The following is a 266,242-nucleotide window of genomic DNA, read 5'->3' on the forward strand; positions in this document are numbered from 1 at the left end:
TAAGGGACAGACGGACGGACAGACAGCCAGACAAACAGACAGACATCGTTCTACTTTGTATTATAGATTCTTGAGATCTTAAGGGATAAGACAATGAAAGAAAGAAATTTAAGATTGATCTACAATATACATCCCAAATGATGAAAAACATAATCTCCTCTTTTCAAGCATTATTGGTTAAAGGGATTTGAGACTTGTTTTTGAAACAACCAATCAGAGTACCCTGAACTTTTGATCAAACGAAAGGGATAACATAACATGGTTATAAAAGTTTTGTAGCTGTGTAATTTCCCTTCATGATGTGTTTTTAGATTTACCAATTTCCTCTAACATCCATCCATATGGACCACAAAGAATCGACTTTTAATAAAAATGTATTTTTAATGATCATTTTAGGTTAGGTTAAGTAACGGTTTCCCACAGGGATAGGATTAAATATGATAGTATAAATGTTATAGTAAGTTTTGAAAAAAATTATAATTAAAGTTTGGAGGGAGGGAATGGGGTTAATAGAAAAAGATAGAGATATCTGCTAAGGGGGGGAAGGCACAGTAATGAGTTTGAGTAATTTTGCTCAAAACATTACAGACATTTTTATGATTCATAATTTACAAAAATCCAATTAATGGCTATAACAAAACCATAAAATACATTGAAACGAAGTTTTATACATTTAAAGTTTGTCAGTTTATTAAGAAGCCATATTTATTAGTTAGTCATTTCATTAGAATGATCCTACCAGTTGCCTGTATTGGCAATTTAGTGCATTAGCCTATCATTGATTATTTGTATTGTATGGCGTAGTTTTTTTATAGGAACTGTAAAGAGCCATAATTGGCCATAATATTCATTACCAAATACAATGCAATGTTATAGTTATGTTGTAGTCATGGCTGAGGGTTACTTAGGCAGGCTTCAGCTGATGGTGACTGAATTTAATTTTGATGGCTTCGGTTGGCGGTTGCTGATTGAGGCTTAGAGTGGCTGCGGCTGAGATGGTTGATTCTTCTTCCAAACCGCTTAGCTTTAACGGCTCCACACGCGGCTGCGGATGCTTCTTCAATTTTGTCTATTAGTCTTGATATTTAAGATCATTAGACTATTTATCAGAAAACAAGGATGACAACATCCATAAAAGTGAAGCACTGAAACGGTAGGACAAACAGACATTAACACTTGTATAGTGTCTGAACTGAATAATCAGAATATAAAAGTATAATAGTCGAAGCAAAATTGTATGTAAATTTGTTGAAAAACTGCTTGATATAGGATAATGTTTATGGACATACTTACATTCTTAGGACTTGATTATAGAGTTGCTTTGCTTATAATATTGTTCTTTGTTGTCCCAGGAATCAATATACCAAAAATCAGATCAAACGGATATTTAGATCACATACAAATTTGTTGTTAAAAAAGTAGAAAAATCAACATGTTTTAAATGGACGTACGGACATTCTGGTAATGATTATATAGTACCTATGCTTTCTAAATCGTACCTAACTACTAGAGGAATCATCATGCAAAGTTTGAAATCGATAGGACAATTCTAACATGCCTAAATTAACGAATAAAAGCTATCTATCTCGGACGGACGTACGGACGGACCGACCCTAATTATATAAAAGCTTCGCTTTTAAAAAGAATATGTATATATCATATTTATTTACATTTTACAAATATAATACATAATAGATATAAAACATGTAAACACATATGCTTCAATGTTGGTAACTTTCAAGGCAGATTCTTAGTACATAGGCAATGATGGTTAGGTATTAAATAATATTCATTGATATGTTTTTATTAATATTTAAAGGCATAAAAGGCTAGATATAGATTCAGAGCAAAATTAAATTTTCTTTACATATAGATATGAGTTTTGCATATTTAATGTTTAAAAAAATGGTTTTTCCCTTGAAGTGCCTATCGAGCACTGAAACAAACCCCTTATTTTTCTCTTGCCTAACCCCTGTGGGGACAAATATAACCTAACATGACCTAAATTAATAAGCAAACTAATGAGAAACTACCCGTACTCATTTTAAATTAATTTCAAAGCAAAGTAATTTGGGGAAGGAGGGTTCTTTGCACAAAAGAGCACTTTGAGAGAAAACGTCTAATATTTGAAACGACTATTAATATAAATTTTATTATACTGATAAGGTATGGTGTAAATGCATATAAACTATTACAGTAAGCAATATTTTTTGTGAGACAGTTTTGCTGAATTTTAAAAAGTTGTTAGATATTGTACAAAAAGAATTTGGGCATGTTCATAATATTTAGTAATTATCATGGTGGTACATATTAACAAAACTACAAATAATTTATCTTTGTTGTGCTGATTTAGAAAACTGTTTATTTTTATTTAAATGACTTATCAAAAAAATTACATTTATATAAATATATGAAATTGCTAGCTGCATTATCATTTGAGGAACAGTTATTATAGTATAACAGAGTATAGTTAAGATCTTATGCTCAGATTCATTAAATTTATAGAAAAAAATCTATATTGACCTTTCAGTGATTAGATAGTACATAGTAGTCTTCCAAAAATACTATTTTAAGTGAGATTGATAAAACCCCATTTTTGAAAAAGCTTACAGTGCCTAATAAAAATGACGTCACACAATACATATGACCAATGAACCAATGATAGGCCAGTACACATTTTGCAATTTGCCAATTATAATGTATACTGGCCTAACATTGGTCATTTGTATTGTATGATTTTATTAGGCACTTGTATGTGATTCTAATTGATAGTCTGCATTAAATTTCGCTGTTTTCATATTTTTCACTGTTTAAGTAGATTCTGTAAGAAAGGTATCACAATACAAAATAAGGATAATAAAGAAGAGTCAATATGATGTGTTACTATGGGGAGGCACAATCTTTAGAACCAGTCTTACAACCAGGTATTTGATCTTGAATTTCCTAAATATAGAATACATTTTTCTAAGGGTTAATCTTGTTTTTTCATTTGTCCAATTTTTTTCTACCTCATTTTCTACCTATCCAGTTAACTGTTCATAACTGTTAAAAGTAAGTTTAAAATTTCCTTTCTTAACTAGAAAATGTCATCTAGTTAAACTAGAGTAGATTTTATTTCTGTTTACCAGAAAATCCAAAGAATACTCAGTTTTCAGAAAATTAATTTTGAAAATTTTAAGTTCAAATTTCATACTCTAATTCATGATAAATAAAAAAAGTATTTTTTCAATTCTCTACAAATTTTCTTTTGTAATGTTTTTTCATAAAACCAACAAATATATGATTTATTGAATGCTGACAATGCGTGACCTTAGCAAAGCTATGGATAATAATGACCATAAATTTACTCGCTTCAGTAGTGGTTTCATGAAAAATTTATTCTCAAAATATTTTTTTTTGATTTTCTGGTTGACTGAAATGAAATCTAAGCATATTGTTGAACTTTAGAGCATTGGACTAGTTAAGGTAGAAAATTTCAAACTGATTGTGATTTGTTATCCTATTCCATCTATTATCATCATCACTTTATATATCTTTCAATTGAATTTCTTTCAAAATCCACCAATTGATATATCTTTCTATTGTTATACCTTTTCTCCCTTAGCTTGAGTTTCGGGCAGGAAAACAATCAACAAAATAAAACCTTAAACACAAAAAATATAATTATTCTTTAAAATGGTTTTCAAAATTTATTATTTAAAGACAAGAATAAAAAAAATTTTATTCGTATGAATAGAACCACAATGTTCAATTTTTAAATTCTTATTATCCAATAATAGTTATTATCGCATCGTACTTTAGACAGCTTTTCGCGGATAGTAAAATAAAATATCATAAAATTAATATTAGTTCTGTTAGCCCTGCGGGCCATATACATAAAAATTGTCTGTAATATGACACATTGCTCAGAACCGGAATCCAGCGGATATCAATGGGTTTCGTAGCCATACTGGAACATTAATCATTAGCCTTAATTGTTTGTCTGTCTTTATTACTTACCAACAAAAGAGGCAGCCCCATACAGCCAGAAACATCCTTTAGCCCCAATGTCTGAATTCTGTAGAATTGGGAAGGTGTAGGTAACAAGAAAAGACACTGCACAGTTTAGAGACATCGCAATACTAAAAGCAAAAGGTTTTAAATGTAAACATCTGTAATATGTATTTTTGTTTTAAAGATTATTGGTGCTTGCCTACAAGTGGTCGGTTGATCAAAGGTTACATACCCCCCCCCCCCCCCCCTCTTATTAATATTATTAAAATATATTGAAATTGAAGGGCTACAAGTAACCAATATAACCTAACCTAACCTTAATAAACAAACAACCACCACTCCTCTTATAATCAATTTATTTCAAAAAAAAAGTGGGAGATGGGTGTTTCAGTGCCCAATAGGGTGCTTTTTGTGACAGCTCCAAGAGCGCACGTTTTAGCTTACTAATGATTTGCCTCCTTGGTTCAACAGTCAGCAAGATCTATAGCTTCATCCGGGTAAACATACAAGTGGACAGACATCGTTATACTTTGTATTTTAGACTATGCTTATTGTATATAAATTTTTTTCTTGTTTTACCTCATTCCAACTTCTTTAACTCTAGTTGGTAAAATTTCTACAGCAGTAATGAAAACCATTGCTCCATATCCAAGGTTGTAAACAAAAATAAAAACCATCAGAGTAGCCAGTGGCAACCATCCTATAAATAGAATAGTTAAAACAGTCAAATACTCTACAGCCAGAAAATTTTACAAATTACAATTAGTTAGTGATTCAATAAAAAAGTATAAGTACATATGTAAACCTAGACAACTACCTTCCCCAAGTGGTAAGGGCCTTTTCCGTCATCAAGCAAATTGCTTTTTTCTCTTTTGTAGCGACTAGGCTGTGTAAATATTTTCATCGCTATGGGCTGTTTTTCAAAGACCCTTTTGTAAGTCAGCACCTGTTCCTCACCCCCGCCAGTTTAGAATTACATATAGCTCGTTCTCCCTCTATTCTTTTACTTTAATGTAAAATGTTTCTTTGTATTTTATTGGCAAAATTATACTTTTTATTACAATGACATTTACATGAATATTTAAACATTAGAAACTTACCTATGTTTCCGTAATCACACGCTTTTGAAATTTCTTCCTCTAAAAGAAATAGAATATGTTTAATCTATGTTTAATTTCTAGAATAAATTGACCAACGAAAATAAACTTCTTTCTATCCTGTAGCTTCAACCTTACATGTTGCAATTTTTATGGGGCTGCTTTAATACTTAACTTAACTAAACTATAATAAGCATAAAAATATGGATTGATTTTGTTTGGTTAAATTTGCATGAGAGAAACTGAGTAAAAGACTTTTATGCCATTAATACTTAGACAAGCTGTTTATAGTGCCTACAAAATAATGACGTCATACAATACAAATTACCAATGATAGACCGAAACAAAGTCTAAATTACCAGGCCAGTATACCTTTTAATTGATCAATGGTAGGCCAGTATGAAATCATTTTTTATAGGCACTATAAAAAGCTTCATACTTAAAAATTTAAAAACAAGAAATATTTGGAAACTTACCAATTTGTAATTCAGTGGTAGACCTACATTCTTCTGTCCAGTCTTTTAGTTGGAAATACATTCCCAAGATTCCTTAATTAAAGAATAAAGTAATTCTAAAAAATTATTGGAATTGTTGAGAACTGAATGCCCCCTCCACCCTCACCTTGTAAAAAAATAATAGAGCGAGAGGGTAGTCTTTCTTTTGTATGCTTTTTACTTTAGATCAGGTTAGGGTTAGGGGCCCTCACAGGGGTTTGAAATAGAAAAAAGGGGTGGGGGAGTTTTAAGAAAGCACAAAATTTAATCAAATCAATTTAGTTTTAACAAACAGATATTAGGCCAAATCCTATAAAACAAAATTTCTTATGCTAGCCTAGCAGTAAGGATTTCCTTATCTTAAATAAATAAATAAAGTAAATCCTAACTCCTTGGCTAGCCTAGAAACTTCTACAGGATTTATCCTATTCTGTGTTTCATTGTATTTCAGTTTGACTCTAAAACAAAACAAAAGATTTTTTTAGGAGGAAAAAAAAAGTAAATACCTAGTGTTACTGAGATTCCCAAAGCTGATACTATCAACATTCTTCTACGAGGTAACTAAATAAAATAATTTCTGTCTGTAAGTTAGATCTTGCAATTAAAAATAAATTTCTTTAAACTTTGATGAAAATATTTTAAAATCAAATAAAAGATGGACAAGATTTATAATTTCCAGACAGGCGCAAGTTGACACATTTTTAAAATGCAAATTGTTTAAGCACAATCACGCAACCTTGTGTTTAAATATGTGTGTGACACACAAACAGACTCAGAAGAACTTTTTGATGAAGATTTTGAGATGTTAAGGTAAAAAATATAAGTCATTTAAAAAGAATATTACTTACCCGTTTGGCCAGAAACACAGTTAGAATGTTTGAAATAAGCAGGGCGATTCCAACATAGACTGTGGCATAGAACTCATTGATAGAGCTGTCTGCACTGATAAAGATCTGTACTGTGTAGTTCATTACAATCATTATTCCTAAAATGAAATATATAAACAGTTTTAGAATGAAATAATGTCCAAGAATGGAAATAAAATATACGGGGATATTATTACATGGGAAAAAATTGTTGTCAAATTAGATTAGTATATTATTAACATGGACATCACTTATGAAGTTATTAATAAGTTCGTTTATTAAATAGGAGGGGAGGGGAAGGAGTAAAGTGGGTGAGTTGATTGGGATGAAGGGGTGGAGGGGACATTGGACATTATGGAACCCAATTGTTATGAACACACTCTCTAATTGGTTTCCTAAATCTCTGGTTACTTTTTTAAAATCTTGAACAGTGTCCAAACCTTCAACCAATAATTTCAATTAATTTCGCACAATTCGTACAAATTCGTAAAATTCGTAAAAATTCGTAAAAAATCCTAAAAATTCGTAACAATTCGTAAAAATTCGTAAAAGTTCATAAAAAATCGTAAAAATTTGTAACAATTCGTTAAAAAAAAATTGGGGGGGGAATTTTTTGGGTTTTTTTTTGGGGGGGGGGGGGGGGTGGAGTGTTACACCCTCCTAGAAAATAGCCTAAAACCACCACAGGACCAGTAGGTATATTCCCTGAAGAGAATAATCCGATCGTTTCAGTGGTTACCGAGATCTTAAGGGACAGACGGATGGACGGATTGACATCATTCTACTTTGTATTATGGATTGTTTTGTTTATCATTATTAGCAATACCATATACATCTTTTCCATTTAAGGACGCCTGCAAGAAATACCACGCTTTAACTGCTGAAAGACTGCCACAAGTAGACCCAATACCCCAAATTTAAAGCCTTCAGCTTCAATAACAAAAAAGTTCTAGGAATTTCAAAATAGCATTTTATGTACAATGAAAATTTTGAAAGATTTCCAATGCTCATTAAAGAAAAAACAATATTAAATTACGTCGCCTAGACACAAAATTATAACCTTATCTTTGTCAAAAACTTAGATTGCTGGTAACTGATTACATTTTTACAATAAAAACACCACATTTCATAGTCAAAATCTATGAAAAAAATTCGATTTACATTGCATTTGTAAACAAAAATCATAGCGGAGACAAAGGGGAAAACTAATACAAGCTCAGCTGTGATTGGTTGCTTAGCTGATTCAGCCTTCTGATTGGCTACAGTACACTCGGTACAACGCAAGTTAAACTTAATTTTTTTTAATGATTTTGACTATAAAAATGGGTATTTTTATTGTAAAAATATAATTAGTTACTAGCAATCTAAATTTACGACAAAAATAAGCTTATAATTTTGTTTCTAGGACACGTAGTTTAATTTTAAAATTTCTAACATTAGCATTGAAATTCTTTCAAAATTTTCATTGTACATAAAATGTCATTTTAAAATGCCTAGAACTTTTTTGTTATAGAAGCTGAGGGCTTCAAATTTGGGGTATTGGGCCTACTTGTGGCAGTCTTTCAGCAGTTAAAGCGTGGTATTTCTTGCAGGCTTCCTTTAAGATCCCTGTAATAAACAAAAGGGTCCATTATTAAGCAAAATAGGTTTTTTTAATGTAAAAAAAATGAAGTTACTAAACCTGACATATTCATCAAGAACAAGAGAACAAAGCTGAATAATACTGGAATTAAAACCTAAACAAATAATTAATATACAATAGAAATTTAACTTTCACATTATTTTGAAAGTTAATAATATTTGTTTAAATTGTTTTTGTTAATAATTGTTTTAAAGCTTAAAGTATTTATTGTATATTTTAATTGAATATGAATATCTCAAAGTTTTATAGGTGCTTTTCCTAAAATTTCATGTCGAGCACTATACCCGCCATCCCGTTTTTTTTTATATTAAAACTTGGGGGTAGTTTCCAGTTTTGTTTCTAGCCCCTACGGGGAGCCATAACTCTGCAAGGCAACAAAGTAACCAATATAAACTATCATAAATTGACATAAAAACTTACACAAACAAAAATAACCGTTCTTAATTTGTTTAAAAATAATTGGAGGCGGGGATGGGGAGGAAGTTCGGTTTTCAACAAGGCACTTTAAGGGAAACCTGATATAAAATTGAGTACTTACTGTTTTATGAAAGAAGGCACTCAAGGGCATACGTGATCTTGATTTACTCGATCCCGCTTTTTCTAAAAGAAAGAAATTAAAGGCTCTTTAGTTAGAGCATGTATTCGAAACTGATTAGTATCCGCTGGATAAGAGCCAGTTATGAGCAATAGTTAAAAATCAGGTATTGTATTCTATTATAGAAAAATTTTCACGAATAGTAAAATAAAAATCCTTAAATGAATAAGTACTAGTATTGTTGATCAGACCCTTCAGCCCCCTGGCTAAATGTTCTTACCAAGATTTGATTTAACTTCCTCAAGTTCAGAAGCAAGATCCCAGTCTGCTCCCCTAAAATATGAATAAAGGATGGCGGTTTCCCTCATATTGCATCTCAAACACAAAAAGTCTCTTTAGAGAGTAAGGAGTATTCTTAATTATAGGAGAGCCCCGAAATAATAATATCCCATTGAGATACAGATCAGATGGTTATCGGAAGTTTTTAAATTAGAAAAAAGGAAGGAGTGTAGGTTTTGGTGGTCAAGAAATAGGTTTAAGAAAGCACTAATTGGGTAGATAAATACATATATTGTAAAAGAATGATTAAAAGTATATTTAATCTTGAATAAATATATATATTAAATCAACAAAATATGTGTGTTTACCTTATTCTTGCAAGAGCAAACCTTGCTTCTGTTATTTTGTTTCTAAAAGAAAGAAAAAATAATAATTTTTAAAAATATATTTTTTAAAGAAGGTGTCTTAACTTTTTAGCTTTTTATTTAAAATACCTAGTACCTTAAAACCTTAAAACTTCAAAAGTAAGAGGTCTAAAAAAAACGATTGCATATCTAAATTCTATGGACAATTTTACATCTACTACTTACTAAAAACATCGACTAGCTTTTTTGAATAAAAAGCAAAAAAATTAAGACACCTTCTTTGCTTCTGAAAAAAAAAGAAGATTTTTTTGTAGTATAGTATTTAAATGGGTAAAGAAATAGATAAAATTTCATATCAAAACCAGAAAATTTCCGCAAAAATAAAGCGACCTAATATTCTAATAGTCCATTAGGAAAACGCAAGTCATAAGGTGTAGCAAACAAGCTAGATAAATCTAAAATAATATCTAGTGTACCGATAATAAGGACGTCATTTTTATCTATCAAGATTTCTTAAAATCACAAAATCTTTAAAGATATTTTTTTTCGAATTAATTAAGTAGTTAGTTACAGCTGGTATAAAGCTAGAATTATATGCAAGAAACCAAGTTAAGGACTAAGATTATAGGATTTAAAGATATAAAATGTATACCTGGATACCAAATAAACAGGACTTTCTGGAACAAAAAACATGAGAATGATGTAAGGAAGACTCAAACAGGCACAAAAAATATTCAGGTACCACCAATGCATAAAAGCATTCAATACCTGAAAAGTAGATAAAATATTAAGAATTAAAAAGATTTGTAATATGAAAATTATATAATGATAAACAAAAGTTTGTTCCGTTGAAATACAATATTAGTTTAGGTTATCAAGTTGGGTACTAGATAGCTCAATCAATTACGGTGGACTGGAAATTTCAGATGCTGTAAGTATTGGTGCAAAAAGTATGACGTAACAAAAAAAATTAGCCAATGCGAGGCCGTTATTGACCAATGGCGGCAATGGTAGTGGACTCTCATTGGCTAATTTTTTTTGTTACGTCATATTTTTTGCACCAATACTCACAGCATCGAAATTTCACTTTAATTATTTTTGAAAACTTTGTATATATTCTCCTTTCAATCCCTTATAACACACTATTCAAATCTTTTAATCAACAGTGATTCACGTGGTCTATTCATTCATTTTCAAATTTAAGTAGAAATGGGGGGAGGGATATTTGTCAGTCTGCCTGTTGCTCAATTTTTTTTTATTTTTCTAGATTTCACTTTTAATACTAATCAGTCTTCTATAGGATGCGGAAGGAGTAACACGCACCATGTGTGGTGCTCTAACCGCTACGCGCGCTATATGTGTCAATATTCTTTGTTATATGTACATAACAAAATCTTCTCAGTTTTCCGATAGATGCTGTGAAGAAAATGTTGGTAATCAGGTACAGACGATTTCTGCCATCACTGGAGAAGAAGAAACAGTTTTTTTTCTGTCTGCGTGAATCTTTTTTTCCTGCTTCATCGATTCAAGATTTTGTTTTGAGATCCTTTGTTACTTTCTTGGAAAAATTGTTTGGTAATTTTACACCAAGCGAAGCCAAGTTAACCGGCCAGATGTCCACCTCCTCACCAACCCCCCCCCCCCCCACAAACTTCCATCACCCCTTCTATACACCTGTGTTAATCATGTGCTTTTCCCGCGCGCCTGGAATTGTTTGTAATCCAATTATAATCTATATAGGGTGTGAAAAAGGGAAATGTTACCCTTTTATTCTGTTGGAGACTCCCCCAAACATGGGGTACCCTTTACCTGCCTGTGCCAAGGAGCAGGTCACAATATTGTGAATTTTAAGAAATCTTTGGCAAGAACCTTTGTAGTCTTGTTTATTATAAGACTGCCTTACAATTTTGACTTTTCCTCAATTTTGTAAGTCCCTAAAAGAGCCCAGTAAGCTGAAACTGGAACCCACCAACTACATTAACCTACTCCTGCCCAAAATGCTTGCTATCAATCAAACCAACCAACTCTAACAAACTGAAACTTAAACATCAAACCAAATGAAACATTAATATTTTAATTGTGTAGTTAGTTTAATATGTTAGTTATTAATATTTTATCACTTTTTTTGTATTTTACTTATTATTTCATGTATGATTTTTTTCTGTAAAACGAATAAATCATTTCAAAACATTTCAAAACAAAACAACTTTTAATACTAATTTGTACCTGGAAAGTAAATACTCCCAAGGCTCCTGTAAAACCTGGAATAGCACCAAGGCTGCCTCTGATATCTGGCGTTGCTATATCCTAGATAGATAGATGGATATTTTATTAGATAGATAGATAATTAGATAGCAAATAACACTTAGAGAGGCCTAGGTGTATTTTGTGGAAATTATACAATTAACTTTAAAAATTTAGACAGATAATAGGATAGCAAAAAAGACATCCAGGTACCTGGATATATATTGTTGACACAGAAACGGAGATTCCCATGGCGATTCCCATAAAAACTCTGGACAGGTACAACATTCTAACCTGGAAATATATTTGAATTTATTGATACAATGATATGTCAATGATTTATAAAATTATGTAAATCATTAACTGGATTGATAAATATAAAAAAAACAAAGATTGAATTGATTGATGTATTGTTGAAAAGGTTGGTAAATCATTATAAAGTAAGAGGATGACTATGTGTGTCTGTATGTGTGCACTGATTGATTTCGCTAACCTGTGAATAGATTTTGTTCAACTTTGGAATGTACATAGCTTCCCTGGATTATAACTATTTTTGGGGATTTCGGGAAGGGTCCACCCTCCTAAAAGAAATCATCCCGAGAAAAATGTCCCCCCTTTCAAAAAAAATTCTTTCAGTTTCTCGACCCATTAGAGGCCTCTAGAAGCAAATCCGGTAGTAATTGCATATAGGAGAGGATATTAAGAAATTATGTTTAATTATTTTAATAAAGAAAGGTAGAATTATGGATGATTGTTAGATTATGAGTACTTTCAAGACATTCTATACTTCTTACCTCAACAGCTACAATAACAAGGATGAAAGAAATAGAGAAGGTCATCCCTATACCAAGAATACACGTCCATTTTCGACCTATGAATATAATTATATTACAAGTAGCAAAGTTTTATCACTTTCACACAGAGTACCTTCTTGAGCATCGAACCTAAATCACCCTACCTCCCCCCCCCCCCTATTGTAAAATAAATTAGAAAAAAAATAATAGGGGAGAGGGGGTATTTCAACAAGATCAAACTTTCTTTGGTTGAAAAGTTTAGACACTGATAGTACCAAATGTAAACTAATATTATTTGTTTGTTCTTGGTAGCAACTAGCAGTGTCCAAACTTTTCCATCAATAATTTTATTCTACAGAATTAGTATTTTTTTCCTTCTTAATTTAGAGTGTTCCTAAATTGTAGTCCATTGTCTTATCCGTTTAGATACGTGTATATTATAATAAATTTAAGATACTGACCTATAGAATTGCTGAGTGGAGCGTTTATCAGACTTCCAAGAAAATTTCCCAAAACATAGATACTCACTAAAAATAAATTTTTACATGATACAACTTTAAATTTCCGAATTAATAATTTGCCGCAAAATTAACCAATAACGTGTCTTCTTTGTAAAAAGTCGACCAATAATATATTTGTATTTTGAATAGGTGACAAGTGATTGGTTTTTTAAAGCGGCAAGAAATTTTATGGGTTTTAAATTTTGATTTATACTAACACAATGGATATTAAGACAGGAGAAAAATTGTCGTCAATTTAGGTTGCAATTTCCCCTCGTATTTAATGGTCGGGTAGTTTATCCAGTAGAAAGGAAGGGGATGAAGTTAAGGGCGGTATGGGAATATCGTTATTTTAGCCCACTGCAATGTTCACTTTATTATAGAACATGAAAATCTGGTGTAAGATCCAAATAATAATAAATCCATTACTAAAACTCACCTATCCATGGGACATCTAAAATAGGATCAATTGGATATTTGAAATAATTTTCTCTGTTTGTACTGTTTGTACTTTCATTACTGTTTGTGCTTTCTGTTACAGTTACATCACTGAACATTTTCATAGCATTCAATAGTTGATTCAAGTGATGAGATTTTTTGGGGGATTGTTCAAAGCGATCACAATTGAAAAAAATGTTCCCTAAACTAAAACTTAATTTTATTTTTTTTTGCTTTGGTATGTAAAATTAAACGAAACATCTAGGAGCTAAGTTATATGATCTATTGATTACTCCTGATGCTATGCTACTTATGGATATTAATGTCCTTATGATAATTAAAAACTAATTTATATATTAAAAACATAATATATTAAATGCTATTCCTGATTAATGAACTCAAAACAATCGGCCATACCACACTGAAATAGATACATGTCATTTACAAAAAAAATTTCAACAAACAAGAAACCATAAAAGTTATACTTATTTAACTTGCAAAATTAGTGATTTATTTCAGGAATCTTAAGAGTTAAAACAATGGACGATAAAATTATACAAATCTCCAATAATTACAAGCAAAATTACACTTTATGTAGATTTAGACTGTTGATTGAAAAGTTTAGATATTCCTTGTGTACCAACAATTTTTAGCCAACGAATAAGATATCGAGGTTATAAAACTTTGGATACCAGTGTAATTTACAATCCTACGCTCCCTCCCTACCTGGATTTAGCATGATTTAGGTAAAAAAAAAATTGAAAACTTAAAATTTTGAATGTATAATGTATAAATAGCTTTGTTTTGTTGCAGCCTTTCCCTTTGACTGGAGTAGCTGAAAATAGCTTTTGCAAAATATGGGTTATCTGTCGTACAACCTCGGAAATTAAGGAACAAATGGGTAATCAAATTTCAGTTAAACATTAAAACAATGAAAATGGTTATCATTTAAAGATTTTAAATAGATAAACGCATAAACTATACACGTCATTTTACTAATGACGGTTGAAGTGAAGACAGTTAGTCGAACATACACTAATTGTGGAGTAGGTAGCGGCTCTTCTAAAATTTTTCATTGGCAATTATATGACATTTCAGTTCTTTTCAGTTTAGAGCTCCTTAAATTTCTAATTCAAAACTTCATTAGTGCACCAACTATAATTTTGAGTTGAAATCAGGGGACGGGGAAGGTAATGAAAGAAATATTAAACCAAAGACTTATTATTAATAATAGAAAAAAGACTAAAATATGTATATATATATATAACGGTCTGTCTGTTTGTATGTATGTATGTATTTTTGTATCTATCTCTTTATCTATCTATCTATCTCTACCTTGTTCCATGTATAAAGCATCCAAGAGAAATAACGACGACAGTCAGAATCTGTTTCACATGCCCGGGATCCCCTCTGAAATAGTAAGTTTAGGTTAGGTTATGTTAGAGCCCAGCAGGGTTAGCTATACAAAATAAGTACCCCGTTGATTCTTCGCGCTTTACATTTGATTTTATTGGTAAATATTGTTGTCATAACTTTATTTTCTAGCATATAGTGCGTCTGTAGTCGAAGTTACATTGAATTAGCCTAAAACCATCTAAAATGAAATTGCTTGAAACCATCGCCCGACCTAAGCAAAGCTCCCGTAAAAAAAGTAGTAATCGAAATATCAAAATACAGACAAAAGAACCTTACTGATAATGATGATTTTTTTCTTTTGAAATATATTTCGTTATAAAGCAGCAGTAGATACTAATATAAATATTATGGTTGAGATTTCTAACTGTTGAAAGTAACTCTGAGAAAACCCTAACCCCTGCTGTTTTATCATTGCTTGGCGATTTACAATATAAATACAGACAATTAATCTTGTAATAAAGTTATACTTTGGAAAACTAAGTGTTTTTTCTTTGGAAAGTCCATTTTAATTTTCCAAAATTTATTGTTATATTTTGCAATAATTTTTTGTATCTTTCTATATATCTATATGTCAATATGTTTATCAGTCTACTTTCTATCTGTCTATCATTCGATCTGTCTAGCTGTCTATCTTTCTAACATTATTTCTGTCTATCTAACTCTCTCTTTCGCGCCACTTCTCTGACTGTCTTTCTATCTGTCTATCTATCTATCTGTCTCCAATTATTTTATCGAATTTTTGTACTTTTATTTCAATTAAAAATACTTTATTAAAATACTTATATATAAAGAGATAGATAGATTCAAGAAATCTTTAAATGACGGATTGCATAGGTGACACAAATGATCGTTGGCAATCCTTATCTAGCTGCCAAGCTGCTTTATAATTTTACAAGTCCTCCAGGCGGCTACGTTTGGTGGAATTTCGGATTTTCTCGGAAGCGCTGTAAAGTGTCATGCGTGACGTCATAAAAATACTTCTATTCCTTTCATCTCTCCCTTTATACGTATTTGTATGACATTTTACTTTCTAGCACTTCTTTTCTTGGCTGGCAATTAAGATAGACGGATGTATATTAATATGAAAATCTTACCAACTAATTAGTATTCACTCTAAATTAATTCAGGATGCACATTCATAAATTAAACAGCCTGTTAATTAAGTAATACTAATTAGGCCCAAAAGGCCCAGGCAAACAAAACTGGTAGCGATATCTTGATGTTGATTTTATTATTAGTAGAAAATTATCTATAACACGATATGATACGGGATTTTTCATTAGAGCTAAGAACTTGTTTAGCAGAAATTACTCTGTACTGGCTGCTTTGGACCTAATTATTCTAGTTTGATGCAAAATGACACAGTCTGAATAATGACATAAAGATTCCAAAAGTCACAGAATTAAAGTGGGTTCTAAGATGATTATATATTATGGTATCACAGTACAATAAGAGCCCGAATTAGCCTTTTACTACCAACTTCATTGAGGGACTTTAGGAACTGTTTAAGTGAATCTTTTATATAATTAGGATCTACATACAGTTAGTACATAATAAAAGTTAGGATTATATCCAATTCAAATATGACTTATCTTGAACCCGGTATTAGTGTCTTAGAAATTATCTTAGTGACGTAACTAAAAACGAGAGATTAGAGGGGAGGTGGGAAAGGTAACCCCTAAAAAAGAGATGGATAATAGAGGTGATTGATAATTGATAATTGATAAAGAAAATGTAGGAAATAATTTATACTCTCTGTACTTTCTACCATAGATTAATAAATTTGTATTTTCTAGACAAGGATGACAACATCCATAAAAACGAAGCACAAAAATCAGAAGGTAGAACAAACGCACAATAGCTAGAGTGTCAGAACTTAATAAGCAGAATATTAATTTTGAAGTCTAAATGAAATTGCACATAAATTTGTTGCAAAATTGCGTAAATATAGCATACAGTAAAAGGACATACTTCCGTGCAAAATTTGAAATCAATAGTATAATTCTAATATGTCTAATAAATGTTGTCAAAAAAAGGTTGAAAAAAGTCCGCATATTTGATTAAATTTTTCTTAAAATCCGCATATTATGTTGATAAAAACTATAATATATTATCACTAGCAGTAACATCACTAGAAGCTTTTAGGGTGGTAAGGGGGAAAGTTCATTCTTCCAATTTTCAATTTAAGTTTTAAAACAAAGAAGTAAAATTGCGGAGATGGTACTTTTTTTCTAAGTGTTATTTTTTTTGAGAGTGGAGAGCCCTCTTCCTAAATAGTTATAAACTTCTCTATACCTATAATAAGCTTCACTGTAAAGAAGAACCCTTTAGCTTCAGCGGTTAACAAGATCCGTTGCTACAGTCAAAAAAAGCTTAGCTTACTAATTTATATAATAGGATATAATAAAGTAACAGGATGTCTGTTTGTCTGTCTCTTTGTTTGTTTGTTTGTCTTTTTCTTTTAAAATCTAGAAAAATAAATTGGTTTATTAAATTGGACTCTCACCTCCTCAAGTGCCCCAAGAGGCCTCTAAGGCGTAGCCGCTAGTAATAGGATACAGTAACAAAATGCTAATCCTTATATCAAAGTAAAAGAATGTTTGTGTGTGTGTGTCTATTTATATGGAAGGATCTTCCTAACTAATATGCTTCTCCTTTGCAGGGACATAGGTCATAGGTCATGGGAAGGTTTATAACTATTTTAGGATAGGGTACCTGCACCCTCACGCGCTTAGAAAAAAAACCACCAACATTTTTTAAATTTTTTTCTTTTAACCCATTAGTATCCACCCCACGATTTAATTAAAAATTAAAACTTTTTTTGAAATATCCTACTTACTATGGATGATTTGAATACAAATCAAAGGAAATTTTTTTGTTATGACCACTATGACAGAAAATATGACCACGTTTATAAATTGACGTTTGGCGACTCCCTACCCCATTATCAGATGATAGGAAATAACTGACATTAGGTACTAAAATTGCTAGAAAACTTTATTTGTTTTTCTTAATTCAAAAGAAAAGTTATTTTACTTAAATCATATATATAACAAAATATGAAAATGGTTTTAAATACCATTTCTTATTAAATTACTAGTGATTTCGTCCCTAGCATCTAGGACTCTGTCTCTAATAGGATAGGAAGGTGGTAGAAAAGTAGCCCAAAACCACCCATAGCTTAAATATAAAGAGTTAGAGAGTCTAAAACCATGAATTATGAGAAGCTTCCCTAAAATGTAGAAGTCAATCGGTTTAGTAATTATAGAAATCTTAGGCTACAGACATAAGAAACTTTTAATATATGAGAGGATATAGCTTAGAGACAAATGTAAGCTAGATAAATTGTATTCAGGAATTAGGTAAAAATTGCATTTTTAAAAAAGTATTTTTTTGTTTCTGTACAATGTTTTTTATCTTTATGTCTTATAAAACTATCAAAAAAATATTCTGATCAATACCTTTAGTTCCTGCTAAAACATATACAAATTAGTAAGGCTTATTAATTACTTCTCTTATACCCTATTCCATTTATAAAATCGCATTACTAAATCCTTTCCTATCACACGGTTTCACAAATGCGCGAGGATTTTACCAGAACATATGACAATGATTTCAACCAATCAGAAATAAGCTTGCTTGATGTCCCGCCCTAAATTTTCACCCAGAGTATTCAAGATGTCAAATAACGCCCAACTATGCATTTCCGGTCATTTTGTTTTATCAGCTTATATATGACCCCTCCCATTATATTCTTGACCATAAAATTAATCCTTTTATGGAAAAAAAAACCGCCCCCCCCCCCCCCCCACGCACACCATTATACATCCAATTAATTTATCACATCTTTGTAAAACTATATCTTGACTTGACCAATCCTATTTCCTGTTTATCGAGGGATAAAGAGATATGTTTTTTTTTAAATCATTTATCCGGAAAATCATTGACATAGAGCTCAGTATAGTATGAAAAAATCTATAAATCTAAATGTTGTACACATAAAAATGGTTTAGAGTGTTTTAATTTTTTTGTAAAAAACAATTTTAACTTTTAAGTATCAGGTATATGAAGGAAAGTTGTTTTCTAACTTCATAGAAATATATTATTTATATTCTTTATATTAGTCTTATTATGTTCTTTAAAAAAAATAATTTCAAGAGGCTAGGTCATTTAACTATCCCTTTTTCCAACTTATCACTATGTCTGTCCTTCCTGTTTTTATTACTAGCGAAGCAAAGCTACTATATAAATAGTGGTGCAGCTACTCTATAATTATATATGTCCGTTCGTCTATCATTAAGAAACTGTAATTCTCAAAGTTTCAATCATCTTTCTATCTGTTTTTTTAATTTTCTCCTTCTCTTTCATGTTTTTATGAATACTGAACACAATAAAATTTCTCACATTGTCTGTTTGTCACTGTATGATTTTTTTGTCTTCGCTGCCTATGAATATTGTCATCATTGTTCTTCACTTTGACCCTCTTCCTAACTATTTTTCAATTCAAGGTTCGATTTTTAAATCAAACCTATTCTTTTGATGGTGAAGTATTATAAAAACAAAATAGTAAAAATCATATATCTATATTTTTATTTTAATGTATTTGCATTAAAGAATATTTTTTAGATGAAATTATTTTGAAAAGATGAGTTACCAATTTAAAAATGATAAATATTTAAGAACTGACCAAACACCCTAAATATGATTTTAGGGCATAATTTCTAGGGGATTTATATATTCACTATGCATATTACTACTACTATTAAGCCATGCGAAATAATACTTACGTAACTTTTTCAAACACTTTTTTCTCCGTGAAATTTTAAGAATCCCTTACAATTTTTTTTAAAAGCTAAAAGTTTTAATTATTGATAAATGGAACATTTAAGAAAATTTGTAAAAACACCATATTCTTTGGTTGATTTATGGCTATAAAAATTATTACCCTCTCAATTTTCAATTTTTGATTAAGCCCTCCATTAAAACATTAAAATTTTAATTAGTTTTTTATTGTTTTAATATTTTTACTTTTTAAAATGAAAGTGATAGCAATAATCTTTCAACATCTATTCTTATTTTTTAGATTTATCATCCCTGTCAGTTTTTACAGCCATCTAAACAGAGGCTACTTTAACGTAGTTTTATTGACGTGTGGATACGAATTGGTTAAAACTAAATTGTCCTTTTAAGTATATCTGTCAGACAGACAGACAATAAATATATGGAGCAGATCTGTATATATATAAGGTATCTTGACTAAAACTTACAGCTGGCTATCTAAAAAAGCAGTCGTGAAAATAACATTTCTCCAACAATAAGGTTTTTTAAGCATGACCGACAGTCAGACAGACAAAATAATGTATAGAGTAGATGCAGGGGGGGGGAAAGGGGTGATTACTTGAGGGCACCCTCAAATTTTGGAAGTCGTTAAGTAGATGCATAGTCCCTTTCATGACAATGCCTCTTAAGGGACGTTTCTTGGTATTTTCACAGTAGATTTTATCCTATTTCTAGCCACTGCGGGGGGGGGGGCTCTATCCACGCGGGGCCATTTTCCTAACCCTGCAGGGCAATCACTTAACCTAACCTAAAATAATCCATCAAAAGCTACTGTAAAAAAAATACATTAAAACACCCCTTAAAAGACATTTTCACTAAAAATTTCAGTTGTCTTTCTTCAATAGCAGCCAAAAAAAACACACAAAGCATGTTTTAAATGGACGTACTGACTTTCTGTTAACAATGATAGAGTTGCTTTCTAAATTATACCTAACTGTCATAGGAATCATCATGAAGAGTTTGAAATTGATAGGATAATTCTAACATGTCTTGTTTAATAATCTAAAATCAATTAATAATTTTATCTAATTTCAATTTCAATTTATCTATGAAATAAATGTAAAGCTGTACAGGTTAAGGCTACTATCTGACTCAATACATTTCTTTTTCTCCTCTTTTTAGCAACCGAATGAAAGTAATTCTTTTCAATTCCAGATCACTGTGGGCTACAATTGAATCAAGACAAAAGTAAGTGCCGAGCCCTGGGACCTATGTAGGGTGAAAATATACTTAAATCCTTGATGATTCCAGGTGGAGACAAAATATTTTAGCGGGGTCTTTTGGTTTTTTTTCAATTTAAAGTTCTGAAAAAAAATTGAAAAAAATATGAAAATCTTGAATAAAAAACAAACAAAAAATAATTTTTAATATTTTTTTTTATTTAAAGATACAAACAACTTATATAAATACTATAAGCTTTAAAAAAATCACAATTTTCAAATTTAGACTTTCAATATAAAGATTTGTAGAAAAAACCTAACAACAAATTCTAACATATTCCTGATCAACATAGCAATAAAACGTCTTTTGCAAAATCTTTATCATCAAAAATAAATAGCACTTACTAAAGACTTTTTTTCATTTAAACTTATACTTTTCACATTAATTAACTTTAAAGATTGATTTTTTTAAAAAGAAAGGTTGCGTGATTTTTTTATTCATAATTAATTGCCTAATTTTGAGATTCAGATAAAAAAACCTTACTGCTTTATATCATTGGATACTCTACTAGCAGCGGCTACGCCTCTAGAGGCATATAGGGACCCTTAGGTTGGGGGGGAAGATGAACCCCCCTTTACAATTACAGTTTTTTTAATGAAAAAGTTAAAAACATTTATTTTGGAGAGTTGATTCTCTTGGGATAGTGATGGTACCCTTCCCCAAAATAGTAATAAACCTTACCAGGACATATAAGAAGCTACCATGTAAAGGAGAACCATATTGGTTCAGTGGTTAGTGAGATCCCTCGATGCACAAAGACTCACATAGAACGTGTCACTTTATTATAAAGATACATATATACACAGAAACTCTACAATCAGAGTATGTCTGTTTGTTCAACCGTCTGTATAAAAACATTACAGAATATATTTATTTGGTACTAGCGGCTACGCCCGTAGAGGCCTTTAGGGGCACTTGAGAGGGGAAGAAGTGGTTGAATTCTACAACTAGATTTTTATTTTAGACTTAAAAAGAAAAAGTTATTTTTTTTGTGTGTGAAATGGGGTCCTTTTTTAGTGGTTGATTTCTCCTAGGATGGTGGAGGTACCCTCCCAAAATAAGTTATAAACCTTCCAAGAACCATTGAGAAGCTACATAGAAAAAAAAGAACCATTGATCATTGTTAATTACTATTCAGGGATCTAAAGGGATAAGACAATGACCGCTAAATTGATTTACATTCCCAAATATGATACATGGATAACCCTTCTGTATGTTTCAGTTAATGGTTGAAATGTTGGGCACTTAATTTAATAATCCAACCAAACAAAAATCGCAACAGGTCCCCTAAGTAGTTAAGCCAACGAATAACAAATTGCTATATTAAACTATGGGGACTAGTCTAATAAACAGCCCATTGCCCCATCTCGCTCTGATTAATGTATTTTTGTATCTGTATGTTACACTTGCTATTTTCTTCATTTGTATGCTTCACTAATTATGGATGTTGTCTTTTTCCCTTGTTAAATCCAATTACCTAATTCTGGATATTCTTTGAGGTTGATAATTACAATTATATCTTATTAAATGGAAAAAGAACAAGTTAATCATAATTCAAGATAAAAATTATTTTATCACTAGCGGTTTTGCCCCTAGAGGCATCTAAGGGCCCTTGATAAGTGGGGGGAAGTTGACCCCTCCCCTACTTTCAGTTATAGTATGTAAAAGAAAAAGTTTTTTTTAAATGTTGGGTAGGAACTCATTTTTTTCTAAACTCAAAACTTCTCAGGACCATAAAAAGCTGGAACCAAGAAGAACGATATCAGTTAAGCGGTTACAAAGAATCTTCGGTACCGACAGACACCCTCACACACACACACACAAACAGACAGACACAGAAACTGTTACTTTTATATAAGGATTAATAGACACTAAACTACTCCTTAATATGTTGATCCTATTATCAGTTTAAAAGATAGATTAATAAAGAAGAACCAAATTGGTCCAGCGACTAGCAAGAACTTTTGGCACAAACAGAAAAAACACACGGACGTCCTATCTTTTTTATACAGGGATATAACTTTTAAACGATAGGAAATTTTTTTTTTCCAGATGATATTTCTCTCCCTGCTTTAAAGCACTATTTATGATACAAAATAGATTGATGTCTGTTTGTCCATCTTTCTGATGCTTAAGAACTGATATGGTTCTTTTTTTACTTTACTATGTAGCTTCACATTGGTCATTGGAAGGTTTATAACTTTTTTTGAGAAATAGAAGAGAAATCGCCCATTAAAAAAGGACCACTTCTTTCCCTCTGAAGTGCCCCTAAAGGCCTCTAAGGGCGTAGCCGCTATAGCAAAATAAATATATTCTGTAATGTTTTTATACAGACGGATGAACAAACAGATATACTCTGTTTGTAGAGTTTCTGTGTATATGTATCTATAATAAAGTAACAGGTTCTATGTGAGTCTTTGTGAACTATGGTTCTCCTTTACATGGTAGCTTTTTATATGTCCTGGTAAGGTTTATAACTATTTTGGGGAAGGGGTACCACCACTATCCCAAGAGAATTAACTCTCCAAAATAAATGTTTTTGACTTTTTCATTAAAAAAAACTGTAATCGTAAGGGGGGTTCGACTTCCCCCCCAACCTAAGGGCCTCATATACCTCTAGAGGCGTAGCCGCTGCTAGTAGATTATCCATTAATATAAAGTAGTAAAGTTTTTTATCTGAATCTCAAAATTAGGCAATTAATTATGAATAAAAAAATCACGCAACCTTTTTTTAAAAAAAAAATCAATCTTTAAAGTTAATTAATTTGAAAAGTATAAGTTTAAATGAAAAAAAGTCTTTAGTAAGTGCTATTTATTTTTGATGATAAAGATTTTGCAAAAGACGTTTTATTGCTATGTTGATCAGAAATATGTTAGAATTTGATGTAAGGTTTTTTCTACAAATCTTTTTATTGACAGTATAAATTTGAAAATTGTGATTTTTTTAAAGCTTATAGTATTTATATAAGTTGTTTGTATCTTTAAATAAAAAAAATATTAAAAATTATTTTTTGTTTGTTTTTTTATCAAAGATTGTCATATTTTTTTCAATTTTTTTTCAGAACTTAAAATTGAAAAAAAACCAAAAGACCCCGCTAAAATATTTTGTCTCTACCTGGAATCATCAAGGATTTATGTCTATTTTCACCCTACATAGGTCCCAGGGCTCGGTACTTACTTTTGTCTTGATTCAATTGTAGCCCACAGTGAGATAATTATAAGAATTGGTAACATTTGCTTAGATATTTATTTTATAAAAACATAGCAAAAAAAAATAATAACCGTATTATAATACAGGTATTAAATATTTATATACAAACAATAAAATTGAATATGAATAAAAATTAAGGATAGATCAATCAAATAATAATTATGTACAGTGTCAAAGGACTAAACAATCTTGTGAGAGGTAATATAACTTATGCATTTTAAAAAGATATTTGTTAAATAGACTGATTATTTAAAGACATATTTGTTAAATATGTTGCTCTACTGGATATCATTACCCTTGTTAGAATGTACCATTCATAAAGAAGGTTATTTTTTAATGGCAAAACTGTTTAAGCTAGCTTTTTTAACAATTACGTTCAAATTCCGTTAAATTTATTGATATAAATAATCTAATAATTGATTGTTTTGTTTTTATTCGTAATTGTCTTTTTTATATATACATTATTATGCTTAATTAAAAATTTCTGATAAACATCTCATTATATTTAAAGAAAAATTAGCTGTCTCTAAATTTAATATAGAAATAAAATTATTATGGAAAATCAATTGATTTTTCATGGTAACAGGTATAAGTTAGAAAATACAGACGAATTTATAGATGTAATCTTGAAAAGATAGCTTTAATTTAAAATGATAAATATGCGTTATTTTACCAAAAACTAGACAAAACCCTTTTTTGTTGTTGTTGATAGCAATATCTTATTTCTTTACTCTCGTTTATATATAGTTTTAACCTAATATCTTTTGATTTAATTGTTATTGGTTTGAAATTTTGACTAAAAAGCTGGCTTAAAAAATAGCTTATATGTGATAAAATATATAGCATTTTGCGCTAACTTATGAGGGGTTTATACAATAAGTATAATTATAAAAGCAAATATTTGAAAATTATTTAAAATCATTCAATGTTTAATGTAAGATTAAGCCAATTATTAATCACGAAATTACATATAGGTTTTTTATTATTTTGCTAAATAATCTATAAAATATTTACACATTGTAAGTCAACTCTTGAGTTATGTAAGAAGTACAATATCAGCTGATCTTATTTCAATTTTGAAAGATAATTTTATAAAAAAAAATAAAAAAAAGTTGATTTTGTTTTTTAAAAGTGAGCAAAAATAATGTAGAATTTTTAGAAATATTTTTAATATTTTTTAAAAGCACAAAAAATCTTGATTTCAGGCCTTTATTAACAATTCTTAAAAATCCTAGTAGTATCGACACATCCTATTTTTTTTACGTCACTAAGATAATTTCTAAGACACTAATACCGGGTTCCAGCACATATTTGGAAAGAATTAGCATATTACTAGAAGCTTTATTATTGAAAGTTTCTGTAAGTTTGTAAATTTCTGTCTGTGAGTCTGCTTATGTATGTACCGAAAGATCTCGCTAACCGCTCGACTGGTATGGCCATCCTTTAAGTACATCAAAGGTACACCACCCATAAAAAAAATTCTTCCACAGATTTCTTTTAGAATAAAAAAAATTAAAATGAGCCAGCCCCCCCCCCCCCACATTACCCCTTAAGTTTTCTCAGAAGTTCCAAATGGCGTAGCCACTAGTTGTTTTTTTTAAAATTACTATAAGCCATTATTCATTTTAGTTTCGCTATTATGGATTCTCTCAGCCTAGTTTGAATTACGGTCATGATTCAGTTACTTAGCACCAAGGAATAATACACGCAAAGGTTAGACAATTAAAGGTCCAGTTTATTAAAAATTCTGAGAAACATCTACAAAGCTTATAAAGAATACATCTGTAGGCATTAATAGCAAATTAAATTCTAAATTAAATTAAAGTTTTGAAGAAATTTATTGAGGTTAATGGCTGCTTTTATATTTCTGATTTTTGAAATACAGATTCTTAGGACAACAAATTAAAATAGTATACCGAAGCATCTCTATATTCAAGTATTACTAATGTAAGTATTTTCTTTAATCAGTATCATTTATACATTTATATTTTGCTTATTCAGCTCAGACACCATACAATAGTTAATGTTAGTTTGTTCTACTGTTTCAGAACTTTGCTTTTATTGATGTTGTCATCCTTGTTTATTTAATAATTGAAATATTATTTCACGTGATGAAAATAACAGTAAAGTTTTATACAGAGAAGAAGCATTAAACAAGTTTTGAAGTATCTGACCACTAACAATAAAAAAAAACCATAATACGTTATAGGTACAGTTTATTACCTAAGTGAAAGAAAGGCAAATAAACAAATAAATCTTAAATTATTATTTTATTATGTTAACTAGGTATCCAAATGATAATTTTTAGAGAACTTTAAAAAAAACATTTCAAATGTTTTGAATTTACATTTCTTAAACTTTTTAAAATCAAAATATTCCAATGAATAGTCCTTTTCAAAGTGTCAATTCAGTATCAATGAAAATTTATTTCTAAATTAAATTAAAATCATAGTAAAACAATTAAATTCTGCCTTTGTTAGCCTTTAAATGCACTCTTCTATCATTGTAACATTAGTTCATCAGAATCATTTTAAATGACACAAAACGTAAGTCACATATATAAGTCAGGTATTCTTAAAATTAAGTAGAAATTACCAAAAAGCTAATGTTCCATACTTTAAAATCTTGCTAGAAATAGCATTGAATGCTTTGTTGGATTGGGCCTTTACATTCATGGGGCTACCAAACCTGTAATCCTGAAATTTTTTATTTATTAGCAGTGGAAAAGTTTAATATACTGTTAGCTTGTGATTGCTATTCTTCTAATTAATATGCTTTTTTGTATAAACAACAGTCATACACATGATCATCAATTAAATGGTAAATTCTGAAGTCTTATTATTTCACTTTGTAACGGCAAAGAGAAAATACTCTCAAGAAGTATTTTAAATGTGATTTCACAAATCCAAATGTCTCTAAAAACCAGGTCATGATCACTTACTAACTTGAATACATGCCTTGTAATTGAATTTCTTAAAATGAAACAAATTTTTAATATAGCAAGATAATCAAAATCATTTGTATAACATATTTCTATCTTCCTTTATCTATCAATCACTCTATCCATAAGAATCAATACACCTTTTTTGTCTGTTTTGTAATTATTCATTGTTTCTATAATTAGGGTCGGTCCGTCCGTCAATACGTCCGTCTGTTTCATCAATTTAGGCATGTTAGAATTGGCCTATCGATTTCAAACTTTGTATGATGATTGCAGTAGTAGTTAGGTACGATTTAGAAAGCGTAGCAACTCTATAATCATTACCAGATTGCCCGTACGTCCATTTTAAACATGTTGATTTTTTTACTTTTTTAATAACAATTTTTTATGTGATAAATTCATCCGATTGATCTGATTTTTTTATTACTGATTCCTATTACAATAAGGTACAATATTATGAGCGAAGCATCTCTATAATCAAGTATTAAAATGTCAGTATGTCCTTAAACAGAATTCTGCATTTAATAAGTTTTGCAGCAAATTTACGTATAATTTTGTCAAACCTTATATTTTCATATTTTGTATATTCAGTTCTGACACTCAACAATATTTAATGTTCGTCTGTCATATCGTTTCAGAGCTTCGCTTTTATGGATGTCCTTGTTTTTTCTAATATGCCTTTTAATCTCTATTGCAACTTTACTATTTTGAATTATTTAGCTAAAATGTAAGATGACTAAATTAGTGTAATTAAAAGGTCTATATAAATTGTGGTGATATGGATTAGGTTGAGTAGTTTAGTCTCAATAGTTTGGCAGTCAAGATATCCTGTATATAGAGATAGAAGAAGATGTCCAGGTAAGAAAATACATTAACATACAGATAGATAGATAGTTAATTTGACTAACAAACAGATAGACAGTCTCAATAGTTTGGCAGTCAAGATATCCTGTAGAGATAGAAGAGGATGATCAGGTGAGAAAGATAGAAAAACAGTTAGATGGATAAGTGAAGGGATAGTTAAAAAGATAGGTTAACTTACATTTAGATAGATAGGTAGAAAGATATATTGGCTAACAAATAAATAAATAGTAGACAAGTTTTGCTTTCAAATAGAGAGATAGATAGATAGATAAATCGATTGAATGGGTTACAGATAGATAGATCGATAATTTGACTTAGAGCTAGATTAAAAAATAGATCGATTTACAGACAGATAGATGAATATATTGATTAACAGACAGATAGAGAGATAAATCGGCTTACAGACAGATAGAGAGATAGATTGAATTACAGCCAGAAAGATAGATAGATTGACTTACAGCCAGAAAGATAGATAAATTGACTTACAGCCAGAAAGATAGATAAATTGACTTACAGCCAGAAAGATAGATAAATTGACTTACAGCCAGAAAGATAGATAGATTGACTTACAGCCAGAAAGATAGATAAATTGACTTACAGCCAGAAAGATAGATAGATTGACTTACAGCCAGAAAGATAGATAAATTGACTTACAGCCAGAAAGATAGATAAATTGACTTACAGCCAGAAAGATAGATAAATTGACTTACAGCCAGAAAGATAGATAAATTGACTTACAGCCAGAAAGATAGATAAATTGACTTACAGCCAGAAAGATAGATAAATAATCAATTTACCCCCTTATTGCAAAACATACATAGAAATACAGTCTTAAAACTTTAAAATGAAGTAATTGTAAAAAAATGATTGCATTTTATATTTACATTCTTATAATAACAATTGATTTAGGCTTTGTGTTCTGCTTTTTGTTATGGCCAGTTGTCTGGTGGGACAGCATAGTGCAGACCATGGGTATGGCCACTCTTCACACAAAGGATATGGAGGTCACTCCAAAGGCTACGGTCATGATGACCACGGAGGTGGATATGGTCATAAAGGTAACTTTTTTCAGTATGGCTTCGAAACTGATTAATATCCGCTGGATTAGAACCGGTTCTTAGCTATACCGAAAACCCATGTAAAGCATCATAATGTAGACAATTTTCACGAATATCAAAATAAAAATGATAAAATGAATACCAGTTTTGTTAGACCGTCCCCTGAGGGCTATAAATTTCAAGCTATTGTATTCAGTTATTGAATCTTTGAAATTTCTAATGAGTTAAATAAAAAATACTTTTATAGGAGGTGGATATGGTCATGGAGGAGGGGGTTATGGACATGATGACCATGGAGGCTACGGGCATGGCGGAGGTGGATACGGTCATGGAGGTGGAGGCTACGGTCATGGTGGTGGCCATGGAGGAGGCTATGGTCATTCTAGTGGCGGGTACGGTCATGGTGGAGGTGGATATGGACATGATGACCATGGCGGTTATGGTCATGGCGGAGGAGGTTATGGTCATTCCAGTGGAGGCTACGGTCATGGAGGTGGTCATGGAGGAGGCGGATACGGCCACAGCGGTGGAGGTTATGGCCATGGCGGTGGAGGTTATGGCCATGGAGGCGGTTATGATGACCATCATGGATACTATTAACTGCCATAATTCACCAAAGAGCAAGAAATTGTCAAAGCTGGCTGATATCATAACAAAAACCGGTTATTTTGTTTAAACAAGCTTGTTTAGCCTTTCCTTTGCCACGTGTTAACTGAGAATGAGACATAAGCTATAGTATGGAGTCATTACTCAACTAAGAGAAATAATCTCAAGATGCCATGAATCAATGTCTGTCAGATGCTATCTATTTTATTGTTATTTTTTATATATTTGATTATCTATGTTTTATGGTATTTTGTATAATAAAAGATAATTAATTAATTAGAGGTCTTTTTTAATATTTCAATTATTTTTTTTTGTTAGTAGCAAAGCTACTCGATTATAGAAATACCCGTCCTTCTGAATAAAATCAGCAGGGGGGAAACATTAATTTTTTAGCTGCTATTCAAGATAGATTTTCTAAAATATCCAGTATGTAATTTACTTTGTCCGTCGGTCTGACAGTCATGCTAAAAATACTAAAACTAATTTTATACAAAAAGTTTATGATTTTTAATATCCAGGTATATGGTTTTTATAATAATTAAAATCTGTTCTATATTTCACTCAATCCGGTGGTTTGTGCTTCACTACATATTTAAATCATTGATTGGGGAATGTTCACAAAAAAAGTCTTCTTTCTTTAATGGCGGACGATAACATCACACTTACACCAAAGCAGTACAGCCATAAGCCTAGCTATTGAGAATCTTTGTTACTAAGAAAGTTACCTAGTTTCTTCTATGAACATTTGTTTAACCTCATCCTTGTTATTTTTGTGAATTAATTCCTGATTCTCTGCTGCAGCCATCTCATCTTTATCATCATTTTCTCCACTAGTACCATTTGTTCATTCAAAATTTAATAGAAAAATCTTTCCATTTTAACTTTACTTGTATTGATTAGTGTCTGGTCTTTATAGCAATTTGTTATATATAAAGGGGGGGTTGAAGTAAAAAAAATGGTAGGAGGGGGGGGGGGGGCGACCATTTTCAATTTCAATTATTTTTTTTTTCGGAGGGGGGGGGGTAGTTTTTCTAGGGGCGATTCAAAACTATATTATTCTTAATGTAATAATTTTTCCAGTGTGGCTTCGAAACCTATAAAAATCCGCTGGAATAGAAACAGTTCTCAGCCATGCATCGAATTGTAGACAAATCTCGACAAATATTGAAATAACAAGGATGACAACATCCATAAAAGCGAAGCACTGAAACGTTAGGACAAACGGACATTAACACTTGTATAGTGTCTAAACTGAATTATCAGAATATAAAAGTATAAGAGTTGAAGCAAAATTGTAAGTAAATTTGTTGAAAAACTTCTTGATACAGGATAATGTTTATTGAGTTTATGGACATACTTACATTTTTAGGATTTGATTATAGAGTTGCTTCGCTTAAAATATTGTTCTTTGTTGTCCCAGGAATCAATATACCAAAAATCAGATCAAACGGATAATTAGATCACATAAAAGTTTGCTGTTAAAAAATTAGAAAAATCAACATGTTTAAAATGGACGTACGGACATTCTGGTAATGATTATAGAGTTGCTACGCTTTCTTAATCGTACCTAACTACTACAGGAATAATCATGCAAAGTTTGAAATCGATAGGACAATTCTAACATGCCTAAATTAACGAATAAAAGCTATCTATCTCGGACGGACGGACGGACGGACGGACCGACCCTAATTATAGAAAAGCTTCGCTTTTAAAAATCATAGAATTACTAGCAGTTTTGTTAGCCTTGACCTTTGGCCTCTTGGAGTCAACAAAACAGATTTCAACCATATAATTTTTCATTTTAAAGCCGCAAAAAGTTGTCTATAATACGATGCAATAAATAACTATTCCAGTTCTCAAAACTAACTTACACAAAACATTTATAGAAGGTATGTCATAAAAAGAAGACTTTAAGAAAAATATTTGAATAAAAACCTGAGTTTCTCTTTCTCATTTTTCTCCTCTTTCAAGCTCATTCTGAAATATATATATATCATTTGTAGCATTAACAACAGACCGATGGACCAAGTAAGTATGTGTTTGTAGGAAAGGGAGTGGATATATATATTATACATGGATATCATGACAGGGAAAAAATTATTGTTAATTCAAATCATTTATTGATCAGTTTGCTCATCCAGTAAGAGGGGAGGGGATATGGTAAATGTTGTGGATGGGGGTAATCAATATTCTAGCCTGCTCAAAGTTTCACTGTATTAGAGTAAATGATAATCTGGCATAAGATCCAAGTTTTAATAAATCCATAGAAAAGTGGCATATTCACAGAAAACAAACAATTCTATCCTGAAAAGGAGCCACAAAAATAACATTTTAACCAAAGGTTGTATGAACTAACAAACAGACAAAGTGAATTATAGAGTAGTTTTCTCTTTGATAAGTTCTCTTTGTGTTGTAAGTTTTGACTGTAAAGATTTATTAAATGTTATAAAAAGGTACTTATTGTATGGTAAAAAGAGTCACGTTGATTTACAAACTCTTTTAATTCAATTTAAACTGGGCACTCTAATCAAAATACAAAAATCAAAAATCATAACACGACTACAAATTTAAAGTAAAAACCAAATACAACCAGAAAGAAATCGCTTGAAATTGGAGAGAAACTTTTAAAATCTAAGTATTATTTTAAAGAAAATTTACTAGGTTCAAAATCAAATATAAGATCTAAAGATTAAAGATTTTCCTCCAAAGTGCCTAGTTGAACGCACGACTCCCCCCCAGCCCCCCCCCCTCATCACCTTATTATTTTTGGTATTTTAGATTTTTAAAAAAAAATTTTAAAAAAAATTATTTATTTGGTGTGGGAAATTTTTTTTTTTGGGGGGGGTAGTCGACCTTACTGTCTTAATTTTAGTTTTAAAAAATTTGGGGGGGGGGAATTTTTCATTTTTTGGGTGGTTGGGGGTATCCCACCCACCAAGAAAATAGATACAAACCTTCCCGGGACCTATGAGAAGCTACCCTGAAACGGATCCCGATCGGTTCAGCGGTTAGCTATAGTTTGTTCTACTTTTGTATCATTTAGGTTAGGCTAGGTTAAATATAGTAGCCTTGTAGGGTTAGGGCGCCCCGCAGGGATTAAGCATAACAAATCCTCACCCTCTTGTTTTGAAAATATTTCTAAAATAATGGGACGGGGCTTCAGTGCTCGAGAGGCAATTTGAGGGAAAGAACCTAGATTTGTATGGCATTAAGTTAAAGTTCTTGGGGTATTTTTGAATTCATTTCAATTTTTACAGTACAAGCCAATTTTAACCTGTGCAAAAAATTAGATTTTCATATATATCTCATATATTATTCTGTTTTCTTTTTCCTATCTTTAATTTTCTATTCTAATCTATTTTACCATCTACATATATGTATGTCTTCCTATTTTACAATTGCATCCTTATATCTATCCCTATCTATCTATCTATCTGTAATAGTATCTACCCAGGATGGAAGGAGATGGGCTGTTAGTTACACGAGTCCCCAAAGTCTTATAATAATAATGTTTTCTTCTTCATTAGCTTAACAACCTTTGGGACTTTTTTTAAATTTTGATTGGTTTGTTCTTTAGTTGAATGTTCAAACGTTAAAATCACTAATTGCAATCTACAGAAGGGGTAATTTTGAGTATCATAATAGAGGATGTTCATCAATTTATCGTCCAGTGTCTTTAGTTCTCTGGTATCTACCTATGAATGTACTTATTATAAATAGTCAGACAACAATTTGAATATGATAAATGATTTTACTAAAAGTGTTTTTTAAACCCCCAGAAAAACAAATTCATCTTTACAGCTGAAATATAAATCTATAGCATAGATAAATATCCAGACCTGGTTGGGGACCTTTTTCGTCTGATAGCAAATTTCTTTTGTAGCAACTTGGCTGTGTTAATATTCCCGACGTTATTGGTTGTTTTTCAAAGGCCCAATTGAAAGTCGCCTCCTGTGTTTGGGAAGGTTTGTTTAACACACCCACCCCCTGTATTGATTTACTTTAATGTTGAGATGATACTTTGTTTTTAAAAGGATCCCATTACATAGATCGAAGGATTCGGCACGTCTGCAATATTTGGGAGGTTAATTAAGGTTACTAAAAGTTTCATTCTTTTATTGTTTCGCTGTTTATGTAGATTAACAAGATTGTAACTACACCTTAAAAGGGAAAACACCATGAGGAAAATAAACCAAAATAGACAGGGATCTTAAGGGATAAGACAATGATTAATAAATCTATTTACATACCTTATTATGGTAAACAAAATTATTCCTCCTGTAGATTAAAATTATTTGAGGAAAAATTTGGAAACGGAATGTTTATATAGCTCAAACAAGATTTAATAAAAGTCCTCAAAGTTTAAGGCAATGATTGAGATGTCGTGCTTATAAAACTTAGGGTACCGGTATATTTTATAATTCAATGTCCCTTCCCTCCCTGAAAATAGCTGTAAGGGTTTGTTGTTAAGTACACTTCACTGTTTGTACTCAAAGATCTTGAAAATGTCTTGAGTTATTTTTTATAAATATCTTCAATGGATGTATTATTAGGTACTTGAAGTGGAACTTCCAGCGGTCTAAAATAACGATTACCCCTCCCCCTTTACTCCCTTTATCCTACACCCTCCCTCTGCTAGATGAACGAGCTGACCAATAAACGATTTCAATGTTAGCAAGTTAAATTAACGATAATTTTTCCCCTGTTATAATATCCACCTATATTCTACATCCATTACACATAATATCTTCAAAGGAAAAGATACAATTTAAAAAAATTCTAACCTTTCAAACGCTTTTACTGTTATTGTATTAACAACAACAAAATCAGTGAGTTATTATTGGTGTACTGGTATTGTAATTTATTGGAACATATTAATAATACTCAATGTGAAGAGATCTAAAGGGACAAGACAATGGTCGAAAAATAGATGTACATCTCCAATATTAGATTACAGTTAGTGGTTGAAACGTTTGGACACTTAACTTAATGCAGCTACCAATCAAAAGACCACAAAGTTGTTAAGCCAACGAATAGGAAAACTTTATTATCAAACTTTGGGGACTAGTGTAATAAACAGCCAATAGTCCCCTCTCTCTGCTTAAAGCGTCCATGTAAATATAAATCCGATGTCCATTATATGTTATTCATATAGTCGACACAGCGAACGTATTTCTAACAAGAATGACAACATTTACAAAAATAACGAATAAACAAAAATACCAAGCGAATTAAAGAATGCTATTTTTAACTAAAAATGATAAAACTTTTATATAAAATGTGTTTTAAAGTATGACCGACAGACCGATGAACCATATGAGAATGCTGTCTAGTAATGGATATCTTCACACAAAAACCAGCAGTCTATCTTTAATACCAGTTGAGAACAAAAAAATTACAGATAGACAGATTCTTACTACTTTTTGTTATTACTAGCGGGTTCGTTCCTAAGAGCTCTTTATTGAAAGCAGTAAGGCAAGTAAGAAAATAGCCTAAACCAAACTTAGATATAAGAATTAAATAGCATAAAACCATCAAGGTACTTAAGTAAGCTTCCATATAAGGGAGAACTCAATCGGTCCAGTAGATATCGGAGTCTTAAGCTACAGACAAAAAAATCCTATCTACCTTATATAAAAGGATAAATCCTAACATTTATCAGCAATGGCAACCGAGATAATCACATTTTTATCGTATAATATGAATCTCTACTGCAGTTTGATTGAAAAACGGACGGACAAAGTAAGTTTACGACTAAATGCACAATGGATGTAAGAAACTGACTGGAAATTTCAGACAATTATCTTAAATAGTAGCCAAGTAATCACGTAGTACTAAAACATATTAAACATATATAATCACACTATAATCTTATAATATGAATATCTACTGCAGTTTGATTAAAAAACGGACGGACAAAGTAAGTTTAAGACTAAATGCACAATAGTTGTAAGAAACTGACTAGAAATTTTAGACAATTATCTTTAATAGTAGCCAAATAATCACGTAGATACTAAAACATATTTCAGATTATAACCATGGAATTTTAAAAATTCACTGAATTATAAAAATAAACACTTTTTCACTTTAAGCTTTAAGAATAAATTTCATAATACACATAAAAAAAGTTCATTGACACACACACACACACACACACACACACAGGCACACATGGCCTTGATGTACACTATACACCCGGGGAGGGAGGGGGTGATTATGGTGTGGTGTGTGGACGTGGTGGTGAGGGGGAAGCCCTAAACACCAGGCTTGCTTGCCCATAACTTACTGTTTAGAGTTTCTTCAAATCTTCAGACGAAAAAGTGCGTAGAAAATGGTGTTCCTCAAAAGTTGTCATTAGAAAAGCGTCTTAAAATCTGTAAACATAAAATTATTTTCATATTCATGGAAATATTTTTAAATATTTTATATGGCATGTACCTAGCTCCAGCCTATAAGTAAGATATACAACCCCTAAAAAAGGATTAAATAAAAGAACCCCCCTTACCATAGGCGTCCAAGGGGGGGGGGGGGGGGGGGGGTAATGGGGCGATTACCCCCCCCCCATTTAAAATTTACCCATACCCCCCCCAAAATAAAAAATCTCTAACAAAAAAAATTTTTGCGCGCTTCGCGCGCATTTTTAATACTAAATTTTTGATAAAATTTAAATTACCCCCCCCAAAAATTTTACCCCGGGGGTAAATTTTGGGGGGGGTAAACAAATTTTACCCCTGGCAACAGATTTCAGGGGGGGTAATTACCCCCCCAAGCAAATTTTACCCCCGGGGTAAAAAAAAATTGCGGCGCGATTCGCGCGCCATTTTACCCCCCCCCCCAAAAACCGAATTACCCCCCCTTAAAAAAATTTTACCCCCCCCAAAATAAAAAGCTTGGACGCCCCTGCTCCCCACTCTCTACAGTTACCCAAGATCTTAATAAAGTGGACCTATCTATATAGGAAAGCTTTAAATATGTATTGTATATTGATGGTTGTTAGCTATTTTTAGGTAACCGTCACTTTTGAAGCAAATCACTGTGTTTTTATTTTCAAAAGTCTTTAGTCAAAATATAAAAAGAAATTTTATAAAATATAATTACTTTTGTACCTTGAAATGAGATATATAATCTTAAATTTTATCTGTAAAAATCTGTTATTTTTTCTCTATACTGCTCTTTTTTCATAAAAAATTTACTGAATTAGGGAAACATTTTGCTTTGAAATTTTATGTGCCTTAAATCATTGATAGATGGATAAATAAATTAATCAAAAATTATCTTTTTCAAATGAGAAAAATCTACATATACCAAAGAATAAAAATGTATAATCCATAAAATCAATGTTCAACAAATATCCCTCTTAAAATAGCATAAAACCATTCAAGACCTCACAAGAAGCTTACTTAAATATCATAGTATTAACGTCAACAGCAAATAAAACTTTCTATTCAACTAACGGCTACGCCCCTAGTGCCTCTGAGGCTTCACTTGACGAAGGGGACGGGGGGAAGTCGACTTAATTTTTAATTAATCCTAAAGTAAAAGTAAACCAAACAAAATTATGGGTTTTATTAGTTACTCGTGATATGGAATCGCATAAATATAAATAGCCCTCAGAGGACCTACTAAAAGCTTCACTGTAAAGGAAAAAAATACCGGTCCAGCTGTTAGCTACAAAAAGAATGATATCGTATTACTTTAATATAAAAATACATTTATTTTGTTCTGCTTTTTAAATAAAATAATGCTAACCTTGTTTTTGCACAGTTTATATATCTATTTACCCCTGCATTCTATAGTCTGTGACTATAATAAAAATTATATATACAGAATGTATAAGGAACTAAATTTGAAGTAAAATTAGCAATACAATTATACTTCAATGTAAGATAACTTAGCATTCATCCAAAATATATATTAACAAGGTAACAACATCCATAAAAGTAAAGCTCGACAGCAAACCAAAAATTTAAAAAATAGATATGAAAATTATTTTAAAGTCGGAAAGGAAGCTCTTTGTATTGCCTATAAAAAAGACGTCATATTAGAATAGTCCATCATTCTAATACGGCCAACAGTTTTTATTTATCCCCTTTTTTATAGGAACTAAATTTAATAACTTTTAGCCGAAAAATCCCGAATTACGTCATGTTAGAATAATGGACTATTCTAATATGACGTCATTTTAATATGGCCATACTTACATTCTTATACTTGATTATCTTGGGAATCAATATTAAAAAAGTAAGTATATCTCATAAAAAGCTTAGATACAGGGATCTAAAGGGATAAGACATTGGCAGATTAATTTATGTACATCCCCAATGTTGACACACGAAATTACCCCTTCTGTTGATCAAAATTATTGGTTAAAACTTTGGAACTCTCAACTTAATTAACCAACTAACTAAAATTTACAAAGTTGCTAAGCAACGAATAAGAAAACGTTATTATAAAACATTGGGGACTAGTGTAATAAACAGCCCATTGTCTCCTCTCTCTCTCTCTCAAAATATCAACAGATTTGAAATGAACTAGAATTATTATTAGAGTAGCTACCCTTTCTAAACTGTACCTAACTGTAACAGGAATCATCATGCCATGTTTGAACCGAAAGTACAATTCAAGCAAGCCTAGATAAACGACTAAAGATAGCTGTCACAAACGTGAAACAAATTTTTAAGGCATCAAATAAAGTATTTTTATCAAATACATGTCGGTATCCTGTTTCAAGAAACTGCAAAATTCTCCAAAATAAGATAAGTGATAAGATTCTTCCAAATAAAGGTAACCAGACCTTGAAGGTCACACATATTAAACAAAGGGTTAAAAAACAAAACAGACATATTTATGAGTTTTAATTTTCACCTAAAATAAGGTAGGGGGAAAAAGTGTCTCAAAAAATCAGCTTTGTGACGTCATAAAAATGTTGGATTATCCATCTCTTTTTTAGGGGTTTTCTTTACCACTTCTCCTCTCATCTCCCTCATTTTTATGACGTCACAAGGCTGGATTTTGAGACACTTTATCCCCCTACAGAATTAGGCTAAGGTTAATTACAGAGAGAGAGGGGATAATAGGCTATTTATTGCACTAGTCCCTAAAGTTTTATAAAGGCGCTTTCCTATTCATTGGCTGACAAGTTTAGGGACTTAAGTTAATTTTGATTCGTTGATTTATGAAGTTCAGTGTTCAAACGTTTCAAGGGGTAATTTTGTGTATTGGGAATGAACTTCGATTTATCGGCCATTGTCTTATACCATTAGATCCCTGACTAAATTAACCCTTAAATTAAATCAAAAATTTTGCTAAATGTACAATAACCCCAAAAACGATTTTATAGAAGTTGATAAGCCAACAAATTAGAAAATGTTAAAAACAGTATAATTTACAGTACAATATCTCATTCCTTTCTGCAAACCTTACTTCTAAAAACATTTCCATGTTATTTTGTTTTACAGCAAAAAGAATGTTTTACCTAGACAGTAAAGGATTAAATTACAATTATCAAATTTTGTTCTGCCCAAAAAGAGATGAAACTTACACCAGAAAATAAAATTATCTTAAAGTCTCCTATTTGTAAATTTTAATTTTATTTTCAGTGCAAGGATTTACTTCTAATTCGGTACGTCTGTCAATCTGATGAAACTATGGTTTCACTATTAGAGTAAAACGAAAGAGGGGGAGGGGGTTAAATAACTATATATCCCCTTCCTAAGGACTCTGTGCCGACTTTTAATTGGGTCTTTGAAAACCAATAGCGTCGGGAATATTAACACAGCCAAGTCGCTACAAAAAAGCAATTCGCTAGCAGACGAAAAAAGTCCCCAACAGCGGGATCCAGGTAGTTGTCATGTTATACATCAATTCTATAGATTTAATGTTTCGCTTTCCATTGTAAATTCTTAAAAACAAACTCGACTTTCTAAACACTTTCTTACACAAAAAGCAACACTAACCTAACCCTCACTATTTTTAATTCATTTAAAAATAAGGGGAGGTTTCAGTGCTCGACAGGCACTTTGAGAGAAAATACCATTTTTTTTAAATTAACAAGTTCAATTACATCCATAATAATTTAGCAACAATAGTTCATTATTGGCATTTGTTAATTGCCCCATATCCTGCCTCATATCAGTCAATAAAAACAAGAAAATTAATGTCACCGTCCACATTTTACATAACTAGGGAAAGGAAAATAGATGATAAATTGATGTACATTCCCATTGATCATAAACAAGCATACCCTTTCTGTAGAATTAATTATTTCTTTAAAAGGTTTGGACTATTTTAGTTTTAAACAATAAAGATTTAATAAAAGAATGAATGACAACGACTTCCTAATCTTTGGGTACCAGTATAATTTAACAGTCTAATGTCCCTTCCCTCCCTTTAGTTCATTCTTACAAAAAAGTTTTAAACACTTTTATAGCAACCTAATAAACATATTTTATTTTTTTCTAAGAAAAATGGCGGGTATAGTCCTTTTCACGACATCCCTCCATAAGGAGCGATTATTTTAATTGATCACCTCTTATGACATGGGGCGATGTAATGGCTCCTTGAAAGGGGCGATTTAATAGCCCCTTATAACAAGAGGCGATGTTATGACTCCTTGAAAGGAGCCATTTAATAGCCCCTTGCCCTAAGAGGCGATTAAATGATCCTTTATCGCCCCTTCTAAAGAGGAGATGATATGTCCTCTTATCCCAAGGAGCTATTTAATTAAAAATCGCCTCTTCATGGCCACTTCACTATTATATATATCTTAGTCCTTTGATGGCCCCTACATCGCTCCTACATCGCCCCTTCATCGCTCCTCCATCGCTCCTTCTCCAAATTTATATTACATTGTACTTTGATGGCCCCTACATTGCCCCTCCATCGCTTCTACATCGCCCCTTCATCGCACCTTCTCCAAATTTATATTACATTGCAACTTGATGGCCCCTACATTGCTCCTACATCGCCCCTACATCGCTCCTACATCGCTCCTCCATCGCCCCTTCATCGCTCCTTCTCCAAATTTATATTACATTGCAATTTGATGGCCCCTACATCGCTCCTTCATCGCTCCTACATCGCTCCTTCTTCGCTTCTTCTCTAAATTTATATTACATTGCAACTTGATGGCCCCTACATCGCTCCTACATTGCCCCTACATCGCTCCTACATCGCTTCTCCATCGCCCCTTCATCGCTCCTTCTCCAAATTTATATTACATTGCAACTTGATGGCCCCTACATCGCTCCTCCATCGCCCCTTCATCGCTCCTTCTCCAAATTTATATTACATTGCAACTTGATGGCCCCTACATCGCTCCTACATCGCTCCTACATCGCTCCTACATCGCTCCTCCATCGCCCCTTCATCGCTCCTTCTCCAAATTTATATTACATTGCAACTTGATGGCCCCTACATCGCTCCTCCATTGCTCCTACATCGCTCCTCCATCGCCCCTTCATCGCTCCTTCTCAAAATTTATATTACATTGCAACTTGATGGCCCCTACATCGCTCCTACATCACCCCTACATCGCTCCTACATCGCTCCTACATCGCCCCTTCATCGCCCCTTCTCCAAATTTATATTACATTCCAACTTGATGGCCCCTACATCGCTCCTACATCGCCCCTACATCGCTCCTACATCGCTCCATCATCGCTCCTTCTCCAAATTTATATTACATTGCAACTTGATGGCCCCTACATCGCTCCTACATCGCTCCTCAATCACTCCTTCATCGCTCCTACATCGCCCCTTCATCGCTCCTTCTCCTAATTTATATTACATTGCAACTTGATGGCCCCTACATCGCTCCTACATCGCTCCTACATCGCTCCTCCATCGCCCCTTCATCGCCCTTTCATCGCTCCTTCTCCAAATTTATATTACATTGCAACTTGATGGCCCCTACATCGCTCCTACATCACCCCTTCATCGCTCCTTCCCCAAATTTATATTACATTGTACTTTGATGGCCCCTAGTTTGCCACTCCATCGCCCATACATCGCCCCTCTATCACCCCTCCCATAATTTATATTACATTAAATAAAATCAAAATAAGATTGAAATGAAATTGAATTTGGTAGCTTTTTGTTAGGCATAATTAGGGAAACTTTATCAGGGATCTTAAAGGATAAGACAAACATAATGAATTAACAAAATTACCGTTTCTGTAGATTAAAATTATTAGTTAATACATTTGTTATTTTTTAAAGAACTAACCAATCAAAATTTAGTAAAAGTGCCAAAAGTTTTCAATCCTACGAATAAATAAACAATTTAAAACTTGTGGTACTTGTGTAATTAACAGTCCAATTACCTCTCCCTCTCTTAACTTTGTCAATTCATTATCATGATGTTTATAACAATTATAGAGTTGCTACGCTTTCTAAATCGTACCTTGCTAATACAGGAATCACCATGCAAAGTTTGAAATTGATAGGACAATTCCAACATGCCTAAATTAACAAAAAAGAGCTAACTGTTACGGACATACGGACTGACCCTAATCATAGAAAAGCTTTGCTTTAAAAAAGTAAAAAAAATATTTTAGGGGAGATATTCTTCTTGTGGTGAATTTTCTGGGAGGGTGGAGGTAACTTTATATAATAGAATACATAAAAGGAAAAATAAGCAAAATAACAAGGATAACAACATCATAAAAGCGAAGCTCTAAAATCAGAAGGAAGGACAAACAATAAATCTTGTTAAAGTCTAAACGATATTGTATATAGAAACATTGTTGTCCGAAGAAACATTACTCCAAAAATCAGATTAATAGGATAGTCATATCATACAAAAAAAAATTATAAAAGAACATACTTTCTAGTAATGAATATAGTATTGCAACGCCAAATTGTACCTAACTATTATAAAAATCATCATGCAAAGTTTGAAATTGATAGGATAAATCTAACATGTCTGAATTAATAAAAATGTCTAACCTTTATGGACGTATGGACAAAGCAATCCTTATTATAGAAAAGCTTTCCTTTCAAAAAGGATATTATAATGAAAAGATTGAAATAAATAAATATAAAACAAACTAATATAATGAAATTTGTTAGTTAAATAGAATATTGAACAAGGATCACATAATGGACATGCTATAACTCAAAGATTATCACAAAACCTAAATCTTTTGAAGCATAACCGAGATGCTGTGAGTATTGGTGCAAAAAATATGACGTAACAAAAAAATTAGCCAATGAGAGGCCGTTATTGACCAATGGTAAAATTTATAGTGGCCTCTCATTGGCTATTTTTTTTGTTACGTCATATTTTTTGCACCAATACTCACAGCATCCATAACCGACAGACAGACAAAATAATGTGCAGACTAAATGTCATAGGAATATTTACTAAACAAGGATGACAACATCAATAATGTTTATGGACATACTTACATTTTAGGGACTTGATAATAGAGTTGCTTCGTTTATTACATTATACTTTTTTGTCCCAGGAATCAATATACCAAAAATCAGATCAATCGGATAATTAGATCACATAAAAATTTGATGTTAAAAAAGTAAAAAAATCATCATCTTTAAAATGGACGTACGGACATTTTGGTAATGATTATAGAGTTGCTACGCTTTCTAAATCGTACTTAACTGCTAAAGGAATCACCATGCAAAATTTGAAATCGATAGGACAATTCTAACATGCCTAAATTAACGAAAAAGGCTATCCGTTACGGACGGACGGACGGACCGACCCTAATTATAGAAAAGCTTCGCTTTTAAAAACGAGAAAATTATAAAAACGTAAGAACACAGTAATAGTGTCTGACTGATTATGACGTAACAAAAAAAATTAGCCAATGAGAGGCCGTTATTGACCAATGGTAAAATTTATAGTGGCCTCTCATTGGCTAATTTTTTAATGAGTCAGACACAATTACTGTGTTCAAAACGTAAAAATATAAGGATGGACAAAACAATGTACAGATTATATAGGCATATGTTATAGGAATCTGAACTAAAAATTTCAGCTGTCTATATTTTATAGGAGCTGAGAAAATCACTTCCCCCAATTCATTAATAACGAAGAGATGGACGGACGGATATTTGGAATTAAAACATTAAAAATAGCAGAGAAAATCACATGCTTAACTTAATGATAAGAGCTACCTGTTTATTATGAAAGGACTAAACCTAATTGTAGATAAGTTTAGCTTTTAACAACAACAATGTTTATATCTGAAGCTTAAGATTTTATAAACAACTGAACTGATTGAATTCTCCTTTTAAGAGAAGCACCACATAGGTTCTGGGATGGTTGTAAACTATCTTATTTTTAGATTTAAGCCCCTAGATGTTATAGGCAGTTTTTCTGTCTCCTTATTACTCTAAAAGGGGCGCAGCCACAAGTAAATAATAACAAGGATGACACATCCATGAAATCAAAGCTCTGAAACAATATGACAGACGAACATTAACTCCTATAGAGTGTCAGAACTGAATTTACACAATAAAAATAGTATAGTTTTGACAAAATTGCAATGTAATATAAATTTGGAGAAGGAGCGATGTAGGGGCGATGTAGGAGCGATGTAGGGGCCATCAAGTTGCAATGTAATATAAATTTGGAGAAGGAGCGATAAAGGGGCGATGGAGGAGCGATGTAGGGGCCATCAAGTTGCAATGTAATATAAATTTGGAGAAGGAGCGATGAAGGGGCGATGGAGGAGCGATGAAGGAGCAATGTAGGGGCCATCAAGTTGCAATGTAATATAAATTTGGAGAAGGAGCGATGAAGGGGCGATGGAGGAGCGATGAAGGAGCGATGTAGGGGCCATCAAGTTGCAATGTAATATAAATTTGGAGAAGGAGCGATAAGGGGCGATGGAGGAGCGATGTAGGGGCCATCAAGTTGCAATGTAATATAAATTTGGAGAAGGAGCAATGGAGGAGCGATGTAGGGGCGATGTAGGAGCTTAGGGTCGATGGAGGAGCGATGTAGGGGCGATGTAGGAGCGATGTAGGGGCCATCAAGTTGCAATGTAATATAAATTTGGAGAAGGAGCGATGAAGGGGTGATGGAGGAGCGATGAAGGGGCGATAAAGGAGCGATGTAGGGGCCATCAAAGTACAATGTAATATAAATTTGGAGAAGGAGCGATGAAGGGGCGATGTAGGAGCAATGAAGGGGCGATAGAGGAGCGATGTAGGGGCCATTAAAGTACAATGTAATATAAATTTGGAGAAGGAGCGATGAAGGGGCGATGTAGGAGTGATGGAGGGGCGATGTAGGGGCCATCAAAGTGTACATGTAATATAAATTTGGAGAAGGAGCGATGAAGGGGCGATGTAGGAGCGATGTAGGGGCCATCAAAGTACAAGGAGCTATTAAGAGGCCATGAAGGAGCTATAGCATAGCCTCTTATCATAAGGGGCGATATGAACGCTCCTTAAAAGGGGCTTTAACATCGCTCCATATGATGAGAGGCTATGCTATAGCTCCTTGAAGGAGCTATAGAAAATCATCGCCCCTTATGGAGGGATGTCGTGAAAAGGACTATACCCAAAATGGCAGTGGCACTTTTTTTTCTATTTCCAAGGGAGCTTAGGGGATTAAACAATGGAGGATAAATTTATGTTTTTTATGATAAACAAAATAATCTTTTAAGTAGACTGAAAAGATTGCACATATTTTTAAAGAATCAATATCAATCTCCGAAGTTAACATGCGGCTATGGCATGTAGTTAGAGTAGGGGGAAATGCCTTGGCCCGAAAAAGACACAACAAAGGTCGTGTGACGCACTAGCTAGCGTTGGTTCAGGGTTTCAATAAAAAATTCTTTATTATGTACCCCGTCCTCTAAAAGTTCTTTTTTTTGTACAGTTCATATTATGAACATACGGTTTTCCCCCCCAAATTTTACACATTATTTTTTCAAAGGGTTTATCCATATCTAAACAGCAAAGCTTCAGCCGCGCATAAGTCTCAGATTAAATCCTGCTTGTGTGCATCAAATACGATACTAAAAAGATGGATTTCTATTTTGGATCAGGTTTAGACATACAGCTGAATTTTAAAGTTATAACATGATGATGATTTCACTGAGACTTACACGAGGCTGACGCGCGGCCGCCAAGCTCTGGTTTATCTACTAAAATATACAAAACAGATATCTATAAATAATACAAAGTAGAACGATGTCTGTCTGTTTGTTTGTCTGTGTGTCTGTTTGTTTGTAGCGAAGGATCTCGCTAACCGCTGAACCGATTTTCTTTGGGGGTGGGACACCACCAACCCCCTCAAAAAATTAAAAATACCCCCCCCCCCCAATTTTTTTTTAAAAACTAAAATTAAAATAGGGTGGTTGACTTCCCCCCGACACACAGAAAACTGTCCCGAATTTGTATTAATTTTGAGGAACAAGACTCCAGTTACGTCATATTTTTCTTTCCCGAAAAAGGGAAGGGGGAAAGAAAAAAAGGGAAGGGGGGAAGAAAAAAGAGATGGGAGAAAAGGGGGTTTTCCCCATCTCTTTTGAAGAGATTTTCTTCCCCCCTTCCCTTTTTCGGGAAAGAAAAATATGACGTCACTGGAGTCTTGTTCCTCAAAATTAATACAAATTCGGGACAGTTTTCTGTGTGTCTTCCCCCCCTAATAAAAAAATCCCCCCCCCCCCCCAAAGAAAAATTTTTTTTTTAGATTTTTTTAAAAATCTAAATTACAAAAAATTGGTTTGATCAAACCTCTTGGGGAAAAGCCCCTAGAGGCTAGGGGTGAAGCCGCTAGTTTCAATATAATTCAACTTTGAGAAGCAGTACTATAGTGGTTATTTGTCCTTGTAATTTTTAAAAACTTTCGTAAAATCTCCGTCTGCTTGGCATCTGTCACAGCATGAACCTTAGGTTGGGAGGGGATTCAATACTCTAACGCCTTGTATTGGTTATACGGTTAAGTAACATCCTTCCACAACCAATCCATTGATTGCAGAACCTATGTCTGGAAGTCCTACATGTGCATGGTAATTAGTTGCGCCTGTTTCAGGACCACAACTCTCACTATTCCAGACACAGCAGCAGTAGGTACTGTCTGTAGGGTCTCTAGTATGACACCATGTGGACCAGACCATAAAAAATTACGTCATTCTTTTAGAGGCACTATAAAGATCTTCACCGAAAGCAGGCACTCCGGCAGCGATCAGTAAACAATAATTTAAAACTTTACCTGCTATTTTTTTCTTCTTCAATAAATAATAAAGTTTTGTCATCTCATTTTAGTAGTTCTAATAATTAACAGTTATTTATCGTTTCGTATTATAGACAGCTTTTCAAGAAAAGTATAGTAAAAATTGTAAGATTAATTGCAGTTTTGTTAGACCCAAGGGCCCAAGGGTTGATTTATATGCATAAAGTTATGTTTAAAAGCTTTTGTAATACCTTGTACTATTTTAACAATTTTGATAATCATTCCAAATACAAAAATGTATAACATGTAAATGTAAATGTAAATAAAAATCAGCTGATTATTAATTATTTGTAAATACACACAACCCCCTTTCAAATTAAAAAAAATATGGTAAGGTCTTATGGGACTAGAACTACCAAAAAGGGCTTAACAAAAACTTTTAGAAATTAAAAAGCTATATCATTGTAAATGTGGAGGGGGGTCTAATTCTGAAAATGAAAATTTTACCTTCGACCTGCGTGTTAAAAAAATATGAATAGAAATAAAAAATCTGCTTTACTTTATAGATAATCAGGTAGGGAGAAGACATTGGACTGTAAATTTTTACAGATAATGAAAGTTTTACATGTTCGTTCTTCTATTCATTGGCTAAAAACTTACATTAAAAACTATTACAACAAATTACAATAACAATATTCAAATTAATAATTTAATCTACAGAAAGGATAACTTTGTTTGTTTAATTTCTTTTGTACGCAAATTTATCGTTCATTTTCTTATCCATGAAGGACCCTTGAATATAACAAAGTAGAAAATTATTAAATTTAACTTTTTAATATTAAAACTTGTATTCCGAATGATAATAATCTAAATAGACCATACTATAGATTAAAGTTATTGGTTAAAAAGTTTGAACACTGCTAGCTGGATCCAAGCAATCAGGATTTAATGATAGTGCCCAAAGCTTTACAGCCAAGTAATGAGGGAGGCACCAGAAAGAAAACTTTGGGCACCAGTATAATATGCATTCCCTATGTATACCTATTCACTTATACAATATGTTTAGGTATACCTATTTTTATATTCATTTTCAGTTAGATATAACTATTATTCACTATAACTAGTTGATTTCAACTTTTAGATATAAGTATATTAACCCTATAGACAGGTATGTCTTATTTTAATTTTATTCAGACAGACAGTATGTCTATATGTCTGTCTAGTTGTCTGTCTGTTTCACAAACACAAACAATGTTCTGCTACTAACAAATTTTATCTTGCTTGTTTCTAAAGCTAATATTATTATAATGTCACATAACAATATGAAGGCTTGTATGATTATATTCTAGTGTAATTATTTGATAAAAATATCTTTTGACCCTTCCCGCTTATTTACATTTGTTGTTCAAGTAATTTAACAAAAAATAGATTAGCTATCCTAGGTACAAAGGTGGATGGATGTTGTCATGCTTGTGTAAAAAGATCTCGTAAATAGTTTAATTAAAAATTTAATGATGTTTGTTAGAGTTGGAAGGAGGGGGTAGGTATTTATGGATGGTAGATTTATTATAATTGATAAACAATAACAATAGCAGAGGGAATGTCTTGATCTTAAGCCAGGTGACGTTACCATTGACAGAACCGACAGAAAATTATTTTATATAAATTATCTTTACTAAATATGTTTTAAGATTATTTTTAGTTTTTTTATAATTTAAATTCGTTGCTTTTATGAAACTGTATTAAATCAGTAATATTTTTTTTCCTTGTTTTTTTTCTTTGTTGCTTAGCTACCACCAGATTTTCTTAATATTGGTATCCTATATTAGTTTTGTTAAAATTAGATTTCTGCTGTTTTTGGTGAACGTCGTTAGGTAGACGGACGACGGAGGTAGAAAGCAATTTCGGAGAAAGGGGCTTTCCCTGTTTCCCTCATATCTTTCTCATATCTCTCTTTCTTTATCTATCTCTTTCTCTCTTTCTCATTTCCCTGTTTCCCTCACATCTTTCTCTTTCTCACTTTCATTCTCTATCTCTTTCTCTCTTTCTCATTTCCCTGTTTCCCTCACGTCTTTCTCTATCTCACTTTATTTCTTTATCTCTCTGTTTCTCTCCCTTTCTCTCTCTTTTCTTATTAACTTTACCCAACAATCACTTTATTTCTTTATCTCTCTCTCTCTCTCTCTCTCTCATTCTTTCTTTCTTTCTTTCTTTTCTCATATCTCTCTCTCTCCCTCTCTCTATCTCTTTCTCTCTTCCATTTACCTCAATCTCTCTATCTTTGTCTGTGTACATCTCAATCTTTCTCTCTCTTTATTTCTTTCTAGCTGCTCTCTCTTTCTCTCTCTCTCTCTGTCTCTCTCTCTCCCTCTCTCTGTCTCTCTCTCTCTCCCCCTCTCTTTCTCTCTCTCTCTCTGAATATCTTTATCACTCTCTCTCTCTCTTTTCTCTTACTTTCTGTCCAACTATCTAACTCCATCTCTACCTTTTTCTCTCTCTGTCTGTCTTTATATCTTCTTCTCCCCCCACCCTCTGTTACATATTTCTTCTTTCTATCTTTCCATCCTTCTCTATATTTCTTTCTCTCTTTGTTTCCCTCTTTCTCTTTTCCTATCTTTTTTCCTCACTTTCTCTTCATTTCGCTCTCTCTCTCTCTCTGATGTGATATTTGAATTTTTTGGAATTTTGAGTCAACCAATCAAAATAGGATTTTTCTTTCCTTTCTGAAAACCACTGAATTATCAATACAAGTAGGTATATTGTAAAGCACATTACAAATCCTTTAATAAGTTATGAAAAGTTGAATTCCTCAATATAAAATTAGCTTTTTAGAAACTATATACACGAAAAATTTTAAGGTGTTTTGTCTACTGGAGGGTCGGATTATGCTTCTTGTCTTTATAATTCTATTTATATTACTTTCATTAAAAATATTATTCCCTCAAAAGTAGATGATTTTTATATTTATGAAACTTTTCAAGTCCAAGAATGAAATAGAATATCAATCATTTATATCTGTCAAGAGTAAGTAGGATAAGGATAATCAATTATTCTGTATAATAAAAAAACACCCTTTATTTTACGTAATACGTTATAAGAAATTTAATCATTAAAAATCTAAATACATAGGCAGAATTATTTATTAGGAGCATTATTTGCCAAATGTACCATTTTTCTGCACTAGCTAGATATCTAGACATCTAGGGACTCTGATTTTTTTTTGGCAATCCAGCATCCTTGAATCACCCAACGGACCAAAATAAAGAGTATAACAGAAATTGGAGAGGTTCTGCAGTAAAGTGGTAAACTTGGCAAATAATGCACCATTAACAAGGAATGCAGCATCCATAAAAGTAAAGCTTGTAAATCAATTTGTACGACAAATGAACAATAAATACAGAATATTGTTTAAGAACATACTTTAGGACTTTTTTGTAGAGGTGTTAAACTTAAAATATTGCAACTTGATGTCCTAGAAAACAGATGAGATGATGAATATTGATTTTATCATAAAAAATGTCAAAAGTGAAAAATTTGCATGTTTTAATTGATGTGCTAACTTTCTAGTAATGATTGAGTGATCATGCATAGTAATTCCAACTTAACTTATATAGCAATCGCCATGCAAAGTTTGAAATAGATATAGGACATAAGGATCAGACCAACACTTATGGAAATGCTTCGCTTTTAAAAATAATATAATTTTCAAATATTGGTTAGTAAATCTTGATGATAAACTGAACAACCATATTCTTGGGTCTGGTTTCATCTGCTCCTTTAGCAGGAGCAAGGACTCCTGATATTTTAATGTTTGTACGAGATTTGGCTACTAGGTCACTAGACCAACCACACCATCTATCTTTACCAAAACACCATCGATCATTGCCCCCTGTATATTTTCTTTGATCAATCTTGTGAACATGTCCTGAATACAGATTTCACAATTATGTTTTAATCAACTAAAAATTCTTAATAAGTAAAATATTATGTTTGTGTCTTCGATGAATATATTGAGATAATTTAACTTAAATTTTGATTAATTATGATGCCAAAAGTTACAAACTTTTATGTTTTTCAGAATTGATCATTTCCTAAAAACTAAAGTCCGAAAGTTTTTTATATGTTTGATCATAACATTTTTGGCCATAATTCTGTCAAAAACAGAAATTTTTTTACTCAAGATACTGAAACAGTGTATTTTTAAGCCCGAGTAATCAGTTTTAAAAATCTATCTATTTCATGGAAAACTAATGAATATACTAAAAAATATGCAAATTTTTGTGGAAGTTGGTATTAATAAAAAACTAAGAGTGGAAACATGTAACCAAAAGATGCATCTACATTTCATATTAATTGTAAAATCATCCTAAATGAATAATAAAGCTGATATTCTGAAAATTCAGATTTGCCTTTTTTTTTGGTCCGCAGTGTACATTTAATAATGAATAGTAGCAGATCCTTACTTTTAATTAATGAAACTTACCTGGATCTTCAACCCAATGGCCATGATTTTCAAGGGAGTCTTCTTGATATGTCCAAGATGAACCTACATATCCACCTCGAAGAAATCTACCTTTCCCATTTAGATCTGGAGTGTATGATCCTCTCATAGGTCCATTATTAATTATAGAACCATCACAACTTTGCCAACCCTGTATTAATTAAAATTTAAAATATAAAGTAAGTCCAACAAAAATTAAGACAGTTACTCCTCAACCTTTATTAAAATGTCAATCATTATTTTATTATTATTAGGATAGAATAAACTTTATGTTGAAACTTATTTTGTTCATTTCTTTAAGGTTTTTAAATTTAAGATTATGAAAAAAACAATTTTCATGCTATTTTCGTAGACTTTTATTTGGTTGCTTAATAGTTGATATACACATTAATCTAAAAAGACTCAAAGAAGTTGTATCAACTTTTTTTTTTATAGCTAGCCGGTCCTTTTAGTAAGTAGTAGATGTAAAATTTTTAATAGAATTCAGATATGCAATCGGTTTTTTTGTAGACCTCTTATTTTTTAGTAATTTAAGTTTTAAAAAAAAAATTAAGTCGATTTTAAGGTACTAAAATGCAACAAAAAAAAGAAAGAAAATGGCCATTATGAACAAAAATAGTAAGATCTTTAATTTGACACCTTACTTTTTCAATTCTGTCAGGTAATTATTGAAAAAATCGATTTTTTTAAACCCACGAGAATAAAAACTTTGAACTCAATTTTATCATTTCACAAGTAAAAAAATATGGGTTCATATATACCTTTAGAATCAGAAAAATATTACGAATCCATTGTAAGCAAAATTGAAAAAAACAGTTTACAATATAGTATATAAACTACAATAAAAGGAATTATATGAAAATATCATATTATATTGTACAGGCAACGTCTTAACTTTTGAATTGAGTATAAAAATGGGAAGGGGGTATAGAGGGGGTAAAGAGGGGGTAAAAAAGGGAAGACGATAGTGTTGCCAGAACAAAAAAATACAATTGGCCATATTTATATTTTTATATTTTTTTACTTTTTTTCAATTTTGCTTACAATGGATTCGTAATATTTTTCTGATTCTAAAGGTATATATGAACCCATGTTTTTTATGTCTGTTTCAGAAAATATTTAGGTCTAAAGTTTTTATTCAACCGAGGTTAAAAAAATAGATTTTTTCAATAATTACTCAACAGAATTTTAAAAGTAAGGTGTCAAATTAAAGATCTTACTATTTTTGTTCTTACTGGCCATTTTCTTCTTTTATTTTGTTGCGTTTTAGTACCTTAAAACCGACTTAATTATTTTTTTAAAAAACTTAAATTACTTAAAAAATAAGAGGTCTACAAAAAAACGATTGCATATCTGAATTCTATGAAAAAATTTACATCTACTACTTACTAAAAGAACCGGCTAGCTATAAAAAAAAAAGTTGATACACCTTCTTTGCTAAAAAAGTTGTCTCATGTAAAAATTTACTTTTTGTTCACTTACTTTTTAAAACTTAAAATCTAAAAATCTTTGTTGTTAATTTAAGTAAAATTAAAAATTTTATGCACCCTAGAGTGAAAATGTATAGAGAACAAGGATATATGAAACTTTTGATGATACAATATGAAATAAGGGCTGTACAGTGTACACCCTAAAAAAAAACTTTTTTGTGGGTCTTACTGTTTATATATACTAGCGGCTACGCCTCTAGAGGCCTCTAGGGGCACTTGAGGAGGGGAGGGTCGAATTTGATAACACAATTTCTTATTTCAGGTTTTAAAAGAAAAAGTAAAAAACATTTTTTGGGGGGAGGTAATTTTTTTCTAGGGGCGATTTCTCTTGGGAGGTTTGTGGTACCCTCCCCCAAAATAGTTTAGACCTTCCCGAGACCTATGAGAAGCTACCCTGTAAGGAGAACCCAATCGGTGCAGCGGTTAGCGAGATCCTTTGGTACAAACAGACAAACAAACATCCTGTTACTTTATTATAAGGATATTTTTTTTTAAATCGGTTTAATTAAAGTATTGACCTACCTTTGGTAAAGATCTCTTAGACTTAGTTTGTCCACTCCAAGGAATTATAGTACCAATAGGCAACATCCTGTTCAGTTCATTATGATGTTCCTGTTCAAGAAGTTTAATAGTATCTTGTTTTAAATTATTATTTTCATACATTAAAACACCTTTTGATTTGGAAAGAGATATCAAAAGAACATAAAAAGTTACTAAAAATTAGAATAAATTTGTTTATTATTAAACTTTGTTAAACTGTAACTTTATTTTAAAAAACCTGAAATACCTTAGTTTGAGTTCCGAAAATTAGATAAATAGGATAACTGTTATAATTTTTTTTTTAATCAACAGGTTTAATTAAACATACAGACATTCTGGTAATGATTCTAGAGTTGATATGCTTTCTGAATTATACCTCACTGTTTCAGAAATCATCAAATAAAGTTTTAAATTGATAGAATAAATCTTACATACCTAAATTAACAAAAAGAGGTAACTGTGATGTTTGAACATAAAGATGAATTACAGACTCTAATTATAAAAAAGCATTGCTTTTATAATCAGAGTAGGATTACTAACTCTTTTCAAGTGTTTGAACAATATTCCAAAGTATACCCCCACCCCCTCTTAAAAGTTTTCTAGTGGAGGCATTAGATATTCCTTACATATTTTAAAGAAGAGTAATTGATAAGTCGCGATTGGCTTGATGGGGGATGTACAAATCTTTATCCCTATTACCCACCCATGATTGTAACAAGAAAAGAAGTAACTCAAGAAAAATCCATCAGGGCAAATTTTTAACAGCTTTGAACATGCCCAAACAATATATTGTTTTAATAAACTACCTTATAATTTTTCTCTATTTGTTTTATACTTTCATCTCTCTTTGACAATTCTGCCTAAACATATAAAATATATTGGTAATCATGAAATTTAAACAATATCATTACTTTTTTCTAAATGTTTATTTCAAATTTTTATTTCTGTACCTTAAAATAGTTTTCCAAATTGTTGAATTTGTTTTCCACTTGTGAACCTTGCTATAAACAAAATTTAATCTTTATTTATAATACCAAGTAGAATGATGTCTGTCTATCTGTCCATCTGTCTGAAACTTAAGATCTCAGTGAACTGATTGGCTTCTACTCTTCATGGAATATAGTCAAGTAATAATTTTAATAATTACCCCCCCCCCAAAAAAAAAAAATTCTTTTTAAAACTAAAATTTAACACGGATTTCAGCATCCATAAGTAGGGAAGCTCAAAATTATTAATGGATATCGGGAAAAAATTTACTATAGAGCAGTGTCATAAAATAAACATTAAACTTGATGAGTAGGGAAATCTTGAAACCTTTAAAATTAAACAAGGATGACAACATCCATAAGTAGCGAAGCACAAAAATTGTGGATGGGAATATGTAGAAGTAGATTTAAAGTGTATTTATTAAAATCAAGAATAGATTTATTGGAGAAAATAAACACGAAACCTTGTTTTATTTTGTATGATGAAGACGGTTAAAGTAAATTACATACTAGATGCACATAACTATGGGGGAAAAAATTTGAAACTGTTAATGCAAAAAAGTTTTAAAATTGGACCAAAAATACCAAAGATATGGGGAAATATGTCAAACATTTAAAAATAGCCAAAAACCTGCTAAAAGGCAGTTTGGCCGCCATTGTTTCTTTTCTTAAAACACCAGAAATTTTTGAAAATTGGACTATAAACACCAATAATATGGGTAAAAATGTGATAAATACAAAAATAGCCAAAAACCTGCAAAAAGGCAGTCTGACAGTCATTGTTGTTTTCTTCAAACGACAGGAAATTTAATTTTGATATCTTTAACTGAAAAAATTTCGAAAATCGGACCATAAACACCAAAGATATGGGGAAAAATGTGAAAAATATAAAAATAGCCAAAAACCTGCAAAAAGGCAGTCTGACCGTCATTGTTTCTTTCTTCATATGACAGGAAATTTAATTTTGATATCTTTAACTGAAAAAATTTTGAAAATCGGACCATAAACACCAAAGATATGGGGAAAATTTGGAAAATATAAAAAATAGCCTAAAACCTGCTAAAAAGCAGTTCGACCGCCATTGATGTTTTATAGTTAATTGTGCTCCTTAATGATGGGAATGTTGTCTAAAAATTTCAGCTCTCTATCTTTTATAGGAGCCGAGAAAATCACGTTTCCCCCAATTCATTAATTACGGACGGACAGACGGACGGACGGACGGACATTGTGATTTATAGAGTAGCTTCGCTACTAAAAACTTAATAATGTAGGAAATGAACTAGCACTGGAATAAATACTTGATGGAAATATGTAGAATATGTGCATTTTCAATCCCTAATAATTTCAGCTGTCAATTCTGAATAGGAATTGAGAAAATCAAGAAAATCTAAAAATCTAGGAATCAATGTAGCAACCCAATTAATAGACAAATCTTAATAAACTTGGTGAAAATATGTACAATGTATAATTGATTAATCCCTGAAAATTTCAGGATTCTAACTTGAAAAGAAAATCCCAAATACTTGAAAATCTAGAAACTGATCTAGCAACTCAAAAAAACAGACATATGGACAGGTGGACATTTCAAATTATAGAGTGCTTCGCTACTAAAAAGGGGGAGGGTAGTTGTCTGTTGTATACAAAAAATTGGGTAGTAAAAATTAACCCCTACTCTTCAAGTGCGTAACCGCTAGCAAATACAGGGTGCGGCACATAAATCGAGACATTTTGTAATTTTTAAAGAAATGAACATAAAATCGTCAATTTTAAAGATTTTATTGAATTTTAAAAACTGGAAAGCAAAATAGGTATATGACTAGTAGATTATTCAACAAAATCGCCCAAAAGTCCATTGAATTAAATTCCGGCTGCTGGGAGGCCACATTTCCTTACGAACATGAGTAACCGTCAAATTGACAAAATCCATGTTTTTGCTCTCTTTTGGGCTAGGATTTAGCTACAGTGGACTTTAAGTACTCAAAATGCGTGTCTCGATGAACTTAAGACACACAAAAAATTTTGGGTCAAATTTCCAACTCCTTCCCTGTCTGGCCCTACTGTTTGTGATTTCTTGAGGCTCAAAATCTTGAAAAATCGACCTCATTTCGGCTAGGATTGAGCTGAAATGGATTTAAACACGGCAAAATGTGTGTCTCAATGAGCCTAAGACACCCACAAAATTTGGGGTCAAGATTCCAACTCCTTCCCTGTCGGACCCTACGTTTTGTGATTTTGCGCATTAAACCACCGGCGCATTTGGAATCTGCATTGTTGAACATATGCGCGGCCAGCTCGGTGTACACGTCTATCTTCGTCCAAAGATTTTTTTTGTGCTAAAAGGTCATTACCTAAGCTTTCTATAGTGGGGTCAAACGTCCTGATTGGTCAAGTAGTTTTCGCACCATGGCCGTTTAAAAAATGTCTCGATTTATGTGCCGCACCCTGTATGATATAGAATTAGTAGATTTTTTGTCTAAAACTGCTTTTAGGCATAATACAACGTTTAATACAAATATTGGTTCATGGAAAGAAAACAAAGTCATTCATTAATTAGGACAGATGTCACCTTCCTAGGAAGGACATAAGTAGCTTCCCTTATGTGATAATTTGTTAGATGAAGGGCATAACTTGTCTCCCTTAACAAAGATTTTGCAAGATGGAGGACATAAGTAGCCTCCCTTCACCACACAAAACCTAGCTTTTTGGTCCTTCACATAGCAAAATCTTGCAAAACATAGCAAATTCTTGGAAAACTTAGCTTTTCTGTCCTTCACATAGCAAATTCTTGCAAAACATTGCAAATTCTTACAAAACATAGCAAATTCTGGCAAAACATAGCAAATTCTTGCAAAACTTAGCTATTCTGTCCTTTACATAGCAAATTCTTGCAAAACATAGCAAATTCTTGCAAAAAATAGCAAATTCTTGCAAAACATAGCAAATTCTTGTAAAACATAGCAAATTCTTGCAAAACATAGCAAATTCTTGCAAAACATAGCAAATTCTTGCAAAACTTAGCTTTTCTGTCCTTCACATAGCAAATTCTTGCAAAACATAGCAAATTCTGGCAAAACATAGCAAATTCTTGCAAAACATAGCAAATTCTTGGAAAAACAGATGTCACCTTCCTAGGAAGGACATAAGTAGCTTCCCTTATGTGATAATTTGTTAGATGAAGGGCATAACTTGTCTCCCTTAACAAAGATTTTGCAAGATGGAGGACATAAGTAGCCTCCCTTCACCACACAAAACCTAGCTTTTTGGTCCTTCACATAGCAAATTCTTGCAAAACATAGCAAATTCTTGGAAAAATTAGCTTTTCTGTCCTTCACATAGCAAATTCTTGCAAAACATAGCAAATTCTTGCAAAACATAGCATTTCTGTCCTTCACATAGCAAATTCTTGGAAAACTTAGCTTTTCTGTCCTTCACATAGCAAATTCTTGCAAAACTTAGCTTTTCTGTCCTTCACATAGCAAAACATTGCAAAACATAGCTTTTTTGGTCCTTCACATAGCAAAATCTTGCAAAATAAAGCATTTTATTTTTTAATTTATGAGATCTTAAGCTACAGACAGAAAAACTTTACTTTTTTGTTTAAAGAACAAAATGCTTTTTTTAGCAAGATTTTGCTATGTGAAGGACCAAAAAGCTATGTTTTGCAATGTTTTGCTATAAAAGGACAGAAAAGCTAAGTTTTGCAATATTTTGCTATGTGAAGGATAGAAAAGCTATGTTATGGAAGATTTTGCTATGTGAAGGACCAAAAACCTATGTTTTGCAAGAATTTGCTATGTGAAGGACAGAAAAGCTAAGTTTTGCAAGAATTTGCTATGTGAAGGACAGAAAAGCTAAGTTTTCCAAGAATTTGCTATGTTTTGCAAGAATTTGCAAGGTTTTGCAAGAATTTGCTATGTAAAGGACAGAATAGCTAAGTTTTCCAAGAATTTGCTATGTTTTGCAAGAATTTGCTATGTGAAGGACAAAAAAGCTAAGTTTTCCAAGAATTTGCTGTGTGAAGGACAGAAAAGCTTAGTTTTGCAAGAATTTGCTATGTTTTGCAAGAATTTGCTATGTTTTACAAGAATTTGCTATGTGAAGGACAGAAAAGCTAAGTTTTCCAAGAATTTGCTATGTTTTGCAAGAATTTGCTATGTTTTGTAAGAATTTGCTATGTTTTGCAAGAATTTGCTATGTTTTGCAAGAATTTGCAAGGTTTTGCAAGAATTTGCTATGTGAAGGACAGAAAAGCTAAGTTTTCCAAGAATTTGCTATGTTTTGCAAGAATTTGCTATGTGAAGGACAAAAAAGCTAAGTTTTCCAAGAATTTGCTATGTGAAGGACAGAAAAGCTAAGTTTTGCAAGAATTTGCTATGTTTTGCAAGAATTTGCTATGTTTTACAAGAATTTGCTATGTTTTGCAAGAATTTGCTATGTGAAGGACAGAAATGCTATGTTTTGTGAGGTTTTGCTATGTGAATGACAGAAAAGCTAAGTTTCCAAGATGAAGGACATAAGCAGCCTTCCTAATGTAAGAATTTGTCAGACAAAGGACATAAGTCACCTCCCTTAAGTTAGATTTTGTTAGATGAAGGACATAAGTAGCCTTCCTTAGACCAATTTCCAGTGACTTCTGTCCTAATTAGGAATGACTTTGTTTTCTTTCCATGATCCCAAATATTTTTTATTTGCCCTTTAATATTACTAAAATTCTGAAGAAACTTATTTTACTTGAATTAATTTTTAGACTCATCTAGTTTTGGGGGACTTTTAACAAATTTTTACATTATGTCCCTCCACCCCGCCTAAAAACCAAAGGTATTTTGAATTTCAATACAGATAATAAAGAAGAGTAATTGATAAGTAGGGTTTGGTTTGATGAGGGAAAAAATAACCTTTATCCCTACTTACCTCCCTCTTGATTGTGAAAGGAGAAGAAGTAACTAATAAAGCATCCTTTTGGACAAATTTTTAATAATTGTGAAAATGTCCAAACATAATGTTGACATAATAAATTACCTTAACATTTTTCTCTATTTGTTTTATACTTCCATCTCTCTTTGACAATTCCGCCTAAAAGTGTAAAGCATATTATTTAAATATGTTGGTAATCATAAAATTTAAACATTATAAATATTTTTTTCTAAAAATAAAACTATACCTTAAAAGAGTTTTCCAAATTGTTGACTTTGTTTTCCAATTGTGAAACTTGCTATAAATGAATTTTAATATTTATAAATTATGATATAGAATGAGTAGATTATTTTCTACTACAATTTAGTAAAAATATTTTACTTTAATTCATTTTTAGACTCTTATTTTGTAGGCCAAAGCTTCTGATGAAAACTAGTATATTTCAAGTTATGCAATTTACCTGACTGTCAGAAACTAAAGATCCACATTTACTTTTAATTGTTTCACATTCGTCCTAACAAAGTTTTTTTTAATAATAAGAATATGTTTAATTTTTTCGCTTGATTAAAAATTTGAGTTTACCTTTGAGTTTTTTACAATTGCACTAAACTTTTTCTTTATTTCCTCGAATTCTCCCTAAATTTTTTTTTTTTAGATGGTTACACAACTCATTTTTTCCTCATTTTATTTATTGAATGTAATTGTTTTACTAATTCAATAATTCACCAGTTCCAATTAAGATGTTCAAAAATGAGAATGAAAAAAATATATTTCTTTACAATTTGAATCTTTTAAAGACTTAGGGGGGAAGTAATTTGTAAAGTATTAAAATTGATAACACCAGGAAGGGTTTTAACAAGCTATATCCTTAAAATTACCTGCAATTTAAAATTGCTTTTACATAGGCTTGCAAAAGCATAGCAATCAGTCAACTGATTCACAAAACGCACACTAAACAAGATAATTTTGTTTTGTTTTAATAATCAATTTGAATTTGTATTAAGCTGAAAATGCATTAGAAGTCAACTGCTTGCTGTCAGGAAAGTGTCAGTTTCAGCCGCAACATTGAGTAGAGATAGAGAATTTAGTTTGCTTTGTCTTGTAAACAGGACAGCTCATTAGATTTAAGATAGGACGTAAAGGCAAAGGCTATCCAAAAGTTTATTTTTGTCTCTTACTTTCCCTAATATTGATAAGTAAAAACACACACAAGAAAAAAAGAACCTTACATTGTAATAAAAAATAATACCTTCCTTTAGTAGGTAATAGGGATCAAATGAAACCTGTTTTAAATATGAATTCTTATACTTACTATACAGGAATATTGGTTGATATGTCATAACAATATTTTGGTATTGAAATATATCTTGTTATGCAGCTACTCTAAAAGTAAATAATTCTTATTAAAGTATAATAAAGATTATTTTTGTGTGAATTATACAAAATTAATAGTAAAATATATGAACCTGGCAGGGTATTTCCTTTTCTTTTTCAATGTTGGTGTTAGGAAGAAATTTGAAGAGTTTACATGTTGAAGAATCAAACTGAAATAAAAATAATCATAATACTTTGAATATTAATCTATGTATTCATAAAAGCTTCAAGTTATATCATTACCTCGTAGGTCATTCCAATACACTCATGAATGTTTAAACACTTTTCAAGACAATCATTGTTGCTAATTGTTTCTCTGGATTCACTATTTGGAAATTTCATGCCTACAGTATTGTCAGCATGTTCAAATGTTTGGTTCAGCAATTCACGAAAACATTGCGCATTGACTTTTATGCTCATTAATGAATGCAATATTAATATCATATATTTCATCTTCATAATTCTAAAATACTAATAAATAGAAATGAGAAAAGATACTTATTTTGAGAAAATCTGACGGTATTTTCCCACTTCGGTGGCTGGTAGCTGCCTATAATGTTTAGGATGGTTTTACAGTTAGGGAGTTGAATCCATTTTTATAGAAGCAGAAACATAATCTATGATTATGGTTTGGACCCTATAAAACTGTAATCTACCCTTTCACTTTCCCCTCTCTTGGTGAAGATATCTTCAACGCCGATACGATTTTTGAAATGTAAGATTCCACTTTCAATAGAGGCGAAACTGGAATCATACATTCATGTTTACATATCAGCGTTTTCATAAACATTGATTTCCTTATTTATATCGACATAATAGTAATGTATCATTCTACTTTCAATAGAGACAAAACTGGAATGATACATTCAAGATAACATATCATATATTTAAATCGACATAGTAGAAATGGTACATATTAGTTAGTTTTTTTTATATTTTTATTAGTTTTAAGTTTTTAAGAAAAAAAGGACCTAAAAATAAAGGTTGCTAACACTTAACAACCAGGCCCATTTCCGGACCTTAATAGTTCAACGCTCCCCCCCCCCCCCACATATCATCTCAGCTCCTATCAGAGTTAGATGGCAAAAAAAATTGTGCATGTTCCCTGTTAAATAATAAATTTCCGACTTTAAGTGAGACAAAGTCATTTTTTGCTTACTTCACCCTTTCATTTAACAACTTTCTTTTTAAGGTTAATTAAAATGTTAAATGGTTTTAATTTCCTTATTTTTGAAGCTAGAACAATTTTTTTCAGAAAATTTTTATCTTAAAGTAAATTTTATATTAGAAATCTCAAAACATAAATTTTTTTATTCGTTGGCTTGACAACTTTGGGGACTTTTACTGAATTTGGATCTACTATCTATAATACAAAGTAGAATGATGTCTTTCTGTCCGTCCATCCGTCTGTCCATTAAGATCTCAGTAACAACAGAACCGATCAGATTCTACTCTTCAGGGTATATACCATTACCTATTGGTCCTGTTGTGGTTTTAAGCTATTTTCTTGGGGGGTGGGACAATTTTTATTTTTTTTTAAATTACCTCATGGGGCAAAGCTCCTAGAGGCTAGGGGCGAAGCTGCTAGTACTTAATAACCTAACCATTCAAAATCCAATAAAAGTCCTAAAAGTTGTTAAGCCAACTAATAAGAAAACGTTATCATAAAACTTTGGGGACTAGTGTAATAAACAGTCCATTGTCCACCTCTCTCTTTGCTAGTTCCCAAAGTTTTACAATAACGTTTTCATTTTTGTTTGCTTAACATGTTTGGGGACTGTTACTGAATTTTAATTTTTTAGTTTATTTAGTATAGTGTCAAAACGTTTCAACCACTGAAGGCAAATTACAGTAGGGGTATTTTTGGGAATGTACATCCATTTATCGGCTATTGTCTTAAACTCATCAGATCACCGGTGGCGATAAACTTGAATTAAAGTACCTAGAGGTTTTGGACCAGCTAAGAAGGTAATTTCAGTTCAATGTTCCCTACCTCCCTGGGTACAATAAAAGTTGTCTAAAAGGAAGGGAAAAATGGACGAAAAATTAAATAAATTCTGTCTATAATAACATGAGAAAACAGAATGAGAAGGACAGTAGCACCCTGTAATTGTTATCAGAAAGTCCTGAATGTCCATTTAAAACATTTGACGAAGCTTATTATAATAAGAGTAATGACAATATAAATTGATAAGATACATACAAAATGTTATTGCTTCTAAGTGACGTTTTCTACAAAAAGGGTTGGTAGAAGTCTATATGTATGTCTAAAAAAATCACTCTTATGGTTTGCAGGTTTCTATAACTATGTCTTCATAATAATGCCTATAATAAGGGAGGGTTTAAATTTCAGTAGTACCCAAAGTTTTATAAACATTTGTTGGATTTGTAAATTTTTTTACTTTTATTTAATCTTAATTGGTTGATAAAAACTGGCATTGTCAAAACTAAACAGCCAAGATTAGTTGTTTATTGCATATGTTTTTCCAGTTTTGTTAGTCCTGAAGGGGCGAAGACCCAGTCTAACAAAACTGGTGTTCATATTACAACTTTTTACTTTACTATTTGTAGAAAAATGTCTATAATACAATACAATACATGGTTTCAAGTATGGATTAGACGGGTCTGATCCAGCAGATATTAATTGGTTTTGTAGCCATACTGAAAAATCATAAAAAATCATGGACAGAATGGCGGACAGGCAGAAAAGTGAATTGTAGAGTACCATCGCATTTTATTCTTTCTTAGTTAGTATTCGTATCCAGAGAGGGAGGAGACAACTGACTGTTTATTACAATAGTACACAAAGTTTTACAACAACGTTTTCTTATTCATTGGCTTTGGGGATTTTTACTGAATTTTGATTGGTTGATTAAATTGTGTTTATAAACGTTGGAACCACTAATTTTAATCTACAGAAGGGGTTATTTAGAGCGTCATCATTATGGATGTGCATTAATTTATCGGCCATTGTCTTATCTCTTTATATCCCTGATATGTTTCATAATTTTATTTGTTTGCTTTGCTTAAAGGGACTGTGAACGAAAAAATTTCTCATCAGATTATCAAACCTTAACATCATATCATTAATATAATCTCAAATATAGGGCAAAACTGTCTCTTGTTTCCTTAAAAAACGGCTTTTTCCAACGATTTTTACTATGTCCAAGTTTGGGGGAAAAATTTCCTGACTATATAAATGTGCAGTTAATTGTCTTTTTTTCCTTCTATAGCTAAAACTAAACTTTTTGACATAGTTCTCTATTTTTCCTAACGGTTAAGCTCACCTTTAACAATATCCTTTCTGTAAACCAATGTATAGTTACTTAAAAATTGATAAAGTAATATTTTTTATTGAAAACCAAATACAATAACAAAGCTAGAAACAGGTTATTTTATTAGTATCCAAGTAACTTTAGATGGCCCATCTCTTGCCCACCTTTATTTACAAATTTGTAAATAATAAAGGTGCAATATTTCTTTATAAACAATCTGATAAAAGTGTAAACTAATTCTTCAAAGTAGGTTATTTATTGTCCAACACAATAAAAAAGGATATCATTATTTTAAATAACCTATGAGATTCAACCCATTGTAGACTTTGAGATATTTTTTTGTCAATAATACAAATTTAAGATAGATCTTTATTACCTAATTACTACGTTATAAAAAAAACTAATTGGCAATTTTATATTACAAAATAAATTCCTTAACAGTAACTAAATTGTTTCAACTATATATGACAAGTTAAATACCCCTACAAACATTTTAAGAAACAAAAACGTTCAGATTTTACTTGTTTTTTTCCTTTTTCCCTCCCAAAATACCATAAAATCAATGCATTATTCCTAGATATTTTTGTTAATAGGACATTTTTGGTTGATCAGTGTAGTGAAATGTGCTTAGAAAATGTTAAGATTTGATAATCAGATGAGAAATTTTTACGTTCACACTCCCTTTAAGTGAAAGCTTTTCATTACATTAGGTTTTATTAAGTATGTGTTATAACATATAACATAGGCCAAAGTTTAAACTTTATCTGAGAGTGATAGGACAATGGCAGATTGGTTATCATACCTTTTTACATAAAAATGAAATGGTTTGGCAAGGGTAATTAATATTCCATTGTCCTTTACCATTATCCCAAAGTTAATTAAATCTATAAGGCCTATGAATCTAATTTATTATGCTATTTGAAATATATTTAAATCTATTTTTACAGTTTTAAAGAATTACCTTTACATAAATTCAATCCACCTACAATGAAAGCCAAAATAGACAGGCAAAACTTCTGAATTCTATTTTGTACTTCAGTTTGAATTTTTATTGGTTTGAAATAAATGCACATTTAAAATAATCTTTGTCTAAGAAAAGATAAATATACCATGCGTGATTTTGTTTTACTTTTTGGGCTGATTATTATCACTGAGAGAAAAGAAAAAATAAGTATTTTTTTCTGTTGATTTTTTGGTATCTGTGCATATAAAAGGAATGGAATTATCCTCTTAAAATTTTTTTTTATCAATTTTGAAAATTTTGGTAACTACCCCCTTCCTCCGAGTGTGACTCTCATTGGTTGGAGTTTTTTTAGCAAATAGCATCACGGTTCATTTTTTATTAAATGAATAAGTTAGGGTACAATGTTTGGCACTTTCGATATAAGTAAATGATAATTAAAAACCCATAAAATACGATAATAACTTCAGAAAAATCGATGAAAATAGTTTTCATACTAAATTTAGGTTTTTTATTGTTTTTGAAAAATGTCATAGTAGAAGATGAAAAATGTCGTCTTAGTTTTTCTAAGGGATCTATATTCTCTGAAATCTAAATTATCAAAATAATTTTTTGGTAAATGATTATACGATATATGTCAAACATTTTATCAGAAAAAATATTTTAAATTATAAAGTAGAAACTTGAATAATTTTTCTTGTGGAAAAAGTTTTCTGCTAATGTTGATAAACATATGTCTGCTAGCATTAAGATTTTTGTACTGCCAATACATGTTGGGTTTTATATTTAAAGAATTTCTTTAAAATGTTGTTTTTTTACCTCGTATACCAATAACCCAATATTTGCTATCAGGAATTTAGGTACATTAAAAAATCATATTATAAAGCATTTGAATTAACAAAGGTTATGCTAATATTTTTACCATTTAAGTTTATTTAATATTTAAAAAAATATCACAACCCTCCAAGTTGTAGCTAGTTTTCCTGGACATATGATTTGAAGAATATGATGTGATGTAATGTCATATAAGGAAATTTTAATATTCATTAAAAAAATGTTATTTTTGCATATATGAAACATTTTAATGTGTTTGATGGCTAAAAAGAAAGATAATTAAAATTTATTTCATATTATATAGTTTAAATTACATAAGATAACCTAGAAATAGTAAAAAGGCCCCTTTCTTTTTTTGTCACAAAAGAGAAATTAACAAAGATTTTTATTAAAAAACACCTTAGTGTAAAAATTTAAAAGTTTAAATATGGTCACAAAAAGATTAAATTAGTTTATTAAATGTTTCATTTTCATCAAATAATGATTAAACTCTATTACAAAGAATAAAGTGTTAAAAGATGTTCTTGTTTTAATTTTAAGTAACTTAAAATGCATTTTAATACCTTTTAATGATTTATTTTTTAAAACATTATTTTATTAAATGTTATTGATTTATAAAATTATATATTAGAATGTTTTTAAATTTGTTAACATTTTGTTTTAATTGTAGAAAATTTGTAATTCTAAACATTCAAAAAATGATCACTTAAATTGCATGTTTGATGAAATTTTCAACTGATTATTAAAAAAATCGTTTAAGTTTTATTATATTTTACTTTGAATTGTTTAAAAAATATATTATTGTCAAAAAAGGAGAAGTTATCCTCAAAAAAAGACCTAAAACATGAAAATTAACACTTGTAATGAGATTTTTTGCTTTCAGGCTTAATTTTAAGTAATTATTGATATTTTTTGTAAAAATGATTTTATATAAAAAGTTTTCAAACTCGATTTAAGTAGTGGTGCAAAAAAAGGTTGCAAACTTTTGCAATTTTCTTGCCAAAAAAATTTTCTCGGATTTTAAAAATAGCAAAAGGTGTTATTAGACGTACTTACAGATACAATTGCTAAGTCAATTTGGCCAAACACTAAAATAAAGTTTTTACATCTAAGGGTGGAACAGTGAGCATAGCAGATTTTTTTTCAGATGCATATAAAAAAGCTGAATGGACATTTGAATGTCAGTTGCCCATGGCTTGTGGTGCAGAACTGTGATTCTGTTCACCAGACTGATGAGGCTTATTTCTCCACTTACCCTCCCTCCCATCCCTCCCTTCCTTCCTGTCCAACATAATAATATTTTACAGAAAAAATTTGTTGTTGGGGGGAGGGGGGGTACCAAAATTTTAAAATAGAGGAAATTACCAAGGAAACACCCAAATATGCCTTTTTTTGGTATTTTCCTTGAAATATAAAGATATCTTAAAACTGATTGATTGGGCTTGTAAAGGAACCATTTGAGTATCTTTGGTCGAAAAATGTCTGATTTGTGAGCATTTTTGACCAAGTTGTGGCCAAATAATAATGAAACATATAAAAAGGTAACACACTTTAAATACTCAGTCATTTATAGTAAAAGTAGCTTATATAAGTTGAAGTGAAGAAAAAGGAGGAGTAATAATTGATCCCTTCCTTCCTGTATGCAGTTTATGAAAAAAAATTAAGATTTGACTGATATAAGCCAAATAAGCAATGTTTTTCATTGATTACCTGTAAGTAATTTATCAAAAATAGCATAATTTGTTATATAAGCCAAATAAATAATAATTTTCATTGATTGCTTATATGTAACTAGCGGCTTTGCCCCTAGCCTCTAAGGGCTTTGCCCCAAGAGATAATAAAAAAAATATAGTACTACTGGTGCTGCTTATAGTCTAATGTGTTCCCAAGAAAATTATTTTTTTTTGGGTGGGGAATTTTCATTTTTGGGGGGGTTGGGGGTGTCCCAACCCCCAAGAAAATAGCTTTAAACCACGCAAGAAATACCATGCTTTAACTGCTGAAAGACTGCCACAAGTTGACCCAATACCCCAAATTTGAAGTCTTCAGCTTTTATAACAAAAAAGTTCTAGGCATTTTAAAATGACATTTTATGTACTATGAAAATTTTGAAAGAATTTCAGTGCTAATGTTAGAAATTTTGAAATTGAACTAGGTGACCTAGAAACAAAATTATAAGCTTAATTTTGTCATAAATTTAGGTTGCCAGTAACTAATTATATTTTTACAATAAAAATACCCATTTTTATAGTCACAATCATTAAAAAAAATTAAGTTTAACTCGCGTTATACCGAGTGTACTGTAGCCAATCAGAAAGCTGAATCAGCTAAGCAACCAAACACAGCTGAGCTTGTATTAGTTTACCCCTTTGTTTCCTCTATGATTTTGGTTTACAAATGCAATTTAAATCGAATTTTTTTCATAGATTTTGACTATGACATTTGGTGTTTTTATTTTAAAAATATAATCAGTTACCAGCAATCTAAGTTTCTGACAACGATAAAGTTATAATTTTGTGTCTAGGCAACATAATTTAATATTGTTTTTTTTTATGAGCATTGAAAATCTTTCAAAATTTTCATTGTACATAACATGTTATTTTGAAATGCCTAGAACTTTTTTGTTATTGAAGCTAAAGATTTTAAATTTGGGGTATTGGGTCTAGTTGTGGCAGTCTTTTAGCAGTTAGAGCGTGGTATTTCTTGCAGGCGCCCTTTAAGGGTACTTTTAGGGTCTCAAAGTTGGACAAAATAGTAGGTGTTAAAGATCAACCTACATAAAAATTGGTAAGACCTAGAACTAATCCGTAAAAACCTTTTTAACTAAGAATTGTCCATACTTTTCAAATTGGTTGAGAGCTTTAAAATAGAGTTAATATTTTTTTTTAAATGTCCAGAGTTGGTTTTAAGTTTTTAAGGTCCATTTTCAGGTTTTCAAAAATTCAATATGGGCTTTTTAAGAATTAGGCCAAAAAGTGGGTAGGACAGTGGATTTTTATGAAAATATTTTATTTTTAAAGAAAATTTTTGCAAAAAAAATAAAATTTCCCATCTTTAAAAAAAATGATTTTAGACATTTCTAATCCTTATGAAATTTTTTGTGGATAATCCCTCTAACCTAACCTAATTATGTTTGATTGACTGTTTTTCATTGATTTTTTTTAGGTTGAAAAAAACGTTATTGGTTTAGCCCCCCTGTGGATATTAATCAGTAACGACTTTAAGTCCAATTATATCAAACTTCTAAAATCCTAGGATAACCTGATAGTCTTTTCCGTAAGCTTTCTAACATTCTTGGTTTCATTAGAAAATATTAAACTGTTTTAACCTATTTTTAAATGGGGTGTCAAAAATATACTAGGACTCCTATAGAATCAGACTGCAGAGCCCAAATTTGAATTAAAGTGATCGCGAATTTAATTTTTCAAAATGCATTTTCGTTTACCTTTTTGTATTTTTAAAGTAATTTTCAAAGTATAATGCCTTAAAAGTTCAACTAAGTTAGAAAAAAATCAGTTTAAAATGCAAAGAGTATTTCCACATGAAAATAATGTTAAAATCTGTGCAAGAATTAAATTATGAAATAATAAGCTATTTCTACGCTCACAGATAAAAACAAAAAAAACAATACTTAGGAAATATTTTTATAATACATCTCTAATAATATTTGTCTTCGAACTTTCTTTAAAATGTAATGAAAAAGTTTGGTTTATTTTACAAAATTATTGACCGAATTTCGGTATGCTTGAGCTGGTATAAAGACAATAGAAAAAGTGTTGAAATCTATAGAAAGAATGATATTTAAGAATTAAATTGTTTAAAAAGTAAAAATGTATTATATTTGCTATATACTTCAGCAAAAAATTCAATCATTTTATTAAAGTTTTTCCATAAAAACAAACATTATTTTTTTTGTTCCAATGAAAAGTTATTGTAATTTGTCACACACACACACACACACACACACACACGCACACACACACACATACCTTACCTATCTTGCCACACACACGCACACACACACTATCGTAGTATAACACACACACACACTTAACGCACCACCCACGAACCCACTTGCTACATAAATAAACAGGGAATTAGAGGCATAAGACAATGGCCGATAAATTAATGGATATTTTCAATGAAAATATACACTAAATTACCCATTTTGTAAACAATATTTGGTGGTTTAAACATTTGGACACTCAAAGTAATAAACCAACCAATTAAAATTCTATGAAAGTCCCCAAAGTTAATTAGCCAACTAACAAAATGTCATTAACTTTGGGAACTAATGTAATAAAAAGCCAAATATCCATTTCCTCCCTGCATACAATTAAGTACAGAAGGGTTGTACAGAAGGGTAGTTTTAAATGAAAAGATTTAACAATATCCTAATTTATAAAGTTGTAAGCTTTTTTTATCTGTAGAGAAGGGACCGCTGAAACGATATGGTTCACTTTTACAGTGAAGCTTCTTATAGTTTTTGGGAAAGGTTTTAGGCTATTTTATTTTTATTAAAAAAGTCGTTTGTTGGTTTTAAGCTATTTTTCTGCCCTTTTATAGAAAAATATAAATTTATATTTGGTTTTTTTTTATACATTAAATAATATTTATTTAACAACCAACCCCCCAGGTAAAAATCTGAATGTGTGAGAAAGAAAAACAGAGAGAGAGGGAGAGAGAGAGAGAGAGAGAGAGAGAGAGAGAGAGAGAGAGAGAGAGAGAGAGAGAGAGAGAGAGAGAGAGAGAGAGAGAGAGAGGGATTATACTCAACAAATGCCTATCTTAGAAAACGCTTATAATAAAAACTTTGGTTCATGGAAAGGATACAAATACAACAAAACCTGCAAACTTGTTTCCTTTCCATGACCTAAAACTTATAAATTATTTTGCGTTTTAAAGCTTATTTTGAATATCTACTATAAGTAGCCCTCTTTCTGTTTAAGTTAATAAATTATATTTAAGTAATACACACATCCTAAATATAAATTGTTATAATAATGTAACAGGATGTCTGTATGTTTGTCTGTTCTAAAGGATCTTGCTAACAGCTGAACCAGTATGGTTCTCCTTTACAGGGTAGCTCGTCATAAGTTCTTGAAATGTTTATAACTATTTTGGAGGAGAATACCACCACCCTCCAAAATGATTTATACATTATACATTAAAAATTTTAATTTTTAAAATTTAAATTTTTTATGGAAGTTTGAAGCTTTTTTAGCAAGTAGTAATTATTGAGATAGGATGAGGATGCTATGTTACAATCGACAACTATAAATCAGCTGACCTTATATCCATATTTGGTAATATCTTTTTGATTATCCGTAAAAATCATTTAATCTCCCCGTAAAAAGAAATTATAAACCTTTTTGGTTAGTTTGATATGTATGTAACAAAAGAATTTATTCTACTCTAAATTTGCAAGTAAACCTTAACAAAAAGATTGTTATTTGTCGATTTTGATAGGTTTTAAGATATGTATAATAAACACAAAATACATCAATGTTTTCAAGGGAATAAATTCGTTTTTTAAAAGTTTGATTTATTTTAAAATGGGAAGTAATTAAGACTTAATTCTCAAAATAGTACTCTTAAAAAACATTAATCAGTGACATATATCAACTTTTTCCCAGCTTCGTGAACACTTTAAGTCCCCAAGAAACTTTTTTGGGGGGATTTAAAAATTATTTTTTAATGTTGCTCTGGTCATTTTGACTAGAGCAAAAGGTCTTTTTTACTCGGGGTAATATTGTGGCATTTGGAACAATTTATATATAATTCACTTTATACTGATACAATAAAAAAACATAACTCTTTTCAATGGAAATATTTTTTTTTCTAAAACAATTAATTTCATTGAAAAATCTAACATATACAATAAAACATATAATTCCAAAGTCTGAACCAATAAGAAGTCTTCTTTCATTTCAATTCTTTACATTTCAAAAAAGAGTGTTTTCACAAAGTGACTCATTTCCAATGTAGTTAAATAATTTTCATTTAAAGGGCGAATATAGGTTGAATATGATATGGGCTCAAAAAAAACGTGTCATTCCATAGATTATAAATAACTTAAAAATATTGACATATTCAATTGTATAAGTCTGTTTATAGCTTAAAACCCGTCAATCTCGAAGAAAAAATTATGTAATTAGTGTGGTTCCCTAAGAACTCAACACCCTAGCATCACACAAAGCTTCGTGGCAAGGTTGAATTAAAAAGCTTTCGTTAAATGATAGTCGTATTAACGTGGAAACCAATTAATCAAGGGTAAATATACCCTCCTTCTACCTTCATAAAATAAATTATTTAAAAGTTAAAAAAACATCAAATAATGTAAAAAGTAAAAAAAAAACATAATCGATAAATTTTCTTGGGGGAAGAATGATTTCAAATCCCTGTTTTTTTTGTGGCCATGTGTGTGTGTTGAAAATGCGTACACAAGGGTTGTTTATATCATCATGAATTAATCAAAGATCTCTGTACAGAAAATAAACTTTAAGAGGTATTATTTACCCTGTCAACACTCCTGACGCCCTTCTACGCAAATTATTTTTATGCTTTTTAAAAAATTAAATAAACTAGTATATAATCTAAAATAATAAACATTTAAATTATCTTTTAAGGTGCGTGCCAATGTAATAGTCAATCAAACTTAAGCAAAATAGTCAAAAAAAAGTCTTGTAAAGGGCTAAAATAAACGATTTTGTCGGCAATCTCATTTATTATATGTTCAATTGAAACAGAAAATTGCAAAATCTACTTAAGGATTTTTTTGAATTTTTAAATTTGGCATAGATATTCTAATAGTATGTAATGGCACCTTTGATATAAGCTCATATCATATCGAACCTATATTCGCCCTTTAATCAAAATGAAAAGAATGAAAACCATACACATAAAACATACATACTTTTAAAAAATATTTTAAAAAATAAGTTTGAATAATCCTATATTATATCATATTTGTATAAGTGACAAAAATAAATTTGTTGTATTGCATAAACATATGTTGTCATCTTACATTATTAATAATATATTTAACCCTTTACAGCTGATTTTTATGTGTTTTAAATAAGTGATAGAAAACAAACATGATAATGTTAATTCATTGATATATTGTAAAGAATTAACTTTTTAATGAATTAATTTAGATGAAATCAAAAGGCCTAATTTTACTCTTTACCAGAATACAATATTTATGAAGCAAAACATTCTAAAAGCTATGAATTTTAACCAAATAAAAAAAGAGCTTTTGCTCTGATCACAAAGGACCACAGCAACAGTAAAAATTAATTTTTAAATCCCCCCATAAAGTTTATTGGGGACTTAATTCAAATTTAGGCTCTGCAGTTTGATTCTAATGGTGTCATAGTATATATTTGATGCATGTTTTAAAAATAGGTTAAAAACAGTTTAATATGTTCCCTATTTTCTTTCTTCAAAAACTGAAAAAATTACCGGTTTAGTTCGCCCTCACCCTAATGCAAGAAAATTTAACTCTTTCATTTTGTACAAAAAGAACTTTTGATTAATTGTTTATAAGAAATTAATGAAAGTTTTTGTTTATTAGGCTTTTATACCAAATCATGCCATTTGTTGATAAATTACTTTCAAGCAATCAATCAAAATTTTTGCTATTGTCAAAATCATGGTAATTTTACGAAAAAATACTCATAATCAATCAATAAAAACTATTGCTTATTTGGCTCATATACCAAATCATGCTATATTATGATAAAATACTTTTAAGTAATCAATTAGATTGATTAGCCATAGTTTTGTATAGTTTTGACCTGGAGTAGGCGGAGACACTTTTCCATAGAAATAGGGCTATCAAGCTCCATGTTCAAGCACATTTTGATTTGACTTGCTATCTCATAAGATCTACTCTTACCTTACACTTGCCGAATATGGCCCAAATTAGTCCCAAATTAAGTCAAGGTAATGAATGACGCTCTCCAAAGAGGAGCTTGGGTTAAAGGTAGTACTGTAAGTAAGTGACTATTAGGTATCCAAACTTACTCAATAATCCCCATCTTACACAACCAGGGGATGATGCACGATTAAAGTTGCGAATGAGAAATTCAGGTAAAAATGAAAAAAAAATTTTTTTTAAGAGTTAGAAGTCAGCTTATGAGACAAAATATGTATGTTTTTTCTTCAAATATGTGAATAACAACAAAAAAGAAGCATATTTTGTTTTATAAGTTAACCTTTAACCCTTCAAAAAAAAATCTTATTTTTAATTTTTATCTGTACAGAGACCACCTGGAGGCCTGAAGCTCCGGAACCTGGAGGCCTATCCAAAAAATCTTAAATCTGGGGGAAATTCATCATATAAGAGTGATTTTATTCCTAATAACCTATCCTCTCAGTCCAAAGATAAAGCCTATACACCAGGTTTACACAAATGTGTCAGAACTTCCCCCCCCCCCCTTATTACTCCTCCTTCTTTTTCTTCACTTCAACTGATACAAGCAACTTTTACTTTAAATGTCCATTTATTTACTCCATCCACTTTTAACTCACAAATCAGACCAAATTGTTCAGTAATTTACCACAAAAATGCACAATTAGATCAGCAACTAACCTTTAAGTGTTTACTTACACGGTGAGAGATTACTAGGGAAATATTAAGATGAAATAAATTGAACAAAAAAAATTACAAATATATATAATTGAATTAATTAATAAACGACTTTCTTAAAATAATTTTCATTACTCATTTGATACACTTTTAAAAGTATTTTTTTAAATAAACAAAACATCTTTTATAAAAGGCTCTTTGTATGTTTTGTTTACTTAATTAAGAATATACAACAATGTTTAAATTATGTATAAAATCTATGCTTTTTTTCACAATTGACATAATTTTAAAATAGTATGGTACATTTCTATTATGTCGATGTTAAAAAAGTAATGAAAGATTACAGAAACATAGATATTAAAAATGTAAACCATGATTCTAGTTTCGCCTCTATTGAAAGTGGAATCTTACATTTCAAAAATCGTATCAGCGTTGAAGATATCTTCACCAAGAGAGGCAAAAGTGGAATCTTACATTTCAAAAATAGTATCGGCGTTGAAGATATCTTCACCAAGAGAGGGGAAAGTGGAAGGGTAGATAACAGTTTTAGAGGGTCCAAACCATAATCATAGATTATGTTTCTGCTTCTATAAAAATGGATTCAACTCCCTAACTGTTTTATATAACATTTACATAAAAATAAACATTTTTTGAATAAATTCTAAATAAAGATCCTTAACCCCTTAGGAGGACCCTAACACTGCTGGGCTACCCAGTACCTAATATATCTGAAAGAAACAAAAAACTCCACTCCCCCCTTATTTTCAATTTCTTTCAAAATAAGACGAACGGAAAGGAGCAATAGCATTTATAAAAATTTCAGGTGTAGCCATTAGTAGAGATAAAACTAATCACTTCACTGAATAATGTCTGACTAATAAAAATTTAAGCAGTGGAGCTGAGGTTTGAAATGCGACTAATATTGAAATTGAGATTAAAATTTACAAATGCAGTTATTTAGATGACCAATAAAAAACATAATAATATGAAGATCCTAGACCAGATTGTGTTCTTAACCCTTTAAAAAAAATTCATTATACAAATGAAATGTTTAAAAGTGTTGTTATGTTTCTAGAACAAAACAAAATGTACATTTCACTAGTGGCTCATGTAAGTTATTCTATGGTTATTATGACTAATCGTAAGGTTATCATGTATGAAATGGTATATGGACATTGAATACGTTTGAAGCACAAGAATTTAACCATGGGGATTTTACTTTCGTGTTTTTAGAAGCGCTAAGATTTTTTTTATTCCAGTATTGCTTTTTTCATTCTAATATCCACATAAAACTTTCTATAATACGATGCGATAAATAATTATAAATTCTGATTCGTTAAAAGCAAAGCTTTTCTATAATTAGGGTCGTTCCGTCCGTCCGCCTTAAACGGGTACCTTTTTTTTTGTTAATCTAGGAATGTTAAATTGACCTATCGACTTTGCATGGTGATTCCTGTAGTAGTTAGATGTACATTATCTTGTATTTAAGCAGTTTTTCAACAAATTTACTTACAATTTAGTTTCTACTTTTATATATTCTGATTAAGGGGGGGGGGGAAGTTCTGACACTTTTGCGTAAACGGTGAGTATAGGCTTTATCTTTGGACTGAGAGGATAGGTTATTAGGGATAAAATCATTCTTATATGATGAATTTCCCCCAGATTTAAGATTTTTTGGATAGGCCTCCAGGTTCCGGAGCTCCAGGCCTCCTGGTGGTCTCTGTACAGGTAAAATTGAAGAAAAAAATTTTTTTCTTTTAAGTTACAGGTCAACTTATAAAACAAAATATGCATCTTTTTTAATATTATTCACATATTTGAAGAAAAAATATGCATATTTTGTTTTATAAGTTGATTTTTAACTTTAAAAATTTTTTTTTTTTTTCATTTTTACCTGTACAGAGACCACCTGGAGGCCTGGAGCTCCGGAACCTGGAGGCCTATCCAAAAAATCTTAAATCTGGGGGAAATTCATCATATAAGAATGATTTTATCCCTAATAACCTATCCTCTCAGTCCAAAGATAAAGCCTATACTCACCGTTTACGCAAATGTGTCAGAACTTCCCCCCCCCTTAGTTCTGGCACTCTAAGTCTACAAGTGTTAATGTTCGGTTGTCCTACCGTTTCATAGCTTCGCTTTTAAGGATGTTGTCATACGTGTTTAATTTTATAATTAATGACTGATATATTTATTTCCCATGCCATGTCATTATATCTTACACTTGCTACTACGCCCCTAGAGGCCTCTAGGGACACTTGAAGAGGGGATAGTCGATTTTGATAACCCAATTTATCATTATAAATTTTAAAAGAAAAAGCAAAAAAAAATTTTCATGGCGGGGGAGATTTTTTTTTTGGAGGGGGGGTATAACCCACCCCATTTTTAATTTAAGTAAAAAAAAAATTTTGGTGGGTGGGTAATTTTTTTCTAAAGTCATTTCTCTTCCACAAAATAGTTATTAACCTTCCCAGGACCTATGAGAAGCTACCCTGTTAAGGAGAACCCGATCATTTCAGTGAATAGCGAGATCCTTTGGTACAGACACACAGACAAACATCCTTTTACTTTATTATAAGGATTTCATTGGCTAGGTATGAGTCATGGCGTGTGTGTGTGAAATGGCAAAGCATATGGTGCGAAAAAAATGTTTACAACCACAATTAATCATTATCTATTTGACGTCAATGTATTTAAACTGGTTTTCATAATATTTTGTATTTTACTACAAAACAGGGAAATAATATATCATTATAGAAATTAATTTTGACTTTATACAAATCAAAATTTAACATTTAAGTAGATGGGGAATTACAATCTTAATACAAATTTCCTAAATTCTTACTATAACACAATTTGACCCATTATTTGCTTCCTTAGAACTTTAATTTAGTAACATTTGCCTTTAGGTTCTTTTCTTATCACAGTAAAATCTATTTCAAAATATAACATATGTGGACAAATTTATACCTTCCTTTTCCTTTTTAACAAGTTGCCTGTAGGTCCTTTTTTCAAATCTACAAAGGGAGGAGTAGGCTGCGCTACAAAGGTGTGAGTTTTAAGACCTAAAAATAGTAGTAGAACGATAATATTCACTAAATATGTGTATTTCTTATTGAAAAAAACAATGTATAGACAATCTTTTTTAAATGAACATAAATTTTGATCGTTCTACTACTGTTTTTAACTTAAAACTCACAACCTTTACGGATTTTTAGCGCAACCTACTCCTTCCTTTATAAATCTGCTTTACAATCATTATTTAATAGTAATGAAATAAATTATTTTCTGCCATGTACAGATAGATTGGCGGTCAGAGAGGCAGACAAAAAATAAAGACAGATAGATTAACAAACAAACATAAACATAGAGTTCTTAGTTTTGTAAAGAGTTCAGGGTAGGATTTAGGCTATTTTTTCGGCTAAATATAACTAACGCAAAAAAATTCTTATGATTCTTCTTCTTTAAATAAAACAGAGTGCTTCGATTTTCAGAGTTTTTAGCTAAATTAAAATCTTTGATTTATATTAAAATACATTCATAATATAAAGAATTTTATCACATTTAATGTGAGAATGTTGCGATTATCATATTCAAAATAAATGCTGTAATAAGCTTTAAAATATTTAAACACTAGTCTCTCATTGGACACAAAATGACGTCCAATAAGAAAAAGGAATAAAAATATTGGAAAGAAAATTATTTTATTTCAAAATTAATTCTTGGCATTTTGGAATAAAAAATATAGGGGAAAGAAAATTATTTATTTCAAATTTATTTCTGGTCTTGAAATAATATTCATTATTTTATTTTAATTCGAGTGTCAACCAATAAGAAATAGGCATGCTGTTTTAAAAGTTTGGAATAAAAATTATTATTTTTTGTCAATTCCTTTTTTCAGAGTATAAAATGAGAATAAATTTTCCAACATCATTATTGATTTCTAATTTAACATTTCATACAGTGGGTAATATTTATTTCAACATTTTTTGTCATTCAAAATCAAGTGTCACAAAAATAATAATATTTAACATAAAAAAGAAATTTTTAAAATAATTTTGTTTTCTTTATTTGTTGGAAGATTTAAGCCCAAGCTTTTTCTGAGGGGGGAGACCCCCCTCAACCCCCCCTCTCCTGAGGGGGGAAACCCCCCTCGACCCCCCCCCTGACGCTCTCTTCTTTAAATCTTTCATTATTTCTGTAATTTATTCTAACTATCTTATAAATTTCAAAACATGAGATAAAAAGGAAATAATTTGCTGTACATTATTAAAAAATTTAAAAGTTGTAAAAAAAAATTCCAACATGATTTTTAATTTTAAATACAAGAATATTTTTTCCTATATGATATGTTAAATTTAAATACAGTAATAATTTTGTACTGTGGAATTGAAGAAATAAATGCTGTACATTAGAGTGGCTTGATTTTCAATGATTTTCTAATTTTAAATGTGCTACATACACTTTCTGTCTGAACATCATATAAGAGACCAAAAAATGAAAAGAAAATATTTTGAATAATGGGGAGGCTCGCTGATGCATGTAAACTTTTAGAAAGACACTTGTGGGGAGAATTTTTTTTTTTTTTTTTGGGGGGGGGGGGCAATTATTTTTCTTTCAAAGTATAGCTTTATGCACCTTCCCAATTTTGTCTTGAAGAGTAGAATAAGAATAAAAAATCTGTTTTTAAAACTATTGATCCTAGCAAGAAAAATCCATAAATAGATTTAAAAACCAAGAGATTTTACATTTAATTTAAGATTTTTCATGCTTGGATGAATATTTTTTAAAACCAATTTGATATTCTTATATTAATCAACAAGACAAATTCTAAAAGATGCATAAAGCAATACTTTGAAAGAAAAAAAGTTGCACCTCCAGAATAAACTTCTAAAATTTTTAATGCATGGAAACACCTTCCCCCCATTTCCCCTCAAGGACAAAATCAATTTTTTATATTTAGGTTTCTTATATGACGTTTAAACTGTAGATGTTGATTACAAATTCAATGTCCAAACTTGATCCACTCTACTGTACATTGTTATAATTTAATATTTGATGTGGGTATAAACATTAGACATAGATGGTCAATCTGACCCCATTTTTTTCTTAAAAAGAAACCTTTGTTCACTTTTTGTTGTATATGAAATACAGCCCTATAGGCAACATTATTTGCAACTAAATTTTGCAATGATATAATTTTTAGAAAGATAACTTTATTATAAGAAATTAAATTATTTATAACTAACTTATTATATGTTGTGTCATACGCTTCACATTATACGATGGAAGAAATATTTTCTTCAAATATTTCACCCAAGGAAAGCTTTAACCTAAGATATTCAACAATTTATAGCTGATACATAATGTAAACAAAATTCCCTTGTGCTGTCTCTAGGTTATCTCTATTGTATAAATGACCGTACAAAAGAGGAGGAGAGAGAGAAGGAAATAGACAGAAAAGTGAGGGAGGGGGGAGGGGGAAGAAATATAGAGAAAAATAGACAGAGATATTTATTGTTCACCCTTAGATGATGTAAATTTTTTGATAGACTTTTTTGAATTTAAGAAAAAGATAGAGAATGAGACAAAACCAAGTATTATATTTTATTAATATTGCTTATACAAGAAAGGTCATTCAAAATTATTTCACCAATATTAAGGTCAAGTGACAAAAATTTAAATTTCCACCTACTTCGCCCCCAGAGGGGGCAATAGTAGAAGGAAAATTCAAATTTTGATCACATGACCAAAATTGTTGAAATAATTTTAATATCCTTTCTAGCATTCACAATATTACGAAAATATGATAAATAACTATTATTTTATTCTTTCCTTTTAAGCATTACAAAACAATTTCATTATTAATTACATAAAAAATAATTAAAATAAAAATTTATATCAAATATTAATAATAAGTTGTAATTTATAACTTAAACTTTGGCATAATGAACTTGAGTGAGCATTCAGTTCCGCAGATTAATCATAAAATCATAAGAACCTCATATGTATAATTTGAAATGCCTCACAAATCTCTTAGGTTGGTTTCAGGCTATTTTCTTTCTCCGAGTAAAGAGCATTGTGGCTAGAGAGGCAGCAGCTGGTTATTTATGCTTTACTCATGTTTACTTTCTATTGCATCCTTTTAGCTAATATGAAACACTACGCGGATATGATGATTTGCGGGATTGAATACACACTAAACAAATGCACCATCTATAATAAGAAATTGTAAAGTTTTTTGGGGGCTACAGAGAGGGGACTGGACTGTAAATTAAACTGATTTTCAAGGTTTTATTTAAGTACTTTTTATTGTTTGGTTCCAAACTATCTAATAGTTTCCAAACTTTTCAACCTATAAATTTAAAGAAAAAAAGGGCTAATTTTGTTCAATATTACTGTGGATGTAAATTAATTTATCGTCCATTGTCTTATCCCTTAAGATACCTGAAAGTATATTTTAACTAAATTGACCAGAATTAAAATAAAATATCAATGATTGATAAAAATCACAACACACAAATGTAAATAAGAAAATGAAGCACATTAAGCCTTGTTTTTCTGTCATGGCATCTAATATTGAGGCGTCTTCCTTTTAAGTACTGAAACCCACCTACTTTTACTTAAAATAGATTGATAATAATGGGGTAGTAGTCATTCTTTTGGGCAGGTTATTGCCCCCCGATTTCGAGTTAGGCATATTTGCTTATTTTCAATTTATTTATAAAATAAAGGGGTGGGTTTCAGTTTACAATGCAATTAAAGAGAAAGAACCAATATTATTTAGGCCAAATTTATTGGTAAAATTGTGTATTTATAAAATTTAAAAAAAAACTGTTAAAATAAATAATTGTGCAGTTATTGTACATAAATATTTATAATTCAAACTTTGAAAGGGAAAGAAAAAAAAAAGTTTTAAAAGATTAATTTGATATAAAATGATAAAAGAAAATTATTTGTAAAAGCAAGTAGTGCATCTTTCGTTTAATTAATTAATCACAGACAAAATATTCAGAGAGCAAAATATTTAAGTATTTAAAATATACAGAGAGATGTTTTATCTGAAAAAAAAACTATTATTCCAAAACTTGTAGGTATTTCTTTGTTTATATTCATTACATATTATGGGATAACGATACATTCCCTTAAAATACTTTTTAAGTTTGAGGCATAAAGTTTTTTTATTCAGATAAATCCAATCCATTTATTTCATAATGCAAATTTAAGAGAGACAAAATTTATTATTTTAGGCTATTAGATATACAATTTCTAATTTCCAAATTAATCATATAAAATTAAGCACTGTTATTACGCTTAAAAGCCAAAAAAATATTAGGCCTAAAGTTAATCACCAGATAAGAAACATAAAAAAAATGTTAACAAAAAATAATTGAACTAGTTTATGATTTTTAAAAAAGCAGCACGACAAAAATTTAAAAGATAAGCGGCCTTTTCCCTTAAAGTGATTGGTTAAGCTTAGAAGCCCCCCCCCCCCTTCTCAAATTGGGGAAGTTTTTTGTTTTTGTTTTTTACTTTAAATTGGTTAGTTTAGGTTACTGGGTACAAGGTAGCCCCCGCAGGGTTAGGATCAGGAAATTAAAAGTTAGGGAGAAGGGGTTGAGGGTTCAGTGCTCCAAATTCAGGTTAGGGAAAAGCACCAAATAAGCCCCTTTAACTTAATTTTTCTTTGGTGATTTTCTAGCATTCTGAAACTTCCGACATTGAGAGCTTCTTCGCGATTTCCCCGATCTTGGACTCGATTATTCTTGTGTGCCTGAAACAAAATAATCATTCATATGATTCTTATACATTTCTAAAATAATTCTATATATTTTTTTAAGATCTCTACATATATACACTAATTTAACCAATCAAGCCTTGACATGAAATCTGTAAGGAAAACCAGCTGAACCAAAAGCATCCAGTAGGTATACAATTTACAAGGTCCGTCGGTCATGCTTCAAAAATACTTAAAATCAAGACAAAAAAATACTTTAATCAAGACAAAGGTTTCGTGATTTTTATGAATCATCGCATGTTCTCCCTTTTTTATGACAATTGAACACCTGGACACATAACTTTGTCCCTTTGTCCTTCCATGATCAATAGCCCCTAAAATTTAGCAAAAGCTTATACCTAATTTTTTAAAAAGCCAATTTTTAAAAGATTTTAGTCGCAGAAAAACAGTCTTAAAGTTGATTTGCTATCTTGTTTATCCTTGTTAATTAATCCTAATTTGTATGATACTAAAATATTCTATTTTTAAGTCGGTAAGATTTTGCAAATTAAATAAATTAAATTATAAGGTACCATTCATTGTAGACATTAAGAATAAAACGTAAAGATAAAAACGTTTTTAATATTTAAAACAGGGATAAGACAATGAACGATAGATTGGTGTACACTTTTTGGGGACTGCTAGATTGTACAACCCAATCAATTAACAATATCCTTTTTTTTCCAACGCTAAAATTAACAAATACAATGGCTTTAAATTCAGATAAAGGTTTTAATCTCAGCGAAAATCGAGTCATAAATGAAAGGCATTACAAATAAATGTCACTGGTTCTAAGCCATTAACATGAAGAAAAAAAAACAGTTAGTTAGAACTTCCACACAAAGGTAGTGCAATTAAAAATTATGTTGGTTGTAGCCAGTTATTAATCACAAGAAGATCCTACTTAGAAGATTGATTTTATCCAAGTTTAAATACATTACAAACCAACAGCTTAACTAATTATAGAGCATCTTTGCTATTAAAACAAGGATAGCTTACTTGCTAGGCAGGGGAGGCTTGGATGGATTTTCTCCAAGTTTAAATTCATACATATCCGCTAAGGTTTTCACAGATAACTCCTCCGTTCCACTCTAGAAATAAAATTATGAATATAGAAAGTTTAAACAATAGCAAATAAAACAACCACATTATTGAACCGTTTTTTCTCTATAATAAAGCTTTAAATATTGATTTCTGAGAACAAAGATTTGAAACTTCCCTCGACTCCCTCAACTGAAATAAATATTTACCTTCTCTGAACCTACTGAAAATCCTCACTGTAAACGAGAACCATATCGGTCAAGCGGTTAGTGAGATCCTTCGGTACAAATACAAAGTCATACATCCTACTACTTTTATGTAAGGATATAAAATAGCACAGCTGGCTGAAATGATTGACACAATTCAGCCAGCTGAACTGAAATATATGTTAGGATATTTAAAGTGGCGTGTTTGATATTACGTAAGTTACAATGACAAACAAAGGACAAACGGGTAGAAAAGACCTTAATCCTTTAGTAGGTACGCTACTTAATAACAAGTATATAATCTTACCAAACGAAGGGAATCATTTTTCTGGTTCTCGCTATTGTAATCAATATTCTTGTTTCCAAACTCTATTGTTTCTAACCAATCATCTAAAAATATATATAGTATTAAATTTTTTATATTACCTTTTTTATGCATATATATTATATAAGTGCTTTGTATTCAAAAAGAATAAGAAGAGGCCAGAAAAATAACCTGGGCTATGTTTCTAAAAATAAAATAGCCAAAACCTACATAAAGCTTACGTCTAAAGGAGAACTCAATCATTTCAGTAGTCATTGAAATCTTTAGCTTTAAACATATTTTTTTAAATATTAAAAGACACTTTATTATTGCCAATATTCGTTTGCCCCCGATTTTTAAAGATTTTCGCTTTTAAGATGTCGTCTTACTTATTTTTTACTCTTAAACTATGCTGATATTAATCAATATTGTACCTTTTATTCTTAAAATTATGAAACTAATGAAAATTTGCAGATAGTTATAGAGCGTTATATATTTAAGATTTTATACAAAATTTGCAATAAATAATATCTATAGAGACAAAATTTACCTGTATCTCATTTTAAATTTTAGTTTTAAATATTGAATTAAATGTGGTAGGTAAGAATTTTAAGATTTAAGAAATGTACCTTAATGCATATAATGGAAATAGGATGTACGGGGATATATTCACAGGGGAAAATCTGTTGTTAACCTAGCTTGCTAATATGGAACTCATTTATTGGTCAGTTAGTTCAATCAGTAGGGGAGGAGGTAAGGGGGTGGATGGGAGGCAGCGTGTCGGAGCCGTTTGATTTTGGTGCGGCTTCGGCTCCGCGGAGCCGTATCTAGAAATACGGCTCCGGCTCCGACCTAAAATCAAGAAAAACTCGACATTCGACATATATTTTTCCCAACATAAAAACATATTTTTTTTTTATTTTTGACTTTTGAAGGTTTTAAAAGTTCAATTTTTGACAAAAATGGACTTGAAAAACTTAAAAAGGGCATTTGCACATGACAAAACAGAGTTACCAAATTATAATTTATAAAAAATCTCTTTATTTATCTAGTCCGGAGCCGAAGCCGTTTTTTTAACGAAAATTACGGCTCCGGCTCCACAAAAATATGGCGGCTCCACGGCTCCGGCTCCGAAACACTGATGGGAGGTATCGTTATTTCAGCCAACTGCGTGCATCACTTTATCAGAGTACATAAAAATCTAGTGCAACATCCAAGTAAAAATATATCGAGTCTTAATATATTATTTGATTTAAAGTAGAAACAACAATTTTGTAAGAATCTTCCTGGAAAGCTAAACTTTAAACAATAATTTTTGTGGGTCTATCTATCCATCTAATTTATGCATATGTACCTTTTTGATAGCCCCTTTGTCTAATATCAATGGGAAAGTTGCCCAAGTTTCTAAGAATAAGGTCTGTTTCTTGATTTGGCGGGGAAACACTCACTTCTACTGGGGCCTCTGGCACTAAAATAAAAATCATAACAGCTATATTTTCCAAGGATACGACGTACGTTCGTACTTTTGCACTTTAGTCCAGAAGACTGTATCCTTTAATTGGTATGTATAAAAAAGAGACAACAAGAGCAAGTCGATTGGTATGTATAAAAAAGAGACAACAAGAGCAAGTCGATCCATCGGTGATTTGAAGCATTTTTTGTTGTTAAATTTATTAAAGTAAGCGAAATATTATGTTGTAATATTGTTTACTAAAGGAAAATTAAAGTGTATATCGATTTCTAAGTATTAAATATCTTGTTTAAAGCATACACATTTTTAAGTTGAAGCTTTAGGTTCCAAGTACACTTATCGGGTATAGTCTCTTTTGTGGCAACGCCCCTTAAGGGCCGTTTCTTCGTATTTTCACAGCAGCTTTTCTCCTATTTCTAACCCTGCGGGGCAATCACTTACCCCAATATAACCCAACCTAACCTAAAAAAAACCTATCTAAAGCCATTTTTAAAATACAACTAATCGCCCATTAAGAGGCGTTGCCACCAAAGAGACTTTACCCCCACTTTTCTATATAACTGATTATCCATATTTCCACATTTCTTTACCTATCTATCTATCTACCTTTAAGTTCAAGCTCTAAGTTACAAGTACACTGGTCTATATGGGTTCTGGCGGGACAATCCGGGTTTAACCTCACCTATAAATTAATTTTTTTTATATGAAAATTAAAGTGCCTTATCGGGAGCAGAAACCGGGGGAGGGGGTGGTTTGGGTGTTTGAAATAAATAGTAAATAAGAAAAAAGGCAGTTTTTGTTAGTTTGTTTATTACTTTTGGTCAGGTTAGGTATCCATGCGGGTTTAAAGCAACGTAGTTATGGGCCCCGCATTGTTACGCAAACTTTTAGAAAATAATCCATAAACCAGGTGATTACGGTTATTTCGACTGATAAAGATTGGACGTATAACCATACACTAATTATAGAGTAGCTGAGCAACTTACTTGAAGGTTTGTAGCTTCTACAAGATTGTTTGTGCTGTTACCATGTGCGCGCGGTTCCTCTGAAATATATTAATATTTAGTTTCATTATTGGCCATTAGGAGGCACTCCCAGTTTTTGTTAGACAGATTTTTGTGCTCGCGCGGTTCCTCTGAAATATATCAATATTTAGTTTTAATGTTAGCCAACAGGTGGCGCTCCCATAGAATTAAATTTAATTAGACTAATGATTACTAGGGGGCAAAAGTATTATCAGAGTTTTTGTTTAATTTTAGCATTATACACTAGGTGGCGCTCTCATAGAATTCAATTTAGTTAGACTTTTGATTAGTTAAGATCGCGTAAGTATTTGTTTTTATATAACTGATATTTATTAGAAATCTTAGGAATAAAACATAAATGTACACATCAGATTATTACCGCTTCTGTAAATTAAGATAATTAGTCGAAAATTTAACATCAACAAATCAAGATAAAGATATAATAAAAGTATCTAAATATTTTAAGCTAACGAATGAGAGATCCTTCCTCCTTGCTGAAATCCTATTATTGCAAAGAAGTTGTATCAACGTTTTCACTTTTTATTTAAGATAGCTAGCCGGCTCTTTTAGTAAGTAGTAGATGTAAAATTTTTCATAGAATTCAGATATGCAATCGGTTTTTTTGTAGACCTCATATTTTTTAAGTAATTTAAGTTTTTAAAAAAAAATAATTAAGTCGGTTTTAAGGTACTAAAACGCAACAAAATAAAAGAAGAAAATGGCCAGCATGAACAAAAATAGTAAGATCTTTAATTTGACACCTTACTTTTAAAATTCTGTTAAGTAATTATTGAAAAAATCTATTTTGTTAACCTCGGATTAATCAAATCTTTGAAATTAAAAATATCCTCTCACAGGCATAAAAAGTATGTGTTCATATATACTTTTAGAATGAGAAAAATAATACGAATCCAGTCTAAGCAAAATTTAAAAACTTTTATAAAACTAAAATAAAAAATATAAGTTTATTTTAAAAATCATAATTTTCGGCTTTAAAGGGTTAGCTTGAATAAAACCTGAACAAAACCTAAACAAAAGACAATGCAATGTAGCAGATATTTTTTAAACACAAGAAACAATAATGTATTTTTAACTGCATTGTTTTGAAGTTTATAAACAGACTGATGCATATTTGTTCATAATTTTTCATTCTTTACATGTTCTGTAATATCACTATATTTATTGTAGTATCTATCTATAATACAAAGTAGAATGATGTCTGTCCGTCCGTCTGTCTGTCTGTCCCTAAAGATCTCGATAACTACTTAATCGATCGGATTCTACTCTTCAGGGAATATACCTACTGGTCCTGGGGTGGTTTTAGGCTATTTTCTTAGGGGGTGGGACACCCCTAACCCCCCAAAACAAAAAATCCCCCCACCAATTTTTTCTTTTAATTATTTAAAATAGTGGTGGAGTGGGGGCTCTCCAGGTAATAAAAGATGTAATTATACCTCTTGGGGCAAAGCCCCTAGAGGCTAGGGGCAAAGCCGCTAGTCTATAATACAAAGTAGAACTATGTCTGTCTGTCCGTCTGTCCATCTGTCTGTCTGTCTGTCTGTCCCTTAAGATCTCGGTAACCACTGAACCGATCGGATTCTACTCTTCAGGGTATCTACCTATTGGTCCTGTGGTGGTTTTAAGCTATTTTCTTGGGGGGTGGGACACCCCCAACCCCCCCAAAAACCAAAAAGTCCCCCCCCCAATTTTTTTTTTTTTTTTTTTTTTAAAGAGATTTCCATGGTCCTTTACGATTTTCGCCATAATTTTTTTTTATCACCTCTTGGGGCAAAGCCCCTAGAGGCTAGGGGCGAAGCCGCTAGTTTTATATATTGTATGATCGTTCTCCTTTTTTTTGGCAATTCTATTGGTTAACTTTATAGGTTAAGTTTCGCGATTCGTCAATTTTCGCGATTTGTGATTGGCTAGTTTAGTAGTTACAATTCTTAAAATAAACTTTTTATTTTTTTTATTTTTTATTACAATTTTTTAAAACTTTTTCAATTTCGCTTAGAATGGATTCGTAATATTTTTCTGATTCTAAAGGTATATATGAACCCATTTTTTTTATGTCTGTTTGATAAAATATTTAGGTTTAAAGTTTTTATTTAACCGAGATTAAAAAAATTGATTTTTTCAATAATTACCTTAAAACCGACTTAATTATTTTTTTTTAAAACTTAAATTACTTAAAAAATAAGAGATCTACAAAAAAACGATTGCATATCTGAATTCTATGAAAAATTTTACATCTACTACTTACTAAAAGAGCCGGCTAGCTATCTATAATACAAAGTAGAACGATGTCTGTCCGTCTGACCGTCTGTCCGTCTGTCTGTCTGTCTGTCTGTCCCTTAAGATCTTGGTAACCACTGAACCGATTTGATTCTACTCTTCAGTGAATATACCTACTGGTCCTGTGGTGGTTTTAGGCTATTTTCTTGGGGGGTGGGACACCCCCAACCCCCCTAAAAATAAAAAAATCCAAACCCCCAATTTTTTTTTTACATTTTTTGTAAAATCTCAGTAACTGCTGATCAAATTGGGCTCTACCCTTCTAGGAATATACCTACTGGTCCTCTGGTGGTTTTAAGCTATTTTCTTGGGGTGTGGGACACCCAAACCCCCCAAAAAATAAAAAAATCCCCACTTCCAAAATTTTTTTTTTTTTTAATTTTTTAAAAACATAAACCTGTAATTGGGGTTGTGGAACCCCACTGCAACATGAGGCGAAGCCCCCATGAATCCCCCCCCCCAAAAAAAAATCAAAATATTTTTTTTTATTTTAATTTTTGTGTATGCGAACAAACTAGGTCTAATTTTTACGAATTGAAATTTTTGTGTATACGGCAAACAACCTGGGTTTAATTTGTACAAATTCAGGGTGGCCACAAGCTTTTTAAAAAAAATCCGTACATTTCCGTGCATGCTAAAAAAAAATCCGTACATTTTTCCGTACATTTCCGTACATTTTTCTACTATGTAGTAAATATATTATTTAGTAAAATTGGTTTCATACTAGGTACTGATCAAGATCAATTTTTCTATTAAAGTTAGAACAAAACTTATTTAACAAAAGTTGATTCTTTATGGATGGTATTAACTAATCTAAAGAAAATTTTGAAATTGGGCTCCAGGTTCAGGTACTGCAGGCCTCCAGGTAGATCCTAGACAGGTAAAAATTGAAATTTTTTACTTAAAAAGTTAGAACAAAACTTATTTAACTAAAGTAGCTTCTTTATAGATAGTATTAACTAATTTGAAGAAAATTTAGAAATCGGGCTCCAGGTTCAGGTACTGCAGGCCTCCAGAACAAAACTTATTTAACAAAAGTTGTTTCTTTATGGATGGTAGGAACAAATTTGGAGAAAATTTTGAAATAGGGCTCCAGGTCCAGGTACTGCAGGTCTCCAGGTGGATCCCAGACAGGTAAAAACTGAAAAATTTTTCTATTAGAGTTAGAACAAAACTTATTAACCAAAAGTTGATACTTCATAGATGGTATTAACTAATTTAAAGAAAATTTTGAAATTGGGCTCCAGGTTCAGGGGATCAGTAATATTTGACATAATATCATTTAACATAAATTCATTTCACATAAAACATTTGGCATAAAATCACTTCACATAAAGGTACATTTGACATAAAAACATTTGCCATAAAGGTACATTTGCCATAAAGGTACACTTCACATAAAAACGTTTCACATAAAGATACATTTGACATAATGGTACATATGATATAAAGGTACATTTGACATAAAGGTACGTTTGACATAAAGGTACACTTGGCATAAAGGTACATTTGACATAAAGGTACACTTGGCATAAAACGTTTCACATAAAGATACATTTCAAAGTGTACCTGAGGTAGTCATTTTTTTCCCCGAGCATGGCAACCGGTGAACAGAATCTCAGTTCTGCACCACAAGCCTCGCACGACTGAAGTTCCCATGTCTATACAGTCATATTTATATGAAAATATTTTTAGAAGATTTTTGAATTTTTTTTTGAAGATTTTCCATTTTTTAAAAAAGATTTTAGAAATTTTTATTTATTATTAAAAGAAAATCTTCAAAAAAAATTCAAAAATCTTCTAAAAATATTTTCATATAAATATGACTGTATGGACATGGGAACTTCAGTCGTTCGAGGCTTGTGGTGCAGAACTGAGATTCTGTTCACCGGTTGCCATGCTCGGGGTACCTTTATGTGAAATGTACCTTTATGTCAAGTGTACCTTTATGTGAAATGTACCTTTATGTGAAATGTACCTTTATGTCAAATGTACCTTTATGTCAAGTATACCTTTATATGAAATGTATCTTTATGCCAAATGTACTTTTATGCCAAATGAGTTTATGTGAAACGTTTTTATGTCAAATGTACCTTTATGTCAAATGAGTTTATGTCAAATGATACTTTATGTCAAATGTTTTATGTGAAATGAATTTATGTGAAGTGATTTTATGTCAAATATTACTGATCCAGGTTCAGGTACTGCAGGCCTCCAGGTGGATCCTGGACAAGTAAAAATTGAATTTTTTTACTTTAAAAGTTAGAACAAAACTTATTTAACAAAAGTTGATACCTTATGGATGGTATTAACTAATTTAAAGCAAATTTTGAAGTTGGGCTCCAGGTTTAGGTACTACAGGCCTCCAGGTAGATCCTGGACAGGTATAAATTGAAATTTTTTAGTTTAAAAGTTAGAACAAAACTTATTTAACAAAAGTTGATACTTTATGGATGGTAGGAACTAATTTGAAGAAAATTTTAAAATCGGGCTTCAGGTTCAGGTACTGCAGGCCTCCAGGTGGATCCTGGACAGATAAAAACTAAAAATTTTTCCTAATAAAGTTAGAACAAAACTTGATTTCGTCTTTTTCTTCAAATTAGGTAATACTAGCTAAAAAGTAACAACTTTTGTTAAATAAAGGGGGGAGGCGGATGTGCCACTTTTTGAAAACAATAGTAAAACATGCATGATCTCAGCCCATAAAAGAGTTACAGCTCTATAATTCGGCATAGCAGTTGCTTTTGTGGAGAATAATATGGAACTGTGAAGAAACGGCGGCGGAACCGCCGCTACCGCCGAAAACCGCCGTTTTTCGCCGTATTTTTTTTGCTTTTTCTCGCCATAATAAACAATTTTCAATCATCTGAGAAAAAGTATTTTTTTCACAAAAATTTGGCTTATATTTTCACTTGACACTTGTAAGATTTTACACTTGCAATTTTTTTTAATATTGACATGTTTGAAATATTTTAAGTTTAAAAAAGGGAAAAAATCGGCGGGAAACGGCGGTTTTCAGCGGCAGCGGCGGTTCCGCCGCCGTTTCTTCACAGTTCCATATTGTTCTCCACAAAAGCGACTGCCGTGCCGAATTTTAGAGCTGTAACTATTTTATGGGCTGAGATCATTCACGTTTTACTTTTGGTTTCAAAAAGTGGCACATCCGCCTCCCCCCTTTTTTCCTAACTTAAATAGTAAATAATTTCCGTTTTTACCTGTTCCTTGATCCTACCAGTACCTTGACCTGGGGCCCGATTTTAAAATTTTCTTCAAATTAGTTAATACCATCTATAAAGAAACCACTTTTGTAAAATAAGTTTTGTTCTAACTTTTAAAGTAAAAAATTCAATTTTTACCTGTCCTGGATTTACCTGGAGGCCTGCAGAACCTGAACCTGGAGCCCGATTTCAAAATTTTCTTTAAATTAGATAATACCATCTTTAAAGAAGCTACTTTTGTTTAATAAGTTTTGTTCTAACTTTTAAAGTAAAAATTTTCAATTTTTACCCGTCCAGGATCTACCTGGATGCCTGCAGTACCTGAACCTGGAGCCCAATTTCAAAATTTTCTTTAAATTAGTTAATACCATCCATAAAGTATCAACTTTTGTTAAATAAGTTTTGTTCTAACTTTAATAGAAAAAAATGTCAGTTTTTACCTGTCGTGTCCAGGATCCATCTGGAGGCCTGCAGTACCTTGACCTGGAGCCCGATTTCAAAATTTTCTACAAATTAGTTCCTACCATCCATAAAGAAGCCACTTTTGTTAAATAAGTTTTGTTCTTACTTTTAAAGTAAAAAAATTCAATTTTTACCTGTCCAGGATCTACCTGGAGGCCTGCAGCACCTGAACCTAGAGCCCGATTTCAAATTTTTTTTAAAATTAGTCAATACCATCTATAAAGAAGCTACTTTTGTTAAATAAGTTTTGTTCTAACTTTTAAAGTAAAAATTTTCAATTTTTACCTGTCCAGGATCCACCTGGAGGCCTGCAGTACCTGAACCTGGAGCCCGATTTCAAAATTTTCTTCAAATTAGTTAATACCATCTATAAAGAAGCTACTTTTGTTAAATAAGTTTTGTTCTTACTTGAAATTTTTTTTTACTTGTCCAGAATCCACCTGGAGGCCTGGAGTACCGGAACCTGGAGGCCGAATCCAAAATTTTTTTAAAAATAGGAAAACTACATCCCAAAAGGAAACTTTTTTGTCAAATAACCTATCCTCTCACTCCAAAGACAAAGCCTATAATCACTGTTTACGCAAAAGTGTCAGAACTTCCCCCCCCCCCCTTGAATAGAAACTTTGAAGACAAATCTTGAATAGTTTGAATAATTCAACTTCTGGTACACCATTCTTGTCCAAACTGGTTCCCGTGAAATCTAAATGTAACTTACAAATATTATAATGATACAGAACAAAAAATGGATCATGGAAAGAAAACGAAGTTGCCGGTTTCATCGTATTTTTTCACAGCAGCTTTTGAAGGGTTATTTTAGGTTAGGTTAGGTTAATTAAATGTCAATGATTGCCCCACAGGGTTAGAAAATATGCCCCGCAGGGCTAGAGCCCCCCACAGGGGCTAGAAATAGGAGAAAGGCTACTGTGAAAAAAACGACGAAACCGGAAACTTCGTTTTCTTTTCATGATCCCAAAAAATGATACATTTTACTTAATTTTTAAAGATAATACACTAATTATGACACCATGCTCGGAAATTCCGTACACCAAAATGAAAAATCCGTACAATCCGTACATTTTTTTTAGCACTTTTTTAAAAATCCGTACATTTCCGTACATCCGTACATTGTGGCCACCCTGCAAATTAAAATTTTTGTGCATAAAGCGCACAACCTGGGTTTAATTTTACCACAGAGTAATTAAACAAAGAATAATTTTTTGAATATTTCTATTAAGGAGGGTTGACTTCCCAAAACTATATAGGGCGAAGCCCCTAGAGGCTAGGGGCGAAGCCGCTAGTCTTAAATAAAATGTGAAAAAGTTGATACACCTTCTTTTCAAAAAGTAATTAAAATAAAACTCTTAATTTTCTTGTTTTTATGCATATTGAAATGTAAATATCTATTGTTATTGAGAGATTAAATTTCTGTGAAGTAATATGAATTGAGAAAATTTTGATTCATTTGTATCAATTTCAGTTAAAATATAAATTTTCAAGTGCTTTATTTTAGAAGTAATCAGCTAAAATAGTGGTGTTACAATTTAGCAGAGAAATAACTTTAGCGACGTACATAGAAATGAATTAGTTTGAACATTGTACCTTGTTCTCCTAAAAATAAGCATTAAAATCAGATGAATGCACCTACATCATTTTTAAAATCTGATAACGATTATATGCCTTGCTAAAATGAGGTAAAATGTGAAACTGCAAAGAAACAATGAAAGAAGAGTCGCTGTAATAGCAGCCTAGCGGTTTTCTTTTTACACTGACGGACAGTTGTGTATATTCAAACTTAGAGTATTTTCGCTACTTTTTTTGGTTTAAAACATATTATGTCTATGTTTTTGTATAAATACTTATCTTAAGTTTACATAAATGCATATATTGAGTAAATTTCATGAATTTTTTAATTGGTACTTTAAGCTGTTACATATATTATATTTAAAAAAAGGAAACTATTATATTTAGAAACATAATTTCAACTGTAGTTAGGCCAGTTATATATGGCCGTCAGTCAGCCAGAAAAGTTTTAAAAAAAACTCTATTTACTTAGCTGCTGTTGCAGATAATTGTTTTTATTGCAATCCCTTCAAACATATTAAGGATGTACCCATTTCCCCCCGAACCTTTAAAAACCCTCATTTCACCCTTCACATTTGTACGGCATTGAACCGACCGTATGTTTATCGTTACGAATAAGGGGAAACTTAATTTTCTCAGCTTCTATTAAGAAACAAAGCTGAAATTTTTGGTGAGAAATATTTGACTTGATATTTTGCTAAATGATTTTACAATTGTGGTCTTTTTGCATATTATGGATGTTAACATCCTTGTTTTACTCCAGCATAAATCAATAAGATTAATCATACAAATTAATATCATTCTACTATATTAAAATCTAGAGGCACTTAAGGTGGTGGTGGGTTGAATCCACCCCCTTCCATTTTTATTTAAGCTTCAAGAAGAAAAATAAAAATCTTCCCCATCCGCACTTAAAATAGTAATAACCTTCCCAGGACCTATGAGAGGCAAAATTGTGAAGGAGAACCTTATGGGTTCAGTGGTTAGCGAGATCCTTCGGTATTAACGGACTAAGATCCTATTGTGTCTAGCATAACATGAAAACTTAGTGATTTTGCTTTGTGTGCGTGGGTTTCAATTAAAACATTATAAAATAAAAACCTCTGAATCAGATTAGAAAATTACATAAATTTTTTAAAGGCACTGAGGGAGGGGACATTGGACTGTAAATTGTAGAGATGCCTAATGTTTTTTAGAATTGCTCTTCAACATCCATAAGTAGAGAAGCACAAAGAAAACTGGAAGAAGTTACGAACATGGCAATTTAAAAAGCAGACTTGAAAGGTCATAAATAAAGAGTAAATCTGTTAAACAAATAAATTATATACTAACTAGCGGATTCGCTCCTAACCCCTAGGGGCTTTTCCCCAACAGGTGATAAAAATTTTTTTTTGGCGAAATTCGTAAAAGGACCAAGGAAATCTTCAGCAAAAAAAATGGAGGGGGGGAATTGTTTTTGGGGGGGTTGGGGGTGTTACCCCCCCCCCCAAGAAAATAGCCTAAAACCACCACAGGACCAGTAGGTATATTCCCTGAACAGAAGAATCCGATCGATTCCGTGGTTACCGAGATCTTAAGAGACGAACATACGGACAGACAGACAGACGGATAGACATCATTTTACTTTGTATTATATATTGCTTATTGGTAAAGGGAACATTTAAAAAAATTTCAGCCGATTATCTTAAATTGCGGCAGAGAAAAATCACATTCATACAACTAGCGATACAAACTGACGGACGTTCAGACAGACAACGTGAAAAAAAAACATGAAGAAAAATCCACAAATATATTTTTGTTAATCTGAATCAAATTAACAAAAAAATATTTGATTAACAAGGAAATGGAAAAATAAAACTAAAACTAAGGATAAGATAAGGGATAAGACAATGAACGACAAAGTGACACCATATAAAGATAAACAAAAATACCCCCCCTGTAGATCAACATTATTTGGACGTTGCTGGTTTGTACAACCTTATTTAGATTTTAAAATATTTCCCAGAGTTTAAAATAATAGGTAGGTATGAAATTCGTAAGTAGAATTTAAAAAGGTCGATTATGTAAAAACCTTTTCAAAAGTTAATTAAGAATATAAATCTATTGATTAGGTATGTACTTTCTTACTGAACAAAAACAGACAGAAGAAAATAGATCTAATGTGGCTAAAAATCATGCAAAATGGCCTAAATTACAGAATTTACACATATAAATATACCATACCTTTCAGAAAAGAAAAGAAAATCTTTCTTTTAAAACGACAAACAGACCCTAATAATAGAGTAGCTTTGCTGTTTAAAACGATTGCTATGCATAATATTCCAATAAATGTTTATATCAATATCAATTTCTAATAAAAACTTGTCGACTTTTCGATTTATATCTATATACGCAGGGATCTTAAGGGATAATACAATGATTTGATATAAATCTCATATGATGAAAACCCACTTCTATAGATTAAAATCATTTGTTGAAAACTTTGGACATTTCTTTTTTCTATTAAGGTACCCAATTTTATAAAGTCAACGAATGAGATAACGTGGTTATAAAGCTTATGGTTCCAGTGTAATTTTCAGTCCAATATCCTCTCCCTGTATATTTTATTGTTGCTGTTTATGCGGCGATGGATACAATTGTTCATAATACTTAAATCACAATGCCATGGGGGGGGGGGGGGGGGGCGGGGAGTAAAATTTCTTTGGGAGGAAAATATAGTTTTTTCTATTTTAAATAAAATTTCTTGAAAATTTCCTTTGATTAATGTGTAATCACGATATAGCTAACTCTTTGTAATATTTCATTGATATTGAAAATAGTTTTAAATACCTTTGCTTCGCTACTTATGGTTGTTTTCATCCTTGTTTTAAAAATAGTAGTTTCTATCGCATAGTATTATAATAGATTTCCACGGATATTAACATGAAAAATTTAAGGATAAAACCAAACCAGTTTTGTTAGCCGAGGTCCCAGGCTAACAAAACTGGTGTAAATATTATGATTTTTATTTTTTTATTTTGGGAAGTTGTCTACAATACGATACGATATATGATTTTTCAATTTGGCTCAGAACCGGTTCTAATACAATAGACACTAATCTGTTTTGAAGATATACTTGACACGAATTTAAATGTTTAATAAAAATTATCAGAGGATGTCTGCACATGTAATGAATGTAACCACCCACTGTAAAACATAAATTTGCCATTTCTGTGAAATTGTAAATTTACACACTCTCATATCATACTATTAGAAATAATCCAAATTTATTCTTATATTAAAGTATCAGGAGTCTGTGATTCAGTCTGTGTGTTTGTAACCAAGGATCTCGATAACATACATAATATCAGTACTACCCTTATCCCAAGCTCCCCTGCAGAGAGCATCATTCATTGCGGTGACTTAATTCGGGACACCTGCCATACTCTGCGAGAATGAGGTAATAATGAGTAGCGGGTCAAGTCATAATTGAACGTGGAGCTTGATATCCCTAGTGGCTATATAAAAAAGTCTTAACCTACTTCATGACTACTTAGGTATTATTCCAACTAAACTTAACCCCCTCCTCACATAAAAATACAACCTCCACCCTACCCCTAAGCCTCCAGTTTAAAAATATGGACAGCCTTTCTAGGATAGGACAGGGGGGGGTGTGTAAGGGGTAAGTTGTTGGATTGATTATTACTAATGTTATTATTATTAATTAAACATTAGGTATCTAAGGGAGCTATATGTAAACACTCCCCCTAGCCTTGGCTAGTCAACTGACTACTTTTTTGTTAAGTCAGGGTATAATGTAGTATATTATACTAAAAATTAATAATTTATCAATGAATATTCAACAGGGGTTATACATTTAGATCAAATAACATATCTATTAGATATAATATGTCATTTATCTAAGATTATACAAATAAAAACAGAGTTAATATCTCTTATGGACCTTTTAAATCCAAAAGATAATTAACTAAAATAATTACAAAAGTATGAATATACAATCTAGGTTTTTTGGACACTAGATTATAATTCAAAGTTGATATCTCTTTTGGACCTTTTAAATCCAAAAGATAACCAACTAAAATATGTACTACAATGTGAAATATAAACTAGGTTTTTTTATACACTAGCTTATAATTCAAAGTTGATATCTCTTTTGAACTTAAATCCAAAAGATAACCAACTAAAATAATTCCTAACAGTATTCAATACCTTGATTATTTAAATCATTATGAATATTGAATAGAGTTAACACATCTTTAAGATTAAACCTTTAAAGAGTATTAACCAAAATATTAATCTTCTCCTATTTTCTATCTACTGGAATACATTGAATATTTAATTTCAAGTGTATTTTCTATAAGACATTTTTAGGTTGGAGTGTGTAGTTTAAAGGCCTGTGTTCAACTGCCTAACTGCCTATTTAAATGTTTAATTTTTCTATCACCCTTAAGACTTACTTATTGAACACTAGATGTATGATTATTTCTGAATTTTATTTTAAAAGTATTGATATAAGAATATAAGTTCAATTACATACAGCAACATATTTAAGCTTGAAAGTTTAGCCTAAATCATGCAGTAAGTAGAGAGTACTAGGCATGTCTGATCTCTTTGAAAGTTAGGCCTAGACTCCTACTGGCATTCTTTTCATGGCAAGATCCTGGATCACTCCCCAACCCTCCCTACTTACCCCCCCCCCCACTCTCTCTTTTGTCTTGCACACAAGTTTAGCCTGACTGCACAATAAAGTATAAACTTTGCAAAAATATTTTTAAATTATTTTTGCTTACAATTACTTTAATTAATACTATTTTAGTAAAGACTAACTTTATTTTATATTTATGTTTATATGAAAATTTGTATCATATTTACCCCTCTCACCTAGCATGATATTTTAGCAAGGTACGAGGTGGTTATACAAAAAAGTTAAATACTTTTTTGCATATTACATAGAATTTCTTAGGATATTGTGTTCAAAATAAAATGATGTCAAAATCATGGTTAATAATGTGTAACATAAAATTTCCCCCAAAAATGTGTTGAACAATTCCCGGGGGGAATTTGTACACATCAGTGAAAAAATTATAATTTGTTGATTGAATATAAACCCATCACCTTTTTTTTTTTTTTGATTTTTTTTTGCTTTTGCTATCCTTTTTTTTTTTTATACTGTTTTATAATTGTCCCAGTCTTAAACTCCAAAGGAATATTTCAACATTTCTTTGAATTCCAAAAAAGGTACAATTTTACTTTACTATCTTACAATATTTCTACCAGTTCAGAGCTCAAAAGTCCCTCGAGAGAGTCTCAAAAGCTCCAAAAAGGCAAAACTTTAACCATAGAAGTTTTGTGTCTAAAATTTGATTATTTGAGACTGTTTTGTCTTTTCATCCCATTTTAGTCACAAACATGCTACCTGAGACATGAACACTACCTATTTGGGTGTCTCAGAAACAATAAAAATAGTAGCCATTTAATCAACATTAATTACTAAAAATTACCTTTTGGTAATGTTTTGTATTTTAAAATTTGAATTCTGCAAATAGAATCCCATTTCAAAGCACAAAACATTTAAGAACAATAATAATATATACTTAATAGCTAATTATCAACGACTAGGCTTTCCTATGAATTGCACCCTTTTCTTTGAACCCGGACCTTTAGGTTCTTCAAAAGGCAACTCAAAGAATAGCCATTTTCCTAATATAATAAGACACATTTTAAGATATTCATGTTAGTTTTTAATAAAATTGTAAAAGAATCTTTCTAAACATTACTATAAAAAAATGTTTATTTTGCATTATTTACTAAGACAGGAAATATTAATTGTAAAAAAGTTATAGGTGCTAAAATTATATAGGAATAGAGAAAATATTTTTACAAACATTAAAACAAATAATTATGTGTAATCTTCTTTTTTATTGTAATTGTTTGGATTTGGAGGGGTTGAAAGTTTATCATTTGAAGCAGATTGTTTAGAATTGAGGCAATTTCCCTTTAATGAACAAGTATGATAAAACTCAGGATTGTAAAAAATCTAAGCAATTATGACTAATAGTGTCAGGAGAAACAGAAATAGAACAGAGGATAAGCTTTGCATCTTACTAGAATTTCAAACCCAGGCTAATTGTGCAATGTTATATTGCATGTATAGGATAGCGCATAAAGTTCCACTTGAAGGGAAATCAAAAGATTTTCATTGGTTTCCAACTTCAACTTGAAATCATAATATAATGTCATTTAGGTGTCAATTAAATGTCGGGGAGCCACAACTATTCCAACTAAACTTAACCCCCTCCTCACATAAAAATACAACCTCCACCCTACCCCTAAGCCTCCAGTTTAAAAATATGGACAGCCTTTCTAGGATAGGACAGGGGGGGGTGTGTAAGGGGTAAGTTGTTGGTTTGATTATTACTAATGTTATTATTATTAATTAAACATTAGGTATCTAAGGGAGCTATATGTAAACACTCCCCCTAGCCTTGGCTAGTCAACTGACTACTTTTTTGTTAAGTCAGGGTATAATGTAGTATATTATACTAAAAATTAATAATTTATCAATGAATATTCAACAGGGGTTATACATTTAGATCAAATAACATATCTATTAGATATAATATGTCATTTATCTAAGATTATACAAATAAAAACAGAGTTAATATCTCTTATGGACCTTTTAAATCCAAAAGATAATTAACTAAAATAATTACAAAAGTATGAATATACAATCTAGGTTTTTTGGACACTAGATTATAATTCAAAGTTGATATCTCTTTTGGACCTTTTAAATCCAAAAGATAACCAACTAAAATATGTACTACAATGTGAAATATAAACTAGGTTTTTTTATACACTAGCTTATAATTCAAAGTTGATATCTCTTTTGAACTTAAATCCAAAAGATAACCAACTAAAATAATTCCTAACAGTATTCAATACCTTGATTATTTAAATCATTATGAATATTGAATAGAGTTAACACATCTTTAAGATTAAACCTTTAAAGAGTATTAACCAAAATATTAATCTTCTCCTATTTTCTATCTACTGGAATACATTGAATATTTAATTTCAAGTGTATTTTCTATAAGACATTTTTAGGTTGGAGTGTGTAGTTTAAAGGCCTGTGTTCAACTGCCTAACTGCCTATTTAAATGTTTAATTTTTCTATCACCCTTAAGACTTACTTATTGAACACTAGATGTATGATTATTTCTGAATTTTATTTTAAAAGTATTGATATAAGAATATAAGTTCAATTACATACAGCAACATATTTAAGCTTGAAAGTTTAGCCTAAATCATGCAGTAAGTAGAGAGTACTAGGCATGTCTGATCTCTTTGAAAGTTAGGCCTAGACTCCTACTGGCATTCTTTTCATGGCAAGATCCTGGATCACTCCCCAACCCTCCCTACTTACCCCCCCCCCACTCTCTCTTTTGTCTTGCACACAAGTTTAGCCTGACTGCACAATAAAGTATAAACTTTGCAAAAATATTTTTAAATTATTTTTGCTTACAATTACTTTAATTAATACTATTTTAGTAAAGACTAACTTTATTTTATATTTATGTTTATATGAAAATTTGTATCATATTTACCCCTCTCACCTAGCATGATATTTTAGCAAGGTACGAGGTGGTTATACAAAAAAGTTAAATACTTTTTTGCATATTACATAGAATTTCTTAGGATATTGTGTTCAAAATAAAATGATGTCAAAATCATGGTTAATAATGTGTAACAGTATAAACCCTAAGAAACTGGAAAATCAATCAAAAATTACCTATGAACCGTTCTGATTTTTCTTTACAATGTAGCTTCTAAAGGGTCCTCGAAGCTATTTTGGACGATAAATCGTCCCTCACAAAGAACGCTTTAAATTTGTTATATTTTAAATTCAAATTAAAGGCTTGAGTAAATAATTGTTTCTATATCATAAAAAAGCAAATTGTTTTGACTCTAATTATTTTCATAGAAAACCAATGATGAGTTTATTAAAACTTTAAAGTATTCTTTATTAAAAGATTTTCCTTATAATATCAAGAATGAAACCATACAATAAAGAAAAGCTGTACATGCATATTTACAAGTATAGAGTGAGAATATATTGATAATCTGTTGTTTTTCTTCTTCTCATAGCAGGTCTGGAAGAGGTTTAAAAAACAGTCTTAAACCATCTGAAGACTATTAATTTTAAACAAAATAGCCTAGAACCATCCGTGAATCATTGTAAACCCTCTATTTAAGAGAACCTAATTGATTCTTCTATTAACGAGATCTTAAAGACACACAAAAAATTAATTATTTACTTTATTTAGGGAAAAATCTACAAGAATATTATAAACATAGCCAAACTTCCAATCTAATGCAACGTGAACTTTAATTTTGATTAAAAATAACAAATATTGAATTTTCAGCAAAGTTGTAGAAAGTTTTTCATAAATTAATCAAATAAAAATATCTTTCGACAAGGACAACTATGGCGTCATGAGTAACGAAGCAACGACAACAAAGTTATATGATTTTTTTTATGTGAACGATATTAGATATTATTTTTGATTCATTAAAACGCATCCTTTGTTATCAGGAAGTTTAAGGGATCGAGTCTTGGTCTAAACCTCGTCAAAGCAACTAATATACAATATAAAAGGGGGAATACATTGGCAAATAACCAGGCGCAACTTAGTACAACCACTAACAATGAAGCTTACAGACACAGGCCGTGCATATAAAAGTGGTTGGTTGTCTATTGAATATTTTCCTAAGGATCCTACACTTGCTAAAACACCACTAAAAAAGACCTTGCACTAGTTTTTCTTACTTTTAGAGAAGCTTTGCAACTAAAAAAACTGCCAAATAAACAAAACGTGGATTTTAAAATTTGTAAATATTGATAAATAATCGTTTTTCTTGGAAAGTATTTTAAACATTCTAGACGATTTTGTCAAAACTATGGCTTTGTATTTGAAGGTGTAGAAAGGCGATAGAATAAAAGCTTAAATCTCAAGACAATAAAAAATAGCCTAAGCCAATCAAAGATTCTATGTGAAGCTTGCCTAAAATAGAAAACACAATCGGTTCAGTAAGAAAAGAGACAATAAGCTTCAAACAAAACACCCTTACTACTACTAATAAAACACTAGCCGCTAGGGTGGGAAGGGGGGTAATTTTTTTTCTAGGGGCGATATCTCTTGGAAAGGTGGTGTTACCCTTCCCCAAAATAATTAAAAACCTACCAATGACTTATGAGAAGCTACATTGTAAAGGAGAACCATATGGTTCAGCGGTTAGCGATATTCTTTGGAACAGACACATACACAGAGATCCTGTTGCTTATTTATAGTGACATTATAAGGATAGATATTAATAATTTTACCTATGGCAGATGAGCGAACATGTTTACTTGAAATATACATGGCTAGGTCTGAGTAACAATGACAGACAACCGGCTCTTCCGATTCACTTCGACTACTGCAATAACAAAATATTCATATTAGTATAATAGTTAGTAGCGAAGCTTCTCTAGGATTTTAGTATATATGTAAAACATTCGAATCATTGTAAGAAGTTTGCATCTATTTTACTTCTTCTATTATAATTTGCTTCTATTATTGCAGGGATCTTAAAGGACATGTTTATAAACTAAAACACCCATCCACCCCCTCCCCTCCTACTGAATGACAGAACTGACTAATAAATGCTGTCTTTCCATGTTGGCAAGCTAAATTGACGAAAATGTTTCCCCTATCGAATCATTATATCCACGTAAATTATACATCCATTAATATCAGCTTTGCAGCTAGATAAAATATATTGTTTCACTCACAAGACAAAGTGATTAAGTAGGAAAAATTACCTATAGGATTTCTCATCTAAGTTTGGACTTCCTCCTATATTTTGTTTACTCCAATCTAAAAATAAATTTATCTAGGTACTCGTTTCATAATAACTTTAATACATTGCTTTACATCCCCAATTTTGCTAAAGTGATAATTGAAGTAGGGGATGGCCAGAATTTATTTAGGGGCGAATGGAATCTCCACTTAAAAAAACTTGCTTTTCCTTCTTTTTTGATAAGATTTTTCTTTTGTTTCTTAGTTAAGAAAATAAAAACATAATTTTTAATACTTATTTTTATTAAGAGGTGTTTGATCTGTTTAGTAATATTTTTTAAATATAACGTAGCAACTCTAAAGTTTTAATATATAACTAAACTAGTGGCTTCGCCCCCCAAGAGGGATTCATAATGGAACACATATTACACTTCAAGTTAACCCCCTATCTGTTTAAAGGGATAGTTCTACGAAGTGTATTTAAAGAGTTAAGGTACTTAGAGTAGTGAACTTTTATATGTCTTAGAAGAATATATTAGGCATTGGATTTATATGATTATATGTTAAAGAAATTTTAACATTGACCAGACCAAACTTTTTTTATTTAACAATATCTAAAAAAGTTAAAGTGATTTGCCACATAAATTACATGAGAATGGTTTATTTTTTTCCAAATATGTATAGCCAAAACACCAATATGAGAGAATCTTTTTCCACATATTTCACAAGAGTTATAAAAAAATTGAACAGGGGTTCCCCTTGGGACAAGTTACTTAAAAAACATAAAAAATAACGTCCGGTTCATTATAGGACAGGTTTTCTATAGATTCTTTTTAAAAAAATAAAGAAAACCGTCCGGTTTACTTACATATAATATATATTAAAGACCATTCTCATGTAATTTATGTTGCAAATCACTAACTTTTTTAGATATTGTCAAATAAAAAAAGTTCAATGGTCAATATTAAACTTCTTTATCACATATCATATCATATCTATCCAATGCCTAATATATTCTACTAAGACATATAAAAAGATCACTACTCTAAGTACTATACTAAATATTTTATTGGTCATTCTTTGTTGCTATGTATTTTTGTTGTATAAAAAGTTTGAAGTTCTATTAACTAGTAAATGCTATCTAAAGTTGTATTTATGACAATAAAGTTTTTGCCATATATAACATGTAACGAAGTTGAAAATAAAAATGAAAAACTCATTTTTTAAGGAAAATCCCTGGTCAAATCTTTTAATTTTAATCAATAACTTTATATTATGCACTAATGCGTTATTTAAAATAGAAAAAACTTACAGTTCACTATTTTTTTTTAAATGCACTTCGTAAAACTATCCCTTTAAATTATATATATATGGCCGATCATTTTTTTTGAAGGGGGGGGGGGGGAATTTCACAGAATGTATTGTATATACCCTGAGAAACACTACTTTGTCGGTCCAGCGGTTATCGAAGTCTTTAGCTTCAGACAGACTGACAAATAAACATCGTAATAGTTTGTATTATACATAACTATAATTTATTTGATCTAGTAGAACACAATTTTTAGTACTGTCATATCAAATGACAATTTATAAAATTGAATATAAGTTGCCCCCTTATACAATTCTTAAAATAAAACACTTAATGTTATAAGTTGTCTGTTAATTATAACAAGGAAGATCCAGGCCATGAACAATACACCGAGAGCAGTTTAATACTACAGGAATCTAAGGGATAAGACAATGAACGAACATTAATTTACAACCCAAATGCCATGATGATAACCAAATATATGACTTCTTAAGATTAAAATTATTGGTTGAAAAGTTTCAACACTTTTGGTTTAGAACCAAAAAATCACAATTCAAAAAATACCAAAAGTTTTTAAGGCAATAATTTAGATTTAGATTTGGGTACCTACTAATGTATTTTACAGTCAAATGCCACTCCCTCCCTCTGACAATAATAACACATAAATAAAAAAATGCATTTATAACTGAATCAGTGAATACCTCTATTATGAATAGAGGCTCATGTCATAGAAAACTATACAAAGTAGATATGTGAACGACACTCCTAGATATCAAAACTGAGTAAATACAATTTTCATAATCACTCAACAGAAAGACAGATAGTTGAAGAGTAACTGCGGGATAAAACAAAAATTTTGGTGATATCCCTCTAAGTGCCTAGTCGAGGACAGTACCTCCCCCCCCCCTTTTAAAAAATAAATTAAAACTGGAGGGGGAGAGGGGTAAGTTTTTTGTATTACTTTAAGTTAGGTTACATTTGGTGGATAGCCCCGAAGGATCACAGAATTTGTTACAGGAAAAAAAACTAGCGCTACCTGTACTTCTAATTTCCAATTTATTTAAAACTAAGAGGGGGGGGGGGGGGGTTGTTTCAGTGCTCTACAGGAACTTAAAGGGAAATCACCAAACTTTTTGTGATATCATTTATTATGTAAAAAGTGTATTTACATAAAAGTTAAAGTTATAAATTTTTTTATTCATAGTTTATAAAAAGTTTTTTTTTGTTAATTAATTAGCTACCTATAGTATGTTATTTTATCATTTTATAGATCATTCATTAAATTACATATACGTCATTTATAAAAGACAACAAATTAAATAATCTTAATAATTTGAGGAGTATTTAGGCTAAGATATCTTGCAATATTAAGGCTAAGATAAGACTGAATGAGATAGCAGGATTATAATTCTTTGTTTACCAGAGTTATTTTCAGTCCAATGTTCCATCCCTCCCTGTATTGTTTTCTGTTTAAAACCGTAATAGGGAAAATGGGTTAACAAGGATAAAAAAGGAGACAAAGAGTAAGACCAACCAACAAACCAATACTAATGACTTGTAGCAGTGCTAAGCTACGGAAATACATGGTAACCTGGAAGGATTAATGTTGTTTTGTTATCACAGTTAAGGTTTAATTCTAAATAATCAAAGACATTTTTAAATATTAACATTAAATTTCCAAAATATTTTTTAAAACGATGAGGTATAATAAAAAAAACTTTCCTCAGTGTAGTAACTAATTTTTCGGTATATTCCTTTGTGTTAAATGTTTTTGTTTTGAAAAGTTACACATCTGCCTTCCCCTTGCCTACTAATTATTTTATCATTATTAAATCTCTTAAATTTCCTTTGATTTTGTTGTACACAATGTCGCCTTCATTGCCGCTACTGTGCAGAGAGTCAGCTGATCCCAGCGCAGAGTCACCTGATTGCTTCGCGCCAAAATTATAATCAGCTGTTTTGTGCGCCTGCTTGCCAGGAGAAGAGGAGGAGGAGGGTTTGGTTTGGTTTCCGAAAAATGGCGGTGAAAAAATTGGATCCAATGTTGTGCTTTTGTCTCTTTTTACCCTGTTCATTAATAGTTTACAATTCTAGTTTTCATATTTTTAACAAAAAAAATATTTTTGGAAAGCTTTACATGGTATGGATTTAAGAAATTTAATTCATAGATTAAAGAACAGATGATTTTAATCTGTTTTTTTTTTATTAAACCCCATCCTCTCCTCTTGTCAATACAGAGCTACTAGAAATATTTCCATCGTCTAAACGTATTCTTTGTGGTGCTAAAGTTGGCTGCATGTAAAATTATTCTTCTTTCCAAAAAGCTGCGCCAAAATTTTTTAAATATTTAAGCTTAATAAAAAGATATCACATTATTTGGTCATGTTTTACTCTCAAAATTTAAAATTTGCTCATTTTGAAGTGCTTCACCAATATTCTAAAATTTCTAAAGTACAGATAAAACATCTAAAATAATATACTTTGATGGTCTTCTTCCAATTGCAGCAGGCATTTTTGAAAAAAAAAATTGCATAGAGAATTTACTTCTTCCACAAATTCAAAGCACTATCCCTTCAAAATAAATCCTTGTTTTAATCATTTTAGTCAGAAATGCTTTAAAATTTAAAACGAAAATTGTTTAAAATATTTTGCATCCTGGTGCAATTTAAATTTTATATTAATATATGTTAACTTTTAATTATAATAATTATTTTTCATTTTTTTCATATTTAATCAATTGTGTAAATGCACATTGGGATGTAAAGTACACTGGTACCCAAATTTTTAAAACCATGTGATGTTATTCGTTGGCTTAAAAACTGTGGGTACTTTGGAATTTTGATTGGTAGGTTCTTCTAAAATAGGATTATTAAAATCACCAGAGGGGGTATTTTCGTTTATAATTACTGGGGATGAATAACAATTTATCGTCCATTGTCTTATCCTATAACTTACCTCGCATAAGACAAATGATGGTAAATTATACAATTATCAAACACCACTCTAATGTCAAAGATACACAAAGTTTAACTTTATACAACTTCCCCCATTTGTTCTTAATTCAAAGTTAAAGCAAGGATAAGACAATTATTGACAAATTGATGTCATCTCCAACGAAAGTCTATAAAATTACCCCTTATTATCGGTTGATAAGTTTGAATACTACTAGTTTAGAACCAACCAATCAAATAAAATAAAAGTTTCCAGCCAACAAATAAGATAAAGTGGTTATGAAACTTTAGTTACCAGTGTAATATGCGTCCCATATCCTATTCCTCCCCCCGGATAATTATAATAGATCATCGGCGCCATTTTAAATACATACTAGCGGCTTCGCCCTTTGTATCTAGGGGCTTTGCCCCAAGAGGTATAATGACATCTTTTATTACATGGAGATCCCCCACTCCACCACTATTTTAAATAATTTTTTAAAAAATGGCGGGGGGATTTTTTGTTTTGGGGGGGATTGGGGGTGTCCCACCCCAAAGAAAATATCCTAAAACACTACAGGACCAGTAGGTATATTCCCTGAAGAGTAGAATCCGATCGGTTCAGTGGTTACCGAGATCTTAAGGGACAGACGGACAGACATCTACTTTGTATTATAGATATTAGTAAACTATTCCTGCATGAGAAAGCTCTGCTGGGTGTATTTCTAGCTTTGCCAGAGGAAGAATCCGCATCCTGTCGGTCTGTTGGTCGTCCACTTACATCTCTGTCTGCACTGCTTTCAGATTTGGATCTTTGTTTCCTAAATAGATAGAAAGATAGATATATATATATATACAAGAGTTGGCTCGATATAACTATCTCGCTATTGGCTAGTTTTCTATAAGTACATATCTATTTATCTATTTCTCAATAAATCAATTTTCCTCCCCCACCATTACCATCTAAAAGAAAGAAGTAAATATTTAATAATATAAATGATTTTAAAAAGATTTTTTCAATTATATTTTTTTTCACATTACCATCACCAAAGGGTTAACATGATTAAAATTTTAGTTTTAATATTTGAACACACAAAGGGTGTCGCCACAATCGAATTCTCTTAAAACAGAGTTTTCTTAAATTTACTACAGTATGACTCTCGAAAAAGTATTTTTTAGCATCTGCGTCTCTTATTTCTCAATGAATTATCTTAAAATGTATATGTCCTTGTTCTCTAGGTATAGATTTCCACAAAAGTAGATATAAAAATATTTTTTTTTACCTCCATTAACACCGGATATTTTTAGAGCCAAAGTTTTGACAAATATACTGAGGAAAATTAACTTTTAACATGAAACGACTTTTTTAGCAAAATTAAGGTAGAAATCCTTTTATTTTTGTTACTAGCAGAAACTTTATACAAAAACGAAATAAAAAATTTAGGTTTTGAGAAAAAAGCATTTTTTTACACATATTTTTTGAGTCTTTTTAGTTTAATGATATTTTGAAAAACTTACTTATTAGGCAAAATTGTTTTAGATTAAAAAACCAAACAAATCTTTATGAATAAAGCAGGAAAATTGTTTTTGTTTCATAATCCTAACTTTAATAACAAAAAAGTTATAAATAAAATAAAATTTTAAAATAATGATTTTTTAGTATTAAAAGCTTAATCAACCCCCTATTAAATGATTGAGATGTCAGAAAAGGGGTCGGAGAAACTGGTCACAATTAAGCCTTTTCATAAATAAGGGTAAATAAATAACCTAAAATTTGCAAATAATCAATTCATTTAGTAGGTAGTATTTTTTGCCATTAAAAATTGATATTTTTTGGTGTAATAAAAAAGAAATGATTCGTTAACTTGTTTTTCTTTGTGTATCATTATTCAGTTGCCAGAAAAACATAATATAACCATCCAATAATTATGAGAAACAAAAAAATTCTTTTTCTCAGTCACTTTTTCAAAACTTTAGCTCTAAAAATCTCCAGTGTTAATGGAGGTAAAATTAAAATTTGTATATCTACTTATGTGGAAATCTATAGAGAACAAGGACATATACATTTTTTAATGATTCATTGAGAAATAAGGGCTGCAGATGCTAAAAAATACTTTTTCGAGGGTCATACTGTATATTATAAATTAAAATTTTCTTTTTTTATGATTAGAAATTAAATACTTCAATATAATGTAAATAGCAACATGAAATGAAAAAAATGAATTTATCTTTCATAAAGTAAACTAATGGGTCTTATTGTTCTGGCCAATGAGAGTTTATTATGGATTATTGGAGCACTATGAGTTTTAAACATTTATTCCTTGGAAAACTTGAGACATTTTTTTCCTATATAGATCTGACATTGATCTTGAAGCAATAAAGCAGGCCCTTTTGTAAATGTTAAAAATTGGAAGAATCTATTAAATAAAAGTTATCGAAAATATACTTAGTAAATGATAGATAGATAGGTTGACAGTTAAATAGAAGATAAGATAAATATTAGGTACAAAGTAGAACGATGTCTGTCTGAAGTTTAAGATCTCTGTAACCGTTTAACCGATTTAACTCGACTCACCTATAATAGCATCTACAACCCCTCGTGAAAAGAAATATCCACCACCCCAAAAAAAATCACATTTGATTGGCTGTATGCTGTGTTTTGGCATTCTTCCTAAATCTTTTATTTTATTTTATTTTATTCTATCATTTATAATATAAATTTAAAATATCAACGTAAAAAGTTTAACACAGAACCAATTAAAATTTTCAAAAAACAAAACGTTTGTTTAACGTAAAAATATAAATAACTGTTCTATCAAAAGCACTTGTAGATTTTTTACAATAGGTACACGTAGTTTAAAAAATCAAAGAGCGAAAGGGGAAGTTGCACGAACTGCATTTAAACTTAAATTTTTTGTGGTACAAAATTGATTGCTATTTATTGTCATACAAAATTATATTTGATAGTTGGTATTCTGGATAAAAGAGTGAAATATGAGTTAGTGTTCTCTGTGAAAACAGGGATAAGACAATGGGAGGTAAATATCCCCCTCTCCTACTTGAAGTTATTATGACCAAAATTTCAACTTTTGTTGAAAAGAACTAATAGATGAAAAGTTTGGATAATTATAAAGTTGCAGTGCCTGATATTCCTAAATTAATATTCTAAAAACCAAGTATAGAGGAATGGATGTAATATTACTTGGATCTTACACCAGATTTTGTTGTTCCCTAATTAAGTGAAACACGCAATGATTTCCCCTTCCACTCCTTTACTTCATCCCCTCACCTTCTAATTGACCAATAAATTAGTACCATGTTATTAATCTAAATTGACAACAATTTTACCCCTGTCATACTCATAATATCCCCGTATATTCTACATGTGTTTGAACAGAATAATTTTTGTAATAGAACATTACAAAAATCCAACAAATAATACTCCAGTAATTTTTAAACTAATTTATTTCCGGTGGATAAGAACCAGTTCTCAACCAAAATTATGTATAGCATTAAATTACAGGGAACTTTCCAGAATGTTAAAATAAAAATCATATAATCAATACCAGTTTTGTTAACCTGTTCCAGGTTTCTTCTACCCCTCGGTACTAAACAAAACTGTTTTATCCTATTATCTATTATCTACGATGCGATAGATAAATGTTGTCATATTTTAAAGAAAAAGATATGAATTACTGTATAAAAATCATGCAGTAAAGTGTAATTGATACATTATCGTTCAAAGTACCTACGATAGAATCTATGATTTAAAATAAAGTACTAACCTAAATGTCGCACTTTTCTTTGAAGCTTCCAAGATGCCCTCATAAACACACAGCTGATGTCTAAAACGATAAAGTACAATGAATAAAAAATTAATATTTCAGATTATCTACTCGATAATCAGTATTTCAAATCCCGAGTGAAGTTACAACAAGGATGACAACATATTTAGACAAAGCTCTGAAATCAAACTGTAGAACAAAAGAACATGAGTGTCAAAACTTAATAAACTGAATATCATTTAAATGTAGATAAAATTGTATATGAACTTGTTACTAAATTGCGTAAATACCAACAAGGGCATAATTAGATTTTTATATAAAGTGACTTACAGACGGGCGGAAAGACGTACAGACCCTAATTATATTAAAGCTTTGCTTTAAAAAAATAATATATTTGGATATTAATAGTATTCTTATACCTGAAACCGGAGTTTGGGTCAATTATGCTTCGACTTGCTTTCACGTGCTCCAATGCATCAACTAAAAATTTATTAATTGAAAGAGTGAAACTAGGGTTGGGCCGGATACTTTTTTGGCCGGATACCGGATACCGGATATCCGGCTTATTTCAAATGCCGGATATCCGGTAACCGGCCGGATATCCGGCCAACGCCGGATATCCGGTTATCCGGCCAAATTACCGGATATCCGGCCGGATAACCGGCCCAATTACCAGATATTAAATTAGTAAAAAAAAATTTCTTCAGAAATCTTATATGAATTTACATAAAGTTAAACTTATTCAGAAAAAATGTTCTTCTAGCTTCAATAATAAGAAAATTATAGCCATTTAAGATTTTAAAAAGCAGAGATTTTTGGTGTAAAGTATACAAAATTATAGAGCCGGATATCCGGCCGGATAGTTTCAATATCCGGTATCCGGCCGGATATTGAAAATGGCCGGATATCCGGCCGGATATCCGGCCACACCGGATATCCGGCCCAACCCTAAGTGAAACATAATTTGAATTTGACAAGAGTTGTAGCTCAGACTTTAATATATAAAACCTTTCATTAGACACTTATTGAAAAACACCCCTTACCCAAATTATGATAGCAGCATTTTTATTAGCTTAAGTTATAATGTTTTTTGAACTAAGATTCTAACCCATCGACCCATGAAAAAAAAATATCAACTCACCCATTGACCATTGAAAATATTTCATAGCAAACGCTATTACAGTACTGGCAGATCTACTGATGCCCATCTTACAGTGGACCAACACCTTCCCACCACTTCCCAAACATTCCTAAAACAAAGATAATAGAAGATAACAAAAGACAAAAAGAGGATGAAAATAGTTAAAAAGCTAACTGTTGTAGCAGATCTACTGATGCCCATCTTACAGTGGACCAACACCTTTCCACCACTTCCCAAACAATCCTAAAACTAACATAATAGGAGATAAGAAAAGATAAAAGGCTAAACAAGTCTAGCTGATCAACTCATTTCAATCTCACAGTTGACCAACAAATTCCCACAAAACATTCCTATAATGAAGATAACAGCAGATAACAAAAGATAACAGTGGATAACAAAAGATAATATCAGAACTACTTCTGATTCCAATTTTACAGTGAACCAACACTTTTCCACAAAACCCAAACATTCCTAACAAAATATAACAAAGGATAACAAAATATAACACAGGATAACAAAAGACAAAAGAGGATAACAAAAGATAACAAGGGCTAAAAAAGATAATAAAAAGATATAGAGCTAACAGTTCTGGCAGATCTACTGATTCCCATCTTACAGTTGACCAAAACCTTCCCACCACTTACCAAATATTCCTAAAACAAGAATAATAGGAGATAACAAAAGATAACAGAGGATAACAAAGATAACAGTTCTACTTTTTAGATTTATTTTTGTTGTTGGCTATACCTATTCCTGTAACATAAGATTAAAAAGATGAATGTTGATAATAAACGATAAAAAAAGATTTTTTATTCCTTAAAATACAACATGCTTCTCTTAACATTTCGTTTAGTATTGTATCTAAATTTTCTAAAGAAATTGTAATAAAATTTCTTGATTCAGAAATTTTCCATAATAAAACAATGATAAAAAATTCTATTGTAAACATGATCAATAACTTATTAATATATTGTGACAAAATGCTTTTATTCGTTTTAAGTATTACAGCATCCTTAAGCAGATGTACTTCATAGAAATTAACGAAAACTATACAAATAAAAGTCTTTAGTAGCATGTCTTTGACCGACGGACAAAGTAAATTATATGCAGGATTCTTATATTGATGCAGGGAATCTTCACATAGAAATTCACGTTTCCCCACAAACAGACTAACATTTCAAATCATAGAGTAGCTCCGCTATTTAAAATTAAATAAAATAACAATTAATTTTCTTTCACAAGAAAAATTTCCTTTTAAAAACAAAACATTTAGAGAGTATTAATAATTTTACAAAAAATTAAAAAGAAATATTCTAACTAAAAACTAAACGTTTACCTTGATAAAATTGTGCGTCTGGTCCCAATATTTCATTAGATCTGTTTCTTCTACATCATATTCACGAATATTCAGGTACTAAGTCACAAAGTTCTATTCTAAACACTAATGCCTAAAGGCCTTTGGAGACATTTGAAGAAAGGGGGGGTTAAGTCAACTAACCACCTCCCATTTTAGTGTTGAAAATATTTTTTGGGGGGGATTTATGATATATCTCCTGGGAGATACCCTCCCCTTACAAACCTTCCCTGATCACATAAGAAAATTAGCTGAAAAGAAAAACAAAATTCGTCCAACGGGAAGCGAGATCGAAAACCTACAGCCGATTATTAGTGAATCTTTCTTTCATTAAAAAAAAACTTCATGAGACAGTACTTACGTTGCAAGGTTTTACAGGTTTTCCAGGAGTTTAATCAAATTCAAGATTGGGGATTATTTGCCTATTTTAGAAATATATAATGGGGAAAGAAAAAGAAAGGAGTGGGGGAGAGAAATTAAACTTATTCATTATAAATAATAAAAAATGAATAATATTAAACACTAGACTGAAGTCAAACAGTCTTAAATTAACAGACTATATACGATATAGTTAATTATACATGTAAAATAATAAATATTTGTGTCTTAATTGAATCCGATTACTACTGAACAGATTGAGTTCCCCATTTTAGGAAAGCTTCACATATGTCCCGGAGTGGTTTTTAGGCTATTTTAATTCTAGATGTAGGTTTTGGGATGATTTTTGCAGATTTTGCATATTTTGCTGCTCTTCAATCCCTAACCCTTCAAATACAGAGAACCTAGATGATAGGGACAAAGCCGCTAGTTAAAATTATCCAGCATGAGAATATTATCAGAATCAGGGTTGGCAGGAAAAGTCCAGGGCAGTTAAAATCACATGGTTTTGACCGGTTTTAACCACCAATAAAAGTCAACAAAAATCCTAAACAAAAGTCCACCTTGAAAAAAAATGCTATTTTCGCCTCCAAAAAGGTCCTAAATTAATACTTTTTTGTAATAAACTTCTTATTTTTTATCAAAATGCCTGTAAACACAGTATAAACACATTAGAATTTACAACAAAAAAGACTTATTTTTAGAAAGCAACATTTTTGTTTGAAAAATATATTTAAGTATGAGAGAGGCAGAGAGCTGAGAGGATTTCTTGGTAGTACAGATACTCTACAAATCTCTTGAATGAATGAACGATAGCACCTAAAAAATTTAGGCTTGCCTCTTAAATTATAAAACTAACAGATATAAATTTTTTTATTAAATATGCTACAAAATTTATCTATGAAACATAGAATAAGAATTCAGAAACTAACAAATACTTTTAGCTTAAATTAGGAACATTGATCTTTTGACTTAATAGTTTAACATTAATGTCAATAAGTTAATTTTATAATTTAAGAGGCAATCCTATATTTTCTAACGTTCATTCATTCAAAAGAATTGTAGAGTATCTGTACTTCCAAGAAGTCCTCGATTGCCTCTCTCATACCTAAATACAAAAGATTGGGTCAATACATTGACATTTACGAAGATTATTTTTTTTAAATTAACTTTTTTTTCAAAAGTCCGGACTTTTCCCGGAATAAACCAATAAAATCCGGACTTTTGCTTGTCTGCGGATTAAACCTACAAAAATCCCGAATTTTGCCAACCCTGATCAGATTAGTGTTGATCATATTTTTAATTAGTTAGCTAATTGAAATATCACTGTAGGTAATCAATTTATAAATATAATTGCTATTCTAATTAACTTTTATCAAAAAAAGCTACTACATAATTCGAAATGTTCGGCATACTAGACAGAGGCTGTCCGTAAGAAACAGTATTTGAAAAACCTAAGTTTCTAGATTGACAGTCTTAATTGACTATAAAACATACAGGGCGACCACCGCCTTTTTGATATTAATATTGAAAATAACGTACTACAAAAAAAATACCATAAACCACACATACAATATACATATATCTATAATACAAAATAAAACGATGTCTTTCCGTCTGTCTGAAGCTTAAGATCTCAGTAAACGATGAACTGATTGGGCTCTACTCTTCAGGGAATTGATATCCTATTATATAAAGTAGTAAACTTTTTTGTTTGTAGGAAAGAATCTCGCTAACCGCTGAACCGATATGGTCCTCCTTTCTATGGAAGCTTCTTATAGGTCCCTAGATGGCTTTAAGCTATTACATTTTAATAGAGACCGGGTTTTAGGCTATTTTTATGCCTTCCAAATTCCTTCCAATATAGAGCCTCTAGGGGAGGAGTCGTTAGTCTATAATACAAAGTTAAACAATATCTGTCTGTCTGTTTGTTTATAACAAAGGATATTGCTAACCGCTGAACCGATCGGGTTCTCCCTAACAGGGTAGCTTCTCAAAGGTCATGGTAAGGTTTATAACTATTTTGGGGGAGGGTACCGCGACCTTCCCAAGAGAAATTGCCCCTAGAAAAAAATTACCCCCCCCCCCTAGAAGCCTCTAGGGGCGTAGCCGCTAGTATATATAGAAAGTAGTATACTTATCCAAGGATACCCAATAGGCCGACTCAAGATGCAAAATTTTTTGGCGCGCTATTTTAACCCATTCTATTCATAAATATAAGACTATTGATACCTTTAAAAGTGTTCTCAGACTATTTTTTCAGCAATATGTCAAATTCGAATTTCATAAAAAAGGGGAAGGTTCCCCCCTGGGGGTGAAATTTTTTTTTCTTTCAAACCATGGCTTTATACACCTTCCTGAATTCGTCTTGAAGAGTACATTAAGAATCAAAAATCGTTTTTTAAAAATATTGATCCCAGAAAAAGTTATCCTCAAATAACCGTCAAAATCACCTGATTTTGCTAAAATGGCCAAAATTGTTAGTTTTTTGAGAATAGCTCTTGCTATGATCAAAATATTTTAAAATCGTTTTTTGATCCTTAATGTACTCTTCAAGACGAATTCAGGAAGGTGTATAAAGCCATGGTTTGAAAGAAAAAAAAATTTCACCCCCAGGGGGGAACCTTCCCCTTTTTTATGAAAATCGAATTTGACATATTGCTGAAAAAAAGCTACCAGAACACTTTTTTTGGTATCATTGGTCTTTATATCATAAAAGGAATGGGTTGAAATAGCGCGCCCATTGAATTTTAAAAAAAGTGGTAATTCTGAGTCGGTCTAATACCCAAACTTTTTCATTGGAGGGGGTATAAAGAGCTCAATTTGTGAGGGGGTGGAGGGGTAAAAAGGCAGAAATTTTTCTACCTCTCTCAAATCTGTTTTGGGTGTTAACTATCTACCACCCCTTTATTACCTCCCCTAAGAAAATTTACCCAAATTTAATCATGTAAATAGTACCACCTTGTTTCGGAACGCAATCCTAGCCGTTCTCGAAATCTTAATCTCAAGCCCTCCGAATGACCAACATGTGAAGTTTACAAATGTGTATTTATTACCATGAAAACAGTGAGTCTAAAACAAAAATATAAGAATTAATATCATAAAATTAATGGTTATTATTTTGTAACATCGAGGTTGCGTGATTTCAATTTAATGAAAAATATGAAATTTATAAAAAACTTTAAATTGGCACGAATCATATTAAATAGCATCAGAAATTGATAATTTTAGAATAAAATGATCAATAATATAAAGGAAAATATTCGTATGTCAAAACTTAGCAGTTAAATGGTCTATTTATTGAAAAATTAATGTTTTAAAATTTCTTCATAAAATCATACCATTTTACACTTAATTTCAAGAATTAAAGATAAATTCTTACCACATATGATGTCAAACTAAGCAGGAAGGCTTATTTGAGATATTCCACACATCAGAGCACATGTATATTAAAGCAATACATTATTTTTATTCACTTAGCTCCTCACGTGGGACTAATCAAAGGAAAAGTGCGCGTTTCTTTTGTCTGTTTACAAGCCACGCGCCGCGCGGAGATAGTTAGGAATGCCGCGTAACACACTCATTCTCTAGGAAATTTGGTGTAAGGAAACAGGGATTAATGGGTTCGAACTTGCCAGGGAATACAAGAAAAACATACCGAAACACACCTAATAATGAGGTTTTTATTCATTTATCTAAGTATGAATAAATATTCCAGCAGCTTTGCCTCTAGCCTCTAGGGGCGTCACCCAAAGAGGTTTTGTAAAGTCCCCCTCTTATAAGTATAGAATTGTTTGTTCATAATTTGTAAAAAAAAAAGAAAAAAATGAGTGAGTTTTTTTTAAAGGGAGTTTACTTGTTATATTTTACAAAAATAAATATAAAAAAAATTTGAGGGGGAATTTTTTTAGGGGGGTTGGGGTTGTCCCAACCCCCAAATAAATAGCCTAAAACCACAACAGGACCAGTAGGTATGTTACCTGAAAAGCAGAACCCAAAAGCGAGATCTTAAGATTAAGACAGACAGATAGACAGACATTGTTCTACTTTGTATTATAGAAAGTAGTATCTCATTCATATTAGTACTTGAAAACATAAAAATCAACTAAAAATTATCTTGCTAACTGATGAACAAATGCAATACTCCTTGAAAGTGTAACTTCTCATATGTCCTGGTAAGGTTTGTAATTACAATTAGTTTAGAGGAATTTTTTTTTAGTAAAATACTTGATTGAGTTGAGTTTTTTATTTTACAGAAGCTTCACAATGACGTCATAAATCCCGGGATAAATTGATAAAATGGCGCGCTAAGCGCGCAATTTTAAAAAAATAGTTTTTATGAAAAACAATAACATTAATGATTCTAATACTAACCATACATTACAGAAAAACGTACAATAACGTATACTGAAATGTTCATATTGTACACAAAAACCAAAAACGTACCAAAAAACCTAAAAATGGATTGAACATAACGTACATAGTGGTCACCCTGAACATATATTTAAAATCCAACTAATTCGGCAATTATTAGAGATAGTAGCAGAACTTTCACTAGAAAAATGTCAACTCCTTAATTCCCTTAGGCAACCAGCAAAATGGAAGAGAAACATTCTTTAAATAGAATATCCTTTGCTCGGCTGCTATTAGAGTTAGAAATAATAAGTTAGGTTATTGATAAAACAAGCTTGACCAATGAGCGATGGACCATTTACTTGTAACTTTTTTCGTCCGTCCGACCATTTGTTATCAGTATTTATAATATTTTGTGATATTTATAATGAGGTGCTTCGCTAATTCATCCTTGTTTATTACCTAATCAATATAACAATAATAACAGTAAATTAACTAATCAAAAATTCTGAAAAGTAACTAATTGAATAACAGTTCCAATATTTTTTTTATCACGCAAACATTTTATAATTATAATAATTTCTACTAAAAATTGATGTAAATTAAATCTAATTAACATCGTCTAGAGATAAATCATAATTTATTTAATTGATCGAAAGAGATTTTTCCATAGTAAACAGGTTTAATAAAGAAGTATTTAGTGACACCCTTATAATATTAAGGAAGCTAAATATTTACCTACGAAGTCTGCTATTTTAGATAGACAGCTGAAATTTTCAGTGAATATTAATTCAGTGTTCTATTTAATCTGTTTGTCCTTTCCATGATTGTTTTTTGCTTTGCTACATATGGATGTTGTCATCCTTATTTTAATATGAGCTTACTCTCATTTTATTACATGATTACAGAGATGCCACTCTATATCTATAACAACATTAGAGTAAAACACTAGAGGAAGAAAGGGTTTAATAACTGTATCTCCCAATCGCAGTGTCCTTGTGACAACTCTCATTTGGGTCGTTAAAAATCAACCAATGGTTTCGCTTATATTAACACGGCCAAGTAGCAGAAAATAATTTGGAAGCAGACGAAAAGGGTCATTGAATAAGAAAGGGAGGTTATCTTCTGTATATACATCTATAAATAGATTTGTTATTACAACGACCCTGATCTTCCTAGAAATCACCATTTAAAAATCGTTTTTTTAAGTGATCAGATTGACTTTCTGTTAGTAATTAGGTATAGAATTTTTAACCTTCCAAAATTGTGCCTTATTGTCATATGAATTTCCATAGGAATTTAAATATAATGGAACTATTCTAATTAATTAACGATTATATCCTATAGTAAAGAAAAGCCTCGCTTTTCATAAATATTTTTTTGTTATAAATTAAGAATAGAACTTTCCTTGAAAACTGAAGGGAAAAAATTATCAATTTCCTTTGTTACATTTAGTATGTGCGTTACACCGTTTGAGTTCAATTCCTAAAATTAAAAAATAATAAACCTTTGTTTTTAGAGGTCTGTTCGTTATTCTATCTATTTCCCTGGTTACTTTAAGAATTTGCGTTACGTAATTTGAGTTGTCTGTATATCTATCTTCTATATGTCTGTCTGTATTACTATTTGAGCCAAAAAGTCCAACAATGCAATGCTATAAAAAATTGCAGTAGAGGGCAGTTAAAACTTTTGGTTTTGGGCTTGTAAGGGATAAGACACTGGAGATTAAATTGATGAAACCCTCAATGAATACACCTTCTACTGATAATTTTTTTTGGTCGAAAAGCTTGGACAATGCTTTGCTAATACAGTTAATAAAGGTTCACGAATTTTTAAGCAATCGAATAAATAAGAGAACGTATTGTTAAATTTGAGGACCAGTATAATTTATGGCCAACGTCCCCTTCCTCCCTGGATAGTTACCTACCTCTAAATTTGAAGCATTCCATTCTGAGCCGAGGTAGAGGAAATCAAAAATGCGAGAAGCAGGATCCATTTGACCTGATATAATCATTATTTAGACCATTTGTTCTATTTTTTGGTGTTTTATTTTTATATGCAGGGCATTCAAGTGATAAATACAATGGGTGATAATTTGATGAATAAATATTACCAATGATGATAAACAAAGTTAGCCTTTCTGTAAATCAAACTTATTGATTGAAAAGTTGTGATACTAGGCACTAGTTTGAAAATAATTAATCGCAAATCAATAAAGGAACCAAAGTTGAAGCCAACAACAAGTATGATACGCGGTTATTAAACTTAGGGTACCAATAATTTACAGTCAAATGTCTCCTCCTTCCATTTTATGAAAAGAGGTAAAAGGCTGTGAGTGTGTGTGTTTTTATGGAAAGTACAATTCGGTTTTTTTTTGTATTTAATTTAGTCAATTTAATTAAAAAAATTTATAGGTAATAAAAAACCCTAATTTAAAATAAAATTATAACTAAAATTGTTGACAGAATAAACGTACGTCATAGGTAGTAAGTTAACAGTACACAAGTAGATATCTTTATAATTTTTATACTTTACATTAACTAACCTAAAATAACTAAGATTTCTTCATCGATAAAAGCTTTGTATTGGTTCAAATTTTGAGCCAACTCTTGCTCCAGGCTGTTTCGGATAGTCTTGGATGTTATGCTGTCCAAATCTACCTGCTTCATGATTTCCCTAGATAATAAGGTAGATAGATAGATAGTATGTTATGTACATAGATAGATAGAGAATAGTAAGGGAGAAGTTAAAAAATAAAGAAAATTATAATAATGTTTCGGATTTTTGTATTTGTTATGCTGACCAAATCTATTAGCTTCATGATTTTCCTAAATAGATTGGTGGATAGAAAAATATATAGACAGATAGAGGGACGGATGAATAGATAGATAGGCAGACAAACAGATGGATGGATAGTAATTCAAACATATAGATTTTTACCTAAGTTTTGATTTGATCAAACATTTCTTAGTTTCCTGATCTAGCTGGTCAGCTGAAAGACGGGTCAACTCGTCCGTGCTTGGCGCACGACGAACCTAAAAATTAAGTATCTGTTCCTAATGATCTCTTAAATTATCTATTTTGACCAAGAGGCCAAGTAAAGGTAAATTAAAAAAAAAAACTTAGTGCTTTCCCTCAAATTGCGTAGAGGGTCACAGAACCCCTCTTCAAACCATTCCGGGGGATTTGTGTATTATTTTCTTATGATATGATAAATCCCTGTGGGACCCATACCCTGTACCGAATATAGACACCCCTACTCTGACCTTATTTCTGATTTATCAAAATGCGGTGGGGGGGGGGGGGGGGGCGTTTAGCACGTTAAGGCAAATCGAATACAATTATTTAATTATAACGCAAATTAAAATAAATTTTCATTTCTAATATCTACTTTTACGATCAATTTAACAGATTTAATTGAAGAGTTAATAAGAAATTAATATGTTTATTTAATATTTATATTTTCATATCTCTATTTCATTTATACAGAAGGAGAGAGCAATTAAAAGTGTTTTTTTTTGAGTAAGAGATACAGGTTTAGGAAAATAAAAGGTTTGAAGATGTGTTTGGAAGTTGATAAATACAGGAAAGGAGGAGAAAGAATTGTAAATTTTAACAGTATTGTACAATGTACACATAAGCAATGCATTTAAAAAAAAATATTGGTGTAATGAAAGTCAAAAGACGATAAATTCATTTACACCTGCAATCACAATTAACAAAAATATCCCTGAATTATAAATATTGCAATTATTGGTGAAAAAGTTGGGACACTGCTTATTAAAACACCCTTGTCAACAAAAGTCCCTACAGAATTTAAGCCAACGAATGAAAGATCGTGTTTATATAACTTGAACTGATATTCCCTCCATTCCTGATTTCACTACAGTATTTTTCTTTCGATTCACAAGAATAGGTGACCAAAGATAAGCTTCCCTGATTAGAAAACCAGGAATATTCACAAAAAAACACTAATCTCCCCTTCCCAATTTTTTAAAACAAATCCAAAATAAGGGGGGGGGGAGTTCGTTTTTAAATTACTTTTTGACAGATTAGGTTAGGTTTTATTTGATAACTTCGCTCGGTTAGGGCTCCCCGAAGGGGAATAGGCATAGGAAGAAAAAAATAATTATTTTCAATTTATTTTAAAATGGGGGGGGGGGGTTATTGCTCAACATGCACATCAAGGTAAAGAACCTAAAACTCTTACCGTAACATCAGGCATCGTATTCCATTCATTAATACAAGACTGTGGTGAATCAATTCTTGACATGTACACACTCGTCCAGTCACTATCACCCAGGCAGACAGAATGACGTTTAGGCTGAATAAATAGATACATAGATAGACAGTGGATACCAATAAGTTGTATTGATTGACAAAAGATAGATACAATGTTTCAACGACAGTTTGTATAGATACTCACATATAGATATATTGATATAAAGGTATATAGATTAGATAGGTTGATAGCGGGATATAGAATTTTCTGTTTATATTATAATGATTGAATGACTGTCCTTCATAAGGCTAGTCACATATAATAGATAGATAGATGGGTATTTAGATAGACAGACAGACAGATATATACAGTTAGATAGATATTTTATACCTTTAATTTTCCAGTTATAAGATGTAATGTCTGAATGACCGTCCACAGAGCTTGTACAGAAACAGGTTTGAACACAAAATGTTTGTCAAGGTGTAGCACACTGAAAATTAATTGAATTAGGAACAGTTTGATTTAAACAAAGCATTTGACAGGGTTAACATTGACAGACACTGAAGGCTTGTACTACAACCCAATCGACTTTTAATCTATGTGCATCTATCTATCTAGTTGAGAAATTACTACCTGAAACCACCATCTCCATCCAACGACACCCTGGTACCCCAGAGCATACTGAGGACAAATCCAATGGTGACAGATTTAAGCTCGCCCATCTCACCATTCTCGTCCCTAAAAAATTGATAAGACATCATAAATAAGTGGACGAATAGATATATTAGGTAATACTTGGATATGAAATCAGATATTCATGTTCTCTTATAAAGTTAAACATGCAGCTGGCTAAAATAACGTTTGTTTTTTCACTCCCTTCACCAAATTCTCTCCCCTCGTACTGGATGACCAATAAATGAGTTCCATATTTACAAAAAATTTTCCTGTCATAATATCCACGTATATTCTACATCCATTACCTAGTGAACGTGACTATTTGAATACTCAAATATACTTTGACCTTACGTATTCATATTTCATTTTAATATAAAGATATTAATAATTCTTTCTCTCATGTGTAAAATCTATTCCAAGAAGGCAAAGAATAGGAATATCAGAAGAAGTTAAATCATTGAATCTACCTAATATATTTTATTGATTATATATGTAATGTACATAAATCCTCCCCATTAGCAACTATGCAATTTAAATTTCTAAAATATATAACCCCAATAACCTCTTCCCCCCATCCATCTCTTTGAACATTCTTGATCCTTTTAATATTATTAGCTAAATTAATTCATTGAACTTAAGCCTCAAGGATCGGTAAAACAATAAATACAGTGAAGCTATGCTACTTATTCACGCCAAGCTTCAATTGAATCAAGACAAAAGTAAGTGCCGAGCTCTGGGACCTATGTATGGTGAAATTAGACATAAAACCATGATGATTCCAGGTAAAACCAAAATATTTCAGCGGGATCTTTTTGAGAAAATTAGGTTTGAAAATTTCAAGTTCAATTTTCACCACCTAGGAGTTGCCGTATAATCATGACAAGAAAAGCAAAGATTATTTATTTAAAAGGGGGGAGGCGAAAGTGACACTTTTTGAAACCAAAACTAAAAGTCAACAAAGGAACTCAACTAAAAAAAGAGTTACAGGTCCGAGATTTTGCATGGCAGTAGCTTTATAGGGGTAAAATATGGAACTGTGAAGAAACGGCGGCGCAACCGCCGAAAACCGCCGTTTCCCGCCGAAATTTCTTTTGCCTTTTCTCGGCGGTTTTCGGCGGTTGCGACGCCGTTTCTTCACAGTTCCATATTGTACCCCTATAAAGCAACTGCCATGCAAAATGTCAGACCTGTAACTCTTTTTTTAGTGGAGTTCCTTTGACTTTTAGTTTTGGTTTCAAAAAGTGTCACTTTCGCCCCCCCCCCCCTTTTTAAACAACTTTGCTTTTATAAAATTTTTCATAAAATCACTCCTGAAAGGTGTTAATTATTTGCCATTTTTATCAGTTGCTTTGCTAAGGTCACGGAAATTCAGCCTTATATAAATCATATGTAGAGAGGTTTTATGAAAGACTTCATAAAAGCAAAGTTGTTCAGAATTTTAAATATATAATCTTTGCTTTTCTTGTCATGATTATGCGGCAACTCCTATGGGGCGAAAATTGAATTTGAAATTTTTAAATCTAATTTTCTTAAAAAGATCCCGTTGAAATATTTTGGTTTTACCTGGAATCATCATGGTTTTATTTCTAATTTCACCATACAAAGGTCCCAGAGCTCGGCACTTACTTTTGTCTTGATTCAATTGTAGCTTGAGGTGTATTACCTTCGCTACACACACATTGACATCCTGTTACTTTTATATAATTCTAATCCCACCTCTCATGTACAGCATCAATACCAAGAAGACAGAAATCCAAATCCTCGGCGCTCACATTTCCAGAACTAAAATGATTAACAAATATCTATGAACAAAGTAGCACTATGTCTGTCTGTCCGTCTGTCTATCTTTCACAATTAAACATAATATAGGTCCAGGGAAGGTTAATAACACTTACAGGAAAGGGTAACTATCTTTAGATTAATTATCTCTAATAAAAACCTAAAAGTGAAAGTGGAGGGTCGCCTATATCCTCCCTTAAGTGCCACTAGAGACCTCTATGGGTGTATACACGTGTAGCCGATATTCAATATTATAATAGCGAAAACGACCAAGCTAATATTGCTTGTTTCACTTCTAAAAGAGATTGTAATTGTTTAGGAAAAATGGGACAAAGTTTAATTTATATATATTTTTGTGACTCATGGAGTTGGCTCCCTTTAAAGACCTTGATGAATTTTATGCTAACTAACGAAAATATTTAGTGCCTATGTGATAATTTTTTGTCCTTGTTGGGGAACAGGATAGTTGGTACGCGTTCTTTTTATGAATATAACAATAGCAATAATGATATCTTATAATGAAATAAAAACAATAGGTTGATATTGATAAGAAATTCTCTTAATAAAGCTAAAATAGTTTTAGGCTATTTTCTGCCACCTCACTCCCTATTAGAATACGGAATCTGTATGTAAGGCAAATAAAGCAACTTGAAAAGGTTTACATTAGCATATTTATCTTGCTTGTTCGGTAATCACTATCTTTATGTGACTTGCTGACAGTTATTGTAATCTACTGTGGATAGCACGAACCCTAATTATAGAGAGTAGCAAAGTCTATTTTTAACACGAACTAATATTGAAAAGAAATTTAAATTAAATAAAATACCTACCTATATATTTATAATTCCTGCAAATCAGGTATTAAGGATAATGGAAGTTAAATACAACCCATTCTTCTTCATAATATTTATTAGCTACCGAAACCAAATTTTTACACATTGGAGGGAAGATGCATTTAACCTCCATTGTTCCATTCCCCAAATCCCTGAACCAGAAACCTTTCTAGGAATTGAAACTAAGATATTTTGATTCCTGGTATTAAAATTATCAAGAAATTCCAGGTAAAATTTTTGGGACATTCTCTTTGTTGCTCAGTGGACTTTCCACGCAAAACGTCCAAGCTTTTTGGGACGGGGGGGGGGGGGGAGAGGAGTTTCAAAATCTCCCTAAATCTCCCACCCACCTCTATTTTGCAATTAAAAAATAGTTTGATTTTAGTCCTTGCGGAAACTAAACCTGCAGGCTTTATTACCTTTACTTAAACTAACCTACAATAAGCAGAAAAATATAGTAGTAATTTTGTAGCAAAAACCCTTAACAAATCAAATGAGGAGAGCAACTTTCAAATTGAAAGATTTTAACAAATTTTGTAGAAATTCAGTTAAGAATTCCTTTTGACAAACTTTAAACTATGATATAAGTGTATATTTGGATGAAGGATTTGAATAAAACTGTGTGGATAATCAAAAACATTTGTTGGATGTAAAAATAAAAAATTACTTGCGGCTACGTCCCCCAAGGCCTCAAGGGGCACTTTAAAAAGTGACAATAGTGGGGGTTCAAGCAAAAAAGTAGTCGGGGAGTTCCCCCAATGTGACTATCGAGAACTAAGCCCCCCTCCTATATTTAAAATAAATTGAAGATAAAGAGGAATTGTAATTTTTTCTATGCCTAAACCCTGCGAAGCTTCCCAGCGCCAAATATAATCTAACATTGAGGGAAATACTCAGATACATTTACATACAACCAATCCACTTTTTTGTCCCTGTATCTTGTAAGTGTGTAAAGATTTTTTCCAAGAATTGAAATCTTTACTTTGATTTCACAGGAAGTTATCAGTGAATGATCCGCAGAAAAAGCGGGGTCATTAGACTATAACTTATGCTTGTCCCTATTTTAATTTTTACGCGTTTTTCATTCGTTTGCTTCAAAACTAAGCGCCCAATAATAAAAATTTTAGGAAAACTCCACAGGAAACTTTTTACTTAATAACCTATTATTTAACACCTATAAAAGAGCTTACCATTAACGCTAAAGTATCAAAACTCACCATCTCCTTTTTTATTAATCTACAGATGGGTTGATTTTGTTTATCATTATCGGAGATAAAGATCTATCTATTGTCAATTATCTTATCCCTTTAGATCCCTAATATTGGACCAAACCATCTTTTTGGATATATATTAAGCTTTCCTGAGAAGCATACTCAATCTGACTAGCTATTTCAGAGATCTTATGCTCATTACTACTCTGCAGCAAGTGTTTTCGACTTCCAGCTGGCTAATATAACGATACCCCTAATTTATCCCCTTTTCCTTACTAGAAGAACCAAAAAACCATTAAAAGAGGACTATAAAGTAGCAACTTAAATTGACGACAAAATTTCCCCCGTTATATTATCCACGTTTTCTTTATTCATTTTTATATATTATAAAATAACGTCAAAAAGGCTAAAGTGCCAATTTAAATAAAATGTTGTTTTAACATTTAAAGTTCTTTGGAAATAAAATTAAGAGTTCTTTTTAAATATCAATTATCAACATAAACAAGTTGTTAAAAAATTGAACAGTGCATATTTTTTCACCGAAATTTAACAGGAATCTTAAGAGACTGGGCATTGGAGATAAATTTATGTACAACCCAAAATGATGATAAACAAAATTACCTTTTCCAAAAAACGTATTAGCAAAAGCAAGATTTAAATCCAACAAATGAGAGGCCGTGATTATGGGTATTTTCCTCTTAGGATTTGTTTCAATTTTGAAAATTTTAAACTTTTGTATTCTCCTCCCCCCCCCCCCCCCCCTCCCCCCTATGACTCTGACTGCGGCGCTCGGCTCTGGCCTACCTAGCCGCAGCGCTGTCCCCCCTAGCCTACCTTGCCGCAGTGCTCGGCCCCCTGGCCTGCCTAGCCACAGCGCTCGGCCCCCTAGTATGCCTAGCCGCAGGTGCTCGACTAATCTAACCTTATTGTAAAAAAAATTGTCGTTCTCGTCGAGAGTCATAGCTTAGTCGGGGTGGGGAGGTTTCAGTACCAAAATTTTCAAAATTGAAAAAAAAAGAATTCAAAGTGGATATCGCCTGATTATGAATAATATTCAGTTCAATTTCCCCTTACCCTACACCTCTGGTTTTACCTGAAAGAACTAGGTACTGTTCCAGGTTTGATTGTCTGTCTTTCACTTTTAGCCCGTGGCTTAAACTTCAGACCAATTTCTTCCCTCATCTGAAAAAAAGGTTTGTAAATTATATCCAAAAATCTTAAGCTAACTCATCTCTAATTGCAGAGGTACATGTAGAATGGATTTTTTATTACTTGGATCTTACACCAGATTTCCATTTACTCTAAACAAGTGAATCTTGTTTCTGGCTAAAATAGCAATCCCCCACATCCACTCCCTTTACCCCATCCCAGTCACTTCCAACTGGTTGAACGAACAGGCCTATAAGTGATATCCATGTTAGCAACCTAAATTTTTCTCTTATCATAATATCCACGCATATATTTTTGTCCATGACAGGTAGCATACCCGGCAAGAGAAAACACGCATGAAATTGGACGTATAAATTATATTTAATTTACTTAAGGGATCTACATTTTCTCACATAATAGAATTTCTTTCACCAACTCCTTTCTATATATCTCCTTTATTTAGTAAATTACGGAATATTTAGTTCAACCCCGATATATATATATTGGTAATATACATACGTTGTTGTCTGGGCTTCTGGTAGTTTCAGGTGAATATTCAGGTATAGCTGGAGGTGAATACTTTCTGTGCTGCAGGCCTTGAACACGAGTCTTGTTCTTGAAGTTGGAGGGCGAGCTTATCATCATTAGGTACCTAAAAGATAATTATATATCTATTATACAAAGCAGGGTAATGTCCGTCTGTTTATATAAAGCTTAAGATCTCGGAAACCGCATAACCAATTGGGCTCTACTCTTCTACAGATACTGGTCCTGCGGTGAATATCAATATAAAATTTGTAGCATGACCGACATACGGATGAACGAAGTAAGTTGTATACTAGATACTATCTGGTAAGGGGTACCGTCACCCATAACAAACCTGGCAAACGTAGTGGAAGATCTTAATTCGGACTGAAGTATAGAGTAGATTCGCTAATAGTATTAGGCATACGCTTAGGAAAGGCATTTCTATGGTAGATTAGCGATATTCGATAATTAACAGATCCTTATAAGAGACAAAGGATCTATACAGAAAAAGTCGTACTTTTGAATATATACTTAGAGTACCTCAACAACAGTATACCTTGAAACAATATAAATATACATAAATTTGCAATCTGTTCTACTTAAATCAAAAATATTACTTCTTGAAAAGGTAATTTGAATATTATTAGAATTCTAAATCATGTTATAAAAGCTATTTAAATTGCCTATAATACTACAAAAATAAAAAGATCAAAATAAAACTTTATTTTAGAGACGCCTAGCGGGAAAATTATGAACTACATATTATACTAACTCTGCTTTCCATTACGTGAGTGATAAAAGTTTGAAATTTATATCTATTTTTCTTAGTAAGTGAAGCTATTCTGTATTCCGAAATGCCTGTTCGTCCGTCCTTCTAACAGCTGGTTGAAACGTGAAAATCTTGGCAGCTATTTAAGATAGAGGGCTGATTTAAAAAAAAAATACTACCTATATCAATAGCATCGATATTTAAACATAATTTACATTGTTTGTCACACTATAGGGGAAATGTGTTTTTCACTTCAAATATTTGAGATCAAAAGCTTCTGTGAAAATACGACGAAACCCGCTATTTTGTTTTCTTTCCACGATCCCTATTTTTTTACCTTTTTCTATATGCGTGTGAGGACTCGAGCCTGATAACCAGGATAATGTTGTGCCGCGCGTCTGTTATCAATCCTTTCACCTCCTAAAAATATTTTACAATTGGGGTTTGTTTGTACGTACAGAACGGATAGCTTTTGTTTCTTTGTCTATTAATTGGCGGCTAGGCCCCTAAAAGTTTCTTGAGGCACTTAAGGTTGGGAGGAAGGGGAGGGTAGTCAACCCACCCTATTTTCATATGAGATTTAAAAAGAAAAAAGAATAGGTAACTGAAAAATCTTTTTTTTTTTGGGGGGGGGGGGGGCGGGGGTTACATTTTTTATTGGGACGTTGGAGGAGATACCCTCCCCAAAATAATTAAAAACCTTCCCTGGACCTATAATAATCTTCACTAAAGGAGAACAATATCGGTTCAGCGCCGCGGTATGTGATATCCTTGGCAACAGACAAAAAGCTTACCTACTACTTAAATATATTACAGAATTATTATTTACTTCTCTATGAAAACTGCATAGACTAGACATACTTATCTTTGTGAAGTGCGACTACCTATTTGATTTATACTTGTGACACAAAAAGTCCTCTAATGTAGGTATTAATTAATTGACAGAAAAGTTAAAATAAAAATTAGGTACATTTTTAACAATAATTTGAAGATTGTATAACAAATTTTAATAAAGTTTAGATTTCAATCTAAATTGAATAAAATGATTTTAGTTTTATCAAAATTCAATTTCAGTGTGTTAAATATTTGTTAAAATCTTTGAAAAAAAGAAAAATTATTAAAAATGATTCATTAAAGGAAAAAATATTGAAATCAAATAAGAAATGAATAAGTATATACTATATATGTATGATTATAGTTTTGGTTTCAAAACAATAGTTCTACTGATATGGAAATAAACAATAAATAATATAGGACCGATTACCTACTTTTTGACAACCCCCGAAAAACACTTACTCTTCTGGTAAGTATTAATTGTTGATTTAGGCCAAGTTAGGTCATATTGGGTATAGGGTAGCCCTGCACTGCAGGGTTAGGGCTCCTCAAGTAGTTAGGCATGAAGAAAAACTACTACACCTCCTTTTCATTTTCTTAAAATAGGGGAGGTGGGTTTTTAATCTCGCTAGGCATTTTGAGGGAAATTAATTTTAAGGCTCGCCAGAAAATTATAGAAAAACTTGTAACCTGTAAATCATCATCTGACTCGCCCATGTCTCGAAACTTTTTTACAGTCCTCGCCTCGCTCTCCTCTCTAGACATTGTTCTTGTTGCCCCAAGACGAACATTGCGCTCACTAGTGCAGGCAAAATTCAAATGGAATTGCCAGGCATTGCCGATTATTTCGATTTAAAAACAGAATACGGTAAAAATAAGGAAAATTAGATCCCCAATAACTTTATGGGACTAATACGAACTCGATGTCAGAACAATCCGTCGAAATTATTGGTTGGAAAGTGTACACAATCAATGGGTCAACTAAGGAGTAATTTTTCATTTAATTTCTAAAATGCCTAAGAAATCTTTCAAAGTAGAATTGGGAATTTCTGGGGAAATATTTTTGTCCAAAACTTTTTTCACTCGTTTTATGAAAATGAATCATATGTGGCTAAATTGAAACAGAATTTTTAGTCATATACCTAGATATTCATTTTTTTTATTTGATAATTATAGTATCTGATTGACATGTAGGGTAATACATCTATATCTATTAATATTATTGGATAGTGGCTTCGCCTCTGGTACTTAGTAGGGTATTTCAAAAAAAATTTTTAAATTCTTAAAATAATAATATAAGCAGTAGGTAGCGATTCCCCGAATTAATAATTAAACGAATATCTTATTTTTTCAAATCCATTTAATTCCTTGGAAACAAGTTGCTAAGCTCATTTTTGGCGCCAAAGGGTCCCGGGGCGCTTGTGCTGTTTTTCAGGGGAGTTAGTTTGAAGTTGTGCGGTTTCAGGCACTCCTCAGTGTCCACATCAGGGTTCTCTCCTTCCCCTTGATAGATAGATAGATAGAAAGATATAGAGCTAAATAGATAGATAGGTTTCAGGCACTTCTCAGTGTCAACATCAGGGTTCTTTCCTTTTCTAGATAGATTAGATATAGGTGTCCACGTTTGGTTTATCTCCTTCCACTTGACAGATACATAGATATAGGAAGATAGATAGGAATGTATAATTAAATGTAGCTTTGCGACTACAAATGTATTAAAAAAAGAATGTCAATATCCATAAGTAGCGAAGCATAAAATAGCCAACGGACAAACATAAAGAAAGAAGTTAAAATAAAAAAAAAAAAAAAAAAATCTCGAACATTTTAAAATGAATAGATATATTTGCTTTATGTGGTGTGACCGACAGACTGAGGGAGCAAAAACTAATATGCACTGGATGCTATTTGTTTAAGAATATTATATTTTCACGAATAAATCAGCTGTACATCTTAAATAGCAGCCCAGAAAATCCCCAGATTGCTTCTGACAAACAATATTAGTTATAGAATAGCTTTACTATTTTTGTGGACTTAAAATGTTTACCTGTCATTTTTGGTCCTAATGACCGCTAGAGGTCGGTCTCAGACTAGCAATGGAGGTTTCCTTCTACACATTATAATCTACTACACCTAAATAGATAGATAGATATTCAATTCATATAAGAAAAGAGGGTAAACTGATAAGATAAGGCCCTAGCAGTTTTTAGTATATTTTTGTTCAACTGACTGACTCCTCCAAATCCATAATTTCCACAAAAAAATATTTAGGGTAAATATGACTTTTTTATAAGACTAAATACTTGTAAAGGCTAAGAACTTCACTTAAAACCTAGCTAATATACCTAGTACAACATTATTTAGAGATAAAATTAGGTTGGATTAAATACTTAAGTGTATCATCAAATTTAAAATAATCTAATTTATTAAAAGGCCTGAAGTGGGGATTTAAAATGAGACATATCTTAATTTAAACACATTTACTAATTTTCTTTAACTTTGTTAAGTAATTCAATTAAGGTATATTAAGGGACAAGACAATAGACGATAAATATAAAATAATGATTATCAAAATTACTTCTTCTTTATGATTTAAACTATCGGCTACGCCTAGCATCTAGGAGCTCTGCCTGTAAACACCTGAGGTGGATTCTTAAAAAAAATTTGCCCCACTGAGCGATTAGTGGGGCAAACTTTTTTAAGAATCCACCTCTGAACTCATTCAAACACAGATGTGATGATAACATTCCCGACACATGTTCTGACTGTAATGAAAGCCCTCACGATATTCAACATTTATTTAACTGCACAGCCAAGCCCACAGAGCTAACACCCCTGGATTTATGGACGCAGCCTATTCTGGCCTCAGAATATTTAAATTTACCTGACGACAGAATTATCTGAATTCCTAACTGATTTTAAAACTACTAATAATGGAACGGCTTCTTCCCGCAGTGGCTTACCAACCAAGGAGCCAGCGTTTCGGAGCCGGAGCCGGGAGCAGTAGAGCCGCAATATTTTTGGTGGAGCCGGAGCCATATTTTTCGTTAAAAACGGCTCCGGCTCCAGATTAGCTAAAAATTGATTTTTTAAAGTAATATTATAATTTGGCAAAGGTCTATTTCTATATAATAAACTGAAAAACTATTGTTACTTAACAAATTGATACGCATCCTTCTACTTTTATATAGCTTTAATCAAATAAAAGCAAAATATTTGATATTATTTATTTTATTTTATCAAATTCAATAATGAACAAAAATTGATATATTAATTTTTAGGTAGGAGCCGGAGCCGCATCAAAATTAAACGGCTCCGACACGCTGCAAGGAGCTCTGCATTATGAGAAGTAAAAAAGCAGACAAATGCCCTAAAACGATCTTAAGACTTAAATCTAAAAAGTAATGACCTAAAACCATCATAGGACCTACTTATAGCTTCCTTAGGATGGAGTAATCAATTAATTTAATAGTTATCGAAATCTTAAGCTACAGAAAAAAAACTTACTACTTTATTTTATTTGTTGAAAAGTTTTGAAACAGTTAGTTTTGAACTAACCAATTAAAATTCAATAATAGAAGTTAGAACCCAAATTATTTTCGGCTAATTAATATGATAACATGGTTATACAACTTTGGGTACTGTGATGTATAGTCCCTTTCTTCCTGACTTGAGAGCAATGTATGTATTTTGTATTTTAGCTTTTAGTTCTTGTGTCAACCGTTTCGGAGCAAGACCTTTGCTCTGCAACTCGGCACGAACCCAAAAGTGAATACTTGCTATTATATTTAATATTATTATTGTATGTTTAACTTGTCTTGAATTAATACACTTTATTAGAATATTTAGCTGTTTATTCTTACTATTGCTACACGTCATTTTGGCGCAGTAGTGTAGTACGAATCTATAGCTCAGATTTTCTTTTAATTGTATTATTTCTTTGCTTTTGGTTTTTGTTCAGGATGTTTGCAGTGACCAGGATGGACATTGCTGAGTGGAGGAAGATGTCTCAGGAGGAGAAGGATGTGTATATGGTTGTGTATAAGGATGTGTATATGGTTCATGCGATTAATGCTCTTAGGACTAAAATTGATAATGTGGCGGTGGAGTTGGGTGGGCGTATAGCGCCCCTGGAGACTAGCATTCAAGAGTTGACGGATAATGTTACTACTAGTGCTGCGGTTACTGGACTGGCTACTCGTATGGACGATTTAGAAGATAGCCTTAATAAGGTGGTGGTGCCTAGTGTTGATAATGATATCAAAACCGAGAATGTGACGGTTGTTGATGAGTTTATGACTGGCCAGCAGCGAATTTTGGATAGAATTGCCCAGCAGAATAGTTTGAATACCCAGCAGAATAGTTTGAATAACTCTATGCCTTGGCAGAGGACGGCTGGAGGATCTGTACCAGAGGAGAAGCCTAAATTGTTTGCTAGTGGTTCTCGAACTATTTTTGGTGGAATGCAAGATCATGAAGATAAGATCGAAGCTCGAACTGCTAATGAAAAATTTTGTTTCCTTGAACAAGAAAGTTTGGTGGTGTTGCCAACACTTTCTATGGACAATTTCAAAGTTCCAATTGCTAATGAAAAATTGTGTTTCCTTGAACAAGAAAGTTTGGTGGTGTTGCCAAACAGGTTAGGGGGGGGAGAGTGTATAGGTGGAGAGGACCAGGTAACAGTCAAGGAGATGGTGAACCAGGTCGAACCTCTGGAGGAGGAGAGACATGTGATGCTGGACCAGGTCGAATTCCTGGACCAGTTATGCTTGAAGAATGGAGAGATGGTGAACCAGGTCGAACCCCTGGTGAAGGAGAGATATGTGATGGTTAAGAACACCATGTCATCATCCTGTCCATTGAAGGACACCACGACACCATCCTGTCTAGTGAAGGACAACATGTGGGTGGAGGACACCAACATAATGTCCAGGGAAAGATATGTGCCGTCCTGGACATGTACTATGTTGGTGGAGGACACCATGAAAGGGGAAAAGGTGCCGCCCTGGACATTGCAGGACAACATGTGGGTGGAGGACACCAACATAATGTCCAGGGAAAGATATGTGCCGCCCTGGACATGTACTATGTTGGTGGAGGACACCATGAAAGGGGAAAAGGTGCCGCCCTGGACATGTATCAGCAGGGAGAGAAGGATAGACATGTGTTGTTAAAAATATATCCTTTTATAGTTTGTTTATAGTTTATAGTTTATAGTTTGGAGACGAGGACAGTTGAGTATTGTTAAAATTTGTTAAAAATGTATTCTCTCTACAGTTTATTCCTTTCTACAATTTGCAGGAGAGACATGTGATGCTGGACCAGGTCGAATTCCTGGACCAGTTATGCTTGAAGAATGGAGAGATGGTGAACCAGGTCGAACCCCTGGTGAAGGAGAGATATGTGATGGTTAAGAACACCATGTCATCATCCTGTCCATTGAAGGACACCACGACACCATCCTGTCTAGTGAAGGACAACATGTGGGTGGAGGACACCAACATAATGTCCAGGGAAAGATATGTGCCGTCCTGGACATGTACTATGTTGGTGGAGGACACCATGAAAGGGGAAAAGGTGCCGCCCTGGACATTGCAGGACAACATGTGGGTGGAGGACACCAACATAATGTCCAGGGAAAGATATGTGCCGCCCTGGACATGTACTATGTTGGTGGAGGACACCATGAAAGGGGAAAAGGTGCCGCCCTGGACATGTATCAGCAGGGAGAGAAGGATAGACATGTGTTGTTAAAAATATATCCTTTTATAGTTTGTTTATAGTTTATAGTTTATAGTTTGGAGACGAGGACAGTTGAGTATTGTTAAAATTTGTTAAAAATGTATTCTCTCTACAGTTTATTCCTTTCTACAATTTGCAGGGAAGCAAGGATTACATGTACAGACGTATATTGTTAGACATGTATTTCTTTCTATAGCTCATTCAGGACAGACGTGTATTGATTAAACGAGTATTTCTTTCTACAATTTGCAGGGAAGAAGGATTTTCTCTACAGTTTTGGATTGTATCAGCAGGATATACATGTACTACGGCGATTTGACGGCGGTGTGGCGGCGATCGATTTTTGTAGTTTTGCAATTAAGATATCTATAATTGAATAAGTTTTGTATCTGATAGATTTGACGGCTTATAAAAATGTATAGAAGTTGTGCTTCTGGAAGTATTTTTATTGAGGAAATAAAACTCATTATTTGTGGAGCAACTTTTTCTATAATGAACGAAAATTTATCTGCTATTGTTATATCCATGTATATTACTGATCTAACTTGGAGATGTTATGTTACAAATTATATAGATTATTTGTGGAGCAACTTTTTCTAGAATGAACGAAAATTTATCTGCTATTGTTATATCCCTGTATATTACTGATCTTACTCGATTTTTTGGGAATGAACGTCAATTTATTTTCCATTGTTGTATCCATTGCTAATCAATGTAGATCTCTGATATTATTCGAATTAGTGGGATAAATGTTAATTTATCTGCCATTGTGGTGTCCATGCACAAGGTTAGAATTTATAACATATAATTTGGAAAGCGCTGACATTGTTTAAATAATAAGGAGAGAAACGAAGCAACTCTATAAAGTTTGTGATGGAAAATAATTTGATTTATGGTAATTATTTGAATTCTGGAAATATAACATTTTGTTAACTATTGAATACGAGTTTATGAGATTATGTTATTATGAAAATCAAAATATATGCATTTATTTTTTTTTTGTTTTGTTACACTGGAATTGGATATTTGGATATATTTATTTTTGTTTCAGACTATTGTGGTGTCTAACAGAGATAAGAATAATAAAAAAAAATTGAAGATGGATTAATTTCAACGAAAATAGGAATACAATTTTGTAAAATTGTTAATGGAAGAAAATTGATTTTATTAAATGTTAAAATCGTGATTTTATGAAAATTGGATAAAAATTTGAAATTAGATACTTTAAAAGGTATTAGAATTTTGATGAAAGGCTGTAAATTGTTTTAAAAGTTGAGTCAGTTATTATGGTTCTAAGTATTTAATTTTAAAACAATTATATTGCGGTTTATGTATAAATAAGAGTAAAGCTACTCTTAAGTTTATATGTATGGAAACAAAATATTTTGAATATGGTTAAAATGTGCTATGAATAATAACGATTGTACTTGCGTGAAGATAGATATGTGATCTTTGATCTGTGATATATTATTCATAGTACGAAATTTCTATTATAGATAGAACAGAAATTTTGTTTGTTTTGTTTTTGAATTTACGTTGATTTGGATTGATACATACTTGTCATCATGATCAGAAGAATGTGATATTTGATTGGTGAGCGGAATTTTTGTGGATTTAACTAGATTTATTTTAAACAATTAAATGGCGATTTAAGATTGGAATGCATAACTCAGCAAAAATTTTTAATGAAGCAAAAATTGTTATTCAGTATTTGATTATGATGTGAGATAGAGAGAGAGAGAGAGAGAGAGAGAGAGAGAGAGAGAGAGAGAGAGAGTGAGAGAGAGATATGTGTGTAGAATTGGATTGTACAATGGACATATTATATGTGGATTAATTATGATATGCAGAATTGAAATGTATAATGAACATATTATATATATATGAATGAATTATCGGAAATATTTGTATAGTAGGAAATGAATGTTATTGGAAATATTTGTATGGAGAGAAGAGAAAACTTGTTGATGTGTGTACAATGGATATATTATTTATGGATGTTTGTTGAAAATATTTGTATGGAGAGAAGAGAAAACTTGTTGGATGTGTGTACAATGGATATATTATTATCCATTGTACATTATATCCAATGATGGGTGATGCAATATAGATTAATACTAAATGTGTTGTTTAGACTTGGTGGTTAAATGTTGCAAGTTTAGTTTGACTTATATATGACTTCTATTGTAATTGAAACGTTTTCGAATATGATGTATAAACCAAGGATATTAATATTCATATTTATTGTAATGAGGATATGATGTATAAAAACAAAGATGACAGCATCCGTAAAAACGAAGCAATGGAATGGCAGGACAAATGGACATCAACACTTGTGTAGTGTCAAAATTAAATAATCAGAATATACGCGTATAAGATTCAATGCAAAAATTGTAAGCAAATTTGTTTGTAATAAACAAGGAAGACAACATTAATAAAAGCGAAGTATTGAATGGTAGGACAAACGAACATCAACACTTGCATAGTGTCAGAACTGAATAATCTTTGTAAAAAACAAGGAAGACAACATTAACAAAAGCGAAGCATTGAATGGTAGGACAAACGAACATCAACACTTGTATAGTGTCAAAACTGAGAAAATAAGTGTATAAGAGTCGATGTAAAATTGTAAGTAAATTTGTTAAAAAAAGAACTGATTGATACAGATTGATGTTTTACTTACATTTTATGAACTTGCTTATAGAGTGGCTTCGCTTGTAAACCGGCATCTACTTGTCGTTGGGTAGGTGATAGGTTTGAATCTCGGTCTGACACTGAGTCATAACTAACAAAGTTAAAAATGGTTCCTACTGCTACTATGTGAGATGTGTGACGTAAAAGTTAAAGTGGGGGAAATGTTTTGGCCAAAACTGGTGAAACTCGTTACCATGCACAGACGTTAAAAATGGTTCTCACTGCTACTATGTCAGATACTTGAAGTAAATGAAGTAAATAGTTAGAAGTAAATAGTTAGAGTGAGGGAATGCCTTGGGCCAAAACAGACGCAATTCAATACCATGCACAGTTAAAATTTCTCAAAAAAGGTTGTGCATCTCAGAGTGTTGGTTGTCTGAAGGGTGATTGGATGCTTGACATTGTAATCATAAGTATTGTACTTTGTTGTCCCAGGAATCAATATACATCAAAACAATCGGATAATTAGATCATATAGAAATTTGTGGTCAAATCAACATGTTTACAAATGGAAGTATGGACGTCATAGAAATGATTATAGTGTTGCTACGTTTTCTAAATTGTACTTACCTGCTGCAGAAATCATCATGTAAAGTTTGGAAGCGATAGGACAATGCTGACATGTATTAATTAACGAAAAAAGCTAAAAGGATTGACGTACAGAGTGACGGAAGGACGAACGGTCGTATGGATGGGCGGACCGAATTTGATTATAGAAAAAACAAATATATTAATAACACAGGGTGGTCAATCAAATTGCACTCAAACTTGAAATTGGAACATTATGTGTTGCTAAATTTTGGATGAATCAAAATAAGTTTTTTTTTAAGTTTTTGTTTAACTTAAATTTTTTGTTAAGGATACTCGATATAGAATAGTATATATTGCGATTTAGTGATGTTGATTCAGCAAAATTATTTATGAAGCTTAGAATTTCATGAAGCAAAATTGTTATAATGCATTAGATATTTGTGTGGAGCTGTCTCTCTTCATGGAGAAGGGGGGTGGGCAAAAATTTGGCAAGGAAAGTTTGCACTGTCTCTCGGAGTTGGTATGCGCAAGATGGGGTGGTGCAGAGAGGTAGCTGCAATGATGAGCAGGAGTTGGGCGTTGTATGCGCAAAAGTTGAGCTGCGCAAGAAAGTGCTCTCAGGTATAGAGAAAAATAGTTAGTTGTGCTTCAACTTTCAAGATTCTAATACATAAAAATAGTTGTGGATGATATAAGTTATTATTCAGATATTTCATAGAATAATTAGGTAAATTTTTACTGTATTAGACTAATATATTGTATTAAGAATTATTTTTATGTTGCTCGATTATTGACAAACATTTGATTAATATTATATTTCTTAATACATTTTTAAGAAGACATGTTGAAATTTTATTTGTTAAGTGATAACATTTAAGTATGGCATCTAAAATAATTGTATTATGTTTTAGATTGGTCGAAAAGAGGAGTAGTTATGGTGGTTGAGATACAGTATTACCTGTTGGTGAGTTTTAGTTTGCTAAGATTTTCTTTTTAATGATGTTCAATATTGATATACATTTGATTAATGTTATATATACTAATACATGTTAAAGAAATTATTTTATTTTGTTGAGTGAAAATAAAATATGTATTAAATAAGTTTTGGCATCTAAAATGATTGTATTTTGTTTTAGATCGGCCGCAAGAGAAGTAGTTGGTGGTGACTGAAATCTAGTTTTGAATTTGGCCATTGTTTTGTGTTGACATTGGTATTTTGGTATTTTGAGTGGAGGCTGGCACATGATACACTTTGCTCTGACCGATTATATGTTGAATTGTTGGTGGAGAGAGAGTGGAGGCTGGTACATGATACACTATGGTACATGACCGATTATATGTTGAATTTTATTAAAGGAGCGATATTTATGATTGGGTCAGTAATATTGTGAAACATGCTATTGCTGCTGGAGAATCTGTTTATAGATTAGATGTGAAGTCTGTTGAAGTTCAGAATGCTAAACAGGAAGCTAAACAGGAAGCTAAACAGGAAGCTAAACAGGAAGCTAAACAGGAAGCTAAACAGGATTGTTTAGTGATTTGGTCAGTAATATTGTAAAACATGCTATTGCTGCTGGAGAATCTGTTTATAGATTAGATGTGAAGTCTGTTGAAGTTCAGAATGCTAAACAGGAAGCTAAACAGGAAGCTAAACAGGATGCTAAAACTGCTCTCAATAATGCGGTCAAGAAGCTTGGAGTATCACCAGGAAGGTAGATATCAAGTTCAAGGTTCCTGTATTCTCTGGCAACTATAAAGAGATTTAGTGATCATGAAAAGTACCTGAAGCTAACAACTGAGTGCTTGCACAAAACTCCAAAGGAAGCCTGCGCTGTATTGACAACATATTTGGAATGTATGGAGCTGCTGGAGTTTATGGATTTACTAATATTCTGTCTATTGTGCAACAGAATATGTTTCCTCATGATGTACTAGAGCTGAAGAAGAGAGTTGAAAGTAAAAGGAGAGCTGATGATGTTACAGATTAAATACTTGCAAACAATGATTGATAAAGCTATCTTTGAGCTTGAATATGATATCTCTATATATGGGAAGACTATTACTGATCTTGGCAAGAAGAATCTTAAATCAACCAGTAGTGGCAAATCATATGCAACTAATGATAGTACTGGTGATAGTGATGATCATAATCCTACTGAAGCAAGTCAATCTGTTGGTACTGGTGATAGTGATAATCATAATCCTACTGAAGCAAGTCAATCTGTTGGTACTGTTGTTGCAACCCTTTCTCAACCTGTTATAAGTACTTCAATCAACAGTCCAACTGCTGCCAAGGAGAAGAAAAGTAATTTAGATTTATAGATTGCTAGATTTATAATAACTGTTGAAAAGTTTTGAAGACTTGGAGGTGTTAAATTTAAGCATTTAAGCAACAGTTGTGGATAATAAGACGTCGGAGAGTAGTTTTGAAGCTTAATTTGAAAATTGAGGATTTGTATGTCAAGGATAATGAAATAACATTGAGTTAAACGAAATATGTTGATATTGTAACATTTTTGAACAGATGTGCACAGTGTGCCAGAATAACGTAAATAAATGCACAGTGAGTCAGGTAGATACAAAGAGCTAAACGAATTATGTTGATATTTATTTTGAACAGATGTGCACAGTGTGTCAGGATGATGCAAATAAATGCACAGTGAGTCAGGTAGCTACAAAGAGATGTTTTTACAGTTGTCAAAATGAGAAGTATTTAGTTGATAGATAATGATATACAGAGATATACACCATGGGCTAGAAGCTATTGTGAAGTTGTGCAGAATTTTAAAATAGCATGCATTGTATCTTAAATATATTTATGACTGATAAAACGGATATTTGTAAGTTGTTAATACAGTGGGCAGTTAAAGTAAAATGCTGGTTAGTGAAACTTTAGCTGTTCTAAAGAAGGCGGGGCTTAAAGATGATGTGGCTGTTGTAGATTTGACTGCCAGGTTGGATATCTTACTTGTCAATAGCTGGTGTTTTTGTCGATAGTTAGTATTGAAAAACGAAATGGATCAGATTTCAAATCAATCTATGGCGAAGGTTTTGGTTGCTTTTGTTCGGCTGCAGTTTTCTCTGTGTTTGTTGTTTCTGTTCATTGTTTTCAACGTTATCATTGGTTGGAGTGTCGACAGTAGCATCATTGTTATAACGAAAATCATTGGCAGTTTCTGTATTTTGAATGACATGTCGATTTTTGGATTCTAACAGAGATGTTAATAGCAGTTATTGTGGTTGTCATTATTAGGCTTAAGTCATGCATGACTATGCAAAAGATATAATCTCCTGGATGATAAATGTGAACAGCAGTTCTGATTTTTGACCTGAGACCTCAAACATTTGGCAGGTTTGGCTACTAGAATGGTTGAGTTAGATGCTTGGTTGGCTAACCTGCAGGATCAGCAACGTATTTTGAATCAGGAAAGGGTGAATTTTGGGAAGTAGCTAGAGTCGATGCTAGAAAGGATTCGATCCCAATTTTTTTGAAGAGATTGGAGGCTTCTTGTGGTGGAGGTGAATGGCTGTTGTGTTGTTTGAGAAAATCACAGTTGCTAAGTGGAAACCAGTTTATAACTAAGCTAAGGTCAACTGGTATGGTTATATCGTTTGTGGTGTTGTAGCATTGGTATGGTTATGTCATTTGTGAGATGATTGATGGATTGATGGATAATGATGGATTGATGGATATGAATGATACTACTATTATCAAGAAAAATTTGGCAAAAGAAAATGAATATTATGATCAATGATTATGAATAATTATAGTTTTATGTGTGTTAATTCATAGTTTTATTTTATGTGTTAATGTTTAAGTATTTGTTGAGGCAGTAGTAGTCTCGAAAAGGTTCAAAATTAATGTTTTATATTAATGCTCTATAATGCCATGTTTTAAATCTGATGGTTATATGTTAATCAATGTTTTGTATGTTAATCAATGCATTATATGTTAATCAATGCATTTTCAATGATTATATGTTAATCAATGTTTTTTTTTTAAAAATATTAAAAAAGAAAAAAAAAACACATAAAGAAAAAAGGAATATATATAAAAAAAAAGAACACAAAAGAGTTCTAAGGAACCAAAATAATAAAAAAATGTATATGAAGTGTTTAAAGATCTGGAAATAAAATAAAAAAAAAATAAAATAAAAAATATGGCAGGTGTCATACCAGATCAATTATTATCTATTTAATAAGCATTCAATGCTACTTATAATATATATATGATAATTAACATGTAATAAACATATTGTTATATTCAATCTGAAATATTACAGTTTTGAAATCCATGTTCATGTTAAAGCCAGGGAGAAATGTGATGTATAGTCCCTTTCTTCCTGACTTGAGAGCAATGTATGTATTTTGTATTTTAGCTTTTAGTTCTTGTGTCAACCGTTTCGGAGCAAGACCTTTGCTCTGCAACTCGGCACGAACCCAAAAGTGAATACTTGCTATTATATTTAATATTATTATTGTATGTTTAACTTGTCTTGAATTAATACACTTTATTAGAATATTTAGCTGTTTATTCTTACTATTGCTACACGTCAGTACCATGATATAATTGACTGTTTACTGTCCCCTTCCTTCTTGACTTACATGTTAGCTGGTTAGAAGGCAATTCATTAGTTACAATGAAAATAAGAAAGCTGATTTGAAAACAAAAAATAAAAAATTCTTACTATTCGCACAAAAATCCATGAATTTTCTTCCACTGTTCACAACTTGTTTACATTTTGCAGTGAAATCTGAAATTATAACACGTTGGTATATCTACAATTACAAATAAGCAAATCAATCCCAAAATTCAATATTACAAAACCTAGATATATTGCATCGAAATTATATTTTTAAAGAATTGTCTGATTTATTGTTAGTAGCGTAGCTACTCTATACATTGGGTTAATCCATCTGTCCGTACTTTTATTCATTACTTTGGTAATCATTAAAGGATTTATTGAGGTTTGGCGATATTGTTGTTACCTATAGATTAAACACAATTTCGTTAACTAAAAGCTAAGATTAATCAGGTTTGCTAAAATGCCACTACCGTGTCTCTATTATTCTTTAAATTACATTTTTATCTTTAAGGAAAAACAAATTAAAGTTTTTAAATAGTGCTTTTGGGACAGATTTGACTTTAATAATAAACCATTGTTTTACAACATACATAATAATAATATAAATATAATAATAATGTTGGTGGTTCAAATAATATAGAAATAATAACAATGGTTAATATTATTACAATGCAATATTATAATCAGTTAAAGGCTTCATAAGTTAGATAATAAAACTGTTTATTTTTGTATTTTAATGCCGGCTATTTAATATAAATAAAATCATATGAATATATGCAAATCAAAATGTTTATAAAAAAATCAAAGATAAAATTTGGTAAAGTAATAAGACTAGTAAAAATATAAATAGCATTAGTAATAATAATGGTTGGTTATACTGTTTATAAGTGTTAGGTAATAAAACCAATTAAAATAGCAAATAAAAATAAAATAATTTAAATTATGTTTCTATTTTACAATAAAAAGCAATAAGACACAATATTTTTAAAATTCAGAGTAAAATTAATATTTTGGCAAGAAAGTATGTTAAGTATTTAAGTTAAAATAAAGAGATTATTTGGTAAGCCAAGTATTGTATAAATATGTATTAAATATTCTATGATTGTATCATCATGTTAAATGTGAATATTTTTGTGACTAAAATAGTAAAATATTTAGGTTATAATAAAACCTTACCGTAAATTTTTCAATAAAAATGTGTGTTTTTAGTAATAATAACCCTGTTAAAACATATTACACATTATGAATAATTTAATTTTTTCTAAACTAATTCTAAAATTCTAAGACAGAAAAATCTAGGGATTACTTTAAAAATTCAAACTTACTTCTAGTCTTATAAAAATAAAGTTTTTTTTCTTGTTATTGAGCAAGATATTTTAAAACTGTTACAGGGGGGTTGTTTAAGTAGTTTTAGTGTAGAATTAGAACATCTGAACAAAGGTTGTGAAGATAAAAAATCTTGCATTAACTGATATGGTTGTACAAAATTTGGCACAATTGTATCAAAATGGTTAAAAATCAGGATGGAGGGCGGGGGGGACAATGACAAATAAAGATTCGCTTCTATCCAATATTTTCCAAGGTGGACTGAATGGATGAAGATTAACTTATCTTTAATTGTCCCATCCCTTTATCCATATTAAACACATTTTCTTTAAAAATCATGCAACCTTAAATCAAATTGCATGATTTAAAGATGTAAGATAATTATTTGAAAATATATCTTTATTTTTTAATAACATGTACAACAATGTACAAATATAAATATTCAAGAACAGCACCCTTTATGGAAATTTTTATAAACACCAATTTTTTAACAATAAATCATCTAGTGAAAAACCTTAACAGTGAATGATAAAAAAACTTGCTCACAATAAAATCACAGTTTTGCAAATAGATATCAGTTTAAAATTTAACAATGTGACCCCCATAAAAACAATATTTTTTCTCTTAGCATTTTATTTAATCCTAAGTTTTCATCCTATAAACACATGTATTTGTAATTCATTTCCTATACAAGGGATCAAATTAACAAAATGTCAAAGTTTAACAAGTTAAGTGTAGAAACTACACTAACAGAAGATATTCGGGATATCAAGGATAGACTATCTAAATTAGAAGTAATTGAGAGTCTGTCTGCCCGTATTACTGCAAATGAAAAAGAACTGGCTTCTCTTTCTAAAGCCATGAGTGATTTGCAGGACGCAAATACTGATCTGAAAGAGGAGATAAAGAAGCTCAATGATGATCTTGAGTCCAGGCCTAAAAAGGCAGATTTAGATGCTTTAAAAAGCGAACTATCTGCATTTAAAGCACAAATTAATGATAAGGATATACTTCCCTTAAAGGAAGGACTTGAGACTGTCAGAGAAGGAGTGGATGCTAGAGAGCAGGCATCAAGGAATTACTGTGTGCGTATAAATGGCTTATTTGTACCAGAAGCCCAAGCCAAAAATATCTCTGAATATGACCATGCTAAGCTTTGTATGGCTGCTGTGCATGAAGTGCTTGAGCCTGTGTTGATCAAAAAGAAAGATTCTATTGGTTTCAGCGTTGAACATCCATCAGATTACATCGAAACAGCTCATGTATTGCCCATCCCAAAGAGTGGTAATTATATGTGCCCACCTATTTTTGTGCGTTTCAAAAACCGCAACCTTCGAAATCTAATTCTTGCCAACAAAAATTTTGCTAAGGTTCGGAAAATTGATAGTGAAAAAGGCACAAAAAGCTATCGTATTGCTGCTGATCTTACTAAACGCCGTTATGCTGTCATGCAAAAATTGATTCAATCTGAGAAATTTGAAAAAGTTTGGCATTTAGATGGCAAAATTGTCAAATTTATTACCAAAAAGAGTGAGAAAGTATTTAAAGTAAAAATGTTTGAAATCACACCCAATCAAATAATTGAGAAATATTGTTAAGAGATAAACATTATTATTCTATTATATGTAATACTTTGATTAAGTTTTATCCTCTTACATTATATTTTACAATATTTTAATTATAGAGTAGCTTCGCAACTAAAAATTGCTTCATGTAAATATAATTTTATACCCTTGTTAGTGATCTTTGTTTATATGTTAAATTATACCCAATTTCCATATCTTTCATTCATTAAAAACTTCTCCCTATTTTCCCCTTACAGCCCCAACTTCCTTTCTTCATTATACCTTTTATGTATATGTCTCACACTATGTTTATGTAATGATTTTCGATAGGGTGGGCAGTATCTGTCAGATTTTAAATAATATTGAATATGATTTCTTATCTAGATATAAAGATTCTACATTAAATGGTAATAATTATGAAAATCCGTATTATGAAATTGATTTATCATGTGCATATTTTAATAACAAACAATTTATTGAAAAATGTAAACAATTTAAAACATTAAAATTTCTCTCTTGGAACATACAAAGTCTCAATAGTAAATTTATTCAGCTTAAAGAATATATAGATTATTTAAAAGAAAATAAAGTCATAATAGATGTAATATCATTGCAAGAAGTCTGGACTATCTATGACCAAGATATTTTTAAAATAGATGATTATATCTTTATCTATAAGTGTAGAAAGAATAAAGGGGGCGGCGGGATAGCCTATTATATTCATAAAAATCTAAAATTCAAAATATTGAATGAATTGTCAACATTTGAAGAAGGTTTATTTGAGTCACTCACAATTCAACTTGAATATAACAGAGAGAAATTTGTTTTAAGTAATGTCTACCGGCCTAATACTACTAAAATTGGATTTACAGAATCTCAACAAATGGATTTTTTTATTGATAATTTTTCTAACCTACAAAGTAAATTAATGTCTTTTAAATGTGCCTCTTACATTTTCACAGATTCTAATTTTGATATTCTAAAATACTATTGTCATGAAAAAACAAATGATTTTCTTGAAAATTGCATTGCAAATGGTTTTTTATCTTTGATAACAAGACCAACAAGAATTTCTAGAACAACAGCAACATGTATTGACCAAATTTTTACTAACGCAAAAGATAATAGTTTTCATTCAGGAATTTTATTAAATGATATATCTGATCATTTTCCAATTTTCACAATAACACCTTATTCATATAAAGCAAGTAAAGAATCGTTTATTTTTACAAGAAATATTAATGAAGAAAAAATTACTGAGTTTATCAATCTATTAAGAAATGTTAATTGGGAAAATGTAACTAACAGTATGGAACCCCAACATTGCTTTAATAAATTTTATGAGCTTTTTAATGAATTTTATGAACTTTCTTTTCCTTTACAAAAGATAAGAATTAATAAGAACATACATAAAATTGAAAAATTTATGACTGATGGTTTAATGAGATGTAGAGATAAAAAATTTGAATTGTTAACGTTAAGTATTAATGAACCAACTGCTGAAAATATTAGGTTATATAATAGATATAGAAATGTCTATAATCGTGCAATAAAAACAGCTAAAAAATTGTATTATTGTAATGAGCTAAAAAAATGTAAATCTGACTTGAGGAAAACTTGGGATATTATTAGAGATGCAATCCGAAAAACAAAAGATAAAGCAACATGTATCAATGAATTGAAGTTTAATGATTCTATATATTTGGATAATGCAGAAATTTCTGAGAAATTGAATGAACACTTCACTTCTGTAGCAAGCAAGATATCATCTAAAATAAATCCTTCTAACATTGATCCGTGTAGCTATATACCTAATTATAATTCCAGTTTTAAAATGCATACAATAAACCCAAATATAGTTATAGATATTGTTAAAAAAATGGGAAATAAACAAAGTATGGACATTTTTGGCCTGTCAAACTCTTTTTTAAAGAAAATTATTTCTGTTATTGCTCTTCCTCTCTCTCATGTCATTAACCAAACTATTTTAACTGGAAAAATACCTTCTGAATTAAAAATCGCAAAAGTTATACCTATTTTTAAGTTAAAAGGGAATAATTCTAATGAAAAAGCTGATCCATCAAACTATAGGCCAATAAGTTTATTAGCTATTTTCTCAAAAGTTTTAGAAAAAGTCATTTATCAACAACTTTCTTGTTATTTGATTAGTAATAATATCATTTTTGAACATCAGTATGGATTTCAATCAAAAAAGTCTACAATACACCCTGTGGTACACCTCTTAAATTACATAGCCGAAGCAAAAAACGATAATAAAACTGTAATTGGAGTCTTCTGTGATCTTGCAAAATGTTTTGATACAATTCCACACCATATTTTAATTAAAAAGTTGTCAAAAATTGGCATTAATGGCATTGAACTTGAATGGTTTAAAAATTATTTAAGTAATAGACAGCAATTTGTACATGTAAACAACACTGACTCAACAAAGCTGAAAATAGATAGAGGCGTCCCACAGGGCTCTATTTTAGGACCAATTCTATTTTTAATCTACATAAATGATCTTAAAAACTGTACTGATTTATTTACCCTATTATTTGCTGATGACAGTAATTTTTTAATTTCTGGTAAAAACTTTACAGAGATAAAACTGAAATTAAACAATGAACTTAAAAAGATATCTGATTGGTTTAGGAGTAATCAAATGAGCTTAAATCCTGATAAAACTAAAATTATGATATTTAATAAAAACGAAAATACTATTGATTGGAATGCTCTTAATATTAAGCTAAACTTTAACAATGAAAATGAGTTTGATCCTGAGAAAATAAAAATCTTAAATTATGTCAATTCAAGTAGCAATATTCCTGCAATTAAATTCCTAGGTGTATTTATAGATCCTTCTTTAAATTTTAAATATCATGTAGAACATTTACGTAAAAAAATTTCTAGTTCCTTATTTCTTATAAATAGAGCTAAACATATACTGAATTTAGATAGCAAAAAAATGCTTTTTCATTCCCTTATAAATAGTCATTTACTTTACTGTTTACCTGCCTGGAGTTGTGGTCTTAAATCTACTATGGAACCATTAATTAAATTGCAAAAAAAGGCAATAAGAATTGTTTTTAGTAAGAAACACATCTCACACACAATGCCTTTATTTAAAAAAATGAATGTCCTTCCTTTACATGAATCAGCTAATTATTTGAAATTATTATTTATGTATGATTTTATAAACAGTAAGCTACCAAGTTCCTTTCAAGGTACATGGCTTCGCCGTAACCAATTACATACCAGAAATCTTAGAAACTCAAATATGTTTGATGTTAAAAAGCCGAAGTTTAAATCTATTGAAAGATTTCCTAAGTATCATTTTCAAGAATTATGGAATAACCATTGTAATAATGATTTATTAACCCACAATCAACCAAGAAAAAAATTTATTAAAAATCTAAAAGAATCTTTGTTATCAAGCTTAATTCTAGTGTGTAACAACCCATTATGTCAAGAATGTAGATAAATTTATATTTCTTTTCAATATTGTTTGAAATCTGATAAATTAATCAAAATTTATTTGTTTAAATTTTTTTTAAATTTCTATTATTGCAATAATGGTGTGAGACTTGTATGCCCTAATCAATCCTTCCTATTATCATTCTTTCCTCTCCAATATGATTTCATTTATTGCTTATTATCTTTTTTTTTGTCTTATTTATATGGCCTGTATGAAAACAATGTGTGAATACACATTACTGCATACTCCTATTTTTTAGGAAACTGCCATTTGGGAAGAAAATATTTTTATAAATTAACCATATCAATAAAATTTTTCTGTATATATAAATGTATATAATATTCATTTAATTCATTTATTATTGTAGTTTTTTTTTCTATGTATGTACACCCAAGAATAATAAATCTAATCTAAATCTAAGTTTAATACTTTAAAAATACCCTGTACAGGAATTAATTTTTAAACAGACAATTTATGTTAATGATTATAATGAACCACATAATCATCAGATAAAATGCATCTGACTTATTAAAAAATGATGGCTTGTAAATGTTCAAATATATGACTCGAGTATAAAGGTGGGTTAAATATAAAATAATGCTGAAATGATTGGAAATAACCATGAATTGAATACTGCATAAAAGGGGTTGTTTCAATAACAATTTGTTGTACCATAAAAATATTTATAAATAGTATTAAAAGAATTATTCTTGTGTTAAGGTGAAAAAGTAGTTAAAAGTTTAAGAAATCTTAAAATTGAAACACCCCTTTTTACTTTGAAAACCTGACAAATTTCTTGTGACAGAAAATAATGTAAATTGTACCATGCATACATATTTGTATATTATAATGTAGATGAGTATATACAGTGCAGGTTAACATTACAGGGTCCCACATTCAGGTCATAGGACTAAACTTTTAACTGCCTTCCAAAGTAAATTTGGTAATAGTGTGTAAAAAATTGACCTTTTAATTTAAAATATATTTGCCATTATGGAAAACTATTCTAGCAGGGTAAAGAAAACTTTCCAAACTTTTACAAATATATAAACACCAGGGATTTAAAGGGATAAGACAATGGCCGATAAATTTATGTGTACCTCCAATGATTAACACATAAATGTACCTCTTCTGTATATGACAATTAGTTGTTTAAATGTTTGGACAATAAACTTAATGAACCAAACAATCAAAATTCGATATAAGTCCCCAAAGTTGTGTAGACAAAGAATAACAAACGTTATTAAAAAACTTTGGGGACTAGTGTAATAAACAGGCCATTGTCCCCATCCATCATTTTGCCAAATTTAAAATTTTATAGTTCATGCCCTAAATATGGGGCACTGTAGAAAATATTACAGATGTACAACAGAGGTGCAAGATTAAAGTATGTATATTAATATGGGTATAGTTTCAACAATATATCAAAATACAGGGTGTCTCTGAAACTGTAACAAATCAAATTCTTCTTATTTAACTCACATTGCAATAATTCGTATCTGACAAACCTAGTGTTTAATCATATAATGACTATAATATTCATCTTAATACCAAATTGAGACACCCTGAATATACAAAATAGGTTGTATGTATATAAATAACAATTAATAGCTGTATATTAACATGGTAAAAGTGAATAAATATCAAGTATAAAAAAGTTTTTTACCTTGTTCCAGACTGACAATATTCAAACTTACTTCATTTCAAGATATTTTCTAAAGCCAGTTTATTATGTTTTGGCCTAAAAAATACCATTTTTCTCTTATTTTTCAACTTTGGCTTCTTGCTGTTTAAGCTCGACTAGCTTGGTTAGCTTGCAGCTGTTAGCATCTTCATTGTTGGCCATCTTGCAGCTGTTTTCATTGGTTGTATTGCAGCTGTCACTAGAAGATTTTCCATTGTATGATAAGTTTCCTCCAATGTATAGGCTGCTGTTGTCTGTTACTTTCACTCCACTGATAAGTAAAAAGAATTAATGTCTTTAATGCAAAGTGACAAAAATTTGTTGATAACAATTCGATGCGTTTTCAAACAAAGTACCCTTAGGGTTAAGACACTATCTATAATACAAAGTAGAATGATGAAGATTAAGATCTCGGTAACCACTGTACCGATTGGATTCTACTCTTCAGGGAATATACCTACTGGTCTTGTGGTGGTTTTAGGCTATTTTCTTGGAGGGTGGGAATTTTTTGCATATATTTTGCGAATTCGCCATTTGTTTGCAAAAAAAAATTGCGACTCATTCGCAATTTTTACAGCTGGGATTGGCGATTAATTCGCAATTTTTCGGCTGGGTAGGTAAGAAAAGAGGCTAGGGGCGAAGCTGCTAGTATGTATAAAAGAGCACCCATTCAAATCAGTATTGTGATTATTTGACAATATCTGCCAAAAAATTATATACAGTAGAATTGTTAAATCCCTGTTTGTTTAGGGACACAAAACCCATGTTAATATTCTTAAAAATATTCCTTTTTGAATTAGTTTAAATATATATAAGCTTCAACAGGTCTTTATGAAATCATAAAATACAAAAACAATAACCCTTTAATCTAGTTAGATTGAAAAGGTTTTCATTAATTTTAAATTCTAATAACTGATAAATGATTTTTTCTCTTAAATAAAATACTGTAACATTAGAGAGAAAAAAATGTTTACAAGGGGCAATAGGTACTGGTATAGTATATGAAGATTACTACCTTGAATAAGAAGCATATTTATCTTGTTTGTTCTTAATACTGCTCCCACTTGTAACATCACCGCTGCTAAGCTCAAAGCTTCTATGACTAATGCTGACACTGTTGGCAGCACTTACATTATTGCTGCTAAACTGACTGTTGAATGAACTGCCAGCAGCTTGATTCTGACTGCTGCTGGCGGCTGTAGAAGTTGGTGGTGGGACTATTAACAGTTTCTTCGGTATTGCACCTGTTTTGCTTCCAAAATATTGACCTAAAACGATTAATTTTACCTTTATTCTAAAAAATCAGTAAATGGCCATTGGTAATGTCGTTACAATATTTTTAAACGATAAGGGAATTTGACAAATGTGATGTTCATGTTTACAATACCTGAAAAGCTCAGGGGACTAAAATGCTTTCTGCCAGACTTGCCAACCGCCGCTCCTTTTGAGGATCCCGCGGGTGGTACATCAAATATTGCCCGCCGCGCCTTCACAAAACCGTTTTGCTCATAGCGGGGCCGCGGTTGTCGCCGTTTTGTATGGTCAAATATCTGCAGCTTGGATTGTACTATTCCATGACAAACCTAAATATAAATAAATCATTGAAAGCTTCCCTAAAAAGAAAAAAAAGAAGCAAATGTCGTATGCCAAATATTAACAATTTATATTATAAGACTTGCAATTATTGTTTGTTTCTTCAATAATGAAGACTTCATTCCACATAATTAATTAGGTTTATATGGAACGCTTGCCAAAACTCTAAGCCAGGATGATGTAATAATTGAGTAGCTTCCATGAGAATTGCGGGTCAGCTTGTAATGCAACATATATACACTCAGCTGAGGCGAAAGGCTTACTCGTTAAAGTTAATTTGACGTTAGTTATAAAATATTTTCTATTTTGATTTTCATTTAGTAACATGAGTAGTATGATAATATAATTTGACGTATAATTGGTTTTCTTCCACTTTTTAAATGAATTTGCTAACGTAACATACGTACAAAAAATTAAGGAAAAATTTAATATTTTTACATCAGTTTTCTTTATATTTTATTTTCCAAAAAAAGCTCTAAAAATGCTTCTAGGAAACATTAATTATTTTAATATAAAACTAGTTGCTAGGCATCTTAACTTTTGTTTTTTTTGTTAAATCTCAATTGGGTTAAATTAAATCATTACCCTTTAAGATCTCCCTAGAACTTTAAGATATCTACATACAACATCAACTAAAGTCAAATGTAAAAAAATGCATTCTTTTTTAATCAAGAAAGAACTATGTACATCATTACAGGATTTAGAATATATAACATACGGATCCTTAAAATTTTAAACTAGATTTTCTCGAACGCGATGGTAGCTCAACATTTATTAAATCTAATTCTTTTTGTTAGCTATAACAAATATAACATTTCATAAAAATGATATGGAACTAACCTGTAAATGAGGCGGAGATATTGGCGAGGTACCACGCCTGAGGCGGGCAGCCCGAGTTTTATTTTCTGCCACTGCCAAAATCAAACTCTCGATCTTCTGAGACCTACATAAAATAAATGGTGAAAAATTCTTCTTAAATAGTAATAGGGTGTTTATCTGTCTGTCTCACTAACCGCTGGTATACATCATAAAAAATGAAAGGCTTAAAATCATGCCACAAATCTATAAAAGGGAATTTTTAATTACCTGGCAATTTCAGGGGAGCTTCTATTATCTGGTTGGAAACTAAAAAAAACAATATGAATAAAAGCTGTACCTTAATTTCATATATATGTTGGTAGGTAAAATATTTATATACATATTATATTAGTATTTTTATAACTTAGGTCTGTAACTAGCCGTCAATGTTCACTATAAGAAAGTTAACTAAATTGTGGTAGGGAATTTTAAGATGAAAGAGTCACTTTTTATGTAGAGTATTCTAGAAATGGAAGATATAAACACAAAGTATTAAATAAAATATAAAAATATTAAATGACCAAATATTGAATAAATCATGTTTTGAAAAGACTTATGAGGCAATGTTTAAGGAAAAGAAACTAAATTATGCAAAAAGCATATGAAGAGAATTAAGGTGAGGACGTTATCTTCTTAGGCTTTTTTTCCAATTGTAAAATTTTTATACCCACCCCCTAGTTCGTATTTTTTTATTACAATTTTTAGGTTAAGTTAGGTTATATAACTAGGGGGCCGAGCGCTGCAGCTAGGCAGGCCATAGGGCCGCAGCGGCCATAGTCATTATTTTGTAGACAGGAGGGTGGGTATGCAAATTTTCAAATTTGGAGAAGAAAAATCTAAGAAGATTATATCAAGATGAGTACCTAGGCTTTATTTTTTATGTTTTATGCTATAGGTATTATCTGTGTACCATTTAATTAAAAGAATTAGCCCAAAAATTAAAGGAAATCATCTATAGGCTAATCTAATAGCAAATTAAATGACCTTTTTTCTTAGAGGATGTGGGATATTTGACTGTAAATTACACTGAATTCTATGATTTATAATCAACTTGTTTAGAAACTTTGGGGGTTTGTTAACAAATAGTGATAGAGTTGCTCAAACTAACAGTGTCCACACTAATTAAACACTAATTCTAATCTAACTAAAGGGCAATTATGTTTAACATAATGTTTTTTATTAAAAGATTTCTACTCCTCATTCTTTATCACATTTACTTTACATGACATACAAATTCCTTTATTTTACTTCATAGTAGCTTGCTGATCTTTTTAATTTAGATAAATTTTCCTGTTTCACTTTTTATGAAAAGTATATGAAAATAACCTTAACTTTTGAAAGCCCTTGAAATACACTTCAATTAGTTGAAATAAGTATTTTTTAACATATAAGTTAATTATCTTAACAAAATGGTCCAAAAATAAAATTATTAAAAGATTGTTTCATAACATAGTTATGAAACAGAATTAAACAATTTGTTGTCTTTTTGTTTTTGTCTTGAACAAAGGGCATAATAACTAATTATGAAAATCAAAAGCAAGGCTCGGCAGACGCCCTTAAGATAAGGCAATATATGCGGATTAACAATATTAAAGAGGATAGACTTTGTGAGTGCGGATAAGAATCTGCAAAAGTGCAGCTCTAGGCTAATGATTGTCAAAAAAAAATAGGTTTATTTCAGCTTTCAGCTGTTACATTTACCGACTAATGGTGTAAATTTCCTTAACTAGTGCTTCTTCACAGCTATAAATTTTCCAAAAATAATAGGAATGTTTTGCTTTTCCAAATTCGTCGTCATAAAGCGACTGCGTCTGTCAAACCCTGATATTAAATAAATAGGTACTTTATTATAAGATATCATCTCATTTTTTTAATAACATCTATTAGAAAATTATACAAATAATTATTGAACATGACGTTAGCACTTAAAATAGTTAGTTACTTCGTGTGTATGTTGAATTTTTAATTAACAATAGGTCTTAAAACGTATTACTCGCCGTCAACTTCCTTTTATGTTTTGTTGTAATTTTCAACTTTTTAACATTTAACCTTAAACCTTATTCTTTTGCTCCTGAGTTCTTTTTTATAAAAAAAAAAGAAAATTTAATTTTCTTAAATTTCAATACTACAATACATCTGTATATTTTATATTAAGTTTTTTTTGCATAGGGCTTGATCCTTTTACCGGATGTTCCTAGGGTTACTAATTAAAAATTGTTGACTATATAATTTTAGCTTGCACTCTAGCAACATATTTTTGTGTTTATTATTTAGTATCAATAATTTATATAAACTTAGGCTATATGTAAATATTCATAATGTGTCATTATCATTGTATTTTAATATGTTGACTAAAATAAATATTTGATGTTGATGTACAGTATGGACAAAAATTAACCTAGTAACATGCTTATTTAAGATAAATAAATTAACCCTTCTGTAGATTATTAGTTAAAAAGTTTTAACCAACCAATTCAGGATCAAGAAAAGTATCTAACGTTTATTGGCCTCCGAATCAAATGGTGAGTAAATTCAGACCATTAACTATCAATATTTACATATATGAATGTTCATCTATCTATTTATTTATTAATTAATGGGGTATAGTCCCTTTCGTAACATCGCACCTTATGGGGCGATTCTTCGTATTTTTCACAGTAGCTTTTCTCCTATTTCTAGCCCCTGCAGGGGGCTTTAACCCTGCGGGGCCAATTACCTAACCATGTGGGACAATCACCTGACCCAATATAACATAACCTAACCTAAAATAACCTATAAAAAATACGACGAATCGCTTTTTATGGGGCGATGTTACGAAAGGGACTATTCCCAATTAATGATACATCTATCTTACCTATTGACATGTCTTTTCTTTTCAGCTGAATTAACACAGTTTCTTTCAAAGTATTCAACTATATCACGAATATCCTAAAGTAAAATGATACATTAGTAAAAAGAACAGGTAGGGTTAGGTAATATTGGGTCCTACTTAGCACCGCAGATCATTGCAGGCAATAGATATAACTATAGGCACTGCAGGGTAAGGGCCCTTCATAACGGTTACATAGGAAAAACTATTTCGCCAACCCCCCAATAACTAGCTCTTTAAGAACATTTCACACAAAAATTCTCATACGGACATCCTACTCTTTCTACAAAACTAGATAAAGATAGGGAACAGAAAAATAGCCTAATCCATCCAAGGAGCTATATAAAGTTTCCCCAAAATGAAGAACTCAAAAGGTTATTGAGATCTTAACGGACAGACACTTAATATAATAGGATTATCATAGATACCTTTTCATAGCCTCGCTCCAATGCTTTGATTGCATCTTGTCCAGTACCTGACAAAAAAAAACAAGGATGATAACGCTATAAATACCATAGTGCATAAATAAATCTTCAAAATTATTCTAATGAGGCTAAAGTTAGTTATACAACTAACAAGTAATCCTAAGGGAGTTAAAGGGATAAGATAAGTTAAATAAAACATTTAGTGGTTTATTAAAGAAAAATAATAAAGGGAGAAGAAGGGGTTAAATGATTGTATGTCCCCACTCAGTGCAAACTTTTGATTGGGTATTTGAATATCAGCCAATAGCGTCGTAAATATTATAACAGCCAAGTCACTACAAAAGAGTAGAAAGCAATTTGATATCAGACGAAAAAGGTCTCAAACACTAGATCTAGGTAGTTATATGGATAATATATCTTTACTTAGTGGTTTAACGACTTTTTGCTGCTTACTAAATTTTACTAAACGCTGCAGATCTTAAACATTGAGTTTAATCTGGAAATCTATGATATCCTCTGAAAAACATTGTTTTATAGAAACATAGTCCCTTGTCACTGGATGAACTTAATAACAAAAGATACATTTGTACTCTGAAGAAATATCTCAACATATTTTTTTATATTAAATACAAAACAAGGAGGACAATATCCATACTTACCTAAATAATTTGATAAATATATCAAAAATAGGTCAACAAATAGTTAAATCAAGAAAAAAATCATATAAATTATCTATTTTGAAAGAATTGTAATCTTTTTCTTAGCTCACATCTATTATATCAGTTTTATCAAGGGAGGGAGGGGACATGAAATATATATTATGATGATATCCAAAGTTTTATAAACAAGATCTCCCATTCACTGACTTAAAACGTATGGTACTTTAAATAAATCTTCTTTGGTGGCTATAATCATGAGGATGCAAACTAGAACTATCTAAACTTTTAATTCTAATCAACATGCTTTATATATTTGGAAAACCTATTTTGGGACATTTATGTTACAAATATTTGAAAATAATTTTTTCAATAAATCATGCCTTAAAAACCGGTTTTTCCAAGGGCCTTATTTTTGAAGATTTAGGGATTTCAGGTTGTGGAAAAAATGTTCACATTTTTAAAATTCAAATTGCGCGGCTTGTATTAATAGTAGAAAAACGCCATGCATATCGTTAGAATTGTCATAAACTCTATTTTTTGGAAATATAAGTGCCATTTTTGTGCTATTTGTAGTTTAAAATTGTTTAAAGTTGAAAATTGTGAGAAAGGTTGAAAAGTTTTAAGTAAGTTGGAACATTTTATCACGTAGCTCCTAAATTACAAATAGCACAAAAATGGCACTTATATTTCCAAAAAATAGAGTTTATGACAATTCCAACGATATGCATAACGTTTTTCTACTATTAATACAAGCCGCGCAATTTGAATTTTAAAAATGTGAACATTTTTTCCACAATCTTTAAATCTGTAAATCTTCAAAAATAAGGTCTTTGGAAAAACCGGTTTTTAAGGCATAGTTTGTTGAAAAAATAATTTTTAAATTTTTGAAACATAAATGTCCCAGAATAGGTTTTCCAAATATATAAAGCATTTTATATAATGTTTTTACTTTCTATGCATGATTAAGATTAAAAAAAAAACGTTTCTATTGAAACACCCTGTATCTTTAAAATATCTAGTTACTTATAAACTACGTCATACATAGTAGTCTTTCTGTGTGTAGCAAAAAATCCTGCTAACCACTCAACAACTTGGTAAAGTAAAGCTTTTTATAGATCTAGTAAAGATATATAATCAAGAGAGAGGGTAAATTTACCCAACCAAGAAAAAACTTGATTTGAAAGTTACTTGTCTGTGATAGATCATTTAAACAATCTGTACATACCACGCTATCTTTCTATCTATCTCTATATTAGTTATCTTCCTATCCATCAATCTATTTTAACCTGTATTAGATAAATCATCAAGACTTATAGACAGACAGAGCACCAAACAACCTTTGAATATCTATCCATCTATCGACCTACCTATCTATCTATCCTTACCTGTATGAGATAAATCATCCAGACGTGTAGACAGATCATCTAAACTATCTGTAAATACGGAACTTGATCTTTTCCTAAATAAAAATACATATTTTAATTTTTTTGTACTTTTGACATTTGAAAAGCGTTTGACAACTTCCAAATTATTCTTTTCCTATGTTATGTTTAAAATCTAGTGCTGATTGATCTTTACCGGCATTTCTTTCACTTTTACATTACAGAAGCTTTTCATAAAACAAGTATTAAAGATTTATGTTATTCACAAATTATTATGGAAGGGAAAAAATGACCTCTAACTTTTCTTCCATTTAAACATATGATATGTATACTAACCGAGCAAGAAATTCTGATGCCATTCTTAAATCTTCTTCCAAATCTGACACTGTTAACAAGGAACTGCAGATTGATCTAAAAATATTTAGATAATCAAAGAAAGGTGCTTTCCCTCAAATTGCTTGTCGAGCACTAAATCCTTTGTCTTTTGAAATAAATTGAAAGGTATGATAGTTTTATTTCCTATGCCTAAAACCTGCAGAGGGGAAGGGGGGCTTTAACCCTGCGGGCTCTTTACTTGTGGTGCCAAATATAACCTAACCTGACCTACTCATAACAAATTTAGGAAAATCTATCCAACCCCCACATTTCATTTTTATTTACAAATAACTATCTAGTTATCTGTTTATCTAGTAGCTATCTTAATAGTTGTTATTCATCCAGGTAGCTCTGTATCTATCTATGAATGATACCTGGTGGAAGACACAACCTCTCCAGAGAACCAGTCCTCCGACACGGAGTACACCCCAGATTCAACGCTGCCCCACCTCTTCAACCCCCCGATACCATTGCCCCCGCCAAACTCGTCGTAATTTGACCGTGGGGTGCTAGATAGCCCAACAATACTGTCGTCCTATGAAAAATTTTTAATTTTCAAATAATCAATTGGCGAATATTTTTTAATATTCAAGTTATATGACTACAACTTTTGTTAGTACTAGCTGCTGTACACGTGACATAGCATCTTGGTATGGGGAAAGAACGAAAAGCCTAAAATCAGCTTAAGACTAAAATCAGAAGTAAAATGCACCTAAAGACAAAATTCAACCTATTACCGTGAGATGTCCCATCCTTGTAACTAATCATTACTTATTGATTGTTGTCAATCAATCACATAATTTGACATTTTTGTTGCATGGCTAATAACGTTAAGCAAATAGCTTTGATGACTTCAAAGATCCATTAAAAAGCAATGGAGACATACATACTTAAATATGATCAACATACCATAGCAGTTACAGAGCTGCTGCGCTACTATAACGTCACTCCCTACCTGAGAAAGAAAGCCTCTGGCAGAATAGATTTTCTTGAGGTTGCTAACTCCCACCCCACGGGGGTTACTACTCAGGCTGGAGGAGGGATTCGAACCTGCGGCTTTTGAGACACTCGCAATCTTGTCTTGAAACATGGGCATTTCCTTAAAAATATTGATAGTTTAGAGAATAAAAAGATAGATAAATAGAGATAGACAGGATAATTCAGGGAGAGAGGAGACAATGTCTAATTAATACACTAGTCCCCAAAGTTTTATAATAACAATTTCTCATTTGTTGGCTTATCAACTTTGTGGACGTTTATTGAATTGTGATTGGTTGATTTATTTAGTTAAGTGTCCAAACGTTTCAACAACTAATTGTAACCACCGGAAGGAGTATTTTTGTGTATCATAATTGGGGATGTACATTAATTTAACGGCCATTATCTAGTCATTTCAGTTCCCTGTAAAATAGATAGATACATCTCAGTTAAACATATTAGTAGTATATAATAATATACTAGCGGCTTCGCCCCTAGCCTCTAGGGGCTTTGCCCCAAGAGGCAATTTAAAAAATGAAGTACTACTGGTGCTGCCGCCAGTAGTTTTATGTGAACTAACTTCCCCATAAGAAAAAAAAATTGTGGAACAAAATAGGTACCTATGCAAGAAAAAAAAATTTGGAGGGGGGATTTTTTTATTTTTTGGGGGGTTGGGGGTGTCCAACCCCCCAAGAAAATAGCCTAAAACCACCACAGGACTAGTAGGTATATTCCCTGAAGAGTAGAATCCGATCGGTTCAGTGGTTACTGAGATCTTAAGGGACAGACGGACAGACAGACAGACAGACATACAGACAGACATCGTTATACTTTGTATTATAGATTATTTAGTATGTTTGTTTATTACAGAAGGTCAGGTTAGGTTTTATTAGGTACTGGGTAGCATGGGCTTTAGAACAGGTAAAAGGAAAAATACTATTTTCAGTGTTTTTTTTAAATACAGGGGGGAGGGATCAGTGCAACATAGTCACTTTAAGGGAAAGCACCAAGATACTTATAAAACTCTCAGCTTCATATTTTACCAGTTTGCCTCATATAAGTAACTCTCAAAACTGCTGACAATGCAATGGCGGTTTTTAGAAAGGAAAAATTATGAATTAAAAAATGGTACGAGATGTAACAAATATGGGTTTTAAATTGACTACTCTTTACTTGAGAAAATACTTAGTGAAAGACAGGGAAGGAGGAGACATTGAATTGTAAATTATGCTGGTACCCAAAGTATTATAATTATGTCAACTCATTCGTTTGCTTATATACTTTTGGGTTCTATCATTAATATTATTGGTTGGTTAGACTTTTACAATGATCCCTATCTTGAAGCCCTATCAAAATAAAGAAAAGTTTTAAATTATTTAAATTACTTACTCAAAAGCAAGGATTTTGGAAATAACATAATCACTAGCTTATATACCAAAAGGTTTGCTTATATTTTTTTATCTTAAATTCATAAGATTTTGTTATCAAGATGGTTAAAATGCTGTCTATCATAAAAATAGCATAGAAAAGAACATTAATGTAAGGACATATAGAATACCCGACAAATAAAGTGAATTATAGATTAGCTTTGCAACAGAATTTGTTTTATAATTGTACAAGTATACCCAAGTGACTTAAAATCCTCAAATTTTTAATGCTAAGAGTATTCTTGTAATTTGTAAAATCATCTCCAAATCTTATGAAACATCTTTACAAATATCATTCATTTGAGGTAGATATAAGAACGTCATCTGTCAAATGGTTAGGTTAGGTCACTAGGAGGCATTATTCACTATATGATATTTGCCCTTGGAGGATGAAAGGGGTGTCTTTCTACCCATTTAGGTTTAGAATTTTTGGAAGAATAATCAAGTTACCCAAAAATGACCATGCTAAAGATATTAAAACTGGGTAGGCGGAGTACCTTTTCCTATGTTAGGCATTATTTAACAAACAAAGATGCATTTAAAGAGTTTTTAGTTTGTTGTCATATGCTTGGATAACATTACCAAGGATCTAAAGGGTATTAATATACATACCTAATTTTGATAAATAAAATTACCAACTTCTAAATTTCTAAAGAAGGTGTATCAACTATTTTTTTTATAGCTAGCCGGTTCTTTTAGTAAGTAGTAGATGTAAAATTTTTCATAGAATTCAGATATGCAATCGGTTTTTTTGTAGACCTCTTATTTTTTAAGTAATTTAAGTTTAAAAAAAAAAAAATTAAGTCGATTTTAAGGTACTAAAATGCAACAAAAAAAAGAAAGAAAATGGTCATTATGAACAAAAATAGTAAGATCTTTAATTTGACACCTTACTTTTTCAATTCTGTCAGGTAATTATTGAAAAAATCGATTTTTTTAAACCCACGAGAATAAAAACTTTGAACTTAATTTTATTATTTCACAAATAAAAAAATATGGGTTCATATATACCATTAGAATCAGAAAAATATTACGAATCCATTGTAAGCAAAATTGAAAAAAAAAGTTTACAATATAGTATATAAACTACAATAAAAGGAATTATATGAAAATATCATATTATGTTGTACAGGCAACGTCTTAATTCTTCAATTGAGTATAAAAATGAGAAGGGGGTAAAGAGGGGGTAAAAAAGGGAAGACAATAGTGTTGTCTGAACAAAAAAAATAATTGGCCATTTCTGTAATTTTTTAATTTTTTAATTTTTTTCAATTTTGCTTACAATGGATTCGTAATATTTTTCTGATTCTAATGGTATATATGAACCCATGTTTTTTATGTCTGTTTGAGAAAATATTTAGGTCTAAAGTTTTTATTATACCGAGGTTAAAAAAATAGATTTTTTCAATAATTACTCAACAGAATTTTAAAAGTAAGGTTTCAAATTAAAGATCTTACTATTTTTGTTCTTACTGACCATTTTCTTCTTTTATTTTGTTGTGTTTTAGTACCTTAAAACCGACTTAATTATTTTTTTTAAAAACTTAAATTACTTAAAAAATAAGAGGTCTACAAAAAAACCGATTGCATATTTGAATTCTATGAAAAATTTTACATCTACTACTTACTAAAAGAACCGGCTAGCTATAAAAAAAAAAGTTGATACAACTTCTTTCTAACTTTTGGGCCAACTAATAAGTAAACGTGTTTATAAATTATAAGGAGCAGTAACTATGGGTTTGGTCCAACCAAAGATCTTTTTTATAATTTGCTAAATTATCTATTTTTAATTATCTCAATGGATCTTGTCATCCTTGTCTTTATCAAAGGGGGGGGGGGGCGTAATGACATAAGCTCTTAAACCGTGAGCAAAATGGTCTAAATATTGAGCTAGACCCTTCAAACTTGGTATATAAGCCTAGTCCTATAGGTATTACATCTAAATGGCAAAAAATCCAAAAAATTTTATTTTTAGGTTAGGTTAGGTAAGAAAAACCCTGCGGAAATGGGGTTTTTAGGCTTTTTTGGTCTATTTTGATGTGGAAATTTGCCTTAAATTGTTTTTTCTTAGGGTTTTAACTTAAATACACTGTATCTATTCATATGGACATTATTTAAGATGATTTAGCAAGTCGGGGACCGACCCCAGGGGGCTAGGTGGGTGGCCCGCAGGGGTTAAGTTCATTTTTCCCAATATATTTGTTGTGATACATCAAATTATAGGTTTTTTAGGTGAAGGAATTCAAATTCAGAGCTAAAATAAGCATTAGACTAATCTGAAGCTAGCACCAGCGGGCTAGGTTGGTGGCCCGCAGGGGTTAAGTGCATTTTTTCTAATATATATCTTGTTATATATCAAACTATAGGTTTTTTAGGTCAAGAAACTCAAATTCTGAGCGAAAATTAGCATTAGACTGACCTGAAGCTAACCCCCCCGGGCTAGGTTGGTTTTCTGCAGGGCTTAAGAGCATTTACCTAACCTAACCTAGAAACTTACTTATATTTTTACAGGTTTTTTTCTTGAATAAACTGTGTCTATTAATGAAGACTTTATTTAAGATGATCCAGCAAGTCGGGGACCGACCCCAGCGGGCTAGGTTGGTGGCCCGCAGGGGTTAAGCGCATTTTCCCCAATATATATGATGTGATACATCAAATGATATGTTTTTTAGGTCAAAGAACTCAAATTCAGAGCTAAAATAAGCATTAGATTAATCTGAAGCTAACCCCAGCGGGCTAGCTGGGTTGCCCACAGGGCTTAAGTGCATTTTACCTAAGCTAACCTAGAAACTTACATTTATTATTTTTTTAGGTTTTTTTTCTAGAATAAACTGTCCATTCATGAGGACCTTATTTCAGATGATTCAGCAAGTCGAAGACCGACCCCAGCGGGCTAGGTGGGTGGCCTGCAGGGGTTAAGTGCATTTTCCCCAATATATATGTTGTGATAAATCCAATTATATGTTTTTTAGGTCCAAGAACTCAAATTCAGAGCTGAAATAAGCATTAGACTAATCTAAAGCTAACCCCAGCGGGCTAGATAGGTAGCCCACAGGGCTTAAGTGCATTTTACCTAACCTAACCTAGAAACTTACATTTAATATTTTTTTTTAGGTTTTTTTTCAAATAAACTGTCCATTCATGAAGACCTTATTTCAGATGATCCAGCAAGTTGAAGACCGACCCCAGCGGGCTAGGTGGGTGTTCCTCAGGGGTTAAATGCATTTTTTTTTTAAGTATGTGTTGTCATACATCCAACTATAGGTTTTTAAGGTCAAGAAACTCAAATTTACAGCTAATAAAAGCATCAGACTAATCTGAAGCTAGCCCCAGCGGGCTAGGTGGGTTGCCTGCAAGTCTTAAGTGCATTTTACCTAACCTAACCTAGAACCTTACTTGTTTTTTTATGTTTTTTTTCTGGAATAAACTGTGTCTATTTATTAGAACATTGTTTAAGATTCAAGACCCCAGCAGGCTAGGTGCGTGGCCCGCAGGGGTTATGTGCATTTTTAGTTGTCATACATAAAATTATAGGTTTTTTAGGTCCAGAAATTCAAAGGGGTAGTTTCACGAAATGCATTTGAACTTAATTTAGTGAACTGCATATTTTTTCCTGGTTAATTGGTTAAACTACATTTATATGGCATATATTTGAAAGAATTTCAGTTTTGATAGTACAATGTTAGCGGTGGAAGAATTTAATATGCTAATAGGATACAATTTTTTAATTTAATGTATACCACATACCACGAAAAAACTAGCATCAGGTTGCTATTGTGTTTTTTTTAGCTCCAAATTGACTTAAAAAACCTATAGTTTGATGTATAACAACACATAATTTGGAAAATTTGCCCCTGCAGGCCACCCACCTAATCCGCGGGGGTTAGCCTTAGGTCAGTCTAATGCTTAAAATAGCTCTGAATTTGAGTTCTTTGACCTAAAAAACATATCATTTGATGTATCACATCATATATATTGGGGAAAATGCGCTTAACCCCTGCGGGCCACCCACCTAGCCCGCTGGGGTCGGTCCCCAACTTGCTGGATTATCTAAAATAATGTCCTCATTAAAAGACACAGTTAAGGAAAAAAACAAAAAGAATAAGTAAGTTTCTAGGTTAGGTTAGGTAAAATGCACATAAGCCCTGTGGAAAATCTACCTAGCCCGCAGGGGTTAGCTTCAGGTAAGTCTTATGCCAATTTTAGCTCTGAATTTGAGTTTCTTGACCTTAAAAACCTTTATCTATAATACAAAGTAGAACGATGTCTGTCTGTCCGTCTGAAGCTTAAGATCTCAGTAACCACTGAACCGATTGGGCTCTACTCTTCAGAGAATATACCAACTGGTCCTGAGATGGTTTTAAGCTATTTTCTTGGGGGGTGGGACACCCCCCCCCCAAATGAAAAATTAGGTTGATCAAACATCTTGGTGCAAAGCCCCTAGAGGCTTTATATATCCTATTATATAAAGTAGTAAGCATTATTTGTCTGTCCCGAAGGATCTCGCTAACCGCTGAACCGATTTTGTTCTCCATTACAGTGAAGCTTCTTATAGGTCTTGGGAAGGTTTTAAACTTTTTTTGGAGAGGGTGTCTTTACCCCCCTCCCCCCCAAAATATTTTTAAAACTCTTTTGAAACTAAAATTTAAAATGGGATGAAGTCGACTTTTCCCCCTTCTATCAGTGCCCCTAGAGGCTTCTAGGGGCGTAGCCGCTAGTTTTGATATATAACGAGATCTATATTGGAAATAATGCATTTAACCCCTGCGAGCCACCAACCTATCCCGCTGGGGCTAGTTTCAGATTAGTCTTATGCTAATTCTAACTCTGAATTTGAGTTAACTGACCTAAAAAACTTATAATTTGATGTATCGCAACATATATATTGAGAAAAATGCACTTAACCCCTGCGGGCCACCCATCTAGCCCGCTGGGGTCGGTCCCTGACTTGCTGGATCATCTTAAATAAAGTCCTCATTAATAGACACAGTTTATTCAAGAAAAAAACCTGTGAAAATATTAGTAAGTTTTTAGATTAGGTTAGGTAAATGCTCTTAAGCCCTGCAGAAAACCAACCTAGCCCGGAGGGGTTAGCTTTAGGTCAGTCTAATGCTAATTTTCGCTCAGAATTTGAGTTTCTTGACCTAAAAAACCTATAGTTTGATATATAACAAGATATATATTGGGAAAAATGCACTTAACCCCTGCGGGCCACCCACCTAGCCCGCTGGGGTCGGTCCCCGACTTGCTGGATCATCTTAAATAAAGTCCTCATTAATAGACACCGTTTATTCAAGAAAAAAACCTGTGAAAATATAAGTAAGTTTTTAGGTTAGGTTAGGTAAATGCTCTTAAGCCCTGCAGAAAACCAACCTAGCCCGGGGGGGGTTAGCTTCAGATTAGTCTAATGCTTATTTTAGCTCTGAATTTGAGTTCCTTGACCTAAAAAACCTATAATTTGATGTATCACAACAAATATATTGGGAAAAATGAACTTAACCCCTGCGGGCCACCCACCTAGCCCCCTGGGGTCGGTCCCCGACTTGCTGAATCATCTTAAATAATGTCCATATGAATAGATACGGTGTATTTAAGTTAAAACCCTAAGAAAAAACAATTTAAGGCAAGTTTCCACATCAAAATAGACCAAAAAAGCCTAAAAACCCCATTTCCGCAGGGTTTTTCTTACCTAACCTAACCTAAAAATAAAAAATTTTGGATTTTTTTGCCATTTAGATGTAATACCTATAGGACTAAGCTTATATACCAAGTTTGAAGGGTCTAGCTCAATATTTAGACCATTTTGCTCACGGTTTAAGAACTTATGTCATTACGCCCCCCCTAGATATACCACACCCCCCCCCCCCCCCCTTATAATTGTTTTGTCATGATATTTCTATTGTTGATGGTTAGATAAAGAAGAGAAATTGCTAATTAGAACATAGCCTACGCAAACCTAACCTTGAGTTTTTACAACAATAGTTTTATCAAAAAAAACATATAACATAGATTATAGATAGAAAAATAGTTTTTTATAAGATTTTGATTTTATGATCTAGGTATGTTATTAACTACAAAGAGTAATTTAGATAAATTAAATTTTTAGATTAAATAATCCTTATGATGTCAGTCTGTATTCAGTGAGGGATCTCGTTAACCGATACGATTTTCCTTTAGAGTTACCTTCTTACTAGATAGAAAGACAACCAATATAGAATTTTAGATAGATAGATACTGCATACATGCATTAGTTGGGTTTTCGCAACCCAAGTAAAACCCAACTTTTGTCCTCCTTATTAAGTGCCACCCTATGAAAATGAGGGGCCACCTTCCTCACAAGGAGGGGGCCACCTTACTCACAAAAAGGGGCCAACCCTTAAAAAGGAGGAGAGAGCCACATAGAGCAACTGAGAAGCCGAAAAGTACTGCATGTGTGATAGATAGATACCTTATGCACATTTGTAGGACTTGATGGTAATGATCTTGATGGATTGGTTGATGAATTTGTAGGTGATGAAACTCTGGGACTGGGCAGCTCAAAACAGGAGCTGAATAAGTCCACAGTACTGCTTACTAACTTCTTTCCTTCCCTAAATAGATAATACTTGATAACAAAGTGACATAATGTAAGTTTCTCAGTATGTTAATGAAGATCTAGCTAACAGTAAGGTCTGTCTGTAGCTTAAGATCTAGCTAACAGTAAGGTCTGTCTGTAGCTTAAGATATTGCTAACCGATGGATCAATATATAATATTGTTCTTATTTAAATGGTCATGATAAGGTTTGTAACTATTTTACAAGAGGGTGCTTCAATCCTCCTTTAGGAAATCTCCCCTCCTCCGGATTTTTTTCTTATTTCTTTTTCTTATAAAACTAATATTAAAAATATTAACAGACGAATAACTATATTATATCCTTTCCTAAACGTATAAACAGAGAGGTATATAAAGAGGATAAATAGGATTCAACTGAAAGAAAATTATTATATGTATAGGTATATACCTATATAACTATAAGGAAAATTCTTAAAAGCTAGCAAAACAAAACGCAACTAAGAAAAAAGCATTCATTAGTATCATAAAAGAAATGCGACTTAGATTTTTTTTAAATGCTTCTTTTATCATCGATAACTTTAAGATAAAAACCCTTTATTAAATGCTTAGGACTTAAGTTAACAAACAATAATTATAAATATCTTCCTTTGTATAAGATATAATATGCTTCATTAGACAATTAATGTTAACAGAAACACGTTAGTATAATAAACGAGACCATTAAATCGAAGAAAAAAAAATTAATAACAATTTCTCAAAGAGAAGCTTTTCAACATTTAGAGTGTGATTTAGAGTCTGTCTGTCTGATTGTTAGTTTATGAATGATAGAATCGTCCCAACTTATACTTATTGTCTTTATTTTTGAAATAGGTAGTAATTCCTAGTACAATATGGTAAGGCGTTTTAAGCGAAGCATCTCTATGATCTTAATAATGCATTTAATATACTTTAAAATAATACTAAACTTTTCAATACAATTGGCAGGGCGCGACTCAGCGCCAAATTTAAATCAGTTTGGATGCTTTGAATTTTTAAAAAGTGGGATTGGTGATTTGGTTCAGGTTTAGACTTCCAGCCGATTTTTAAAATTGAGATAGGCTATTTTCCCTGAGGCTTAAAGGCTGATATTTAGTTTCCTTTCGCTTTTTTGAATGTTCTCATCCTTGTTTATATTACGTAAGACAGTGAAACAAAGGAAGAGTGTTACTAAACCTGAATCCTTTAACATTATTATTTTTAAAAAAAGAAATTATTATAAAATATTAACTCTCATTGACAACTCTTAAAAGTGTTAATATCGTATTTCGCACTATTTATAGAACTATCGGCTTCGCCCCTAGCCTCTAGGGCTTTGCCCAAAGAGGTGATAAAAAAAATTATATACTTTGGTGAAATTCGTCAAAGGACCAAGGAAATCTTCAACAAAAAAAAGAACAAAGGAAAAAAAAATTGTTTTTTGGGGGGTTGGGGGTGTCCCACCCCCAAGGAATTATCCTAAAACCGCCACAGGACCAGATTAATATTCCCTGAAGAGTAGAATCCGATTGGTAGAGTGGTTACCGAGATCTTAAGGGACGGACAGACAGACTGAAGGTTTACTGAACTGATAAGGTAAAAGAATATCTCTCAAAAATATTTTTTTCTCGAAATTTTCTTAGCTAATAAAGCTAAAATTTTATTATTTGGGGGGTGAAACCCACCCCAATTAAAGTCCACTAGAGGAGTAGCAACTAGTATATTGCAAGAGTAAGCATTAATTAAAAATATACCAGGCTTTATTCTAAAAATTATCAAAAATAGATGATAATTTTGCTTAGAAAAGCAAATTAATTTTCTATAAATGAATAGCTATATTCCTATTATATAAAGCAGTACGTGTTTTTTGTCTGAAGCTTTAGATCTCAATAACCACTGTGCTGATTGGGTTCTCTATTTCAGGGAAGCTTCCTGTGATGGTTTTATGCTTTTTTATTTTAAGATTTTGGGACGGTTTTAACTTATTTTCTAGCCCACATATGCTAGTGGCGTAGTCGCTAGTTATATAAAGTAGTAAGGTATTTTGTTGTCTGTCGCTGTCTGGTTTTGAAAACTATTTAACCAATTGAGGTCCGATAAAGGTCCTGTGATGGTTTTGGTCTATTTATTTTTTGGATATTATACTCGGGGTGGTTTTTTGTCTAGTTTTAGTATAAAAAAGAAAAATTCTGAACAAATCGTTAATTTGCCAACCAAAAGACCGATATGGTCCTCCTTTACAGTAAAGCTTATAATATATTTCAGGAGAAAGTTTTTATCTATTTATGGGAGCAGGTACCTCCTGCCTGTCTAAGGAAACCGCACCGAGAAAATATTATTTCCCCCCAACAATTTTCTTTTTTCAAACTAAAATTTTAAATAGTTAGTCGTCCTTCCGTATGTATTCAGACGGATAGACGCAGACAACCGTATTGAAGAAAATCTCTGTTACAGACATTTTTTTCTTATAAGAAATAGAGGTATATTTATTTCTTTAAGGTTTCGGGATTTTATCTCTCTTTCTTGATTTGTGACCACTGTACATCATTCCTAAAACTTATTTGTCTGTTAGTTTATAAATAACTTTTTGGGGGCTGACAACTTACGGTTGTTGTCATCATTGTCATTTTAATTATTATCAAAACTTATAATCTTATATGATCTTTTTAATTCACCACGTTTTCTCATCCAGATAAATCTGGTCTTCATCAGATAAGCTATTTTTTATTATCCCTAACTTTTTTGTTAAAAGGACATTCAGTTTTTCCTTTTTCCCCCCCATAAGTAGCACCATAAGATATCTTTTAATTCATATATGTATCAGTTAGCAACTGTATTTGTATGTGTATTTTGTACTAGTTTGTACAAAAGTGTGATATTTCGTTTAGACTTTTTGTAGGATTAAGTCGTTTGTAAGAAATGGCCTAATGTAATTTAAGCCTTTTGTAGGATTAGATCTAATGTAATTTAGGTATTTTGTAGGATTAGATCTATTGTAATTTAGGTATTTTGTAGGATTAGATCTATTGTAATTTAAGTATTTTGTAGGATTAGATCTATTGTAATTTAGGTATTTTGTAGTATTTGATCTATTATAATTTAGGTATTTTGTAGGATCATATCTTTTGTAGCAACAACACTGTGTGGGATGTATGTTGTGGCAAACGTACTGACAGGCGAAAATAAAACTTTAGAAACTATATCCAGAAAAATTAATTTATGTATGTTTGACTTCAAAATAGTCTTTGATTGATAAAATAGGTATTGTTTTATACATTTCAAATGAATTCAAGATAATATTCAAGAATATGCAGGCACGGAGGGGCGTAAGGGAAGGGTATTAGACTTTAAATAAAATTGGTATCTTAAAATTCATAAACAATTAAACTAATCCTAATGTTGGCTCGTAAACTTTGGGTAATTTTAAAGAATTTTGATTGGTTGGTTTCAAACTAGAAGTGTGTTAACGTTTTAACCAATGATTTGGTTTGTGGTGGCCCGTGGGGGTAATTTTGTTTATTACATTTTGAATTATATATAATAATGTATCGTTCATCGTCTAATCCCTTAAGTTACCTGGGGACAGAGGATTCTTATTAATTTTGGGAAAAGATTAAAAGCTAGGACTGTCCTTTACAATAGCTGTGAATGACACAATTGTAACATATTTTTCAATTAAAACTAATCTTTCTTGAGTTATGATATTAATCCTTGTATAACTTTTATATTATAAAACTACATATAAATCAACCAAGTGCACTTTTAGTGCACATATATATTTTTATTGGGAATGATTATTTATCGCATCGTATTATAAACAGCTTTCTGGGGGGATATAAAAATGTACAATTATAGGATTAAAACATTTTTTAACCCCAAGATTCCAAAGGCACCTTCTAAAAAACTGGTTTTAATCTTATAATTGTACATTTTTATATTCGTGGAAAACTGGACTGGATGTAATACAATACGATACATGATTTTTCAGTGTGGCTGAGAACCGGTTCTAATCCATCGGATATTAAACGGTTTCGAAGCAATACTTGGAAAAGTATTACAACATTCAAAATAACGATTCTCGACAAATTAGTTGCTTATACGAACATTAACATTATGTTTTGCTTGATAATGGAATGCTTTACTAAATATAGTACCTTATCGTCCAAGAAATCATAATTTCAAAAATCAGATAATTGTAGTCAAAAACTTTAAAAATCAACACGAGAAGAAACTTTCTGGTAATAATTACAGAGCTGCTAAGCTTTCTTAATTAAACCCCATTTTAAATATTAGACAATACTATCATGCCTAAGTTAACGATGCTAGCTATGCGTTATTGACGTACGGACGTTCTTTAGTAAAGGTGGTATAAAAAAATTAATTAGAACCCACCTTAGTCTTGGAAGTAATGCAAATGGATTGACTGATATGGAATTTCTGGGGGTATAGTGAGGATCTTTCAAACACATCTCTTCTCCAACACTCTAGATAGATAGATATAGATTATAAGATATATAGATAAATTTAGGTAGACAGATATATAGATAAATAGATAGATAAGAATAGATTTCTGGGAATAGTAAGGAAATTATCCTTCAAACACATCTCCTCTCCAACACTCTAATTAGATAGATATAGTTATATATGTATATATTGGTAGAGAGATAAATAGATAGATAGATAAATAAGAATAGATTTCTGGGGGTATGGTAAGGAAATTATCCTTCAAACACATCTCCTCTCAAACACTCTAAATAGATAGATATAAATTTATATATGTATATATTGGTAGAGAGATAAATAGGTAGATAGATAGATAAGAATAGATTTCTGGGGGTATGGTAAGGAAATTATCCTTCAAACACATCTCCTCTCCAACAATCTAGATAGTAGATAGATAAATATATAGATAGGTAGATAGATAGATAGATAGAAAGATAGATAAATATATATAGATAGATAACAAGATTGATAGATAAGTATAGATTGACTAATATGGAATTTCTGGGGGTATAGTGAAGATCCTTAAACACTAGTTAGATAGATCGATGGTTTTGTAGATATATAGACAGATAGGTATTATATGAATAAAAATGATAAATAAAGATGAACTTTTGCGGATTCGATACTGTGCAGAATTAACATATAAAGGGTATAGAAGCTTTCGCAAAATTGCGTAAGTCAAATGCACTTATTAGGTCAAACTATTGCGTCTAATTATACAACGTGTATGGTCAACATTAAGAACAGTTGGACTTAATAAGCGCATTTGACTGGAACCTTACTCACAACTTTTTAATTCTTGTAACAATTTACACAAAAAAACTAGAATGATTGTAAGATAAAGGAAATTTATACTTTTATATAATAAGGTTAGACAAGTTGCTAATATAAACATATTAATTTAATCTTGCCTGAAGTATATTGTAAGTATACTTCTCTAGAGATTTTACATAAAGTATATCATATTCAAGTACATATTATAACCCATTTCCCTTACATCACATAATGTAATTTAATAAAAATTATCAATTTATCAAACAAAGTATCTAGGTAAAAGGATAATTAAATCAAGTACAAGGAAATTATTCTTCCAAAATGGCGCAATCACAAAATCTTTAGATACAAAGGTACGTTATATATTTATTAACTTCTTAATATTAGCAATTTCAAATCTAAAAATTCATCAATAAACACAGAGATTGGCGCATTGACGGGAAAAAAATAAATACCTTCACAGTAAGATGATGACGGCTATGAATTCTCGCCTTTTCGCTCGGCGATTTCTTGATCTCCGCCAAAAACTCGGCATCCTTGCTGCAAGCACCGTTAGTCCGTCGGAATCCGCCTCCCCCGGTGGTGGTAAACGCGTTGCAAGCAGCCGCCGACAGCGGTTGAAGCCGTGGTGGGGGTTGGTGTAACAGGCGGTATTCTTCTAGTAGGGTCTTCAGCTGCGAAACTAACTCATTACACCTGAAATTATAAGAAAACAATTGTAAAAGAAAATCTATATTATCTTTATCAGATGAACTTTAACAAATTACAGACAGACAGACAGATGAACATTACCTTGGCCTTGTGGACGGATCAATAGAAAGGCAAGTGAAGGTAATCTTTCAAGACAAACAAATAAATAGAATCTTTCAGATAGACAGACAGACTGACAGATAAACTAACAGACAGATCGTTAGACATTACCTTGGCATTGTGGACGGATCAATGGAAAGGCAAGTGAGGCAATCTTTTAAGATAAACAGACAAACAGATAGACAGACAAACAGAGATAGACAGACAGACAGAGATACAGATTGATAGATATACAGACAGACAGATAGTTGAACATTACCTTGGCCTTGTGGACGGATCAATGGAAAGGCAAGTGAAAGCAATCTTGAGATACTCTGGGGGACATGATGGACACATCTAAATAAAACATGGCTATTAGTAAATCTTGAGATACTCTGGGGGAAATGATGGACACATCTAAATAAAACATGGCTATTAGTAAATCTTGAGATACTCTGGGGGAAATGATGGACACATCTAAATAAAACATGGCTGTTAGTAAATCTTGAGATACTCTGGGGGACATGATGGACACATCTAAATAAAACATGGCTATTAGTAAATCTTGAGATACTCTGGGGGAAATGATGGACACATCTAAATAAAACATGGCTGTTAGTAAATCTTGAGATACTCTAGGGGACATGATGGACACATCTAAATAAAACATGGCTGTTAGTAAATCTTGAGATACTCTGGGAGATATGATGGACACATCTAAATAAAACATGGCTGTTAGTAAATCTTGAGATACTCTGGGGGGACATGATGGACACATCTAAATAAAACATGGCTGTTAGTAATAAAAAAAAGGGGGGGGGGGGGGTTAATGCAACCATCTCGTAATCAGTGAGCAAATGGCACTTAGAATTCGAACTTTTGAATGAGTAATCCTTGGTAGGTCTATTTTCCCTAAATCGAACAAAAAGTTGGAAAAGTAAAGGCTGGCGGCTCAGCCGTTTAGCCGTTTTTTGCCTATTTTCAGGGTAAATTCATCATCAATTACGTAGAATCAACTTTTTGAAACATATTTTTGGTTTAATTCATGTGAAGTGAAAAAGAGTATTATGTGGAGATAGGTTTCGTGACTAATTTGCAATATAGATATCCAAAAAATGGCAAAACGGCTGAGTCGCCAGCCGTTAGCCGTTACTTTTCCAACTTTTTGTTCGATTTAGGGAAAATAGACCTATCAAGGATTACTCATGCAAAATTTCAGATGGAAATTCGAATTCTAAGTGCCATTTGCTCACTGATTACGAGATGGTTGCATTATATTTGGAGATTATTTTGATGAACTAAAGCCATAAAATGTCAAATAACAATTAATAATTTAAATCAACGATGAAAATCTACTCTTTTATCCCCCTTTTATGGCTATAAAAAGTGAATGTCGTATTTTATTGTATTTCTTGTTAATGTTGCTAAAGCCTCTACTCTATAAATCTCTATGTTTGTACTTTTGTTTTGATCTTGTTCATATTTTACTGAAAGCCTAGGTACAATTTTTTTATTCATTCTTCTAAATTTTTTTTTGTCATTTTATTTTTATCAAAAATTAAATTTTAAAAATTCAACCGACCTCTGAAAATGCTCTGTAGTCAACACCAAAATTCTGGGTTCTTGGTAAAATATCAGGGTCTGCATCACATCTAGATTGATAGATATTAATAGAATAAAGAAATAGCTGGTAGGTAGAAAAATAAATAGTGAGATAGTTCTTTGCAGTACAATAATTCTGGGTTCTGAGTAAAATATATCAGGTTTTATGTCGCATCTAGATAGGATAGATATAACATAGAGATTGACATATAGATAGGCAGATACTTTAGAAATTTGATAATAAATAGATGCGCAGTTTTCCCTTTCATCTATGTATGGTTTTGTCTACAGTATAGCCCCCCTTATTTTTAATTTATCTAAAACCATTGAAGCAATACCTACTGAAGCAAAATAAGTTTATCTTTATTATTGTCTATTTTATTTTATATTATCTAATATTACCTACCCAAAATTATCTTTATTATCTTTACTTACCTAGCAATAAGCTCACATGACACGATGCCAAAACTGAAAATATCCGCCTGTTGATCATATCTTTCTCCCCGCAGGCATTCAGGCGACATCCAGTAAGGTGACCCAACCTGAACAAGGAATAATCATAGCATTGATGTGCAATAGAATTCAAGGCTTTTTCAGTAAATATAATGTATACCCTGTTTATAATGTTAACCTAGAATTATGTACCTCGGATCAAACTAGGTATTTTTTGATGAAGTATATGGTTTGGTTATGCAGTCCAACAAACATTTTGATTCCTCGACCTTTGTCTGGAAATCCTTGCTGTGTATAGTAACAAGTTGCACAAGTTTAGGGCCAAGGCATTTAATCTATTCTAACTATTAATATTTTCATCTGACCTACCAGCAGATAAATATTCTTTTAAGTCTTAAGTTATGAGGCGGTATTGCAATGAAATTCATGCCTATCACCTAATCAATTATAAATGGATCAATTCAAAATCATTAAGAACTTACATAAATGAGAAAAATATGAAGGGGGGAGGGGGGGGGGTTGTACACTTAAAGGAAATTAAATTCAATATCAAATTTAAAAGTTCTCGGCTTAATTTTTAGAAATATCGAGCTAATAAACCATTTAATAAACAAGAAAAAAACAAAATGTAACAGTTACTAAAAGAAAAACTTTATCATTTCTCAATTATTTGTTGCATATAGGATAATCCAAACAAAGGTTTCTTTTTGTATTGTATGTGAAAATAATATATCCAACCAAATATGCTGCATTTAAACATGTATTAGGTATCTTAGTATGGAAAATTTTAGATATAACAACAAATAAACCTTCTAATAATAGAATAAAATATAAAAAATTCCAATTGTAGTGTACTGATACTATTTTGATAATACGTAAACAGTAAATATGTTTTGCTGGTATATAATACTGAGATATTTATTTATGCACATGAAACTATTTTTAATATTATACAATAAAAGAACATTAGGTAAACTTTTCCTATTGCTAAATTTATTTCAACCTTAAGAAGCATGGAAACTTTTTTCCTTTCCTCATTAAAACCATTCAATCTTTTCCCAAATTTTGTATACATTGTGTTTTAATAGTATATGTTGTCTTCATAAAATTATAAAAAAAATCCAATAAATAATTTTAATTAAATCTCAACCTAATATTATTTTTAATTAGGTTGTACCCCTATCTTTTATTTTCTACTTGTATCTCAACTTTACTGATATCATTTATACTTTTATCTAATCTTATCTAATATTATCAACTAATCATTTCTAATCATCTTATTGTTATTTAATTCTATCCATGTTGTCTTATTTTTTTTATTTTGTATTCTAGAATTTTAATTTATTTTTATCATATCAGTCTAATGTTGTTTACTTTTATCCAATCTTGTTTTATCTTATCTTTACTTGAGTTAGCCTAGAAGTGTCTTACTTTAGTATCCTAGTGTTTTTATCAACTTTTATCCAAACTTATCCATTATTATCATCTGCTATCGAATGTTTGTTTTTTCTTTATTTATCTAATCCTAGCTTATCTCTTTGAATCTGATTACTACCTTTCTAGTACTATTAATTGAGGTAGCCGTTTTTTTTTTATCTATTACACTAAATCGTGTATAGGTAATGTTACCTAAATACTTTAATTGAAACTTATCCTTTACCTGGGGTAGTCGAGGACTATCCTTCTTTGGTATTCTAGTGGCAAGTCCAAAATCTCCAATCACAGCCATCAACTTGACTCCACGCTCCTCTCTAAAAATAATAAATGTAGTATATACGTAGATAATATGTGATAAAAAATTGTCGCCAATTAAGGCTGCTAATATGGACATCATTTAATGGTCAGTCCGTCTATTCAGTAGAAAGGAAAGGGATGCGGTAAAAGGTGTGGATGGTGGTGGGGGTAGGGGTAGTTATCTAAAACAACTTCAAATTTCACTTTATTAGAGTAAATGAAAATCTGATACCAATAAGATCCAAGTAATAATAAATCCATTGTGATTATCATATAGTTTTATAAACAGTTGTCTTCAAATAAAGTTATAAATGGATAGCAGTGTTGCGGAGCCGGGAGCCGTGAAACCGCCATATTTTGCTGGAGCCGGAGCCGTAATTTTCGTTAAAAAACAGCTCCGGCCCCGGACTAGATAAGTAAAGAGATTTTTTTATAAATTATAATTTGGTAACTCTGTTTTGTCATGCGCAAATGCCCTTTTTAAGTTTTTCAAGTCCATTTTTATCAAAAATTGAACTTTTAAAACATTCAAAAGTCAAAAATAAAATATTTTTTAAGAGGAAAAAAATATGTCGAGTTTTCTTGATTTTAGGTCGGAGCCTGAGCCGGAGCTGGAGCCGCACCAAAATCAAACGGCTCCGCCACGCTGGATAGGATTAATTTTCTATTCCTCTATGTGCGTTGTCGATTAATTAACCGTTCATTATCTTTTCCTCATGTGACAGGGGGAAAGGGGACATTCTGTAAATAGGTAATAAACTCATTCGTTGTTTTAAAAAAAAACTTTGTTTGTTTTGATTAAATCTTGATAGGTTGGTTCAAACTATAAAATCAATAATTTGCATCTTCAAAAGTTGTTATTTTGTTTATCATCATTTGGGATGTGCATTATTTTTATCTTCCATTGCCCTATTCCTATAACCCTGGAAGATATGAATAGATAGGAATAATATTTATCCTGTAAAGTATAATTGGATAAGTACGAACAAATAATAACCATCCAAACAGAAAAATTTTCTAAATACCTAACAAGTTAACACTGAAATAAAGTTTTTTGAGCCAACAAATAAGATAACGTAGTTATAAAACTTTAGGTAACAGTTTAATTTCCATTTCAATGTTCTTAACCCTTTGCTAAAAAGTGCTATTTACAATTGATAATATTTTTTGAAATAGTAGGTAGACCGCGATTTGTTCATTGATTTTCAAGATCATAAAATGTCAAATTTTTGACTTGGTTGAAAATTTAGTTTTGTGAAACTTATTCCTTTCCATGTTAATATTTATAATTGGCACTGACATATCAAAACAAAATATATGTACCCATTTGAAACATGCAAACATCTTTAAATGCGAAGATATAACAAGACATAAGTTATACATTTTTGTAGAAAAAAAATCCTGTAAAGTAATAACATACCTAAAGAACATGTAATTCTTATCCATAAAATCTTGCAAATGGCTAGAACCATAGATACTCCTTTTTATAAAAGTTTTAAAAAGTTTTTCACATTTCTTTATATAAAACTTAAAGCTTTGTTAGTCATAGTAATTCTTATTAAATTACTACTAAACTGAATAATATGAGAGTCATAGAGAAGTCTTGTTTCTATTTAAATGCAATATCTATTCATTCTTATATGGAATATTTTAATTGTGATAACAATATTTTGAATTTGGTTGTACTTAACATCTTACTGTTTTAGCTACTAAATAATTAGGATAAGTCTGTCCGTCCGTCTTTACAAGTAATTTCAAAAGTTGGACATTTTTAAGTAGATTTCCATGATCATGTTTTAACTTAACTCGACATTAATAGTCGGACTACACTTTGACTTAAAGGGAACTATCCACAAACGAGAGCAAGTGATTCTAAGCACCTTCCAGTATTGCTCCATAGTATTCTTTTAGTGAATATACTAGGGATGGAAATCCGTTGAATTTTTGGGCCGGATTCGGATTCCGGATTCTTAAGGAATCCTTAAAAAAAATTGACAGATTCTTGCGGATTCCGGATTCTTATTTTTGGCGGATTCCAGATTCGGATTCCGGATTCTAGCAGTATTTTAAAAGCCGTCCGTCACAGAGGGATAGCTTTTTTCGTTAATTTATTACTAAAGTGTGTTACTTTATTTTATGTTTTATTATTATTTGGTCACAACTTTGTCAAAAATGCTCACAAATCAGACCTTTTTCGACCAAAGATACTCAAATAGTTCCTTTTCAAGCCCAATCAATCAGTTTTAAGATATCTTTATATTTCAAGAAAAATTTATGAAAATACTAAAAAAACAGCAAATTTGGGTGTTACCTTTTATATGCACAGATACCATAAAATCAACAGAAAAAATACTTATTTTTACTTTTCTGTCATTTTTAAAGTTTGTTTCTGTTAAATTGGCTATTCTTGAAGGGATTTATGCATTGAAATATACTGAAACATAATATTGGGCAGAAATTAATGTATTTCAAAGAAAGAACATTTTAAAAATAAGAAATTCGACCTCTATCACTTCAGAGGACAGCTGCCAACCTCCAGTTGACAGGATATAGTTTAATAATTGTTAGCAATAATAATTAGCCCAAAAAGTAAAACAAAAAGTTTTTTAATTTGGTAAAAAATTATAATCTAAATCTTAATTTTGGGGATGATGATCTGAAGGACGCTTTTACTGGTGGTGATGATGGCCCAGATCGTATCCAAGTACATGAGCATTATGACAACTCATCTATTGAACTATGGTCCAATTTTTGTATTTGTAGCAGCCTCCAATTAAAAGTTGTAACAAGAAATATAACCATCTTTTAAAAACTACTATATTTACCTTATGAATTGGAGAATTTAAAAACCAAAATTGTATGTTTTGGGATTTCTCTTGATTGGAGAATGCTACAAATACAAAAATCAGACCATAGTTTAATAGATAAGTTGTCATAATGCTCATGTATTTGGATACCATCTGGGTCATCATCACCAACAGCAAGAGCGTCTTTAAGATCATCATCCCCAAAATTAAGATTTAGATTATCATTTTTTTACCATATTAAAAAAATTTTTGTTTTACTTTTTGGGCTAATTATTATTGCTAACAAGTATTTAACTATATCCTGTCAACTGGAGGTTGGCAGCTGTCCTCTGAAGTGATAGAGGTCGAATTTCTTATTTTCCAAAATTTCTTTCTTTGAAATACATTAATTTCTGCCCAATATTATGTTTCAGTATATTTCAATGCATAAATCCCTTCAAGAATAGCCAATTTAACAGAAACAAACTTTAAAAATGACAGAAAAGTAAAAATAAGTATTTTTTCTGTTGATTTTATGGTATCTGTGCATATAAAAGGTAACACCCAAATTTGCTGTTTTTTTAGTATTTTCATAAATTTTTCTTGAAATATAAAGATATCTTAAAACTGATTGATTGGGCTTGTAAAGGAACTATTTGAGTATCTTTGGTCGAAAAAGGTCTGATTTGTGAGCATTTTTGACCAAGTTGTGACCAAATAATAATGAAACATAAAAAAAAGTAACACACTTTATGTTACTTGGTTGAAGCCTTGATTTGTTTAAAGTGTTGACTTCCAGCATAACTAAAACATCTACATCACATTAGTAATTATTAAAATTTGTTATGTAGAAAAAAATTTAAGTGCTACGTATGTCCTAAAAAAGTGCTTGGTTTTTCTGTCATGTGATCACTGTAAAGCCAATTAGAGGGCTTAGTTGATGGTGAGTGGATTACACTTCATCACGTGATCGTTGGCTGTCCAATCTGAGCTCTTGGAATTGAACAGCTCATCACATGATCGCTGGCCTGACAATGAGAGCTTTGTGTTACCAGCTGGTATATCAACTTTGTGGTTTATGTGGGAAGAAATGGGGGTGGTGTGTTGAGGGGGGGGGGTGATCTTTCCCTTCAAAAAGAGGGAGTTGCAATAATAAACTCAAGACGGTAATTTTAGCCTACCAATTTAGAATCCGGAATCCGCTATAAAAAACGGATTCCGGATTCGGATTCCAAAATTGGCCAAAAATTGGGCGGATAATGGAAATCCGGATTCCGGATTTCCATCACTAGAATATACTTTATATTTGGTCTATCGTCTAAAAGGCTGAGATTTCCATGGTTTTATATGAAAAAAAACTTTGAAATGTAAATCGTTTTTTGATAAAATATCATTAAATGCTTTGTTGAGTTGAGCTTTTAAAAAACAGTTTGAACTCATTAAAACATTTGATGATATTGCACCCAAAAATGCTTTACTTTTATTCTCATATAAAACTATGGTGAAACCTAACTTTTTAGTCGATAAATCAAATATTAAACATAAACCTAGTATATTCACTAAAAAATGCTATGGATCAATGCTGGAAGGTGCTTAGAATCACTTGCTCTCGTTCGTGGATAGTTCCCTTTTTATTCCTTTTGTTGTAAAATTAAAAAATGTATGAGTATAGATCAATATAGATGCTATCCAGAGTACTACCTGGATCCAATGTTGGGGACCTTTTTCGTCTGCTCTGATGTTGCGACTTAGCTTTTATATATTTGCGACGCTATTAGATGATATTCAAAGACCCAATTGAAAGTCGGCATAAGGTCCACGGGGTGGGGACATACAGTTAATTAACACCTTTCTCCCTCTAGGTATTGTTTTACTTTAATGTATGATTGTTCTTTTGTGCGTATGTAGTATGGATTCTTTTCTTATGTACTGTATTTACTGCGCTACTTATGGACAATATTGTTCTCTTCATATTGCAATTTCCAAGATTAATTAACTTTATTTTTGAAAATAATCAAATCAGCAATAATAATTAGGCTGTACTTAATCCTATATTTTGAGTAAATAAGATGTGTACTTATTGTACTATATGTACATTATAAATGTTCTTATTTTAGATGACCAGAGGCACACCCATGAGAAGCAAAGCAAGCCTACATAAACTATTTTCACTCCTGAGCATACCCCCCCTAATTTTTTCTCAATTACTGAAAGTCTTGTACTTTCAGATAATCAATAATGTCAGATTCCTAAAGCTCAGGATTGGAACAGTTTTTTCACCTCCTCTATTACCACTCCTCTATTACCACTCTACTATTACCCCACTATTACTAAATTAATCAGCATTTTCTTATTATCATTAAGAACCTAACAATGGTAATATGTCGTGATTCTGCCTTATAAGAGCTTAAGAACTGTCAGTCATTTTCTCTTCCTAATGAGGTGAGACATTATCAGGAAATATACATCCCTGACACTTATTTCTTTGTCTAACTCTCTCTATGTATATTAGGGTGGGTCGATTTTGGACATTTTTTTCTGAGGCCAAAGCGGGGATCTGCAAATGATTTGTATGAGTATAATACACCTCTGGATGATTTAAAATTTATCCTACGTCTTAAAACCGCTGACGACCAGACATTCAATTGTATAGCTATTTGTAAATGGGAGTCAATTTTTTTTTTGAGTCAGAACTATGGCTTCATGGTGCTCCCAGGAAAGGCATTGAGAAGTAGAATCAGGAACTTTTGACCGTTTCAAAAAATCTCGTTCCTAGCCTGAGAAAATCTAAAAAACCTCTACAAATTAGATAATTCTCAATAAACCTTAATAAATTGTGGTTTTTAGTGATTTCTAAGGTTAGGAACGAGATATTTTGAAACGGACAAAAGTTACTGATTCAGCTCCTCAAGGCCTTTCCAGGGAGCACCATGAAGCCATAGTTCTGATTCAAAAAAATTTTTGAATGTCGTCTTTGCATATTAATAAGTAATGAAATATATTTTTTAGTGGTCGCGTTCTAAAACTCAATTTTTTAATATTCTTTTTCGATCAGAAATGTTTTTAAGGTTAATTTTATCTGTTGCATATCCCTCTTTGTCTAATTACGATATGAACCCACCCTAATGTATATATACACTAAGATCTCGTAAACCACAGTACAGGGAAGTTACATATTGGTCCAATATGGTTTAAATCCCCCTATAGGCTCCCCTCCCCCCGACTTAGGAGATTCTACAAAAAAAATCCTTTCATAATGATACTTGGTTGAATAGATTTTCCACATTACAATGAATTGTAAAATGTCTTATCTCTTGTATCCCTGGGCTTACCTTAAATATTCAGCTCTCCTACTATAGCTCATGTTATTATTCTAGATTAGAATATTATCTTATCCCTTGTATCCCTGGGCTTACCTTAAATATTCAGCTCTCCTACTATAACTCATGTTATAATTCTAGATTAGAATATTATCTTATCCCTTGTATCCCTGGGCTTACCTTAAATATTCAGCTCTCCTACTATAACTTATGTTATAATTCTAGATTAGAATATTATCTTATCCCTTGTATCCTTGGGCTTACCTTAAATATTCAGCTCTCCTACTATAACTTATGTTATAATTCTAGATTAGAATATTATCCTATCTCTTCACCGGTGTCCTGGATAGGAAACAGGTTTTTTTGAGTTACGTATGACAAGACCTATATTTTTATGACCGGGCGTGTATGACAGTTCAGCACATAACTTTCATTAAATCACAGCTGATCATTTTTGTGAGAAAATTAGATTTGAAAATTTCAAGTTCAATTTTCACCCACTAGGAGTTACCGCATAATCCTGACAAGAAAAGCAAAGATTATTTATTTAAAATTTTGAACAACTTTGCTTTTATAAAGTCTGTCATAAAACCTCTCTCTATATGATTTATTTAGGGCTGAATTTCCGTGACCTTTGCAAAGCAATTGATAAAAATGGCCAATAATTAACTCAATTTAGGAGTGGTTTTATGAAGAACTTTATAAAAGCAAAGTTGTTCAAAATTTTAAATAAATAATCTTTGCTTTTCTTGTCAGGATTATGCGGTAACTCCTAGTGGGTGAAAATTGAACTTGAAATTTTCAAATCTAATTTTCTCACAAAAATGATCAGCTGTGATTTAATGAAAGTTATGTGCTGAACTGTCATACACGCCCGGTCATAAAAATATAGCTCTTGTCATACGTAACTCAAAAAAACCTGTTTCCTATCCAGGACACCGGTGTCTTGTATCGCTGGGCTTACCTTAAATATTCAGCTCTCCTACTATAGCTCATGTTATAATTCTAGATTAGAATATTATCTTATCCCTTGTATCCCTGAGCTTACCTTAAATATTCAGCTCTCCTACTATAGCTCATGTTATATTTCTAGATTAGAATATTATCTTATCCCTTGTATCCCTGGGCTTACCTTAAATATTCAGCTCTCCTACTATAGCTCATGTTATAATTCTAGATTAGAATATTATCTTATCCCTTGTATCCCTGAGCTTACCTTAAATATTCAGCTCTCCTACTATAGCTCATGTTATATTTCTAGATTAGAATATTATCTTATCCCTTGTATCCCTGGGCTTACCTTAAATATTCAGCTCTCCTACTATAGCTCATGTTATTATTCTAGATTAGAATATTATCTTATCCCTTGTATCCCTGAGCTTACCTTAAATATTCAGCTCTCCTACTATAGCTCATGTTATATTTCTAGATTAGAATATTATCTTATCCCTTGTATCCCTGGGCTTACCTTAAATATTCAGCTCTCCTACTATAGCTCATGTTATAATTCTAGATTAGAATATTATCTTATCCCTTGTATCCCTGAGCTTACCTTAAATATTCAGCTCTCCTACTATAGCTCATGTTATATTTCTAGATTAGAATATTATCTTATCCCTTGTATCCCTGGGCTTACCTTAAATATTCAGCTCTCCTACTATAGCTCATGTTATTATTCTAGATTAGAATATTATCTTATCCCTTGTATCCCTGAGCTTACCTTAAATATTCAGCTCTCCTACTATAGCTCATGTTATTATTCTAGATTAGAATATTTTCTTATCCCTTGTATCCCTGGGCTTACCTTAAATATTCAGCTCTCCTACTATAGCTCATGGTGTCTTTCTTGATTAGAATATTCTTTGATGTAAGATCCCTAAACAATACAAAAAAACATTATTTAAGGAATAATGTTTCCAGTGTGGCTTAGAAACATATCTATTCAATGGATATATATCTGTTTAGCAATCTATTTAACTTTTCATATCATCAATGAAATAAACCTCGTCTTTCTAAAAACGTAAGACCCTTAGAAATATATTGTAGGAATACTCTGTGTATATATCTAATCTACCTATATATCTATCTATCTATATACATTACCTATGAAAAAATCCTTGACTGTTTAGATACATAAGACCCTTAGCGATATGTAGTGATAATTCCATCCTGTTGGCAAAATCAAAATGTTTAATAAATTTTGTCCATTATATCCATAAATTTTATACTTTTTAATCTCGACTCTTAAATCTTTGTTTAATACAGCATAAACATCAATGAATTTTAATAAGATCCAAGAATATAAGATAAAGTTCTAAAGGTAAACTCTTATGTTTAGTTTGTTTCTTCATGCTTTTATAAAAATAATAGGAAATCTGTTCGTATGTCTTAAGTTCAAGCTAACCACTAGAACGACATATTTCTACTTTACAGTGAAGCTTCTTATAGGCTCAAGAAAGGTTTAGGTTTATAACTTAAACTATTTTTTGTGAGAGCACCTCGAACCTTACATGAAACTCATAGAAAATATCCTCTCCATTAAGTGCCTCTAAAGGCCTCTAGGGGCCTAACCACTAGTTTGAAATAAATCAAAAGCGTGTCTTTTGCTTTTTATTATGTAAATTAGAAATATTGATAAATTTGCATAATTCTTATTTGGATAAAAGCTAGAAATAGTTGTATAAGAAACAATAAAGGATGAAAACATCCATAAAATATAAAGATTTTCTTCATACTACAGTAGCTGGGGAGTATTTATGTATGTCTGTCCAAAACACTTGATTGCGTAATTAATGAATATTGATAAGGTTGCATAATTCCTATTCAGATAAAAGGTAGAAATAGTTAGATAAGAAATAATTAAACAAGGATGACAACATTCATAAAAATAATCTATAGATTGTTGTCCTCAAACTAAAGTTTAAGTAGCTAGTTGAAGGTATGTTAGTATTCCTGCCCATTAAGATCTCAGACACTTGATTGAGTAAATAAGAAATATTGACATGGCAGCATTATTATTACTGAGATAATGTAACAAGAAATCTGTCTGTGTGTCTGTAAGTCTGGCTGTGAGTAACTAAGGATCTTGCTAACCGCTGGCTAGATCAATATGGTTCTCCTATTCAAGCTTTAATGTTCAGGGAAAGTTTATAGCTATTTTATGAAAGGTACCTCTACCCTTCCAAGTGAAATCGCCCTTTGAAACAAGTTCTCGTAATCGCAAGTGATTTTTTTTATTGGTATTGGGTGAGTCTAAAGCTTTTTTACAGAAGAAAAAAATATTATAAGCATATGTTAATAATTTTGTTAGTTGCTACACTCTAAACCAATAAAGAAAAGATATTATCATTCGGTGAAAAGGTAGAAAAATTATGAAACATAGAAAAAGGGAATAATGCACAGTCATTTATTAATTTTTGTCCAAATTTTTATTTTATTGCAAGTTAGGTGAAATAGAAATGTTTTTAGGAATGACTGGCTTAGGGAATATTTTAATTTTGATTAGGTTGCGCAAACTAGCAATTTCTAAACGACACTAATTATTTTAATACACAAACGGGGGAAATTTTGTTTATTACAACTGGACAAGACAAGATATGAAGAAGCAATGCTACTAAAAAATATCAACATTTTGATTTTTTGCCTGGATGTCCATGGGAGGTCCCTTGATGAATCCTAAAGAGAAAATATCTTGTTAGGAAATTTGGTAGATTTTTAAAATTAATTTTGGAAGATTTTAGAGAGGGAGGTATGATTCATTTGTAGATCTCGTAATTCTCCAATTACCATCTCGTATATCTAGGATCATCCTAAATAGCTTTAAAAAACAAAGGATCTCGCTAACCGTTGAACCGATATGGTTCTCTTTTAAGTCCAGAAGAAGCTTTGAGTGAGTTTTCTTTTTGAAGCTGATATCGAAAGTGGAGGGTCAATTTCCCCCTCATTCTTTAAAATCACTTTAAGGGCCTTCAGTCCAATTTAAAAATTTAAATTAACCAGCGAGGGAAAGTACATTGGGCTTTAAATTATCATGGTACCCAAGTTCTATAAAAACACCCTCTTCTATGAACAATACATCAAGATTTGTTTAAATTGGCCGTACAGAAATTTAATATCTTTCAATTTTTAATCTTAAGGTAAATTGAGGCAAAAATATTCTCGTAATATAATCCCAAAAAGGTTGACAACATTGATAAAAGCAAAGCTTCACAAATAAAACAGTGAGACGTACGAACGAGCAACAACTAATGCAGAGTAAACATTTATTTAATATTTATCATAATTTAAAAGTATGAACAAAAATAAATCGTAAAAATCTATTAAGATATTACGTTAAAAAAAGGTTGCTTAATATTGGTCTTCTTACATTTTTAGACAAAATTTTTTAGGTCGAACGAACCTAGCCTAAATGTAGAGTATCTTCGATTTTAAAAAAAAGTTTCCAGCTATAGTACAGAATGGGAACTGGCTTAAACCAAATTTATTTTGATTAATTTTGTTTAAAATAAAGAATTTAATTTGTTGGTACACAAGAATTTTGTTGTTACAATATTCGGGTATAGTCCCTTTCGTAACATCGCACCTTATTCTTCGTATTTTTCACTGTAGTTTTTCTCCTATTTCTAACCCCTACGGGGCCAATTACCTAACCCTGCAATCACATAACCCAATATAACATAACATAACCTAAAATAACCTATAAAAAGCCATTTTAAAAATACGACGAATCGCCCCTTATGGGGCGATGTTACGAAAGGGACTATTCCCAAATATTCTTAATCCTATCCTGTTAGACAAAGTAAGGTTATTTACAGGGTTTCGGATCCGCATTGATTTTTTGCGGATCCGGATCCGGATCCGGATCCTCCAAATTGGGTCAGTGCGGATCCGGATGCGGATCCGGATCCGGATCCTTGACAATAAAAATAAAATCACCAAATTTTTCAAAAATATTTATTCTTTAATTCGAAGTCAAAATTACTTTTAATTTTCAAGTCTGACCCTAAACCTTAAAGATTGGCTCTCACCAAGAGAATGTCTGAGATTTTATATAAATTTAGGTAGATTTTTCCATTTTTTCCGCATTTTTTTGAGTCCAAGGATCCGGATCCTTGGACCCAAAAATATGCGGATCCTTGCGGATCCGGATCCAGATCCGGATCCGAAACCCTGGTTATTTAATTTGTCTTTAAGGATCTCGCAAACCACTGAAAAGTTCAGTTTTCCAATTGAGGCCTTCACATGATGTCATCTAGGGTGGTTTTAACCTATTTATATCAAAATGAAGTATTCAGACAACTTTTCATTATCCGTGGAAAGATTTTAATTTCATCAAGGTTTAACCAGAATTTGTTCAAAGAAACCTAAAGGATAAATTTTCCAAGAAAAACTAAATTTCTTGCAAGGAGGGGAAGGGACATTGATCTGTTTTTTACACTAGTCCCTAAAGTTTTAAAATAATGTTATTCGTTGGCTAACTAAACAACTTTGGAGACTTTTGTTCAATTTTAATTGGTTGGTTCATGAAGTTTAGTGTCCAAACGTTTCAATCGCTTATTGTAATCTACAATTTTATTTATCGGCCATTGTCTTATTCCTTTAGATAACTGAATTCTTGTCAAACAGAGAGATATCACGTTCAGACTTAACACACTTTGTACAATAAGTTATCTATAGGAGCAGACATATAAACCTTACTACTTTATCTAATAGGTCTAGTCACTTTGCCGCCAAGGCTCTAGAAGAGGATGAGAAAGTGAGGAAAATAGTCTAAAACCACCCCAAGAAATTCATTTATTTTGAGCATCAATTTCTGAGACCTTTACCTTCTGACAAAAAAAAAGCCTTACTACTTTAATTAATAGGATAAAAAACATTATCCTTACCTTAACTAGTTGTTCCAAGTTTCCACCAGATATATATTCTGTTAGGGCATGTAATTGTCCTTCATGTACACAGACAGCTTCAAACCTTGGATAGATAGAATAGATAGTTTGATGACATAGAAAGATAGATAGAAGGAAAGATATATAAATAACTAATATGATTCAAGTGAGGTAATATTATCGTCCTTCGTGTACCCAGACAGCCTCAAACCTAGGATAGATAGAAAGTAAGATGGAAAGATAGTTGGATACCTAGTTAGATAAATAACAGACAACAACAAATTTAGGATAGATAGATAGTAAGTTATGAAGATAGAAAGATAGATTGATAGCTAGTTATGTAGAATTAGATATCTAAAATTGATGATGTTTTTGTCCTTCCTAAACATAGACAGCTTAAATCTAGGATAGATAGTTGTATTTATAAACCCAAATCATAAGTTAATTCATCTTTTATAAGTAGAATTTTAGTGGTTATTTGCCTCTGAACTTCGGCTTTTGAACCTGCGTACATTTTCGAACTCCTAAGTAATTTTCATTTATTTTCTAGCGATTATCACACAGAAAAACGCTTTTCTAACCAAAGAAAAAAACAATAGGTTATAGGAAACATGTAAAATATTAAAAAATTACGTAAAAGTTCACTAAATTTTATGAAAACAAGTATATAAATATTCATAATTGATTAGCTTTTCTAAAATAAATTAATGTCCGTACGTCAGTCCTATTTAGTTCGTTATTTAAAATAAATGTGACTTCATTGTTTCTTTACAATTTTTAAATCCATGCATAACCATTAAAAAATAACGGCCTTTTTGTACTAAAATATTTACACTTTCTGACCAATAATATGGCCAGATATTTCTCCACTGTTTTCCTATTAGCTAATTTAGATTTACTTATCTAGATATTTTATATCTATTAGAATAATTTAACGATAAAATTATCAACATAAAATAAAAATATTAAACAAGAAAACAAAGGAACAATAAAATTATTTGTTAGCTATGGACGGTTAAACAAAATAATTTTTAAAATCAAATTTCTAATTAAAATATTTTGTTCTGTAATTAATTGACATATTTTATACTTAAAAATAACATTTACATAACATTATTATTTTTTCATAAAACTTGCAGCTTTGCCCCTAGCATCTGGGGGCATTGTAATCCAATGGGTAAAGAAGGGATAGAAAAAATGCCTAAAATCATCACAAGAATTAAAATTAGAAATAAAATAGAGTAAAAATGGAAAACTCAGTCATTATCTTAGAGGACAAACAAATAAAAAACTTACTACTTTATATCTTAAATCTAGCGGCTACGCCCCTAGCATCTACGGGCTCGATATTGGAAGGTACTTTAAAAATAACTTAAAACCATCCGAAGATTTAAATCATTAAATTATTTATTAGAACCCAATTCTATACAACAAAAAAACATTCTACATTAGGTGAGTATATATATCAGAATTGCATTGGCTATTGTTAAAAATTTTTGTTTTACTTTTGTAGGACCACTGTATTGCAGTGCATTGCTAATGTGTAATCATTATGATATGACATTTATTTCCGCTAGGAAATGAAAAATACAAACAATAAAAAAAATTAACAAATAAAAGAAACACAGATAATTGCAGGGAGGGAGGGGACATTGGACTATAAACTGTAATCTATTGACCAAGCCGCTAGTATATACATATATTAGGGTAGAAATAATGAGCCAACAATGGCATGAAATATGAAACATGAACTATTAAAGTAACATGATGTGTGTGTGTGTCTGTTTGGGAGGATCAAGCTAACCTCTGAAAATATGTTGTTGTCTTTTACAGTGAAGCTTCCTATAAGTCCATCCCAAGATAAATCGCCACAAGGGACAAAGCCGTTAGTAGATAGATAGATAAAGATGTAAAGATAAATATGTAGGTAGATAGTGGATAAATAAGATAAAATGAAGGAAATAAACGGTACACCGACAAACGTCCTACCGCGACAAACGTACTACTACGACAAACGTCCTACGCGACAAACGTTCTAAGCGACAAACGTCCTACTGCGACATCTCTTAAGTAAAACGTCCTAAAAATTTAAAGGTCGAATTTTGTAATGTAAGGATGTATCGGGTTCGAAACCATACCATTTGATAGCCAACACAGACTTTGGGAAAACTGTCGGACAGATTTTTAAAATTTAGCCTATGGTTAAAGTTATTCAAAAAATAAATTTCAGTTAAAGATTATTTTCCTGTGTTTTATCGCCATTTTGAATTTTATATTGATAAGTATTCTTACAATTAGAGGATTTTGTCCTTAAATTTGGAAGATTTTTTTTATTTCATAATTTTTGAAAAATTTTAGGACGTTTTACTAAAGAGATGTCGCAGTAGGACGTTTGTCGCGGTAGGACGTTTGTCGCGTAGGACGTTTGTCGCGTAGGACGTTTGTCGCATTAGGACGTTTGTCGCGGTAGGACGTTTGTCGGTGTACCAAATAAACGAGGGAAAAAATTTAAATTTTTCTTCAAGCTACATTAGTTATCATTGCATTACAAAAGAAGAAATTAGATGAAAATACAGTGATAGGGCATGATAATACTGTAGTCAAATTAATTCTGAATTATTTAACTCCCATTGTCTTTTCCCTCCCTAGAGAAGCTGATGATAACAAAGATGATAACATCTGTCTAAAAAAAGCTCTACAAATCCGACCGTAAGACAAACGAACATTGAATAGTAAGTATCAACGAATTTCAAATTCAACATTCTTGTAAATAAAGTATCTATAATACAAAGTAGAACGATGTCTGTCTGTCTGTCTGTCCGTCTGTCCGTCTGTCTGTTCGTCTGAAGCTTAAGATCTCAGTAACCACTGAACCGATTGGGCTCTACTCTTCAGGGAATATACCTACTGGTCCTGTGATGGTTTTAAGCTATTTTCTTGGGGGGTGGGACACCCCCAACCCCCCCAAAAAATGAAAAATAACCCCCCCAAAAAAAAAAAAATTTTTTTTTACTTTTTCTTTTTCAATCTAAAATACCAAAAATTAGGTTGATCAAACCTCTTAGGGCAAAGCCCCTAGAGGCTAGGGGCGAAGCCGCTAGTAATAAATAAAGTTTGTTAATAAAAAAATGGCCAATCATGCATTTCTAACAACCATCATCTATTTCTTTTTCTGCTAATTTTATGTGAGTTTTCTTTCACAATCAAGCGACGAATGCATTAGATAAATAACAAAAATACTATTTCATAAGTATTTAAAATCAATATTTTTTGGAATAAATATTAATATGCAGCATAGTATTATAGAAAGCTTTCTGCGGATATTAAAATAAAAAATTATGAGATTTAACCCAATTTTATAGCCCCGAAGGTATTAATTTATCATTTTAATTTTAATATTCGTCTAAAATTGTCTGTAATAATATTCTATAAATGAGTTTTCAGTATGGCTGAGAACCGGTTCTAATCTAGCGGATATCATTCGGTTTCGAAGCCATACTGAAAATCCTTTATTTTCTGTTAGCTATCCTAAACGTTATTAAAACCTTTCAAACAAATAAGAGAAAAATTAAATAAGAAAAAATTGAAAGGATTGAAAAAATTTAAATCGTTTTCATCTCTTAGTAGAAATTTAACTATTCTTATCAAGGGTATTATAATATATTCTTTTATCAATAAGACAATAACATTTCAAGGCTCATTAATTTGGTTTTGAGAAACATCTCTATTAGTTCAAACTTCTCTCACTTAAAAAAATACATAATATTCTGTTGCTTTGCCGCTACGTGCATGTCAAGCACTGATAATCCCCCCCCCCCCTCGCGAAGTTAGAGTTTAAGGCCCCGCAAAGGTTGCGCATGGATAGAAAAAAAAACAACTCTTCCACCCTTTATTTCCAATTAATCAAAAATTAAAGGAAAAAATCAGCACTAAAAGGCATTTTCATTCAAATTATCTTTATCTCATGAGTTTCAACAAATCGTTGGATAGAACTTCAAATGTAAGAAGTTATTAAAAGTCAAGTGAAATTCTTGTATTCCAAGTGTTCCAAAATAAAGAAAAAAATAATCATTTATTGGGTTACTTTTCTCTACGAATGAATTACTAATGTTTTCGTCCTTGTTTTTTTATGTTTAGAGATGGCAACAAAAACAAGCTTTCTAGAAAATAATTAAACAAGGATTTTAATAGAAATATTAGATTTATAAGTAAGGCAGAAAAAACAAGTAGGAAAAACAGACAAGAACTTTAGTGTAAAATTGAGTTTTGGTGGATATTGGTTAAAATCATTGAATATGGCCATTTCATTATGAGAAATTAAGGGTTTTAATTTCCATAAATCCGTCAATAAACAAATGTCTTTGATAGTTCTGGTCCCAAACTTCTGAAAGTAAACAAAGGAAATTCCTTTCTGAAGAAAATTATGGAAAATTCTTTTTGTTTATTTAAAAAAAAAACTACAAGAATAAAACAAATCTAGTAGCGAAATTATCCAGTAATTCAGAGTATTCGATAAACGAATATTGACATTTACAGTTGTTTAAATGATAGAGAAAATTATTTTTTAGCCTTAGGCAAAAAATCCCTTATTTCAGAAGACTATATATGAAGTCTACGCATATAAAGACATGCCTAATAATCCTTGGAAACTATTATTTCAAAAAAAATCACTGGCAAAATTAAGCCATAAACCCCCGGATGTGCCCCCCTATAGCAATCTACATCCCCCTTGATAGGGGGTCTACGTAAACATCCCCCTCACACATCCCCTAATGCAACCAAGGGGGGGGGGGGGTGTCAAGTAAAAGTCACGCCCCTTAATTAAGGGTGGAGTATAAATAAAATAAGCACGCTTTGAGCGCAAATTTACCAGTCTATTTGAGAAAGTTTTGACAATTGTCTATTTCTTACCCTAAATGTAGAAAAACCACACTTTCCATAGAGTAATTAATAAAGCTTTATTGTTATCAAGAATTTTTGAAATATTTTTAATTAGTTTTCAGTACGCTGGGATCTAAAGGGATCAGACAATGGCCGATAAATTGATGTACATCCCTAATGATGAAATACAAAATTACCCCTTCTGTAAATTACAAATTGTGATTGAAAAGTTTAGACACACACCTTAATGCTTTAACAAATCAAAATCAAAGAAAAGTCCCCAATGTTGTTAACCTACCGAATAAGAAAGCGTTATTATAAAACTTTGGGGACAGGTGTAATAAACAGTCCAATGTCCCCTCCCTGCCTGCAAAGTACGTGTATTAAAATTTTCATAACATGAAAACAAGGACACTACCATTTATAAATAAAGATGAAAGAATTAAAAAGAACAGTAAACTGCGACTTGTAAAGTAACAAAGAAGTTTTTAAAATACTAAAAATAAAACAAAGAGTTTCTGTAAGAACCTACCTTAGAATGTTAGGGTGCTTAAGCCGATTCATAAGTTGAATCTCTCTCAGGGAGTTATTCCTATTTATTTTAACGGGTGTCACACATTAAATTTATTTCACATCGCAGTAAATTTTATTGACAGAAAAGCTGCGGTAAAATAGTTTCCATCTTGAACGATATCCTTATCAAAGTTTAAATAGCCCCTGTGAAGGTTTTAGGTTATGAAAAGAGTAGGTAAAATATACCCCCCATCCCATAGATCTCTTAATACCTATTTATTTTCTTGTTACTATAACAAAATTAAATGCGGAATAACTTGATTTTATGTGACACCCTTGCCTATTGCTTCTGTATTTATTCATTTTCAGCACCATGATTTTATCTGTAGTCTTATGAACAACCTAAATAGATAAACGTATATTGATAAATATATATATAGATAGAAAGCTAGAAAGATAATAAGATAGATACCTATTCAGTTTTTTAAAACTTTGATTTTAATTCTTTTTTCTTATTAACAATTTAAATAGATAAGACAACTACTGCTATGTCAGGCTCAAAAGATATTAGAAATAGATAGGAAATGCATTAACCAACAAAAAGGTGCCGTAAGGACATTGTAACAAAAATTGTGTAATCAAAGAAATCTAACCTTGTAAACATCGCTAAAGAATCCTTCGCCGAGAGTTTCCATGTTAAAATCGTCCAGCCTGTATAGATCTGTCACTGCCCCCTTCAGGGCCTCGTAGGACGGGGTTCGACCACGGTACAAGCCTCGTCCCAACACTAGAATAGAATTAGAGACAGATCAATACAAGGTAATATGGAAGTTACCCTCATAGTCTAGTCTTGCACTAAATCCCCACACCTATCCCCCCTTACATTTCACGTGTTTGAGGGGGTGGAATTATGAGCTCGCTACGAACTTATAGGGAGGATGTTTGACCCTGGTTCAACCCACATACCAATACTAAAAATGGTGGATAACTACTTTATGTCTTTAAGGATGGGATTTAGATCTCTGAACCTTAATTTGCTTGGAAAGTTAGAAGGAAAGATGTTCAGCTATCCAAACTTATTGAAAAATATAAAGATAGATGGCTAACTGATTGTGGTCATGAACCATTCATTCGTTTATATTGTACAATTTTTAAATAAACTAATTGAAAGTGTTCGGTCTGATTGACAAAAAGGTACAAAGATATAACAAGAATAGTTTTCATGAAAACTGATGCCTTTTTTAACTGAATAATAAGGTTTTGTCTTTTTAAGCATTACCGACAAACAGACGGACCAAAAATGTATAGAGTAGATGCACATACATTATAAGAATCTTATTAAATAAATCAGCTGTCAATCTTCAATAACAGATGAGAAACACATTTTCCCCATAGCGTCACGAACGGACAGACAGACGGTTGTTAAGTGAGTCAACCCTGCCACACTTTCATTTTAATTTTAGTATTTATAATTTTATAAGACAATTAGCGGGGGGGGGGGTTACCAAGGGCGATTATTCTTGGGTGGTTTGTGGTACTCTCCCCTAAACTAGTTATAACCTTCCCAGGACCTATCAGTACCAACAAAGGAAAAGCATCATATCATTATCGGATCAGCGGTTAGCAAATACTACGGTTCAAACAGACAGACTCAGACATCCTGTTATTTTTATATAAGTATAGCAAAAAGAACTTACAACGTTTAGATTAAATTGGACTGAAATAAATACTGATGCATAAGGTTTAATAAAAGTTATCTCTCAATAGTTTGCATTAATATTTTGATTTCTTTCTTGACATCTTGATTGATTTGTACAAATAGTAAGTATCAAAGTCTTTTCACCAACAATTTTAATCTACTATGGGAAATATTTAATCTATGTTAATTTGAGGTGTACCGTGTATGTCATATTCTAGAGAATATTTACATCAATCTTAAGGAGTCACGAAAAAAATTGAAGCCTTAAAAATTTGTTATTCATAATAAATAGAGATTATTGGAAGTTACAAACATGGAAAATTTTAAGCTTTGATTTTTTTACAGAGACTCTGAAAATTTTCATTTTTGATCTCTATATCAGGAATTTTAAGGTAGAAGACAATGGAAAATACATTGATATAAATTTCCTATTATAAGTAATATTTGTACAACCCGATCTGATCTAATATAAGAAACCATAGTTTTTAAGCCAGCGAATGAGAAATTGTTTTGTAAAATGTGTGTACAAGAATAATGTTCAGTCCAATGACTCCCCCTCCCTGTAGTTTTAAGAATCAATATACAATCTTGCAAGGAACCCGAGGACCCGCCACATTTTGCTGGAGCCAGAGCTGGAGAGTTATTTTCGTTAAATAACGGCTCCGGGTTAGCTAAAAAAGAGATTTTTATCATATTACATGAAGTAGTAAGCTTTATAGTCTGTTGCGAAGGATCTCGCTAACCGCTTAACCGATAGGGTCCTCCTTTACAGTAAAGCTTTTTATAGGTCCCGGGATGGTTTTAAGCTAATTTTTTATATAAAAGTCTTGGTAAGCTATTTCTCTGTCCTTTAATACTCCTTTTCATGTAGAGCCCCTAGATTCTAGGGATGTATTCGCTAGTTAATTACTAGAGTTGGCTCAATATAACTATCTCACTATTGGCTAGTTTTCTATGAGTACATATCTATTTATCTATTTCTTAACAAATCAATTTTCCTCCCCCGCCATTACTATCTAAAAGAAAGAAGTAAATATTTAATAATTCAAATGATTTTAAAAATATTTTTTTAAATTACATTTTTTTCACATTACCATGATATGATTAAAATTTTAGTTTTAATATTTGAACACACAAAAGGAAGTGTCGCTACAATCGAATTCTTTTAAAACAGAGTTTTCTTAAAGGGGGGGGGTAAAATGTGGTGACTCGTGCCACGACATACCAGCAATTTTATTTTGGGTGCTACTCCCTTAGTTTTAGAGATAATTGGATAAAATCTTTTGGGCTGGGTCAGTAATTACCCCAACTAAGGGTATCTTTCAAAAAAAAACGGCGGCGGGACCGCCGCTCCCGCCGCCCGCCGCCGTTTTCCGCCGCCACCAAAAATTTTTTTTTTTTTGCATTTCTCGCCGAATTAGGCAATTTGGAATCATTTGAGACCATGTTATTTTTTTCAAAAATTTTTTCCCTTACAAGCAGCCCTGCGGGGGGACTTAGTCATTTTTTTCAAATTCTCGTATATCAAGGTATATCTTAAATACAGTACTTCTCCTGTGATTTTGAAGATATTGAAACAAAATCTTTTTAGGTTGGTAAGTAAAAAATATTTGAATTAAGAAAACGGCGGCGGGACCGCCGCTCCCGCCGTCCGCCGCCGTTTTCCGCCGCCAACAAACAAATTTTTTTTTTGCATTTCTCGCCGAATTAGGCAATTTGGAATCATTTGAGACCATGTTTTTTTTTTCAAAAATTTTTCCCCTTACAAGCAGCCCTGCGGGGGGACTTAGTCATTTTTTTCAAATTCTCGTATATCAAGGTATATCTTAAATACAGTACTTCTCCTGTGATTTTGAAGATATAGAAACAAAATCTTTTTAGGTTGGTAAGTAAAAAATATTTGAATTAAGAAAACGGCGGCGGGACCGCCGCTCCCGCCGTCCGCCGCCGTTTTCCGCCGCCAACAAAAATTTTTTTTTTTTGCATTTCTCGCCGAATTAGGCAATTTGGAATCATTTGAGACCATGTTATTTTTTTCAAAAATTTTTCCCCTTACAAGCAGCAGGGGGACTTTTTTGTACATTAAGGTATATCTTAAATTCAGTGGTAGGTACTCCTGTGATTTAAAAGATATTGAAACAAAATATTTTTAGGTAGGTCAGTAACTAATGGCAGAGGTACGGCTGCGGAAAAATTTTTGGTTTTTTTGGTGGCGGCGGAAAACGGCGGCGGGCGGCGGGAGCGGCGGTCCCGCCGCCGTTTTCTTAATTCAAATATTTTTTACTTACCAACCTAAAAAGATTTTGTTTCAATATCTTCAAAATCACAGGAGAAGTACTGTATTTAAGATATACCTTGATATACGAGAATTTGAAAAAAATGACTAAGTCCCCCCGCAGGGCTGCTTGTAAGGGGAAAAATTTTTGAAAAAAAAACATGGTCTCAAATGATTCCAAATTGCCTAATTCGGCGAGAAATGCAAAAAAAAAATTTGTTTGTTGGCGGCGGAAAACGGCGGCGGACGGCGGGAGCGGCGGTCCCGCCGCCGTTTTCTTAATTCAAATATTTTTTACTTACCAACCTAAAAAGATTTTGTTTCAATATCTTCAAAATCACAGGAGAAGTACTGTATTTAAGATATACCTTGATATACGAGAATTTGAAAAAAATGACTAAGTCCCCCCGCAGGGCTGCTTGTAAGGGGAAAAATTTTTGAAAAAAATAACATGGTCTCAAATGATTCCAAATTGCCTAATTCGGCGAGAAATGCAAAAAAAAAAAATTTTTGGTGGCGGCGGAAAACTGCGGCGGGCGGCGGGAGCGGCGGTCCCGCCGCCGTTTTTTTTGAAAGATACCTCTAGTTGGGGTAATTACTGACCCAGCCCAAAAGATTTTATCCAATTATCTCTAAAACTAAGGGAGTAGCACCCAAAATAAAATTGCTGGTATGTCGTGGCACGAGTCACCACATTTTACCCCCCCCCTTTACTATATTTAAAATTTAAATTTCTTTTTTTATGATAAGAAATTAAATACTTCAATATAATGTTAATAGCAACATGAAACGAAAAAAATGAATTTATTTTTAATAAAGTAAAATAATGGGTCTTATCATTTTGGCCAATGAGAGTTTATTATGGAATATTGGAGCACTATGAGTTTTAAACATTTATTACTTGGAAAACTTGAGCTCATTTATAGACATTTTTTTCCTATATAGATCTGACATGGATCTTGAAGTAATAAAGCAGGCTGTTTTGTAAATGTTAAAAATTGGAAGAATTTATTAAATAAAAGTTATCGCAAATATACTTAGTAAATAATTTGGTAACTGTCGTGTGCAAATGCTCCTTTTAAGTTTTTCAAGTCCATTTTTCTCAAAATTGAACTTTTAAAACCTTCAAAAGTCAAAAATAACACTTAGAAGAAAAAAATTGTTGGGTTTTTCTTGATTTTAGGTCGGAGCCGGAGCCGTTTCATTCATAGCCGCATAAAAAATCAAACGGCTACGCATCCCTGCTGAAAATTGAGTATGTTATTAACATGACCCCAATATATTTTATACGGATTCAATTAAATATAATTCTTACGTTTAACAAAAATATCTAAATTTTCAGGTTTCTAAAGCATATGTAGGTTATCAGCAAAATATTGTTAAGAAACTCAACGTAAAAAGAGAAACGAATTACCTAATATAAACGGATATCAGTCAATGACGTTACAGATTTGATAACTAAAAATATCCCAACCCAAAATTTATTTTTTATTTTTTATATATTGTACAGTTCAAGTGGTAAAAAAAGCGACCCCTTTAATTTTAACAAGAAAGTTATAAAAATAAAATCAGCAGGTTTTAAATGGAGGTACTGACTTTCTGGTAATGATTATAGAGTTGCTACGCTTTCTAAATTGTACTTAACTGTCGTAGGTATAATCATGCAAAGTTTGAAATGGATAGGATAATTCTAACATGTCTTTTTTAATAACTACCTGTATCATACAAAAAATGTTGTCAAAAAAGTTACAAATCAGCATAATAGACGTACGGACTTTCTGCTAACGTTTATAGAGTTGCTAAGTTTTCTAATTTGTACCTATTTGTTAAAGGAATCATCGTGAAAAGTTTGAAATCTATAGGACAACTCTAACATTCCTAAATTAACGAAAAGAGCTAACCTTTACGGATGTACGGACGGGCAGACTTACTAAACCTAATTATAGAAAAGCTTCGCTTTTAAAAATAAGACTCATTAGGTAAAAACAGATAAATTTGCAAATATGTCAATGAGTCCATACATCAATACATTTAACATTAGGTATATTTTATTCTATTCAATTACTTTGCAATAATTGAGAGACCCGAAAGAGATATATAACTAGATGTAAAATATTTCACAAAAATTATTCAAATTTTACAAGGTAATATAATTTCTTATTGGTTAATTTAGAGACTGTGTATGTACTTCTGTATTTAGTACATATGAGTGTAACGAACACACAAACACACACACACCCACTAACAAACTTTCTGGGTACCACAAGGCCAAAGAAAATGACGAGGGAGCATTGAAAAACATTTTTTTAATTGGTGGAAGAACCCAACAATACCCGTTAACATTCCTCGCAATTCATAGATGGATAGAAGAATATATTGACTTCAGAAAGATAGATAGATAATTACCTGGTAACATACCACCCATTCCATTGTACTGTTCCTCTTGTAGAGAGGTCAAATTGTGTGTTGACGCCATTCTTTGCCAATTAGCCACCTTCAGAGGTCATTGTTCATACTGCTGCTAGGTCAGGCGTTTGATGTTGCCTGTATAAGTAGTAAGGCTTGGCTTATAAACAGGTGCAATTCATTTGCATACAAAGAGGGGAATTTAAGACAGGAGTCGTGAAATTAAAGATATGGTTGCCTTTTATCCATATTATCAATCACTCCTTCCTACTATAATTTAAGCTTACAAAATAATGAAAAATAAACCAAAACTGTTTAATTGATAGGTAGGTATGCAGAAAAGATAGAAGGAAACTCTAAAATATGGAAGAATTGTATTTTGCTGAGTCTTATGTGTATTAGGGTAAAGCGGGGCGAACTCGGTGTATTTTTCGGTTTTTTTAACCTGCAAATCGTAAAAATTATTTTTTTTAAATGGGACCAAGACCAGTAGAAAGATCTCGGAAAAGTCGATCAGGTCCTAAAAGGACGTAAACCTAGGACTTTGGGAAGTTTGTCAAAATTGATCTCTAAAACGGCACCGACTTCGCCCCGCCTTGAGGCGAAGTCGGTAGGGCATTTTCAAGCTTCGAAAAATCGATGACGTATTGATTTTATTACAGCATGCCCAAAAGGTAAAAGTTGCTAAATGTAATAAAGAGTATGCACAAAAAAATTTATTAAGATAGGTCAATTTTTTCTACCAAAAAAAATAATTTTTCCGAAGTACGCGAAATTTGACTTTTTTTTTCGAAAATTTTTTTGATAAAAAACATAAAAATACTACTAGAAAAAATAACTTTTTATGACTTTAAAGGCCTGATCCTTAAAATTCAGGCAATTTTGAATAGATTTGGCCAAAAAAAAAATTAGTTCTATTAGCAAAATTTCTTTAAAAATCAAGTTGAAAAAAAGAGAAAAGTTGCTAAATGTAATAAAGAGCATTCACAAAAAAAATTATGAAGATCGGGCAATTTTTTCTACAAAAAAAAATAATTTTTTTTTAAGTACGAGAAATTTGACTTTTTTTCTCGAAAATTTCACTTTTTTATATAAAATTGAAAAAGTTAGTATAAAAAGTGAAAAAACCGAATTCGCCCTGCTTCACTTTTAGTCGATTTAAGAAAAAACTATATAAGCTTTTTTAAAGTTTTAAACGGAAATGGATAGCCTATTAGATTCTTAATAAGTCCCCTGAAGACGTCTAAGCCTTAGCTCTTACCAGTTTTTGTCCAACTTACCGTTTTTCCGACCGAAGCAAAAAAATCGAAAAAAAAATTTTTTGTCGTCCGACTTTAAGACCCAATAAGTACCCTAAAAATTCATCTCACAAAAATTTATACTTTTTTGTAGGCAATTTAATAAGGAACAAATTTGATTTTATGTTTTTTTCTGTCAGTCGATTAGAACATGGAGAAAAATGTCATTTAATGAAGGTGGTCAAAAAAATACCGACTTCACCTCAAAACCGAGATCGCCCCGCTTTACCCTATATACCTAGCAATTATAAATAGCGCAATCACTCTTTAACACGTTAAAGATATGAACATTCCTTTTCAATGCTGGTAGCTGGGGGTGGTAGTTGTCCCCCCGCGCCCCGTGGGACTCCTCCTACCAACCAGCCACTAGTCAGGCCGGATTTCTGCACAGTTGTAAATGATTACTAAGAAATTTAGGTACGTAAAAAATTTGAAGGAGACAAAAAATGATGGGTAGGTGTAGGTATTAAAAATATCATTGAAAAAAAATAGTATATAACATATATTTGACATAATTCACTTAATAACTCTTTCTTCAGATACCTAGTCCATTTGATATAAAGCAATTAGTGTTATTAAAAAATAATAAAATCTATTAATATAAAATAAAGTTCCAGTATCTCGTAAATTGAACAAACTCTTTTTATAGAATAACAGTACCTAATAGTTATTAAAACTGTAATTTTTTAAGAATCTTCAATTGGTATAATCTACCTACTGAATGAATAAAGAAGTTGAATCTAATGTTCGTGATGATTTACGACATTGGATCATATTTCAACTACAATTCTAAATTAGATATAAAACTATATAGATAAGTTTTAATAAAGTCACAAAATTCAAGTATAAATATAGATCACAAAAGGTTACTTATCAATCCTAAAGTCATAGCTGTACGCCTGTTTTTAGCCAAGGTATTTCCCCTGCTCTCACTATTAATGTCGCGCATCTGACATACCTATCATCAGTAGGTAAAATTTTTAACGTCTTTAGTTATGGCGCGATTTGGATACTTTACTATTACATCCCAACGACGAGGTGATGCGCTAGGTGTTACACTAGTCATGTGTGAAGTTCTACTGTTGATATTTTTTTTATATTGGGTGAAAGGTCGAAATACAATTTCCAAGATATGCGTACGGGACAATAAACAATGTATCAACCTTACAAAAGCATATAAATAATAATACCTACTTCTAGATAACAAAAAAAAACCTTTAACAGTACATGAAATAATTAATATTTTTAATGTTTAAGTGAAAGCGAATGAAATCAAATCATTTACAATTCCTGAATAATACTGTCTGTGCCCCTAAATGCGGGAAGGGGTAAATCACCCAGATCTTGCGAGGGTGAGGGCAGCCGGTTAGAGCTATTACAAATATCCATCGCATTAATACCTATCTATAATATTGTAAACTATTGATTAATGCTTAATAATTTTGTTCTTTTTCGTGAACCAAGATGTTTTTTACAGATGAATCCAAAATCCTTCTATCTTCCTAGGTTCATTCATTATGGGGATAAAAGTAGGACATCTGCCATACTATTACTCAGGCAAAGAAATATTTTAGAAAAAAAAATATGCAAATAACAAGTCTATAACCACTATGGTTGTGAAAAATAATCCTAATACATGAGACACCTATAGTCAATGCCTTTACAATTATAAATGAATAATTTCCTAGTTAGAAATGGCTGTATCTCTTAACAATTTCAAATGGATAATTACCTAGTAATTAGTGATGGGAATCCGGATCCGGAATCCGAATCCGGAATCCGCCCAATTTTCGGCCAATTTTGGAATCCGGATCCGGAATCCGTTTTTTATAGCGGATTCCGGATTCTAAATTGGTAGGCTAAAATTACCGTCTTTTTTCTTACAACTCCCTCTGTTTGAAGGCAAAGATCAAAAAAAAATTTCTACATAACAAAGGGGGATGTGGAAAATAACCATTTGGGCAGGGGGGGGGGGGTTTACTCGAGAACCCTTAGAGCTAGAGGGAGCTAATTTTGGATATAAGCTTCTATGGGGCCAAAGTTACTTTTAAAATTATCGTCGACCCCCCACCCCCCCCCCAAAAAAATTTATTTTTTGGGGGGGGGCGGGTGGATTATACTATAGGATGTTTCTCATAAACGACTTGAGATAAATGGAGCAAACCTTGGGATACAAGTTTTGTAGGCCTATATTTGATTTTAGAATTATCGTTGACCACCCACCCACCCCAAAACCCCTAATTTGGGGGGGGGGGGGGGCGGGTGAATTATACTATAGGGTGTTTCTCATAAACGACTTGAGATAAATGGAGCAAACCTTAGGATACAAGTTTTGTAGGCCTATATTTGATTTTAGAATTTTCGTTGACCACCCACCCACCCCAAAACCCCTAATTTGGGGGGGGGGGGGGGGCGGGTGAATTATACTATAGGGTGTTTCTCATAAACGACTTGAGATAAATGGAGCAAACCTTAGGATACAAGTTTTGTAGGCCTATATTTGATTTTATAATTATCGTTGACCACCCACTCACCCCCAAACCCCTAATTTTTTTTTTTTGGGGGGGGGGGAGGGCGGGTGGATTATACTATAGGGTGTTTCTCATAAACGACTTGCAGCAATTTTATTTTGGGTGCTACTCCCTTAGTTTTAGAGATAATTGGATGAAATCTTTTGGGCTGGGTCACTAATTACCCCAACTATTGGTAACTTTAAAAAAACGGCTGCGAGACCGCCGCTCCCGCCGCCCGCCGCCATTTACCGCCGCCACCAAAAAAATTTTTTAATTGCATTTCTCGCCGAATTAGGCAATTTGGAATCATTTGAGACCATGTTATTTTTTTCAAAAATTTTTCGCCTTACAAGCAACCCTGCGGGGGATTTAGTCATTTTTTTCAAATTTTCAAAAAAAATAACATGGTCTCAAATGATTCCAAATTGCCTAATTCAGCGAGAAATGCAATAAAATTTTTTTTTTTGTGGCGGCTGTAAACGGCGGCAGGCGGTGGGAGCGACGGTCCCGCCGCCGTTTTTTTTAAAAGATACCAATAGTTGGGGTAATTAGTGACCCAGCCCAAAAGATTTCATCCAATTATCTCTAAAACTAAGGGAGTAGCACCCAAAATAAAAGTCGAAACAAAATTGTAAGTAAAGGGGGGGGGGGGAATGTGGTGACTCGTCACACAACATACCAGCAATTTTATTTTGGGTGCTACGAGATAATTGGATGAAATCTTTTGGGCTGGGTCACTAATTACCCCAACTACTGGTATCTTTAAAAAAAAACGGCTGCGAGACCGCTGCTCCCGCCGCCCGCCGCCATTTACCGCCGCCACCAAAAAAATTTTTTTATTGCATTTCTCGCTGAATTAGGCAATTTGGAATCATTTGAGACCATGTTATTTTTTTCAAAAATTTTTCACCTTAAAAGCAACCCTGCGGGGGATTTAGTCATTTTTTTCAAATTCTCGAAAAAAATAACATGGTCTCAAATGATTCCAAATTGCCTAATTCGGCGAGAAATGCAATAAAATTTTTTTTTTTAGCGGCTGTAAACGGCTGCGGGCGGCGGGAGCGGCGGTCCCGCCGCCGTTTTTTTTAAAAGATACCAATAGTTGGGGTAATTAGTGACCCAGCCCAAAAGATTTCATCCAATTATCTCTAAAACTAAGGGAGTAGCACCCAAAATAAAAGTCGAAACAAAATTGTAAGTAAAGGGGGGGGGAAATGTGGTGACTCGTCACACGACATACCAGCAATTTTATTTTGGGTGCTACGACCTTAGTTTTAGAGATAATTGGATGAAATCTTTTGGGCTGGGTCACTAATTACACCAACTACTGGTATCTTTAAAAAAAACGGCTGCGTGACCGCCGCTCCCGCCGCCCCCCGCCATTTACCGCCGCCACAAAAAAATTTTTTTTATTGCATTTCTCGCTGAATTAGGCAATTTGGAATCATTTGAGACCATGTTATTTTTTTCAAAAATTTTTCGCCTTCCAAGCAACCCTGCGGGGGATTTAGTCATTTTTTTCAAATTCTCCAAAAAAATAACAAGGTCTCAAATGATTCCAAATTGCCTAATTCGGCGAGAAATGCAATAAAAAAATTTTTTTTGGTGGCTGCTGAAAACGGCGGCGGGCGGCGGGAGCGGCGGTCCCGCCGCCGTTTATTTTAAAAGATACCAATAGTTGGGGTAATTAGTGACCCAGCCCAAAAGATTTCATCGAATTATCTCTAAAACTAAGGGAGTAGCACCCAATATAAAAGTCGAAACAAAATTGTAAGTAAAGGGGGGGGGGGAAATGTGGTGACTCGTCACACGACATACCAGCAATTTTATTTTGGGTGATACGACCTTAGTTTTAGAGATAATTGGATGAAATCTTTTGGGCTGGGTCACTATTTACCCCAACTACTGGTATCTTTAAAAAAAAACGGCTGCCTGACCGCCGCTCCCCCCGCCCGCCGCCATTTACCGCCGCCACCAAAAAAAATTTTTATTGCAATGTCGCTGAATTAGGCAATTTGGAATCATTTGAGACCATGTTATTTTTTTCAAAAATTTTTCACCTTACAAGCAACCCTGTGGGGGATTTAGTCATTTTTTTCAAATTCTCGAAAAAAATAACATGGTCTCAAATGATTCCAAATTGCCTAATTCAGCGAGAAATGCAACAAAATTTTTTTTTTTGTGGCGGCTGTAAACGGCGGCAAACAAATAAAAGTTGAAACAAAATTGTAAGTAAAGGGGGGGGGGGGAATGTGGTGACTCGTCACACGACATACCAGCAATTTTATTTTGGGTGCTTCGACCTTAGTTTTAGAGATAATTGGATTAAATCTTTTGGGCTGGGTCACTAATTACCCCAACTACTGGTATCTTTAAAAAAAACGGCTGCGTGACCGCCGCTCCTGCCGCCCCCCACCATTTACCGCCGCCACCAAAAAAATTTTTTTTATTGCATTTCTCGCCGAATTAGGCAATTTGGAATCATTTGAGACCATGTTATTTTTTTCGAAAATTTTTTGCCTTACAAGCAACCCTGCGGGGGATTTAGTCATTTTTTTCAAATTCTTGAAAAAAATAACATGGTCTCAAATGATTCCAAATTGCCTAATTTGGCGAGAAATGCAATAAAAAAATTTTTTTTGGTGGCGGCGGTAAATGGCGACGGGCGGCGAGAGCGGCGGTCCCGCCGCCGTTTTTTTTTAAAGATACCAATAGTTGGGGTAATTAGTGACCCAGCCCAAAAGATTTCATCCAATTATCTCTAAAACTAAGGGAGTAATAAAATTGCTGGTATGTCATGTGACGAGTCACCACATTTCCCCCCCCCCCCTTTACTTACAATTTTGTTTCGACTTTTATTTTGGGTGCTACTCCCTTAGTTTTAGAGATAATTGGATGAAATCTTGTGGGCTGGGTCACTAATTACCCCAACTATTGGTATCTTTAAAAAAAAAACGGCGGCGGGACCGCCGCTCCCGCCGCCCGCCGCAGTTTACAGCTGCCACCAAAAAAATTTTTTTTTATTGCATTTCTCAACGAATTAGGCAATTTGGAATCATTTAAGACCTTGTAATTTTTTGAGAATTTGAAAAAAATGACTAAATCCCCCGCAGGGTTGCTTGGAAGGTGAAAAATTTTTGAAAAAAATAACATGGTCTCAAATAATTCCTAATTGCCTAATTCGGCGACGGCGAGAAATGCAATAAAAAAATTTTTTTGGTGGCGGCAGGAGCGGCGGTCCCGCCGCCGTTTTTTTTAAAAGATAACAGTAGTTGGGGTAATTAGTGACCCAGCCCAAAAGATTTAATCCAATTATCTCTAAAACTAAGGGAGTAGCACCCAAAATAAAATTGCTGGTATGTTGTGTGACAAGTCACCACATTTCCCCCCCCCCCCTTTACTTACAATTTTGTTTCGACTTTTATTTTGGATGCTACTCCCTTAGTTTTAGAGATAATTGGATGAAATCTTTTGGGCTGGGTCACTAATTACCCCAACTATTGGTATCTTTTAAAAAAAACGGCGGGGGGACCGCCGATCCCGCCGCCCGCAGCCATTTACAACCGCCACAAAAATAAAATTTTTATTGCATTTCTCGCCGAATTAGGCAATTTGGAATCATTTGAGACCATGTTATTTTTTTCGAGAATTTGAAAAAAATGACTAAATCCCCCACAGGGTTGCTTGTAAGGCGAAAATCTTTTGAAAAAAATAACATGGTCTCAAATGATTCCAAATTGCCTAATTCAGCGAGAAATGCAATAAAAAATTTTTTTTGTGGCGGCGGTAAATGGCGGCGGGCGGCGGGAGCGGCGGGTCTCGCAGCCGTTTTTTTTTAAAGATACCAGTAGTTGGGGTAATTAGTGACCCAGCCCAAAAGATTTCATCCAATTATCTCTAAAACTAAGGGAGTAGCACCCAAAATAAAATTGCTGGTATGTCGTGTGACGAGTCACCACATTTCCCCCCCCCCCCCTTTATTACAATTTTTGTTTCGACTTTTATTTTGGGTGCTACTCCCTTAGTTTTAGAGATAATTGGATGAAATCTTTTGGGCTGGGTCACGAAGTACCCCAACTATTGGCATCTTTTAAAAAAAACGGCGGCGGGACCGCCGCTCCCGCCGCCCGCAGCCGTTTACAGCAACCACAAAAAAAATTTTTTTATTGCATTTCTCACTGAATTAGGCAATTTGGAATCATTTGAGACCATGTTATTTTTTTCGAGAATTTGAAAAAAATGACTAAATCCCCCACAGGGTTGCTTGTAAGGCGAAAAAGTTTTGAAAAAAATAACATGGTCTCAAATGATTCCAAATTGCCTAATTCGGCGAGAAATGCAATAAAAAAAAATTTTTGGTGGCGGCGGTAAATGGCGGCGGGCGGCGGGAGCGGCGGTCACGCAGCCGTTTTTTTTTAAGATACCAGTAGTTGGGGTAATTAGTGACCCAGTCCAAAAGATTTCATCCAATTATCTCTAAAACTAAGGTCGTAGCACCCAAAATAAAATTGCTGGTATGTCGTGTGACGAGTAACCACATTTCCCCCCCCCCCCCTTTACTTACAATTTTGTTTCAACTTTTATTTTGGGTGCTACTCCCTAAGTTTTAGAGATAATTGGATGAAATCTTTTGGGCTGGGTCACTAATTACCCCAACTATTGGTATCTTTAACAAAAACGGCGGCGGGACCGCCGCTCCCGCCGCCCGCAGCCGTTTACAGCTGCCACAAAAAAAAAAAAATTTTCATTGCATTTCTCGCCGAATTATGCAATTTGAAATCATTTGAGACCATGTTATTTTTTTCAAGAATTTGAAAAAATGACTAAATCCCCCGCAGGGTTGCTTGTAAGGCGAAAAATTTTAGAAAAAAATAACATGGTCTCAAATGATTCCAAATTGCCTAATTCAGCGAGAAATGCAATAAAAAAAATTTTGGTGGCGGCGGTAAATGGCGGCGGGCGGCGGGAGCGGCGGTCTCGCAGCCGTTTTTTTAAAGATACCAATAGTTGGGGTAATTAGTGACCCAGCCCAAAAGATTTCATCCAATTATCTCTAAAACTAAGGGAGTAGCACCCAAAATAAAATTGCTGCAAGTTGTTTATGAGAAACACCCTATTATATAATCCACCCGCCCCCCCCCCCCAAAAAAAAAAATTAGGGGTTTGGGGGTGAGTGGGTGGTCAACGATAATTATAAAATCAAATATAGGCCTACAAAACTTGTATCCTAAGGTTTGCTCCATTTATCTCAAGTCGTTTATGAGAAACACCCTATAGTATAATTCACCCGCCCCCCCCCCCCAAATTAGGGGTTTTGGGGTGGGTGGGTGGTCAACGAAAATTCTAAAATCAAATATAGGCCTACAAAACTTGTATCCTAAGGTTTGCTCCATTTATCTCAAGTCGTTTATGAGAAACACCCTATAGTATAATTCACCCGCCCCCCCCCCCCAAATTAGGGGTTTTGGGGTGGGTGGGTGGTCAACGAAAATTCTAAAATCAAATATAGGCCTACAAAACTTGTATCCTAAGGTTTGCTCCATTTATCTCAAGTCGTTTATGAGAAACACCCTATAGTATAATTCACCCGCCCCCCCCCCCCCCCCCCAAATTAGGGGTTTTGGGATGGGTGGGTGGTCAACGATAATTCTAAAATCAAATATAGGCCTACAAAACTTGTATCCCAAGGTTTGCTCCATTTATCTCAAGTCGTTTATGAGAAACATCCTATAGTATAATCCACCCGCCCCCCCCAAAAAAAAAAATTTTGGGGGGGGGGTGGGGGGTCGACGATAATTTTAAAAGTAACTTTGGCCCCATAGAAGCTTATATCCAAAATTAGCTCCCTCTAGCTCTAAGGGTTCTCGAGTAAACCCCCCCCCCCCCCCCCTGCCCAAATGGTTATTTTCCACATCCCCCTTTTAATAATTACTAATGTGATGTAAATGTTTTAGTTATGCTGGAAGTCAACACTTTAAACAAATCAAGGCTTCAACCAAGTAACATAGTGATAAATTAACGAAAAAAGCTATCCCTCTGTGACGGACGGCCTTTTAAAATACTGCTAGAATCCGGAATCCGAATCCGGAATCCGCCAAAAATAAGAATCCGGAATCCGCAAGAATCCGTCACTTTTTTTGACGGATTCCTTCAGAATCCGGAATCCGAATCCGGCCCAAAAATTCGACGGATTCCCATCCCTACTAGTAATAGTATCATGATTGGATTTCATCTTCTTAAAAATAGATGTATCAAATCTACAATATACCTACATGAGAACACTAAATTCCTGACAACAACTGTGTCTAATGGAAATAATTAGATTGATTTCATCATGTTATAAATGGTTGTATCTAATCTCCATACAAGAGAACACTATAGTCAAGACAACAATAACAATGTCTAATGGATAATTGCCTAGTATCATGATTGGATTTCATCTTGTTAGAAATGGCACAGTTCTCTGCACCATTCTTTTAACTATGTGTTCACTCTGAAAAAAAAGGTAAAAAGGTTTCACGAAAGGGCAAAATGAGAAGGAAGACCTACTGTAGATTAGTTTTACTTTTTGAATGAATTCAGCAATCAAAATAAAAACAAGCGCGCGTTTATTACATTATTTAAACCCGCGACCGTGGCTCAACACGTAGCGCATCCGCTCGTCGTCGGGAAGGTGTTAGGTTCGAATCTCGGTCTGACACCGCGTCATAACTAAAGACGTTAAAAATGGTTCCCACTGCTACTATGTCAGATTCGCGACGTAAATAGTTAGAGTGGGGGGAATGCCTTGGCCCAAAACAGGCGCAACTCGTTACCATGCACAGTTAGGACTTCTCAGACAAAGGTCGTGCATCACAGAGAGTTGGTTGTCTGTAATGTACTGTACCACGGGTATGAGGTGAAGGACAAAGAGTCTGGCCTTGAGTTGACAAGTTGACTGTTCAGTCCAGGTGCAACTCACCCATACGACATTAGCATTCTTACATTATTTAAGAGTAAGAAAAAATAAAATTACGGAAAAAGAAATACTTGTTTTTTTTAGTCCACGTTATATGATATTCTAATCGCAGTAAAGTGTTACTACTAATAAATTTTCTGTAAACGCACATAATATTACCAAAAATTCAACAACAAAAAAACACCAGAAATAAATCTAAGGTACCTATATCAAAATGAGAACCAAGACGAAAATTATTTATCTATACAATCTTATTGGTCGAATCGGAAAACGGAAAATCGCAGTTATATTCTGAATCCACAAAAAAAAACAATAATATTTTGTCCGTAAAGTTTAGTCAAATGATCAGATCTGTAAAATATACTCTCTCTTTTGATGATATTAATATTACAAATACTACTTAAATCTACTGAAACTGAACTGAAAACTTCTCAAGTGACTATATAATGATTATCAAATTTTAAGAAATCGATATACGTGCTAGAAATGTATGATATTACGTCATTAATGGTGCAATTGATTAAATTAATTCTATCTTTGTTTCATTTTGATTGCGTTAGATAAAAACCTACCTAGTTGTAGATAGATAGGATCAAGGTACACGATTATAATACTTTAATATCACATAAAAGTCAAGAAAAACAAAATTCAGGTTAATAAGTGAAAACTATATTCAAGTTTTGTAATAATTATAATTTAATTAGGTAATTTCTTGTAAATTTATTCAAGTGTATGAATAATTAAATTCTTTACAATAAGTACATATAACTAGTTAAATTGTTTAAAGTTCTGAAAGATGATTAAAAATATATCTTTGGATAAAAAGTTACAAGCTTTAATATAATAATTTCAGCTTAAGTGTTAAAATATATATTTCTATATATATTTATATATATATATATATATAGTAAAAATACTATAAATTTTATTTATAAAGTCAGAAGAAATCACCATCATAAATAAAAACAAACTCAAAAAATAACTTTCCATCCGGAAAAATCCAGATTTAAAAAAATTTACTTTTCCCCAAAAAGCACATTTTTCACTTCAAAAATTTCAAAGAATCACGATAAAATGTCACTAAAAAGCTTACGTAATAAAAATGAAAAATGTTATCACACTCTCTCTCACGCTATGAGGAAGTTAAAAGTATGACAATACAAGCTGAAATGATAATAAAAATTACTTTACTTCTGTCATTTGTTTTTGTATGTCAGCTGTTTATAAAAATAAAAGAAACAGAGTGTACAACTTTTGATACATATATTTTTTAATTATTCTAACTTTAAATACCTTTTATTTGCATCAAAATGATTTTTAACATTTAAAAATATTTTTATTATTTTATAAAAATTGAAAAATAAAAATGATAAAATAAAGTTGTTAACTCTGTCAAAATCTTCGAAGCAGACGCAAATCCACGAAATTAAATGCGTCAATTTTAGCGTAAATGGCGCTAGCTAAATAATTTTAATCAAAATAGAATTTTTAAGATTTTGGTCGCAATTTGAGTTTTAAGCAAGTCAAATCTAAAAATTGCATATGAAAGAAACATTGATAGCTAGCGCTAATTTCTCATTGGATTGAGGTTTATAACCAATCGGATTCAAGGATATATTGCGGATTTTTTAATGCTTGCTTCAAGTAAAGGGCATCGATTTTACATATGTGTGAGGAATTTTCCAGAAGCCATACAATATCAATGCTTTGTGAACCCTTTTTTCCTTTACAGCCAAGGATACAGGGATTAGACAATGGACGATAAATAATTTTCCCATGAAAACTTGATGTTTGAGCTGCAGCCTTTAGAAAATTATATTTCTAACATTGTCTTCTCACTTCCGGCCTGCTCAGAATCTAAAAACGAGGACGACAGCATTCATTAGTAACGTAGCACAAATAATCATTGATGGACAAACGGTCAAAGTGAGTTAAGTAGAGCAGATGTTATGTAGTCATGAATCAAGAATATATTATTGTAATAAATCACAAAACCTTTGTTTTATATGTTTGAATAATGAATTGTTATATTTTTGTAAAATGACTGACTTATATTAAATAGCTACGCTACTTGCGGATGTTGACATACTTGCAGCTGGCTAAAGCAACGATTCCCCCTATGTCCACCCGTTCCCGGATGAACGAACTGACCAATAAATGAGTAACATATCAGCAACCTATCCCAGCAAGATATTTCGCCATAGAGTCGCCTTCGAGCTCGTGCAATATATGAACCGATTCCTATGCTACCTCGAATCCCATTCGCCATGAATTAACACCTAATTTTTTGGCGATAAACGTTAGAAAATCGACCTTTCAAGCAAAAGGTAGCATGTGAGTTTGCCATCGATATCGTAGCAGAGTATGGGGAAAAGTCGCACAATAGTAGCATAAATTAAAAGAGAGTGTGAGAGAGAGAGAGAGAGAGAGAGAGAGAGAGAGAGAGAGAGAGAGAGAGAGAGAGAGAGAGAGAGAGAGAGAGAGGAGAGAGAGAGAGAGAGGATAAAAATAGAAGAAGTGAAAATAAAGAGCTGAGAGGATTTTATGCTACAAAAAGAACCTTTTCTTGAAAGGCCGATTTTCCAACGTTCATCGCCAACGATATCAAACAACGTAGCATGCTACCATTTTTTAAAGTTTCGCTGGGATTGATGACAAATTTTCCCCTGTCAATATATTCACGAATTCGATGTTTATTTCCATAAATTATTTATATTTGTTTTTATCTACCTAATTTATATCTATCTCTATAATGAATAATAAATCGACTTGGCCTACTATTATCTGGGATAAAAAGTTACAAAATAATTGCAAAAATTCCGCAGATGCGCCTCACACAATTGCATGCAGCTTTAACAAGGATATGATTGTTCTTAATGAAACTTAATGAATTCCCCTTTTTACATGGAGACTTTACAAAGGTCAGTGGATGGTTTTAGGCTGTATCATTTTTATATACAAGCCTTGAGATGGTTTTGTGCCATTTTTCTACTCCTTTCTTATCCCTTAGGTAATTCAGAGCCCCTAGAGGCTAAAGACGGAACCATTATGGTAAATATAATAAAGTTAATTATAACCTTCAGCTATAGGGGAGGTGTTTTTCCAACCATGTATAATACTAGAGATGTTAAAACACCAGCAACTGCTGTACATTGTCACAATCTTATAAGCATTCTGCACTTATTGAGTACTAGCGGCTGAACCAAATCTTTTAGAAAAGAAAATTTTAACAATTAAATATAACAAAAATACTCCTGTATATAATTAGATTCATAAAACTATCTTGGTATATAGATATAACTCAAGAATTTTTATACAGCTTTTCCTTACTAGACCAAGGGTGAGCAATCAAATAAGCAAAGACCAAAAAAATAATAACCTTTAAACTTGCCTAAAAATTTTGTTAAATTGATATTTTCATTGGCAAAAAACTTAAAGGCAAAATATCATGTCATCTTTTCCTTGACTTATAGAATAGATTATAAATTTACCAAGATAAGCTTTCCTATAAAGAATGAGACTGACAATATTTGTTTTTTAGAGGCTTAATAATTCATTGTTTTAAATGCAACATATATAGAGTAGTTTTGCTCCTTATATCATAGGCAAGAAACAAGGAAAAATTGCTGAACAAAAAAATTAATTTTATATAAGCAAGAAGAGGGAAATGCTAAAACTTTGGACGCATTCCAAAATTTTTGGGGATTTCAGTGAAACTATTTTGCGTAGCTCTTTTTATTGTTTTTTTTTGTCTACTTTCTTGGTATCGCAGATACTGTATAAGTATTGTAAATGATATGTCCGACTGTCTTATCAAACTTTATTTTTTAAGGGAAAAAATAGAAATTAAGATTCTTAAAATATAATTTCTATTTTGCTACTCTATACTTATAGTGGCTTTGCTCATAGTCTATCAGGACTTTGTCCCAACAGGGGGTAGCTCATTTTCTTGAACGTATTACCCTGATTTTAACGTGATTTTCCTTATCTATGAGCACTTTTTCTATAACTCATTTGTTTTACTGTTTAAATTTCAGAGTTTCGCTTTTATGGATGTTGACATTCAATTGTTTTCCTTAATATTTTAGAGTTTTGCTACTTATGGATGTTGTCATTCTCCTTAAATTATTATTTTTAGCATCTTAATTTCAACTAATGATCTTTTTAATTAGTGAATCAATTGTATCCCATGAATAAAATTATAAAATCATAAGTTTTAATTATCTTTCTCGTATTCATTCGAATCCGGTGGATAGGAACCGGTTCTCATCCATACGAAAAAATCTATGTCTAGCATCGTATTATATCCAGCTTTCTACAAATATAAAAATGTGATGAACTGAAATTTAATTTCCGAATGTGTACAGTTTCCTGGGTGTTTTCTCAACCTATCTTAATATTTACTACATGCTAAAAAAGCTTCAAACTTTAAAATTTTGAATGTATAATGTATAAATCGTTTATACATGGAAGTTTGAAGTTTTTTAGCTAGTAGTAAATATTAAGATAGGATGAGGAAACACCGAGGAAACTGCGTACACATTCGGCAATTAAATTTCAGTTCATCAAAAATGTACAATCATAAGATGAAAGCTAGTTTTTTTAGCCCGTGCCTTCGGCACCTTGGGGCTAAAAATACTGGTTTTAATCTGATAATTGTACATTCTATATCCGCGGAAAGCTGTTTATAATACGATGAAAGTAATAACTATTATACAAAAGTAACAGGATGTCCTGTCCTTGAGTCTCTCTGCCTGTTTGCACCAAAGAATAGTAAAAACTTATAATTTTCAATTTTCTTCATGGAATACAATTTCTACCTTCTTCGTCCACAAAGTTGAGAGAGAAATTTCAAGTTTTGCCAAGTTTTTGACATAATGTTTGGAATATCCATTCCAGTATGAAAAAAAGTATCAAAATATGTTATACAACTAATATTGATAAAATGGTAACAATAAATAGAATTGAATAAAACTAAAGTTCAATTATCAATAAATCTGAAATTTTATAATCTAAGCAATGAAATATGACACTTGCAAAAAAGTAAAACAATAGTCATAAAATAATCAGTATTAAATTGTAATTTGTAATTGATCATTTCATTATCAAAATATGCAGGGAGGGAGGGGATATTATAATTTTAAAAATATAATTATTAGTTTATAAATTAGCTTTGCTATTCGCTGGATTAAACTTTTAAGGTTTATTTTTAAATCTTGATTGGATTATACAAACTATCAGTGTCCAACCTTTTCCACTAATAATTTCTACAAAATTTATGGTTTTGTTGCTTGAGATTCAGAGTTCATTGTCTTATCCCTTTAGATCCTGGTAAAATATGATAAGATTTATGATGAAATTTATTCTTCAAAAAGCTTCGCCCAAAACCTCTGAAGGCATCGCCCAATTTTTTCTGTTTTCATCCTCCCAGATACCCCCTCCCACCAATTTAAAAAAAATTTGAAATATGGTGGGATGATGGTTTGTATTTTCCTAAGGGTCCCCATCCCTGCGGGGCTATTCAGTACCCCCTATAACCTATCATAACCTGATCCAAAGTGATAAACATAGAAGCAAAAAACTAACTCTCCTCCCACCCCATTATTTATTTATTTTTAAATAAGGGGGGTAGAAAATCATTTCTTAAAAGTGTACTGTGTGTGATAGTGTGGTAATACAGCAGCATACGGACGGGCATTACACAGAGTTGCTACGCAGCAGCTTATCAAATCAAGCCTTCAGCGCTAATCCTATTATCACCATTTAACCCCTGCCCGCTGAGACCCCACCGGCAGCGGTCAGATCGGACTGGCTAATAGGGGGAGGGACGCGGTCACTTCACAACCCCGTGCCCCAGGTAACTATTCTACCGGGAGGTGGTTACCTCCCCCTTTACTGCAGCTTACCCCACAAATGCCTACCGCCGCAGGGCTCCGCACTTGTCTCCCCACACCCCCTTCAACCTAACCTATTGTTATCATCTATTTTTGTATATATAGTAATAACCCTATTGTAAATGTATTCAGTTTTAAATATATCTTGTAGTAGGAAATACTGCTATTCTTTATTGGTAGAATTCTTTAAGGCTAGGGGCTCGTTTGGGATTCGAACTCGCGACAGTAAGCTGAAAACGCTTCAGCTTACCACATCTTGGTGTCAGCGTGTTTCAATCGAGCCCTGCTAAAACTAGCCAATTCTACCTCTGATTGGACCCTTTTGCAAGTAAGGGGACAGTCAGCCGCCAACTAAGAAGCCAACTGACCCGCGAGACGGCCTTTTTAGGTCGATTTTCCATCATTTTGAACGCATTATGTGGGCCTCTGGCCTACGGCAAGCAGATTTAGCCTGCTAAAAACGCCAGTTGACGGCGTTTTCCGTACCGTGTGGGAGCGGGGCTAGGTGCGCAGCCACGGTAATCAGATAATTTAGCTCAGACGGCTACAGAACTGAGTCTAACTTGGCACGTGTAGCTGGGACAAGCCCCAGGACACCCAGGCCAAACCTACGAGACGGACAGCTGCGTAGCTGGTCTCCCTGAGAAGGCGATGTGTGGCTGCGAAGCTTCAGCACACAAGTAAGGCCTACCACTGCGACGGATAGCAGAATTCAAGCCCAAGGCGCGGCAGGACAGGACATTCCCTGCCGTCACCTCTCAGGATTCGAACCCACGGCGCTGCAGGACGGGCCATTCCCTGCCGCCATCTCTCTGGATTCGAACCCGCGGCGCTGCAGGCCGGGACATTCCCTGCCGCCACCACTCCAGACACAATCCACCGGACATTCCCTGCTGCCACCGCTTCCAGAATCACCCTTAGAGCTCCTAGTGATAACTACAATAAGTGTTTATAAATGTCAACCAAGTGATAAAATATAAAAATTGTTGACCCAGTAATTTGATAAGCTCTAGTGATTCGAAGCTCAAGTGTAAACCATCACCAAAGGTTTGCACCCACTATGGTAGGCGAGAGCACCATAGCTGCGGCCCGGCCGCCGCCGAAGTTCCGGCCGACACCGGCAGAACGGGAGGCCCCCTTGTCCCATGGACAGGACCTCCACTTCCCCTGCCATATCAGGGTGAGGTTCCCCACTCATGACCCTGCCCAGCACGTACAGGTTGATGCCATGGTAGATTCTGGCAACCGTGCACCGGTCCGCTGTTATTTCCGAGTCTCTCATGCATGCAATGGGCGTGCAGAGGATGTTGATTCCAGACAACACCCAGATCTTGACCGCTAATGAGGAAGGGCAGCCCCTTCAGGTAATTGGAAAGTTATATGAATTATATATGGCAGTCTCACACACTCTTATACTCCATCTGTACCACGTGACCGTGGTACGGAATCTCTCGCACCCACTGAACTTCCTCAAGGAGTTTGGGACTAGGCTCTGTTTCGACATGCAGCCCCCCTGTCTGTGGGTGCGTGGGGAGTTTATCCCCCTCCGCGGCGTCCCTGTTGACCGGGAGACCGCTGAGAGAGAGTTGAGTTATGAGGGGCCCCTGCCAGGCCCTCTGCCAGAGCAGCCGCGCGTAGTTGAACGAGGGACACACTGGGTGGATAACGCGCTGAACGCCCACAGGGGGACCAACCTGCTAGCCATGGGAGTGCCCCCAGTGCCCCGGGTGCCTCTGGAGAACCTGCCAACGACGTTCCCCGAGATTTCCAGCCCTCCGGAACCCATCTTCTCCGCCGATACCTTCATCAACGGCCAGCCGTGCCCACCTGGCCCCCTCTACCTGGGGCCCCCAGCGATCCAACCCGCTAAGCCACGGTTAGCTAAGTCCGAGACCAGGCCCGTCAAGTCGTGGTCTGATGCACTCGGAGCCTCGCCCGACCCCCAGGATTCAGCCTCTCCCGGCGCCGTGCCCATCAAGTCGTGGCTGGACGCCCCCGGAGCCAAGGCTGGCCCTGACAATCCGGCCTCTCCCAGCACCGAGCCCGTCAAGTCGTGGCCGGACGCCCCCGGAGCCACGAATGGCTCCGATGCCTCAGCCCCTCCCGGCGCCGAGCCCGTCAAGTCGCGGCCGGTTGCCCCCGGAGCCAAAGCTGGCCCCGTGCCAGCCACCACTTACAAGCTAAATGCTGTCACCCCAGCAAATGGCCAACCACCCCAACTCCGCACGGCCAAGAGGGTGGCCTTGCCTGGGCGCAGCATCATGGCTGTCCCTGTTGAGCTAGTGGGACACCGCACCAAGGATGCCATCCAGCTGTCTGCTCCGGAACAAAGGTTTGGGGAGTATCTTGTCATCCCAGAAGGCCTGTATGCACACCGGCCTGGCTCCGCCAACGTGTTCCGAGTACTGGTGGTCAATGAGGAAGAGATGCCTCTCCTGCTGAACGCCGGCCTCCCCGTGGCTGGGGAGCTGGTGAAGCCCGACATTCTGGAGGTCTCAGACGAGCCTCCCCCTAGCATTCATTCCTTCCAAGAGCCTGCTGAACCCCCAGATATGCAGCAGCTGTGGGAGGATCTTGAGATGGAGGAGAACGAGTTTCTGCGCAAGGACCCCCTGCTCAAGAAGGAGGTCTGGACTCTGCTGTCGGAGTACAGGGACGTCTTCTCCAACTCTACCCCGGGCTGCACTGACATTGTAGAGCTACAGCTGCGCCTCAAGCCAGGGACCCAGCCGATCCGCCAGAAATTTCGTGATTTGAACCCACGGCAGGAGGCTGAGTTGGAAAGCCAGCTGGATACCTGGCTGAAGGAAGGAGTCATAGAGCCCTCGGACTCGGCCTGGAGCAGCCCCCTGGTGCCCATCAAGAAGAAGGACGGGAGCACCCGTTGGGCGGTCGACTACCGGGCCCTCAACAAGTGCCTTGAGCTAGACAGCTACCCCCTGCCCAAGATCCAGCAGCTGGTAGAACGAGCCGGGGGACACCGCGTCTACAGTGCCTTAGACGCGGTGGCTGCGTACTACACCATCCGAGTGTCCGAGGATAGCCGGCCCTGCACAGCATTCACCACCCCTAGGGGCTTGTACCAGTGGAAAAGGATGCCCTTTGCAGGGGCATCCAAGCTTTTTATTTTGGGGGGGGTAAAAAATTTTTAAGGGGGGGGTAATTTGGTTTTGGGGGGGGTAAAATGGCGCGCGAAGCGCGCCGCAAATTTTTTTTACCCCCCCCAAAATTTTTACCCCGGGGGTAAAATTTGCTTGGGGGGGGTAATTACCCCCCCTGAAATCTGTTGGCAGGGGTAAAATTTGTTTACCCCCCCCAAAATTTACCCCCGGGGTAAAATTTTTGGGGGGGGTAATTTAAATTTTATAAAAAATTTAGTATTAAAAATGCGCGGGAAGCGCGCAAAAATTTTTTTTGTTAGAGATTTTCTATTTTGGGGGGAGTATTTACCCCCCCAAAATGGTTTGGGGGGGGGTAAATACCCCCCCCAAAATCGTTGGGGGTGCCTACGGCACCCCCAAGGTAGGGGTAATTTTTTTTTGGGGGGGGTATTGTTCACAAAATTTTGGGGGTGCCTACGGCACCCCCAAAATCGTTTGGGGGTGCCAAATGGCCCATTACCCCCCCCCTTGGACGCCTATGGCCCTTTGGCCTAGCCACCGCCCCTTTCGTCTACTCCAGGTTCATTGCCGGGGTGCTGAACCCATTGGGCACGGCCAACCTCCAGTCATACCTGGATGATGTCCTGTCCTTTCACAATTACACCTGGGCCCACCTGGCTAGGCTCCGGGAAGTCTTGGAAGCCCACCGCAGGGGAGGAATCCGCCTCAAGCCCTCCAAGACCAAGCTGTTCCGAGCCAAGGTGGACTATCTGGGCCACACCCTCAGCCGTGAGGGCATAGCCATGCAAGAGGGTTACATTGACCGCATCCTCGACTGGCCAGCCCCCAGCACCCCCAAGGACCTGCTGGCGCTCCTGGGGTTCTTTGGCCCCCATGGAGCCCCCATGGCTGGGCACCATGGAATGGACGCCACTATAGCTCGCGTCGCCATGCACTTCTGGTGGCCCAACATGTCCCGTGACGTCCGCCTGATGGTCCAGACCTGCCCCGAGTGCGTACAGAAGGTCACCAAGGAGAGGCTGAAGTTAGGGATACACGTGCCCTCCCGGCAGGGGTACCCACAGCAAGTCCTGTTCATTGATCTGGTGGGGCCCCTACCAGAGACGCCAGCCGGGAACCGCTACATCCTCACCTGTCAGGATGGGTTCAGCCGGTTTGTCAGCCTCTACGCCATCCCCAACAAGCGCACCCTCACGGTGGCCGAGGCACTACTGCACCGCCACCTAGCCACGTTCGGATGTCCCTTGAAGATCCACTCCGACAATGGGATGGAGTTCACTGGCCAGGTATTCAAGGAACTAGCCTCCAAGCTCGAGATTGGCCTGACACATCCACCGCCCTACAACCCGCAGTCCAACCGGGTTGAGAGGTTCCATCGGACGCTCAACACAGGCATGCGGCTGTTCCTGGACAGAGACGACAACAACTGGGAGCCACACTTGCCTGCTATTGCCTTCGCCTACAACACCAAGACCTGCAGGTCCACAGGCGTGACCCCCTTCCTGGCCTACTTTGGGAGAGAGGCCAAGCTCCCTGTGGACTTGGTGCTCCGGCTGCCGGACACTGAGTATGCGTCAGTCCCAGCCAATGTCCAGGCTCTCCTGCAGCGATACCATGCCGTGTATGACGCAATCCAGCAGCGAGAAGAAGGGACCATCCGAAGGAGCGCGGCAGCCTACGAAGGAACGGCCAAGTACGAAGTTGGAGACCTGGTCTGGTATCTGGCCCCCCCGCCTGGTGCCAGGTAAAACAGCCAAGATTACCAAGAGATGGACCGGCCCCTGGAAGATAGTGAGACGGGCCACGGACGTCCACTACGTCATCAGCCCTGCCTCTCCGACAGCCAGGATCTCAGAGATCACCGCGCATGTTGGCCGACTGCGCAAATACACGGGAGATGTCACCGCCCAGCAGATTCCAACGGACATCCAGGACGACTTGGACGGCGACGAAGACGCCACTGAGCTGCCGGCCGGAGCTGCGGCAGTGCCATCCAGTGGGTCAGGGCAGTTCCCCGTGTATCAGCCGGTGGCCGCAGCAACAGAAGCCCCACAGCCTAGCTGCCAGGACCGTGACCCGGTGGAGGAGAACCTGCAGCACCAACCCAGCGAGCCACAGCTGGCTCCGCCGGCCCCAGCACAACCCACGGATGCAGTTTGGAACCCCGACGCGGACATGGAGCCCCTACCTGCCAGCAGCGAGCCCCCAGAAGGAGAAGTTGCCACTGAGATGGAAGTTGCGGCCCCAGAGGGTGAAGCAGAAGCGATGTGCCCCCTCCAGATGACAGCCGTCCCCATCCGGGTGGGAGCCAAGAGGCTGAGCAACCTGGACAAGATGGGCGCCCCTATGGAGTTCTACGCGCCTTCTACCATCATTGTCCCTCCCCTGGGAGCTTCTAGAGTGAGCCTAGGCCTCCGTGTCCAGCTACCAGCCAAGACAGAGATAGTCCTGCAGACAAGGCCTAACTTCCAACGCCGGGGCCTGGCCGTCGCCAACCCCCAGCTGGGAACCAACCGGGAGCTGACAATGCTGATATCCAACCACAGCCAGACCGAGCAAGGAGTGTCCCGAGGAGCCTGTGTAGCCCGAGCTGTCCTACACCGCGCTGTGCCCCAGGGAGAAGCTGCCGTCCCCCACGGTTCAAGGCCTGATGTCCCGGTGGTCCCCCAGCCCTTGAAGGGGAGGATGTGGTAATACAGCAGCATACGGACGGGCATTACACAGAGTTGCTACGCAGCGGCTTATCAAATCAAGCCTTCAGCGCTAATCCTATTATCACCATTTAACCCTTGCCCGCTGAGACCCCACCAGCAGCGGTCAGATCGGACTGGCTAATAGGGGGAGGGACGCGGTCACTTCACAACCCAGCGCCCCAGGCAACTATTCTACCGGGAGGTGGTTACCTCCCCCTTTACTGCAGCTTACCCCACAAATGCCTACCGCCGCAGGGCTCCGCCCTTGTCTCCCCACACCCCCTTCAACCTAACCTATTGTTATCATCTATTTTTGTATATATAGTAATAACCCTATTGTAAATGTATTCAGTTTTAAATATATCTTGTAGTAGGAAATACTGCTATTCTTTATTGGTAGAATTCTTTAAGGCTAGGGGCTCGTTTGGGATTCGAACTCGCGACAGTAAGCTGAAACGCTTCAGCTTACCACAATAGCGCTGGGAGGTGTTTAAAAGAAACAACTTAAAAGGATGTTATCTAATCTAATTTTCATAGAAATTCACCAATTAAAATTAGGTTCGTTAGGATTTCTATATATTTGCGCATTCAATTACATAAAATTCAAAAAAACATAATGTATAGTCGTACTTTGGTGATGTACTTTTTGTATATAACAAAACTGCCCTGTCCAAAGAACTTACATTGTACATTCTAAAAATGAATTGATACACAACTCCAATGATGATAAACAAGATTATACTTTCTCTAAATTACAATTTTTGATTGAAACGTTTGTACACTATTTGTTTTGAAGAAACAAACAAAAATCCGTTAAAGTACCCAGAGTTTTTGAGCCATTAAATAATATAACGTGGTATAAAAAAAATTTGGTACCAGTCAAATTTGGAGCCGATTTTCCCTTTCTCCATTTTTTAAAAGAATGCTTTGTTGGTATGTCAGTTGTAGCATGTTATAGTTATAGTATGTTGTAGTAATAATGTCATTAGAATATCATTTTGTGTCGATTATATGTCAGCCATATCCTCTTTTGATAATACGTAGATGTAAATAAAAAGGCATACAACAAAAATCACGGAACCTCATAAGCTCTAGCCCTTCTATTCTTTTACTCCCCCCCCCCCCCATATTCCCTCAAGGCATTTAGAGTCGTATCCGCTAGTACTGTATATCACAAAATGACTATACGCCAGTTATAGCTAGCTAGATGTAATTTAAATTTTTTTTTTTTGGGGGGGGGGTTAATTTTTTTCTATGGGCGATTTCTCTTGGGATGGTGGTGGTACCCTCCCCCAAATAGCTATAAACCTTCCCTGTATCTATGAGTAGCTACCCTGTTAAGGAGAACCCGATTGGTTCACCGGTTAGCGAGATCCTTCGGTACAGACACACAGACAAACAGAAACTTAACCAAAAAGGGGAAGATATAAAGGATATACTTAATTGATATTCTTTTAATACTATTGGAAATTTTGCCCTTGAAAGATTTTAAATATTGAAAGGAAGAATGTGATATCAATTTGTTTGCTTGACAATTTCTTTAAATAGGACAAAACTCATTATCATGCACAGTAAGGACTTTTGTCTGTTGTTTGGTGCTTTGACAGTAAAGGAGACATTGCTCCACTTATTTTTCTTAGTTTTTGGACATAGAGGTAAAAATGAGGTTAGGGTCACTGTCTCTGACTATTATTATTCATTAAAAAATGAACAAACACAATTTTGTTTAAAAGTACATGTAAAAAATAATTTTTTCATTTAGTATCAATTGATATGCTGGGGTTGTATTAGACCTGGACCTGTAAGTGTGCTGTATTAACAAAATGAATATATAACACCATGTAGTACTATATACCGTAATAGCTATTACTATACAGAGATTTTACGTTTTTAGTATCAATTCTTACCCTACAGCGTAACAAAAATTACGAACCAGAGTATTAAAAACTTCCTTCTGGCGTATTGAATTTTATTCCAAAGAGAGTATTAGATAAAATGCACATTCTTTATTTAGTAATACATATTACTCCATAGAACACTAAATAATACTCAATACAGTATTGGAATCTTCCTTATTTCGTAATGAGGTTTTTTTGCTAGAACGTATGGGATGATGCTATACAGTAATGAAATGAATATATAGTATATCTGATGCTAAATTTTTTTTTAACAGTGAGCACAACGGAAAGAGATTAAAAAAACAACATTATTACTAAAAAGAAAACAAAATTATTTCGAATCGAGTGAAACATACGACTGAACATACCCTTATAGAGTAGCTGTGCTCCTGAAAACTATTTTTTATGAACATAGATTTTCCAGTGTCATTTACACTTATCAAAAAATATTTTTTTCAGGGATGTAGTGGACATTAAAATGTAAATTATTCTGGAATCCAAAGTTATTAAAAATGTTCTCTTATTTGTTAACTAAAAAATTTATTGATCTGATTAAACTAGCAGTGCCTACAGTTTTCCAACTAACAACTGCACTTTACAGAAGGAGTTATTTTGTTTATTATCAATATGGATGTACTGTACATCCATTGTCTTATCCCTTCAGATCCTAGGGTTTTATTCAATATTTCCTTTTCAGGTACCTGTGAAAATTGATAAAGAAATTCCGATAGTTTTAGATCATAATATTTTCTGTAGGATAATATACTTTGGTCTGATTAAATTTGTATTAACAAAGTATTTTAATTTAGATTTAGTATTGTGTATGTGTACAAGCGCTGCGCCAAGAAAAATAAATAATCAACCCTACAATTTAAAAAAATTCTTTCTAAATTTAAAGTGTAAGGTTCTCAACACTCACTTTTCTTAAGAGGCCTTTTGAGTTGAAAAGAGTTAAAAATCCCATATTTAAAATGTTGTGTAACTTTAAATGATATAATTTTAAGTAAATTTTATTGCTGCGCTGATAAAGAAGTTGTCGTACTTGTTTTGGTATTTTTTATTTAGAATATTGCAAATCTTTTTAACTTTTTTCTTATTGCATTTCTAAGATTGTATTTATTTGAAAAAGAAGCATGTTTTTACATTTTAGTATTTCTTATTTTAGAACTTTTGTTGATTTTTATTTAAATAAATTTTCATTAAAATGTTTTCTTTACGAAGCCCTAAACTATTTTTTAAAATCAATATCTTTCTTGTTTATCAACAGATTTTTAAATATTAGTTGCAGGAAATAAAACATTATTTGATTATTTTTTTAATTCACAAAATTTCTCAAAATTTCTGTCAATACAATACTTAACTCTTTAACATACAAATGCCTTTCCAAAATAATGTGCCTATAGTATAATTTTCATTATTCATATTGCTGTTTTGTAAGAATATAAACAATTTCTATCATATCACACATGGACCACAAAACTTGTTTATTACTTATCCCTATATAAAAGTAATAGGATGTGTATCTGTCTGTGTGCACTGAAGAAACTGCTTAACCGATATGGTTCTTCTTTGCAGTAAAGGTTCTTTTAGGTCCAGGGAAGGTTTATAAATATTTTGGGGAAGGGTACCACCATTAGAAATCGGCCTTAGAAAGTTTAACTAGTGGCATAGCCGCTATTTTAAGTTAAGTACTACATAAGGATAAGGCCCCACTGGGTTTGAGCCACCCTTCCCCCCACAATCCTTATACTAAAGTAACAGGATGTTTGTCTGTCTGTCTGTGTGTCTGTCTGTCTGTGTGTCTGTCTGTCTGTGTGTCTGTCTGTCTGTGTGTCTGTCTGTGTGTACCGAAGGATCTCGCTAACCGCTGAACCGATCGGGTTCTCCTTAAAAGGGTAGCTTCTCATAAGTCCCGGGAAGGTTTTTAACTATTTTGGGGGAGGGTACCACCACCCTCCCAAGAGAAATGACAAAAAAATCGAAATTTTAAAAAACGTTTAGGAGACTTCAACGTCAAATGAAGAGGTATCGTACGTAAAAAATTATAGTACAGACTTTATCAAACAAAAACATTTAAAGTGCCACTAGAGGCCTCTAGGGGCGTAGCCGCTAGTAAAATAAATAAGGTATTAAGTGAGTGGTCCATATCTTTGTATTGGTGAAAGTACCAGAAATTCAAAGGAAGAAATTCTGAAATTCTTTCAACTTCAAAGTAAACTTACAAAACATATTAAGAAATATATGTACAATTTCATCCCCTAGTGGTCAAACTTTCATAAAGTGAATTGTTGGATTGTTTATGGTTAGAACTCGCAAAAACAACATGCCGAAGTGGGTTGTAGACTCTAGTTATTTTTTAAAATTACTTACAATTTTAGGTGTCTCGAATTTTGAATATCTATTTTATAGCATCTTTTTATTTGTTTTATGAAATCATGTAGGAATCGTATTTAGTTATTTTTAAACGGGAAGCTTTTCTATAATTAGGGTCGATCCGTCCTCCGTATGTCAGGAACTGTTAGCTTTTATTGTTAATTTACGCATGTTTGAATTGTCCTATCGATTTCAAACTTTGCATAATGATTCCAGTAGTAGTTAGGTACAAATTTGAAAGCGTAGCAAATCTATAATCGTTACCAGATTGTCCGAACGCCCATTTAAAACATATTGATTTTCGTTACTTTTCTAACAACAAGTTTTTATGTGACACAATCATCGGATTGATCTGATATTTGGTATACTCATTCCAGGGACAACAAAATACAATACTATAAGCGAAACAACTCTATATTCAAGTCCTAAAAATGTAAGCATGTTCATAAACATTATCATGTATCAATCAGTTTCTCAACAAATTTACTTACAATTTTGCTTCGCCTCTTATACAAATTTATATTCTGATTATTCAGGTCTGACACTCTACAAGTGTTATTATCCGTTTGTCCTAAAATTTCAGAGCTTCGCTTTTATGGATGTTGTCATCCTTGTTTTTATAAAGACTATTGAGTGATAAAAAGTTAGTCTTTTTTCTAGAAGTCATCCTTGTTTAAAATCATTTTATTAAAAAAGAAAATATATATCAAATTATTGACTATTGTATTTTTTAATTGTTAAACTCTTGTACTAATTGTACCTAACTAAATTTGAAAATTTAATTTAATAAGAAAGTTTAAAATTTAAAAAAAAGGATGTCATTGTCAAGTAGGGAGGGACAAACATGTATGAAACAAATTTCGTAATATACCAACAAATAAAAAGATACGGACGGTCAAAAATGCTAATTTATTAGGGGTTTATTTAAAACCGTGTATATTTAAAAACAATAAAAAATACAATCATGACAGACTTACAGACAGACACACATTTAGAACAATAGAGAAGCTAGATGTACAAATTGTTCTTTTCATTGTTTTAAAAAACCATTCAATAGTTTAAAAGAAATTTATTTTAGAGAATTAGAGAATTATTAAGAAAGTTTATTGAAATTTTATTATTTCATTTACTGTTTAATGGATTTAATAACAGAAGAATAGCACGCCAAAAGTCATCTGGGATTCATTTTGTTTTGTTTGTAATTGAAAGAACGGGGTTATATGGTGGTGTATATACCCCTTTAGTTGTTGACATACCTACATTCCCCTGATACACTCCCCTAAAATAGCCTGGGGATGGGGGTTGTCAAGTTTAAAAAGTTGTAAGGCCCTTATCTTTTAAAAGTGTTTTGAGTCGTTTACTAACCAAAGTTCGCTTATTTGATTTTTGAGTATGTTGATTATATAGGTGGGTGGAATCCAAGGGGGTTGTATCGCACCCCCCTGAATAAATTCCTGTGCACGCACGCCAAAGGACAAAGAAAGTTATTTTTTTTACTTCATCAAACACTTTGTTGTAGTCTAACCTACATTAAATAAATACAAATCTGAAATCAAAACTATTGTTTGTACAATATCAGACATAAGGTAGAACCAACAGGTGAAATAAATCTAAATGGTGGGCAGAAGTGTTGACCACCAACGACAGCTGAAATTACGAATGGGTTTCGTGATTTTTAAAAAATTGTATTCTTTGTTATCTGTAATACATCTATACTATAGATCTGTTGGTTCCAGTACCTAAATTAACAATTGGAGCTATTGGTTACGGACAGACAATTTATTTAGAAAAGCTTCGCTTTAAAAATAGCCAGAAGTATGTAAAAAAAATGTGAACCATGTTGAACAAAACATTTGATCTAATTTCTTTCTTCTATTTCCTTCTAATTAAATCATTTTTTTTCAATTGATTTATTTTAGTTATTTATCAATGATGTTGATTGTGTAATTTGTGTTTGTGTCTTCATGACAACTAATATAACATAATAATTATGATTACTTATCAACAATAGATAGGTTGAATGGATATAAAATATACTTGGATATTTTGACAGGGGAAAAATTATCTTCAATCTAGTTTACTAACATAGAACTTACTTAATATTCAGTGCGTTCATCCAGTAGGAGGGGAGTGGATGGAGTGTTTTGTTATTATAGCCTACTGCGAGTTTCACATTATTAGAAAACATTAAAGTCTGATGCAAGGTTCAAGTAATTATATATCCATTATTGGTTTGTACAAACTAGCAGTGTACAAACGTTTACACCAATACTTTTATCTACTTTGGAGATATTACATGATTTATCGACTATTGTACCTTAAGATCCCTTCTCGAACTAAAGTGTAAAAATTCTAGGAGCGTGCAGTAAGGTGAAGTTTACCACCCCTCATGTTGTCTGTATTTTCTATTTGGATATAAGATGGTGTAGTTTTCTATCTACTTATGACAAATTAAGGGAGGTATCTTAAAATAGTGACACGCCATTTAATTGAAAACTCCTGAAAATAAAATGATACCCCTTATGATGTCTGTTTATAACTTGTAGCACACAGCCTTCTACACCCCTAGCGATTTTGCTTTTAAAGGGTGTTAAAATTTCAGGTGCACACACCTCCAGCAAAATCCTGTGCACGTCATTGCTAAACCATTTACTGAACTATTTCATGAACTGTTTTATAACAAGGTGACAACTTCTATAAACAGCAAAGCACAAAAAAGTTTTAATACTTTTTTTGTAGCTTGGGTGACAAACCAATGAACAATTAGCAAATTATATGCTTGAAGCTCAATGACATAGGGAATCAACACAAAACAATTCAGACGGCTACCTTGAATAGAAGCCGAGAAAAACACAATTCCCCCATAGTGTTACGGACAATCTCTTAGAAGGGAGAACTGATGGGTAAATAAAATAAATTATTGAGTAGAATCGTTACTAACAATGGCTGAAACAGACATTGAAAATTGGTTTTCTACCTAACTATTCCTTAATAAAGGTTAAAATCCTTTTACTTGACCAAATACAACCAATATATCCGAATCTCTAACTTATAGTTTTATATATAGTTATTTTTACCAGGAATCTTAAGGAATAAGATAATCCTTATACTAAAGTAACAGGATGTCTGTGTGTTTGTGTGTTTGTACCAAAGGATCTCGCTTACCGCTGAACCGATCGGGTTCTCCTTAACAGGGTAGCTTCTCATAAGTCCCGGGAAGGTTTATAACTATTTTGGGGGAGGGTACCACCACCCTCTCAGGAGAAATCGCCCCTAGAAAAAAATTGCCCCTCCCGAAAAAAAGGCTTGAACGAAACATTAAACCAATTATTTCTGTAATTAGATATTTTAAATAAAAAAAACATTCAAAGTGCCACTAGAGGCCTCTAGGGGCGTAGCCGCTAGTAAACTATAAATTAATATACATACCTTGTGCAGATGAAAATGTATTGTTAAAATTAAGGGACATTGTCAGTTTTGAACCAACTAATCAAAGTTCAGTGATAGTACTCAAAGCCAACGAAATGTCAGTTTTGAAACAACTAATCAAAATTCTGTGAAAGTACTCAAAGCCAACGAAAAAGAAAGTGTGAATATCAAACTTTGGGCACCATTGTGAATTGCAGTCAAATCAAATTCAAATTCAAATATTTATTAGGACAAAACTACATATACATTTAATATTCAACATTCATAAATGTGTGTGTGCGAATGGGGCGTTTGTCCAAATTTAGGTATGGAGACCGCTCTTCTATGAATACTACTAAAACCTACTTTTACTGCAGTACACATAGACATTCTCATCGTCGGTTCGTTTGTTTAGAATGCTTAACCCTCTATTCCCACAAGTATAATACGAATTTGGTTGAGCTGGTGGAAGCTCAACAAAAGACCCACGCGAAGTATTATGTTGCTTTAATCTAAGAATAAGTGGTTGGTTTTGATATTCGATCAGAATTATATAAGTATATCAAGTATTAAGGAAGGAAAATGTTTTTATAAAGTGCATTTATATTACAAGTGCATAAGTTAAGTATGAAAATATTTACAGGATAAGTGTTAAAATCATAAGTAGAGTAGGACAGAAAAGTGCCCTAAGTCCCAAGCAGTGAATTGTGCTAAGTGTTAGAATTCTAACATAAGGCCTAAGCTCAATTCATGCTAAGTACTAAGGGTCCTAAATTTAAACTACAATGCATGCCAAACAACTAAGTCATTACCTTTTAAAGCCAGAAAGAGAAGTTGATGGTAGGAGAGTCAATAAATAACTAAATAAATTTAAGAGGTACATGCTATAACATTAGCTTTGGACCAGGATCTTAGTGTTTGTCTGTGCAATTAAATGTCTGTATGTTAATATATGACGTAAATCAGGCATGGTTGTAGGCATACATATTTGTACTGATTGGATACATGGTTACTTTAACAGTAAACATAATGTCTTTAATAAACATATAATATTAGCAAATCACATACAAATTACCATGAATAGGCTAGCGTTACCCATATATGGTGTCATATAGGTAGAGATAGGCCTATGAATGCATAAAAGGATACAAATAATGCCTTGGGCCTAGCTAAAGTAATTGTGTCTTGCGCCTGATCGCTACTGGATAATTGCGGGGCACACATCAATCAAATATTCATAATCTGCTCTATATAGTGTTAACTTTATATCAAGCATAGATAGATAGTTTGGATGCGTAGCATTTCTGTAAAAGTCTTATATGTACGTTCAAAGAATTTGAAAATTGAGGATCGCATCTCCAATGGGGGTAAGTTGTTAAAAAAGAAAAAAGAGAAAAAGAAAAATTTTAGTAGTCCCAGTATAGGCATATATAATAAACTATAGGTATGTATACTAAGCTAAGTTAAATACGCTTTCCATTAAGAAAGTAAGCTTTGCGTATTTTCATGGCTGGGTATACAAGATGATAAACCTCCCATTCAGAATACATTCTTTTCTTGAGGGGTTTAGTTTTATCTAACATTGTCACATCAATAAATGTTTTTGCTTCTGTTGTTCTGGATAGTTCAGCTTCTTCTGATGATGAACTGGGTGTTGAAGTAATCTCTTTCGAAGAGTAGACTGAGGTTGGTGGTGAGGTAGATATGTAGCTAAGGGCGTCCACTTGTGCTACCTCGTTGCCATTCTCGTCCAAGGTGATTGAGTGACTTTCCAGGTCATAGTAGAGTTGGTTGAGGTCATCAGTAGAGAGGGATAGTGTGCTGCTGGAACTAATATCACTATCGGTCTCCACTCTACTGTCTGCTCTGGTATTCAGGGCTGTATTTAACAAGAAATTCCGGATGGTGATGGACAGGTTCTCTGAGAATCCATCGTAATCCGGTGTGGTGATAATGTTGTTGTTCTCGTCTACCGTATCAAGGTGTTGACAGGAACACAACCATAATCCGTCCAAGGTAGGGTGGTGGTAGGGCTCCAATACTCCATGGTCATCTAGGTTATCTCCAGGCTGGTCCATGGTAGATCCTAAAAAGAGTTAGTGCGCGTGCTCCAACCGGTTCCTTGGGGTATCCTGGCTATGGTAATCTAAACAAAAGAACTTTTAATAATCTTTTATTAATCATTTTATCCCTGGGATATTCTAGAAATTCTATTCGTTACAGATAGACCTATAATGGATTGATTAGTTATCTCTATTTCTGTTAAATATAACTGTCTCCTGAATTTAAACAATATTTTATATAAAAAAAATAAGTACAATTAATATTTACATATCGTATTAATTTCTTTGGTTAAATTACTCGTATATATGTATAAGTATAAGGTTTTACCAACAATAGTTGGTAACCCTTGTTTGTATATTTTGTATATGTACATATGGTTTATACCATTATTGGTATTAGCTGTATTTCATTTTATTTTTAATATGAATAAATTTTAATCAATTTGAAGCTAATATCTTACGTTACATCGCTGTCAAGTATATCTATTAGACCTAATGTCTATAAAATATATTGTTCGACGTCCGTAACTAAAATTTGCGTAATAATAAGTTGTTAACCCTTTGTTTATGTTTGGGCGGTCAAAAGTGATAGGGGTTAAATTTGAGCGAGGCTATAAATAGCTGGCAGCCCAATAATTCTGCTCATTTTAACAACAATTGTCTTTGCGAGCGGAGCTTGCGTTCGAGTGTTTAATTTTACCGCTAATTTTAAGAGAATTTATATAAAAGTGATAAAATATAGTAATTCGTTTGTTTTATATAAGTGTTGCTATGTTATAGATTGTTGATATGCTCATTATTGTATTCGTTAGCCACTATTTAAAACTCAGGAAAGAATATTTCTTCGTTGATAGGGCTTTTATCACTATATTTTGATCAAAAGTGGGTTAGAAATAATATGGGCATATCTTCAATCTACGACGATTCTGTTTTATATAATTATTTGCAGTTTTGATAGGACATATCTGAGTCATCAGGTAAATTGACGTACCTTGGTTTTGTTTACGTTTTCCGTCTGCAAAAGTTAAGTTTACCCATCGTAAATATATACTTATATTGACACAGATATGTTCTATCATTTTATTCGTTTTAGCTTTTGATTACAGCGTCCCTTTTTGTAATCAAAATTTATGGAATATAGACTTAAATCTTCTAAAACAAGTTCGCTTTAATTTAGATTTTAAAATAAGATTTTTGTTTTACTTAATTCAACTATAATTACGTTTAATTAATAGGTTATATAAGATTACGTTTCAAGTAACTCAACTATATTTATTTTTAAACGGTCGCTTATAAAAAATATATTTAGCTAGCTTCATCTTAGGTACTTTTTAAATAAATAGTTCATAAGATTATGTTTTAGGTAGCTCAATTATAGTTACTTTTTAAAACACTATGTTATATAAAAACAATTAGGCTTAGTTAGCTCATATTTTTGTTTGCTTGATACATCGTAAAGCCAATGGGTTTAGTTCAGAGCGTGGAGCGAACAACATCTCTCTCTCTAGCCCATGTGTATGTACTAGTCTGTACAGCACACCCCCCGCTCTTTACTAATTCCCCTTTACCCCACGTCCGTGGTCCCTCCGCGTGTTGGTACTGGGAAGATATGGTAGCCATGGGCAAACTCGTATATAGTTTTGGCACCATATTTTACACCGCCGTCTAGGCAAAATCGCCGGTGTAAAACCGTTAATACTATCCTTGTGAATAATCGCCTAATCAAGTGAAATAAAAATCCGCAAAACTTTTATCTATTTCTATTTTTAAAACTTGGCCACATCACACGAGGGCCAAACCGGTGTCGCTCTCTCATTGGCTAGTAAGCAAGTAGCGTCCACAACAAACCACGCTATTGGCAGTCATCAATTTTTCCTCGCTTCCTATTGGCTAGTTGAGCTCGGAATCACCGCCATCTTAGCCACACGGCTTCACTCGCTTGAAAATGTTGCCGGAACAATCATCTCCCGCATTTTGGGAAAGAATGGAAGTGATTTTCGACAAAAAGTTTGAGGAATACGATAAAAATAAAGCCAAGGTAAGACATGAAGAAGTTTTTAACACAATCTCTAGCCATAAAAAAGAAATAGATGCGGTAAAAAAACAATTCTCCGAACTTAGTGATAAAATCTCTGTTCTTGAGCAAATTGACAATTTTAAGGATGCCCAAATATCGGCAGAAACTTTAAAAGCGATTAAGGATAGTATTGCGGTCCTCCAGAGTAAGTTCGAATGTCAAGCAAAAAACGATGACAATTTTAAACGCTATTCGTTTTTTCAGAACTCCTGCAGGGAGCAGCGTAGTAGGGCGTGGTCCCTGAGGGTGACGAACTTCCAGTCGCCCCACAGCCGAGAGAAGATCACCATGCTGTCAATATACAACACACTCATTCTGCCCGCACTGAAAATAGCCCACCGTAACGGCCTACTCGATTTCGTCCCCCAGTACTGGGGGGACGTCATCGAGTACGCGCATCATTTGCCGTTTAACCTCAAGAGGAAGGAAGTCCCACAGGCCATCTTCAGGTTTCATTCCCGCGTCCACCTCCAAGCGGTAATGATATCCAAGCGCCCTGTCCTCGAGGAATACACAGCTAAGTTGAACCAGTACAAGACTGCCAGCCAGAGTGTGTCCCCTGCACCCTATTTTCCAGGTAGAATGATAAAAATGCAATACGACACAACACGTTTGAATAAAAACGTCCAGACATTTTTACATTCAACAAAGCTGATCTCCCGTACCAAAATAATGGGGGAAACTGTGGGTTTTCAGATCAAGACAGGAACCAGATGGCAAAAAGTTCTGAATCCATTTGCCGACACTTTAATCGGTATGACAAGACCAATACCTGGCACCGAGAACCTGTTCAGCACATCAATGGAGCCCCCCCTGATCAAATACAACAGCGTGCCCTATGCAGACAGAGGATCATTCTTCCCTAACTCCAAGTTCTGCAATCCCCTCATCACAGAGGATGATTTTGAGGATAACTTTGAACCTCCTCCCAACGCTGCCAACATGGACGAGTTCCCTCCCTTGGAGTCCGCAACCACCTCTGACACGGCAGCCGCCGATGTCCCTGAGGCCGAGGATGAGAACGCAGCCGAGCAGATGCCAGCTCCAACAACTGCACCCAGCATAGCAGCAGCTCCAGCCCCTGCCACAACAGCAGCCCGCCCAGCAGCCAGAGAGCCAGAAGCGGATCCACCTAAACAGCAGCCGCTACCACAGCTGAAATCTATGCCTGCAAGAACTGCAAAGAAAACCAACGACAGTAAGATAAAATGATTAGATAGTACTTTCTTGCAGTTAACAAATACTTACTGTCCTTATTATGAATGATTATTGATTAATTACTAAAATTAATCCGTTTATTTTTCTTGTCATATAAAGGTCATGTCATCGTCTGTCAAAGATTAAAAAACGAAATCTAAAAACGAAAAGAATTTAACTCTATTTTACCTACCTACCCCCTATGCCAACTTTTAGATAAAAAATATTGATTAAAAGATTTTTTTTGTATCTAGCTAATACCACGGGGGGGGGGGAAAGAGTAAAGAGCGGAGGCACATCACCTCCTAACTAAATGTTTTATCTATCTCACTATTATTACTATTGTAAATATATTCATGTTTTATGTATGCTGATATATATTGTTCTTCAGTCGTTTCCACTGCACTGGTTGATATACGTGCTAATCCTCCTGCGATAAACTTAGACTCCACACCAGTACCCTACAAGCCTCCCTAATGGATTAAATGAACAGGTACCTGCTAATTTAAATCTTAACCCTACACTAGACCTCCTAAACCCTATATATGGCCAACATTTTGATGGACTTAACGAAGAATTTGGTATTAATTGTCAATACATGTCAGAAAATGAAGCAATAACAAAATTGAAATCTTTTAGAGAACAACTGATAATTTTATTTTCTTTAAACTGTCAATCGATAAATTCTAAATTTGATGAATTGGTGGCGTGTATAGATAAATTTAATTGCAAAGGAATACGGCCCAGCGTTCTTGCGTGTCAAGAACTCTGGGCAAATTCCAATGCAAATTTTGACGTGTATAATATTGAAGGCTACAACTGGCATGTCAACCTTAGGAAAACACAAAGGGGGGGAGGGGTGGGATTACTAGTGCAAAAACATTATAAAGTAGTAAGAATGTTTGACAATATCTCCTTCAAAGAACGTATATGTGAATCTATCTGTCTCAAATGTTCGTTTAATGGATTTAAATTCTTAGTGTTGAATACCTATAGACCCCCTAATCAAAGTAGTGCTGAACTTGATGAATTTTTTGAAATGTACCTTGAATTATTGGATAGGATTATGTCACTCAACCTACCGTTCTTTATTGTTGGAGACATTAATCTTGACTTGTTCAGGATTAATGAAAACAACAGCCCTAGTATGCGTCTGCTAGAGTCGCTAAATTTCAACGGCATTTTGAATACAATTACCAAAGCCACCAGGATCACAAAAAACACCTCAACATTGATTGACATTTTCGGCGTTGGTAATTTTATTCCAAATCTTATGTTGTCTTGTGTCTTAACATCACAAATAAGTGATCACTTGTTGCTGATAAATGCGTATAGAATTAATGCTAACAAAAAACCAAAAAAACCTGATACTTATGAAAAAAGATTGCTAGGCGATGATAACATTAATTCACTAAATGACGCACTTTTCAGTACCGATTGGTCAAATGTATTTAACCAAAATGACGTCAACGTTGCCTATAGTAATTTCATAGCTAAGTTTCTTGAGTTATATAACATCTCATGCCCCATTGTAAAAGTCAAAAAAAATTCTAGGGTCCAGCCCCAGCAGCCCTTCATGAACGAGTACCTCTTGAGAATGAGGGAACACAAACATACCCTCCACGACAATTTTCTTAGGGAAAGAACAAGGGAAAGTGAGCTGTTGTATAACTCTTATAGAAACTCTTATAATAGAAATGTACGTCGTGCAAAACTAGAATACTATAGGTCAAGTATAAGAAATTGCGGCAGAGATAGTAAAAAGTTATGGCATTGTTTAAAAGATATGCTAGGATTTGATCAAAAGAGTGCTGAGTGTTCATATTTAGAGGTCGGGGATAGGAAAGTTGAGGGTGACCAAGCTATCGCTAACGAATTCAATTCCTATTTTAGTCAGATTGGAACCTCCCTTAAATCTGAGATCCCAACAACAGAAAAAAACTTTGCAGAATTTTTACCCCCCCCCCATTCAAGACTCAATCTTTTTTGAACCCCTTTACCCTTTTAAAGTAATAAATTTGATTAGGAACATCAGGCCCAAAAGGTCCACAGACATCAATGATGTCAGCATGTTTTTAATTTCTCGTTGTGCGGATGTTATCGCACACCCCCTTTGCCACGTCTATAACCTTTCCCTCCAATCTGGCGTCTTTCCTGACGGTATGAAAGTAAGCAAAATTCTTGTCCTCCACAAATCAGGTTCACTCAATCAAATGGATAACCACCGTGGTATTTCATTGATTGATAACCTAAGCAAGCCCCTGGAAAAATACGTATGCGATAGCTTGGTAAATTTTTTGGATGAAAAAAACTTTTTTAACTGCAGACAGTTTGGATTTAGGAAAAACATCTCAACTTACCATAATGTCCTTGACCTCTCAAATATGATCACTCAGTGTCTAGGTCGAAACAATTCCTGTATGTCCATATTTTTGGACATACGGAAGTGTTTCGACATGATCCCTAGGAATTTGTTGTTTGAAAAGTTAAGGAATGCAGGGATAAGGGGATTACCATTACAATGGTTCCGTTCTTATTATAGCAATAGACGTCAAAAGGTGTATTTTAAGGGGTTGTTTTCATCTACGTTGGAAGAGATTATCATAGGCGTATTACAGGGGTCAGTCCTTGGCCCAATATTGTTTTTGATTTTCATAAATGACCTTGCAAATTGCAGCCCAGAAGTTTTTATTAATCTTTTTGCTGATGATGCCCTAACCTTCATGGAAAGGAACTCATTAGCAGAATTGATTGAACTCGCAAAAGTAACCATCCCCAAACTGACCGCCTGGTATAACGCAAATGAACTCTTAATCCATCCCCTCAAGACCAAAGTTATGGTCTTTACTTCCCCCAGAGAAAATCTTACCCCTGAAGAAATTCAATTAAAAACGGAATTTAATGTCTTCATAGACATGAACAACGTAGGTGAAAGCATCCCTGAAAAGATCACAAAATTAAACCTTGTAGATGATAATAATGAGGGTTTTGTAAAGCACTTAGGAATCAGCTTGGATACAAAATTAAAGTTTTCTTATCACCTTAAAAAAGTACATGCAAAAATTTCAAAGATTATTTACTCTATGCGTGTCATGCGCCATTTGCTTGATAAGAAACACTTAAAGATTTTATATACAAGTTATATTAAATCTAGTGTTGAATACTGCTGCCTTCTGTTCACAGCCTGTCCAGCCTATCTTTTAGATTCCATTTTGAAGATACAGAAGGCGGCAGTAAGAATAATAGAAAACTTACCTAGCAGAGCACACACAGCAGAATATTTTAAAAGTAATGGGATATTGCCCATTAATCTATTAATAAAATTTAACGTCTGTAAATTTATGTATAGGTACCTACATGGCTTACAGCCAGAAATTTTCAATAATACCTGGGAAATCTCCCGTGATCGCCACAGGTATAATACAAGAAATGTAAACAACTTTGCATATGCAAATGGAGTAAATAGAACTTTTTTACTAAATTCACCCCTTCATTCTTTTCCCACAATTTTTAACAGTCTTCCCAATAATATAAAGCAAATAGTAAATGAAAAAGAATTCAATAGAAAATGTTTTACTCACTTTCTTAACCAAATAGATTTTACATAGGTACCTATAACCAAACAAACTTAAAAATGGTAAGTGTTCTATCAATATTTTTTTTTTTATTCATCCATGTCCTATACTCAAAAATCCAAAAATAGGATCTGTAAGATCCGAACTCTCACCCGGGTAGTTAAGGAGGGGGGGGAGGGGGGTATAAAATGCTTTCTACAAAACTTCACCAAATTCTTGCATTCTAACATTCTAACTACAAATTTAATTATATTTTTCATACTCATTATATTCATCATACATCATTAATTTTCACCAAAATCTTTTTTTTCCATCATCCATAATTTCACCAATTTCATTGTCATCCATTTATAGTTTTTTGTTGAGGCCGGAAAGTCTTATATTTGAACGCACGGACACATCCTATTATAGAGCAGCGTTGGCGTTATTAGATTGTTAAGTCATTGAGTATTAAGCTTAGGCGTGGGGTTGGGACACAGCTATACATGTTACTGACAACTGCAACAACAGTAAGGTTGTTGACATAAAAATTAATCCATCAAATTGGAGAGAATGTTTATTTCAACAATTATTACAAACAAATATAACTTAAGCAAGCACTTCTTATTTATTTATTTTATATGTTGCTGCAGTTACAGGTTAATAAGCGTTGAAGCCGGGTGGCTCTAGCAGACTCATCTAAATATATAAACGATAGGTTGATATATATTTTTCACGTGTACATTCATTCACTACAAAATTAGGCATCAATATCATAGGGTTCAACCAAAATTAAATCCATCACTCAGTCTTATAGTCTGCTGCCCACTCTTCTCTTCTCACACTCCTCTCTATCTCTATTCACAATCAGCCATACCGTCGGTCAGTTCCTCCCCAAATCAGATCACTCAGTCATTCAATCCTCATTAGCGCCAACAATCTCTGGCAGGTAAGGTGACCGACGCCGCCCACTAAGAGTCTGAGCGCATCTTTCCGCGCACGCCATGAGCCGTTCCTCGATGATAGGAACGGCGGCTTGTGTGCGCCGCAAAGAGCGCAACCCGGACAGGCAGCCTGTCAAGCTACGGGGTTGTCTGACAAAGATAAATGAGCGCAGCTCATTAATCTCGTCATAAATCCTAAGCATTTCGAGGTAAACAACATCCTCAATTGAAATCTCCCAGAGGTAGAACTCTGCCAACAAGGAAGCGTTTGTTAAACGCTCAGATAAGTTATTCCAGGGACCGACTGCCGCGGTCAGAACTCTGGTGCGCAGCCACTCGGACACCAAACCTGCCATCTCTCTCTTTCTCTAATTCTTTTTACCTCTAGTCCAATCCCTGTCGCCAAATCCTCACCTCAGTCAAAATCTTTCTCCTTAAGTCTTAACGTCTTAGCGTCTTAACGTCTTAACGTCTCATAAATCTTTACAAAAAGAACCTTCACTTGAAGAACAATGCTAGTAAACTGATGTGTTTCTAAAAATGATTTTTAGCCTTTTTAAATTGAATCTAGCAAAAACAATTTCTTAATATCAAACTTAACAAGATTTTTAACTTCAAAGCTGCAAAGCCACTCTACAACTAGCTTAGCCAATATTGAATACACGATCAACCTAGGATACCTAAGTACATCGCCACCTGTAACGTCGGACAAAAATTCAAATAAAATCAGTTTTTCTCTAAAATACTCATAAAATCTTAAATTTTTATATTTTGTTTAGTTTTTACCTTGGTTTTATTTAAGTTTTACTTAACGTACTAGGTACATATGCGCGCCTACCGCGCATATGTATTCCTTGTTATTGCAATGTTCAATGTTAAATGTTTAAATGTGGCTAAAATCCATCAAGCCCTCTAGTTTTTACCCAACAAAAAACTCAAATATGTAAATTTATTCTTATTTAATAAACGCCATCAGGGATGTAGGAATATGGTGACGGGTTGGGAAATAAATTATAGGTATCAAAGAAGTGTGGGATTGGAATCCCACAGGATTTTAAATTACTCAGTTCTTATAATCTTTTAATCCGGGAACGTTAGGGCGGTGGGAGTCGCGGTCTATAACGGGAAAAAAAACATGGCTAACTTCCATGGCACCGATAACATAATTGTATTGGTCTTATTTTTGGAAACCCCGTATGGATTCTAGTGGAATGATTGTTAGATGGTATATTCAGCATACCGTAGTATAGTAGTCTTATATATGTTTTATATATGTCAATATGTAACTAAAACAGTTTGTTACAACTATTTTCTAAAAGCTATGAAACGATTTGGTAAGCGCCGCGAAGAACTGCGGTTCAACAACCCCGGCCAGGGTTAAGCCATCCACTCGCTTCACAGCTTGCTCAGTGTTCAATTATATAATAAAATTGTATAGTAAAATGTAAAATGTAGGTGAACGGGGAAGGAGAAGTTCACTACAACCCTGAGCTAGGTACATAAATAGTAAATGTACTACAGGATCTTAAAATTGCTAATAAATACAATTTAATGGATTATTATTTGTATAATGTAATAATTTATTTATTATCTTGCCTGCAATCTCTTTCAGGAAGAAATCTAGTATCTTAATTAACATGCAATCTTTTTCAGGAAGAAACCTATAGTTAAAAAATTGTAAACTTTATTAGTAACTCGCCCTAATTATATGCACCTTAGAGGAAATAAAATCTTAAAGAAAATGTTTAGATAGCTCAACGATGGCTATTTTTAAGCGTTGAATTATGTAAAATTAATTACACTTTCTTTAACTCAAGTAAATTTACTTTTAAATGATAAATCAAAGTTTTAATGTTTAGGTAGCTCAACTATAGTTACTTTAATCACTAGATTGTAAAAACAGTCTCTTTCATAAAATTAATTTTATTATATTGCCTTTCAGAATCACTAGTCCCCTATTTAAATTTACATTTGCTCATTATGTTTATTCCGGACAGCCTAGACGCGCATCAGAATATTAAGGAGAGATTCGAGGAGTCGATGAGAGCGGCTGCGGCCACTCTCGCCAATTCCTCTCTTCTCGAAACCTCCTTAGACGACTCGAATTCAGTGTACAGTGACGCGTCCGAGGTACCAAGCCTCGCTGACGTTGATGACTATGGGAGTACTTACGACGCTTCTGAACCCAAAGGGTATCAAGGGGAGATGTTTGGCAACGAGCATCTCTCACTGATGCTTAGTAGGACAATTCAGATCATCTGGTCTCTCCTCGATTCGGTGATGCAGAATTCCTGCGGTGACATTGGAGACAATGTTGTCGGAGGTGATTCTGGGTCTGCCGAGTCGAGGAGAGACCAGAAGACGAGTCTGTACACAATCAACATGAGTGGCTTGTTCAACATGTTATTGGGTTTAGGCTTGTTTGCTTGTGCTCTCCTAGTTGTCTTCTTCGGCGCTGTAGGGCTTGAGACTTTAAATCGTTTAGATAACACCTCGGACAGGTCGCTGGCTCGCTGGATTCGAGATGTATGCAGGCGCCTCCGTGATATAGGCGTCCGGACCATTGAGCTTCTTCCCTGCAGTCGCAGGACTCGATCTGGGGTTGCTTCGCCGACTGTGGAGACGTCAGATACAGGCGTTTACGAAGCCGCGTCTTCTGTGATGGATGATATTCTGTCAGACACACAGGTGAACTTTTCTTCTTTTGTAATGTTTTTTGTTTTATATTTCTCTTTTTTTTTGTATAGCCACCCATTTTGTCTAGTAAAGCATCATGTCATTGCAGGATTGTTCTGTCCTATTCTTACTTCCTCAACGTTGACTTTCGGCTCTTCCATATATATCGCTCACCGTTTGTCATCGTTTATGTCACCAGAGAAATCCGCCCGGTTACCGCAATCAAATTGAGATACCAGTTGACTTTAGCTAGAATTTTAATTTGTAAATTAATATTATTTCCTTCTGGGAAAGTTGAGAGTCTGCTCATGCCGCACGTGTCCCATTGGGGTTCTCTGAAGTTATTACAAAACTTATTTTCCCTTTTGTTTTAGGCTCCCTCTGTTAGTCCATCAACTCCAGCTGAGGTGAGGTCCAGAGCCGGGTATTTCGCTGTACACAGCCTGTCTCCCACCGAGGATCGACCTACCGGAAGCAATGTGCCTGCGAGATTGGACAGCCCATCAGGAAGTCCTGGATTCCGCCCGTTGATATTCGATCAACCTGAGCGTCTTCATGTAAGTATAGATGCATTAGTCCTTTCTATATTAATTTTCAGAAAGAGGTCATACCTAATTTTCCTTCATACACGTATCTAAAAGTGTTTGTAACTAAAACTTTTTATATTGGTAGAATGTTAGCCTTAAAACATATGGTTGTGTAAGCATTTTTGAACCGTTTTAAGATTTTAATTCTATCATAAAGTGAGCTGAGTTATTACTTAAACATATGGCTTTACAGGAATTTAGGCATTCTCATTTCCTGATTTTTTTTCTGAATTTTGTTTAGTGTTGCGATTAAACTAATAAAACTTATTCTATTTTAGGCTACGAATTCAATCCCTCTGACGCGGTTCTACACAACCATGGGGAGGTGTAATCGGGCCAGTACTGAAAGGACAGCTGAGAGATCCAGCGACAGCTCGTCTTTGAGCTCTATTCTGTGCCTTAGTCGCATTGAGTCTCCATCTGCAGCTGATTTGTCTGAGGTAAGTTTGATAAACTCTTTTAATATTCTTATTTGCAAAAATTACGTAACTTAAACTAGGATTTTTAGTGAGTTTAGCTATGCTTATAGACAATAATTTATTTTAACTATAATTTAGTCCCTTCCTAATGGTTAGCATTAAGATTCTGGATAAATTATTTAATAATCTTGTAGGCAAAAAAAATTGATTCGCAATCTTATATGGATAAGCGTTGATACATTTCTCTTGAATATTTACTAAAATGTTTGTCTATTAATGTCTCTTTCCTTATTTTAGGATGTGGAGAGTATAGTACCACTGGTCGATGACCTTGAAGAAGTTGACCTCCCGCCCATTCGGTTTAACGCTGTGAGTGACGAGATCGAGTATCCTATGCCACTGAGGGTTCTCAGTTTGGAACGTCTTCGCCGCTCCATGTGAACTCCAACTCCTGCCATTTTGGAGGAGATAGCATCGGCGGAGAATAGCTTTGATTCGGCTACGCGTCCCTCAGATGACAACAGGGAGGAGGATTCCGGCGCTGAGGGAGTTCCTTGGCATCGGGGTCCTACGTTCCCTAAGCGTACGCCGTGAAGTGGCGCCTTTAGCTTGGTTGAATGACATACAAATTTTAAGACAATGACCAGTTTAGACAAATTGTGACAAAATTTACAAACTTTTAATTTTCATGTAACTAGTCAAATAGTGATCATTATGTAGTAAAGACTTTTTGTTATTAGACGTTATGAATTTATACTGTACAAAACCAAATATTAATTTACACTATTGCCATTATGTTATGTATATACATGTTAGTCTGTAAGGATATTAGTATGTAAGGAAAAAAAGATGTAAGGTTGTATTTTCTTTTGCCCATAACTTAAAACTTCATCTAATCTCAATTACTTTCTTCATAAGCGAACTAATTTTCTTTTCTCAATAGTATATTAACAACTTTAATTACAGCCTTATGTCGCAATTTATTCATTCTTGTTAGCTTTTAAGGGTTATGTATATATAGATATTTAATCGAGCTCGCACCTCAGTACCTTTTCTCTAAAAAAAATTTGTTTATATCCATCCCTGTGCATTAATCGTGAATTTTAATTGTGCTGTGATATAGAGAGGACCTGTAAATAGCATATATATTTTTTTTTTGTAACCAATATCTAAGTAGACTGAAAGACTGACGCTAGACAAAGTTATATAAATACGCTTATTCAAGTACTTTAATAGATATCATGTTAAGACTGTTTGCAATTCTAATATTTGAATAATAAAGCAATATCATTGATCGGGTGATCTCATTAAGGAGAATTTGTTTAACTGTTAAGGCTTAGAGTACGTAACGTTTCCTTTCAAAATTAGAGAACTTAACATCCCTTTTAAATCTTAATACAATAGTCGTAAAACTTAATGTTTCGGGATAAAATTTTCTTATGTCCTTCTTTAAAATTAAATCTAAGTTTTATTTCCACCAAGTAGAATTAACCTGGTTTGAATCGAATCGTTGATAGGCTGTGTGCCTTTATATATACAAGTTCTGCATTTAGCGCTCAATTAATAGTATTAATAAATTTTTAAACTTGTCAGAAATTTTCTCATTATCATAATTTTTCCAAAGACTGTTAAATAAAATTTATATTTTGTTTTCTAAAATTGTTTAATTAAAATTTTATATTTTCGCCAAAGAGGAATATTTGTCAAAATTTTATACTTTTTTTTTCTAAAGATTATCTACCTTTTGTTAAAATAAATATAGAGATTTTAAGTAACATATACACTGTTATTCACTGATTTAATATATGTTGTGTAAAATTCCCGTTTACGTAGCTACTCTATAAGTATTACTGTCTGTTCATTAATTTAGTTAGATACATAATTAAATTAAATTGTTACTTTTGCGAGATGCTTAACCTAGCTTAAATTCGCTTGATTTATGATAATTTTCATGAGTAACAATGTTACCTGCTATGTTCTTTTGGTATCTTAGCTAGGATTTATGCGATTTATTTCCTATCGTTTTTATCGCTACTGTTTAAGACAAATTTTACAATAATTACATAGAGGTTTTTATAAGAATATACAAGAATATAAGTATCTTACAGCAATATATATATATGTACAAGAAGTTTTATACTTTCCGTATGCAAAACTTTTATATCGTTAGGGTACGTCCGTAAGTCATTGTTAGAAATCAAATTATAGGAATCGGTTTTAACTTTAGTTTACTCTTCGTGAATAGTGGGGAGCGTGCAATGCCCAGAAATGAGGAGAACTGTGTCTCTCAGGTTCTCTATTTGGCGTGCTACTGCCCGTAATTCGTCTGTTATAGCCTGCCGGCTTCTATACTCTTGCTGTCTGTATCGTACAACCAAGCGGTTGTATGCGTCTCTATAAGTATTTCTAAGCAGACGACAATGCAAATATCGTACAATACGACTGGGTTGGCTGATTCCACAACTAATTTTAAACGCTAACATTTCTTTAATCATTGTAAGTAAGTTATAACAATATTCTACTAGGTTCGCGAAGGTCTCATGTAGTATTCGTTGCGATCTAGGCATAGGCTTTCGGAATCTAGTTTGCATTTTATAAATTTTATAAAATATTCTGTTAAAACTTACGTGTTATGTGATAACTGTAGTAATTCACAAGGTTGGTGATTTCCTCACTTGTGGATATGTTATAGTGAACTGACTCAATTTCAGGATAAAATTTAAGTTATCATTATTGTTCACTACTGCTAAAATTCTGAGTGGGCGTTTCCTGTCCGAAGTTATAATTAAAGTTTTGACATAATTTTTGTATGTAGAGTGGTTATAGCTTCTAATAACTAATCAAGCTCATCACAATTCAAGGTATATATATAGGTTGCCTAATAGTAATGCTATGTTTGTACACTTTATACAATTTATATTAAATGTTTTAACTAGTTTTTGTGTATATATCAGGGTGCGTATTTTAACATTCATAACATTCGTATATTTGTACAATCTGTATCAATCGTTTGACTCTGTTTAGACTATACAGAATCAAAACTTTCTATATGCAATTCGATGTAAATGTTTTTGAAGGGATCGACTTTTTAGTCGACGTGTATTGCATATAGTTGGTCTCCCCCCTTCTAAGAGAAAAGACGTATATTTTACCACTGGATACATAACCTTGAGTGGGAAAATTTTGCATAAATATGATGACTTAGTTATCAGATTAGAATAACATATTATCATATTGTTCACAAGTTTACAGGGTAAACGGAAATGTAAATTATGGTTGTGAACTTGTGCCATTTCTAAATCTGACATGTCTATCATTTATTCTTCTAAGTCGTCGTCCTCCGGTAATAAATACGGAGTCCAGTGTCATGTCCTCATCGGCACTTGAGTCCTCTATGTCCGAATCAGAATCTAATGGTTTCTTATTTTGTGACGCTTGTTTTCGTGTCTCTAAGGGTGAGTGTGCACGTATTCCTGGTTGCGGATCCTTTGAATTGACCGGGAATATGAGCGGAAGCGTATCATTTTTAACTAATGTGGCTATCTCTTGATTTGTGAGTTTATTGTAAGGCTTTGTAATAATCCCCCTTATTTCCTCTGGGAGGGTGTCAAAATGTTCGTCAATTGGCTTGAATCTTTTGATTTCGTTGAAAGAGTATTTAAATATTTCAGTCTTCTTGTCAGAAATTCTTTCAAGCGTGCAACTGTTGGGGCTTACATCCAAAACTCTGTAGGGTGAGATATGATAGATAGGAGTAAGATTTGGATTAACACCAGGTGTAATAGTGTTATTTCTAACCAAAACAAGATCTCCTATATCAAATTGTTTGTGTATGCGGGTTTTGTTAATATACTTTAGTCTTGCCTCCCTTCCCTTTTCAATAGCTTTTGCTGAAATGTCCAAGTTTTCTTGTATACCGTCAGAGAGGTCTTGAACATAAGCTTCTGTGCGAGCTATTTCAGGGTGATATTCGTCCGGTTTTATTGCCCCAAAGAATAATTTAGACAGGGAGCTGCGTGTCCCAAATAATAATTCCATGGGTGAAAATCCAGTTTTTGGTATTTTAGTGCAATTATATTGTCGGACTATTAACGGTAATAGATATAACCATGAGGTTGTTTTGTCTTGCGCCAAAATTTTAATGATTGGCCATTTTATTACTTTATTGCTAGCTTCCACCAATCCTTTAGAGGGTGAAAAGTAAGCAGTGGAATACAAAACTCGGATGCCAATAGAGGCAAAGAATATCAAATTCTGTTTTTCTAGAAATGATTTTGCATTGTCACACAATATTTGTCTGGGAGAAAAGTTAGGATAGAAGTAAAACATGAATTTGTCTATAAACTCACGGGATGTGAGTGATTTCATGGGATATGCAAGGATCATTCCTGTTAGTTGGCAGACTATAGTGAGGATATGATTATAACTACAATAGGGGGGTAAGGATTGTATATAGTCAATACTTACGCATTCAAAAGGTCTTGAAATTGTACTATATGTTCCTACTTGTTCTAGTTTTGTAGCTGAATTTTGAAGCTGACAATTTAAACAAGATCTAGTGTAATTTCTAACATATTTCTTAAGGTTAGGGTGGAAGAAATTTTGCATATTCAAAAGCATTTTAATTTCTCCACTATGTACTAACAAAAGATGAGTATAGCATACTAATACTGGTAATAGTTTAGTTGGGAGATAAACCTTTAAATCTCCTTTTATCTTTGTAAACAGAATAGTGTCTTTAAGTTCATAGTTCTGTCTTTTATAAGTGTAGGTCTTTGCTTTAGAGGTTAAACAACGTGTGTAAATATCAGAGTATTCCTCCTTTTGGTTTGCAATTATATTTTCTATGCTAATCCTTTCTTTTAGGATTTCCAATGGTCTTAGTACTTTGCCTATAACTCTATGTTCTGCGGCAAGCGAATTTATGGTGATTTTGGGCTTTTGCTGCTTTGGTTGTGGAGATTGTTCATCATAACCCAAATAGTCGGGGTTATCCATAATGAATTGTGTCCATTCCTCAACAGTCCAAACTTTATATTGGGGTAAGTTGTCTTCAAACCCAGATTTAACAAATTTAGGTAGGGCTACCTTTTTAATGCTTGGTAAAGTAGCCCTATATGCCCTTGTTAAGAAATCTGCCAAATTGTCTTCTCCCCTGAGGAAGGACATTGTTAGCTTTGGTATTAAATTTAACAAAGTGGTGTTCCATCTTTTCAATTTATTAACGGATGTTAATGCTTTAGGATTGAAGAGATAGTAAGCACATTTTGCATCTGTTAACAAAGTGCATTCACAACTTGGACCTATTAAAGTTCTGAATGAGTTTGCTGCATAAATAATTCCTAGGATTTCAATGTCTATGATATGTAATCTTGACTCAGCAACGGTAATTTTCTTTGAGGTGTATGCAATAATTTCAAACATAGATGCTAAAGACTTTAAATTAAAGCTATTGGTTGATGAAACCATTGCGGGTCTTACTATGTGTTGCTCCTTGTGACCATATAGTAAAAATACAAAAGGGGGTTTTGTTTTGTCTGAACAGTGTTGAGTGACAGGTTTGACACCCTCTATGTTTGTGATAACTATCACAGGGCGATACATAGCTACACTAAGAGCTTCAAATATAAGTTGTTGCGGATCTAGATATACATATCCATGCTCTAGTTTACGAATAAAGTCTAAGAATTTATCCCTATCATTATTAAATACAAATTGAATATACTTTTGTCTCAACATCGTAGAACGTATGATTTTTGATGCTCTTTGCAGGATAGTGGTCAAAGGTGTTTGAACTTTATTTAGCTCCAAAAGCAATTGTAAAGATATCCCAAGACTATTGTGTACAGTATCTTCAGGATAACCCAAAGTTTTACTAGCCAAATATTCAAATTCAGGCAGTCCATCTTCAGACATACGTTTAGTATAATCTTTGATGCTTTCACCTTCATTCTGCAAAGGTAAAGGTAAAATTGGTAATCTGTTATCATAAATAACATGGTGTACGGGATCATCGAAGTTTAGCCCAGGGGGTAAGGTTTTAGCCTGTAATTCTGGTGTTACTATTTGCGCTAAGACTGCTGAATATGAGCCAGTTGAGGTGCCGGCTGCATCTGACAAAATAACCTTAGGTGCCGATAAGTTAACTAATTTGCTAAAAATTGGTCCTGAAGCTAAAGCTTTCTTAATGTCCTCGAATGCTTGTCTTTGTTCCAGAGTTGGGACAAAAGTTTTACCTAATCTAGTAGATGTAAGTGAAGTTAGAATATGTGTGGGAGCCATAATATCAAATCTTAAATGTTTATGCATGCTTTGTAATACACCCATAAAAGATCTCATTATAGTAATATCAGTAGGCATGGGAATATTTAAAAGTTTTTGTACTCGCCTTTGATCTACACAGCAATAATTATGTGAAATGAAGAATCCAAAGAAATTTACCCTACTTTTAAAGAGTTGTGATTTCTTTAAGCTAATCTTTCCTTTATGCGTGTGTATTCTTCCCATAACTTTCTTCAAAATCTTAAAGTGTATATTCAATGATTCCGATCTAGTTTTAGATAGTTCAGTTGAGACAATGAAATCATCATAAATGTGCTGGACTTCTGGAATAGGTGAGTATACCATTTTGGCTAACTCTCCGTCCATTACAACATTACCATTATCATCATAAACTAAATCCCAGTGTAATATCTTTTCCATAAAGCGTGATAGACTTTCAGGTGACGTCTTAATACCAGTTGGTAAGGATGCGTGTCTAAAAGCTCCTAACGGGGTTGCAAACAATGTTAAGTCTCTGCAAGAAGGTTCTAGTGTTATACTATGAAAAGCGTTAGCCATGTCACTACTACTATGCACAAATTTATCCCTTAGTGACTGAATCAAATTTTCCGCTGTGGGTAGCAGTGCAGGTTCAGACTGCAGACAAGGATTTAACTGTTGAAAATTTACAATTAAACGAGGACAGCTCCCCTGATCCGACTTTGGAATCAGATAAGCTGGGCTTGCATAGTTGTTATAGGAATCCCCATCTAAATTAGCTCTTTCAATAGTACCATTCTTTAACAAAAACTCTAAGATAGATTGCATTTGCATTTTCTCTATGGGAGATAAATAATATAATTTCTTATGCTGGGGTAAAGTTTGACCAGGTTTTAATCTAATTGTATAATTGCCCAGATATTTACTCATATTACCTCTATCAGTGGAATGTGTAGATATGATATCTGGATAAGATTTTAGGAATATATCTTCTATATAATGTCTTACCTCTGGTGGGTAGTCTGACAGCACCACAAGATCCTCTGGTTTAACAAACTGGTCCTTAGGCACACTGTAGCCAGTAGGTTCCGTTACATAGTCCATGAGGTTATCAGATTCAGCTATATGTTTTAACCCGAGTTCGATAACGTCATCACTATTTTCAAAGAGTTTATTCTTTTCAGGATCTGGTGTAGTTAGGATTTCATCAATATTAGAACGGTAGTCAGATAAGGCTACTCCTGGTACTGGAGTGTCATTGTTTATAGCTGTGGGATTCGGTATATATCCATCAGCTAAAGGAAAAGATCGTTCTACCAGATTGATGGCGCTGTATTTTGGTAGCTATAAGAGTTGAACTGAGTTGTTTCTGGTGTCTAGTGAGATCTGATTGATGGCTGGAGTGTTAGCTTTCTCCGCGTGTTGCTCTAGGGCTTGTACAATCTCATCTAGCTCAGTTGTCACAGATACATTGTGTAGGAATGACTGTGTAAAGTCAAAGTCTGTGGTGATCTCCTTGACGACAAATTGGTTGCTTGGTTCCAAGTATCCAGTGATAACAGTGTTAGTGATGGCATGTTCAGTGACATTCGTTATCATTGCTCTACCACTGAGTTGTCCTCTGTTGTTGACCGTCAGTTGCGTTTGTCCAGGCTGAATTTTGATTCCTCCATTTCTATCATTGGCAATGTGGTCATCGCTAAGAATGACTTTGGTTCCAGGAGCCAAGTTAAAGAAGTGGTTGATGTTCATCTCTATAGTCTGAGTTTCATTAGAGTCAATTTTGTCAATTGTCCCTGTGCAGAGCTGTAACTCATAATCAGAACAGAACAGGCTATCTAATACTCTTCCAGGATGGAACATAGAGTATAGATATGGCGCTGGCGGGTGGTTGTCAGCAACGAAAGTCAATCCTAATTGGAGATCTCTAATACCATTCATTCCAATGATCATAGGTGTGACATTCTTGTGTTCCTCAGGTACAATCATAAACGGTACTGGTCTATAGATGCCTGAGAACTGTGTGAGGCGAATCATGAGAGTTATCTCTCCAGCTACTGGGATTTTGTGTCCAGAATAGCTGACAAGAACCATGTCACTCTTTTCCAGATGATTCTTGACCTCATGTTGTTGTACTCCAAACAACATACCAAAATAGCTGGTTGACATGATATTTCTGTCTGCTGCTGAATCAAACAAAGCTGTCATGTATACATCGTAGTTTCCATTTGTCATACAGCCAGAACAGTTCAGGTACATTTTCCTATTTTCATCCATGATAGCTGCCGAACTATCTACCGCTAAAATCTTGGGATCGTTAGGGTCCATTCGAACGGTAATAGCGTTAACCCTACTTGTTCTGCCACGCTCTTTGGATTGTCCATTGGCTTTGGCCTCAACCCATTCTTCATATGCCTGTTTAAATACACCACCAGGTCTTACTTTACCACTGTGGTACAGTTCCATCATTGCGGGTCGTCCAGGACATAGGTGTTGAGCATGGTATAGGTCTTTGCCATACTTCTTGTAACAGCTTGGGCAGTATCCGGATGTTAGTGCTGTTTGATATTGTCTTCCTTGGTCATCACACAGTAGTCTGCATCCATCTGATATTTTGTGGGAGTTTTGACCACATGCACCGCAGTAGCGCTTATTGGATGATCCATAGGAGATATGATAGTCTTGTTTGGTATTCTTCTGTGGTTGCCTATCTCTATTATCCCTGTTATCTCTGTTGTAGGTTTTAGGATAGGCCGGTTTAGCGGTAACTTCTCTAACTGTTGGTCTCTTATAATAGCTCGATGTAGTGGCAACTTTAGCAGGCTGTTTGTCTCTATTCATTCTTGCATCCCTATCATGTGAGTAGTTGGTGTTATTTGTCTTTTTATAAAGTGACAAATCTCCATTGTAACTAGCTGATACACCATTCTGCTGTAGGTCCAGATCCAGGTCTTCAGTTCTAGGATACATGGAAGCGGTCAACTCATGATATGTAGGGGCTCTTCCAAGATCATGTGTGAGATTGTGATGGTTTTCAGATGCTATATTGCGGCTATTTGTTGGTAAGCTACGTTTGAGTGCCTCCACTGCAGTTATGTTGAATACATTCTGTCGTTCCTTCTTATCTGTATAATGAACAGCGGCTCTGCTGGCAAGATTCTGAATGGTACTGACAATCTTAGGGAAGGACATGGCTTTGGTTCCCTTAAAGGCTATCAGCTTAGCTTGAGCTTCCTGTGGGCTGATGAGTACATCGTACTGTAGCAGTAAGCTATTGTAGACACTTTCAATAGACAGTCCAAGATTGAAGCTCTGCTGGATAGTAGTATATGCTTCGCCAGTTGTGGTTCTAAGCATGAAGGTCTCAAATTCTGATCTTGAGAGGTTACATAACTCCTGAGCAGTGTTCATTTCTGATAGATAATCAGTAATGTAAGGTGGTTTGCCGTCTCCTTTGAAGCAATGCTTGAGAGGGAAGGTTCCATTGGCTAGCTTAAGCTTTTGATCGTTGCCTAAGGTGCTCTTGCTCGCATAGCTGCTTGGTGGTTTAATTCCAGTTTGGTTAGTGAAGTTACTGAAGTGTCGTTGAGTGCGTTTGTCATTCTCTTCTTGTACAATACGCTGTGCTTCTAACTCAACTTCACGTCTTTGTTCCTCTTTGTATTCTCTCATACTCTGTGTGTAGTTGGTGCAGAAGTTTCTCATCATTTCTGATTCCACACGTATGTTGGGATTACAAAGTCTTATGGTATCCAGGAATTGTGGGAACAGGAAGTTTCCCAGAGGATCTGATAGTGTTGCTCTAACATATCGATCTCTGATCAATGCGTCTGGTGAGTCCTCGCGTATAGGTATGGATCCTATGGATTCCGTGTCTGGTTCTGGCGTCTTGGTTCTCTCACCATTCTGTTCTGGTTCCTCCTGGTTGGGCATTGGTTCCTCCCTTCGTGTATCATCTCCTGCAGTAGCTGCATCAGCTGACGGAGTTCTTCTTCCAGGCGTCGTCGAGCGTCCTCGACGTGGAGTGTTCGCCTTTTCAGCGTTGTCATCTTTCTTACTTTTATTGAATAATGGCATTACAGCTAGCTTAAAGCTTTTAAACTTTCTATGAGTTCTTTAAAGAAGCTTATAAGATGTTGTACTATTTTAGGATTTAAATAGCAAAGGTACAAGAAGAAACTAAATAATGCGCCTAATGTTAAAACAATCAGAAATTGTTTACAATAACAAATTTTTCTTTTAAAATTGTTAAATATAGATGAGTATGTATTATTTACTTCACCTACAGTTGTTTCTACGTCGTGAATGCTTGAGTGTGAGCTTTAAATCTTATTCTGAAGTGTGCGCTAATGCACTCTTATCCTTAATTAAGCTCAACTGTAGAAACACTTCTACCTAACTTTATATATATTTGCTTATTAAGCTAATTTGGGCTGTTTAGCTATTCAAATTAGCTACCAAGTTAAATAGAATGTTAAGGTTTGCAGCGAAGTTAATTTGGGTATGCTAATATACTATCACAAATTATCTTTTATTTGCTCAGGAGTCGACTTTCCTAGCAAATGTTATTGTTGAGAAAAAACAGCAATTTATAATCCTTGTTGAATTCTTACTCCACTCTAAGGATATGTAGCCTACAATCTGCTTATTCCTGTAAGGCTTTATGAATATAACTTACTAAGGTTCACTCCCAAAGGATCGTCTATATTCTAATAGTATTGCAACAGTTTTGCCTGAATATCAAAGATCTCCCACCCAATACTTATAGTTGTATTAGGGTATGCCTACCAATCCTACTAAGTATTATTCGCGAATTATTATGGGGCTTCACTTGTGATTTCAATCCTTATAACTATATTATTGAGACTCAATTTAGATTGTCCTATGTATATATGAATATAAATAGTTTGTTTTCAAGGTTATTATAGACCGGATGTGCTCCACTTAATTAGTGAGAACACAATATTCTATGTGTCTTATTGAAGTGTGATATCCTACGCAAGGTGATCAATCTATACGCTGGAAGTTGTCAATCAAACTCTTTAAAGTAGACTACAATGTTGGTGTTATTGCTTGGTCAAATATTGTTGAAAACCAAATTAGCTGAATTAGTGCACTTTAAAAAAATTTTATCTAAAAGGTAACAATTTTAGCTTATAAGAATTATGAACTATATGTACACACTTTATTTTACTTGGATATAGTCTTTATGCTAGTAATCCTAAGTAAAATTAATTTTTCTCAATGGAATAAAAAAAATTGTTTGTTTTAGTTTTAATCCGGATTTTTATAAAGACAGTAGAGTACTTCCAATATTACTTTGCTACTTCTTTTAGAGACGTCCCAAGACTCCCAAGATAGGCTGCTGCAACCTTTTGCTGCGTTTGGTTACTAGAACTTTGTCTCTTATAAGTGTGCTTTCAATTACATATAGGGCTTAGGTTGTTGACTATACTTTTAAATCACTAATATTCACTATCACTAATGATTGATGGTTTATAACTCTTCTCAAGTTGTCTGTTGAATTCTGGCGGCACATGAAATAGAAATTTTAGCATTAGCAAAGCAAGTAAAAATTTAGTTTTCATGTCCTACTTATTGTTGAGTGAACTGTTTACTGTATTTATGTAAGTGTTTGTAAGGAACATACAAACAAAAATTGTCTAAGTTAAGATTGAATTAAAAACTTTCTAAGTCAAAATAAAATAGAATCACTCTAAGTCCAAAGTTGGAAAATTTTGACTAAGTCCAAAAAGTTTCTAATGAAATTATTCTAAGTGCAAAAGCAATAAGTTTTGGCTAAGAAAAAAAATTTATGAAAATATCTTAAGTGCAAAATTAATAAATTTTGACTAAGTCCAAAAAAAAATTTTATTGAAATTATCCTAAGTACAAAATTAGTGAATTTTGACTAAGTCCAAAAAAATTTTATTGAAATTATCCTAAGTACAAAATTAGTGAATTTTGACTAAGTCCAAAAAATTTTATTGAAATTATCCTAAGTACAAAATTAGTGAATTTTGACTAAGTCCAAAAAAAATTTTATTGAAATTATGCTAAGTACAAAATTAGTAAATTTATCCTGAGACAAAAGAAATAGAATCACTCTAATTCCAGACGTGGAATATTTTGTGCAAGATGAAATTTCCTAACAGTTCATTCACAAAGCTACTTTAGAGATTGCCCTTAAGTCAAAAGAAATAGAATCACTCTAAGTCCACTATTGGAATATTTTGACTAAGTGCAAATCTCGCTAAGTTAAGGATTTTAACGTTATAAAGTATTAGAGTGTTAGAATTATCCTTCACCAAAAGAAATAGAATCTCTCTAAGTCCAAAGTTGGAATATTTTGGCTAAGATAGAATTACTCTAAAACGAAATTTTCTTTTAAGTGTGAAAAATGAAATTTGTTAATTTAGTTAGAAAAATTGTAATTATTACAAGTCCAATTTTGGTAAATTTCCAACCAAGTTCACATTTTTCATAAAAATTACTATAAGTCCAAAAATTCAAAATTCTCTCTGTAACAAAAGAAATAGAACGGTGCTAAGTCCAAAAGTGGAATATTTTGCTCAGAGTGTCAGGAAATCTTTGGAACTTTTGCTGGTTGCATAAAGTAATTCATTTACACTTATATCATTCCAACCGATCGATGTTGAGAATATCTTTGAGACTTTGAATATTTTGTTTAACCCAAAATTTTTAGGGAAAATAGTTATTTTGATAAATCCGCATATAAATCAGAATTACATTAGGAATATAAGACCTATGCATGTATAAGTAAGTGCAAATCTCAGAAGATCTGTTCTAACGGCACCAAAGTATTAGTACATTTTAACTTGAGTTAAAATGCTACAAGTTTGTAATAATCTTTTGGCCCTTTACTAAGACTCAAGAGTACTAACTGCTTTCGGCATATTGTTTCAGAAACATGGCTCCAAAGACAATATGTATCCCAACTAACAGCTTTTCCCGTGTTCTATAAGATTTGCTCCTAAATTTTCATTTAATAGGACAATTCAAAATAGTCCTTTACAAATAGTATTTTGATAGCTTATAAATGAAAAGTTACTCCATGCTTGATTCCTAGTAAGTTCTGGTTTAAGTATCAAAGATTCAAGTATTTCAACACTTAGAGAATTTCCGAAAAAGTAAAAATCATACTAAGTCCGAAGATTTATATATATACTCCGCCACCTAGCACAACTCTTAAATCTCAAAAATCTGGCTAAGTCCAAAAATCAAAATTTTGCATATAGCTCGATCATAGATTATTCCAACCCAAGTGATTTACTAAAGAGAGGCGGACATGGAGGTGCCGGTGTGCTGGTATTCTCTAGGGCCTCTAGAGTGTCAACCAGTGCGAGTGTCCTTATAGGGCGGCGACCAATGGCCACAAATATGCTAGCATTCTCTAGGGCCTCTAGAGTGTCAGCTAGTGCAACTGCTCGTACACGAGGCTCTCAATTGCATTTGTGTCGTGCCTTTCAGTCCCTATCTCTTCAAACCCCTCATAGTCCTAACCTTGCTCTCAAATAGTTTCACAAGTTTTGGAAAATCCGATTTTGCCATAACTACAACTGTTCGATTTTGGTAAAAATACCTGCCTTAGGCGGTTCGGGTACGGTAAGGAAAAAAAAGGAAAAAAATTTTTATGAAGTAAAATTTTCCAAGATACAACCGGTAAGTTGCACCATTGTGTGTGCGAATGGGGCGTTTGTCCAAATTTAGGTATGGAGACCGCTCTTCTATGAGTACTACTAAAACCTACTTTTACTGCAGTACACAGAGACATTCTCATCGTCGGTTCGTTTGTTTAGAATGCTTAACCCTCTATTCCCACAAGTATAATACGAATTTGGTTGAGCTGGTGAAAGCTCAACAAAAGACCCACGCGAAGTATTATGTTGCTTTAATCTAAGAATAAGTGGTTGGTTTTGATATTCGATCAGAATTATATAAGTATATCAAGTATTAAGGAAGGAAAATGTTTTTATAAAGTGTATTTATATTACAAGTGCATAAGTTAAGTATGAAAATATTTACAGGATAAGTGTTAAAATCATAAGTAGAGTAGGACAGAAAAGTGCCCTAAGTCCCAAGCAGTGAATTGTGCTAAGTGTTAGAATTCTAACATAAGGCCTAAGCTCAATTCATGCTAAGTACTAAGGGTCCTAAATTTAAACTACAATGCATGCCAAACAACTAAGTCATTACCTTTTAAAGCCAGAAAGAGAAGTTGATGGTAGGAGAGTCAATAAATAACTAAATAAATTTAAGAGGTACATGCTATAACATTAGCTTTGGACCAGGATCTTAGTGTTTGTCTGTGCAATTAAATGTCTGTATGTTAATATATGACGTAAATCAGGCATGGTTGTAGGCATACATATTTGTACTGATTGGATACATGGTTACTTTAACAGTAAACATAATGTCTTTAATAAACATATAATATTAGCAAATCACATACAAATTACCATGAATAGGCTAGCGTTACCCATATATGGTGTCATATAGGTAGAGATAGGCCTATGAATGCATAAAAGGATACAAATAATGCCTTGGGCCTAGCTAAAGTAATTGTGTCTTGCGCCTGATCGCTACTGGATATTTGCGGGGCACACATCAATCAAATATTCATAATCTGCTCTATATAGTGTTAACTTTATATCAAGCATAGATAGATAGTTTGGATGCGTAGCATTTCTGTAAAAGTCTTATATGTACGTTCAAAGAATTTGAAAATTGAGGATCGCATCTCCAAATGGTAATTACATTGCATTAAATAAACTATTTTATAAACAATGAATACTATAGGTTTAACACAATATAATACAAGTATCCAAGGACTGAAAAACGCCTGAGGGCGGTGTTGACAGCCTTTTAAATGTCCCTAACTCCTTGAAGTATTACTCTTCCTTTATAGTTTGAGTTTAAGTCTACACCAAACAGTGTCATACAAGAAATTTAATAGTTATTTCTCGCATCGTATTATAAACGGCTTTCCGCGGATATAGAATGTACAATTATGAGATTAAAACCAGTTTTTTTAGCCCCGTGGTGCCGAAGGCACCGGCTAAAAAAACTGGTTTTAATCTTATGATTGTACATTTTTATATTCGTAGAAAGCTGGATATAATACGATGCTAGATATAGTTTTTTCGTATGGATGAGAACCGGTTCCTATCCACCGGATTCGAATGAATACGAGAATAGTTATTTCTCGTATCGTATTATAAACGGCTTACCGCGGATATAGAATGTACATTTATAAGATTAAAACTAGTTTTTTAGCCCCGTGGTGCCCAAGGCACCGGCTAAAAAAACTAGTTTTAATCTTATGATTGTACATTTCTATATTCGTAGAAAACTGGATATAATACGATGCTAGACATAGTTTTTTCGTATGGATGAGAACCGGTTCCTATCCACCGGATTCGAATGAATACGAGAAAAACTATTAAAACAGTAAGAATGAAGGAATGCCTTAACAATAACCGATTACTATAGTCAGGACTATCAAGAATTTCTTGCAATCAAAGGGATGCTTGTCTGTTGGCTTACCCGATAACCTGTATTTTATTTTTGAAAGGAAAATTAAGTTATAGAAGGGGGGGGGGGGGGGCGGTTGTCTTCCAATAAAGTTTATAGGTATTTTACTTTTTATTTGATTTTAATAACCTTTCCATTCATTGTGTACGAACCTATCTTTATATCTTTTTTCGTTATGTTTCGAACATATAAATACAATACATATAAAGTACAATAAATCTTCAAATAAAAAAAAAAAAAATACAATAAGTAATGAGTACTTAAATTTTCTTCAATTCAGCAGTTGTTTTAAGTAGCGAAGCTAATATATAACTTGGATAAGTCCAACAGTCTAATTGTACAATTCACGTACACAACCATTTGATTTCATGGAGATCCAAACTGTGCATTGTACTAAGTTTCGCCTGGTTTGGGCCAAGGCATATCCTATACCCTAACTATGTCCACCGGTAGGAACCATTTTTAACTTTTTTTTAGAAATGATGCGGTGTTAAGCCGAGAACCTTTCACCTCCCACACGACGAGCGGTTTAATCATCTCGTCTATATTTTATTTAATAAAAGTAGTCAAAGCTGACATAATATTTCATCTTAACAAAATTGTTCTCGTTAATTAGAGAGAAGCAGGGAGGGAGGTGATATTGGGCTGTTTTTTTTTGGCACCAGTCCCCAAAGTTTTATAATATCCTTTTCTTATAAGTTGTCTTAACAATTTTGATTCGTTGGTTTAATAAGTTGAGTGTTCAAAACTTTCAACTTCTAATCTACATAAGGGATAATTATGTGTATAATCATTGAGGAAGGATGTACGTCAAATCATCGGCAATTGTCTTGTCCCTTCAGATCTCTGGAAGAGAAGACATTAAGTGGAACTAAAATAATTTCCAATTATCTTTTTTTCTCTCAAATTTAAATTTATGGTGGTTCAGAGAAAAGAATTTTAATTTCTAATTTCCTCTTTAATTTTCAACATTTTAAAAACCAAGCTTTCTTATAATTAGGGTCGGTCAGTTTTATCCATTTGTAACGGTTCATATTGACAACCTAAATTGACGACAAATTTTCTCCTGTCAATATATCCACGTTTTCTATATCCATTTCTTAAATGTACTATAAAAGTACACGTAGCAGAATATTGTTATTTTAATTTGCTTCACATGTATTCATGTTGAATATTCATGTATACTATTTTCAGGGAGTTTAAGGGATAAGACAATGAACGACAATGTACAGTACACACTCAATAATAATAGATTAAAATGAACTAAAAAGCTAATTCAGAATAAGAAGTTAATTGAAGTGCCCAAAATATTGAAGCCAACAAATGAAATATGTGTTTTTGGAGAACAGCATAATTTACAGTCGTATGTCCCACTGCACCGTGTCAATTTAAAAAGTAAAAAGCTAAAAAAAGCTTCAAACATAAAAAAATCAAAAGTTGAAAAATTAAAATTTTGAATGTATAATGTATAAATCGTTTCTACTTCAAATTTTGATTTTTTTTTTGGAAGTTTGAAGTTTTTTAGCTAGTAGTAAATATTGAAATAGGATGAGGAAACACCGGGGAAACTGTGTACACATTCGGAAATTAAATTTCAGTTCATCAGAAAATCAGATAATTAATTGTATATTATAGTGGCTCAAATGAAGGCCTAAATCGCTTTTCAATGCAGTGAAAGTTAAAATGATTATATATTCAGCGGTTCTGTTCACTTTTTATCATTGCTTTATGTTATTTCAACTCTTATTATATTAGTTGAATTGGCAGTTCTTTAAAATCAAATTCAAATATTTATTGGGACAAAACGACATATGCATTTAATATCAACATTTATAAATGATAATTACATTGCATTAAGAATTTATCAATATAATACAAGTATCCGAGGACTGAAAAACGCCTATGTCTTTGTTAAATTAAAAAGATATTTATATTATTTGGTAAAAATTTAAAATTTTCATTGTTAAGAGGTCTAGTTTTAAAGGTCTGATTTTTAGACGGCAACAACCTCTAGCTTTCAGCGAATTGATATCGTATATATTAAAAAAATCACATTATTTTTAGGCCAGTCTACTATATATACAGACCAGCGGCTTCGCCCCTAGCCTCTGGGGGCTTTGCCCCATGATGGAAAGCTTCTAATCTATTTTTCTATTTATTTTTCATTTAAACAATACACCTCTATTCCTGAAAATCAAACTTTTAATCAACGTCATATTAAAAAAATCCAAAGCAAATATTTATATTATGTATTTTAATATCATTAAAAAAAAGATAGGTAGATAGATATAAAATTAAAAATGATAGATAGAAAAAGATGTATGTTTAATAAGTGTTCAATTTTATGACAATATCATTGGAAGAAAGACAAATAAAACTATAATTTTGAAAATTGTTTTTATTGTTTTTTATCATTTAGAGTAGAAATTTTGTCAGTTGAGATCTTGTTATCCACTGATCCGATTGAGTTTTCCATTTTAAGAAATCTTCGTTTTTAGTCAATTTTATTTGTGAATTTAGGTAAGCCAATGGATTGTTTTAGGCTTTTATTTGACCGTCTTCCTCACCCTTAGAATACTAAGGCCCTTAACCATTGGTTAGAACATTACACTTCTTTTCCAACAATAATCTTGTAATTGCTGCGCTACTTACGAATAAAAAAATTAAAGTTCTATCCTAATACTCAAATAATTTTTGCAATTAAGTTTGTGAAATAATTGATTAAAAATATCTATAATTAACAAAATATTTATAGTTTTAATGTTATCATTCTTTGATATATAGAACGTCAAACTGTCTTTAAATAATATTTGTTTTAAAACAAAGATGACAACATCCATGAAAGCAAAGCTCTGAAATAAAACGTTAAAACAAGGGAACATGAACAGTTGTAGATTGACAAAACTTTATAATAGTCTAAACAAAATTGTTTATTAATTTGTTACAAAATTGCGCACATACAGGGTACTGATTAAGGACATACATATATTTAAAGTTCTTGGTTATAGAAATGCTTCACTAAATATTATACTATGTTATCCTAACAATCATTTTTCCAAAAATCAGGTGAATTGGAAAATTACACCTTACAATAGAGAGAAATCATCCCTAGATATTTATTAAGCTTCCCTGTAAAGCATAACCCGACCAGAGCTACAAATTTATTTTAAGCTTTAGACAAAACTTATTTCTTTATACCAATATGGATAGATTTTAGATATCTGCGGTGCTCTAACCCTGCGGTGCTTCCCGATTATAAACTTGCCAAGGTAAAAATTAACACTAGAAAAACATTTACGCCTTATATTTTTACTTGGTTTAAAATAAAGTGGGGGGGGGGGGCTGTGGTCGACTAGGCACTTTGAGGGAAATCTAAGAAGTTTTAAAGAACACAAATTGCATGTAACAAAAAATAAACAAATCCTAGAAGATAATAATGATGTCACAGCAGAATTAATAAATAATCTGAAACGATAAAGAACAAATCCAATTTTGATTTAATCATGTGAAAACACATCTTAAATGTACAAATAATAGAAATTACACTAATCTTTAAAGTTGATAGTAACATCTTTTATTGCTTAATTCTTATTAAATCGAAGCTATTTCATATTTAGGATAGATCCTCCCGTACGTTCTTACGTCCGTCCATTAAAAAAATTTAAAAATAGGAATATTAAAATGCATTTTTTGGTAATGAAAAATTAATGGTTAACTCCCCTCCCCCCCTCTTGTGACCTCAGGGTTAAGGCACTGCAGGGGTTAAGCATAGGAAAAAATATACTCTCCATCCGCTATTTTCAATTTGTTTTAAAAAGAGTGTCATTAGTGCTCAACCGGCACTTTGTGTAAAAGCACCATAAATTTTTCATATATTCTTTTTTTGAACCAAACATTTTCTT

General features: G+C 32.9%; 5 protein-coding genes across 6 annotated transcripts; 1 reads left to right on the forward strand and 4 right to left on the reverse strand.

The window, feature by feature from the left end:
• Positions 1 to 1,646: 1,646 nt before the first annotated feature.
• On the reverse strand, positions 1,647 to 46,655 carry LOC145328307 (trehalose transporter 1-like protein). The gene is made up of 23 exons (XM_080171934.1): positions 46,595 to 46,655; positions 31,339 to 31,380; positions 30,129 to 30,233; positions 14,583 to 14,657; positions 13,633 to 13,668; positions 13,249 to 13,358; positions 12,771 to 12,836; positions 12,310 to 12,386; positions 11,729 to 11,809; positions 11,498 to 11,578; positions 9,924 to 10,039; positions 9,275 to 9,316; positions 8,908 to 8,960; positions 8,631 to 8,692; positions 8,132 to 8,186; positions 6,433 to 6,569; positions 6,091 to 6,145; positions 5,567 to 5,638; positions 5,094 to 5,132; positions 4,573 to 4,693; positions 4,000 to 4,121; positions 3,591 to 3,643; positions 1,647 to 2,943 (listed from the first exon to the last, which is right to left on the reverse strand). Exons 2-23 carry the CDS (start codon positions 31,377 to 31,379, stop codon positions 2,884 to 2,886), a joined length of 1,659 nt encoding a protein of 552 aa, XP_080028060.1. The 5' UTR covers position 31,380; positions 46,595 to 46,655; the 3' UTR covers positions 1,647 to 2,883.
• LOC145328306 (uncharacterized) lies at positions 27,660 to 29,679 on the forward strand. Its single transcript, XM_080171933.1, has 3 exons — positions 27,660 to 27,733; positions 28,649 to 28,797; positions 29,045 to 29,679. Exons 2-3 carry the CDS (start codon positions 28,708 to 28,710, stop codon positions 29,471 to 29,473), a joined length of 519 nt encoding a protein of 172 aa, XP_080028059.1. The 5' UTR covers positions 27,660 to 27,733; positions 28,649 to 28,707; the 3' UTR covers positions 29,474 to 29,679.
• Positions 46,656 to 49,630: 2,975 nt separating the features above from the next.
• LOC145327738 (uncharacterized) lies at positions 49,631 to 60,827 on the reverse strand. Its single transcript, XM_080171294.1, has 13 exons — positions 60,604 to 60,827; positions 60,453 to 60,530; positions 60,299 to 60,369; positions 59,865 to 59,937; positions 59,569 to 59,622; positions 59,447 to 59,500; positions 59,234 to 59,284; positions 59,092 to 59,145; positions 54,037 to 54,087; positions 53,893 to 53,946; positions 53,069 to 53,158; positions 51,039 to 51,207; positions 49,631 to 50,480 (listed from the first exon to the last, which is right to left on the reverse strand). The coding sequence occupies exons 1-13, from the start codon at positions 60,817 to 60,819 to the stop codon at positions 50,272 to 50,274; spliced, it is 1,224 nt and encodes a 407-aa protein (XP_080027420.1). The 5' UTR covers positions 60,820 to 60,827; the 3' UTR covers positions 49,631 to 50,271.
• A 20,397-nt stretch (positions 60,828 to 81,224) lies between these two features.
• ssh (Protein phosphatase Slingshot) lies at positions 81,225 to 144,212 on the reverse strand. The gene is made up of 30 exons (XM_080171936.1): positions 144,145 to 144,212; positions 132,537 to 132,622; positions 131,860 to 131,995; positions 131,183 to 131,291; positions 129,996 to 130,078; positions 128,881 to 129,013; positions 128,306 to 128,394; positions 125,106 to 125,171; positions 123,348 to 123,452; positions 123,105 to 123,204; positions 122,703 to 122,816; positions 121,433 to 121,527; positions 121,038 to 121,168; positions 120,420 to 120,493; positions 119,900 to 119,977; positions 113,744 to 113,821; positions 112,408 to 112,516; positions 111,686 to 111,746; positions 111,267 to 111,326; positions 108,176 to 108,302; positions 106,398 to 106,617; positions 106,143 to 106,187; positions 103,266 to 103,320; positions 102,786 to 102,880; positions 85,809 to 85,867; positions 85,429 to 85,504; positions 84,706 to 84,819; positions 83,355 to 83,437; positions 82,800 to 82,891; positions 81,225 to 81,797 (listed from the first exon to the last, which is right to left on the reverse strand). The coding sequence occupies exons 2-30, from the start codon at positions 132,541 to 132,543 to the stop codon at positions 81,722 to 81,724; spliced, it is 2,670 nt and encodes an 889-aa protein (XP_080028062.1). The 5' UTR covers positions 132,544 to 132,622; positions 144,145 to 144,212; the 3' UTR covers positions 81,225 to 81,721.
• Positions 144,210 to 213,157, reverse strand: LOC145328308 (uncharacterized). Of its 2 annotated transcripts, XR_013882418.1 has the most exons (30): positions 213,079 to 213,157; positions 205,439 to 205,520; positions 204,441 to 204,531; positions 202,851 to 202,937; positions 197,124 to 197,257; positions 196,811 to 196,872; positions 196,490 to 196,549; positions 191,077 to 191,161; positions 188,835 to 188,866; positions 187,295 to 187,360; positions 186,996 to 187,067; positions 179,012 to 179,102; positions 177,334 to 177,440; positions 176,879 to 176,948; positions 175,577 to 175,653; positions 174,963 to 175,203; positions 173,623 to 173,714; positions 169,110 to 169,251; positions 161,212 to 161,355; positions 160,631 to 160,791; positions 160,218 to 160,292; positions 159,885 to 159,958; positions 157,844 to 157,890; positions 157,401 to 157,474; positions 154,775 to 154,813; positions 154,529 to 154,631; positions 153,483 to 153,678; positions 153,111 to 153,363; positions 152,078 to 152,366; positions 144,210 to 144,785 (listed from the first exon to the last, which is right to left on the reverse strand). XR_013882418.1 is itself a non-coding variant. In XM_080171935.1 (29 exons), the coding sequence occupies exons 1-29, from the start codon at positions 213,099 to 213,101 to the stop codon at positions 152,174 to 152,176; spliced, it is 2,973 nt and encodes a 990-aa protein (XP_080028061.1). In that variant the 5' UTR covers positions 213,102 to 213,157; the 3' UTR covers positions 150,945 to 152,173. The 2 variants fall into 2 exon arrangements, 1 of the variants encoding a protein (XP_080028061.1); XM_080171935.1 differs by lacking the exon at positions 144,210 to 144,785 and having other exon boundaries at positions 150,945 to 152,366.
• Between the last annotated feature and the right edge of the window lie 53,085 nt (positions 213,158 to 266,242).

The sequence above is a fragment of the Acartia tonsa genome, chromosome 9, assembly GCF_053477335.1.
Source record: "Acartia tonsa isolate MP-2025a chromosome 9, ASM5347733v1, whole genome shotgun sequence".
In the NCBI taxonomy this organism is placed as follows: Eukaryota; Metazoa; Arthropoda; class Copepoda; order Calanoida; family Acartiidae; genus Acartia; species Acartia tonsa.

What these genes read in the sequence shown, in the direction of transcription:
- LOC145327738 (XM_080171294.1), bottom strand. Translation starts at nt 60,819, where the DNA reads ATGAAGATGAAATATATGATATTAATATTGCATTCATTAATGAGCATA. An exon ending in CAATTGTAAAAAACTCAAAG is followed by an intron (nt 59,501 to 59,568) that starts GTAAACTCAAAT and finishes AAACTTTGTTAG; the next exon opens with GACGAATGTGAAACAATTAA. An exon ending in CTTTAGTTTCTGACAGTCAG is followed by an intron (nt 59,285 to 59,446) that starts GTAAATTGCATA and finishes ATTCATTTATAG; the next exon opens with CAAGTTTCACAATTGGAAAA.
- LOC145328306 (XM_080171933.1), top strand. Translation starts at nt 28,708, where the DNA reads ATGGGTATGGCCACTCTTCACACAAAGGATATGGAGGTCACTCCAAAG. An exon ending in AGGTGGATATGGTCATAAAG is followed by an intron (nt 28,798 to 29,044) that starts GTAACTTTTTTC and finishes ATACTTTTATAG; the next exon opens with GAGGTGGATATGGTCATGGA.
- ssh (XM_080171936.1), bottom strand. An exon ending in AGACGCACAATTTTATCAAG is followed by an intron (nt 112,517 to 113,743) that starts GTAAACGTTTAG and finishes TCTTTGTTTTAG; the next exon opens with GAATGTTTGGGAAGTGGTGG. An exon ending in TGTTCGCTCATCTGCCATAG is followed by an intron (nt 85,868 to 102,785) that starts GTAAAATTATTA and finishes AATATATTTCAG; the next exon opens with AGGAACCGCGCGCACATGGT.
- LOC145328307 (XM_080171934.1), bottom strand. Translation starts at nt 31,379, where the DNA reads ATGAGCTTGAAAGAGGAGAAAAATGAGAAAGAGAAACTCAG. An exon ending in TTTAGATGTCCCATGGATAG is followed by an intron (nt 12,837 to 13,248) that starts GTGAGTTTTAGT and finishes ATTTATTTTTAG; the next exon opens with TGAGTATCTATGTTTTGGGA. An exon ending in GGAAGTTAAATCAAATCTTG is followed by an intron (nt 8,693 to 8,907) that starts GTAAGAACATTT and finishes TCTTTCTTTTAG; the next exon opens with AAAAAGCGGGATCGAGTAAA.
- LOC145328308 (XM_080171935.1), bottom strand. Translation starts at nt 213,101, where the DNA reads ATGAAATCCAATCATGATACTAG. An exon ending in GCACAGACAGTATTATTCAG is followed by an intron (nt 204,532 to 205,438) that starts GAATTGTAAATG and finishes ACAACTGTGCAG; the next exon opens with AAATCCGGCCTGACTAGTGG. An exon ending in GCATTACTTCCAAGACTAAG is followed by an intron (nt 169,252 to 173,622) that starts GTGGGTTCTAAT and finishes TTATCTATTTAG; the next exon opens with GGAAGGAAAGAAGTTAGTAA.